This window comes from Dreissena polymorpha, chromosome 10 (assembly GCF_020536995.1).
Source record: "Dreissena polymorpha isolate Duluth1 chromosome 10, UMN_Dpol_1.0, whole genome shotgun sequence".
NCBI lineage: Eukaryota > Metazoa > Mollusca > Bivalvia > Myida > Dreissenidae > Dreissena > Dreissena polymorpha.
In genome coordinates this window covers 7429224-7648792 of record NC_068364.1, presented here as the reverse complement: position 1 = coordinate 7648792, position 219569 = coordinate 7429224, and the positions used below count along the sequence as shown (strand labels likewise).

At 36.3% G+C, this 219569-nt stretch overlaps 7 protein-coding genes and 2 long non-coding RNA genes across 15 annotated transcripts; 4 read left to right on the top strand and 5 right to left on the bottom strand.

Annotated features, from left to right (window-relative positions):
- The first annotated feature begins 10263 nt into the window (after window positions 1–10263).
- On the top strand, window positions 10264–11165 carry LOC127848262 (uncharacterized). Its single transcript, XR_008034437.1, has 2 exons — window positions 10264–10386; window positions 10454–11165. It is a non-coding gene; the product is annotated as an uncharacterized LOC127848262 (long non-coding RNA).
- LOC127848258 (luc7-like protein 3) lies at window positions 11043–39399 on the bottom strand. 7 transcript variants are annotated; one of them, XM_052380611.1, is made up of 13 exons: window positions 39242–39399; window positions 35759–35825; window positions 30853–30892; window positions 29971–29991; window positions 26861–26999; window positions 26082–26159; window positions 25139–25234; window positions 23450–23638; window positions 21984–22237; window positions 20772–20923; window positions 18744–18855; window positions 16849–17029; window positions 11043–12271 (listed from the first exon to the last, which is right to left on the bottom strand). In XM_052380611.1, exons 1-12 carry the CDS (start codon window positions 39344–39346, stop codon window positions 16873–16875), a joined length of 1410 nt encoding a protein of 469 aa, XP_052236571.1. In that variant the 5' UTR covers window positions 39347–39399; the 3' UTR covers window positions 11043–12271; window positions 16849–16872. The 7 variants fall into 7 exon arrangements, with proteins under 7 accessions (XP_052236571.1, XP_052236570.1, XP_052236573.1 ...); XM_052380610.1 differs by lacking the exon at window positions 11043–12271 and having other exon boundaries at window positions 13062–17029; XM_052380613.1 differs by lacking the exon at window positions 11043–12271 and having other exon boundaries at window positions 13062–17029; window positions 23465–23638.
- A 4851-nt stretch (window positions 39400–44250) lies between these two features.
- On the top strand, window positions 44251–74919 carry LOC127848257 (eukaryotic peptide chain release factor GTP-binding subunit ERF3A-like). The gene is made up of 15 exons (XM_052380609.1): window positions 44251–44545; window positions 44817–44888; window positions 50189–50209; window positions 50877–51029; window positions 52490–52523; window positions 54963–55040; window positions 57912–58092; window positions 58578–58732; window positions 60641–60787; window positions 62409–62583; window positions 63896–63997; window positions 65579–65650; window positions 67482–67737; window positions 70328–70411; window positions 70769–74919. The coding sequence occupies exons 1-14, from the start codon at window positions 44362–44364 to the stop codon at window positions 70369–70371; spliced, it is 1674 nt and encodes a 557-aa protein (XP_052236569.1). The 5' UTR covers window positions 44251–44361; the 3' UTR covers window positions 70372–70411; window positions 70769–74919.
- Window positions 74920–76977: 2058 nt separating this feature from the next.
- Window positions 76978–176125, top strand: LOC127848261 (tyrosine-protein phosphatase non-receptor type 13-like). Its single transcript, XM_052380618.1, is given in 41 exon segments — window positions 76978–77101; window positions 85240–85370; window positions 85798–85973; window positions 90036–90101; window positions 95024–95050; window positions 101187–101279; window positions 102200–102301; window positions 103719–103872; window positions 105489–105544; window positions 106776–107016; window positions 107553–107682; window positions 108747–108942; window positions 110518–110592; window positions 111030–111198; window positions 111747–111897; window positions 115411–115702; window positions 116831–116884; window positions 118972–119077; window positions 119080–119200; window positions 119972–120060; window positions 121940–122058; window positions 130543–130616; window positions 134849–135159; window positions 140359–141144; window positions 142190–142422; window positions 145595–145688; window positions 146834–147055; window positions 148355–148566; window positions 148780–148872; window positions 149544–151301; window positions 152944–153099; window positions 153756–153932; window positions 156299–156625; window positions 157001–157171; window positions 159235–159326; window positions 160515–161395; window positions 164768–165038; window positions 166225–166390; window positions 166934–167062; window positions 170198–170260; window positions 170945–176125. Coding segments are annotated over 40 exon segments (8823 nt in total). The 5' UTR covers window positions 76978–77101; window position 85240; the 3' UTR covers window positions 171005–176125.
- LOC127847962 (uncharacterized) lies at window positions 175580–179801 on the bottom strand. Its single transcript, XM_052380214.1, has 3 exons — window positions 179383–179801; window positions 177552–178599; window positions 175580–175657 (listed from the first exon to the last, which is right to left on the bottom strand). Exons 1-3 carry the CDS (start codon window positions 179799–179801, stop codon window positions 175580–175582), a joined length of 1545 nt encoding a protein of 514 aa, XP_052236174.1.
- Window positions 179802–184244: 4443 nt separating this feature from the next.
- On the bottom strand, window positions 184245–187020 carry LOC127847961 (uncharacterized). Its single transcript, XM_052380213.1, has 4 exons — window positions 186833–187020; window positions 186183–186282; window positions 185495–185812; window positions 184245–185220 (listed from the first exon to the last, which is right to left on the bottom strand). The coding sequence occupies exons 1-4, from the start codon at window positions 187018–187020 to the stop codon at window positions 184291–184293; spliced, it is 1536 nt and encodes a 511-aa protein (XP_052236173.1). The 3' UTR covers window positions 184245–184290.
- A 3220-nt stretch (window positions 187021–190240) lies between these two features.
- Window positions 190241–191296, bottom strand: LOC127847105 (protein lin-41-like). The gene is made up of 2 exons (XM_052378717.1): window positions 190844–191296; window positions 190241–190490 (listed from the first exon to the last, which is right to left on the bottom strand). The coding sequence occupies exons 1-2, from the start codon at window positions 191237–191239 to the stop codon at window positions 190302–190304; spliced, it is 585 nt and encodes a 194-aa protein (XP_052234677.1). The 5' UTR covers window positions 191240–191296; the 3' UTR covers window positions 190241–190301.
- A 291-nt stretch (window positions 191297–191587) lies between these two features.
- On the bottom strand, window positions 191588–193223 carry LOC127847960 (E3 ubiquitin-protein ligase TRIM33-like). Its single transcript, XM_052380212.1, has 2 exons — window positions 192727–193223; window positions 191588–192296 (listed from the first exon to the last, which is right to left on the bottom strand). Exons 1-2 carry the CDS (start codon window positions 193221–193223, stop codon window positions 191588–191590), a joined length of 1206 nt encoding a protein of 401 aa, XP_052236172.1.
- A 6346-nt stretch (window positions 193224–199569) lies between these two features.
- Window positions 199570–205038, top strand: LOC127848790 (uncharacterized). The gene is made up of 3 exons (XR_008034773.1): window positions 199570–202072; window positions 202405–203453; window positions 203651–205038. It is a non-coding gene; the product is annotated as an uncharacterized LOC127848790 (long non-coding RNA).
- The last annotated feature ends 14531 nt before the right edge of the window (window positions 205039–219569 follow it).

Genomic DNA, 219569 nt, shown 5'->3' with positions numbered 1-219569 from the left:
TCAAGCAAAACCATTTTTCTATTTTCAGTAACAAATACTTCATCAAACTAACCTAAAATGAAATACCACTTAGAGTCTGCATGAAAACTACATTTGAACTAAATTTAAACACAATACCTCCATCCAAACTTTAGTTATTCAGCGTAAACTCTGTCTATTTTTAGCAACAGTTACTGTAAAACCATTAAACTTCGTGTGGTACGAATTTTCGTGGATTTCGTTGGTCCACTGAACCATGAATTCAAGTACCAACGATTACTTACACATTTTTAATTAGAAATCGGTCATTTCCAAATGTCATTTCGACATTTTCTATCGCTGTCTGTTATCCGAGATATTTGTTTTTTGTAATAGCTACTTCAATTCAGTAGGTCACATTTCACTATATCTATAAGTTTTTCTTTTTTAATTAAATCGTCAAATTAACAGTTTCCAGATTTATCACATATGTCATATATTGTCAAAACAACATTGATGGAAATTAGCGAACAGGGACCCACAACTGCTTTATCGCTCTAATTGACAATTATCGTCAACACTTTCATGCTTCAGTGCACATCACCCTCAAGTCTTGCTGTCAAAACAGATTAGCAGATTATGCTTCGTTATTACTCTGGTTGTTTTAATGAAAGTTTAATTATTATGACGGTCAGTCTTCCCCGAAAATTAAGAAATGCACAAAATTAGGTATCAACGAATTAGTTTTTTTTTTTTTATTTGAAATCCACGAAATTACGTGTCAACGAATTAGTTGTTTTTTATTAAACCACGAAATTTCATACCGACGAATTTCTATATGTTTACAGTACCTTGACCCCACTTTCCAATCAATTCCCTGCTACATCAGACTAAAACCACCTACACTTACAATTTTAGCACAAAATCTCCATACTTATTGAAATTATCAAGCACACAATTTTTATCTATTTTTAGCAACAGTGACCTTGGCCCAGCTGGCCGCAAACAAAACCTAAAGCTAAATCTGCATGTCAGCAAAAGATGGAAATTGTTGGGAACAAACTTTTACATGAAATTTCTAAGTATCAAAAATACATTAAACGGCACAATTCTAATAAATTGAATGTCCGAGTTATGGGCCTTGTTGTGTTTCCTTGCATAATGATACTTAAAATATTTTTTAATTCTACATTGAATATCTATTGTATTTACAGATATACTTGTTGCATGCAACCTTAAACCTGAATTTCAACTTGCATGAAAATCTTAATCTGAATTTTTAAAGTATAATTAAATACCTGTAGCAGCAACAGTGATATGGACATGTTGTGTACAAAGGGAGCATACTTGTGCTAAATTGCTAATCAGAGTTACGGAACTTGGTCAGTGACCTCAGACAATGACGTCAAACATTTCAATTGAATACCTATATTAGTAACAGTGATATGGAGAGGTTGTACCACTACCTTACCATAGCAGATGCTGACCCCAACACTTCAATTAAAAGGATAGCTTGAACTTATCGGTAAAAAAAAGCACTTTATTTTGTAGTCTTTATAACATCTCACGGCTACATTTTTTTACAACAAAACCTCACTTCCATCTATCATTTCAAAATCTACTTACTATAATTCATTGTGATTACCCAAGTGCACATTTATCTACCATCAGACGAGCTAATGTTTGTAAACAGATAGTCACATTTGACGAGTGCAAAGTTAAACAGATATAAACGTGCAGTGTGACATGACAATGACTCAGCAATAAATATATGTGTAAACCTTGTATGCACTGTTTAATGCACAGAAAGTAATAGCAAAATATATGATGACATATTCAAGAAATCAAAATGAGCCAACAGTTATTAAGATATCTATTACTTGTACAAATCAAACTGAGTTCTCGTTTCAACAAATGATTCTGTAATTTAAACATATGGGTCCTCAATGTTTGATTTTTTATATATTGAATTTTACCAAGTGAACTAGTTTTAAACCAAAAAGGTCATGCTCTTATTCAAACAATCCATAATAATGATCGCAGAGTACAAAGTACAGATCAAAACAATGTGAATAGATATAGAATAGAATGTGTACTGAACAATGAAAACATATTGTGTACAGAACAATGTGAACAGATTGTGTACAGAACAATGAAAACTGATTGTGTACAGAACAATGTGAGCATATTGTGTACTGAACAATTAAAACTGATTGTGTACTGAACAATGAAAACATATTGTGTACAGAACAATGTGAACAGATTGTTTACAGAACAATGAAAACTGATGTGTTCAGAACAATGTGAACAGATTGTGTACAGAACAATGAAAACTGATTGTGTACAGAACAATGTGAACAGATTGTGTACAGAATTATGAAAACAGTTTGTTTACAGAACAATAAGAACAGATTGTGTACAGAACACTGAAAACAGATTGTCTACAGAACAATAAACAGATTGTGCACAGCACAATTTGAACATATTATGTACAGAACAATATGAACAGATTGTGTACAGAACAATAAGAACAGATTGTGTACAGAACAATGAAAACAGATTGAGTACAGAACAATTTGAACATATTGTGCAACGAACAATATGAACAGACAACAGTTTGTGTACACAACAGTGAGAACAGATTGTGTACTTGAAAACAGATTGTTTACACAACAATAAGAACATATTGTGTACAGAACAATGAAAACAGATTGTTTACAGAACAATGTGAACAGATTGTGTACATAACAATTAGAACAGATTATGTGCAGAACAATTTGAACAGATTGTGTGCAGAACAATTTAAACAGATTGCATACAGAACAATGTGAATAAATTGTGTAAATTGCAATGTGAACAGAACATGCGCAGAAAAATTTGAACTGATTATGTACAGAACAATTAGAACAGAATAAGTACAGAACCATGTGAACAGATCGTGTACAGAACAATGAAAACAGTCTGTATACAGAAAAATGTTAACATATTGTGTACTGAACAATGAAAACAGTCTATATACAGACAAATGTGAACATATTGTGTTCAGAACGATGAAAACAGTCTGTATACAGAAAAATGTTAACAGATTGTGTACAAAACGATGAAAACAGTGTGTATACAGAAAAATGTGAACAGATTGTGTACTGAACAATAAAAACAGTCTGTATACTGAACAATGTGAGTAGATTGTGTACGAAATGATGAAAACAGTCTGTATACAGAAAAATGTTAACAGATTGTGTACAAAACGATGAAAACAGTGTGCATACAGAAAAATGTGAACAGATTGTGTACTGAACAATAAAAACAGTCTGTATACTGAACAATGTGAGCAGATTGTGTACGAAATGATGAAAACAGTCTGTATACAGAAAAATGTGAACCTATTGTGTACTAAACAATGAAAACAGTCTGTATACAGAACAATGTGAACATATTGTGTACTAAACAATGAAAACAGTCTGTATACAGAAAAATGTAAACAGATTGTGTACTGAACGATGAAACAGATTATGTACAAAAGAATTTGAATTGATTGGGAACACTCTCAACTAATAGATTTGTTTCAATGAGAACTCAACATTTATATACTTATTCACACAACCAACATGAACTGTTTATAATCTCTTACCAGCTTATCAGGTATGCGCTTATGCTGCAGAAGGGACAACTGAATTTTTTCATCTTCACCGCAGGCAGACATACTGTACATGGTTGTTTCATTTCATCACCAAAAGCCAGAAAGAATACCATATCCAGACAAAAGGTCTTCTTGTATGCATTTCAGTTGCTTGGGATTGACTGCAAAAGCACCGCTGGAAATATAAAGAGAAAATAATGTGATACAGAACAGTAATATTTGAATGATGAACATTAGTAAATTATTTGAACATTTGCATAATGAAAGCATCCCTTTTTGTCTCTTCCAATTTAATAGATCTTGTGATGATAAGAAATATTTGTTGAGCAATGTTGGCACTGAAAGAGGAATTCAGATTGGTCATTATTAAATGGTTCCTTATTGTAAACATTCATATATTTTAAATCATTTTTAATTTTATTTACCGGCACAATCGCTTCAACGCCGAGGGGTGACCATACAGCGTTGTGGACGGCTTCATAGTCCCATATGACCTATGGGAAACTGTCACACTGTAGAAATGCGGTGAAGAGGTCAACATAGTCCCATATGACCTATGGGACACTGTTGTGCTGGAGACATACCGCGTAGAGGTAAACGTAATCCCATATGACCTATGGGACACTGTCGCGCTAGAGACATGCCGCGAATAGGTCAACATAGTCTCATAAGACCTATGGGACACTGTCACGCTGCAGACATGCGGCGAAGAGGTAAACATAGTCCAAAATGACTTATGGGACACTTCCACTATGTAAACATGCAGCGAAGAGGTAAACATAGTCCCATATTACCTGTGGGACATTGACTGGCTGTAGACATGTGGCTTGGAGGTCAACATGGTGCAATATGACCTACGGGACACTGTAACGCTGTAGGCATGTGGCAATGAGGTCAACGTAGTCCCATATGACCTATGGGACACTGTCTGGCTGTAGACATGCGGCTAAGAGGTCAACATAGTCCCATACGACCTGTGGGAAACTGTGACGCTGTAGACATGATATGACTTAAGGGACACTGTCTGGCTGTAGACATGAGGCAAAGAGGTAAACACAGTCCGATATGACCTAAGGGACACTGTCTGGCTGTTGACTAGAGGCAAAAAGGTCAACATAGTCCACTATGACCTATGGGACACTGTCATGCTGTAGACATGAGGCAAAGAGGTCAACGCAGTCCGATATGATGTATGGTACACTGTCATGCTGTAGACATGAGGCAAATAGGTCAACGTAGTCCAATATGACCTATGGGAGACTGTCATGGTGTAGACATGAGGCAAAGAGGTCAACACAGTCCCATATGACCTATGGGACACTGTAATGCTGTAGACATGAGGCAAAGAGGTCAACGCAGTCCGATTTGACCTATGGGACACTGCCATGCTGTAGACATGTGGCAAAGAGGTCAACCTAGTCCCATACAACCTATGGGACATGGCCCGGCTGTATACATGCGGCGAAGAGGGTCTGAGGTCAACATAGTCCCATAAGACCTGTGGGACATTGTCATGCTGTAGACATGCGCGAAGAGGTCAATCTAGTCTCATATGACCTATTGGACACTGTCGTGCTGTAGACATGTAGCGAAGAGGTCACTTTAGTCCCAAACGACATATGGGACAGTCACGCTGTAGACATGCAGTGAAGAGGTCAACTTAGTCCCATACCACATATGTGACACTGTCACGCTGTAGACATGCAGCGAAGAGGTCAACTTAGTCCCATTCAACATATGGGACACTGTAGACATGCGGCAAAGAGGTCAACGCAGTCCAACAGACGTATGAGACACTTTCACGCTGTAGATATGCGGCAAAGAGGTCAACCTAGTCCCATATGACGTATGGGAAACTGTCACGCTGTAGAAATGCGGCAAAGAGGTCAACGTAGTCCCATATGACCTATGGGACACTGTCACGCTGCAGACATGCGGCATGCTGTGATGAGGCTGTCCACACCTGATAATAAAATCACACAGAAGAGCAAAGTGAACTATGATGGAGAAACCATTCCATCACAGAACCGAACCTTAGCTATTAATTCAAATCAGGTGGACAAATTCTGTCCGAACATTTGCCACCCTGACATTAGCCATCTCAAATTGTCTTCAATGATAGCTTTACTACATGTTTTTTCAGGCTGGTCACAAAATAAGCAATCTTTGAAGAAAAAACAACATTAAAGTAAGTTTGCTTGAAAGAATAATTTCATGTCAACTAGAGCTTTGTCACAGACGTGATGAATACCCCCACATGCCGCATTGACAGATAATATTTTGCATGTCGTCTTCACAAAAAACAGCGGACACCATGCTCAATTTTTAAAACGCACTAAGTGACCCCTTGACCTAGTTTTTGACCCGGCAAGGCCCTTGTTCGAACTTGGCCTAGACATAATGTAGATACAACTTCTGACCAAGTTTGGTGAAGATCGGATGAAAACTACTTGAATTAGAGAGCGGACACTTAATACGGACCGACAGACAGACCGACAGACTGACCGAGCGACCGACAGACAGATAAGTTCACTCCTATATACCCCCCTAAACTTCGTTTGTGGGGGTATTATTATAATAAAATAATGGCACATTGCCTGCATGCTCATGTATTGCTTTATTCAGTGTAATACATAAATTGCAACATTTGCAAACACCAAAAAACAGAATGTGAGAAATGGCTTAATGTCTGGGAGGGGAGGGGGTGGGGCAAGTGTACACAGTAGTTAAAGTTCAGCCTGGGTCCCTTCATCTTCTTGAGCTAATGTCCTCCAGTACAAGAACAGTAACAGCACTAGTGTCCACCAAGGACCCTACTAAGTATTAGTATCACTCTAGGGAAACGGGGCTTAATTCATGTGCATAGTTATCCCAGATTAGGCTCAGGGAAAACACTTTCCGCTTGTATGGTATTTTTCAATAAAAGGATTTCTCTTCTCGTCAAAAATTCAGTTCAGTTCAGGTCATCCCTGATTATCGATTGCAGACTGCACAGGCTATAAATCTGGGTTGACATTTTACACACATGCATTTAGCCCAGTCTGCTAGAAGTGGGCTCATATTTACTACCAGGATGTGAATGAACAGACATTCAGGAACAAATTATTTAGAATGTATATAATTTACTGTGGCCAAACTTAAATATTAACTTTCATTTTAGAAAAAAATGCTGATGGTATATTTAATGATATATTTAAAAATGATGTGATTGTAGAAGTGTTCCAAATTTGTGAATGTGTGGATGTTTAAAGGAAAAATGTCATAACATGCTTGTCGTAACCATATATTGGTACTGACTATCCTTATCAGATTGAAGCAATATAATTTATTTTTCCTGACATACAAAATTCACCAATATAAAGTTTGAGTTAGGCAGCAGATAAACCAGTCTTGAACATCATCTATCACAGCGGTTAAAAGAAAAATGCGTATTTGTATTGCTCTAAGATGAAAGGTGTCCAATTACTTGAGGTAACAACTGTGAAACATGACCTGATTGGAGATTTATTGATTGGAAAATCACCATTTTATCTAGACATCTCAAGATGCACTCATTCATACATGAACGCCTTCTGGATAAGCAACATAATATACTGTGAATAATTGCTTTCCAAATCATCTCTTCTTCAAAACTGCTGCATCATTGTTCATTCATAAGTAATTCACACATTTCAAATATCACCCATTGGCTAGAGTTAATTTCGAAAACGTACTCATTGATGTTTTTTTGCATAATAAATAGGTTTTGTAAACATTTAAACTTGGTGAAGAGATATGCCTGTCAGCTGGTATGTTTTAAAATAAATGTAGAACATGTTGATATATGAAATAGACCAGACTATAAAGTGTTTATTACTTTGTAAAGTTGTGTTTTTTTCGCTGTTTTCAACAGTGTTTCAGTCACATCACTTTGTTACATGTTAAGCAACACTTATTTTTTCTCGGGTTAGCGGTTTCCACCAGTTCTAAGTTGACACACTTATGCCAGAAACTGAGAACTGTCCTACTTGAATCAGAGGTGGGTGGAGAATGGCAGTAGAAAACATTTCCCCAATTCCCACAGAATTTAAGTTGCCAAGCAGGTATGGAAAGCGCAATCACGAGTTTTGCAGTCCAGTGCTCTACGGATTGCAACAAGGCAGTCCAAGAGACAGATAAGATTATTTTGGATTATAACCTTGCCAAAAATCAAAGGACCAGCGAAAATCACAATTCACCTGTAGGTCATGTAGGTACCCTCACTTACTAAAAAAAAGCTCAATATCTTAAAAAGTTCCGCAAAAAATCTCCAGAAAATGGCAATAACCTTTATAAAATACATCAACAATATGTTTTTGAAGCACAAGAGTTTGATAGATCACATCAATTTTATAAAAGTTATGCTTACAGTCCAAATTTACCAAATGCATGGGTACCAAAATTCCCTTCTCATTTCTGTTGCTCATAAATAAAGTTAATTTCAAAGAAATAAGACACACTAAATTTACTTTGACAATCATTCAATAATGATCTAAAATCACTTTTTTTATTTACAAAATCATGTATATATATCACCATTCATTGTTACATAGCCAAAAGTAACCAAAACCATAACTATCATAGATTGGAATGGTACACAGTAATCATCTGGTGTCAAATGTCCACATAGTATGTAGTATGGCTTCTTTTTGTGCAAAACAGTGATCCATCATTACAGTCAAACCTGAATTCAGCGGTCAGTCAAGGGAAATGGCAAAAGTGACCGTTGTCCACAGGTGACCGTTGAATTCGGATCACAATTTAAAGATGGTTTGTCAGTTGGTAGTAGTGCTTCCTCGTTACCCCACCCAGTCGTTTGCAAAGAGTGTTAAACAGATGCTCATTGCCGTTAACTAAGCATAATAAAAAAAATTACTTATATTGAATAATACATAATACTATCTTAAAGATTGATTTAATTTCATATAGTTATTAAACTAAAGCAATGAATTTATCAACGCTAGTATAATTGTTTACTCATGCATCTCGATTATTCAGTAAATAAAACTTGTGATGTGCCGTTCAAGTCACGTCCGTACAAGTCTAAAAAGCGGATTCGCTTTCATAAACCGATAGTACAGTAATATTGTATCGTTCTAATTCAAAGAAAAGACGCAAAAAGTTTGTTAAAATTTATTCGTACGCAAACATCACAGAAAAAGCATTTTCATTCAACAACCTGATACAAAATACAACGCTTCAAACTCACATTTGCATTCGGTTCATACTTCTCCATAATTTCTCGCTTACGCTTAAGCACACTCTATACTTGCGTACGTCCAACACAGAGCTCACTTGCTATTACACGCGAATTTTTTCCAGATTCAAATAGTTTCAAACACTTGACTCGCTCCTCTAATGTAAGGAACTTAAGTTTACCACTTATTGTTATTCCATGATTTATTATTCCGATTGCTTTTGAAAATGTTGTGAACGCTAGAAAGCTCTTTTAAAGAATGATCCGAAAATGTTATTTTAAAATCGATACTCAATGTACTAATTAGCGGTCATTTAACTAGCGATTATTACTTTAAACGTGTCAAAAACTCTGACATATTTTCTGTTGAAGAAACCCCCACAATTATCCCTGGAAAACAAACCTCAACACCTTATTATTTGTTTACTCGCAGCGGGCCGCTTTTATAATATCAAAGGCAATTACCGCTATCAAACGCTTTAACCACAAAATAGACGGACAAATGATGTGCAGTGTTAATAATTTTCGCGACTCCAGACGACAGACGCGTGACCGTTGATTTCAGTTCAAACATGAATTTCGGAGTTGAATATAGTGGCCGTTGGCCGTTATGGACAGGTGGCCGTTAAATTCAGGTGTAATATAGAGTGTTTTTCGTCGGGGGGATTCCAGACTGACCGTTGTCTGCAGGTGACCGGTAAATTCAGGTGGCCGTCAGGTCAGTTTCGACTGTATTTGTATTTTCATTGATTCATAAAAAAATCATCAGGACAAATATTATTTATTTGTCGCCTCAAATAAAGTTTTATTCACTTTAAACTATACACAAATGTTTCTGAGTAAGTAACCAAATATCACCTGGCTTACTGCACTAATTGGTACGATAGCATGATGATAACATATACTTGGAATTGGATCTCTAAATTAGGACCTACCTTTCACAATCTACTACCTTATTAGATCTAATAGCTTATTATACAAGATTTGGCAGCAATACGTTGACTGCCAGTTTCACTGAAAAAACACTAGTCTAAATTGAACTGCTTCTCATAAGTGACACTTCAGTACTGTAATGACACTTCTAAAGTGTTATGTTTTTGTTTATCTTGTTGATCAAGCAGTTCATTTAATGAGTATTTATAACCAAATAAATGCAAACTTACTGCTAAATTTATTAGCAATTATAGAACAGTTAAACTTGCACTTTGCAAGCCTTGTTTATGAATCATCGAAAACATTATTGCGATGTGATAATTGCTTTAATCAGGAACATAAAACTTTTCTATGTCATATCAGATAAATAGTTTCAGACAAAACCCTAAAAGTTATTATTTTTTTACCTAAAAGGTCTTTTTGAAATTTTCAAGTTATCAAAGAACTATTACTATTTGGTATGATGATGGCATTGTCATTAAATTTCCATCTTAATCATTTTCAAAACAACAAACAGTGTCATTGATTATTCTATTTATTGAGTTTAACAGTACACAAGTTAGAAATGTATCAAACACGTTTACTAAAACAAGAATTTTGCAATCCACTTAGTACATAGCGGACACACACTTTTCATCAGGTAAAACAATGACAGGATACAATTTTGCAATCCACTTAGTACATAGCGGACACACACTTTTCATCAGGCAAAACAATGACAGGATACAATCTTAATACACAGCAATTTAACATTTGAAAATGCAGTCAAAATATTAATTATGTTCATCACAAAAGAACTAAAAAAAACTTCATCCAATATGATAAGCAATTAATTTTAAAATAACTTTTATAATACTGGCATATACCATAGAAGTTCTCTACTACATAATGAAACTTAAAAGATGTTAAGCAAGAGTTCAAATACAAACTTCTTAGAAAATCCCAATTATGCTACACATACACATAAATCTGCAACAACAAGAGGAAAAAGGCCTTCTATAAGCTGTGAACAAAATGGCACGTCCAGTCAAATGTGAAACTTCAAGTTAGCACTAGAATTTCAACACCAAGATACTTAAATATGTGAATCATACAAGAGATACTACCTGGTACAAAGATGTGGGCTCAGAAATGTACTTTTTGGAGTTCTCACAATTCGTTAATACCGACCATGTTAGGTAAAGTCACATAAATGCGAAGGAAAAGGTACATGTAAATGATGCATTACTGCAACGTTTGGCAACCCTTTCAACATGTTTAAAAACTTAATGCTTTTACTGACTTCATTAAAATGGGTCACAGTGTTGACTACAGCATTTTCTTGTTAGCCAATCTGATATTATCTTTGCCAATTTGAAGCATCACATTTTATTGGTTCAAACAAAATGCATGCATTAGAAATTTAAAATTCATTAACAATGACTTGTCACAAAAACGCACACACTTGCAGAAAATTATTATGTAATTAATGAACATGCGAAATTAAGATGCCAGTGTTAGTCTTCTATTGGGGTTTTTAAATGTTCACATTTAAAATAAACAAGCATCTCTTACATTAAGTTTTAACAATTGTACACAAAAACATAGAATTATTTAAATTGAAAATGACAAAAAATACAACTAGACAATCATTCTAAGCAACAATTTAACATATAAGATTTGTTAAGCAAATAACAATAACAATTATGAATTATCAGCTTACTTTAAAAAATAAACCTTACATTATGGATTTCACCAAACCCTGCCTTATCAGTGGAAATTCTTACAAATAAAATAGAATTATAGTGACATCAACAATTTGATCTTTCAAGGATTTGTTTTAATACTTTATTTTGTCCCATATATACTCAATTGTTTGAATATTTAAATAATTGTAGTTGCCTTTGCTTGCTATCTTGGCCATTATCCTTGCAACTGAGGAATCTATTTTTGTAAAATCCACTAAAATTACATTTAACAATTGGGAAGACATTGGTTAATAACATACATGCATTGATAAATAAGATGAATTATTACTAATCAATATGTGCATGTTATTGGCAAATATCCCCCTAATTGACTATTTCAAAGCTCCAGATAAGATCAATACCAACATGTTTGTACATTCAAATTTAATCATTTAAAGAAATAACATTGATAACTGGCTCTGTGGGTAAAAGTATTCATTCCAATTTTATGGTACATGTTTTATAAGCAATTAAGCAGCTGTTTCCTACAATATATTCCAAGCGCAAACATAAATGTGTTCATATACTTTTAATTATAACATGAAGATATTTGTGTTAATGTCAGAAACGTTACAAAAAATGTCTTCAAGGCCTGGTAACAGCTCACTTCATAGAATGATATTTTATCATTATATACATATAGCACAAAAAGTAAAAAAAAATAAATGGTCCAATTCTAAAACTATCGAGACAACAACAATACAAAACTGGTACTGGCAGCAAACAAGGTCCTCATGTTGTCCTGGTCCGGGTGTCACAAGTAGATACCATGGCAACGCAAAGGTCCTTGGTACCAGTCTGAAACACAGACAGCAAATATTAAACAAGGCTAGAGTTACAGACATTCTATATCCCTTAAAGAGACCTGTCTACAAATAGGCATCAATTTACATAACCTTAAAGGGACATGTTCACAGAGCAGCAAAAATATGCAGAAGAAAAAAATTGTTTCGTTTATGTATAGTTATCAACAAAATACATAACTTTAATAGAGTAAAGCAACAATTAATTTGAAGAATACTAACAGGGTATTCAAAATACACTGGCGGATTATAAAGCCTGATTGGTTCATTGGTAGCAGGTAGGATTTATTGTCAGATTCTAAGACCTGATTGTTCAATTGGTAGCAGGTGAGATTATATTGTCAGATTCTTAGACCTGATTAGTCCATTGGTAGCAGGTAAGATTTTATGTCAGATTCTAAGACCTGATTGGTCCATTAGTAGCAGGTAGGATTTATTGTCATATTCTCAGACCTGATTAGTCCATTGGTAGCAGGTAAGATTTTATGTCAGATTCTTAGAACTGATTGGTCCATTGGTAGCAGGTAAGATTTTATGTCAGATTGTAAGACCTGATTGGTCCATTAATAGCAGGTAAGATTTTATGTCAGATTGTAAGACCCGATTGGTCCATTGGTAGAAGGTAAGATTTTATATCAGATTGTAAGACCTGATTGGTCCTATGGTAGCAGGTAAGATTTTATGTCAGATTCTCAGACCTGATTGGTCCTATGGCAGCAGGTAAGATTTTATTGTTAGTTCTAAGACCTGATTGGTCCATTGGTAAAAGGTAAGATTTTATGTCAGATTTTAAAACCTGATTGGTCCATTGGTAGCAGGTAAGATTTTATGTCAGATTCTAAGAGCTGATTGGTCCATTGGTAACGGGCAAGATTTTATGTCAGATATTATGGCCTGATTGTTCGATTGGTGGCTATTTTCTATAATTCAGTATACAACAGTTGTCTTAGTAAGTTTAATTTAAGTACATTTAACTTTTAAGGACATTTTTCAAAAATTTAAAAATCTGTGAACATGTCCTTTACATCATCTACACATGTTAGTTATTAAATCAAACAGAACTTGTTGATACCACCAGAAAAATTTGCGCCACTAACCTCTCAGTTGTCACATGAAGGCTTTCTCTCTTTTACATGTCTGGGGCTTAACTTTGTTCTACTTTTTGTAATGTCTACCTTTGTCTTTCAAATAAGATATCACTATCAATGAACATTTTTTAGTTGATGTTAATGGTACGTAAGACAAAGTATCATTTTAGCAATGTATCCGCGACAAGTCTTATAAAATATCTTATGAGAAAAAACATGAAATATTTTCATTTTTCATGAAGCATAATTGCATAATTTGTTTAGGCTAGAAACATTATAAATCATTAATGTTTATTAGTTGTAAGCTCCAGACAAGTTCCTGAAACAAATTTTGAATTATGACTTGAACAACATATCAGCTTTCCCACTAACCTGATCATGTCTGCAATAAACAAACTGTTAGTACAAGGGACGGACTCCATTTCAGAAAATATTATACCTGCAAATGATGATACATGTGAACTCGCAAGGTCGTTTCCATGGATACACCTAGTTCAAAATGCTTTTTATGGAGTTTTGTAAAGTTAAATTATGCTAATGGTACAGATTCTACATCAAAATTATTGTCCTTTTGGTTATTTTATAGCTTTTATGAAGACAAAGTTGTAGCCATATGTAAATTACTACATTAAAATTCTTATTATTTTGGGCCATTCTAGAGGTTTTATGAAATACTGGAGCTGTGTCACAAATCGCCTAAAAGTGACTCCAATATCCCCTCTTTCCAAACTACTTTGCTGGTATAATTAGTTCTTGCTTAATGCCTGTTCTGTAACCATTTAAACCTTTAGCATGTCAAAATTATGTTCCTTATTTTGTTTAATCTAATGGCAAAACAGTCATAGCAAAATGTAATTTCTTTACCGAACTTACAACAAAATATTCATTTCCCAGCTGGCTATTTTTAGGAGTTGCATAAAGGACATGTCAAGATTATCGAGAACAATGTGTAAATATGCAGTAATTGGTTCATTTGAAGGATTGAAGAGTATAGCCTGCATTTCATCATGAGAGATTTTGAATAGTTATAACAGCATTGTTTTACTGATGCTGCTTATTTCAAACACAAAACATTGTTCATGAAGAAAAGAGTCAATACCTCATTGTAATCTGCCCTTGTCCTGCAGCACCTAGAGAAACAATACTTAAAACAAATAAGTTATACCTGTTGATATTCCTCTGGAACCATTGTGGGAAGTGACATGATGTAAGGAAAGATCAGGATGCTTCAAATGCATTTCAAGGATTTAAACTTACAACTGAACAAATGTTGAATCTGAATCATTTGTTTGCATTTAATTCAGATTTCTGTTAAACTTTGAGCAAAATTCTGAACATTGAGTACAAATATTATGTAGCAATGAAAACTTTACTGAATATTCTAGTGTAGTGTATAAAGTTAAAGCTCATGCACAATTAAATCTAGATCTTTCCACAATCATGTACCAGCAAAACATTGCCAGTTGTAATATGTACATGGCATTGCAAGCATAGTAACACAAAATATACCTCAAATTTCACCCAGCAAGAAACACCAGTTGCCTGCCAAATGGACCATGCTACAAACAATCAATATCCGATACAACAGGACTACAGTACATAAGTGTGATACCTCCGCATTATACCTTTCCTTATCTGCCCCTTTTTTGTGTTTTACATGGGTCACCATCCCCTAGACATTTTCCAGCTCTTTGCACAGTCGATGACAACTCTGCTTTATAGCGACGGCTAATAGAACAGGCAGGTAATGATGAAATTTCGGACAAATTTACATATTTAATGACGACATCCTCAACTTTTGGTGTATTTCTGGTTGTTTCCTTAACCTTAGCTGATTATTTGTTTAGTTTGTACAACTATATTAACACTGCTTAATTTTATGTTTAAAATAAAACAGGGCTTTTTGGTCCATTAATACTGCAGTTTAATCTGATATTATGACACATTTCAAAACAACTCCAGACTAAAATGTTCTGCCTATATTACTCTACCCTGAGTCATGATTGTAGGTTGAATTTAAAAAAAAAAAACAATAATAAAAAAGCCCCGTTTATAAACAAAAAAGAAAGAATGTTCTTCCATTTTAGACAAAAAAAAGTAACATTTACAAGTTGATTTACAAAATATCTGCCTCTAATTTTACCTCAAAGAGTTGACCAATCAATATTTCTTTTTTCTTTATAAGAGATACAAGTATTAGATTTCATTGTTATAAATCACAAGATGGTGCCTTAAACCATACAAGCCGAAAATACCTGGAGGAAATGTGTATTTTAATGTTCACATGTCGGATGGGTGTCGGATTGGCTGGTTTTCTAGTCAGCAGCTTTGATCCTCTGTTGACGATGCAGAGCCGACTTCAGAGCACATGTAGACAACGTGCTTGTACAATAAACGGAGCAAAAACACCCCAAAGATAATAAAGAAGCAGAACAATTCCCCAAAGATATATGTGTGGTCAGGGGTTACTTATCGTCGCTGTCGTTCTCAAACCTCGTAGCTACAAAATGCCAACTTTTCAGGAGAGAGAAAAAACCGTCTCATCTTTTTATAACGATGTTTTAGAAATTGAAATTCTGTAAAAATACCAAACAAATGAAGCTGCAAAATACGGTATAAGCCGTAGACGCATAAGTCATACTGATAAGTCATACTGACAGTCAGACATGGTAGCTACGATATTTTGTTTTGTCATTTTTATGAGGTACAACAATTCGTCCTGATAGGAAACCTCGTATTTGCAAATAAAAAAATTTATAAAAACGTTTTTGTCAAATCTGTCCAAACGAAACGACGTATCTATAGGTGAAATGGCGTCGCTACGACTTTTCGCCGGGAAAAAAAGCCAACAATCATTCTACGACATTTCGTCACGTGGCATTTTTAAGGGCTCTGATTGGCGTAGAGCTACGAGATATAGCACAAAACACGCGCCAGACTTAATATATTCGGAAAAGACGAAAAAAATATTTAGAAAATTTTGGAGCTACGAGGTTTGAGAACGACAGCGACGTTATGAAGATCAGTTTGGTTTTTGAAGTGGTTCTGTTATAACGTTACCTATTTAATCTTTGGAATTGTAATTTTATACAAATTTTGTTCACAAAACATTTGCATTAAGACTTAACAGACTTCCACAATAAATTGCATACAGCTTTTGACACTTGTGTTTGACATTTAATGCAAATGCATAGTATTTCTTTTTCTTTTAAAAAGCATGCAAAACCAGTTCAAAAGCAAACTGGCAGCCGAAATAAATAGCAACATTTGGTCTGCAATAATAACCCATTAAAAAACAGGAATACTTAATCAATCTTAGAATTTTCTATTTTCACCACCAAAAATAACTGAGAAAACACCCACCCACCCACACACCATGACCTTTTCACAATGTTCCATCATCAATTTTTTTGTTTCCACTTACCTGGTTACCTACAAGACAAAACAAAGAATTACAGCCTGTTGGTCAGTCCCTATCACTTACCTGTAGTTCCTTAGCATATCACCTTCAGTTCGAATCTCCTGTTGCCATGGCATCATCATTGTCACCAGCGTCTTTTGCTTCGGAATCTTTAGACTTCCGCTCATCTCCTGACTTATCTGCTTTCCTGCCCGCCACCTTGTCCACGGTGTCACCTACAGGCTGGCTCTTCTCACCAGTTTGACTAAAGAATATCATACATTGGGCTATGCTCTGTGAAAAGGGGGTTTAATGCATGAGCGTAAAGCAACGTCCCAGATTAGCCTGTGCAGTCCGTACAGGCTTATCAGGTACGACACTTTACGCTTTTATGATATTTTTCGTTTCAAGAAAGTATCTTCTAAGCAAAAATCTATTTTATGCGGAAAGTGTTGTCCCTGATTAGCCTGTGCAGATTGCACAGGCTTATCTGTGACGACACTTTATGCACATGCATTAAACCCCTTTTCACAGAGCACGACCCATTTGTTTTTACACAGTTTATGACTAATTGGTTTAGTATACCAACCAGCACTCTATAGATAGTCATACATTATTTTCTAATGACATGCTATCTGTAATATTGATATTAGAACAAGTGCCACTATCAAGGGCATACAGGTCAAGACCATATTCTTAGTTCAAGGGCACATAGGTCACGGGATGGTGCCAAGATCAAGGGAACATAACACAAGAACGTGTACTATGTTAATGGGCACACAAGTCAAGAATGAGTGCTAAGTTCAAGGGTACATAAGTCAAAATATTTTGGATCACTGGGAATGAAACAAGAGCACCGCATAACAGGTGCCATGCTGGGCTGCGAAAACTTGTCAGATTTTTTTTTTTTTTTAGAGGTCACGATGACCTTTACCTTTGACCTAGTGACCCAAAATGGGTGTGGCATGTAGAAGTCATCAAGGTGCATCGACATATGAAGTTTCAAATTTGTAAGTGGAAGTACTTTGATTTTAGAGGCAATGTTAAGGTTTTTGTTAAAGTTTTATATTAGAGGTCACAGTGACCTTGACCTTTGACCTAGTGACCCAAAAATGGGTGTGGCATGTAGAACTCATCAAGTTGCAACTACATATGAAGTTTCAAAGTTGTAGGTGGAAGCACTTCGATTTTAGAGCCTATGTTAAAGTTTGATATTAGAGGTCACAGTGACCTTGACCTTTGACCTAGTGACCCAAAAATGGGTGTGGCGTGTAGAACTCATCAAGGTGTGTCTACATATGAAGTTTCAAAGTTGTAGGTGGAAGCACTTTGATTTAAGAGGCAATGTTAAGGTTTTTGTTAAAGTTTTATATTAGAGGTCACAGTGACTTTGACCTTTGACCCAAAAAAGGGTGTGGCATGTAGAACTCATCAAGGTGCAACTACATATGAAGTTTCAAAGTTGTAGGTGGAAGCACTTCGATTTTAGAGCCTATGTTAAAGTTCTATATTAGAGGTCACAGTGACCTTGACCTTTGACCTATGGACCCAAAAATGGGTGTGGCGTGTAGAACTCATCAAGGTGCATCTACATATGAAGTTTCAAAGTTGTAGATGGAAGCACTTTGATATTAGAGCCAATGTTAAGGTTTTAGCACGACGCCTACGGCGGACGAGCTGGCTATGACAATAGCTCGGGTTTTCTCCGAAAACAGCCTCGCTAAAAATGTCTAACAAATATACACTTCCTGGTGACAACATATTTCAAGTCTCAATTTATTTATTTATTTGTGAAATTTTAAAGTAGTTTGTTACACACACTTATAATATTAAGCTGACAGACAAACTGACAAACTAACGGACCAAAAGCATGAATTCAATATACAACCTGTCAAAGTTTGTCTGCAGGTGTGTAATAACCCCCCCCCCCCCCCCACCAGTAAATTAAAGGACATATAATATTTGGAATAATGCCCTACTCAGTCTGCTCAGCTGTTTCACTCTGTCTGGACGACTCCTCGGACTGATGTCTGTCCTCTATACCAGCCTTCTTGTCCTCAGACCGGCCCCTAGACTCACTGGGCTCCTTACCTTTAACAGGGCATTCCCATTAAAATGAAAATATAGAATTGCATATAAAATAAATAAAAATACATATAAAATAGATTGAACTTTACCGGTACGCAGTTGTTTACCACTATCGACAAAGCGTGGGTTTGGGGGCGGTAGCCCCCGAAACTAAGGAAATATATAGGATAACAAGAGTGCCAAACTGTCACAAGATACGCTCGTTTGAAGGTTTTGGACAACTTGATAACTTTATCATGACCCATATTTGAACTTGACCTACGTATCATGTAGACACAACTTCTGACCAAATTTGGTGAAGATCAGATGAAAACTACTTCAATTAGAGAGCGGACACCATGCTAAATGCTTAAAATGCACTAATTGACCTCATGACCTTGTTTTTGACCCGGCATTACCCATATTTAAACCTGACCTGGATATCATTTAGACACAACTTCTGACCAAATTTGGTGAAGATCAGATGAAAACTACTTCAATTAGAGAGCGGACACCATGCTAAATCCTTGAAATGCACTAAGTGTGACCTAGTTTTTGACCCGGCATGACCCATATTCGAACTTGACCTAGATATTGTCTAGATACAACTTCAGACCAAGTTTTGTGAAGATTGGATGAAAACTTCTTCAATTAGAGAGCGGACACCATGCTCAATTCTTGAAATGCACTAAGTGACCCTGTGACCTAGTTTTTGACCCGGAATGATCCATATTCGAACTTGACCTAGATATTGTCTAGATACAACTTCTGACCAAGTTTGGTGAAGATCAGATGAAAACAACTTCAATTAGAGAGCGGACACCATGCTAAATCATTGAAATGCACTAAGTGACCCCGTGACCTTGATTTTTACCCCGCATGACCCATAATCGAACTTAACCTAGATATTGTCTAGATACAACTTCTGACCAAGTTTGGTGAAGATCGGATGAAAACTATTTGAAATAGAGAGCGTACACTTCTGTGGATGCCGCCAGCCGCCTGCCCGCCCGCCGCCAAGGGTGAAACTATAATACGTCCTGTTTTTAGAAACGGGCGTATAAAAAGGATTAATAGGTGTTGTGTAAGGTGTTAGGTGTTGAGCGCTTAGCAACGATAAAATTATACGCTTTTCCATTCTTTTTTAAGGTACCAGTAAAGTTCAATCGTCCCAAAATAATTGACTGGCACAACATAAAAACGAAGAAAATTGCCATCAAATAGGGACACTGCATGGAAACTTTTATCAAATTTGGATCGTAAGTGTCTGAGATCTTGTGTAGAAACGAATAGTGTGACAGCAGAAAGACTGAAGGAAAGACAGACACACGTCCAGTGGGAAAGAAAGGCTTTTCAAGTAATTAATTTCAGACCCACCAAAACTCAATTCCAGGAAAATTTGAAATCAAAGAGACAGACAAAAGTGACAACTATATGCTACCCCCTTTTGAGGAGCACACACACATGTAAAACAAGACTATTGCCAAGCAATCAAAGTACCCTACCTACGCAGGATCCACCATTTTCAGCAATACTTGTAGTTTATTTGTTGCCATAGCAACCAGAATTCTTGACGCAGGAACAAAATGAAATGACGTGCATAATCTCCATATTGCCATCTATCCATGTTTCAAGTTTCATGAAAAAATATGAAATTCTTTTAAAGTTATCGCATGATCCACCATTTTCAGCAATATTTCTAGTCTATTTGTTGCCATAGAAACCTAAATTCTAGATGCAGGAACAAAATGAAATGACGTGCATAATCTTCCATCTGTTAATGTTTCAAGTTTCATGAAAAAATATGAAGAACTTTTAAAGTTATGGCAGGATCCAGAAAAGTGTGACAGACTGACAGACACACAGAGCGCACACCATAAGTCCCTCTCCGGTTTCACCGGTAGGGGACTAAAAAGGTCTCATAAGAGGAGATATCATACTAGATTTCTTGCTGGACGGGTCCTTGCTCCTGGACTTGTGCTTGTCACCACTCCTGCTGCGGTTACGTCGTGAGGACTTGTGGTGGCGGTCATGTGACCTGCTACGAGAACCATGACGCCGGTGACGATCGCCACTGCGGGAACGCTTCTTCCTGTGCAAGGAAATTTCTAAAGTGGTAATAACACAATAACATATGCCTCGAGGGACACAAGTGGCCAAATAGTGTTTGTCGCAAACTTTCTTGCCTTGAATGTCCTGTGGTATAAGTGGAATTTTAAACCACACACAAATAACGTTAGCACTGTAAGAAACGAAAATAACTTTTCACTGCCAACATTTCTGTTTGGCTATGATTTCCAAAATAGTTAATGAATAGAAATTAGAGAAGGCCAAGGAGAGAAAAAAGCCCATCATAAAAAATGGATTCCATGCGATGCTATATTTTCTTGCTGGTTATCAAACTTTCCTTTAATTTTATGGAAACAAACATATCTGGAGCCTTTTGATTCATAGACAAATGAATCAGTTAACGAGAGCAGAAATTGCGAATTTTGAATTTGTATTGATCGTTTTCCTGGCCTTTATGGGAAAAAAAGTTATTTCAGGATTTGGAATATTGTTGAGCAAAAATTCCGCTGATTTGGGAAAAACATATATAACACTTGTTAATAATTCAAATTAGAAGAACTTTGTTTGATGTAATTGAAAAATAATTGAGAAAAAAATTAGGTAAATTTTTTATGTTTTTTTTTAATTGGGATTTTTTTTAAACATTTTGCTTTGGGAATGGGTCAGTTTCACGACCTTGTAGACAAGTCAGGAAAAGGCCTGTCAACAAACATTATCATACAGTTTGGTGAAGATTATATCAAAAATATAAATGAAAGAGAGCCTAAACACAAAAGCGTGCTCTTTTTTTTTTTATAAATGAAGGGCAATGGTGCTGAAGTGCCAGGTGTGAAGAGGCTAGTTATCTAACTTGCCCTTCATTTTAAGTAAACAAAATTTTTAACAAGAAATAAGGCAACACACACCTATTCATTAAAGGTGAAAAAGTCCTGGAATCTATTTAAACAATAGTACACCTTAAAATGATTTCTTGATACAAAATCTGTATCTCATTTGAAAAACATACAGCTTAACATTAATTTCAAGTCATTTCCAACTTAATTACTTCCAAAAATCTGTTCAAACACCAGCCCCCCACCCACCTGTCCTTGTCATCGCGAGAGCTGCGTCCCCTGCTCCTAGATCTTGACTTCTTCCTCTTCTCCCTCTCTTTCTCCCTTTCTTTCTCTCTCTCCTTCTCCTTCTCCCGCCGTGCTGCCCTCTCTGCCTCCAGCTCCTTCTTCTTTTCTTCCTCCTTCTTTTTCCTTTCCTCTCTCTCCCTCTCCCTCTCTTTCTCCCGCTCCTCTCGTTCCGCTTTCAGCCGAGAGTCACGCTGCTCCTCCTCCTCTTTACTTTTCTGAAAACAACAAATGATCTCCGTAAGGAATTAAACTTTAGAGGTTCATAACCCTTTACTGCTTGAATATGAATAATGATGCATTTGTAGTTCATTGAAAATCATATGAAATTTAAGACCTTTCTTAATAGATTCTAAAAGTTTTAAAGGCTTCATTTCCTGCTGTAAGATACAGTTGAACAGGAAACAGCATTTAACTGAACAGCCTGACAGTTACTATGACTAGTGAGATTGTTGGTAAATTGTCATTGAATGAGAATGCCCCACTCTCCTTACTCTCCTTACAGGGTGCAAGAAAACTCTTCAATTTGGCATAGATTCAGCAACAGCAAGAACACTTAAGTTATATTATTCCGGGATCAAAAGAAAATAACCTGAAAATAGGAGAATAGGAGAACACAAAAACCCTTGTGTCATGAAGTTTATTAGGCTCAGCTTGAACATCAGAAATTTTCAATAATGCTAATGTTTCTAGTATAAACTTTAAGCCTGTATATGTATGTGTCAACATTTTATTTCCTCATACTTCAAACATCCTACAAAATAAAAAGTAATACGTATTATTATGCACAGTCACATTTTTTCTCCGTTACTTAGGTCCAAATACAATTTGTGACTATCTGGCTGACAGGCTGGTAACTATAATGACGAAGGGTACTCGGGTTTTCAATTTCTTTAAATAGTAATACATATATGGAAACATCTAGAACAAATTGCAGGTTGTTGAGCCCTGCTCCTTTTTGTATTCCCCTCATATTCTATTTGACCAGTGAACAAAGAAAATGTAAATATTAAATATACTTAATAAAAACATTTATGGAAATAAACAGAAAGAAAAAGAAATTCCTTCCAAACCTGCCTCCTCTAAAGCATCATCATGTACCTTTTCAAGTCCAATATCTTTCCCTACATACACAACAATATGAGCCATGCTGTGGGAAAATGGGGCTTAATGCATGACCGTAAAGTGTCCTCCCAGAAAGGCCTGTGCAGTTTGTACAGGTTCCTTAGAAAGACACTTGACACTATTATGGACTTTTGTTTAAATGAAGTGACTTCTAAACCAAAATCCAGTCAAGGCTGAAAGTGTTTTTAATATTAAGTCTGTACAGATTGCACAGATTAATGTTGAGACGACACTTTACACACATGTATTAAGCCATGCATTTCCCCAGAGTGTGACTCGTATAACAGCCACCAGTCTCACACTACCTGTGTCCTACTCACCATACGCTTGCCCTCCACGTAAGCCCGTATACGAGCGTAGCCGGAGTGCTGCTTGCCCATGATGTGCTCGTCCACCCTCTGTTGGGCATCCCCCACCACCAGCAGGGCTCCACACACGTTACACACCTCCATCGCCTTGAGGGGCTCATTGTAGGGGTCCTGGGTCGCCGTCTGCTGTATATATAGTATATATGTACATATAGTGTTCATCTTTCATGGTATTCCTATGTAAGTGGCCCTTTAAAGGCTTTAGCCTTGAAGCAAAAAACTCAATTTCCCTCTACATTTTTTTCCATATTATAAACTTTTAAAAATAATTTTTCCAAAACCCACTAACCTTATAATAATACAAGAGATGTTAAAAGACAGTGCTTAACTTGTCTTGTCCTTGACAGAATTTCTGGCTTTTTTTCAAAACCAAAACGTCTGTTTAGTAGGTAAGTTATTTAGCTTTCAAGTGATTTAATATTTTTAAATCACTTTAAAGACAAATTAGCCTTAATTTTGAGGAAAAACTAGATTTATTTATTTACAAGGGACAAAATTGTCACAAAACCAGGTTTTCAATATGAAAAAAAGTCTGATAAAGGGAGAAAACTCAAACTGAACTGATTGTTTATAATTAACCCCCTTTGTTTCAAAATAAATATATTTTTAGTCGTGGCGACCTTGACCTTGGAGATATTGACGTAATACTTTTGTGCAACACACTGTCCAATGATTGTGAACAAATGTGCCAAATGATTTTAAAATCTCACAATGAATGAAATAGTTATGGCCCGGACAAGCTCATTTATGGCCATTTTTGACCTTTGAACTCAAAGTGTGACCTTGACCTTGGAGATATTGACGTAATTCTTTCAGGCGACACATCGTCCAATGATGGTGAACAAATGTGCCAAATGATTTAAAAATCTCACAATGAATGACATAGTTATGGTCCGGACAAGCTCATTTATGGCCATTTTTGACCTTTGAACTCAAAGTGTGACCTTGACCAAGGAGATATTGACGCAATTCTTTCGCGCAACACACCGTCTAATGATGGTGAACAAATGTGACAAATGATTTTAAAATCTCACAATGAACGACAAAGTTATGGCCCGGACAAGCTTGTTCTGACCGCCCGCCAGCCCACCAGCCCGCCCGCAGACATTCGCCAATCTAATAACCAGTCTTTTCCTTCAGAAAACCTGGTTAAAAATGTTATTGTAGCTTTGACATCGGAGCCAGGGCAACTAGAATAGCTTGCCTGTTTTCTTTTGCAAAGTAGTGCTGAATTTTTCACTATGTACAAGGTCTGATTCTCTATAATAGATACCTTGAAAATCTTGATGTGAGCAACAATATATATGCCAATAGTAATACTTACAGTGGGAATTTGTTATGTGCATTCCCATAAATGAAATTCAAACAGTAGATTTTAAAAGTTAAAAATGATAGCCCGATGCAATTTATATTCTATAGCTAAGAGTTAACCTCTCGAATTTAATAAAAAACTTTCATTATACCAGGTTTACGCACCAAACTTTCACATAATTTTCGCAAACCTTCCAAAATCAGCATTCATTAACTCCAAACTTTCAGCATTCAAAAAAACACCCAGCATTGTTGCTGCTTGATGTTTTACTCTACATTTTCAAATTCATAAGTCTTCTACCCTATGCTACTAACGTTCTGTAACTCCGAGCGTTCCTCGTTGAGTTGATCACACAGTTTCATGATGCCCTGGGCCTCCTCTACCTTCCCCTCACATCCGAGCTCCTCTGCCTAAAACCGACACATATGTGAGATACACAAAGGCTTAATACATACATGTAGTATCCTCACATATGTGAGATACACAAAGGCTTAATACATACACGTAGTATCCTCACATGAGCCTGGGCAGTTCGCACAAGCTCATCAGGAATGACACTTTTCGCTTAATAGTATTTTTTGTTTAACGGAAGTCTCTTCTTAGCAAAAATCCAGTATAGGCATCAAGTGTCGGCCTTGATTATCTTGTGTGAACTTAATAGGCTCATTTGGGACAACTTTTTACTCACTTGCATTAAACCCTGTTTTCCCAGAGCAAGGCATTCATGTTTGAATGTATAGTAAAGGCTTAATGTATAGTTTAGGCTCAATTTATAGTTTAGGCTGCATGTATAGTTTGGCCTGAATAGTAAAGGCTGAATCTATAGTTTAGGCTAAATGTATAGTTTAGGCTGAATCTATAGTTAAGGCTGAATGTATAGTTTAGGCCTTATCTATATGAATGGCCTAATCTATATGAACGGCTGAACCTATATGAATGGCCAATCTATATGAATGGCCTAATCTATATGAACGGCTGAAACTATATGAATGGCCTAATCTATATGAATGGCCAAATCTATAAAGGTGACTTAATCTATATGAATGGCCGAATCTATATCAATGGCTTAATCTATATGAATGACTTCATCTATATGAATGGCATTATCTATATGAATTGATTAATCTATATGAATGGATTAATCTATATGAACGACCTAATCTATCTATATAAATGGCCTAATCTATATGAATGGCTGAATCTATAAACATAGCTGAGTGTATAAGGATGGCTGAATCTATTGGAAAGGACATATACCTGTTGCACCAGTTCATTGATTCGCTGAGTCAACATCTGTACCTTCTCATCTTTCTGGGACTGAGGATTGCCATTGGCCTGTAATAACAAAACACTGTTCATGTAATGGCTAACATTTTTACACAAAATCATTCTGTGTTTCAACATTTACAATTCTAAGAAATTTGTATAATGAAATTTTAAAGGGTCTTAATTCATGGGGCCTAGTTTTTTCATCATGGATGTTTATTTTTCTGAACTGAACATTCCATCATTACTTTAATTTGCTTTGATGTTGTTGACAAAAGTTTAAAAGGTATGAAAAGCTAAGCACCACACAGTATTATAAGCAGACAAAGAATACTTGTCTCATCCACGTTGACCTAGACCTTGTTTTACAGCTATTAACACCTTTCTAACATAAATCATAGTCATTCTTTGTATTAAATTTAACAAAAATAGTTAAAACAATTACACAAATTTCAATAAATTAATTTAATAAATTTCACATAACTATTTTAATATTGTCATCAATTTTCATCAATATAAATATACTTCATCTAGTTTTGCCGGCTCAAAAGGTAGAATGATGGACAACAAATCCAAGGACCACAAGAAATATGTGAGTTGGTTAACTAACTGCAGTGATACGACTGAAATACTGTTTACAACAGGGGAAAAAAACACTAAACAAACAACACAAAATTGATTTATTTTTTGTTAAAATGCTCACCATAATAATTATTGGCTAAGACGCTTTAAAAAAAATGTCCCAGCATTCAATCTCTCTATATACGTACGGATGTCTGCATGCTGTTAAGAGCCAAACGTTGGTGACCACGCCGTATCCTCTTCTCCACGTCGTTGATCAGCGTCTGCAGGTAACGCTGGAAGTCCTCCTCGTAACCCAGCCGGCCGCTACGAGAACTCTTCTTGTACCTGAATACAAACATGCATGTGCACATTTATAATGTCCTTCTGCACCTCAGCATGCATTATGTGGAATACCTAAATGTGCACAAGCACTCCTTTTTTAACTGACCTGACTCACAAATGATGGAACAAATTTTCAATTTTGAAATTGTTGCAATTATAATGTGAACAATATGAAATTGTCATGTGCTGTGTGTGACCAACAACCCAAATCTTATTTTAAGGAATTAAACCTTAATCACCTATGTGAAGAGTGTGTACAAAAATATTGCTCTAACCAGACCGTCCACCGTATAAAGGAACCACCATGATTACAAAATATTACATTAATAAGTACAAACCTTCAGGTCAAAACTTCATAGATTTCAATTGATGTGGGCACCTTATTCTGGATTCAAAGTCAATTTGACCAGTGTTTTAAGCCACATACCAGAAAAAAAGCCCTTTTACATCCACAAATAATTTATATAAACCTGTTTAAGCTATAAGGTACATAAAACACTGTTTGGCTTTTACTACATAGCTGAATCATTATCATTAATAAAAGAATAAGAGGTGGCATTTTTAACATTTATTATGATATAAAACAAGAAGCTGCATTAAATACACGCATATGCCCAAAGTAGTAGCCTTTTTCAGTTTGGTTTCATCCACAATTTTAATAAGTTTAAACCCAAAAGTCCATCAATGTCAAATGAAGGGCAGGTGATGAGGGTGTATGGACTGTTAGATGACATGCATAATTTATTGTTAACCCTTATAGCGCTGGAACCGAATTGTGAAGGCCTTTGCAAACAGTTTGGATCCAGATGAGACACCACAGAACGTGGCGTCTCATCAGGATCCAAACCGTTTGCTATTCTTATAGTATTCTTTGAAAAAAAAACAAAGAAAATGCTAATTTTAGAAATTCAGCAGAGGACATTTTAGCAGACGACACATTTCCCAGCATGCAAAGGGTTAACCAAGAATTTGGACCATTTGAAAGTCTCAGTTCAAGCGTTTGTCAATGTCACAGACAATTTATGGTCAGCTGTTGTTGGTGTGTTGATGATGATAATCCTATATAATTATTATTGATAATGTCTAAAACTAGGCAAATAGTAAGGTCAATTCATGTATCAAAATATTCCTACCAAGCAGTATTGATGTTAGATGAACACATGATTTTGGGAAAACAAACATTTGGAACTCCATGCAAGTATAAAAGCTTTGTAGGAGGCATTATTGAAGCTTTCAACTTTGGTTCATTTTTGGTTAACCAAGACTTTCGACCTTCCAAATTCGTCAAAATTATATCTAGGTCAATTTAAAGGACAAAATGATGTCAGGTGATGTGCATGTGTTGATAGTGCTCAAAAACATCAACGTTTTGAAAGAAGCATTATTGATTTTATACAAAGTGTCATAGTAGTTTGACCTTTTACAAAGAGGAGAGGAGACCAAACACATGAATGAACAAACATTCAAAGCCTTAAACATAACAAGAGCACCGCCTAACGGGTGCCATGCTCGGCTGCGAAAGCTTGTCAGAATTTATTTTTTTTAGAGGTCACAGTGACCTTGACCTTTGAACTAGTGACCCAGCAAGAGATGTGTTCGTCAGAAACACAAGCAGGTATAGACATCATCTCCCTTTAAAGCTTATTACATGTACTTCCCTTGGATTTTGTCCTGAGGTTTATCAAAGAGATCATAGCCAGAGTTCATCATGTATCTATGGACATAAGTCCACAGGTATGTAATGAACACTACTATTAACAACTAAGTACATGAAAGAAATGATAATTATATCATTTAAAAATACCTTTGACAAATCAATCATTTGAGTTATAAATAATCAAAATAATAAATCTGTACAGTAACTGTGAAAAGAACTTCAATTCTTGGTAAGGAAATATATAATATGAGATTTATAATTATATAAATTACTTCCCTTGAAAATAATTGTCTCTTAACAAATCTCTATATTTAGTAGCAAATAATTAAAAGCCACTACCGTGACTGTAGATTCACCACTCAAAATGTGCAGCTCCATGAGATACACATGCATGCCAAATATATAAAGTGCCTATGTTCAATATTGAATAATTATCTCCATTTAAATCTTATAACTTCCCTTAAATGTGTATTTTTTACCGTAGACCTTGAAGGATGACCTTGATGTTGACCTTTTACCACAACGTGTTTGTCAGAAACACAATGCTGCCTACTGCGCCACTTTGATTTATTTAACAAAAATATATACGTGGGCAGGTCAGATAACTATGATCATTTAAAGCTTATTACTTCCCTTGACTTTGTTTTTTCGACCCTAGACCTTGAAGGATGATGTTCACCTTGAAATTTTACCACTCAAAATGTGCAGCTCCATGAGATACACATGCATGCCAAATATGAAGTTGCTATCTTCAATATTTAAAAAGTTATGGCCAATGTTAAGGATTTAGCACGACGCCTACGGTGGACGGCAGACGACAAGCTGGCTATGACAATAGCTCGGGTTTTCTCTGAAAACAGCGGAGCTAAAAATGCAAGAGTCCATTATGTGAAAACAGTTTGTATTGACAAAATGTAATCTGTGTACACTTTCTATGGTTGAAACAAACAAGTACAGACAGAAGATTATTAATTAGGTACATACTAATTTACACAACATTTGCATAGAAATAACAAACAAACCAGGATGTTATTAAAGCACCAACTTTATGCAGATGTTAGGTTTGGCTAACAAATGTCGCCATAAAAAATAATTTATGCCAATTGCAAAAAAATAGTCAAGGAAGCATTGTATAAATTTGCAAACAATGAAATCTATGCTTATACTAGTGCAATTTGTGTGGCTGTAAGAGATATTTCTGAGCAATAAAACTGGAAATTACACAGCTTTGTGAACACATCTTTCTCACTAAGATCAGTATATGGCTAATACAATGTTGTATATACATTTGTGAAATATGAGAAACTCCATACTTACTCTTTGAATGATTCTTGATATCTTCAATAAAAAAAGAAAATATTTATCATCCTGTTCAATCATACATGTATAACTACAGCAGCATCGCTTCCTGTTCTATGTCAGGGAACATTACAAGAAAAAATGCCACCTCTTATTTGCTAATGTACAAGGGCCTTTTAAATTATTTATTCATAAGCATTACAACAAGGGTTCTAAGTGTCAGACCCAAAGTCCCATCTGAAGCATTTATAACGAGAACTTGTGAATAAAACAGATAAATAAATAGTTGTAGTCCTGACATCCACATCTTTGGAAACCCCATCAAATCTGTATTTACACATAACGCTCACCCATTTTATGCAAAAATAGTGGTTTTAACATGAAAATTACAATAGATACTGTATGTGATTTTGAAAGGATTTCAAATCGGTCAGCATTTATTTAACCCCCATATAAGTTGTGTTTTTTTCTAAAATATCATACCTGAATTAGTCTATTGCTTGTATTTCATTTGCATGTTACATGGATCAATTGTCCTGTGTATGCCTGTGTACTAAAATGCATTTGATCAATACATGGATTGCTTAAAATGATAATAAATATCTAATATTAAATTATAAATATGCTTAACCCTTTCAGTGCTGGAACCGAATTTTGAAGGCCTTTGCAAACAGTTTGGATCCAGATAAGACGCCACAGAATGTGGCGTCTCATCAGGATCCAAACTGTTTGCTATTCTGATAGTATTCTTTGAAAAAAATCGAAGAAAATGTTAATTTTAGAAATTAAGCAGACGACATTTTAGCAGACGACAAATTTCCCAGCATGCAAAGGGTAAGATAAGAGATTAAATCTTCCTAAACTGTCTATAAACATACTATACAATCAAATCATTCTTACTCCTTGCGCAGATGATCATCATGCAACTTTTCACACAGACCTGAAAAATAAATCACAACAGCATATTTAGCTTTATCAAAACATATGAAATGCATAATGCAATCATTGGACTGGCTTTCTACAAAACATTCCATCATTTTTACTTCAATTAATTAATAGCTGAATTGGTGTTCTGTCTTATCTCTATTTGCGAAGATTTTTTTACAAGATTATTATTTTAAGTGGCAAATGGCAAACATTCTTTAATTAATATCTTAGTGTATCTGTCTTTAGTCAGATTCACTTGTGTATATGACTAAAGTCAAACCAGGTCAAAGGTATTCAAAATTTGGTAAGCTGGTAAGATAGTTGACGTTATTTGAAGCATACAAAATCAAACTCAAAAAACTTTTGGCGAATAGATGGACATTACTAGCTGAAATATTAACCTGACACACATTCATACACACAAGATTGGTTTCGCTACACTATAAATCCAATATAACATGCTCCATAATAACGCTGAATCCAATATTACGCGGGTGGGTCTTTGCTCCCTTTTTTTCTCCAACTTTCTATTTCAGTGTAGAATGTAGTGCATTGGGTCATTGTCGACCTAAAATGGCTTGAAGTCATCCAGGGGTGACTAAAACCGATTCATGTCACCCTGGGGTGACTAGCGACAGCGTGAAGTCACCCCAGGGTGACATGAACCGGCTTCTAAAATTCTAGCACAGCAGTTTGAAATTCTATCCATAAAGCTTATCTAATTGTTAAATTGAAAAATACCCCTATATAGTATCAAGACTACAGGCATGAAATGCAGCAGACCCCGGACCCGCCCATTTTCCAGTAAACAAGGGAAATTACTGGAAAAACAGGGTACCCTACATCGACCCATGGTATAATAATCAAAAGGCCGGTGAAAGAAACTACGAACACTGCTTACCGTGAACTACCTTCCTCTTAATTCACAATTATTCAACACTTTCCGCTCATCGTCGGATCCATTGCGTGTTGTTGTTGTTTTTGAGGCTAGATTGCACTCTACCGATACGCAGTTGTTTACCACTATCGACAAAGCGGGGGTTTGGGGGCGGTAGCTCCCGATACTAAGGAAATATATACCCGGTAGGATAAAAAGGATTATTAGGTGTAGCGTTAGGTATTACTGTTAGGTATTGGGCGCATAGCAACGATACAATTATACGCTTTTCCATTTTTTTTTACGTACCGGTAACATGCAATCGTCCCGTTTTTTATTCCCATCGTAATATTTATACATATATCACAGTGTGTCGTCATACATGTGTCAATCAACTCCATGTCGTCTGCTAAAATGTCTTAAGATTTATGTTCTTTTTCCAAGTTATCTAAATTCAGAAGAATAATTGTTAAATCGTCAAACTGCTTGGAACCTGACCAGACCTAAAGGCTATAATTATTGACCTCAGCAGTTAGTTATCAGTTTGTCTATGGCAGTTTAGATGAGTTACTTTATGCATTTAAACATACATGTTGCTTAATTAATTAGTACAATGTCCGATGATGTAGACCTTACGATTGTGTCTATCTGGTTTAAGTGCTACCAAGCTGAACGATCAGCGGTTCTAGGGAAATGTCCGATCATGCTTGGAATTATATCCTCCAAAGAAAATATATGACAATAATAATATCACAGGAGTTAGCCTATATAGTCTATAGAGACTATATAGGGGGGGGGGTCTATTCTTATTATTTATCCATTACATTAACTTTATGAATAGAATTTCAAACTCCTGCATCAATATACATGTACATGTACTGTTTAGTGGCTATAAACGCTTTGTTAGACAGGATATACTCTATATATTGATGATGCATTATGTACACGAATACGAGTACTAGTATGTTGCAAAGTATTTGCGTGTATAGCAATCATTAAAGCTGTGGTGATATTTACTAAGGGTGTTCGTTATTATTTACTTAAAAATAACTTTACCATTTCCCAGTCACTAATCATCAAATTCGTGACATATCATAAGGTAAGTTAATACAGTCAAGTAATATGTGCCAAGCCGGAGTGGTCTATGAAGACACCCATGTGACTAGCGGCGGAAGGTCGGTGGTTCTAGTAGACTACCAAGGTCGCAGCCAGTCCGAGTCCGAAAGTTGGGCGATTCATATCGTATGCCAAATGTGAAAATCAGGCACCCATATAAGAAAATGAGGCCTCTCTTGTCTAAAAAGAAAGCTATTCATATACCCGGGAGCGCTAAAAAGGGTGGCTATTCTCGCCCCAACCCACCGAAATTAAGTCATAGAGTGAGATCCAATTATGGCATATCGTTGTGTTCCACACAGAAGTGGTCAGTTTTACACCTAACTTGACATAAAACAAATAGAAAACATACCATATCGCTATGCTTAGATGACTGGCCATGATAAAATACCACTCGCTAGGAAATTTTCCAATTTTCAAATTCCCGCTTCATGATCATTGGGTTACAAGCCTTTTGTTTACGTCAATACAACATCAACAACAACATCTTTGAATAAAATAAACATTTAATTAATTGACAAATAAAAACAAACACATTCTATTAATTTATAGGAATATTTATTATAACATATAAAATAAAGAATATATTTCTTGTTGTTTTTGTTATCGAAGTTAAAGGACATGGCAGATTTGCAGTGAATAAAAAACGGGACGATTGCATGTTACCCGTACGTAAAAAAGAATGGAAAAGCGTATAATTGTATCGTTGCTAAGCGCCCAATACCTAACACCTAACGCAACACCTAATAATCCTTTTTATCCTATATATTTCCTTAGTATCGGGAGCTACAGCCCCCAAACCCTGCTTTGTCGATAGTGGTAAACAACTGCGTACTGGTAGAGTGCAATCTAGCCTAAAAAACAACAACAACACGCAATGGATCCGACGATGAGCGGAAAGTGTTGAATAATTGTGAATTAAGAGGAAGGTAGTTCACGGTAAGCAGTGCTGGTAGTTTCTGTCACCGGCCTTTTGATTATTATACCATGGGTCGATGTAGGGTACCCTGTTTTCCAGTAATTTCCCTTGTTTACTGGAAAATGGGCGGGTCCGGGGTCTGCTGCGTTTCATTCCTGTAGTCTTTATACTATATAGGTGTATTTTTTTATTTAGCCATTAGATAAGCTTTATAGATAGAATTTCAAACTCCTGTGGTTCTAGTAAGCCCAGGGTGACTTGTGGGCCATTTCAGGTCAACAATGACTCAATTAGCGTTATCGATACGGTAGACATGTACAAGTATATTCATGTATTGGCGAATGACAACATATCCTTGCAATAATTTTGGAAAACACACAAAAAATTGCTTTGTAGGAGGCATTATTGAAGCTTTTAAATTTGCTTCATTTTTGGTTAACAAAGATTTTGTACCTTCCAAATTCGTCAAAATTAAATCGTTGATCAATTTAAAGGCCAAATGATGTCAGGAGATATGCATGTGTTGATAGTGTTCAAAAACATAAATGTTTTGAAAGACGCATTATTGATTTTATACAAAGTGTCATAGTGGTTAGACCTCTTACAGAGAGGAGACCAAACACACGAATGAACAAACATTCAAAGCTTAAAACCAGCGCTATAGATAACAAGCGTTTTTGCGTTATTACGCAATTAAAATAACCAAAAACGTAATTAAATTCAAAATAAAGCGTACAAAAACGCAAATACAAATATAATAACGTAATTCCCGTAAAAAACCTTGCGTCACGAAACGCAATTCTTACGAACACCAGGTGTATTTTTAGACTGGTTATTTTCCGTACAAAAATGTACCGGATAGTTAGATGCCGTCCTGTGAAGAAAAGACGGCAGTCTTTCCAGCGGTTATCAATCTTTGGGGTATTATTGTACTTATTCGTAGACCCGTTCGATTTTTACTTTCATTTTATGAAATAATCAAAATGGCCACTCGTGGACGCAAAAAGAGAGTCGTTACACAAACGGAGGAGCAAAACAGTCGGAGTTATTCAAACGCTATGCGGACTAAATTTCATAGCAAATTAAGCGTCTGACCAAAATATTAACGACGTGCATGTATTTGTAAAGCGTCTGTACTTTCAGGTTCTATAACGGTGCGTAATAAAAATGTCTAAGCGAGGTCGAAAGACGTCCGTGATTGTTGCGCTAAATATATGTCGATCGAAAAATTGTTCCAACCAAGTAGGCACGCGGGAATATGTGCCGAATCATTCGTGTTATCAATTTGTTAGAAACAGTTTATGTAGCAGTTGAAAGTAGTAATTGTTTGCTGTTATGTACAGGTACCTTTTTGAATTCCATTTGAATAAATAATATACTATCCTTAGTAGATTTTTATTATATTATATATGTCATTCCCTAAATTACCTAATTGAGTAAAAAAACGGGGGTGAAAAACCCAATTAAGCTCAAAAGTAGGGGGTGAATTGTTTTGCTAAAACTCTATTGAATGTACAAAAACCCTATTGTTGTCAAAAACAGGGGATGATTACCCAATATACCCCAAAAGTTATCTATAGCGCTGCTTAAAACATAAAAATGCAAGACTCAATTTGGTGAAAACAGTTTGTTTTGACAAAATGTAATCTATATACACTTTCTATGGTTGAAACAAAAAAGTACAGACAGAAGATTATTTATTATGTACACACCAATTTACACCCCTAAAGCGTCGACTTGAAGTCACCCCAGGGTGACATGAATTGGCTTCTAGTAAGCCCAGGGTGACTTTTGGGACATTTCAGGTCAACAATGACCTAATGAGCGTTATCGACACGGTAGGGATTATACATGTATTCATGTATTGATGAATGACAACACATCCTTGCAATAATTTAGGAAAGCATACACAAAAAACAGCCATTGCCTAAGCAAAGAATTATCAAATTATTACTTTTTGGCCTTACCCAAATCAGCTCTAGTATTTGTGAACAGTTCATGTGGACAGAAGTCAACCAGATAGTACTTGCACACCTGAAACAAACAAACATGTTTCCATTAATCACACCAAGCACATTTTTCCATTTTATGTCTTGTAATTTCCTAAAAATCTGATTTAATACAGCCAAAATTATGACTTAATAATCATGGACGAGTACAGCTAAGTTTGAACAACCACCAGTATTTTCTGCAAATAAAGCTGCAGGGCTTTTTTCAGCTTTTTGGGAAGAAAGCCCATGGCTTTGAAATTGGGAATTTTGTCGGCATTTTCAAGAAATTGGGAAAATAAATTGGGATTTTAAACAACATGAATGAGTTCAGCATCTTTAATCACAAACACAATCATGATCAACAGTTTTCCACATAAAAAACTCACATCAGGCACCATTTTATAAGGAGGCGCTTCATCTTCCTCTGGTAAACTACTGCTTCAAACATGTTGAATATCAGTCAGCACTTTGCTTTCGGAAATCAACGATGACGTTGCAAAAGAGTCACTTGTTATTAAATTACTATCATAAAAAATAGAAGGAGTTTCGATGGGCAGGGGACAAAAATATTTATAAATTGCACTCGTCCTGCAGGACAAGTGCATTAAAATTTTCACTCGTCCTGCAAACACATGCACTTGTCCTTCAAATATGTGTGAAAGAAAGATTGCAAAGGACTGATATGACTAACAATGTTTCCTATATCACTGCTAAAATGCTGCTTACTTAGTTATTCATGCCAGCTGATCACAGAAGAAATGTTAACTTACTTTATTTATGAGGAACACAAAATAAATAAATGAAGACAAATTTGTTTTTTCCTTTTTCTAATGCTTGAGTGCTTTCCATTTCGGATGGTTAAACATCGCTCCTGCCCCCTTTAAAGAACGCTCGTATGTCAGACATTTTTCAGATGAAATTGGTTGAAAACGGTACTTCGCAGTAAAATAATTCTTTAAAAAAATCGATACTTACAGTGAATGAAGTCAGATGGTTCCCTGTCAACATGGACGCGCAAAGTTTACACCAAAAAGCCAATATTTACTCCGGGACACAGTCTCGCATAACAACGCACACCTGCTGTATGAAATTTACAATTACGATTTCCGGTTCATTCGCGTTCTACTTTCAGAATAGATATGCTTTAAGAAATGATTTTATTTAATGAAAAAGAGTCTTACTGGTTAGAAAATACATATTTTAACATCAGTTTTTTTTCACTCGTCCTGTAGGACGAGAGCTTTAGGGAAATTCACATGTCCTTTCAATATTTCACTCGTCAATACGAGCGGACGAGTGGAATTTTTGTCCCCTGATGGGGAAACTTGTACTTTGTGATGATGTTGTGTATTTAATGACGCTTGCATAAAAAAAAATCAACAGTTTTTCGTTTTGCCGCCTGGTTTTTGCTAAGGAATCTTTTTCACGTTTTATTTCGAATTGCGCCACATCTTTGTTTTCCATTCACCCAGATTACATAACGCTTGAATTTCTTCGCAAATATTATAAGCGCCTGAAAAACATGGAGAATATTGTGCACACGAATAATGTCGACGTTATACAAAACGAGGTATAGTCTAAAACATGTACGAGACAAGATTGGGCTACGCTTTGTTAAAAAGCGAAACAGTCTATGTCATTAGCTTTTTTTTTCCAATTGGGAATTTTTAAGCAAATTTTGGGAAAAAAGTATACTTTTTGTGATTGGGAATATAAGTGATTTTCAACTATAGAATCGGGCCAAAAAAAGCCCTGAGGTGACAATAATAGTTTATAAATATATGCATACATTTTTCATATTAAAATTCCCAACCTGACCCAGAATTGCTTTAAATAAAGGAGGGGGGATGGAATGCAAATTGTTGAGGTTACAGGCTTTTTCCGCCCTATGCCACGGGTCCGAAATTCGGCCCCATTCCCAATGCAAATCTGGTTGTTTTTTTCCCAATTTAAAAAAATTCCCAATTAAAAAAAAAAAAAAAATTTTTTTTTTTTTTTTTTTACCCTTTAAATATATAAGTTGACCTGATCTGGTGTAGAAAATAGAAAGTATTGCATAATTAAATGATCTGTTGCCTTGAATTTGTTTTAAGAACTGTAAAATATGTTAATGATTATTTAAGACTTTCCTTTTTTTCCTCAAAATTCCGGCGCTTCCCGCGATTTTTTTCACCTTAAAAAGGCCAAGCCTTTTCCCCAAATTCAGATTAAAAAACCTGCACTAATCACACATGTTCATAATATTTTGTAAAATTTTAATAATAAGTTATCAAAATAGTCGTTATTTACCAGTTAACGGCTTCTTTGAAATATAAGAAACACTGTTTTAAATAATTTACATGCGATAATTTTTCCCAATTGAGCCAATTTTGCGATTAATTTTTTTCCCAAAATGGGGGTTTTCACGACGCGAAATTCCCAAAATTCCAGTGTGGCGTTTTCCCAAAATGGAGCGGAAAAAGCCTGGGTTAAAAAAAAAACACTTATATTTAAATTTTCTTTGCTTTAATTTTGTTAAATGTTAACAGTTTCTTCAGTCAAATGATGAAGGTTGGTAAAATAAACATTATTTAAATGTTTGCTTCTTTACCAATGCTAAGAGTAGATATTTATGCAAGTAACTTGGGGATATAATTAAGTTGCTAACAAGCCCTTTGTCATTTCTGGAGTTCTATTACAAGAAGTACTGAGAAAAGTATAGGCCACTGAAGTTATTATGTTGATCCCTCCAAATTGAAATAGTTTTAAAATGTGCTCTCATTGATTATGGTCACGGTGGTGTAGTGTGAGGTGTCTGCCTAGCAATCGGGAGTTTGTGGGTTCGCTGCCTACTCGGGGAGCGTTCTAATTATCTCCTCTAGTACTGGTTCCTCCGAGGAAATGGACTCGACAGTGTCCATATCTGCCTATAATAGGCCTTCTGGTAATAGTCAGCAATTGACTGTAGGAAGTACAAAGTAGACGTTACTTATGAAGTTGTGGCTTGCCTGTCAACTATTTTTGGGTCAACTCGCAGATGAAAATAATTAAAATTATCTATAGCTCATGGGGGAATGGTACCATAATCGTAAAAAAATCTGATTTTTTGTTTTTGTTTTTAACTTGTATAATAAATGCACAATTCGTCTGGTCTTGTGAGGGTGATTGCAGTGGGGGGATGGCAGCTTATTCTGATAGCTTGTGATTAAGTGAAGCATCAACACACTTTGATTGTACAAGTCTCTAAAGCTAGAACTGAACCCTCGACAAATCATTAACTTTCATACAAAACGTCTAATTGCTTTATTTCAGAATGACTAATGTCCAGTCTCCTGAGAGAATAATGCTATTAAATCAGGGACATGATGGCTATCATCGGAATATCATTTGTTTCCGCGATTAACTTAAGTTAAGAACAGCGGGGTGAACGCCGGACTTCTTGTTTATATGATAGAAACACGTAACTAATGTCATACATACATCGGGGTCATCCCATTTTGGTTCACTACGTTTTTCGGTTGGTGCCAAGTTTCTGTCTCGGCCCATTAACTCGTCCAACATCGCGGCAATTGCACTCGACGCCATGTTTTGATGTTTTGTAAAAATATGTTTCTCCAAAGAGTTGTCGTTACTAAAGTGGTGAGGTTACACATTAGTAAATTGTGTAAATAATTATTGGCTATCTACAGACTGAAACGAGTGACAATCAAAAGAGAACAATTATCAAACACACAAAAAAGATACACCTCATAAAAACCACAAAATAAAACTAAAAAATTGCTTTTCAGATGTTATAATAACAGATTATTTGATATGTTCAATCTGATCAAATAACTAATAGTTAAATAGACCATAGAAATTTAATTTGACATGAGCCAGGATTCGATGAATTATCTGTACCAAAGAAATATAAATCGGATAATTAAAAGTTATCAAATAACAACATTTAAAATATGTAATATTTACTTTCAATGACAAACATTTAAAACTCAATTATGAAATAGCAATTAACGCATGTTCTAAATGAGCATCCGTTCCTGGTTGATCAGACATGTGAGTTTTGAAAAGCAATGCTAAATGACAACACAGGTGGTTAGCGTGTGGCAATGATATTAATTAGTGAAAACATCATTTTGAATGATAAATTATCATATCATAACGAACAATCAACTTTTCTGAAAAAAAAACAAACATTTTCACTATCAAATATATATATAACAACAGAGACAAGGTATCCAACTCAAAATCACCCAAAAACGGGTGCATCGCTTTGAACAGCCTTACTACATCAATTTGCAACGATTTTCACGATTATGGTCTTATTAAACGCAGAAATGAATTTACTTTCGGAAATGTATATATCTTGTTATATTTCTACAAATGTTGGGTCAAATGTTAAGAAATAACACGATACACAACTCGCGTAACCTACTTGACACCGATCAGACAGAATTTACCTTTCGATAGTCGATTGATTGACAGGCTTATTAACCAATCAGATTACAGCATATATTAGGCCCGTTTGTATCCGCCATTTTGTCCGTCAAACTCGCCGTTGTCCGACACATAAGCTTATCCGTAATTCTGTGTTTTAAACAAAGAAAATGGTTAAAATGTGCTGTTATGGCACTTGTAATTCAGACACAAGCGGTTAAAAGATGGAACTACGTTTTTTTCCGTTCCCTAAACCGGGTACTAATATTGAAAAATGCAATCGCTGGATTCTTCTTTGCGGTCGTCCACACGAACAGCTTAATCTCAACATATTAAGCAATCGCCCGAAAGCAAAACACCTCTACGTTTGTTCTAAGGTCGTTATAATAAGATACTACGCGAAAATAGAAAATGTAAGTTTTGCAACGGACACGCTATAGAAAACGAGTATCACTTTTTACTTGTTTGTCCTCTATAGAAAGGAACGTTTCAAACCATATTTTCAAAGGTGGCCAACGTTAAATAAATTTGACATTCTAATGCAGTCGGCTTATAAAAAAGACAATATAAACTTTGCTAAATATATTTGTTATGCTAATGCAATGCGTAATTATAAAGACAATCAGTTATAATTGTTAATAATATCACATACAGAATAAAGCATTTTTATTTCTTTCGCGTTAAGTCTTCCGACTTTAATGTAGCTAGTTTTATATCGTAAAAAGTTAAGAAACTATTTTAAAATGCGCAAGTAATTATCAATAGGTGCCAATAAGTGTCATTTTACACCATAAGCGGGCTTTCTACTAATCCGTTATCAAAACAGATACTAATCCGTTATCAAAACAGATGCCGCAAACTGTAAATGACCCTTGACACTTGGATACCCAGTCTGATTAGCGAGGGTTTTTTGTACATGAAAATTCGTTCAACTTCTTATATTTTAAACATTGCAAATTAAAATTTAAGAGGAAATTAATAATATATAATAATATATTGGGTATGTTACTTTTTTGACGACATTGACTATGTTATACGATTATAACAATGCTCATGGCTCATTTTGACCAAACGCAGATATGTGTTATTTCGGATTTCAATAAAAACGTTCTTCGTCTTTTTATATAAAAAATTTACTTACCTGTGCCACATTTGCGATGTTGCCATCGGTTGCAAAATAAACGGCTTTGAATAAAGAAAAACTGAAGCATCTATTTCTCAAGGAAAAGTATTGTGACAAACGAACAATTCATACTGTATGCGATAATTTTGCCAACTAGATTATAAAATTAACGGCTTTTACGTAGACTAATAAAAAAGTTATGACTATTTAATAGATATGATTATTATATTCAGCAAAACTATTAAATGACAATAAAAAAAATTGTATGGCCTTCCTGGTATACCATGAGGCCTTTTTGGTTCACTTATGCGGCCTTTTTGGGAAGGCCTTTTTTGTAAACAGCCTTTCTGGTACATTATCTTTGAGCGGAGCTAAACACCCGTTTGATACATTACATTTAACACATTTTAAATAAAACATGATAGCAAAAGAAAAATTTCATGAAATTTTGACCGAAATCATCGGGAATATCTTCCAACGTACCGATTACCGATTCGCGTAGCCATTTTTATGACGGACTTCGGCGGAGTGACCTCCCTTGAAATCGGGGGGGGGGGCGTGGCTTCACTCTCGCTGTCGAAAGGTCAATTAATGAACAACATCTTCAGTTGTAAAGACACACCTTCGCATTGGACCAATGAAATCACTCGTGTGTTTAAAATGTCGGTTAGTTGAAATGTATGTAAACAAAGGTTCCAAACGGCACTGGACAGTTAGTTTTGATGCATAATGCAACGACAAGCACGGTAAGAATGGTTTTTTTTCATTCGTTTTATTGAATTATGGTATCGAATTCCGTGAACTTTACAGGGAAAATGCCCTTTACTCCTTGAAGATTTCATTCATTTAACCTGTCTGATCGATGTTAATTAGGTCATGCGAGTTGTGTATCGTGTTATTTCATAAACGTTGACCCAGCATTTGTAAAAATATTGCAAGACATGTAAATTTCCAGAAATGAAATTCATTTCTGCGTTGAATAAGACCGAGATTGTGAAAATCGCTGCACAATTAATGACGTTCTGGCTGTTCAAAGCGATGCACCCTGTTTTCGGGTGATTTTGAGTTGGATACCTAGTTATATATATATATATATATATATATATATATATATATATATATATATATATATATATATATATATATATATATATATATATATATATATATATATATATATATATATATTTGATAGTGATTTTTTTCCAGAAAAGTTGATTGTTCGTTATAATATGATTATTTATCAATCAAAATGATAATTTCACTAATTAATTTCATAGCCACACGCTAACCACCAGTGAATGACAATACATTAAAACGCTGTCAAAGTATACATTGTCATCTTCATAAATGTATGGCGTTGGTATTTCCCTCCTCAGTATCTTGCCAAAAATGGTATCACCACCCGGCTTTGCCTGATGAGCTTTCTTGACCTCATCAGCCATTTTTATTTTGAGTATGCACAATATGAACTTTATGTCTTATTTTCGTATTTATTTCCATTTGCCTGTTTCCCTTCTTTAATCATTTTATCAGATTGTTGATCAGTCAATATAACATATGAAGCTTAATAATTTGATTACTGGTTCAAACAATTATTTTATAAAGAACCCATAATTCTTAATACCAATACTTCAAAAATAATGAAAGATTGTCCGTCTGAAATTCTTTTACGAGGTGGTTGATGGGCTGTTGCAAGTAATACTTAATGGCTCATATCTGACCCATATCCGTGGTACAGAACACTTTATCAGTGATTACACTATCCAAAACCAAGATACTAATAATTAAACAGTGTTTTTTTAACCATAAACGCCAATAGTGGCGAATATAGACATTAATTTTGATGGCAGAAAAAAAGTTCGTTATGTGTGATGTGGTACTGTCGTATTACATGTTTTGCATATGCGGTGCGAGATGCTGTTCATAGACACGACTGCATTCGTCTTATTTCACACATAATGTGTCTTCAATAATGTTTCGTCCTACAAAAAGAATGTTATGCAAAAGGAATTCAATATTTTGCGCAACTACCGTTTTCATCTCAGAAATCACAACCGCATGTGTTCAAATAGGGTCGGAGTGTCCGTCTGGGATAAATGACTTTCATTTACGCAACTATTTAAACAAATTCTCAACAAAGAATTGCGTCCAAAGTGCGATATTAAGGAAGCAAAGGAAACGTTTAACAATATGTGATTGCTTAACAAGATATACAGTTAGTCAAACAGTTTAGAATCACCTAGCAAAAAACGTTAATTCTTTTGACCACAATAATTTATTTCGGGATTTAGTGTCAATGTAAGAAGATGTAAAAATAAAGGGTACCATTTATTTTGTATGATAACAGGTTAGACCAGATGGCAATAGGCAGTGTTTTGTTAAAAATAGCAAATTAAAGTTCCCCATTCGGAAAATCATTAAACATTGTCATGGCATTTGTTTTCAATCAGCAAAAAGTTTATTTGAAAATAATAAAGCCTTCTATATACATATGCACATTTCCAAACATAACTCATCCAATCAGTTTCAGTTAACTTTTTGCCGCAATAATCCCCCCCCCCCCCCCCTGTAAGCATAGTACAACAGCTTTCTTGCTAAAACTTTGTTAATTTATTCCTTTACTTAATGTATACCTTAGACACAAGTCATTTTGTTTTTATTGGAGAATTATGGAAAATTAAATACAAATTAATCGGAACTGCTGATTATCCGGAACTGGTTGACAAACTATAGTATTTATTTGTTCACCATAATTTAAGAATAAAGAAATATCGACATGTGCCCGCATTCACTAGTGTAGTGTAATCGGGCTCTACATACTTAATACAAACTAAATATTTATTATGGTCAATAACTCTTATTGGCGAAAATCAAAAACAAAAACTTAATTTTTGGTAGTATTTGAAGAAATTCCAAGGGATAAGAAATCTCGTCCCGTATATCCGACACTAAATCACACGCGAGTGGTGACGTCACGGCAAACTCCACATGCTGTTGCTCAATCTTGGGACAAAAAGTTTTGTGACAGATTCAAGTCATAATGGCGTCTCAAAACGAATTGACTAACGCTCCTGAAACATGGGATAACGATACGAATGACGATGACGTAGGGAATCAATTAAATAAACCACTGGCATCACTCAATATTAACGCACCAGCTTTCGTACCCGGCCAGAATCCATTTGCATCATCATTCGTGCCTACCAGCTTCTCAAAAGCAGCTGGTAATGTGTCTTTATTATAAAAAAACAAGTTATTCCATTGGATAACTTTTGATATGTTGACACAACCCGTGTTTTAATTCATTTTTATCTTTTTGACAAGTATTGCGACATAATTGTGTGTAGTATTTCGGATGTAGCATTTTCGGACAACCTTTTTGAAACTAGTATTTGTAAAGGCGATGTTGATAGAAAATGTTAAAAGACTATAGTCTAATCATGGCACATATACTTCTTGCACACAATGCGCACTTGTTTGAAATAACTGTTTCAGAACCTGAGCCCGAGGCACCACCACCTCCGTCAGAACCTGTTCCAGAAAAGAACATAGCATACAAGGAGGAGGGTAAGGCTGTTACCTTTGTAAATGACAACCCATGATCAAAGAAATATATTAATGAGGTATACATGTGTAACAAACAAAGATATAATGACAACAGAACACTTGAGTTACAATGTCGTAAAGGATTCTATTTATTGTCAAAACATGTATGAAGCAATATTTTATACAAATGCATTTGACTTGCAACAAAGATGCTTTGAAGTTAAAAAATCGCTGCTCCACCTGAAGCTTTACAAAAAAGAACATTTTTGTTATTTCTCAGACATTGCCACCAAACATTTAAAAGGCCATGGTAGAAATGCAAGATCGTTAGACTTACTGTAGTTCAGTAATTTTTGCTTTCAAAGATTGCAACCCTCCTGCCGTTTTCACAACATAATTTCGTGGTTACCAGTTTACAATAAATCCGAATACAAAAAGTTCATTTTCGTTAGAAGAACACTGCAGCATCAATAAATTCCGTGAATTATTAAAATTGGCAACATGCGCCTTGAGATGTCTTGGAATGATATAAGGCTCAACAATTGCTTTGCAAAAGTAGTCAGACATATACTATTTTACGTTTCGTTGCACGCATGTCCAAAACATTTCAAGACGGCGCACAATAAAAAGAAATTACGATGCTCAGCGAAAATGAAGGCTTTAACAATCAAATTAACAACTGACATCATATAATTAATATGGAAAAATGAAAGCGTGAACCAGTAACGATGGAGAATATGTTTTAGATTCAATTAATAAATTGTAATGAGGAATTTATTTATTGAATGTCACAGAATGTCGCAAATATAAATACAAAAAGCAGTATGTATTTCTAAAATGGAAATAGACTAAAATGGAAATAGACAAACATGGTTCCATTTATATGTAATTGAATCTTGTGTATAATCAGATTCATTTGCATATTCTGGATTAACAATTAAAATTGAGGCCTGTGAACTTTACAACTGGCCTGTTAATGTTTATGCTCCCCCTAAAATTTTGGGGGGAGCATATAGTTGCCGCTTCGTCTGTCCGTGCGTGTGTCCGTCCGTGCACAATTTTTGTCTGGGCTATTTCTCAGCAATTAATGACCGGAATTCAATTAAACTTTATGGGAAGCTTCACTACCAAGAGGAGATGTGCATATTATCAGCCAGTTCTAGTCGGATGATTTTTCACAGAGTTATGGTCCTTTGAAATTTTCTATAAACTGTACATATAGTGCAATTCTTTTCCCCCCAACTACTGACTGGAATTCAATGAATATTTATGGGAAGCTTAACTACCTTGAGAAGATGCCCATGTTATTTGTGGGTTCTGGTTAGATGATTTATTTAGAGAGTAATTGGCCCTTTGAAATTTTTAAGTTGCTACACCATCCATCGTATTATTTTGTCCAAAGTTATGCCCCTCAAGACATTTCCTTTTATTATCCCCACGTTTTTCGGAGAAAAGGTGGGGATATTGTGGTGATGTGCGTCTGTCCGTCCGTCCTGGCCACCTGCTCCTCCTACACTATAAGCACTAGAACCTTGAAACTTACATACATGGTAGCTATGAGCATATGTGCGACGGTGACAGTGACAGAATTTTGATCTGACCCCTGGGTCAAAAGTTATGGGGGTTGGGGCGGGGGCCGGGTCAGAGATTTTCACTCATTTTAAGCCGGATTTTTTTCGAAAAAATCTCGGCTTATAGATTGATGTTGTCGGGCGGGCGGGGGGGGCGGGCGGGCGGGCGGGGTGGCGGCGTGCTCGAAAATGTTAAAGTTCTTATTTCATGGTATAACTTTGGTATGCTTGGACCTAGAGTCTTCAAACTTGACATGAAGGTTGGCCAGGATTAACAGATGACCACTGGTCATTTCAAGGTCATTCATTTGAAGGTCAAGGTCACTGTGACCTTCAATATAAAAAATGTTAAAGTTGTTATAACTTTGGTATGCTTGGACCTAGAGTCTTGAAACTTGACATGAAGGTTGGCCATAACTAGTTAGTAACCACTGGTCATTTCAAGGTCATTCATTTGAAGGTCAAGGTCACTGTGACCTTGAATGTAAAAATGTTAAAGTTCTTATTTCATGGTATAACTTTGGTATGCTTGGACCTAGAGTCTTCAAACTTGACATGAAGGTTGGCCAGGATTAACAGATGACCACTGGTCATTTCAAGGTCATTCATTTGAAGGTGAAGGTCACTGTGACCTTCAATATAAAAATGTTAAAGTTGTTATAACTTTGGTATGCTTGGACCTAGAGTCTTGAAACTTGACATGAAGGTTGGCCAGAACTAGTAAGTAACCACTGGACATTTCAAGGTCATTCATTTGAAGGTCAAGGTCACTGTGACCTTGAATGTAAAAATGTTAAAGTTGTTATAACTTTGGTATGCTTGGACCTAGAGTCTTGAAACTTGACATGAAGGTTGGCCAGAACTAGTAAGTAACCACTGGACATTTCAAGGTCATTCATTTGAAGGTCAAGGTCACTGTGACCTTGAATGTAAAAATGTTAAAGTTCTTATTTCATGTTATAACTTTGGTATGCTTGTACCTAGAGTCTTCAAACTTGAAATAAAGATTGGCCAGTACTAGAAGATGACCACTGGTCATTTCAATGTCATTCATTTGAAGGTCAAGGTCACTGTGACCTTAAATGTTAAAATGTTAAAATTGTTATAACTTTGGTATGCTTGGACATAGAGTCTTCAAACTTGACATGAAGGTTTGCAAGCACACTTAGATGACCACTGGTCATTTCAAGGTCATTCATTCTAAGGTCAAGGTCACTGTGACCTTGAATGTAAAAATGTTAAAGTTCTTATAACTTTGGTAGGTAAAAATGTTAAAGTTCTTATTCCATGTTATAACTTTGGTATGCTTGTACCTAGAGTCTTCAAACTTGACATAAAGGTTGGCCAAACTTTCCTAATTGTCAATTCAAGTTCATATTTGTGACCTTAAATGTTATTGTTGTTCATGTATATGCATGCATTCAAAACATAACACAAGGTTTGCTCATGCCTTGAAAAGTACTTACATTTCATTTTGACCTTTGAACAATATTTCAGTAATTTAAGTATTGCATTGACAAAAACACGAAAGGTACTTTCCTGTCATTTAAATCAAAAATCCGGCTTCAATGCGGTCATCTCCGACCGCGGAACTCTTGTTTTATGTTATTTTACATTAACTTCTTCATTTCTGCACCAATTTACTTTAAATTGATACTGAGCCTCTCTTATGACAATACGGTCAATCTCAACTATGCATGGCCCCATCACCAAACCTGGGGCACCCCCGGCCACATAGGCCACGCCCACCCAAAATTGCCTTTTACTATAATTTCTTCATTTCTACACCGATTCACTTCAAATTGATACTGAACCTCTTTTATGACAATACAGTCAATCTAAACTATGCATGGCGCCATAACCAACCCTGGCGCGCCCCGCCCACATAGGCTACGCCCACCCAAAATTGCCTTTTACTATAATTTCTTCATTTTTTACACCGATTTACTTCAATTTGATACTGAGCATCTCTTATGACAATACGGTCAATCTCGGCTATGCATGGTCCCATAACCAACCCTGGGGCGCACGCCCACATAGGCCACGCCCACCCAAAATTGCCTTTTACTATAATTTCTTCATTTCTACATTGATTCACTTCAAATTGATACTGAACCTCTCTTATGACAATACAGTTAATCTCAACTATGAATGGCCCCATTACCAACCCTGGGGCGCCCCGCCCACATAGGCCACGCCCACCAAAAATTGCCTTTTACTATAATTTCTTCATTTCTACACCGATTCACTTCAAATTGATACTGAACCTCTTTTATGACAATACACAGGTGGAAGTAACGTGCCCTGGATAGTATATTCAAATAAATATATAAAATCATGTTTAATGAGAGAAAAAATGAAGAAAAAAAAGCGAAAAAAAATCCCCACCCTCTGATATTAAAATGATAACAAGGTCATTAACTAGAATTTTCATAGGCCATTCTTTGCGGGACGCAAAAATGTCCAAAAAAAAAATAATAATCTAAAGCATCCCTTGGTCCTCTTATGGGCAATTGGACAACCTTTCAAAAAAAGTTTACTTCAAAGAAATCCGTCCAGCCGTTTACTCACAGTCGGTCGATAACTACGCAATATTTCGAGCCAAACGGTCTACAAGAATAAATGTGGGACAGACGTTCACACAATATTTTTGAGTTTTAATCGATAGCTCGGGTCCTATTCCTTTCAAACAACGAGGCATGTCACATAATGCATGCATATGCAACCACGGACACCAAAAACTTGATTCAAATCGACTTACTTGCGAGCAAATTACGCGTTTTTTATGTTTCTCTCTGTGAGAAATGTCAACTGGCTAATGTGTTTTACATTCGGAAGTACTACGGATTTGACCCCAATGTTTGTAACAACAACAACATTAGCCAGTTGACATTTCTCGGAGCATTGTGTTACTCTTTTGAACATTCGCTCTAAAATCTAAAGTGCTTCCACCTACAACTTTGAAACTTCATATGTAGATGCACCTTGATGTGTTCTACAAGCCACACCCATTCTTGGGTCACAAGGTCAAAGGTCAAGGCAGGGCTTTTTTTCCTTCTTTGGGACCCGCCGAAAATCGGCCCTTTCCCCTCAGATTTTTTTTCCCCTCAGCAGGTAAATTTTCCCCCAGACTTCATTTTTTTCCCCTAAAAAAAAAAAAAAAAAATTTTTTTTTTTTTTAAACTTTAAATACATAAGTTAACCTGATCCAGTGTAGAAAATATAACATATTGCATAATTAAATTATCTGTTGCCTTGATTTTGTATTAAAAACAGCAAAATATGTTGAATTGATTATTTAAGACTTTCCTTATTTTCCCCAAAATCCGGCGTTTCGCGTGATTTTTTCCCCCAAAATCCGGCATTTTGCGCGATTTTTTTCCCCTCAAAAAAAGCCAGGCCCTTTCCCCAAAATCAGATAAAAAACCCTGGGTCAAGGGCACAGTGATCTCTAAAAAAATAATCTGACAAGCTTTCATTTATTCAAAACTGCACCCGCAGCTACGCGTTGACACCCGTTCTGTGGTGCTCTTGTTTATGTTTTAGTCTGCATGCATGACTAACAGATTAAGTTTGAATGTCGTTCTAAACCATTGATTTTTTGTGAAGTTAGGGGCCTTGCACTTTTCTTTTAAATAGCTCTTATACATATTTTTTGAGAAAGCAAAATTCCAAATGTGTAGGACTCTGGTATTGTCAAATGCAGTTGCATTAATTCAGATATATATTTTTCTTTATTCATGGTTTCAGGTGGAGGAAAGGAAGAAGTTGGTAAGAACTGCTTATAGTTCTCTGTATTTTGATGTAAAAATAAAGTATACCAGTACTTCATAAGAAGATTTAAGTGGTAATGTCTCATCAAGTCATTCTGTACTTGTATTTCATGTTAAAACAAAACATTCTAAATTATTTATTAATGTTTATCATTAATGTAGACTTTGTCAGCTTATGTTGAAAAAAAAATAATGAAAACTTGGGTGAATTATTTAACAACTAATAATATATTCTTTACATTATGCAAGGATGGAAAATGTGTGGTTTCCAGTTCACCATGTGCAAGAATATTTGAGCTGATGGCTGGGGAAGCCAGTAGTCTTGCATGGCAACTTTAAAAGAAGTTTTAAATATGGCCTGCAATGTGTCAGTAAGAAAGCCAGCAGCATTAAACTTTTCGGCTTCAGCCTGATGTAATGGAAGAATGCATTGAAATTGCATCCCATCATAGTTGTTTTGCTATAACCTCTAAAAAAATCTACTTCTATTTTGTTTATCATATGCATGAAAGATACAGACATGTACTTGGTTCTTTGCAACACATTGTAAACAATTTGTTTCCATCCCTACATAATGCACTGAAAGACGATAAACAAAAATATCTTCTAAACTCATTGCTACATGTGACCGCACATATTGAGGGATGGCCCTTTTTCTCTTGCAGCTGATGACTGGGGGGCTTCCACTGAAGGACTGGAGGCAGAGGCAGAAGTGGAGGAAGAGGAGGAGGAGGAAGCTCCTGTGAAGCCTAAGAAGGCTGCTAAGGAAAGACTACAGAAGAAGGCTCACATGAACATCATCTTCATTGGACATGTCGGTTAGTTGGTGTTGGTCGTGTGGTTATTATCCCCACGCTTTTTGAAAAAAAGGTGGGGATATTGTGGTGATCTCCGCCGTCCGTCCGTCCGTCTGTCCGTCCGTCTGTCCGTCCGTCCTGGCCACTATCTCCTCCTACACTAAAAGCACTAGAACCTTGAAATTTACACACATGGTAGCTATGAGCATATGTGCGACCCTGCACTATTTGGAATTTTGATCTGACCCCTGGGTCAAAAGTTATAGGGGTTGGGGTGGGGCCGCGTCAGACATTATCACTCATTTTTTTAGGTTATTTTACATTTACTTCTTTATTTCTACACCGATTCACTTCAAATTGATACTGGACCTCACCTATGACAATACGGTCAATCTCAACCATGCATGGCCCCATTCCCAACCCTGGGGCGCCCCGCCCACATAGGCCACACCCACCAAAAATTTCCATTTACTATAATTTTTTCATTTCTACACGGATTCACTTCAAATTGATACTGAACTTTTGTTATGACATTAGGGTCAATCTCAACTATGCATGGCCCCAATCCCAACCCTGGGGCGCCCGCCCACATAGGCCACACCCACCAAAAAATTCCATTTAATATAATTTTTTCATTTCTACACGGATTCACTTCAAATTGATACTGAACTTCTCTTATGACATTAGGGTCAATCTCAACTATGCATGGCCCCATAAACAACCCTGGGGCCCCGCCCACATAGACCACACCCACCCAAAATTGCCTTTACTATAATTTCTTCATTTCTACACCGATTCACTTCAAATTGATATTGAACTTCTCTTATGACAATACAGTCAATCTCAACTATGCATGGCCCCATTACCAACCCTGGGGCGCCCCGCCCACATAGACCACACCCACCCAAAATTGCCTTTTACTATAATTTCTTCATTTCTACACCGATTCACTTCAAATTGATACTGAACCTCTCTTATGACAATACGGTCAATCTCAACTATGCATGGCCCCATTACCAACCCTGGGGCGCCCTGCCCACATATGTCACACCCACCCAAAATTGCCTTTTACTATAACTTCTTCATTTCTACACCAATTCACTTCTAATTGATGATGAACTTCTCTTATGACAATACGGTCAATCTCAGCTATGCATGGCCCCATTACCAACCCTGGGGCACACCTAGGTCAAACATTCGGCGTGGGGATACGCGTCGGCCTCTGCCGCGCCATTTCTAGTTGATAATAACATACTTGAACTCTCAATGTAATTGATTTTGGAGCCAAAATCTGAAATTGTGCTCGAGTGAAAACTTGGCATTATCCATATACAAGATAAAACTTATCTAGTGAAATAAAATAAATAAATTTACTATGAAATTAAATTGTCTTACTTCACCCATTAAATTTCTGTAGTAGTCTTTAAACAACACTTTAAATATAAACCTCTATGTTATCTTAACTTTGTATACTTTTACAGATGCTGGCAAATCAACAATTGGGGGTCAAATATTGTAAGTTGTTAGTACCTTTCCCATTTTACCAGACATTTATCCTCTCTATGACATGTATGCTTGTCCATTGGCAGGTTTTTTTTTCCACTTTTTGGGAAGATAGCCCATGGCTTTGGAATTGGGAATTTTATCGGCATTTTCATGAAATTGGGAAAATAAATTCATTAGCCTTTTTATTCCAAACGAAAAGTCCACTGATTAAGGGATCTACTAAATTTGATATAACTCTTTATAATCAATCAAATTAAAAGAACAAAATCATATAATACTTTGTTAGATGTAATTGAACTATAATTGAGAAAAAATACGCATTAGACACTTCTTTCTAAAAAAAAAAAAAAAAAATTATTTTTTTTGAAAATTGGGAATTTTTTGCCACATTTTGTAAAAAAAAGTATACTTTTTGGGAATGGGAACATAGCCGAATTTTGGCTATAAAATCGGGCCAAAAAAAAACCTGATTGGTCATTTGCAAAACTACACTATATCCAATACAGATTGCACATATTATTTTGATCACCGTATGTCTGGTGTATTTTGGTGTGCTGTGTAGGTCGTTTAGGTTCAGATCCTTACAACTCTCTGAGGCTTCATTTTTTTATCAGATCTTAATGAAACTTGGTCAGAATGCTAAACAATATTTAGGCCAAGTTTGAATGTGGATCATGTGGGTCAAAAAACAAAGTAACCATCTTAGAAAAAACTTGTTACTGCTCTGCCGGCTACATTTATGACTTGTTACTGCTCTGCCGGCTACATTTATGACTTGTTACTGCTCTGCCGGCTACATTTATGACTTATTACTGCTCTGCCGGCTACATTTGTTACTGCTCTGCCGGCTACACTTGTTACTGCTCTGCCGGCTACATTTATCTTGTTACTGCTCTGCCGGCTCCATTTTTAACCAGGTTTTCCGAAGGAAAAAACTGGTTATTAGATTGGCGAATGCGGGCGGGCTGGCGGGCTGGCTGGCGGGCGGGCGGAACAAGCTTGTCCGGGCCATAACTATGTCGTTCATTGTCAGATTTTAAAATCATTTGGCACATTTGTTCACCATCATTGGACGGTGTGTCGCGCGAAATAATTACGTCGATATCTCCAAGGTCAAGGTCACACTTTGAGTTCAAAGGTCAAAAATGGCCATAAATGAGCTTGTCCTGGCCATAACTATGTCATTCATTGTGAGATTTTAAAATCATTTGGCACATTTGTTCACCATCATGGGACGGTGTGTCGCACGAAAGAATCACGTTAATATCTCCAATGTCAAAGTCGCCACGACTAAAAATAGATTTTTTTAAAAACAAACTTACAAAGGGGGTTAATTTTGTTTGTTCATTTCAAAAGTTCAGTTTGAGTTTTCTCCCTTTATCAGATCTTTTTTCACAATGAAAACCTGGTTTTGTGACAATTTTGTCCCTTGTCTTGTTACTGCTCTGCCGGCTACATTTATCTTGTTACTGCTCTGCCGGCTACATTCATCTTGTTACTGCTCTGCCAGCTACATTTATCTTGTAACTGCTCTGCCGGCTGCATTTAACTTGTTACTGCTCTGCCAGCTACATTTAACTTGTTACTGCTATGCCGGCTACATTTATCTTGTTACTGCTCTGCCGGCTACATTTAACTTGTTACTGCTCTGCAGGCTACATTTAACTTGTTACTGCTCTGCCGGCTACATTTAACTTGTTGCTGCTCTGCCGGCTACATTTATGACTCAATCTGACTCTTACTCTGTCAGAATGTTTATCTTGATTATGTCTAGGCTGGGGTAAAATCAGGGCCATGTGCCTCCAAAAACAAGGTCACCTGGTCAAATCCTTGAATAATCTTATAACCACTCCTGAGGCCACATTGTTGAATCAATCTTGATGAAACTTTGTGTGAATGTCTATCTTGACAATACAGGTATCTATTGAGAGTTTGAATCTCGGTCATGTATGCATCCGAAAACAAGGTCACGAATTCTAATCTTTAAAAAACAAACCGTTAACCACATATTTACTGATCAATCTTAATGAAACTATTAACAGAATGCTTAAGGTAACAATCTGAATTCGAATCAGAGTAATGCGATTCAAAAGTGAGGTCACCTGCTAAAATCTTTGAAAACCCTTTCTACCACAATAGGAGCCACACTTATGACTCAATCTTGAGGAAACTTGGTCAAAATGTGTATCATGACAATATCAAGGCCATTATTGAATCTATGAATGGTAGGGCAACAACTGTTTGAGTGTTCAACAATTAGTGAGCCATGTATGAGCGCTTTAGGGCCATTGTGACTCTTGCCATATCAATATGGGCTTGTTAAAAATCTGTTATGATATTACAAATGGTTAAGTAACATGCCAGTAATTTCTAAGTGGAAATTTTGACAACTGTATACATATCGAATTGAGCGCCAGTGCTGAACTGAATAGTACACAATGTTTGCAGATATCTGACTGGAATGGTGGATAAGCGAACATTAGAGAAGTACGAGAGAGAGGCGAAAGAGAAAAACAGAGAAACCTGGTAAAGTTTTTCAACATCATTCACTGGCTCTTATTGTTATACCCCCATTACCATTGGTAATGGGGGCTATATATGAGTCACTTTGTCGGTCGGTCTGTTGGTCTGTCTGTCCCGAAATTTTCATCTGATCTTCACCAAACTTGGTCAGAAAATGTATCTATTTGGCACATTTGTCTGGGCCATAACTATGTCATGCAGTTTGTCATGCATTGTTAGCTCATCTATTTTTTGGAAAAAAAAGAGCTATTGTCATCACCTTGGCGTCGGCGTCAGGTTAAGTTTTGCGTTTAGGTCCACTTTTCTCAGAAAGTATCAATGCTATTGCATTCAAACTTGGTACACTTACTTACTGTCATGAGGGGACTGGGCAGGCAAAGTTAGATAACTCTGGCGTGCATTTTGACAGAATTATGTGCCGTTTTTATACTTAGAAAATAGAAAACTTTGGTTTTGTGTTTAGGTCCATTTTATTCCTTAAGTATCAAAGCTATTGCTTTCATACTTGCAATACTTACTAACTATCATAAGGGGACTGTGCAGGCAAAGTTATGTAACTCTGACTGGCATTTTGACAGAATTATGTGCCCTTTTTATACTTTGAAAATTGAAAATTTGGTTAAGTTTTGTGTTTCGGTCCACTTTACCCCTAAAGTATCATAGATATTGCTTTCATACTTGGAACACTCGCAAACTATCATAAGGGTACAGTAAAAGGACAAGTTGTTTAACTCTGGTTGTCATTTTTACGGAATTATGGCCCTTTTTTGACTTAGTAACTTTGAATATATGGTTAAATTTTGTGTTTCGATCCACTTTACTTCTAAAGTATCAAGGCTATTGCTTTCAAACTTCAAATACTTTCATGCTATCATGAGGTTACTGTACCTGGCAAGTTGAATTTTGCCTTGACCTTTGAATGACCTTGACTCAAGGTCAAATTATTAAATTTTGATAAAATTGCCATAACTTCTTTATTTATGATTAGATTTGATTGATACTTTGACAAAACTACTCTTACCTGACATACCACAATAGACTTCACCCAAATCATCCCCCGAGCCCGAATCTCCCCCCACCAAATCCCTCCCCCGAATCTCCCCCCCCCCCCCTAAAATTTTTTTTTTTTTTTTTTTTTTTTTAGATCATCTCACAAATGACCACCACACCCTCACACTATACCCCCCCACCCCCAAATTTGTATGTTCCCCACCACTATATTGGGGGACATATTGTTTTTGCCCTGTCGGTTGGTTGGTTGGTCTGTTGGTTTGCGCCAACTTAAACATTTTGCAATAACTTTTGCTATATTGAAGATAGCTACTTCATATTTGGCATGCATGTGTATCTCATGGAGCTGCACATTTTGAGTGGTGAAAGGTCAAGGTCATCCTTCAAACACAAATAAACACAAATATTTATTTTTATTATTTTATTTTTGAAATACCGTCCAACCATCGCACCCAAGAATCCCCCCCCCACCCCCTCCCGAATTGTTTTTGTTTTTTTCGCATTTTTTTTTTCCGCATTTTTGGAAGATGATGTAATAAATGTCCACACCCCCACACTATACACCCCTCTTCACTCCACCCCTCCCTCCTTTGTGATTGAAATTGAGAGTCCCTTCACCTTTAAAAAGAAAATAGATGAGCGGTCTGCACACGGTGCTCTTGTTTTGTGAAGACAGCATGCAAAATATTCTGTGTTAATGCAGCATGTGAGGGTATACCTCACGTCTGTAGCAAAGCTCTAGTTTATTACTGATTTCATAAGATACTGGAAATATCCTAGCTATTTTGACCAAAATATCGCATAGCACCCAAATGCAAATACATTTTCAATATTAAAAATATTTGAAAGAAATATTGAATGTACATTTATATTCCCTTCCTACTTGTTAACATCTTCCTCTTACCGGTTGATCTGTATACTGGATAGGATCAATAACTGAAAAACCAGTCTATAATTTAATAAAAACTGTTCGATCTCCGCCCCCCCCCCCCCCCCCCCCCACCAAAATGAGAATAAAATTCTTTGCAGAAACAAAGTTTGTGAGTTCAGTATATATCATTTCAAACAAGTTTTTTGTTTAAATACAGCGCTTACTAGCGTTTATGTACACCTGCCATGCGGTGCTTGGCCAGGGATTTCCATTTACGAGGTTGCAATGTGCAGAAATTAACATGTGGGAGGCCTGTTATAGCCTTTTTCTCAATAATGAATATAAACAATAAAACATAGTTGCTTCTCGCAATTATCAGCATTTGAAAACTTCAATACTGTTTCAAATCCATGATAAATATGAAATGAATGTTTTTTTGTAATTTTAATAATAATTGGTTACCAATGTTTACAAAAATCAACTAATAAAAGAAAGAAGGATAACATCAGGGATGTAAATGAAATTGAAAGAAGAAATGCTAACCTTGATTCAGTTTGCAGTTATATTTCATTAAACTGCAATTAATAGTCTGTAATTTCCTTTTTGACATTGGTCTTCAACTAGTATAGGTACAGTTAATTGCTTTATCCAGGGATCAGCGTATGTCAATCAATATCTCATAATGGACTGGTGCCTTACTGTTCACTAGACGAGAGCAATTTGTTACTTGTCTGTTTGTAGCACTGATAATACAAATGATTTTTAAGGAAATTTGTCAAAATGAGGTCTAATTTGACTGGTTAAAAGATAATGAAGTAAATAATAAGCTCAGGCCAGCAAGCTCTCAATTGTTACATTTTTAGATTCTTGGTCAAATATTGCTGTGCGTGTTTTATTTTTGGTCTCTCACATGACACATCAGCCTTAATTATTTGATATGCTTATTTCAATGAGTGAAAATGTCTTGTTCTAACCCACATACATTGCTGTAGGTACCTGTCATGGGCCCTGGACACTAACATAGAGGAGCGAGAGAAAGGAAAGACAGTGGAGGTGGGGCGGGCATACTTTGAGACAGAGAATAAACACTTCACTATCCTTGATGCACCCGGACACAAGAGCTTTGTGCCAAACATGATAGGCGGTGCCTCGCAGGCAGATATAGCTGTCCTGGTGAGTACAATGTAGTTAGAAATAAAATGAAATTGTTACAGGCACTTGTTGAGTACATGCAGTTAGGTGGCACCTTACAGTCAGCAAAACAAAGTACTCTGGTTTCATGGAAGACATCTGACCGTCTTCTTGCCCAAGTGTCCATAGACACAAACTTGCCCAACAAAGGACCACCACTATTTGAAACCAACATCTTTACTGCATTGTGCAATTTGTATTACCCTACTTTAAGAATTTCTGAAGTGGTGCTTCATTTAACTTAAAGAGTTTCTTGAAATGAGTATATTATAGTGTAAATATTACCATTCTTTATACTTCATTACAATATACAGAAATTTCCTCAATATTCATCACTAAGCAACAATATCAATCACTATTTGGGCATGCTCAAGTCGGCTTAGGTGTTGGTCATGTATTTAAATTCTTTAAACTAGATTTTATGTCATTACTCTCTTACATTCAACATTATTCTGATACCTATTTAGGTGATATCAGCACGTAAAGGCGAGTTCGAGACCGGGTTTGAGCGTGGAGGCCAGACGAGAGAGCATGCCATGTTGGTGAAAACTGCAGGTGTGAAGAAACTGGTGGTTGTGATTAACAAGATGGATGACCCAACAGTACTATGGGACCAAGTTAGGTATGCAGCTCCCCTTTTCTTCATTTTGAAATAGCACACCATTTTTATGTCCCCGGTAGGGTGGCATATGGCAGTAGAACTGTCCGTCAGTATGTCAGTCTGTCCGTCCGTCCAGAAAAAAACTTTAACGTTGGCCATAACTTTTGCAATATTGAAGATAGCAACTTGATATTTGGCATGCATGTTTATCTCATTGAGCTGAACATTTTGAGTGGTGGAAGGTCAAGGTCATCCTTCAAGGTCAAAGGTAAAAACAACAACATTTTTTCAAAGCGGCGCAATAGGGGGCATTGTGTTACTGACGAACACATCTATTTTTATGCCCCTGGTAGGGTGGCATGTAGCAGTTGAACTGTCCGTCAGTCAGTATGTCAGTCTGTCCGTCCGAAAACTTTAATGGTCATAACTTTCTCAATATTTAACATACCAACTTGATATTTGGCATGCATGTGCATCTCATGGAGCTGCACATTTTGAGTGTTGAAAGGTGAAGGTCAAGGTCATCCTTCAAGGTCAAATTTCAAATAATATGGCATCTGTCCATCCGTCTGAAAACTTTTACATTGGCCATAACTTTTGCAATATTGAAGATAGTAACTTGATATTTGGCATGCATGTGTATCTCATGGAGCTGAACATTTTGAATGGTAAAAGGTGAGGGTCAAGGTCATTCTTCAATGTCATCCTTCAAGGTCAAATGTCAAATATATGGCGTCTGTCCATCCGAAAACTTTAACATTGGCCATTACTTTTTCAATATTGAAGATAGCAACTTCATATTTGGCATGCATTTGCATCTCATGGAGCTGCACATTTTGAGTGGTGAAAGGTGAATGTCAAGGTCATTCTTCAAGATCATGGTCAAAGGTCAAATTAAGCAATATTGAAGATAGCAACTCGATATTTGGCATTCATGCATATATCATGGAGCTGCACATTTTGAGTGGTGAAAGGTCAAGATCATCCTTCAAGGTCAAAGGTTAAGGTCAAATGTCAAATTTTCCAATGTTGAAGATAGCAACTTGATATTTGGCATGCATGCATACCTCATGAAGCTGCACATTTTGAAAGGTGAAATGTCAAGGTCATCCTTCAAGGTCAAAGGTCAAATATATGGCTTCAAAGCGGCGCAGTAGGGGGCATTGTGTTTCACGAACACAGCTCTTGTTTGGTGCTGATTTCCATTCCTGTCCACAAAAATCCTCAAATAATACAAAAAATGAATTTCACAATTTCAGTAAAAGCAATTGTTCAAATAGTTCAAAGAAAGTCTGATGTTCTTTTAATAAGAATTACAAAAGTCACTCAAAATCCATTAGTTTTGGTAACATATAAAAATTCCCGTGGTATAGTAATCTGCATATAAAGTCCCCCATGGAAGGGACCTAGCCGTATTCCCCTGGTAGTGAGAAAATGCCATGTGAAGTGACAAGATTCAAGCTTCTAAACAAGTTCTAAACTCAAGAGTTTTGATGAACCTAGTGAATGGGTAAGGTTACGGTAATTACCTGGCCTTGTGTGGTCATGAGCACAGGGCATTATTTGGGGTAGTTAAAACAATATTTGTACTGCCAAATGTTGTCACAGGACTTCTCCAATGGCAGCAATATATTCAAAACTTTAATTTTTCAACACTTCAAAGTTATTGCTCAAACAATTTTCCACTTGAGCACTGATAATAATTTGTATTTAACCAAGGGTCATACATTTGGGTTCGCTTCCGTTAACTTCATTTTTTCCAGGTGGATGTTTATGTTTACTTATTATTTGATAGCTTTTGATTTGTTTTGCTAACATGATGTATTTATTTTTTTTAATCGCACTTACTTTCCCATGACTAAACTTGTACAATTCCAAAAGTAATGAGGAAAATCACTGTCTTGCAAGTGTTTGTTTGTTTGTTTGCAGATATGACGAGTGTAAAGACAAGCTTATTCCATATTTGAAGAAGTGTGGATTTAACCCAAAGACAGATCTTGTATTTTTTCCTGTGTCTGGATTTACTGGAGCCAACCTTCGGGACGTGGCACCAGAGTCGACCTGTCCATGGTATAGGTAATACTGAACTGTTTTAAGTCCATTGTCCATTGTGGTGCTAATCAGAGCTCAATTGATGCATCCACTACTTTCGGTACTGCACTTCTATCAGATCACAGCACATGTACATGATAGTATACAAAAGAGGACCTTTATTTTGTGTTTGATTTTCCAAAGTGCAAATGGTATTGATTGTGTTTTTATATGAATGGAATTATGTCCTCTTACAATATCTGTGGAAGAGTTTAAACCAGATGCAGCAAAGCCATGATTTATTTATTCACATATTACCTTAGTTACAATATTTTCTTTAGTATGTGTTGATATAATGTAGCAAAGCTTTTGTATTACAGTCATTATACCCCCATCATAATTGGTAATGGGAGTCACTTTGTCGGTGGTCTGTCTGACCCGAAAAATTTCATCCAATCTTCACCAAACTTGGTCAGAAGTTGTATCTAGATGATGTCTAGATGAAGATTGAATATGGGTCATGCCGGGTTGGAGTTGCCATTAAATGAGCTTGTCCGGGCCATAACTTTGTCATTTATTGTGAGACTTTAAAATCATTTGGCACATTTGTTCACCATCATAGGACTGTGTGTTATGCGAAAGAATTATGTCTATATCTCCAAAGTCAAGGTCATACTTTGAGTTCAAAGGTCAAAAATGGCCATAAATGAGCTTGTCCGGGCCATAATTATGTCGTTCATTATGAGATTTTAAAATAATTTGGCATATTTTTTCACCATCATTGGACGGTGTGTCATGCAAAAGAATTACATCGATATCTGATACGTCAAGGTCACACTTTAAGTTCAAGGGTTTAAAATGGCCTTAAATGATCTTGTCCGGGCTGGGTACATTTGTTCACAATCATTGAACGGTGTGTCATGTGAAAGAATTACGTTGATATCTCCAAGGTCAAGGTCACACTTGGAGTTCAAAAGTCAAAAATGGCCATAAATGAGCTTGTCCGGGCCATAACTATGTCATTCATTGTGAGATTTTAAAATGACTCTGTACATTTATTTTGTTCACAGTCATTGGACGGTGTGTCATGCGAAAGAATTCAAGAGTTCAAGGGTCAAAATGGCCATAAATGATAATGGCATAATAATTTTAAAAAATCGCCATACATTAGCTTCTCTTGTTTTGTGAAGACAGCATGCAAAATATTCTGTGTCAATGCAGCATGTGGGGGTATATGTCAAGTCTGTGACAAAGCTCTAGTTTTTAGCTCAGTTGTTTTCTAAGAAAACTAGAGGTATTGTCATAGCCAGCTCGTCGTTGTCATGTCGTCTGCGTCGTGCTAAAAACTTAACATTTTGTCAAGGTTTTGATTATTGGCTCTAAAAGTAAAGTGCTTCAATCTACAACTTTGAAACTTGGTATGTAGCTGCACCTTGATTAGATCTACATGCCAAACCCATTTTTGGGTCACTAGGTCAAAGGTCAAGGTCACTGTGACCTCTTAAAGAAAAAAATCTCACAACCTTTCATTTATTCACAACTGCACCCGCAGCCGAGCGTGGCACCCGTTATGCGGTTGATGTTTATTTCGACTTGCAGCATTTTGACTTGTTAGAAGGGAACAATAAAATTTCTGCATACAAGAATTAATATTTGTTATTTTCAGAGGGCCTTCATTTATTAATTACCTGGATGGTTTGCCTCCAATTAATCGAGCCCTCGACAAGCCGTTCCGAATGCCTGTGATGGACCGATACAAGGACATGGGCACAATCCTTATCGGCAAAGTGGAATCTGGCATCTGTTGTAAAAACCAGACTGTCTATATGATGCCTAATAAGGTAATACAAACCTGACTGTCAATATAATGCCTAGGTAATACAAACCAGACTGTCTATATGATGCGAAATAAGGTAATAAAAATCACACTGTCTATATGATGCCAAATAAGGTAATAAAAACCAGACTGTCTCTATGATGCCAAATAAGGTAAAAGGCAGACTGTATAAATGATTCCACATAAGGTAATACAACTAGACTATCTTTTTGATTCCAAATAATACAACATGACTATTGGTGAGATTCCAAGTAAAGCAATACAACCATACTATTTGTTCGATCCTAAATTAAGAAATATAAACAGACTTATCTGTTTGATTCCAAATATAATAATACAACCAAACTATCTGTTTTATTATACCCCCACTAACGAAGTTTAGGGGGGTATATAGGAGTGAGCTTGTCTGTCGGTCTGGTCTGTCTGTCGGTTCGTATCAAGTGTCCGCTCTCTAGTTCAAGTTGTTTTCATCCGATCTTCACCAAACTTGGTCAGATGTTGAATCTAGATGATGTCTAGGTCAAGTTCGAATATGGGTCATGCCAGGTCAAAAACTAGGTCACGGGGTCTCTTAGTGCGTTTTAAACATTGAGCATGGTGTCCGCTCTCTAATTCAAGTAGTTTTCATCCGAGCTTCACCAAACTTGGTCAGAAGTTGTATCTTGATGATGTCTAGGCCAAGTTTGAACATGGGTCATGGCAGGTCAAAAACTAGGTCACGGGGTCACTTAGATCGTTTTAAACATTGAGCATGGTGTCTGCTCTCTTATTCAAGTAGTTTTCATCCTATTTTCACCAAACTTGGTCAAAAGTTTTATCTAGATTATCTTTAGGCCAAGTTCGAACATGGGCCATGCCAGATCATAAACTAGGTCACGTAGTACGTTTTACACATTCAGCATGGTGTCCGCTCTCCAATTCAAGTAGTTTTTATCTGATCTTCACCAAACTTGGTCAGAAGTTGTATCTAGATGATGTGTAGGTAAAGTTCGAACATGGGCCATGCCGGGTTAAAAACTGGTTCACGGGGTCACTTAGTGCGTTTTAAACATTGAGCATGGTGTCCGCTGTTTTTTGTGAAGACAACATGCAAAATATTCCGTGTCAATGTGGCATGTGGGGGTATTCATCATGTCTTTGACAAAGCTCTAGTTTAATATAAAGCAATTGAACCAGACTGTATGTTTGATTCCAAATGAAAAAAAATACATCCAGGATTTAAATGAAGAAAGTACAATGAGACTGTCTATTTAAAATAAATCAATCCACTCTATTGTCCATATGATGCCAACTATTAACCTCTGTATACATTGCAGTGTCCAGTGAAGATCATGCAGCTCTGGTCATATGATGAGGAGACTGACGAGGTACATCCAGGAGAGAACGTCAAGTTGAAAGTCTCTGGAGTAGATGAGGAGGTATGTACCGCACCTGGTTGACTGTCTTATACACATTTCACTGTAGTCATCTGATAAAAATATCTTAAGCAGTCTGCAATTTTAGACAACTTGTGGTAATATTTGTGATTTTGAAAATGCATCATTTTTACAATGGCTACTCTTAACAAGCTTGTTGAAAGCATGCCTTAAGGGTCACATTGTTTATATAGAATTTAATGGTCACATTGCAAAAAAATATCTGAAACAACAAGATCCAGAGTTAAAAAACAAATTGGAAAAAATAAGATTACTAGTATCACAACGTGAATTCAGATGAGCCATTCAATGCCATCTTTGACCTCTTGTTTTACTTAAGATTGCAAAACATGATTCTGTCTGTGAAACATTGTTCTGATAAATTTAAGATATAATATAGAGGATGTTTGTTGGATTCAGTGGATTATCGATTTTAATTCACGAGTGATCATAGAAAATATATATTTTATATGATCACGAGTGAATTAAAATCGATAATCCACCGAACCCAACAAATTTTCTTTTTACTTTATGCTTAATTTCACAGTTTATATACATTGTTTAAGAGTTAAAGTAAAGAATTTCGTTGGGAAAATAACGTCATTTCGTCAAAAAAATGACGTCATTTAACATAAACAGTGAAAATTATCGATAATTTTCACTGATAATTTTCATTGTTTGAAACAGTGAAATTATCAGTTTTAATTCACTGATATTTCTCTATAAACCACCGGAAAGCATAAAATAAAAGCCCTTGTCTTGACATGCTTTATTATGCAACACCTTGCCCAGATGTATTGATGATGGTTCAGGCGGCAGCTTTCTGCGCTTTAACTTTTACAGTTTTCATTGTATATTCACCAATCTTTCTCGAATGTTTGTTGACACAAAATGAAGGCCAAGTTTTATAACCAGCCAATACGCACGAGGCACTTCAGAGTTATTACCCTTTACAAAATATGTCAATTCACTATAAGTGCTCTTTAACTCATACAGTTTTCATCTTATCTTCAATAATCTTTCTTGAAATGTCTGTTGACATAAAATTGAGGCCAAATTTGATAACAAGCCAATTTGCACCAGCCACTTGAAAGTTATGGCCCTTTGTCTATCAAAAAATTAATTTTTCGTTTCCTCTTTCTTTCTCATAGTTTTTATTGAGTCATTACAAAACGTTCTGCAAATGTTAGTTAAAATAAATTTGAGGAGGAGACTGATAACCAGGAAATTCTGAAGAGGTCCTTAAGAGTTATTGCTCTTTGTTTTTTACAAAAAAATGTGAAATTTGCTGTTTCAGCATTTGTTGAATGCTGCATTTTGTATTGTTGTTTTTTGTGGCGCAGTCTTCAACTGGTGGAAATTGCTCATATAAATAACAGTTTGACACTGCATTGAATAATTTTATTGAGTGTGTTTTCAAATACTTGCTTTAAATGTGTTCTTGTTAAATGGTATAACAGTCATTATTCCATTGATATTGATAGTCAACAGTTTAAAACTACTGTATGTCTTAATCTCCATTGTTTACCTACAAATAAATCCTGTTTGGTCTATCCTATTAAAGCGAATGTTTTCTAATTGTAGGATGTTTCCCCAGGGTTTGTGATATGTGCTTTAGACGCTCCCTGTAATACGGGCCGAATATTCGATGCAAAGGTTGGTACAGATTTCCAGTAAATAATTATTACATTGAAGAAAATTTAAATAATTGTCATAAATGTCAACCAAACATGTTATTATGCCCCCCTTCGAAGATGAGGGGGTATATTGTTATGCACATGTCGGTCGGTCCGTCCACCAGATGGTTTCCGGATGATAACTCAAAAACGCTTAGGCCTAGGATTATGAAACTTCATAGGTACATTGATCATGACTGGCAGATGACCCCTATTGATTTTCAGGTCACTAGGTCAAAGGTCAAGGTCACAGTGACTCGAAATAGTAAAATGGTTTCTGGATGATAACTCAAGAATGCTTACGCCTAGGATCATGAAACTTCATAGGTACATTGATAATGACTGGCAGATGACCCCTATTGATTTTCAGGTCACTAGGTCAAAGGTCAAGGTCACAGTGACTCGAAATAGTAAAATGGTTTCCGGATGATAACTCAATAATGCTTACGGCTAGGATCATGAAACTTCACAGGTACATTGATCATGACTGGCAGATGACCCCTATTAATTTTCAGGTCACTAGGTCAAAGGTCAAGTTCACAATGATTTGAAACAGTAAAATAGTTTCCTGATGATAACTCAAGAATAATTAGGCCTAGGATCATGACACTTTATAGGTACATTGATCATGACTGGCAGATGACCCCTATTGATTTTCAGGTCACTAGGTCAAAGGTCAAGGTCACAATGACACAAATCATATTCACACAATGGCTGCCACTACAACTGACAGCCCATATGGGGGGCATGCATGTTTTACAAACAGCCCTTGTTAGATGCTTTTGGTTTGCTATAATAATTTTGGAAGAGCACATAGTATTTTCCCTGTCCATGCGTGTGTTTGTGTATGGATGTATGTACGTGTGGGAATGTTCAGTTCTGGCTCATAACTTTCTGTAGTGCATGATGGGATTTCAAAATAAATTGGCCCAGTCCTATCAGTATTGCATGTTGGATGAAAACCAGGTGTCTTTGCTAGAAATGCAAACTTATGGGGGAAAATCATCCTACACTTTGAATAATAGGGGAGATTGTTTTTAAACAGGGGGGTGAGGAGGAGGTCAATATCAAAGACCATTTTTGACATTTTAGATATAATTTTAAATTGTTTTTCCTTAAAAATTATTAAAAACTGCAAGGTCACTTTCCATAGTATTGTGCTGACTTTACTAAAGAAAAGAAAATATATTTTCTGTATCCTTTAATTTTGTAAACAAATTTCTGATTTTTTATTAACCAACGTGTCCTCTTTAACAAAAATTCTTAATATTGTGTTAACCCCCCAAGCCAGAGAGTTAATTCCTTTGAGTTCTGGTGTTCCTGTTCAAAATACACTAAAGAAAAGAAAATATATTTTCTGTATCCTTTAATTTTGTAAACAAATTTCTGATTTTTTATTAACCAACGTGTCCTCTTTAACAAAAATTCTTAATATTGTGTTAACCCCCCCAAGCCAGAGAGTTAATTCCTTTGAGTTCTGGTGTTCCTGTTCAAAATACGCGAAGTGGAATTTAGCAGCTTAAAAGAGTAAGAAAAAGTTACTGAGTAAGCTCATTATGAAGCACACGTGCTTAAAATGTGCACAAACATTGATTATATGGATATTATAAAAATAGTTGTTTTTTGTGTGTCTGACCCACACCTTAATTGGGCATGATGATAATTACAATAGATTGGCATGAGTGATCATCATATCAAGAAAACCTGTTAGGTTCAACAACCCTTTCAGAAGCTCAAATGTGTAGGTCAAAATTTTCCAAAATGCCTTCTGCCATGTTTTTGCTTATTGACGCTATGTATTCCTATTTCAGATTGTGATATTGGAGCACAAGTCTATCATCTGTGCAGGCTTCAGTGCGGTTCTACATATGCACACTGTGGCTGAGGAGGCAACTATCAAAAACCTAATTTGTATCATAGATAAAAAGACTGGTAAAAAAACGCCAGCCCGCTTTATCATGCAAGACCAGATTGGTATAGTACGGTTCCAAATTAACGCTGGATTAATCTGCCTAGAAACATTTGACGACTTTCCACAGATGGGTAGATTCACACTCAGAGATGAAGGTATGTTGTTGTTTTTGTTGGTCCTATGTTTTTAGTGTCCCTTTTTTACACGTAAGGGCTATGTTTGCAGTTGGTTTTTTCACCATTTTGGGAATCGGGCTGGGTCCCTTTGGATTGGGAAAAATTGTGGTGTTTTGACTAAAATTGGGAAATTAGTGTTGTTGTGCTAAAAAATGCATCAAAATTGAGAAAACAAGTGGGAGAAAAAAAATGGGTGGGGGGGACCTTCAATTGGGAATTTTAAGCTCCCATTTGGTAATAATATATACTTTTTATGCTCCCCCAAAATAAATTTTGGGGTAGCGTAGTCGCCGCTTCGTCTGTCCGTCCGTCCGTCCATCCGTGTGTCTGATGTCCGTGCACAATTTTTGTCCAGGCTATTTCTCAGCAACTAATGACCGGAATTCAATTAAACTTTATGGGAAGCTTCACTACCAAGAGGAGATGTGCATTTTATCAGCCGGTTCTGGTCGGATGATTTTTCACAAAGTTATGGCCCTTTGAAATTTTCCATTAAATGTACATATAGTGCAATTCTTGTCCAGGCTATTTCTCAGCAACTAATGACCGGAATTCAATGAAACTTTATGTGAAGCTTCACTACCAAGAGGAGATGTGCATATTATCAGCGGGTTCTGGTCGAATGATTTTTCACAGAGTTATGGCCCTTTGAAATTTTCCATTGTACATATAGTGCAATTCTTGTCCAGGCTTTTTCCGCTCCATTTTGGGAAAACGCCACACTGGAATTTTGGGAATTTCGCGTCGTGAAAACCCCCATTTTGGGAAAAAAATTAATCGCAAAATTGGCTCAATTGGGAAAAATTATCGCATGTAAATTATTTAAAACAGTGTTTCTTATATGTCAAAGAAGCCGTTAACTGGTAAATAACGACTATTTTGATAACTTATTATTAAAATTTTACAAAATATTATGAACATGTGTGATTAGTGCAGGTTTTTTAATCTGAATTTGGGGAAAAGGCTTGGCCTTTTTAAGGTGAAAAAAATCGCGGGAAGCGCCGGAATTTTGAGGAAAAAAAGGAAAGTCTTAAATAATCATTAACATATTTTACAGTTCTTAAAACAAATTCAAGGCAACAGATCATTTAATTATGCAATACTTTCTATTTTCTACACCAGATCAGGTCAACTTATATATTTAAAGGGTAAAAAAAAAAAAAAAAAAAAATTTTTTTTTTTTTTTTTTTTAATTGGGAATTTTTTTTAAATTGGGAAAAAAACAACCAGATTTGCATTGGGAATGGGGCCGAATTTCGGACCCGTGGCATAGGGCGGAAAAAGCCTGTTGTCCGAGCTATTTCTCAGCAACATATCACGGGAATTCAATGAAACTTTATGGGAAGCTTCACTACCAACAGGAGATGTGCATATTTTCAGCCAGTTATGGTCGGATGATTTTTCACAGAGTTATGGCCTTTTGAAATTTTCTATAAACTGTACATATAGTGCAATTCTTGTCCGGGCTATTTCTCCCCAACTACTGACTGGACTTCAATGAAGCTTTATGGGAAGCTTAACTACCTTGAGGAGATGCACATGTTATTTGTGGGTTCTGGTTAGATGATTAATTTAGAGAGTTATGGCCCTTTGAAATTTTTGTTGCTAAACCATCCATCGTATTATTTTGTCCAAAGTTCTGCCCCTCAAGACGTTTCCTTTTATCTGAATATATAGTGCAATATTGTGACCAAAAAAAACTTTGGGGAGCATTACACGTCTCCGACGGTTTCTTGTTTAAATTGGGAACGGGGCTGATTACCGGACCAGATTTTGAATTGGTTTGTGAGCTGTATTGAGCACATAGTGCTATTTTGATCCATCCTATGTCTGGCTTCTGTGGTTTTGTGGTGTGTTGTAAACTTTAGGCTTGTTAATCTCTCAAGACATTTGTAGTTCACCTGAGCACAACGTTCTCAGGTGAGCTTTTTTATCACATTTTTAGCAGTGCATCGTCTATTTTCAACATGTGCCTAGTGAGCACTAGAGGTCTCATTTATTGTAAAAATTTTATTAGCTAAATTTATTGAAACTTTGAGCCGTCTAGCCCGCTTGGTAAATCTGCTGTAAATTGGCTGTAAATTAGCAGATGGCAGATTCAGTCAATTATTTTATGCTTTCCGGTGGTTTACAGAGAAATATCAGTGAAATAAAACTGGTATTTCACTGTTGTAAACAGTGAAAAATAACAGTGAAAAATATCGATATTTTTCACTGTTTTACTGTGAAATGACGTCATTTTTTCGACGAAATGACGTCATAGATCCAGCGAAACTATCCAGTTAAACTCTTTGACAATGTAAATTAACGGTGAAAAAATCATAAAATAAAAAGAAAATTTGTTAGATTCGATGGAATATCAATTTTAATTCACTCGTGATCATAAAAAAAAAACATTTTTTAAATCGTGGCTCCGCAACTCGTGAAAATATTATTTTATTTGATCACTCGTGAAATAAAATCGATATTCCATTGAATCCAACAAATATCCTCTATATATTAATACTTCGCATCAATGAGATAAAACTTTTTAATTCTCCAATCTCCAAAGCCTTTTTGTATTTTTCAGGTCGCACAGTTGCTATAGGACAAGTGTTGAAGATCATTGAATAATTGCTCTGTGTTCCCCAAATTAAGCATGGCAGTGCATAAGGTAACGCTGCAACACTACTGCAAACATATTGAAATGTATTAGAAATTTAAAGAATAAAAAACTAATTTTCAGTCTGTTATAGCGAAGCATTAAAGAACAAAGCAGGCTGTTAATATCATCAGTAACATCATGGTTCCTGTTGAGTCTGTATTTTACTATCCTCTGTGCCGGCTCCCTTCATTCAAGTCTAGAATTGAGATCATCTGAATAAGTCTTTTGATACAATCCAGCTTGCTAGCTCTGAATTAAAGCAATGAGTGGTTATCTCCTTTGTAATATGTAACAATATTAAACATGACAGAATAAGGTAATGGATTACAAATATAGAAACAATACAATATTTATCTTTTGTTGCAGTCCTGTACTGAGTTCATACGCAGAACTAGCAGGGTACCAGGCAACACCATGCCATCAAAAGCGATCATCGGGTTGGGTGTAGATAATTTTTGCAAATGCGTTGTTTTGTTTTCCATGAATGAGCAGTGTTTTAAGCACTTTTAACCCTGTTAAACTTACAGAACTTCTTAATATTTGTATGTGTATTCATGTATTTAGTTCTATTTACTATTTGTTTCTCCTGCTGAGTCTCAGAGACACCCAGGGCCTTGTATTCACCTATCTGTTTTAAGACTAACTCAGGAACATGGACTCTAGAAACCAAATTCCTGCACTAATGCGTCTGTTTATAGGCACAGTGGAATGTAGCAAATGTTATGATAATTGATGATAATATGTAAGGCCTAATGTACCCACTGTTATGATGATCGCTCATCAAAATTAACACTAGCTTACAAGGCCGGGACTTGTGCTCACCAGAACTTGCTTGTTTGAAGTGCTATTTCAATGATTTAAACTAAGCTTAATATTGCTTTGGTTTAAAAAAAGCCAAAACATTATAAAGAAACTTGATGCCTTAAAACAGGTTGGTGAAGATGGTTCTGGTTTAAAGGCGCATGTTCACATAATGGTTAATTTAACATTTTGATTATTGTTGTGACTTTTATCACAAATTACCAGTACCCACACACATGCAGGGGTTTTTCTGCCTATTTTGGGAAAAGGAGTCTTACCAAATTGGGAATATTTTATCGACAAAATTGTCCATTTGGGGAATTTTTGCTTCGATGAAACGTCTCATTTTGGGAAAACATTATGAATTTATCATGCTTAAATAAGTCAGTGGTTTTACAAATAAATTTGTTTTTATTTGTTATTTTGTCTTCTTTATATAAACACCTGCAATATTGGACATGTTCAACGTTTATTCAAGTACTGAAATTTTGTTGTTCAGTTACATTTACACTCTGAGATAAGAACTTTACAGTCAAAAACTTATAGCAGATATTTTTGACCAAAACAAACAGTGTTACACTGGTTAGTCACACAAGTTACAGCATTTTTTTTTCTGCTTTCTGTTTTTGAAAGCATCACACAGTTTCTCCAATGTTTTGTAATTCAGGTCTAGACCTTCAATGCAGGTAAGCATCAGTAAGTAAGTTTGGTTTGTGTGAATGTGCTGCCTAATGGGGAGCACAGCAGGTTCATGGTGCAGTGCTTGTTGGTATAATATACACATCAGCTGGACGAGTTGGATCATTAATAATCTAATAATCATAAGTCATAATAATCTAATAAACATGTCATAAGACACTTATTTAAAAAAAAAAAATATATATTTTTAAATTGGGATTTTTTTTTAGAATTTCGGTTTGGGATTGGGTCCGTTTGCTTTGGGAATGCCTCCGTTTTCCGGAGGCGCAGACAGTGCTGAAAAACCCCTGGCCTGTATATACAGATGACTATTGACACTCTATGCAGAAACATACTTGCTCTTGCACTATGTATATGATAGTAAATCTGTGTGAACAAAATTATGAAACAAGTATTTAAGTCAGTATGACTATGAATTAATTTATTATGGGCATTGTTTTGTAATTATTGTTTTTTTTTTTCAAATACACAGGATTTTCATACCACTGGCATTCAGTTGCTGTATTATGTTAAGTGAAATATTGTTCATAACAAAATGTTAAAGATACTGAATGTATTTTGTAGCATCGAAACAATTTCCGTGTTTGTTACTCAATATTTATGTTGGTTATTGTAATTTGCTGTATATTTATATAAACATTAAAACAAATCACTAACTTTTTTCCAACTTAAATTGCACATCAATGTTTTTCTAGATATTTACGCATATTAAAATCACAACATATGTTTCAACCATCAATAATCTGTTTTAAATCTGTTTTGAGTATTACTGTATGTTATTGTGTTATCAGTAAGTCATGGGTAATATTGTATCTTCTTGGTGCTCATAATACTTTGTTAACATTTCCTAAAAACCCTGTTATAGTGCTCAAAGTAGTCTAGTTGTATCCTCTCATTTTAACAGCAACATGACAGGATTTGTTTATTTGCAAGGATTTCACACTTTTATTGTCTGACACGTGATGACTGTTGATGCATTTTAACATTTCAACACAGTTGGAAAGGTTCACAACATTTGATTTACCCGGTAGTCAATTTTCCCATCTAGCTAACACTCTACATAAGAATTCAAGTACCTGTTCCAACATAAATCATGGGCATGGGTCTTCTGTGAATAAAAGTATCAACTAATACATGTGATAGTTAGAATTTAAATGTGCAAAAATTCTTGCCCTTTTGCTATTATTTTCCGCAACTATTCTGAACACATGAATCCATTTTGTTTACTGCTTATTCTTGTAGTGATTGGGTGTTATGGGTACTGACATTTTAGCATGATTCATTTAGAATCATTCTGCATTATAAGTTTGAATAATGTTTCTTTATTTGTTTTGTATTTATTTACCCCCTTAAGGTAAATCAATGAAGTTTCTTTTTTTCTCTGTAGTAAGGAGTTAAATTGACTTCTATGTACAGATTTTCACAGGAATTTTAATGATATAAACACATCTTCACAGTCTTGTGTCTGAGAAATAATGATCTGTTCACAAAGATATATTTTAAGGTCTATTATGTAAAACATACATCGTGTAATTTCTGGTTTGGGCGAGGTTTTGTTTGAAATAATTATGTCCATAATTATGAAAGCAAAGTGTTGTTCCTGCAATATTGCAATTTTCTGAAATATTGTGTATAGTATAATAGTAATTTATTTGATCATTGTTTATTTTCATATGTTAGTACTCATTTCACTGTTAAAAATACCAGCTTGTGAAGAGTACATGAAGGTTTGTTACAGGTTCAGTAAGATAGATCCATTTAAAGAGTGAGTTTATTTTGTATGTTTACTTAAGAAAAAGTTTCTGGTCCGTAAATATCTTATTTAGTTTAATTCCATATGCCTTTGTTTTCAGTGCTAGACAGTGGAACTTAATATAAGTTGAGGGAAAGTTGCACAAAACGTTTCTGGCACATATCAGTGTTTAATGATATAGTCCTAGCCAAATGTGACTGGCTAAATATGTTTTCCGTTTAAATAGTCGAAGTATGTAATTGAAGTTGTAGTATATGAAAACTTTTTCAAATCAAATCCTCCACTACCACCTTACTATGTGCTAAATACTGATACATGGCACTAATTATGCCCATGAGTTTGATCAGCTGTAAAGTTGACGATTTTGAGCAACAGTGCCCTGATGAACAGGGTTACTGAGATTTGTATATTGTCTAGATTGTTTAAATTACACACTATGGTAACTGTGCATTGTGTTCTCAGTAGAGAGCTTTATTTGTTACCTTTACCTTACAAAAAGGGATGTTGGAATTTTTATTGCTGGTTTGTGTTGATGATGTGTTGCAAAATACATATTAATAATATGTGCAAATTAGATATAATTCTATGAAATAATTTAAAACATGTCACTTATTATTAAATAATTGCCTACATTGTACTTGTGTTCATCTCCGATTGCTGAGTTTCAAGCTTTGAGTGACATTAATTTCACACCTCACCCTTAATTTATAATACATGTAGTAAAATATTTGTTTTACCGTGTGTTTTAATTCATTTTTTTTTAAATATTGATATCTTTTTCCAAAAGAATAAAAGATCATGGCAATTGCTGCCAAAAGTTAGAAAAACAAAAGTCCATTATCAGTGAACAATTCTTGTTACTTTTGATTATTTTTAAAGCGGGTGACCAATTAACCTGTGCAATACAGGACAATAAATAAAACATGACAATTATTTAAGTTGGGGTCACTACCTTGGAATAGTCTGTGCAAAGCATTGGGGATTTAAACCAATTTGATTATATAGAGAGGCATATACCATTTTCTTGATTTCAAACAAAACCCAGCTGTTTGATAAGTATTCAGGCTTTCTCTACCAAACTGCCAACTTCGATGACTAGAGTCATTTCATTTTGTGTGAGTTGTCAGAAAGTGCCAGTAAGATGGGCTATTTACGCATTGGAATGAATGAATTGTTACATTACATTTCAGCTGTTGTCATCACCAGATCGTTATTCACACAGCTGTCTTGTATCTTACTGATGAATACATTTTTATTTATTATATCTTGTGTTTTGTTGATTTTATTAGCTAAGATGATCTCTCAAGCCAGAACTTGAGGGCAATCACGTCCCTCTTGTATTATTTTCCACATTGGTTGTCATTGTGATTCTGCATACATAGAGTGAAGCATTTGTATCTGCTTACAAATGCTGTATCAGGGTATTTGTTGAGATCAATAGATTTAACGATTTAAATTTACACATGATCAGTGAAATAGATTTTGTATAAGTGGTTAAAAAATGTATGGTCTTACGAAATCAACATATTTCTTAGTTTAATGCTTTTTCACCTCTTTTTTACTTTCAGTTCTTAATGCAGAATTTTGCAAGAACAATAATATTGGCATCAAAGTAATGAAATCATTTCACAAATGTTGGGTGTAGGCATCTGACAAATGTTGGCTGTACTTATTTGAAAAATGGAACGAACAGTTACAATTCATCATTTGAAATAGATCGTTTTTCCTGATATTGTTCAAAGATTGAAACTGTGTAATTTACAATGTTAAATCACTGATATTTCCTAATAGCAGGTAAGCATTAAATAAAAAAGTTTTACACTCTTCAATCAATTAAACAGTTAAAATATATCATCTATATTCAGCATTAAAAAAATTGTCTGATGGTAATTGTAGAAAAAAATCCATTTTGGTAAAAGAAACCAATAAAGATAGGCCTTACTGGTACAAACATTCTTTGGACTCGTCCAAATAAATATTTATAATCTGTTGTATTCATGGTTCAACTGTGACAGAATTGTTATTGGTCAGTATTTTACATTTGCCACAGGGTAAGGTTCTTCATCGGAACAGAGTTGTTATCATCTTGCAGATGGCAAAGGTGAGAGTCTTTTAGTGACATAATGTACAAGTCATCTTCAGCAGACCTCCACATTAACTGGCAATAATTGGGTGACACCGAAGGCAGCCAAGAACACTTGGTGAAGAATCCCACATTATTTTCAACCAACCATGATTTTATGAGACTCCTAGATGAAACTACATCATTTTGTTGTCCAAGGCATTGCTATTATTCCGGTTTTCAGCTTGTTAGTTGCAATTAGCGCACTCCAAGCTATTGACCCTCCTGAGCTGTTCGTATGTACTCATAAAAGCTCAGAGCATTCAAGAAGAACTAGTTTTTTTAAGTCTCTTGTCACGTAGATCTCGTGTAAGACATCAACAAACCTCATTCTCTTGCATATACATGTACATGTAAGTCAAGTAATATTTATTTATAAAGTCGGGTATATAAACATATAAACACAAGCTCTGAAGAGCTTTTAAAACCGACTTATAAACTCAACATTTACATGATAACACAATAGCACTTATAGTATACAACTACCTAACGTAAGACATATAATAAAAAAAAGTTTAAACTGTTTAACATGACAAAATGAGCAATACATGGCAACACAACATTGGATAACGAAATCGATGATTTATCAAACCAGTCAGTCAATTAATTATTTAGATAATTAGACAAACAAAACAATCAACCGAGCAAACTGCTAAAATTGAACCTACTCAAGCATAGATGTCTGTAGATACAGATTTTGAAACAGCATAGTTATTTTATAGCATTAAAATATAATAATATTTTACCGTTTAAACCAGGGACCTATACAAACAATTTGTATAGGTCCCTGTTTAAACCAATGTATACTATTTAAACCAATAATTTCAACAAACACTGTTGAAGTACTTTATTAATATTAATTGTTCAAATATATGTGGTATTTTTACGGATATTGCGCGATAAGAGCATCAATGACATGGTTAGGTGGTTACTAACCGAAGCATGTCATAAGGCATTTATTCGGAGACATAGATCTATATCTCGGATTAATTTAAGCGGTATTGTAATAACACGATGGGACAGTGTTCACGGCCAATGTCAACGTTGTCTGCTAAAAGAAGTCTTCATTTAAATTTACTTTTACATCGAAGCGACGTTATTAATCAGTTTTAAATAGAAAAAAATCGTCTGTACACGGGAGGCTACTCTGAGTGAATCATTGAAAAAAGTTCGAAGAGTATATAGTCGAAACCCGATATTAACCAATCAGCAAACCCGTAACAGAAAGGATAAACATGGTGGCAAGAGAAACATCTGTCAAAATAGTAGAGTAAAGGAATTTCGTGCTTTCGCTAAAATGGAATACTAAAACATTAATTTAAAGGTAAGAACGTAATGTTTGTTCTGTATTTGAATACATTTGCAAAGTCATAACATCAGTCACTTTATCTTCGGTCTGTAGAACGCTATCAAATTGATGCAAATTGATCAATTGATAGGACATGTTTTGGCTGGGTATTGATTTTTACCTGAAAAAGAGCTAATTGATCTGAGTGACAGAGAGATGGTATTTGGTGGATCAAGACAATGGCAATGACACGGGGCTGTTTATATCTTAAATCGGCATCTTAGCTAGATAGGCCTGCTATGAACATTAACAGGTGTCCAGTCATTACACCCCCTGGACGTTACACCCCTGGTCATTACACCCTCTAAGCCTGGACATTACACCCACCAAGATATTGATTAGATTAGAAAGGTGTAATCAACTTATGAACCACTAATTGGATTTGTCATGTAAGATGACACTGATGAGATTAATGGTTGCTCAAATTATTTAATTGAGCAGCCATCATTTAAAACATTAATTTTTATTTTACCAGAATGACTGTAACAATATGCATCTAAATAATAAATACTTTTTTTTCAAGAATATACAGGAAAAAACTTGAAGAAATAAAAATAAAGATAAATAAAATAAATATTTAGAATAAACAAAACACAATCTTAATTCATATACATTTATTTTTATTTCACCATAATGTAATAATATGCAACTAAATCATAAATAATACAGACAGAAAAAACTTTGAAAACAAAATAAAATAATGATAAATACAATAATTATTTAGAATAAACAAAACACAATCTTAATTCATATACATTTATTTTTATTTCACCATAATGTTATAATATGCATCTAAATCATAAATACTTTTTTCAAGAATATACAATTATAAATATAATTTAAACATCACAAAAGAAGATTTTAATTAAATAAGGTATTAAATCAATCATTATTCTGTAATTGATATGTTTTGTTTTTTTAAGTAATTTATTGTAAAAAAAAATCTTTAAAGCTTTAAGAAATAATTCTTTATTATTTATGGAAACGGCCTCAAATACATAAGGACTAAGGCAATCTCTTTATCTCAGTGTATCACATCTGTTACTTAAGTTTTATTAACAAACAGACAAACAAACAATAAAAAAACACTTGGCAAGGCCCCCATTGAACACACATTAAAGCAGAAACATCATTAATCAAGTGAAGTGTGCCCCATGGTAGGTGTGATAACACCTTAGTAACCTAATCAATTATGTTTACATCTTGGTGGGTGTAATGTCCAGGCTTAGAGGGTGTAATGACTAGGGGTGTAACGTCCAGGGGGTGTAACGACTGGAAATCCATTAACAAATATTGTGTTAAACCAAACCAAAAAGGCAAAATGTTGTTGACTTTTCACATTTTGGCATGTATTGAAGTTTGTCATTAAATGCTTTATATAGATATATGTTTACATTGGATCTCAAAAGCTCCATTAAATATAAAAAATGTGAATTGCAAGATAACTTTCTTAGATTTAGCAAATTATTAGAAAATGACTCCAGTCTGGTCTGTATTTCCAAACTGCCCATTGGATTAAAACCAAACATCTGTCTGAGTCAAGATTTATCCTGCATAATTTAACATGGAATTCAGAAAAAAACCGGTAATTGAAGTCTGTGTGTACTAAATTTGTATTACCAATTTATTAATGGAAGTACAGCCTATAGATGCTGCAAGTTAAAGGGTCACATGTTTGTACATTAATTTAGGCATTCCTTTCTCTCTATAATATATACATGTATACACCACGGACTCTAGATTACACGGATATGAAACGGGACCGTTACACCAAATATCTTGTTGTGTCTAAGTCACGTGACCGTGTCGTATCTGTCGATCTTTTATCGAAGCGCCGATGTTATACATTTGATGTACCCACTCACGTATTTTGTTAAATTATAGTTTCATTTCTAGGCCGATTTTGACAAATTATATATCATTAGAAAGCTTACGTAATGTAGTTTTCAGATATATAAATATATATTAAGTTTTTCTTCTGATTTTGGCAGCTCGGCGAGTTATAACTTTAACTTTTGCAAATATCATACCGTTTTGGAGTTTTAGAATCTAGATTTACGGTTGACATGTTCGTACTTTATACCGATTTGTAGCGTTTACATTTGGAGTTCAGTTTTAAAAATAACATCTTGCTTAGGAGAATAGAATTCTGTATATGATAGAAAAAAAATTGGTTTAAAAATGAAAGCAAGTAAGGAATGAAGGCGGAAATAAGTAGCGCGCGGTCCTAACGAACCGAACTGATGGCGATTATGCTTTTGTTTAGATACCGGCCATTGAATTTCCTTTGCCACGATTATTATATTTTTTATGGAATATATTGAAATATTTTGTTCTAGAGACATATACATAAAGCTAAGTATTAATGAAGCTTAATAAATTTACGATTTCAGCTCTTGATTATAACACAGAAAGGGTGTTAATTTTATGATGAAACAGCGTATACAAATGTATAGCGGACCCTCTTGATATTTTTCGGCTTTGCATACTTCAAATATAATGGGTGTCAAAACATTCATCGTTTGTTGTTTATTATCAAAAAGGTAATTATGTAAAATTATATGAAAGGTTATTAACCATAAATTATCAATTAATTAAAATTATTTAAAGATTCTTGAAAATCACGGTCAACTGTCTATGCATGTGTATTGAAATATCTTTATAAGTTAACAGAGTTATAAATATATAGAATTCTAAATTAAAACTCTGTATTATTTGTATTTTTCGGAAAGATTATTTAACCCCGTTGTGGTCAAATGAGAATGCTGTTTTTAATTATGTTGTTCCGTACACTACCATACACTCTTTATAGGACTACGAAATGACGGAGTTTTTTTTACCGGTACCCGCTAAATACGTTAAATGTTAAGTATTAGATTTTTTAAATGTTTAAAATGTACATGTATAGGTATTAAGCACTTATAATTATTGTGATTTAGCTGGCTGACATCTATACAGTATTTAGTTTATGGCAATCTGTATGGGCAGATGACTATAAATGTTTTCAATACGCTACATATCTTATAAACGCAAAATTGAGTATTTGGCGTTACATTACTCCAAGAAATGACCACTAATACCACGAGAAGACATGGAGGTATCATAAAAAGTGTAATCTGACCAGACATTGCCACCTGTGGTAAGGGACCAATATACAAGTATAGGTCCCTGCTGTGGCGGATGACACCATAGTGTTATTTAGTATTGGTCGGCACAGTTTCTGATCATAACGAGATAATTGGTTTGTGCTGAACACAGGGGCAATAAAACCACAGATCTATCAATAAACAAGATTATTGAGATATCTTTTTTTGAACACCGCGATAAAAATGCTCAAACCATGGACTCTAGATTACACGGATAAGAAACATGGCAACATTCTCAGAATCATCACTGCTATATGTGTAATCACCTAACAATTCGTCTAAAAATAATTTATATATTTGAGTTGAAGACGATGTACTGTTGTTTAAGTCTGAATAAACTATCTGTCTGCCTGTCTAAATCCGAGCCGTCATCGTCCCGGTGAAAAAAAATCTGATTTTCAATAGTTGGACATGATGCCCTGATGTCAAAATACGAAATGAACCGCGTAACACGGACCGTGATTTTCAAGAATCTTTAATAAATTGATTATTTAAGGTAAATAACATTTCAAATAATTATACATAATTACCTTGTTGATAATAAACAGCAAACGATGAATGTTTTTGACACCCATTTTATTTCAAGTATGCATGCAAAGCCGAATAATATCGAGAGGGTCCGCTATATACGCTGTTTCATCATAAATTTTACACCCTTTCTGTGTTATAAACAAGAGCTGAAATCGTTAATTTATTAAGATTTATTTATAATAAGCTTTATTGATATGTTTCGTGAACAAAATACTACAATATATTCCATAAAAAATATAATAAGATGGCAAAAGAAATTCAATGGCCGTTTTCTGAACAAAAGCATAATCGCCAAGACCGTAGCATCAGTTCAGTGCGTTAGGAACGCGCGCTACATTTTCCAGCCTTCATTCCTTAATTACTTTCGTTTTTAAACAATTTTTTTTTCTATCGTATACAGAATTCTATTCTCCTAAGCAAGATGTAATTTTTAAAACTGAACTCCAAATATAAACGCTACAAATTGGTATTAAGTACGAACATGTCAACCGTAAATCTAGATTCTAAAACTCCAAAACGGTATGATATTTGCAAAAGTTAAAGTTATAACTCGCCAGGCTGTCGAAATCAGAAGAAAAACTTAATATATATTGATATATCTGTTTACTACGTAACGTAAGCTTTCTAATGATATATAATTTGTCAAAATCGGCCGAGAAATGAAACTATAATTTAACAAAAGACGTGAGTGGGTACATCAAAATGTATAACCTCGGCGCTTCGCTGTACGCTAATCGTAAAAGATCGATAGCCAAAACACGTTAAAACGCGCGGTGGTAAAACATCAAATGTGTATTTCTTGTGTTTAACTCGCTATAAATCCATTAATAACAACGGGAATATACTAAAAGTTATATTTTTTTGAAAGAGGAATTAATAAGCAACAAGATAACGTTTAAACCAATAAAATCGGATGAATAGTTGTTGCATAAGATTGAATTTACTACAGTAAGGGTCAAATACTCGATTCATCTCCTGTCAATATACACTCCGTGTATACACATACTTCATTCTCATTTCAAACATTTTATGGCAATACATTTATATTGCGCATGAATTAATAAATTTAATGTAAATATAAAATAAGTAAAAGCAAGTGATAATAGTACAATCACAAGTTAATATATACTATTATTTTATATTATTTCAATAAATGATACATATTCCCTAAATACATAAATAACTGAATATTATGGTGATACTTATAAATAAGAATGCAATAATGCATAATTGAATAAAAACATATTGGTCCTGAAATAAGTTTTTCATTTAGTTTAGAAAACACACACAAAATATGTAATATATATTTAAATACCTTTACAGAAAATGGATTTATGCATATGTGTTTGTTTGTTTTTTGTTCAAATGCGCGGCCAGTATAACTTATACTATAAGGCCCTATTTTCAATGGGAAACGGTATATATTTTAGTTTAAACCTATTTATTTTAGCTCGATTGCATAGAAAGCTTATGGCTTATATTCACGCTCCCGAGTCTGTTTCCTAGGCCTAGAACCAGTACTTGGTGTCTTTGAGGGAGATTTAAAGAACGCTCCCACGTTTGGGATCGAACCCGTGACTCCCGGTCGCTAGGCGGATAACATATATATTACACCACGGCAACCTTTCTTAAATATATTTTACCAGATGGGATCTACAAATTTCCAAATGAAGGTTTTCAAAAAAAAAAGTTTTGTAAGATCTCAACATTAAGTTCATCTCCCATCCAGCTCTACCTTATATTGAAAACACTTTTATTCTCAATTTTGTAGGATTTGATAGCAAAACAACAACATTTACACAGAACAGTATGTTTGATGTGTTGCTATAATAAACCTCTGATGTTGTTGATACTTGATGATAGACAATCTCTCACTATAACAGCAATAGGCAGAAAGATAAATGGACCTCTGCGGATCCCAGCTAATCTCAATGAATAATCCTCTATCATTCACAGGCTATCACTGTGACAATGTGTAATCATCCTCTATCATTCACAGGCTATCACTGTGACAATGTGTAATCATCCTCTATCATTAACAGGCTATCATTGTGACAATGTGTAATCATCCTCTATCATTAACAGGCTATCATTGTGACAATGTGTAATCATCCTCTATCATTAACAGGCTATCATTGTGACAATGTGATTGGGAATATAACACCTATTTTATTTATATAAATATTAAGCCAAAGATACTAATTTTGCCAGGTATATGTACCACTACCAGTTAATATAATAATCAGTTTTTGGAACTTTCTATTGACATTATTGTAACCTCAGTTTGCTCAAATATGGTTGGTATCATTTGTATTCGGACATTGTGTATATGCTAACACAATTTCTAACTTCAATAATTGATGAGTCATCTTAATGCTTTCACATTGAGTTCTGCACAGAAAAGAAACCAACGGAACTATCAGTTATCAAAACAGTTACATGCACGCTTTGTTGGCTTTGTCATATTTCCTGTTATAAATTTGCTGCTGTCATTAACCATGGTGTAGAAGCATATCGGTCACTTTTCTGTCAAAATGCTGCGTTTTTGTTCATTCTTCGCTGCCTCTCTGTCATAAATGAGAAAAATGGATGCTCAGAATTCACTGTTAACCATTATCCAATCAAATGATTGTTGATTTTCAGACTTCGTTAGAGTATTTGTAAATGTAATTTCATTGGTCATTAATTGTCTCATGTACGAAAAGGGAAATCTTGTCAGCAAGTGTATAATGTAGTGACACTGGGTTACCATGATGTCCACTTTCATACCATGAAATATAAGGAAAAACAACTTAAGAAGGCTTGTTGACTTGCTAATAATGTTTGTTTGCATTGGGCCAACTTGCAAGAACATGTTAAAAATACATTTTAAGTTGGAGCATGAGTCAATTATATTTGCTTTAAAATCAATTAACAATCCAAAAGTTACAAAGTTAAACCCTCCTCAATTTGTACCTTTTGAAAGCATTTATGACATTTGATATTATAAATTTCTGTTACTATAAGAAGCATCTACTGTGGCGTTCCAAATGAGAGAAAAGCTGGGATGCCTGGCTTATCAGTAATGGTCTGATCTGTCATGTTCTGGCACAGTTCCAGACAACTGTTCTCTGTTAAATGATAATTAAAGATAAATGGCTTTACATCATGGAGAAGGTGTGTTTCTCACTCATGGAATATGGGGAGTGTAAAGAGGTCACCATTGTTTTCATGGCTACATGGAGTGTCAAATAAAAAAGAGAAGTTGTGGTTGTTAATGATTAATACTATGTATACGATAATTTATTACTGCCCTTGTCTAGGCTATTACTTATACCGGTATACTGTTCATAATTGAGTGACCACTTAATTATACCCATACACACCCAACAAACGAAGTTTAGGGGGGTATATAGGAGTAAACTTGTCCGTCGGTCGGTCCGTATAAAGTGTCCACTTTCTAATTCAAGTTGTTTACACCAAACTTGGTCAGATGTTGTATCTAGTCAAAAACTAGGTCACAGGGTCACTTTGTACGTTTTAAACATTGAGCATGGTGTTTGCTCTTTAATTCAAGTAGTTTTCATCCGATCTTCTCCAAACTTGGTCAGAAGTGGTATCTAGATGATGTTTAGGTCAAGTTTGAATATGGGTCATGCCAGGTCAAAATTTAGGTCAAGGGGTCACTTAGTGTGTTTTAAACATTCAGCATGTTGTTCACTCTAATTTAAGTATAGTTTTCATCCAATATGTTCACCAAACTTGGTCAGAAGTTTTATCTAGATGATCTTAAGGCCAAGTTCGAACATGGGCCATGCCAGATCATAAACTAGGTCACGGGATCACTTAGTACGTTTTACTTATTCAGCATGGTGTCCGTTCTCGAATTCAAGTACATGTAGTTTTCATTGGATCTTCACCACACTTAGTCAGAAGTTGTATCTAGATGATGTGTAGGTCAAACATGGGCCATGCCGGGTCAAAAACTAGGTCATGGGGTCACTTAGACAAAATAAATAGTGTGTTTTAAACATTTAGCATGGTGTCCGCTGTTTTTTCTGAAGACAAAATATTCTGTGTCAATGCGGCATGTGGGGGTATTCGTCACCTCTGTGACAAAGCTCTAGTTGAGATTCTTGTAATGTCAAAATGATCAAACTGACTTTAAAAAAAACTATGTTCCTAATTTTACATCTGCTTGTGTACTGGCAGTGAAATTCAGCCCTGTTTTTCCACGTTTACCACCCGTAGAACCTGTGCAAAAATCAACAAATGTCATCTTTTTTTTGCAATAGCTATAAGGCCAAAGTAATGTATAACTTAACATGGGACACTTTATTTGATATAAAAAGGGAACCACTTATCAACTGTGGGTCTTTGTCTCTGTGTCATGACACAATAGTAGGGAGAAGCCTTAACCCTGCTAATGCAGTGTATATCTGCCTCTCTTTGTTTCAGTATGCCGTCAGCAAGTGTGACAGTGTCAGTAAGTGAGGTGTTGGAGGTGAGGGCAGGGCCCCTGACGGATCATGAGATCTGGGCCCTTCTCTACAGAGCACTTCACACGCTCACTGAGGCTTTCTCATCAGGTATGGCAACATTATAATACATATAATATACAAAGTTGTTTAAAGCCTTGTAAGAAAAGCTTTGCAGATTTTAAAATAATTAAATGCATTCCTTACAAACAAGTTAGTTTTCAGTTAAATGCCATTTACTTTCATTAGAACGAAGCCTTTAAATGACTTGAATAGTATTTTTTTTTATCAAAATACTAATGAAAGAATTTTAGTAAAAGGGACTGATTGAGGAAAAATGGAGTTAAAAATTAGAGCAGTTTTTAGTTACTGGCATACAAACATGTTTTCGTACTCCATACTTGTTATTTCCTAAGATCAGCCATGTTAGTAATAAAATCTGAAAATGTGAAAAGCTTTTAATACACTTTTGTTTCATTAAATTGAAGAAAACTTTAATGTTAGTGCCCAGTAACTAACAAGGCTTTCTATTTTCAAGGATCCTGCTATACAGAGCAAGGTCCAGCTTTCGTAATCAACCCTGATGCCATCCACCTGACCTCAGTGGGGGCGGTCCAGTTTGGCTCCGCCCAAAAGGTGCAGCAGTACGCCAACTATGTGGCGCCGGAATGTGTGGAACCAGAGTTTGTCACCTCACAGACCTCAGTGGAGCTGGTATGCTCGTTATTGATGATCACTCACATGCCTTATTGCACCATTCATGTCAAGCTCACACACAGCTTGATAAGATGTGATAATGGTTGAGTTATCATGTGTGTACCTTTGTAGCCCTTTTAAGCTTGTCAGACTATCAGCATGAAGAAAGTGTTTTGGTAAGAGCCATGTGTCTGACTCCAATGTCAAGGTCATATTAAGAGGTCAATCATCAAGTTTTGCAGGTTCAGACTGAAGCTACCTCACTACCGTATACATGCACTTATAAGACGCCCTCGCTTATAAGACGCACCCCGACTTTGGACTTTATAATGGGTGGATTTGAGACTGACCCGCGTGTAAGACGCGGTCAAATTTAGCCGTTTTCATCGGCCGAAAAAATGGCCGAAAAATGGCAGAATGTTAAAGAAAATCATCAATTACTAACACATTGAGAATTTTTCAAACTCGCGCTGCATACAATTAGTAATTCACGCAAGTCTGAAAAATAAAACAATCAAACAACAAAGTAAATAATATTTGTTTATTTTATGATATATTAGTGGGTTTTAATTTGTTTTCAAGTATTATTCATGCAATAAAATTAATTATCAAATTAACAAAATTTCTTACAATTGCGTATTTAATCATTTGCCCTAACAATTGCAAACATATTACGTTCGTAATATCAATGCACAAGCAAAATTGATCGTATCAGTCATCTTAATTGTATTGTTTGACAGGTATTGAAAACTAATAGGCAGTTATTTTAAAAGCGTATAGTTTTATTACCTAGATTATGCAAATTTTACGCCCATTGTCTATCAACAATAGGTAACGCCTACTTTCATAAAATTAGCCAATCGCGTGATAGAGTGATAGACTCAGAAGCGCAGATCGAAATCACGTGTCAAGAAGAAAGCCATATGCGGATAATTGCATGCGGTCGCTCTTTGCTCCCATCGTTGTTGGCCCCTAATAAATAAGGTGTCATCGGCATTAGGGGGTCGTCTGAAAAAACGTGTTTATTTAACAATTGACAGTTGCAAACTGGTAACTTATTTCAGAGGATACTCTAATTGTCAATTATGTCTAAATTGACAATTAACGACGTGGAACAAAGATGATCAGGACATACAAACCTGTCAAGTAGCATTTGTAATCGGCAGCGTGTTTATTTAACACTTGACAGTTTGAAACTGAGAATTGATTTTGCTGTTGTTTTAAGCATGTTGGCATCGTGTCGCTGCTTACACACGTATACTATAATGGCCAATTTATATGATATTTAACGACGTCGCGCGCAGACAATCAGGTGATACAAACTTTTCAAGAATAATCACGGACAATATAACGTCTTACGCCCCAAAAATAACAAAATTCAAATTAAAAATAATAGACAACAAAATCAGTAACAATACCGGTACATTTTTATGCCCCCCTTCGAAGAAGAGGGGGTATATTGCTTTGCTCATGTCGGTCTGTCTGTCTGTTGGTAGGTCGGTCGGTCAGTCCGTCCACCAGGTGGTTGTCAGACGATAACTCAAGAACGCTTGGGCCTAGGATCATGAAACTTCATAGGTACATTCATCATGACTTACAGATGACCCCTATTGATTTTGAGGTCACTAGGTCAAAGGTCAAGTTCACGGTGACCCGAAATAGTAAAATGGTTTCCGGATGATAACTAAAGAACCCATACGCCTAGGATCATGAAACTTCATGGGTAGATTGATCATGACTCGCAGATGACCCCTATTGATTTTGAGGTCACTAGGTCAAAGGTCAAGGTCACAGTGACCAGAAATAGTAAAATGGTTTCTGGATGATTACTCAAGAACGCATACGCCTAGGATCATGAAACTTCATGGGTAGATTGATCATTACTCGCAGATGACCCCTATTGATTTTGAGGTCACTAGGTCAAAGGTCAAGGTCACGGTGACCTGAAATAGTAAAATGATATTCGGATGATAATTCAAGAACGCATATGCCTAGGATCATGAAACTTTATAGGTAGATTGATCATGACTCGCAGATGACCCCTATTGATGTTCAGGTCACTAGGTCAAAGGTCAAGGTCACAGTGACCTGAAATAGTAAAATGATTTTGGGATGATAACTCAAGAATGCATATGCCTAGGATCATGAAACTTCATAGGTAGATTGATCATGACTCGCAGATGACCCCTATTGATTTTGAGGTCACAAGGTCAAAGGTCAAGGTCACGGTGACCCGAAATAGTAAAATGTTTTTTGGATGATAACTCAAGAACGCTTTTGCCTAGGATCATGACACTTCATAGGTACATTGATTGTGACTTGCAGATGACCCCTATTGATTTTCAGGTCACTAGGTCAAAGGTCAAGGTCACAGTGACAAAAGTCGTATTCACACAATGGCTGCCAGTACAATGGACAGCCCATATGAGGGGCATGCATGTTTTACAAACAGCCCTTGTATTACAAATAAATCGGTAACTGAACATAGCGTTCCGATACACGGTACGGGCCAATACAGACTTTAGAGAAAATGCAAATGGCTGCCGCGATGATTCAAAACAACGTACAAGTGTCCAACTTGGCTAGCATAAGCCCAGTAAACTCGATATTTTGAATTTTTTTGTTTATTTTCTCCAGTATCTTGCTTATAAGACGCGACCGCAACTGTAACTTATTAATTTGAGTCTTAAAAATGCGTCTTATAAGCGCACGTATACGGTAATCAGTCGCTTCAAACTAATTTCACAAATATACATATGTGATGATCGGAAGAAGTTATCCCGCATGTAAGACCTGATAGTTTGAAGGTTAGGGTAACACCAAGGTGACATTTCTCAAAATTACAAAATGAATGTCATCTTGACATTGCCCTCAACACGTTGCTGACAATCATATGGTTTATATAAAGTTTTGAGTTGTCTGTTGCAATATTCAGACTTTAGGTAAGTGATTTTTATGCCCCCTTTCGAAGAAAAGGGGGTATATAGTTTTCTTACTGTCCGTCTGTCTGTCTGTCAGTCTGTCACACTTTTCGTGTCCGCTCCCTAATTAAAATAGTTTTCATCCAATCTTTACAAACTTGGTTAGAAGTTGTATCTAGACAATATCTAGGTCAAGTTCGAATATGGGTCATGTCGGGTCAAAAACTAGGTCACGGGGTCGAAAAAACAAATCCAAGGGAAGTAATAAGCTTAAAATGGACATAATTATCTGACCTGCCAAATTATATTTTTGTTAAATAAATCAAAGCGGCGCAGTAGGCGGCATTGTGTTTCTGACAAACACATTGTGGTAAATGGTCAAGGTCATCCTTCAAAGTCTATAAGGTCAAAAATACAAATCCAAGGGAAGTAATAAGCTTTAAAGGGAGATAATTATTCAAAATTGAACATAGCAACTTGATATTTGGCATGCATGTGTATCTCATGGAGCTGCACATTTTGAGCGGCTTTTAATTATTAGCTACTAAAAATAGAGATTTGTTAGAGACAATTATTTTCATACAATTATTTATATAATTAAAAATCTCAGATTATATATTTCCTTACCAAGAATTTAAGTTTTTTTCACAGTTACTGTACAGATTTTTTATTTTAATTATTTATAACTCAAATGATTGATTTGTCAAAGTTTTTTTTTTAATGATATAATTATCATTTCTTTCCTGTACTAATTTGTGAATGGTAGGGCTCATTACATACCTGTGGACTTATGTCCATAGATACATGATGAACTCTGGCTATGATCTCTTTGATATACCACAGGCCTTGGTTGTCAGTGATGTCTGACTTGGTCATTTTTGACTGTCTACAGACCCCCCCCCCCCCCCACTCATCCCGGTTGGATTGGACAAAATCCAAGGAAAGTAATAAGCTTTAAAGGGAGATGATTTCTATACCTGCCAAATGATAAATTTTATTTCAAAGCGGCGCAGTAGGGGGCATTGTGTTCCTGACGAACACATGTCTTGTTTGTATATTGAAATCTGAATCTACAATTTTAGTGTAGAACAGTAATTATTTTCAATTTCACTGCTATATTTACAGTATTAAAGATGAACATAAATTTGATATATTTCAGGTGTACATGTTTGCCCTTGGAAAGTCATTGATATATTCCTCAGAATATGGGCTCAAAACAGATGAGGTAAGTGAAGCTGGAAATACTGGTTATATTGTCTAATGGAAGCCCCTGTTACATGGACCTTTGTGTATTTAAAAAAAAGCCTTGCTTTGGAAAACATAGTTTAATGCATGTTCGTAAAGTGTCATCCCGTATTAGCCTTTGCAGTCTGCACAGGCTAATCTGGGACTACACTTTATGCATATGCATGATGCCAAGTTGATCCTGAGAGAGGCTGTACAGTATCTTGGGAATGTAGTCCTTATTGAATGCATGAACAAACTAAAGTTTGACAGGTGCATTTGTTTCTGTCTGATATAGAATAAATACAATATTATGGCATGATTCATGTATATAACAATACATGTGTATAGCATGCTTGGGATTATGATAATAATTGATCTTGTCCAAATCATTAAGTATAACATGAAAATATGTAAAGGAAATATATGTAACAGAAGTACAATCTATTGTAAAAAAGCTATAGAACAAAATAATGATGTACTAAAAATTATGATATTTAGAAACTTCATTACAAATGTTTGACAAGAATGCAATCTTTAACAAAACATTTGCAACCTCCTAAAACATATATCAAAAAATCAATTTAATGGAAAATAGCAATGTGACAAAATGTTTAATTTACTGTTGAAAAGCACAGCAATTTAATGCATAAAACTGTGTAACATCTGTCAGAAGCATAATAATCTTACAGAATTGAATACTAGAGAAAAATATCTTCACTTTAAACATGGTGAATTAGACTACTTTTTCTGGAATCAGTTTACATAAGAAGGAAAATTAAGGGAATGGCTAATCTCCTTAAAAAAATGTTGACATTTTACTTAGGTATGCCATCATGTATTTCTTTTATCCAGGGATTGATATTTTATTGTTGTAAGCAAACAATGTGTTTGTAGAGTAAATCCGAGTTGTTTACAGCCGTTTTGATTTATTTGCTTGGCTTAATACTGGACTGTGTTTAGATTTGACATGAATTTTCCTGCATGATATCCAGTCTTAATAACACTGGGACAATGTTTGTTGAAAAAATGTATCACATGCTGTACTGCATATTCTAAAAGTTAAAAATGGAAAAAGATTGCCATGATATTTGGTATACCGATGGGATGTTTAAGACAATGTTTTGACACCTGAATCGCAAGAGCGATACTAAGATATTCATTACATTAAGCAATTGATTAGAAAATGTCCAGAGAAGGAATCAGTTCCTAGTAGGCTACTATGCCCCTTTTAAGAAGAACCTTGTACCTTTTTTATCCAAAATATGTCCATGTATATAATTATACATGTATGGTATATATTTATGTTACTTATATATTTTATGTATAGTGGTATATTGTGTAAGATAACAGTTCATGCTATAGGTAATGAACCGCTAAGCTGCTGTGTGCAAATGCAGATAAAGTGATGTAAAGTGTTTTATGTCCCTGGTTATTATATTATATTTAAATACCTGTAAACCTCTTCAAATGCTGGTTTTATTTGAAGTTTTGTTTGTTTTGGACATATTTGTTTAAACATATTGCCCCAGAAGGCAGATAAAAAACCTCTGTCATGGGTCATTTTTGTAATATTAGCAGAATGAAACCCTGGTCCTGAGAGTTTTCTTCATGTATCATGTGCAATTATTGCATATGTCCATGAAGCCATATTTCTATATAAAATGCACATGACCTGTTCATATTGTAATTTTAGGGTAAATGTAATGCATTTTGAATTACAGTATTAAGGGTGTCTGTGATCTATTTGGGTTTAGTTTTCTACAATATAACTAAATTAATGATTATGAGGGTTCCCACTAAGCTTATCGGGATATGCTTCCCAGCAGCTAAGTTGTGGACTTCTAATTGTTCAACGTCAAGTGCTGGCACAGGTGAGGGATTGGGAGTAAGGGACGTTAATTCAAAATTGTGAATTGTGGCCAGTAACACTGTATTTAACAAACAGTTTAATGTACTTGTTTAATTAAATAATTTATGATAACTTAAACTTAGCTGTCTCTGGCTTTATTTTTTTTCCCAGCAAAATGGACCTTTCATAGCTAAATTTGTATTTTTATACCCCCAGGAGTCACTTTGTAGGTCCGTATGTCCGTCCGTCTGTCCGTCACACTTTGCGTTTAGGTTTCGAAAAATGCTCATACTTCTATGTCACTTCAGATGCAACATTCATATTTGGTATGCATGTGTATATGAACAAGGCCTTTCCATACGCACACAAATTTTGACCCCTTTGACCTTGACCTTGAACTTAGGGTCCGTGTTTAGGTTTCGAAAAATGCATTTAGGTTTCGGAAAATGCTCATAAAAATCAAAGCGTTTATCGGGGACATATGTCATCCTATGGAGACAGCTCTTGTTCTTCATATTTTATCCCAAGTTTAAGCTTCTGACATTGATGTATACATACAAAACTAAAGTCATATTTCAATATTTTCACTTTTACTTGTGAAAAGGTGTCACTTCTGATTTAAATGACATACTCTGCACATGATGGCTGAAATCTGCCATATCATTCTAGAGTGTTGGCGGGTATGAAAGCTGTCATATCATTCTAGAGTGTTGGCGGGTATGAAAGCTGTCAGAACATATATGTACCTATAGGGCAATTTTGATATTTGCGTTCTTTCATGTTTTAAGGGCGCCCAATCAGGCCAGACCAGTAAGGATTTAACAGAGTATTGCCAACATATGGTTTTTAGCTCGGCTGTTTTCGGAGAAAATCTGAGGTATTGTCATAGCCAGCTCGTCCGCCATAGGCGTCGTGCTAAAACCTTAACATTGGCTCTAAAATCAAAGTGCTTTCACCTACAACTTTGAAACTTCATATAAAGATGCACCTTGATGAGTTCTACACGCCACACCCATTTTTGGGTCACTACGTCGAAGGTCAAGGTCACTGTGACTTCTAATATAAAACTTTAACATAGGCTCTAAAGTCAAAGTGCTTCCACCTACAACTTTGAAACTTCATATGTAGATGCACCTTGATGAGTTCTACACGCCACGCCCATTTTTGGGTCACTAGGTCAAAGGTCAAGGTCACTGTGACCTCTAAAAAAAAATTATTCTGACAAGCTTTCGCAGCCGAGCATGGCACCCGCGTGGGCATACCATCATCATGGCAATATACAAATATGGGACAATTTGGAAACCCTGCCCAGATTTTGTTGATTTCCATTAATTTAAAATCTTACATAATACCAGCAACATTATGTCAGATATCCATTGAAGAATTGTAATAAAACTTGCCTCAAATTTAGATGATCATAGTCAAGATCACCACTTGAAGGTGAAAAGAATCACAGTGGGGTATATAGCTTTCTGTTGGCCTGCATTGTCTTGAATAAATAGGTTTTGCCACAGGAGATTTGTGTTATGCCAGACCTTTACTACTAAAGTTGGTAAATATGAGGTACCACAATTATTACTCTGGCTATACTGAAGCAGTGATTGGTGAGACACATAATTATTGTTAGCTGGTAATTTTAATGATATCTGTCTAACATGAGGAGAGAGGCTGGCAGACATGCAGGCTGGGATAGGTACAGGTCTAGCTTTCTGATTACCTGTGCTGACTCACCTGTTCAGGTGCCTGGTTGTCTGCTAAAAGCATCAGTTTCATGAAGTCTGGTTCAACAGAGCTGTAAAATATAGAGATGTGGTTCTGCCAAGATTTTGGTCTATAAAATATTAATTTCTACAAATTTCATTTTACCTTAGGAATACGTATTTTTAATCAATATGTTGGGAATGGGGTTGTTTTCTACCATATGATATGTTTTTAAAGAAATTGGAACATGCCAGATTTAATGAAACCATGCATTTAAACACACAAACTTACAAATGAAACAACAGTATTTCTTACAACCAAATAGATTTTAGTAAAATAAACAGATTTTTGTTGCATTCATCAGCGTCTTCTAATATACAAGCATGAGGCCCATACAAATCAGAATTATCAATAAACATGCTTGATTTTGAAATTTTGAGTATGATGACTGTGAAGCTTAACTGTCGTTTTACTCAAGTTTTATGTAGTGTGATTCTTGATCTTGCCCGTGTTACGCTCTTTGTTCGTCATGTTTGTTGAACATCATGTTTTATGCTTAAGGCATGTTCACATGTTCCTATTTGAGCAATCTGCTACCCATACGAGCATCAGACTTGTTGTTTTTTTCACACATAATGATTCAAACTTATTGGTTAGATATGAAATACCCTAATTATGCTCCATATGGTACCAGTATTCTTCTTATTGATTTTAATATTGATAATATTGACATTTTCAAGATTTAAATTTCACTAAACCAAATATATTGCCCATATTTGTATAACATATATATATATATAGGATCTGGCATGAGTTGTCATATCATACCATATTTTATAAAACAAGTTCAGGAATTTTGATAGTAAGCGAGCCTTTGGCGAGCTTACTAACAAATTTCTTGAACGAAGAGTGCCGGATCTTTTTATCACATGCTTATAAATGAGAAAATTAAATAAATATTTACGCAAACATAATAATAAATCATGAATGTTGTTAACATTTCATGACGTCATTTGACGTTGCTACATCATTTAAGCAAAATAACAAAATGCGATGGGTCAAATGAACGAAAATAAGCCAATGAAAACGCTTAAAAAGAATATTACACATGTGTAAGATAAAAATATTCGTATGGTTATATTACATGGGAAACAGTGTATGGCATGTGATCAAATATTTTATGTTTAATGAGTTATGTAATAGTTTAGCATGTGTAATGTATGTGATATTTATGTTATACTTATGTATGTGATTTTTCGGCATGACTTGTGTAATGTATGTGATATTTATGTTATTATTATGTATGTGATTTTTCAGCCTGTGTAATGTACGTGATATAACTTTGTATTGTCTGCTAATGTTACTTTCAGCGTAATGCTTTGGGAACTGTATCAAAGGTAAATGTAAGAGGAAGTCAATTATTTATTGTGTGGTGATTAGTTACATTCTTTCTTCACAGAACACTGTTTTGCTATGTAGATTGAAGTCAAAGTCAATTCCCGTTACTGGCACTTGTTAAACATGTACCTTTACAGACAAATATTTTCAAAAAGCGATCTTAAGTTTCCTTGTATTTCTTGTAAACAAGTCATAAAATCCACAGTAAAATAGTGCCAAGTCACTGATGGGTCAAGGTCAGTTTCCAAAGATTCAAAAGTGACATTTTTATATCAGTATTTAATTTCATAACACTTTTGCTGCGGGCCTTAACACAGGGATGTTTGCAACAACAAATTTCTCAAAAAAGACCATTGGCATTTTGAGATGCCATTTTATTCATCATCACAATTACATGAGGGCCAAGATCAACAGTCACTTTAGGTCCCGTTTTTAGAATCAATAAAGGCAACTCATATGGGGGTCTTGCTGGTTTATATTTGAATCAATGTCATACCCCAAAGTCATTACTTGCTGGTTTATATTTGAATCAATGTCATACCCCAAAGTCATTATTCTTGTTGGTTTATATTGGAATCAATGTCATACCCCAAAGTCATTATTCTTCAGCATTTTGTTTCCTGCACCTCTGTGGATCTAAAGATAGTAATCCAGAATGTAGCTTTTGCATGCTCAGGCTGCGGAACAATTTGCTTCTTAGAGAGTTTTGTAGATGCCACCAAGGACATTTGCTTTTTATTGGGAAGCCCAAAATTTCTCATTTATCTCCACTTGTAGTTTAATGAAATCATTGACATAAGATAACACAATGTTGACAAATTTATCTATATTTGCCAGGTATTATTTGTACCACATGCAAATTCAGCCATAACACTTGCCATTTGGTTGACATGAATGATTAACTTTAAGCATCACACTGTTAGCTTCTGGTACTTAGCTTCTGGTACATGTGATGGTGTCATCATCTACCGTGTCATCATTGGTCATCATGTGCACAGCTAAAAGTAGATATAAGTGTTGGTTTCCTGGTTGAAGCGATGCTTGTGCACCTTGCTCTCAGTAAATACTCTATATATTATTTATTATTTCATCAATGCACACCATATTTAACTGTTGTTACTTGTATGGAGTGACATGTATATGATATTTGATATGAGAACTCATGAAATATTAAATTTTTTAAATTTAAATAGTGCTTCATAAGATATCATTATCTATAGACAAGTCACACATTTATTCTTTTCTATGATAAGAGTTTATTTCTATTGATTGTTGTAAGTGATCCACATTGTGTAATTCACTGTGTACAGATAATATGTTTGGTACTTGTCATGTAAATATTCTTGCTATGCTTAAAGTAAAATCATTTATACACAACCAATACTTGTAAAAAACATTTTGTTTATGGAAAACTTAAACTAAGGTCCTAAAATATGAAATAAGTAAGATTCATGTACATTATTTAGTTGTGGTATTAGGCAATAAAATGAGATGCGCTTCGGGAAAACAGGGTTTAATACAAGTGCTTATAGTGCAGTCTTAAAGTTATATTATGGGCATTTTTCACTGTTGAATTGCGCTGAAAAGAATTAACAGTTCAAAAGAGTTAGTAAAAATGTGGTTACTGACCAATTATCTGCAACTCATCTTGCTACCAGTTGTTTATAAAATATATTTTATATTCAATATCTCACGTGACTCACCCAGTCCCCTAAGCCGAAATGATCCGTAAAACAAAACTGTGTCTTTGTGTCAGATGAACGAATCTGCACTAAAACTAAATTTAGGTTCACATGGTACATGCATGATCAGTTGTCAAACGAAAGTACGGTTGATATTCAAATGCATTATTTTTCTCTTTCCGGGATATTGTTTTAGTATGCAGTGATTTTTTTTGCTCAAATTTACAGTATCACTTCTGTTACTTATAATCCTATTTATAATGCTTAATTTTTCTCAATTTCATGGTTTATCGTGCTATTTTTCCCAATTTCACGGTTTATCGCGCTAATTTTCCCAATTCAAATGGCACAGGCTGTAACAAATTAAAGCAAAAAAAATCACTGGTATGTTGATTCTGCATTAACAAATATAAGTGTATATGAAGTGAAAACACCAAAAATTAACAATGGTTGCGATAGCCACCTATAAACTGTTTAATGCCCATAATATCACTTTAATCAGGGAAGACACTTTCCAGCTAAACTTGAATTTTGCTAAGAAGAGACTTCTTATAAACAAAAAAAAACAACTTACAACCGAAAAGTGATGTCCCTAATTATCGCCACGTTTTTCAGAGAAAAAGTGGGGATATTGTGGTGATGTGCGTCTATCCGTCCTGGCCACCTGCTCCTCCTACACTATTAGCACTAGAACCTTGAAACTTACACACATGGTAGCTATGAGTATATGTGCCACGGTGACAGTGACAGAATTTTGATCTGACCCCTGGGTCAAAAGTAATGGGGGTTGGGGCGGGCCGGGTCAGAGATTTTCACTCATTTTTTTATGTTATTTTACATTAACTTCTTCATTTCTGCACCGATTTACTTCAAATTGATACTGAACCTCTCTTATGACAATACGGTCAATCTCAGCTATGCATGGCCCCATTACCAACCCTGGGGCACCCCGCCCACATAGGCCACACCCACCCAAAATTGCCTTTTACTATAATTTCTTCATTTCTACACCGATTCACTTCAAATTGATACTGAACCTCTCTTATGACAATACGGTCAATCTCAGCTATGCATGGCCCCATTACCAACCCTGGGGCACCCCACCCACATTGGCCAAGCCCACATAGGCCATGCCAACCCAAAATTGCCTTTTTCTATAATTTCTTCATTTCTGCACCGATTTACTTCAAATTGATACTGAGCCTCTCTTATGAAATACAGTCAATCTCAACTATGCATGGCCCCATTACCAACCCTGGGGCGCCCCGGCCACATAGGCCACCCCCACCCAAAATTGCCTTTTATTATAATTTCTTCATTTCTACACCGATTCACTTGTAATTGATACTGAGCCTCTCTTATGACAATACAGTCAATCTCAGGTATGCATGGCCCCATTACCAACCCTAGGGCACCCCGCCCACATAGGCCACGCCCACCCAAAATTGCCTTTTACTATAATTTCTTCATTTCTACACCGATTCACTTCAAATTGATACTGAACCTCTCTTATGACAATACGGTCAATCTCAGCTATGCATGGTCCCATTACCAACCCTGGGGCGCCCCGCCCACATAGGCAACGCCCACACAAAATTGCCTTTTACTATAATTTCTTCATTTCTACACCGATTCACTTCAAATTGATACTGAACCTCTCTTATGACAATACAGTTAATCTCAACTATGCATGGCCCCATTACCAACCCTGGGGCTCCCCGCCCACGTAGGCCACGCCTGTCCAAAATTGCCGTTTACTATAATTTCTTCATATCTACACCGATTCACTTCAAATTGATACTGAACCTCTTTTATGACAATGCAGTCAATCTCAACTATGCATGGCGCCATTACCAACCCTGGGGCGCCCGCCCACATAGGCCACACCCCCCCAAAATTGCCTTTTACTATAATTTCTTCATTTCTACACCGATTTACTTCAAATTGATACTGAACTTCTCTTATGACAATACGGTCTGTCTCAACTATGTATGGCCCCATTACCAACCCTGGGGCACCCCGCCCATAATAGGCCACACCCACCCAAAATTGTCTTTTACTATAATTTCTTCATTTCTACACCGATTCACTTCTAATTGATACTGAACTTCTCTTATGATAATACGGTGAATCTCAACTATTCATGGCGTGGGGATACGCGTCAGCCTCTGCCGTGCCATTTCTAGTTAGAATGTGCGGACTGCACAGGCTAATGTGGGAGGACACTGCAAGCACATGCATTAAGCCCCAAATGAATATGTTTTAGTCTTTGGTGAGTGCATGTGTAAATTTGAGCTTGCTTGCCTACATTGGTACTAATTGTCGTGTTGTTCACAACATTGCTAACATTTTGACATGTGTTGTTTATATGCACCAAACTGTTGCTGTGGGTGTTATGATGCACTGTTTTAGATACTGCTGTTTTTATAAGAAGACATCAAGTACTGGTTCTATCCAGGAAACAAAGTTGCTCGAGTGTCTCAATATGCTTAAAGACTTCCATGCAATCAAGCTTAATACATATGTTCACTGTTAACTAGTGGTGAGGGGATGGCAAACAATGATTGGTAAAGTAGACCGATAAAATATCTACTCATGGGCCTGTAAAGGTCAACTACATTCCATTGTTCCATTAAACGGGGACAAGTATGAAGGGAATTATGTTGTAGTTAAAACTTCTCACATTATTGTAATTTCTGTGAGTAGGTCTCGTATTATTTAGTGTTTTTATGTCCCCCACTATAGTAGTGGGGGACATATTGTTTTTGCCCTGTCTGTTGGTTGGTTGGTTGGTCTGTTGGTCTGTTTGCGCCAACTTTAACATTTTGCAATTACTTTTGCTATATTGAATATAGCAACTTGATATTTGGCATGCATGTGTATCTCATGTAGCTGCACATTTTGAGTGGTGAAAGGTCAAGGTCATCCTTCAAGGTCAAGAGGTCAAATATATGTGGCCAAAATCGCTCATTTTATGAATACCTTTGCAATATTGAAGATAGCAACTTGATAATTGACACATGTGTATCTCATGGAGCTGCACATTTTGAGTGGTGAAAGGTCAAGGTCATCCTTCAAGGTCAGAGGTCAAATATATGTGGCCCAAATCGCTTATTTTATGAATACTTTTGCAATATTGAAGATAGCAACTTGATATTTGGCATGCATGTGTATCTCATGGAGCTGCACATTTTGAGTGGTGAAAGGTCAAGGTCATCCTTCAATGTCAGAGGTCTAATATATGTGGCCCAAATCGCTTATTTTATGAATACTTTTGCAATATTGAAGATAGCAACTTGATATTTGGCATGCATGTGTATCTCATGGAGCTGCACATTTTGAGTGGTGAAAGGTCAAGGTCATCCTTCAAGGTCAAATATATGGGTCAAAATTGCTCATGTAATGTCACTTCTGCAATATTGGAGCTAGCAATTTTATATTTGAAATGCATGTGTATCTCATGGAGCTGCACATTTTGAGTGGTGAAGGGTCAAAGTCAAGGCCATCCTTCAAGGTCAAACGTCATATAGGGGGACATTGTGTTTCACAAACACATCTTGTTTTTTCATGCCAATTTGCCTCATTTACCCCTTAAATGCTATTCATTTGAAGTTTATGCAAAAATGATGGTTCATATCTTAAAAATGACTTGGGGTTTTGAATTGGTAAAGCTGCCCCATTTTTAGCTCGGCTGTTTTTGGAGAAAACCCGAGGTATTGTCATAGCCAGCTTGTCGTCCGCCATGATAAAACCTTTACATTGGCTCTAAAATCAAAGTGCTTCCACCTACAACTTTGAAACTTCATATGTAGATGCACCTTGTTGAGGTCTACACGCCACACCCATTTTTGGGTCACTAGGTCAAAGGTCAAGGTCACTGTGACCTCTTTAAAAAAAAATTCTGACAAGCTTTCATTTATTCAAAACTGCACCCGCAGCCGAGTGTTGGCACCCGTTATGCGGTGCTCTTGTTCCTATGGTAATGTAACCATTGTACCTTTGATCATAACTATTTTCATAATAATATTCTTAGTTAACTCCAGGATAATAACGATGAATCTCATTAATTATTCAAAGCAAAAATGTACTGCTAATATTTTCAATATGGAACAGATTTGTTGGAACTTTCTTCACAGTATGGGGGAGAATATAAAATGGTTCACTTCAAAAGAGTTAATTGAGCCTGTTTGGCAAATGAATTCTTTCTATAAAATATTAATGTAATTCAGAAAGGAGCTTCAGTTTAGAGTGTTTGTTTGAACTGTCAGGATGGAATATTTTATTTAGAAAGAAAAATTACAGAAATATTTTTTACTTAATAAAAATTGCCCTCATTTGTTTTGAAAATGTGTTATGGTTCCTTGCAATAAAAACGCAAAAATAATGTGTTTGGATATTAAACAAGAGAAATCATCATTTATCAAATTCACAATTTGTGCATGGTGTTTTGTAGCCTGTGAGGATAGCGGAAAGCCTCGAGGCAGTATTGCGAGGAATGGTGAACAGAGATCCTTCGCAGCGATCAACACTTAGACAGGTTGCCGATGTATGTAGCTGCATTTTTCACATGATGTTTATAACCATGAAATTGCACGATTTATAAGGGGTATATCGGAGTCACATGTTCGTCGGTCAGTTGGTCATTTAGTTGGTCAATTGGTTGGATTGTACGTTGGTTGGTTTGGTGGTCTGTCCACATAAAATGTTATGAGTATGTGGATCAAACTTCTTCAACATTTCTCAAGTTTATTTTTTAATTTGAAATATTTCATTACCATGAATTGTAGATGTGTTACACACTTCAAACTACTTCTACATTTCTCGAGTGATTGAATAGAAATTTGGGGTATGTTATAACCATTATCTGTAGATGCGCTGGACACATTTTTAAGGCACAATGAGAGACCTTTCCTGGGCCATGTGCCCTTGAACTTAAAGCCAATGGCACAACTGCTTTCAAGTGGTTTGAAGGTATTTGTGTCACCTTTTTAACAAATCTCTTGTTTAAAACAGCAAGGTTTGCAGACAAAAATCAGACTCTTTTCGGAAGCTCTGGAGTTGATACTTCAATGTATTTGTTTTCTACCTTGATGTCTATCTTGGGCATTATTTGTTCAATGATTAATGGACATTGTTGGGGTTTCTTTTACTGGCATGCGTTTTATAATTCGGCAGAAGCCACTTTGTTGTAGACCACTTTTCAGAAACAATAAATGTACTCAAAGAATGAAGATGTCAGTGGTAATAATGATTATTTATAACATTCATACTGCTCTGCTGCTGCTTATGCAGCTGCTATTGTTGCTGCTGCTGCTGATGATGATGAAACTTATGATGCTGTTGAAAATATTTATGATAATTTTAATGTTGTTGATGCTGCTGCTTATTTTTTTGTTGATTTTGATTACATTTTTTTTTTGTGGTGATAACAATGATGATCATTATTCCCATGTTTTTATCCCCCAGGCATGTGCCATTCAGAATGAGCGAATGCAGAGGGGCCTGCGTAGGAGTTTCTCCCGTACTGTGACTGACCTGTACAATACCATCCTTGGACCACACGTGGAGGTAGGGACTTACACTTTCAATAGGTGGTTTGAAGATTCTTTATTGGAAAAATATGTTAAAAAATCATTAGTAAAATGTTATTTTCTCAAGCATTGATTCAAAATGGATGCTATATGAAAACATAACATTAAAGGTGGCCGTTGCAGCAAAATGATTTGTTGGCATGTATTTTTATGGTTAAAATAAAACCTGACAATAACATGGACGCATTCATATATAAATTTTTTATTTTTGCAAAACAAAAATAAGCAATTTGTTTGATCATGTGCCAATATGTTTGTAAAACAGGTCCGCGATAAAACATGGAGGGGTGAGGGAGTCACTTACAGGAGGTGGTCAACTGTTATGAAGTGATAGTGATGGCCCTGTTTCAAACATGCCATTAAATTTGTTGATTGTTTTAAAGTGTTATTAAGCCAGTCTGGATTATCATGGCGGAGTGTTTGAAGCAACAAAACCAATTTCAAATTAGTCTTATTGAATAACAATCATTGCCAAACTGACGACAAAAAATCTTACTTTAATCAGCGCCAATTAGAGAAGATGCGATAAATTTTTGGTAATCAATGTTAAAAATACCTCATTTCTCTCTAAAATGTTGGTAACTCATCGTCATCTTGTCATCTGCATATATTGTCCATACGGCAAATGCTGGCTGATTCAAACACAACATTTCTGAAAATTATAATACACATTATGGGGATGACAGGTGTTAACAAATAGGGCTTATCCTTTCTACTTAAAAGAAGTTATCCTTACTACCTAATCGAAGTTGATGGTATTGCTTCACTATTTTTAATGAGTAATTTATGCACAGTTTTTTGTACCCCCTATGTGAAATATCTGGATTGTGAAACAAACACAGCATGTATTTGTGGTTGAAGTTTTGCTTTAATGTCATTTTTGCATATGGTAATTTGGTCTCACAAACTTAAAACATTTGGAATAATTTTTCATCTGATTCTTAAATTTTTTGATCGGTACATGACTGTATATCCGCCAAATCAGCAAAAATTAATGTCACATATATAATAATTGATTTTGCAGTATGTATTGAATATGGTGTCCCCCGAGGTCCCAGGTTTAATACCTGTTCTGGAGGTAGTCTTCAGATTTTCTTCCATGTTGCTAAGTACTGGTTCTACAAAGGGATCAGTCTCAAAAGTTTATCAATAAACCTCGGCCTTTTGATGCGATTGAGCTTAAATGAATGTGTTCAACATAAATAAATATTTAACTTCCCTTGAAAGATTTGTATTGAAAAACACATACACACCAACAATTGAAATATCTGACAAATTGTATTAGTTATTTTATGCATATTTTGTGTGAACCTAACCTGAACTGTTGTTTGTTTTTTATAAATAAAATGGCCAAAGAATGACTAGCTAAAAAGTTTATTATTTCCATATTCCAGCAGGAAGGAGTGGTCATTGGCCTGCCACGACCCCGAGAGCGACCTCACAAGAGGTCACGTGACCGGTTAAGGAGGAAGTCGTCTCCTGACCAGCACAGGTCAAGGTCACGGTCACTGTCAAGGTCAAGGCAGACTGTGCAGGGGAGAGACTCTGGTAAGTTCTGATAAAAAGTTTTGTTTCTGGAAAAATATATATTTATTTTTATACAGTGGAAACCCTCTGAACTGGTATCTACGAACTGGAATCCCTTCTGAACTGGACAATGTGATAATCCTGTCTGAACTGGACAATTTGATAATCCTGTCTGAACTGGACAATTTTATAATCCTGTATGAACTGGACAATTTGATAATCCTGTCTGAACTGGACAATTTTATAATACTATATGAACTTGACAATTTGATAATCCTGTCTGAACTGGACAATTTGATAATCCTGTCTGAACTGGAAAATTTGATAATCCCACCTGAACTAGACAATTTGATAATCCTTCCTGAACTGGACAATTTGATTATCCTGTCTGAACCAGACAATTTAATTATCCTGTCTGAACCAGACAATTTGTTGGGTCCAATTAATATGCCATTACACATACATAAAATATTTCTTCTAAATTGGAATATCCCCTCCGTTCTGGATACCGGTCATTCTTAAGATTATAATTGGGTAATGTCAAGCATAATCGTTCCCCCATTTGACCGTTGAGGGCTTTATTAATTGCAAATCAGACTCAATTTCTAAAACTTATGAATTAAGGATTAATAAAGAGACGACCAATTGATAAAAGTGCTTACTCAATTAACAAACTGTAAAAATCATATGTCAATTTTAGAGACAATTAATGCTTGTCTTGTATACCAACCATTAGTAGTGCTAAAACTGTTCATATTTACTGAAAAACAAATGTATACTTCTTAACTAATGTTGGTATTGTGCAGAGAGGACTAAGACAAATTAGGCAAATGATGTTCCATTGCACATTTTTATGCCCCCGGTAGGGTGGCATATAACATTTGCACTGTCTGTCCATCTGTCTGAAAACTTTAACATTTGCCATAACTTTTGCAATATTGAAGATAGCAACTTGATATTTGGCATGCATGTGTATCTCATGGAGCTGCACATTTTGAGTGGTGAAAGGTCAAGGTAAAGGTCATCCTTCAAGGTCAAAGGTCAAAATAACAAATCCAAGGGAAGTAATAAGCTTTAAAGGGAGATAATTATTTGTACCTGCCAAATGATAAAAAAATTCAAAATGTGGCAGAAGGGGGCATTGTGTTTCTGATGAACAAATCTCTAATTTATCTTTTTATGGCCGGTTTAATACGGATTTTGAAAGTATTTGCATTCACATTTTTATTTCAGCAATTATATCAGTAAGGTTAAAAACATCCGAACTGCATGTAGAATTGTCTCTTGGAAACAAAATTGAAGTGATCACAAAGTCATTTGATTGTTCATCATGATATTTTTTTAATATTGATAAAACAATAATTATTGTATTAATAAACAACTCCACATTTCAATATTGTTGAATATTGTGTTTTTACACAAAAGACTGAAAACCTGCTGTATACCAATATTTGATTTCTTTTATGAATCAGATAGTCCTCTGAACCAGAATGTTTACATTGTCCCTTGAGCATCAGGTCCAGAGGGTTTTCCACTGTGTATATTTTATATTACTATTTATATAAAAATGGAATAACAAAATAATACAATTTTTGGTTTGTGTTAATTACCAATGTGTGTATTCTCCAACATTTCAGACTCATCTAGTTCAAACGGTAACCCTGTCCCATCACAGAATGGCCAATCTTTAAAGGTAAGCGACCACATCATGATAGCTGAAGTTTGCAGATAATATATCACAATTTAATTGTTTCTTCTACTGTGCCTGAAAACATCAAGTTTCAAAATTGATCTTTTTTTGCCAATTGCAATAGTGTCACAGTGACAAAACAGAATGTCTCAACTATTTGGATAGTGAAAACATTATATGAGCTTCGTTCTGGGAGATTTGAACATAATACATGTGCTTAAAGTATCCTCTTATATTAGCCTGTGCAGTCTGCTTGTTAAGATGTAGTCTCTTATTAGAGAAAATTCATTTAAGGCAGAAAGTGTCATCCCTGATTTGCATGTGCAGTCTGCACAGGCTAATTTGGGACGACACTGTACACTCATGCATTAAGACCAGTTTTCCCACCCGGGGCTCATATGATTATTTGTATGCCCCCCGGATCGAAAGATAGAAGATCGAAAGATCGAATGGCCTGTCTGTCTGTCATAGTATGTATGTCCCTAAACTTTACCAAAACTTTAACCCTCGTTAAAGTTTGGTCATAACTTGTTATGCACCCGGATCGAAAGATCGGGGTATATTGTTTTGGGCCTGTCTGACATTGTATGTGTCCGTGTGTCCCAAAACTTTAACCAAAACTTTAACCTACTTCATAACTTTTGCAATATTGAACGTAGCAACTTGATATTTGGCATGCATGTGTATCTCATGGAGCTGCACATTTTGAGTGGTGAAAGGTCATGGTCATCCTTCAAGGTCAAAGGTCAAAAAAATAATATTTGAAAACTTTAACCAAAACTTTAACCTTCTTCATAACTTTTGCAATATGAACAAAGCAACTTGATATTTGGCATGCATGTGTATCTAATAGAGCTGCACATTTTGAGTGGTGAAAGGTCAAGGTCATCCTTCAAGGTCAAAGGTCAAAAAAATTAATTCAAGCGGCGCATTAGGGGGCATTGTGTTTCTGACAAACACATCTCTTGTTGAATATTGAAGTGAGCAACTTGATATTTGGCATGCATGTGTATCTCATGAAGCAGCACATTTTGAGTGGTGAAAGGTCAAGGTCATTCTTAAGGTCAAAAGTAAAAAAATACAATCCAAGGGAAGTAATAAACTTTGAAAGGGAGATAACTTCTAAACCTGCCAAATGATATATTGAAATTTAATTTCAAAGCGGCGCAATAGAGGGCATTGTGTTTCTGACAAACACATCTCTTCTCTTGTTAATTCATATTTTTCTCAGCAGAAGGCAGGATCCTCATCATCCAAAGTCAGTTCATGTCCATCCAGCAGAACTGTCACATCTCAACGCTCATTTGAAACAGCCGCATTTAGGAAGTATCTTAAGTTGAAGGAACGCCAAAAGAAGTTACGTGTTCTTCGACATGATATGATGAGCGATGAAGCATCAGACGAACTCTCAGATTTTGTAGTTGACCACATCTCGGAAACTCAGTCTGTGCGATCGATGGGCTCATCAAATGCAGGTATGAAAGAATGGAACTTTTATTAGGTATACAACATATGGTGTTTGTTTTCATGGGCAGATAGATATCCTCAATATATTTACTCTGTAAAATTTTCACATTTCATAAATTATAAATTATCTTCAATAATCAGAAAACATTTGGTGTAAAACTTCTCTGTTTTAGCTGTTTCAAAGTTTGGATCATTAAAGTGCTTTGTCTTTTATAGTTTTCTTAGAGTTCTTAATATTTGTTGAGTTTGAAAATACATAATTGTTATTTTAGACTTCATTGATATAACCAATCCTTTCCATGGCATTTTAAAACTTTATATATACGTTCAGGTCATAATAATTATATGCTTATTGTGCAATGTGACTAAATTCTTCGTTAAAATTAAAGTACAAAAGAGATCATAGTTATTTCTAACTAGTTTATTTGAAAGAATTGTTTAATATATCCAAAAGACTTAAAATAGGGAGGATGTATTGTATATGTATCTCTGGATCTTTCATACACTATAAAACAATGTAGATATCAGTTATCTTCATTTTCAGGTGTGTATCACCCCCAAGTCCACTCACACCATGGTTCTAGCTCCGCTCTTAGAATGAGTCGGGACTCGGACCGAGAAAGTGTCGTCAGCAGTGACACGTCCGTGTACATGCAGGACCATGTTCCGTTCAGGTGAGGGTGTGGTTGTGGCAGACATGTTAATATAGTCATTATTGCTTTGTATTTTGTGTCATTAAGAAGCCGTATAACAAATGTTTGCGAAACAAGTGCACAATAAAATTGCAGTAAGTGCTCCAATAGTATTAAGTGTTTTTATACCTCTGACCAATAACACTTATTTGCTCTGCCCATTTCCAAAATTACCATGTCCTTGACCAAAAACACGTTGAATTCCGCTTGTTGTCGTTATTTAGAATCCATATGATTGCATATTATCTGTTTTTGTTTAGTGTTTACATTTCACCGTTTTGAACCAAACCGTTCATGTAGACTGTAGTTTGCAGTCTGCATGTGTTAATAGATAAGATGACAGAATTTGATTTCTGTTATCTTTAATCTCATGAGAAGTAACACTTCTTGTTTTGATTTTTATGCCCCTGAAGGATGGCATATAGTGATCGGACTGTCCGTCTGTCTGTCTGTCTGTCTGTCTTTCCGTCACACTTTGCGTTTAGGTTTCGAAAAATGCTCATAACTTCTATGTCCCTTCACATAGCAACTCGATATTTGGCATGTGTATCTCATGGACCTGCACATTTTGAGAGGTGAAAGGTCAAGGTCATCCTTCAAGGTCAAAGGTAAAAAAAACAAAATCAAAGCGGCGCAGTAGGGGGCATTGTGTTTCTTACAAACACATCTCTTGTTTTCAATAAATATTTTTTGTGTGTAATGTTAATAAACATCGATCAAGGTTGACATCATCTTGCTGTCTCATTTGCATATTAATTAGTACTTTGAATTGTCAAATATTTGCAGTTTCTTTTATTTACATTCTTTTATATAGTGGCATAATTACTGGAATATATGGTTGATTACTTTTGATATCATGTGATATCAATATCATCCAATATGGCGTGTGAAAAGGCTCTGCTACCCTAGCTTTTCCTATGCCATATCAGACTAATTTCACTTAAAAGACCCCAACCATATATTCTCAATTTATCTTACTGTGCACCATTCTCTGCCCAAGCCTTAACAGAGACAAAATTTTGCAAAATGTGATTTTCTGTCTCCAGAGCAACCGCTGTAGACATCAGTGATCCATTTATAGACCAGTTACAAAAGCTGAGTTCGGCTCCACCCACAGCTGTCAATCATCCCACTCACCACACCCAGACCCCGCCTACACCTACCAATCACTTGCAAGCCCCGCCTCCTAAACAGCAAAAAGCAAAGAAGAAATCACCCCCAGCCAAACAACAACCACCAAGGGTGAGGATTTCTACAATCATTGGTTACTTTGTTGTGAAGAGTAGAAAAGTAGTCCCATATAATTTATGACAGTACAGAAAATGAAAATGTTGTGTTACAGTTCTAAAACCTTAATTATCCCCACGTTTTTCGGAAAAAAAGTGGGGATATTGTATTGATGTGCGTCTGTCCGTCCATCTGTCCGTCCTGGCCACCTGCTCCTCCTACACTATTAGCACTAGAATCTTGAAACTTACATACATGGTAGCTATGAGCATATGTGCAACGGTGACAGTGACAGAATTTTGATCTGACCCCTGGGTCAAAAGTTATGGGGGTTGGGGCGGGGCCGGGTCAGAGATTTTCACTTATTTTTATGCCCCCCGGTATGGTGCATTGGCCATAACTTTTGCAATATTGATGATAGCAACTTGATATTTGGCATGCATGTGTATCTCATGGAGCTGCACATTTTGAGTGGTTAAAGGTTAAGGTCAAGGTCATCCTTCAAGGTCAAAGGTCAAAAAACAAATCCAAAGGAAGTAATGCGCTTTAAAGGGAGGTAAGTAAATAACCTGCCAAGTGATATAAAAAAAATAAATCAAAGTGGCGCATAGAGTTACACAGTAGTGGCGCAAAATGTATTTAGTATTCAATTGTTTGTGTTAACTCATCTGTGAAATGGTTTAGCTCAATCTAATGTTTATACAAGGGACTTTAAATATTGGCGCAAAGGGCACCTGTATATGAGAGAAGAGATAGAATGCAGTCAAGCATAAAATGCATGAGAAACTCATGGAATATAGCCTCAAGAATCTATAAAAGGGCTGAAACTTTCAATTTGTGCAATTACAATTTTAGACTCATTACTGAAAATCTGTCAAAGTGTGTGGGAAAAATGGAAGAAACGATTTAAAGCAAGATGGACTTTGAACAGGCACATCAAAGACAGCCATGAAATTCAACATATTCATTGTTGTGTACATGATTGCGATAGAAAATTTCTGAGACAGTAATATTTAGTCAACCATTTAACCTCAAAACATAACTTTTCCAAAACAGAAGCAAGACGATTGGCTATAAGAGAGCATGTTCAGTCATCTCATAAGTCATTCCAATTAGGATGACATGTACATAATTGACTACAGTGAAGTTGATTCGTTATTAGATTTGTTAGGAGAGCAGGATGAGGAGGAGAAATTAGGGTATAGATTTTCACTCATTTTTTAGGTTATTTTACATTAACTTCTTCATTTGTACATTGAATTACTTCAAATTCATACTGAACATCTCTTATGACAATACGGTCAATCTCAACTATGCATGGCCCCATTACCAACCCTGGGGCGCACCTGTGTCAAACATGTGGCGTGGGGATACGCGTGAGCCTCTGCCGCGCCATTTCTAGTTTGTATGTGAAATTCTGTTGGATGTTCAGATACAGAGAAAAACATTTTTGAATTTGTATAGGCTAAAATAAACTGAAGTAAAATTTGCCATATATGTTTGGACAACATGGTAAATATTTGTATAAAATACCCCACAATGTTAAAAAAACTGAAAAATGAATGTTCATAGTGATTTTCTGAATTTCAGGAATTCTTTGGTCCAGAGTTTATCCATGGATCAACAAAACCATTGCAGAAGATTCCATTATCTATTCAAGGGGAGGTAAGAGTGATATTTCACAAGTTGAACCACACCTGTAAAGTATTTTCTATGCATAACTTCTGTATGGACAGGACCAAACAACATAGTAGAGGGGGTGGGGGATTCTACCTTGTCTATCCTACAATGCATAGACACAGTCTTGTTACATAAAGTGCTCCCACAATTTTTAACATACAACATTCAAACTTGCATTCATCGCTCCTTATGATATGAAAATGTTAATTGTTAATTTAGAATTAGAATTCATAATTTATAAAAATGCTTTATCTTTATTACAATATGCGGCACCAGGGGGTATCCCTCACCTCTGTGACAAACTCTCGTATTTACCTCAAATGATGAACTTTTTGGAGTAATTTTCATACTCTAATTGAGGGCAAAATGTGACCCAATCTTTGTATTTCATCCATGCCTATGAAAACCATGCCTGTCCACAGACACACAAAGGCCCGAGTCGTGTGTGCCGAGTGGTTATCGTGCTACTCAACGGTCGGAAGCTTGAAGCCATGGTGGACCCCAGCTTGACGGGACAGCAGCTGTATGAGGCAGTTGTCACGGAGATAGACCTGCCAGAGTTCTACTTCTTTGGACTTACCTATATAAATGGTAATACTGGTATTAGATGTGAGAAGTCTTATCAGAAGAGAGTCTCATATTCTCTTTCTTACTATATAAATCTAAAACAAAAAAGTTAAGTAATGTCTGTTTAGACTGCATGTAAACATTTTTTTTACAAAGGCAATTAATAAAATTCATAAAAACAATACTTATTGCAAGTTAGAAATGTTTATTGTCCAATCATACCAGCGAATTCTGTCTGGCTTGTCCGGTTTATATACTTATAAGTTGTAAATGTTAATTGTCCAATCTTACTAGCAAATTCTGTCTGGCTTGTCCGGTTTATATACTTATAAGTTGTAAATGTTAATTGTCCAATCATACTAGCGAATTCTGTCTGGCTTGTCCGGTTTATATACTTATAAGTTGTAAGTGTTAATTGTCCAATCATACTAGCAAATTCTGTCTGGCTTGTCCGGTTTATATACTCATAAGTTGTAAATGTTAATTGTCCAATCTTACCAGCAAATTCTTCCTGGCTCATCCGGTTTATAAACTTGGTAGTTTCCTACATTTGGACTGCCTCTGTGTTACAGACAGCGAGCACTTCTTCATTTCCCCTGACACCAAGCTACACAAGGTGGCCCCTGAAGGCTGGAGGGACAGCTGGAAACGGGAGGCAGCCCCCATAACATTCACTGTCCATCTACGGGTCAAGTTCTACGTGGAAAATATCAGTGCTCTCAAGTTAGTCATGGTGTCTCTCATGTTGTTACACACGTGTGCAATACGCTGAGGGGCAATTTTAGAGTGCACAAACACTCTGCTGTTTTCTTTTAAGAAATGTTGAATGGCAATTAAAAGATTATGATAACTAAACTTAATTTCAAGTGTTAGACAATTTTAGACTAGAATGTTTCTTGGATTAAGTAAATTATTTGAAAATGGCTCCAATCTAGACCATATTTTAGCAGTACCCGCTCAATTTTGTGATCCTAATTCTTTCCATACAGTTATACTTCAGGAATCGTTGATGTTTCCATAAAGTTACATTCAATGATGGAACTCTGTTGGTATAATAAAGTGGGGGCTGTGGGTAAAACACAGAAAAGCAAAACCTTCTTTTAAAATAAGATAATTATTCACTTAGTTTGAATAACACACTAAGAAGGTCTTCAATTATTGTATCCATTATACTAATTAACATCATTTGGAGAAATACAAGGAGTTCATGTATTTTTTTTATGTATTTTGTTTCCGATGGTCAAATTTAAAAGTAAGAATCAGTGAAAAGTATTCTACATTGTTATATCAAATAATGGAAGCCATGTGGCCAATTCATTGGATAAATCAAAGTACTGACAGTACTGGTGTGACGATGCTTTTGAAGATGATGGATATAAAAGTTTCTATTTAAGTTTATCTACATCACCACAATTGTGTATGTGTGTACGAAAATTTTGGGTAGGAAAAAAATGGGTACGAAAATTTTTGGTTAAAAAATTATGCCAAAAAAAATTAAGTACGTAAAAAGATTTAGTTACGAAAAAAAATTGGGTAGGAAAAAAATTGGGTACGAAATAAAATTTGGTTACAAGCAAAAATTTGGGTACGAAAAAAAAATTGGGTACGAAAAAAATTGGGTGGGAAAAATGTAGGGTACGAAAAAAATTGGGGGTACGGAGAAGTAGTACCCGTGGGGAACTTGATCCTTTCAGGAAAACTGGGAGGCGGGTTACATTCTCAATAAAATATAACAAGAAATATCTTTAAAAAGGTATTCGACGTGTATTTTCTGTACCACTTATCTGAAAAAACTGTCTGTTACAGTAAAACGTTTTTGGGTTATAACATTACGTTTCAGCATATAAATTCAAAACTTGACATGCTCTTTAATTACACCATGTTCTATAATTTAACATGTATATCATACCAAACTTTATATTTCGTTGTTTCCTTTCCTGAGTTATGATGCTATGTGTACGGACGTGATTTCACTATCCCATGTGCATGAACATATACTTTTTCTCTTTTGATTATTGTTCTTTTTCTCTAATTCAATAAGCTTAGGCATGTTTTTTCGTTAAGTACAGCAATAATTTCATGATGATTCCCGATCGAAAGCGGGTATGAGCACATAGTCGTAAGAGCACTTGAATACGTGAGTTTGCCCATGAACATATGGTAAGGTTAACTAAATCTCCGCGATATGACCTAATATGTGTTTAAAACAGCAAACAATATCCACATACATGCCATAATTTTTTAGGTCCAAAGCGGGACATTTCATAAAAAAATGTCGGGACATTTGACCAAAAAGCAGGACACCTAAAACGATCTATCATTCCACCTTTACTATAGTCAGTATAGTACTAACAAAAACTCTTGATACTTTTATTCAAGACATAAAACATCTGATATGAAGCATGAAATCTAAAACATAACAATAACAGTTTTATTAAATAAGACAATAGCAAACAACGAAGATAATATTCATCTGTTTAAGAGTACAAAATCTAGAACATTACGACAACAATACTCATTATATTAATTTCAATGGCAAACATTAACGCAGGGGAGGCTATCCAGTTGACTGAAAGTACGGGTTACAGTACACTATCTACCGAACAGTTACACACGGAATGCGCGGCCGTACACATTTCGGTATTTTGTTTTCTTCCTATATACACAGATTAAACTGAATTGTGAATTGTCAGGCGCTGTATTGGGGTAGTGTCAAACTGTCATGAATAACAACACGTTGTTTTTATTACAATAACACAAGACAAGATGGGTAACTCTTTTACTGTTTGTTGCGATGTTTGTTTAAGCATGTGTCCATGCGCAGTTTGTTACTTGTCAATTGTCGCGGCTTAATTGGAGTAGGGTCAAACTGTCATGCATAGCACCTCGTTGTATTTAGCTTAATTGGAGTAGGGTCAAACTGTCATGCATAGCACCTCGTTGTTTTTATTACAATTACACTAGACAGGATGGGTATCACTTATTGGACTGTTTGTTGCGATTTTGGTATATTGCACATTCGGAATATCCCGCTATATTGGAACTAAACATTGAATGTAAAAGACTCATTTATGACGTAGCGTTAATATTACAAAACAATTGTTTTGTAAACCGTTTCAAACAAATACAAAATAAACACATTTTCAACATTTATTTCATTATTATAAAACTATCGATAGCAATAAGCGACCACTATCTGGAAGACCACCATGGTGTGAATGTCTGATGAAATCAATAATTAGCCGATAAATCGCTGATAAGGTGTCATAAACAACACTGGTACACACGATAAGTAGAATCGGATTGTTAATTGGGGGGCAATAAAGGGATTAGCGGTGTTAAGTGTTAGCGAAACAGAGCTTGAATAGCGAATTTTATTGGGAACCTATACACCTTACATCGTTTTTTACGAATGTCGGGACAAATCGTCTCATGGCGGGACGGCGGGACAAAGGGCCCAAAAGCGGGACTGTCCCGCCGAGATCGGGACGTATGGCATGTATGAATATCCAACAAACGAATGAATTGTCAAACATAGTATGTGCACTGATGTGGCTCTGTAATTTATGTTTGAAAAGTTTATTAAATATGCAAAATGAGAAAGCACGCAGAAGAGCGAGTATCACAGATATGATTCAGCTATTATGCTGTTTATATACCATTGTCGCTACAACGTTTACAAATGGCAGGTTCGAAATAATTCGTTTTCTTTACTCTCATGATCGCGTTGAAAGTTAATTATACACGTTTTAATTCGCAATTTATTTACTGAATCATGACAAATGTCAAATACAATACAGAAAATGCATAGTTTTTTCATTGATCTATAAACATATAATGGATTGAATATTTAAAATTAACGTTTTCAAACTATTATTAAATCTTTTCCCAGTATATGCTGTCCTATTTATAGCTGAGCTTCCTATACCTTTATCAATGATAATCAGCGAGGTATGCCGATTAGAAAAATCGAGCTATCTCAATCGGACTGGCTCGGTCTTTTACATAGGTAGCCATTGTGAAGAATTTTTTGATGGTTATCATACCTTAGACGATGCTGTTCCAGCATCGTCAAAAAATGTCTGATATTGTTTTTGTTTTTCTTTTAAATCTTCATATGGGCCGTGCTCTTGGATATGGAGTTTAATGCAAGTGCAGGAAGTGTCATCCCAGATATGCTAATTAGTGACAACACTTTCCGTCTGAACTGGATTAAATCATATGATATATGTCTAGGTTAGAGACGTCGTGCCATCAGCTGTACCTGCAACTGCGGAGGGATCTTCTGGAGGAGCGATGTATGTGCCCGGATGAGAGAGCCATGACACTGACCGGTCTGGCCCTGCAGGCGGAATATGGGGATTACTTGGGGGAGACCATGGGTCGGAACTACTTTATACCGGAGCACTACTTCCCGGAGAGGGTTGTGAAGAGGCTTGGTGCAGGGTATATCCGGGACCATGCGCCGAATGTTCATCGACTGAATTCTGGAATGACACAGACAGAGGCTGAAATTGAGTTTATACAGGTATATTGTTGTTATCACCTTTTAAACATGAAAATGCCCGTGACTTTAAGAGTGGAATATTGGGACTGATATCACAAAGAAGGATGTGTATGCTTGCAGAATTTTGTGTTTGATGGTTTTATGAATAACTTTCGACCCTGTGTATGGAGGCAGTTAAGAGAAGTGGTCAAAGTGGCTGCTGAAGGCAGGTGGTTGCTATAGTCAGGTTACCACTATTTATATGGTTGGTCAGCTGATAGTATCATTACCATTGAAAGCTACAAACACCAAAAGCTTAGAAAATCTTTGTTGTACACAAACATCAAACAAGCATCATTTTCATTCAAACAAACCCAAGCTTAGCACACGTATCTTAAATAAATAAAAAAATAGCGTGGATGTTTCAAACCACATACATTCAGTCTCAACCAAAATATTCTAAACACTAACTACAAAAACCTCATTCTGAATCTGTTATTTATTAATATAATTGCATGTACACTTGACATCTACTCTTGAAAGCTCAGGAAATGATCTGAAAATATTTAATTTCAAATCCATATTTAATTATATTATTTTGTCCGCAACTTTGTAAGGAACTAATTAGTTATCATTTATGTGGCAATAATTCTTGAAAATATGTCATTTACTCTGTTATAAATTATTTTTAAGATTTCCTGGTAATTATCCAAGTTAAACAAAATGTCTCAACAACCTATTATTTGTTTTCTCACAGTGGGCCACATTTAATTTAAAGGCAGTTACTGCAATCAGATTCTTTTGCCCTAAATAGATGCAGAATAAAAGCCATGTATTCAAAGGTGAGAGATAACAAACTAGATCGATTTCAGTGTTTACTTTTCGCACCTTGAAATGACTGCCATGTGACCACCTAATTCAAGTGAAAATGGTTCTAGGCATGAAATATACTGACAGCCACTGACGGCTGATGACCATTATACTCATGTGTAATAACGATTGATTTTTGTTGAGGGGGTGGGTCTAGACTGACCACTTATGCCAGGTGACCACTATACTCAGGTGGCTGCTAAGTCAGTATGGACTTTAAATGTGCAATATGTGAGCAAGTATGTTGTCACTATGTTGGTTTTTGAAGTTACTATGACATGTTCTCTGTGTATTTTTCAGTTTGTACAGCAGGAATTGCCAGAGTATGGTGTCCACTTCCACAAGCTACTGAAGGTACCTATATGCAGGGATCATATTTTTTTCGGTTTTGTCGGTCCTAGACTGATTGGGGTCATGAAAGACCGATTGAAAATCCAAACAGTCGGTCCGATTCTGTTTGCTATTAAAATTCCCATGTCATGAAATCGATTACACAGTGTACATGCTAACACACCCTTATGACATTCTTATCTCGATTAGGTGTGATAAACCATTCGCTGCAGTCTCTAAACCGGTCAGGACCGGTTTATTGCACGTCAGACCAAGAATCAAAAACTTGTGAACAGCGGATTAAAGACGCATCCGAAAAGACGCGTCTGAATGCACGCGCTGTACCTAAACAAAACATGCCGATACATTTTCCACCAGCGTAATAATCCGGTAATAATGAAGTTGCAGATCTGATCGACAGAACAGCCGAAAGTTATTTTTATGGGTGGAACTTCACATAAAATAGTTCATAAGAAAAATAATATACATTGAATAAATCTTTTGTGAAACTGTGTTAGAATCGAAATAATTCGTGTACTTTATACTTTGTTGTTGGATAACTCACGACCGGAAAATTAGATGCGTGGTTTCAAATGCTTCGCCCTGATTAAATCCCTACGCATCTAAACTATCGGACGTGGGTTATTTGACAAAAAATTATTTCTTAATTATTTGGTTTGTCGTTGTCAGTAGCCAACCTACGCACAGACATTTGTTTGGTTCAGTGCATGTTTGTAAGATATTAAGGAGTCGACATCAATTTAAAACATCGGTATAGACTTACACCGATTAATAATATTGACAACGATGACAAAAGTCTGATAAAACAGCACACGAAACAACAATGAAATTCCAAATGATAAAACCAGTTGAGAAAACTCGTTACGTTTAAAAAAAATGCCTAAGGGAATTTTACTTGTACATGTATTATACCACCTTCATGAATGGCAAAATCAATGGTATATATTTTAACGTAATTTGTCATGATTTCGAATACACATTTTCGGATACTTTTTCCCGTTTATATCCGGACCGATTGATGTTGCGGGAAAATATGATCCCTGCCTATTTGAGTCGTGTTCTGAGAAAACTGGGCTTAATGCTTGTGCATAAAGTGTCGTCCAAGATTAGCCTGTGCAGTCCGCACAGGCTTATCAGGGACGACACTTTCTGCCTAAACTAGATTTTTGCTAAGAAGAGACTTCATTTAAACGAAAAATGTCATAAAAGCGTAAAGTGTCGTCCCTGATTAGACTGTGCTGACTGCACAGGCTAATCTGGGACGACACTTTACGCACATGCATTAAGCCCAATTTTCTCAGAACAAGACACATATATTTCCATCTTATGAATTAGTGAACAACCTTAAACCAAGGCATAATATTATAGAAACTGTAGTAATCATTTTGTCCAAGGACATCTGCCCATGCGCACTATCCTCATGCTTGTTAAATGTGAGCTTTCATTTGGTTTGTTGAATGGCAAAATAAGATTGTGCTTAGCAATGTTTGTAGACATAGGACTGGAGCTAAGGGAGATTCTGCCCCTTCCCCGTCTTAAAACAGACTTAGTAATCACAGGTGTTCACCCAAACTTTTGTATGAATTTGCCTTGAGCTCATCGTGACATATATGGCCTTTTGTCGGCATGTATTGACAACATTTTGAACACACCCCTCTCTCTTCAACCAGATTTCTGTCCCCCATGCTTTCCTTTGTTGTTCAAAGGCATTGAAGCCACTAAAACTCGTTTGTGTTGTTCTTTGCATTTATGCTGTGAGAAATTGTTTGACAGTTGGTTGGTTTCCATAAATAAAGGATCTAAAGCTTATAAAAAGATCGCTCTGCTGCTGGCACCAGCAACAGTTTCCTCTTGTTATAGTATTTGTATTCTTACTGTCAGTTTGTCAGTCGCTCGGTTGGTTAGATCCTGTTTTCGTAGCATACCCCTGTCACATTTCTTATTGGAACGTCAAATATGTCACCACCTTCAGTGTAGATGCCTAAGGTCGAATGATCTACACATTCCTGAGTTATTTGCCCTTGAATCTTTGGGGTTTTATAGTCACTTTTGTGTAAAAATAATCTCTAGTTTATGTTTTTGATTTCCAGAAAAAAGGTGACTCGCACAATGTCATCTGGGTGGGTGTCAACATGAATAATCTGTTGCTAGCGGAGAACTCTGCTCATCAAGTTAACCATAGAGTGCTGGTACATCAATACCCTGGGGCGCCATCCAGAAGATCTCCTTCAACAGACGCCGCTTCAGCGTCCAGCCCAGACCAGATATTGGCCAGATCAAACCCTTCAAGATGAATTTTTACACCACCTCATACAAAAAGTAGGTATTCATGCTCTTAATAAAAGAACATGTTTACTTTACCTTAATAGTAGGTATGTAATCGGTGAACACATATTATTACTGTTGCCAGAATGAAAATTTGTGTCACTTCTTTTCAAGGCAATAAATTATCCATTATCAAAAGATGTTAAGCTCAACTGAGCATAATGTGCTCATGTTTAACTTTTTTGCCTGAATTTTGTTAGGAGTTTGTCAACCTTATTCCTCGTATGGTGTCAACATCTTCCTTGTAAAACATTCTTGAGGCCACATTTATTGACCAATCTGCATGAAGCTTGGTCTTAACATTTGTCCCAATAATATCTCAAGCAGGTTCAAAACAAGGTAATGTGGGGTAAAAAACAAGGTCAATAGGTCAAATATAAAAAGCTTGTTAACATTCTAAGAGGCCATTTGTCCAAATGATATCTTGGGCAAGTTTGAAACTGGGTTTTTTGGGTAAACCACTAGGTCAGTAGATTAAATAAACTTTTTGTGAAATCTCTAGAGGCCACATTTGTTCACCATTCTTCATGAAACTTAGTCAAAAATTAAGTCAGAATAATATATTGGCTAAGTTTTAAACTGGGTAGAGTGGGGCCCAAAACTTGGTAACTAGCTTAATGCATGTTTTTTAAGTGTCATCCCATATTAACCCGTGCAGTCTGCACATGCTTGCACAGGCTAATCTGGATTGACACAAAATGCACATGCCTTAATCCCCATTTTGCCGGAGGGCGACTCATATGCCATGTTGTACTGTGTTTGCAGGGGTCAGTACCTGTTGAAGTTCTGCACGTCTCAGCACAGCTTCCTGCTGAAACTGCGCACCAGACTGGCTGCCCAGGATTGGGGAACAGGTACAGTGGAAACATTGACACTTGCAGTGTTCTATAGGAGGTTAAATGTTTCATAGGAGGTGTTATGTTTTATATGAGGTGTTATGTTCTATTGGAGGTATTATGTTTTATAGGAGGTGTTATGTTCTATAGGAGGTGTAATGTTCTGTAGGAGGTGTTAGGTTCTATAGGAGGTGTTAGGTTCTATAGTAGTGTTCTGTCCTTTAGGATGTGTTATGTTATCTAGGAGGTGTTATGTTCTATAGGAATGGTTATGTTCTCTAGGAGGTGTTATGTTCTATAGAGGGTATTATGTTCTCTAGGAGATGTTATGTTCTATAGGATGTGTTATATTTTATAGGAGGTGTTATGTTATCTAGGAGGTGTTATGTTCTATAGGGGTTGTTATGTTCTATAGTAGTGTTCTGTTCTTTAGGAGTTGTAACAAGTATTTTCTATAGGAGATGTTATGTTCTATAGGAGGTGTTATGTTCTATAGTAGTGTTATATTTTATAGGAGGTGTTATGTTCTATAGGAGGTGTTATGTATTCTAGTAGGTGTTATGTTCTATAGGGGGTGTTATGTTCTATATTAGTGTTCTGTTCTTAAGAGGGAGGTGTTATGTTCTAAAGTAGTGTTATGTTCTATTGTAGTTGTTATGTTCTATAGGAGGGAAATATTCAATCACAGTCACTCCCCATACTTGATATGTCTGTTTGAATTTGATCAGATTTATGCCAGATTTTAAATTGGGATTCTAAATTCTATCTTTTCACATGACTCAACATGAAACTGAAATCTTGAATATTTGTTTTATTCATCACTTACTATGGAACAAAAATAGTTTTTTATCTCACCTTTTGGTGAGTTTTTGTGAACGCCTTTTGTCAGTTGTTCATCGTCAGTTGTGGGCTATGCGGTGTGCGTCATCAACATTTGCCTTGTGAACACTTAAAGAGGACACATTTATTGTCCTAACTTTATAAAACTTTGTCACAACATAATTCCCAATGATATCTCGGCTAAGCTGAAAACTGGATCAAGGTTCAAAGACTAGGTTAAAATTGCAATATATACAAAATTGTAAACACTCATAGAAGCCACATTTATTGTCAAATTTTGATGAAACTTGATCAGAACATTTGTCCCAAAAACATATTTGCAGATTAAAAACTGTGTTATATGGGGTCAAAAACTAGGCCACTAGGCTATATTTGACAAAAAGAAACTCTTGAGGCCACATTTATTGCAGAATATTAATTAAATTTGATCATAACAAATTCCTTTATGATCTTAGGCCAAGTTTGTAACTGGATAGGTCACTATGTTGCATAAAGAAAAAGCTCGCTAGACTCTAAAAGCCACATTTACTGCCAAATCGTCATGATACTTGGTTAGAACATATGGCCTCATGACTGAAACTTTGCTCCTGGGTTCAAAATCAAGGTCACAATGTTAACTGAAAGGAAACACTTGAGAATACCCAAGAGACCACATTTATTGCCAAATCTGAATAAATCGTGGTCACAATATTTTTCCCAAAATTATATTGGCCAAGTTAGAAACAAGGTCATGTGGGGTCAAATTCTAGGTCAGATAACAGAAAAAGCTTGTGAACACACTAGAAGTGACTTTTTCTGTGCAATCTTAATGAAACTTTGTCTTGACATTTATGCTAATGATTTCTCTGACAACTGAGATGTGGTTCCTGTCAATTAAAAAACATTGCAGCCATCATGCGAGGCGGCTTTCCTCATTAAGCTATAGTAAAACCATTTGAACAGTGGTTATCACTTTTTAGCTCAGCCCTTTGGGTCTCATTTGAGTACCTTAGGGCTTTTGCTCTCTTGCCTGATGTTTTGGCATTTTTGATAACTATATGAACTCTGTTTTTCCCAGACCCGTCATTCACAGAGCACATGAGTACCGGTGATGCAGATGACCTGCATATTGACCAATCAGACGAGGATGAACAAACGGTCACAGATGGTACCAGTAGGGCCTCACAGAACTCACAGGCAAGTTGTAGTTATTTTTTTTGGCAAGAGTAGTTTACATAAACATATATGTTGCCTGTTCTTTTATCATTGAACAAGGAAAACTTGATGAGGATTGGGAAGTGTTCACCTTTTTGTTTTAGAGGATATTGTGGAGTAATGACCATGTCAGAAATTACATGGCTCTGCCTGATGGCTTGTTCTAAGTTTCTTGAATATATCACAGACAATAATAAGAAAAAATTCCATCAATGTGTTTGCATGAAAATAGCTTAATAAACACCAAATTATACACTGTTGATTCACCATGCCCAAATTTTTTATTTTAACCTCCTGTAAATTGCTAGTCAGCCATGGTCCCAGTTTCTTTTCACACACTTAAATTTTCTCTGTAATCATACTTCATAACTAAAACCAGTTTGATTCAGATTATTGGCCTTCTTTATACATCACATTTATGATTGTGTTGTGCGACAAACAATGACCCCTGTTTCCATATATCAATGATAAACCCTGCTCAGGCAACTGAATACACGCCCTCTACGCAAAGATGTATGCAATAACTGTTAATGTCATTAATCAAAACTGACCTATCTCAACAACTGTAGTCCTATAGATACAGCATAAACAAAGCGTTTATAATTAAGAGCAAAATGTTGTTGTTGTTTTTAAAATGCATTTCAAATCTTTTAACCACGCTTTCCACAAAATGTACACAAAGAAGTATAAATAGTGAATGCTTTTATTTAAAAAAATGTTTACTTAAAAAACCTGAGAACTGCTTATTTGTTGGTAGAATTATTTAAAAGTAATTGTTATTAACATGTAAAAATGTATCAAAGTCAAATAATCGTTTGCATTGATCTAATTTCCTCCAGCCATACAAATACTTAGGAAATTTAATGGACATGGTTTGCACAGACCTTGAAAAGTGCTTCAACATGCAATTTTTTCTTGAAAATGAAAATTATTAGAGAAAATTGTTATGCTTTAACATTGATTATACGGATTGTGATCATCTTATGCCATTTCCAAGACCATTATACGGATTGTGATCATCTTATTCCATTTCCAAGATCTAGTTTGTTTAACGGCAGTATGGGGCGAATCGAGGATAAAATAAAGGTAGAGTGGGAACAAAATTATGTGAATGAAAATTGACAAATCCGGTATTTACTGCTATCCCCAGTTTTCGGAACTGCCTTTATCCATTTTCGTTCTTCATTAGCACAGCAGCAAATGAGATTTCTTGCTGAATGTAAAACTGTTGCTGGACATATGGCAATGTGTCTTGTTCTGTGAAAATTGGGAAAAATGCATGTGAGTAAATGTCGTCCCAGATTAGCCTGTGCAGTCTGCACAGGCTAATCATGGAAGTCACTTTCCGCTTTAATGGTATTTTTTGTTTAAAGGAAGTCCATTTTTACCGAAAATATAGTTTAAGCGGAAAGTGTTGTCCCTGATTAGCCTGTGTGGATTGCACAGGCTAATCTTGGACGACACTTTACGCACATGCATTATGCCCATTTTTCTCAATTAACGACTCATATACTAATCAATTGTATTGGTCTTAGGGAAATTTGCTTGAAAAACAATAATTGAACAAAAGAATTAGACAGTCCATTTATGAGTGTATCGCATGTTGTTGTTTTTTTTTATTTGCCACTGCAACATATTTCCAGGATTGTTAATTCATGTAAAATGTTTATCAGTACAACCCCTTTAAATTAAATGCTCTCAATATATAGTTTGTCAGCTACTCTCATCATATTAGATACCATAACTAATTCCCCTCCCATAGGAGTTACCAAATGCTCTATTATGTAATCAGTCATGTTGGAAACTGTTTTAATGTCGTATATGGCCTTTCATATACGAAGTGGTTAAGTTGAAAACTGTTTCAATTTTAACATTAGTCAAGTCTTGTAAGTTGATACTAAAATATTTCTAGTCATATTGTAAATAAATGTTATGTAAGCATTTGTCTTACCAAATATATATCTTATGAACTAAAGCATTGTTGATATGTCTTATTTAGGCTAAAAATAAGTAGCTGTTATGCAAATAGCGCTTGAATTTTGCTTTTTGACCTCGAAAATTGCTTTAAAAGTGCTTAAACATTTTCTGGTAATTTCTGTATGAATCCTGAAATTTTATGTTTCTCAGAAATTAGTGTTATGCGACCGAAAAGATTGATTATCACGCCAAACTATTTATTGTTATGCTGAACAATTGACCAAAATGAACCATATTGTTCCTTTCGATTTTTTACTTCAATTTTATTCATCAGAAAATTTGGGGATGCACAATTAATAGGGCTTTAAATGGAATGAATACAGTGTATCATGAAGTTGATATTTAATCCAAATAAACTAATCGGAAGAGCTTAGTTGTTAAGATTGCTGGAAAACAATTTTCAGGATAGGAAATTCTCCTCCTACCTCTGGTTTAAGTACTAGACAGCCATTCTCCTACCTATGTTTTAAGTACTAGACAGCCATTTTCCTCCTTCTTCTGATTCAAGTACTATACAGCCATTCTCCTGCTACCTCTGATTCAAGTACTAGACAACCATTCTCCTCCTACCTCTGATTCAAGTACTAGACAGCCATTCTCCTCCTACCTCTGATTCAAGTACTAGACAGCCATTTTCCTCCTACCTCTGATTCAAGTACTAGACAGCCATTTTCCTCCTACCTCTGATTCAAGTACTAGACAGCCATTTACCTCCTATTTCTGTTTCAAGTACTAGACAGCCATTCTCCTACCTCTGATTAAAGTACTAGACAGCCATTCTCCTACCTCTGATTTAAGTACTAAACAGCCATTCTTCAACCTCTGATTCAAGTACTAGACAGCCATTCTCCTCCTACCTCTGATTGAAGTACTAGATAGCCATTCTCCTCCTACCTCTTATTCAAGTACTAGACAGCCATTCTCATCCTACCTCCGACTCAAGTGCTCGACAGCCATTTTCCTCCTACCTCTGATTCAAGTACTAGACAGCCATTCTCCTACCTCTGATTCAAGTACTAGACAGCCATTCTCCTACCTCTGATTCAAGTACTAGACAGCCATTCTCCTCCTACCTCTTATTCAAGTATTAGACAGCCATTATCCTCCTACCTCTAATAATTCAAGTACTAGACAGCTATTCTCCTCCTACCTCTGATTTAAGTACTAGACAGCCATTCTCCTACCTCTAATTCAAGTACTAGACAGCCATTATCCTCTTTCCTCTGTTTTTAGTACTAGACAGATATTCTCCTACCTCTTATTCAAGTACTAGACATCCAATTTACCTCTTAACTCTTTTTCAAGTACTAAACAGTCATTCTCCTCCTACCTCTGATTAAAGTACTAGACAGCCATTCTCTTCCTACCTCTGATTCAAAGTACTAGACAGCCATGCTCCTACCTCTAATTAAAGTACTAGACAGCCATTCTCCTACCTCTGATTCTCAAGTACTAGACAGGCATTTTCCTCCTTCCTCTGTTTCTAGTGCCAGACAGATATTCTCCTACCTCTTATTCAAGTACTAGACAGCCACTTTCCTCTTACCTCTTTTTCAAGTACTAGACAGCCATTATATTACATATGATTCAAGTAGAAGACAGCCATTTCCCTTTTACCTCTGATTTGAGTACTAGACAGCCATTCTTCTACATCTTATTCAAATACTAGACAGCCAATCTCCTACCTCTGATTTAAGTACTAGACAGACATTCTTTTACCTATGATTTAACTACTAGACAGCTATTTTACCAATTCCTATGATTCAAGTACAAGACATCTATTTTACTGCTACCTCTTATTCAAGTACTAGACAGCCATTATCCTACCTCTGATTCAAGTACTAAACAGCCATTATCTTACCTCTGATTCAAGTATTGGACAGCTATTTTACTGCTACCTATTATTCACATACTAGACAGCTATTTTACTTCTGCCTTTGATTAAAGTACTATAAAGCTATTTTACCGCTACCTCTGATTCAAGTACTAGACAGCCATGATCCTACCTCTGATTCAAGTACTAGACAGCCATTATCTTACCTATGATTCAAGTAGTAGACAGCTATTTTACCGCTACCTATTATTCAAGTACTTGACAGCTATTTTACTGCTATCTCTGATTCAAGTACTAGACAGTTATTTTACTGCTACTTCTGATTTAAGTACTAGACAGCTATTTTACCGCTACCAATTATTAAAATACTAGACAGCTGTTTTACCGCTACCTCGACAGCTATATTAGCGCTACCTCTTATTCAAGTACTAGACAGTCATTATCTTACCTCTGATTCAAACACTAGACAGCCATTCTCCTACATCTGATCAAGTACTAGACAGCCATTCTCCTACCTCAGATTCAAGTACTAGACAGCTATTGTACCGCTACCTCTGATTCAAGTACTCAACAGCTATTCTATTGCTACCTTTTATTCAAGTTCTAGACAGTTATTTTACCACTACCTCAGATTCAAGTACTAGACAGCTATTTTACCGCTACCCATTATTCAAGTACTAGAAAACTATTTTACCGCTACCTCTGATTCAATTACTAGACAACTATTTTACCGCTACCCATTATTCAAGTACTAGACAGCTGTTTTACCGCTACCTCTGATTCAAATACTAGACAGCTATATTATCGCTACCTCTGATTCAAGTACTTGACAGTCATTCTCTTGCCTCTGATTCAAACACTAGACAGCCATTTAACGGCTACCTTTGATTCAAACACTAGACAGCTATTTTATCGCTACCTCTGATTCAAATACTAGACAGCTATTTTAACGTACTCAATATTCAAGTTGTACCTCTGGTTCAAGTAGGGCTCTTCTCAGCATGTGACTTATGTTTACAGTTATTTATATTAGTGATATGTACGGTATTTGTTTTATGATTTATGTATCTATGTTTTGCAGTTTAAAATCAGTTATACATTTCTTTATAAAGTCTATATGAGGGTCATTCATAAGGTAATTTGGTGATTTGTTAGCATTTCTATTTTAGTTTAGTTATAAATTAATTGATAGTGATATGTAGATGGCACAATTTATTTTTGTTCTATATTGATTAAGATTCATATATGTCAACTGATTTGCTTTTGTTACCTCATTATATAACGTTATTGCCATATTTGCAATGATATAATGTAACATTCAAATGCTATACTTTCATAAATGTGTCGTTGACATTTAGGATGAATTTCTCTATGGTGTGTTTTGTTTCTGTTCTAGTTATTACTTAAAAAGAAAAATATATACTGTACAAAAATACTGTAAAGATGCGTGAAGAACAAAATACTGATATTGTAACAGAAATGAGTCAAACAGGAATAAGTACGGGTTAGACAGAATGTATAGTGTTCAACACTAATTTTTTTTGGAAATATTTACTTTTATTTTAATTGTGCAGGTGCAGGTGTGATATTTGATAACATGGATAAGAGTAGACACAGTTGTAAGATTACTGACAGATCATTTTTGTTTTATTTGGTGAAGACAGCAATTTATATTGTTTGTTTTTAGCTCACCTGAGCACAACGTGCTCATGGTGAGCTTTTGTGATTGCCTTTTGTCCGTCGTCGTCGTGCGTCGTCCGCCTTCAACATTTTGCCTTTTTGAACACTCTAGAGGCCACATTTATTGTCTGATCTTCATGAAGTTTGGTCAGAACATTTGTCCCATTGATACCTCGACTGAGTTTGAAACTGGGTAATGCTGGGTCAAAAAGTAGGTCACTAGGTCAAAAAAAAGAAAAACCTTGTGAACACTGTAGAAGTCACATTTGATGCCCAATCTTCATGTAACTTTGTCAAAATGGTTGTCTAAATGATGTGTTGGTTGAGTTCAAAAATGGTTCCGGTCCGTTGAAAAACATGGCCGCCAGGGGGCGGGGCAGTATTCCTTATATGGCTCTAGAGAAACCTTGTGAACACTCTAGAAGTCACAATTTTTGCCCAATCATCATGAAACTTGGTCAAAACATTGGTTTCATTGATATCACGGAAGAGTTCGAAAATGGTCCAGATCGGTGAAAAATATGGCCGCCAGGGGGCTGGGCAGTTTTCCTTATTTGTCTATTGTAAAACCTTGTTAACACTCTAGCGGCCACATTTATTGTCCAATCTATATGAAATTTGGTCAGAAGATTGATCTCTATGATATCTTGGATGAGTTTAAAAATGGTTATGTTTGCTTGAAAAACATGGCTGCCAAGGGGCGGGGCATTTTTCCTAATATGGCTATATATGGCTATAGTAAAACCTTGTGAACACTCTAGAGGCCACATTTATTGTCCAATCTTCATGAAATTTGGTCAGAAGATTTGTCTCAATGATATCTTGGATGAGTTTGAAAATGGTTACGTTTGCTTGAAAAACATGGCTGCCAAGGGGCGGTGCATTTTTCCTTATATGACTATATATAGCTATAGTAAAATCTTGTTAACACTCTAGAGGCCACATTTATTGTCCGATATTCATGAAACTTGGTCAGAAGATTCGTCCCAATAATATTATGGACGAGTTAAAAAATGATGCTGGTTGGTTGAAAAACATGGCCGCCAGGGGGCGGGGCATTTTTTCCTTATATGGCTATAGTAAAACCTTGTTTACACTCTAGAGGCCAAATTTATTTTCCTATGTTCATGAAACTTGGTCATAAGATTTGTCCTAATGATATCTTGGATGAGTTTGAAAATGGTTTCTGTTGCTTAAAAAACATGGCCACCAGGGGGCGGGGCATTTTTCCTAATATGGCTATATATCATGCTTTAGTAAAACCTTGTTAACACTCTAGAGGCCACATTTATTGTCCGATCATCATGAAACTTGGTCAGATGATTTGTCCCAATGATATCTTGGATGAGTTTGAAAATGGTTCCGGTTGGTGGAAAAACATGGCCGCCAAGGGGGCGTGGCATTTTGCCTTATATGGCTATTGTAAAACCCTGTTAACACTCTAGAAGCCATATTTATTGTATGATCATCATGAAACTTTGTCAGAAGATTTGTCCCAATGATATTTTGGACAAGTTTGAAATTGGTTCCAGTTGCTTGAAAAACATGGCCACCAGTGGGCGGGGCATTTTTCCTTATATGGACTTATGAATCTTCATGAAACTTTGTCAGTAATTATTTGTTTAAATGATATCTTGGATGTGTATGAAAATCTTTCTGGTCTGTTGAAAAACGTGGCTGCCAGGGTGTTCACTAGTCATGAAAGTTGGTAAGAACATTTTGTTCTAATGACATCTTGGGCTGCACAGAACAGGTCAGTTCCTTTGAATCTCAGGTGAGCAACTTTGGGCCTTTCAGGCCCTCTTGTTTATATCTCTTTTCTTTTTGGCAATTGTGTTTTATAATTGATCAATTGTTACAAAAATATTATGTAAAATAAGCCTATCTCATGAAACAAATATTGTTTTTAGCCCTTTACAGTTCATTGAAGATTACAACATTTAAATTAAATGGTATGGTTTATCACAATTATCACAAGTACAGCCAATTACACAAAATACAGTAAAAAAATATGTACGGAATGGTTTACGCAAAGAATATTTTATATGTAGAATTTAAGATGTTTTCAATATTCTTGCATAGAGCGAACAGAAAATTTTAGTTTGGTATATTTTGAAATCTAACAGTTGCTTGATCCTTAGTCCTTCATGACTTTGTTTTTAAAATGGGCTTTGATTGCCATGTTTCCAGAGTTATAGGAACAGTAAAAAAAAAATAATCTGCTATACAGCTAGAGAAAAGAAACTTATTTTTATAGCAGTAAAACAAATTGTATTTTATCTTGACTGATTTTTATGCCCCCGAAGGAGGGCAAATAGTGATCGGACTGTTTGTCTGTCCGTCTGTCTTTCTGTCACACTTTGCGTTTAGGTTTCGAAAAATGCTCATAACTTCTATGTAGCTTCAGATAGCAACTTGATATTTGGCATGCATGAGTATCTCATAGAGCTGCACATTTTGAGTGGTGAAAGGTCAAGGTCATCCATCAAAGTCAAAGGTCAAAAAAACAAATCCAAGGGAAGTAAGAACCTTCAAAGGGAGATAATTATCTGAACCTTCCAAATTATTGAAAGAAAAAAAAAGAGGCGCAGTAGGGGGTATTGTGTTTCTGACAAACATATATCTTGTTTTTTTCAAAGATTATGCGATTTATTTATTAAAATATGTTGCAGTTAACACATATTTAGTGCTTGAAATGTGAAAAAAATAAATGTAAAAAAGTATTCTACATAAGCATCAAATAAAAAATATCTTCTCTCAAATGAGGGACCATTTACATATTTTAATTGTGAAAAGGTTTATGAATATTTTCATAAATATTTTAAGAAATTAAGACATGTTTTAATAACTTTCTACTTTTCAGTGCTGGCATTGTTAGACAAAATACCAACAAAGTTACTGATTTTATTGTCGATATTCTGTGTTGAATGGATTCCAATTACTCCCCTTTAATTCTGAGTTGTGTCCCTTGACAGGAAGTGGAGATGCTGAGTGCTGGTTTCCAGGCAACAGATCATGTGCCACAGAAACACCCAGCCGCCTACAGAAAGTGAGTACTGAGCTGAAAGTTTCTTATAATTTTATTAGTTTTTATTTTTAGCTCACCTGATTGCTCAGATGAGCTTTTGTGACAGGTCTTTGCCCTTCGTCCGTCCGTCTGTCGTCCGTCCACATTTGTTCGTAAACACTCTAGAGGCCACATTTATTGTCCGATCTTCATGAAACTTGGTCAGAAGCTTTGTCCCAATGAAATCTCGGTCGAGTTCGAAACTTGGTAGTGCCGGGTCAAAAACTAGGTCACTAGGTCAACAACAAAAAATAACTTGTAAACACTGTAGAAGTCACATTTCATGCCCAATCTTCATGTAACTTTGTCAAAATGTTTATCTTAATGATATGTTGGTCGAGTTCAAAAGTGGTTCCGGTCCGTTGAAAGACATGGCTGCCAGTGGGCAGGGCAGGGCAGGTTTCCTTATTTGGCTATAGAGAAACCTTGTAAACACTCTAAAAGTCACAATTTTTGCCCAATCATCATGAAAGTTGGTCAAAAAATTGGTTTTATTGATATCTCGGACAAGTTCGAAAATGGTCCTGATCGGTGAAAAAACATGGCCAGTGGGCTGGGCATTTTTCTCTATATGTATATAGTGAAAACATGTGAACACTCTAGAAGTCACATTTTTGGCCCAATTTTCATGAAATTGGGTCAGAACATTTGTTTCCTTGATATGAGAGTTGAGTTCGAAAATGGTTCCAGTCAGTTGAATAATATGGCTGCCAGGGGTGGGGGCAGATTTCCTTATTTGGCTATAGAGAAACCTTGTAAACACTCTAGAAGTCACAATTTTTGCCCAATCATCATGAAAGTTGGTCAAAACATTGGTTTTATTGATATCTCGGACGAGTTTTAAAATAGTCCAGATCGGTGAAAAAACATGGCCGCCAGTGGGCGGGGCATTTTTCTCTATATGTATATAGTGAAAACATGTGAACACTCTAGAAGTCACATTTTTGGCCCAATATTCATGAAATTTGGTCAGAACATATCCTAGATATGAGAGTTGAGTTTGAAAATGGTTCCGGTCCGTTGAATAACATGGCTGGGGGGGGGGGGGGGCAGTTTTCTCATATTTATATAGTAAAAATAGCTTGTGAACACTCTAGAAGTCACAATTTTTGCCCAATCATCATGAAACTAGGTGAAAAGATTGGTTTTATATATATCACATAATTAATGCCATAATGATTGCCTTTAGTTTGTCCAAATTTTCATTATATTATACAAAATCCTTGTAAACACTCTAGAGGTCACAATTTTGTTTCAGATTTTATGAATCTTTGTCATAATATTTATTTTTGTTAGCAAAGTTTGATGTTTGGTAAGGGGGGTCAACTCAAAATATAGGTCACCAGGTCAAATCTTACAAAAACAAAATCACTCCATATGCCAGAGTTTTGGTTCAATAATGATGAAACTTGACCAGGATGTTTGTCTGGACAATATCTAGGTCAAGTTTGACGTTTGGTAAAGATTGAATGAACCGACTCCTCTCAGGTGAGTGAACTAGGGCCATCTTGGCCCTCTTTTTAAGTAAGTTTTAAGGCAATGAAGTGATAAATGGAAAAAATAGGCTAGCTGGCAAGAACAGTGGTTGGTACACTGGCTTGGTTTACTAGATACTTTGAACTCCAGGACTTAAGAGCCTCCTCATGCACAACTAGGTCTTATGCCATATTCTGACCAGACTGCTCGACCGCATAGGCTTCTCTGGGGCTTATCTGTTCCCTATAAAGTCATGCAAGGTTTCAGGGTCTTATTAGCAGACAGGCTAAGCTCCGTTCCATGTTTAATTAAAGTGGTCCAGCAACTTTGCTAAGGGCTTGCTAAAGAACAAAGTTTGTGAACTTGTTTAATAAAAAGACTCCTTTCCAACCAGCTAGCCCAGCTGGTAGAGCGCTGGACTAGAATAAAATATGTGCAGGTTCTAGAACTAGCCATGACACCTAATTTGTATGGGTTGCGGTCATAAAATCCTTACTACAGTTATTCTCCCCCATACCTCTGATTCAATAGGGCAGTTGTCAGTTACTGGTGTAGGTATGTGCACTAAGTATTGGTACACCAGCTAACCCAGGAAAGTAAGGATGACTGGATATTACTGAAACACTGTTTAAAACATCCAACCAACAAACAGTACGCTGTAATGGCTGCATTTATATCAGCTCATTAAAGTTCATTATGTCCTAACACTCCTTCTTTGATATGGAGCCGTTTTAGTACCAAAAAAAATTAATGACTGCTCCATTAGCAAATGTTTTCTCATACAGTATAACCTTAGCATAATAGCTGTTTAGTCTGTGTTAATATAAACCAGTCCATTGTACTGGATGAATGTGCATGTTAGGGTGGTAGAATGATGCATCGAGTAAGGCCAATAGGTACTTTGGTTTGGTTTATGGGCCTTGCATGTGCATGATTGTTATACTGCTTTATATAGGTTATTAGAACATTTTAGGGAAAGTTCAACAATATACGTCAGTTTTATTTAAATACAAGTCAATGGCATAGTTTTGCAAAATGTTAATTTTCTTTAATTGTTATAATAATGATGGTCTCTCAATAGAAAATGTTATATGTGTGTTTCAACTGTTTCTTCAAGGAGCTTAGTAACTCTGAAATATTGTTCTTGAAATTCGTCCCATTGTCATTCTGTTTTGCTTCAGTTTAATGTAATTCCAGTAACTCTTTCAGAAACATTTGATAATTATGATCAATTATTTGTTGTTGTTGGGAAATATGTATGTGCATAATATTTGAATATGTGTAAATCAAAGTGAGCCTGTTCAAATCTGTAATTATTTTCACAAGGTAATAATTCACTGTTTATTGCTTACACCCCCCCCCCCCCCAAAAAAAAAAGATAGATGCTAGTTAATGTGTTTATGTGTTTATCATTTCTTTAAAAATACATATACACCAATAAGAAAGCAAACATTTTTGCTACTTGTGTAAACAAGTGTTGTGTATTGCTGCTTACTGTGTATTAATTTCCTGTATTTCCTACTCAAATATTATTGATCAGATAAAGCAATATCAAGAATATCCTAGACAATTAGTTCAGACACTTATCAATTAGTGATGTTATTTGTTAATGCATCAGTACTGAATGCATCTGGTCTGAAAATTTATTTCACTTGACGACAGGAGGTGGGCCTAAGGGCAATTTATGATGTAAATCGACTAGTAGATATTTGGTTGCAGTATTGTTACATGATACTGGTCATGTTTAATATCTAAACTTCTGGTGTTAAAGTTGTAGTGGTTATTTCCAATTGTTGTTGATGTGTTATGGATGGTGAACTTTATGAAGTGATCATGTGATCATGGTTGGTGATGAGTTTAGGAAGTATGAGACCTTGTGAGTCACAATATGTTTGGATTTATCAGGAACGCATCCCATTGCTGTAGACGTAATCAGAGGAGGTAAATACTTTGAAAAAATAATTGAAAAAAAAGATCTGCACATGTACAGCTAAAATTAAAATGTTCTTTTGTGTATTTGAGTTGGCATGTTTTCTTGTCTTGCTCATACAGTTAAGATTGTTTGTTGATAAAATTTATGTTTTGTTGGGCAAAATTGTTTGACTTGTAGAAAATTGACATTTTGCTAGTTATAACAGGAAACATAAGTTCTGCTTGATAGCTCGACTATTCAGGAAACTGTTTGCCATATAAGGATAATACTTGCTTAAATAGTGTATATTTATTTCCTGTATTGTCACAAAGAATAAATATTTTGATTGGCAAATCAACACATGCCCCCTCAGAGTGGGCAGCATAAAGCAGTTCACATATCTGTGTGTGAGTCAGTACATGCAATAATGTGTTTTAACTCCACTTTTACTGCTGTGCGAATTTCGCTCCTCCAATAAGCTGTAAATAAATTAAATTTCATGTATGAAATTACTTATGCATTTATTATGCAGAATGTTAGAAACGTGTGTGGGCACTTTCATTTTGTAATTGATTTTGAAGGAAATTTAAAAGAAAATTTAATTTGTCAAAGATTTTTAATTTTCAAATCCATGTTCCTTTACAAAATAAGTATTAAATAATTACAATTTGTATTAGTGCGGTGAAGAATACAATCTCATTGAACATAGTCAGTATGTGGATTGTGTAAGCAATCATTATTATATGAACATTTCACTTCTGTTGAAGCTCTAACTATGATGCATATCTTGTGAGCATGTTTACTCTTGCATGTTTATCCTGAGCAGTCCTCCCCCCTACCGGCCAGACTCTAGTGCGAGCATGATTGACCTCCCTCGGTCCACGCTCCACCCACCCGGACACCTGCATGCCTTGCCGCACAGCCAAAATGACGAGAATGTGGCAAGAATTCTGGGTGTTAAGTCTGGGTCTGGCATACATAGCCAGGTTTCCGGTTCGAACCCTGTTACCTCCCACGCTGCGGAGAGAACTCATCGTGCGTCTGCTCAAACGTCTAATGTTGATACAGAATCTGCTTCTTCTGAGCATGGCATGTCGGACATCAAAGTCGTGAAGTCTGCACAGGCTTATGTGATAGGTTGGCATGATTGTAGCTATTATTGTTATCTATCTCTGCATCTGCTTGCATTAATCCTTTAATAATGTTAGTGTGATAAATATTTATAAAACATTTTAGTAGCATAAGTTATATTTGTATGCCTGCAAAGCAAGGCATGTAGTAGTCACGTCAGTGGGTGGGTTAATTGCGTGTTTTTTAGTTTGTTTAGGATTTGCAAATTGATTTGCTCGTAGATAACGCTTATTGAAATATGAGCCGAAAATTTATTCATTATTTAAACTTTATCCATGAAGCTGTAAACATATGATTGCATGAGGTTTACTGTTACCCACCTTAAGAGAATAAAGCAACAGTTATACAGTTTACAACATACTCGTAATTACAAAAACATCAAGTGTGACATACCAGTAGTAATTATACCTTTACATGTACTCAACTGCCTGGATTTTCCATAAACATATATCTGTCACATATATAACTGCCTTTGTTTTATTTGCTTTTCTGTCCTCTTTTTAGCTCACCTGAGCACAACGTGCTCATGGTGAGCTTTGTGATCGCCTTTTGTCCGTCGTCTGTCGTGCGTTGTCCATTGTGCAACGTCAACATTTGCCTTGTTCACTCTCTAGAGGCCACATTTATTGTCCAATCTTCATGAAATTCGGTCAGAAGATTGGTTTCAATGATATCTTGGATGAGTTCGAAAATGGTTATGTTTGCCTGAAAAACATGGCTGCCAAGGGGCGGGGCATTTTTCCTTATATGTCTATATATGGCTATAGTAAAATCTTGTTAACACTCTAGAGGCCACATTTATTGTCTGATCTTCATGAAACTTCGTCAGAAGATTCATCCCAATAATATCTTGGACGAGTTCGAAAATGATGCCGGTTGGTTGAAAAACATGGCCGCCAGGGGGCGGGGCATTTTTCCTTATATGGCTATAGTAAAACCTTGTTAACACTCTAGAGGCCACATTTATTTTTCAATCTTCATGAAACTTGCTCAGAAGATTTGTCCCACTGATATCTTTGATGAGTTCAAAAATGGTAACCTTTGCTTGAAAAACATGGCTGCCAAGGGGCGGGGCATTTTTCTTTATATGGCTATATATGGCAATAGTAAAATCTTGTTAACACTCAAGAGGCCACATTTATTGTCCAATCTTAATGAAACTTGGTCAGAAGATTCATCCCAATAATATCTTGGAAGAGTTCGAAAATGATGCGGGTTGGTTGAAAAACATGGCCGCCAGGGGGCGGGGCATTTTTCCTTATATGGCTATAGTAAAACCTTGTTAACACTCTAGAGGCCACATTTATTGTCCAATCTTGATGAAATATTGTCAAAAGTTTTGTCTTAATGATATCTTGGCTGAGTTCGAAAATGGTTACGTTTGCTTGAATAACATGGCCGCCAAGGTGCGGGGCATTTTTCCTTATATGGCTATATAAGGCTATAGTAAAATCTTGTTAACACTCTAGATGCCACATTTATAGTCCGATCTTCTTGAAACTCGGTCAGAAGATTCATCCCAATAATATCTTGGACGAGTTTAAAAATGATGCCGGTTGGTTGAAAAACATGGCCACTACAGGGGCGGAGCTATTTTCCTTATATAGCTATTATAGTAAAACCTTGTTAACCCTCTAGAGGTCACATTTATTTTCCGATCATCATGAAACTTGGTCAGAAGATTTTTCCCAATAATATCTTGGATGAGTTCGAAAATGGTTTTGGTTGCTTTAAAAACATGGCCACCAGGGGCGGGGCATTTTTCCTTATATGGCTATATATGGCTATAGTAAAACCTTGTTAACACTCTAGAGGCCACATTTATTGTCTAATCTTCATGAAATTTGGTCAGAAGATTGGTCTCAATGATATCTTGGATGAGTTCGAAAATAATTGTGTTTGCTTGAAAAAATGGCTTCCAAGGGGCGGGGCATTTTTCCTTATATGGCTATAGTAAAATTTTGTTAACACTCTAGAGGTCACATTTACTGTCCGATCTTCATGAAACTTTGTCAGAAGATTCATCCCAATAATATCTTGGATGAGTTCAAAAATGATGCCGGTTGGTTGAAAAACATGGCTGCCAGGGGGCGGGGCATTTTTCCTTATATGGCTATAGTAAAACCTTGTTAACACTCTAGAGGCCACATTTATTTTCCTATCTTTGTGAAACTTGGTCAGAAGATTTGTCCCAATAATATCTTGTTATATCAGGTGAGCGACTTTGGGCCTTTCAGGCCCTCTTGTTACAATTTCTTTGTATTAATGAACACAACCATGTTATGCTGAGAGACAGGTACTGTTTTACAATATAAACTTACAAAATGACTCCACATTGATGCTGTGCATCAATAGCATTCTTGTTCTTCCCTATAAATACTCCCATGGTCTTCCAGTCAAGGTAATTATTCAAGGTCAGTTATAATGAATTTTCATTATTGCTCTGATGCCATGGGGGTACATGTCACATCCAGTGTCAAGCTTTGTTGTTAGATTGTATTAAAAATGCATGTTTTAAAGTTATTTTTTCCGATAACTTGATAATTGGAGAAACTCCTCGTATTTGCTTTAATGACTTAGCAAATTAAATTGTTAATGCATGTCAAGAATTTATTGTGGAGTAGTTTGACCATGTCTATAACACACACAATAGCTTACACTTGAACAGCCTATCCTTTTTCAGCGTAGCTGTATAAGCCAGCTTTTCACCTTACCTGACCTTTGTAAGTGTCCAATAAAATTCAAATAAAATTTCCCGCTGCTAGATACGAATGAATACACTTCATTTATTCAATTGGCTGATTTGAACATACCACCAGAACATTGGAAACATGTCCGTGTCTTTGTAACACTGTTTTACTGCATGAAACAATTTTATCTCTAATGAAAAGGCTTGATAGATAGAACAGTTTTACACTCAACTCTCGACATCAATGCAGTTTGTGCGTGCACCTTTTATTTTCTGAGGCTTGCCAGCGCCAGTATCAGGATCAAATTGCGGCCAGTTAAATAATCGTTATATAATATAGACACTATGGTGTGAACTAGGTGAAGTGTTTAGGTTATCGTGAAGACTTGTGGTCAGCAGAAATAAATCACTTTCTCGAGTTAACCTTCTCAAATTGTCAATCACAGCATGTTATCTCATTAACAGCGACAGACCATTATTGTATTGCTGATAAGGGCTGAAGTCTATCTGACTCAAGAATCTGGCATATACCATGGACTGTGAAATTTTCTTTAGACCAGAAATATGTTAAATGAAAATATTCAGCGATATAATTATGGTATGTCAATACCAGATTCTTAATGTGTTTTCAACAATACCATGCTAAATAATATTTTTGATTAATTTAACAAGAATTATTCTACCATATTGACTAATGTATTAAGCATGAGGGCGATGATTCTCGATACTGTTAATAATCGACAAACCACTAAAACAGGTTTGTTCGAAGAACGCGCATATAAATATTAAAAATATGTACGGATACTTCGCGTGTGGCCGGTTGACTTAATGTTTTAATTTCACTTCCATTCTTCTTTTGGTTTTCTGTTTTGTATCTATAGGTTAATGACCAGCAATATGTAATAATGTAAAATAAGCCGCGAAAATTCCGCGTAACATCCCGTACTGCGTGTGATGCAGCTAAGAACTGCACAGAAAAAGACATTTGCTATCTTTGATCTCATTCATTGAACTCTTTACCTTTCACCAAATCAAACCACAATCAACGCCATATATTTTTTTTACAGATATTTCTTGTTAATGATGAGTGATAAAAGCATGATTTAATTTGAATGGTCTTGAAACCTTGTATGCATGTGGATTGATGAAAATGCCCCCAAAATGTCTTTTTATATATTTTTTAACCAGTGTGCTGGATCAATGGGGTTCACAGGGGTTCATGGGCTAAACAGAATGTAAACTCAATGTTAAGAACTTTATTTTTGCAAATATCACAAGTTCTTGAAATTCATTTGCAAAAGTCTTTAGTGCTTTAAGACAGTTTTTCTTGCAGTTTGTGCCGATATCTTAAGATTTAAAAAGAAATTCTTGAAAACGTACGAAATTGGTGCAGCATAACCACGTACATAAATGCTGTACACATTGAATATTTTGCCAAGAACACATGCTTATTAAATAAAGTAATTCTGATGTATCTCACATTACCATAAGCAGCATAACAAAACTGTCTTTGATGCACTAGTTAAAATTCTGAAGAAAAATTGTTTTGAAAAGTTATTTGAAGAAAAAGCTCCACTTACCAGTGTATTTACATCCATTTACGTTTAATTGTGAACACCACTAAGTCTGTGATCATGCACCCTGTAACCAAGCATGAATTTATTTATTTTTAAAAACAACTTATTCCTATTCTCCCTACTACCCCACCCCCACCCCACAATAATAAACAAAATAATGATACTAATAAAGTAATAATATAACAATCAACACAAACAAAAATCAACAATAAACATCAAGCTTGACACCAGGACAGGGGTAGACACTTGACATTGATTGATACACTTTTTGTTAACTCTTTCAGTGCTGGAACCGAATTTTTAAGGCCTTTGCAAACAGTTTGGATCCAAATGAGACGCCACAGAACGTGGCATCTCATCAGGATCCAAACTGTTTGCTATTCTTATAGTATTCTTTGGAAAAAAATTGAAGAAAATGCTAATTTAAGAAATTCAGCAGACAACATTTTAGCATAGGACAAATTTCCCAACATGAAAATGGTTAAAACTCCACATTGGCCATACCAGACATTCAAGTCTATATTCTCTTATATGGATTTTGGGGCTTTTCAGGAAAAGCTACTTTACATATTTTACATAATGCATTACAAAGGCTTTGTGTGAAATATTGAAGGGGCATATGGACCAATTATACTGTATTATATTTTTTAAATGATGATTAGTCATGTTATTTTGTTAGTGTTTATCAGATGGTTTCTTAAAACCCTCAGTAAAATATTAATTGTTTATACATTAGAAAATTTGTCACAGAGAAACATTTTGTGGGCGTGGGAAAAGAGATTATTGAAGTAAAAGACTTAACATCCACTCAATGCTTGAAAACGATTGATAGCTGTACTACAGTTATCTCAAATTATTGATTATTAAATGTTAATTTAAAAACTTTTGAATGCTTATAAAAACTATGCTCAATACCCTTTGTTTGTTGTTGTTTTTTAGACGCAAGCATTCATTCCACAGACCAGACCTTGTTCTCGGGGCCTGGCAACGAAACAATTAGCCCCTCCCTGCACCAACGCTTCCACGATGAATTGCTCTCTCCTGAATCCACTCAACCAGAACGCTCCATGTTCCAAGTAGAACTTTCAAAACATCCTCAGCTTGGCGTTGGGATCACAATCGTTGGCGGATCAAACAAAAATGGTTATGGAATATTTGTGAAATCTGTGACATTGGATGGTCCTGCGTTTAAAGATGGTCGCATAAAGCCTGGCGATCAAATTCTCGAGATAAATGGGTCAAATTTAAGTGAAGTTCAGCACCATGATGCAGTGAAACTTATAAAAGAATCAGAAAACACAGTTAAGTTCTTAATATCACAAGTGAAACCGCCGCGGTCTTTAAAACATCGGGACAATGATGATGCTGTGTTTCAATGGAAGTTACAAAATTCAATGGTATCTAAATCAATTGATATGGAAGACAGAGAGAGTGATTCATCAAGAAATAGCCCTTCAAACTTACCTGTATGTGATGAACTCACTGATAGTGATGTAAATATTGCTACTGTAAATAACAGTGATATTGACGACAAAAAAAGTACAAAAGTGAAAAATCCAGAAAAAAAATCTCCTGACATGGATATAGGAGACGCAAATAGTCCTAAAAGTGTAATTAATGGCGCAGATAGTTGTAATGGTAACTCAGTAGTTGCAAAAATACATTCCATGTTGTCCGATGATGGTTTGCAGAAAAGTGAACCTGTAGCAAGTGATCACGTGACAGGTGGGTAGAATTTCCTCCAATATGATTGGTTAAATAATGTTTCTATGCCATAATGCCATATTTTTTTATTTATGCTCTATGTGAAGTAAAACTGAAAAGTATACATACAAAAAGTCACCAAGCATGTCTTCAATGCTCATGTTAGTATCTATCAGAGTAAAAGTGAACTATTTTACTGGCTGCAAAATGGCTAGCTCCCATAAAAAATGAAAACTGTTTTTAAAATTTGAGAAAAAAGTGGCGAAAGAGGAATATTTTCCATTTAAAGCCTTGGTTATGTTTCCATAAAATTACATTTGTACTTTAATAATCATGCAATATAAATGTTATAATGTTGCAATGTGAATAATCTTGCTTTGATTTGTTCTATAATATTGCAATATATAAATAATCTTGTAATATTATTGCATTAATGATGTTGCACAATGAACACTCTTGAAATATTATTGCTTAAATAATTTTGCAACATGAATGAGCTTGCAGTAGCATTGCTTTAATAATGTTGAAATGTGAATTCTCCTGCAATATGATTGCTTTAATAATGATGCAATATGAATTTTCCTGCAATATGAATGCTTTAATAATGTTGCAATATGAATTTTCCTGCAATATGAATGCTTTAATAATGTCACAATATGAATTCTCCTGCAATATGAATGCTTTAATAATGTTGCAATATGAATTTTCCTGCAATATGATTGCTTTAATAATGTTGCAATATGAATTCTCCTGCAAAATGATCGCTTTAATAATGTCACAATATGAATTCTCCTGCAATATGATTGCTTTAATAATGTTGCAATATGTATTCTCCTGCAATATAATTGGTTTAATTATGGTGCAATATAAATTCTTTAATATTGTATGAAAATTGTGTGTGTCTCTTTATATTTTAACATGTAATTTAAACAATTTCTTAGAAGGAAAATGAGATTACAAAACTGGAATATTATATATTTCAAAAAGATACATTGTATTATATATATATTACTATTATTATTATTGTCTTTCTATCAGTAATTGAGATTTGAAATTTTTCCAACAGCACCTGAAGGGGATCAGTATTGCTCAGAAAATGAATCAGACACTGAAACAGACTCTGATTTTGAGGAGGTCTGCACAGCAGTTATACAGAACAGGTATGCAGCCCCACCCCTGGGGAACACTAGCCCCACCCTGGGGAAGAATGGAGAGGACATCAGCCCCACACAGGGGCAAGAAGAGGAGCTTGAAGTGTTTCTGGAAAAACAAAATGGAAGCTTTGGTCTCAATGTAACGGTCAGTCCAGTTTTGAATCTAGCATTGTTTTATAAGATATTGGATGATATTTCATAGAATGTAATGATTGTAACCAAATATTCATTTACCCAAGCTGACAACATTTGTATGTGTCTGCAAACAAAAATTGTATATGCTGACTATCAATCTTTCTATATGCCCTCAAACGAGGCTTGAAAGGGAGTATATTGGAGTCACTCACTTGTTAAGTTTGAGGGCCCATTCTGTCTAGCATAAAAAACATACCTATACATAGACAGACAGTTTATTCAGACTTGTACAAAATTACATCGTCTTTATGCTTAAACGCACATTATTCTCTGTCACTTAACTAGATATAAGAACATAACATTACATAACAAATAATAGTCATTTAAGAATACAAATACAAATAAGTACAATCAAGGTTGAGAACGCGACATTAGGTTCTATCAAGTCGGTACTGAAGTTAATGAATAGTAATATGAATAATCGCATTTCTTTGATAAATTAACACACATGATAAATTATTGATTTGTCACATGAAACTATTTACTTGTGGCATTATATAAAAATGGGCTGATATAATATGTACAGCTGAGATAAAAAAAATTCTTTACTCAGTATAACAGTGACATTTTCATATAAAATGGTATTCATCTTCAAAATCAAAGTCATTACAACATAAACAATAACGCGCATTTTGTAGAATGTTTTAACATTTTTAACATATCAACGTATATAACATTTAAGCATTTATTTTAATTTAAATAACTTTGCAAAATATACATCAAAACATAAAAATCATTGACAGTTGAATAACCTTTCTTAAATCCAAACTGCACATTCAAAATATTAGTCTTCTCATTGCCAAAGGTTTCAATGCGCATGTTTTAAATCATAGCTTTGATAGTTGCATGAATATTTTCTATAAAAAAAATGGACCCACATCACCCTTAACTCATTTCGATCTTGATATGTACCTACTTTAGAAGGTGGACATATTCAGAGTTCCCAATTCTGGGTTCACCCAGAGAGAGGCCTTTCCTCATCAGTGATGTTTCCTACAAAGCTTTAATACTTGCATAGATAACGTCTTTGAAAGCTGTCATAACACCCATATAAACTGACCTCATTTTTATGTCCCCCACAACTATAGTGGGGGACATACTGTTTTTGCCCTGTCTGTTCGTTGGTTGGTTTGTGTGTTAGTTTGCTCCAACTTTAACATTTGCCATAACTTTTGCAATATTGAAGATAGCAACTTGATATTTGGCATGCATGTGTATCTCATGGAGCTGCACATTTTGAGTGGTGAAAGGTCAAGGTCATCCTTCAAGGTCAAAGGTCAAATATATGGGGACATAGTGTTTCACAAACACATCGCTTGTTTACCTTGACAATAACTGTTTGGTTAACATAAATGCCTCTTATTAATAAGCTTAAATGTAACTTCTATTAAGCACAACGCACACTCACATCACCTAACCCTGTTTTTACCTTAACTTTGAACTAATTTTGGACATTCGAAAAGGCAAATGAATCAAAAACTTTCAATGCAGGTATCAGTGTTTATTGAACGCAGATTATTGTTTCAAAATTGAAATTTAGTGAATTTTAGATTGTACAAATATGTCCCTTATTGAAATTATGCCAAATTCCTCCCGCATGATTTCAAGTTATTTTGCAATGCGTTTGATTTTATAAGTGATGTGGTTACAACATGACGATGACTTTGATTGAGACATGATGACTTTATTTTGACTATGTTCATAACCTGATGATGACTTTATGTTGATTATGTTCATGACCTGATGATGACTTTGATTGAGACATGATGACTATGTTGACTATGTTCATGACCTGATGATGACTTTGATTGAGACATGATGACTGTATGTTGACTATGTTCATAAGCTGATGATGACTTTGATTGAGACATGATGACTGTATGTTGACTATGTTCATGACCTGATGATTACTTTGATTGAGACATGATGACTTTATGTTGACTATGTTCATGACCTGATGATGACTTTGATTGAGACATGATGACTGTATGTTGACTATGTTTATGACCTGATGATGACTTTGATTGAGACATGATGACTCTATGTTGACTATGTTCATGACCTGATGATGACTTTGATTGAGACATGATGACTCTATGTTGACTATGTTCATGACCTGATGATGACTTTGATTGAGACATGATGACTCTATGTTGACTATGTTCATAAGCTGATGACTTTGATTGAGACATGATGACTCTATGTTGACTATGTTCATTACCTGATGATGACTTTGATTGAGACATGATGACTCTATGTTGACTATGTTCATAAGCTGATGACGACTTTGATTGAGACATGATGACTTTATGTTGACTTTGTTCATAACCTGATGATGACTTTGATTGAGACATGATGACTCTATGTTGACTATGTTCATAAGCTGATGATGACTTTGATTGAGACATGATGACCTTTTGTTGACTATGTTCATAAGCTGATGATGACTGATTGAGACATGATGACTTTATGTTAACTATGTTCATAAGCTGATGATGACTTTGATTGAGACATGATGACTTTATGTTAACTATGTTCATGACCTGATGATGAATTTGATTGAGACATGATGACTTTATGTTAACTATGTTAATAACCTGATGATGACTTTGATTAAGACATGATGACTTTATGTTGACTATGTTCATGACTTGGTATCAGCTGTGTTCTTCAGTTGATAATCAGTTTGCTCCTCACTTTGATGAGTGTCAACATCTGGCACATGGGGCTTCTTTTGATATCAGCTGTGTTCATAAGTTGATAACAGCCATGTTCATGACTTGATTTTGCCATATCCAGTATACCACAATGTTCTTGACCTGAAATCAAGCGCGTTCTTGACTTGATATTGACTGTGTTCATAACCTTTGATAAAAATGTTCATGACATAATGAATTGATGTTTCCTTTGCTCATGGCTTGATATCATGACTTGATATTAAGTCTGTTCCTCATGTTAGAGGAGTTGTCAACTTCAGTTATGATGTTGACTAGGTTCATGACTGGCATTTGCCAATAATTATATTAATGACTTGATATTGACCATGTCGTGATTTGATATCGTCATTCTTCGTGATATTCTCTACATTTGTGACTTAATATAAACTCTGTTGCCCATTTCAGGGTGGTGTGAACACCAGTGTGAGGCATGGAGGAATCTATGTCAAGTCTGTTGTTGCCAACAGTGCTGCCCACAAGGATGGCACTATTCTTAAAGGTATGCTGTCAACATTGTCCGATTTATAACAGTGTTCCTTTTTTATCATAACTGCATTTCTTATAACCTTGATGACATAAAAATTGGTGGCTTATTGAGACACTCTCAGGTACATTTACTGATAGGAAGCAGTACTTTTTGTCTTTAGTGGAAACTCTCTCAGAGAGGGGATCAAAGCCTGAACCTCCCAATCACTAAGTGGACATCATATCCATTATTTGACTGAATCTTTGCTTAAAAATGCTCTGAGGGTGAGGATCATAACCAGAACCTCCAGATTACAAGGTAGATGCCCTGATAATTACACCTCTGCAATCCAGAATCTCCTGATTGCAATGCATACACCATATCCTTTACACCATGCTCCAAATTGCAGGGAATGAACCCTATCCTTTATACCCAGCCCTAGATTGCAAGGCATGAACTCTATCCTTAACACCAAGCCCCAGATTGAAAGGCATGAACCCTATCCTTTACACCAAGCCCTATCCTTTACACCAAGCCCCAGATTGCAGGAAATGAACCCTATCCTTTACAACCAGCCCTAGATTGCAAGGCATGAACTCTATCCTATACACCAAGCCCCAGATTGCAAGGCATGAACCATATCCTTTACACCAAGCCCCAGATTGCAAGGCATGAACCCTATCCTTTACATCAAGTCCCAGATTGCAAGGCAGACACCCTATCCTTTTCACCAAGCCCCAGATTGCAATGCAGACTACATATCCTTTACACCAAGCCCCAGATTGCAAGGCAGACCTCCTATCCTTTACACCAAGCAAGCCCCAGATTGCAAGGCAGACAACCTTATCCTTTACACCAAGCAGTCCAAGCCCCAGATTTCAAGGCAGACACCCTATTCTTTACACCAATCTCCCAAGTTTAAAGCACACACCCTGTCCTTTACACCAATCCCTATATACTAGGCAGACAGCCTGCCTTTTACACCACTTCAATTTCTATGTGAACTGGATAACCTTAAAAGTTTAAGATTTTATAAGCTTTCCTTGAAAAAATGGGTAAGGTTTAAATGACCGTTGTTTACTAACTGTAAAACTGCTCACCATTGTGATAAAAGAAGAAATCCAGACAGAAAATTAAGAGGCTGCGACCAAGACATGTTTGGCTTGTTCTGTTTACAGGAGACCGCATTCTGGAGGTGGACAGTGTCGCCATGTCAGGCCTTACCCACAGGGAGGCAGTCCAGGCTCTTCAAGATGCCCCACCAATCTGTCGTCTGCTCGTGTCTAGACTCTGCCTTCTCAAGGGAACTTCCAAGGAGCAAGCTATGGAGGGACAGATAGGGGATACAACATCACTGGAGGGATGTGAGGATGATTTGTATGGGACCTTTGTTAATGAAGGTATGCTTTATCAGTTTCACTGCCTGGGATGGAAATTAGCTGGGGCCAATAACATTTTTGGTGGGCCCCTAGATTTTCTGTGAAAAAAAACTCATATGTCCTCCGTACAAGAAATATTAACACTATTTAGCATTGAGAATAATAAATATATCTATGGTTTGTCAAAAAAAAAGAACTCCTCCCTAGTTATTGTAAAAGGATAAATAATTGATTTTATTTTTATCTTAATTCCCCAAAATCACCATGGACGCTTTAGAAATCTGAAGCAAAATGTTTTTGGTCTGTTGTGAAAATTAATTTTACTGCTTAAAACATGATGTCAATGTGTGATTTGATAATTTGCAGACTGATTCAATAGGACATTTTCGTAAGTTGTCAGTGCAGTGAAAGCTGTTTGATTCACCTTCTATGTTGTTATGCTCCCCCAAAATTTTTGGGGGGAGCATATAGTCGCCGCTTCGTCTGTCCGTGCATGTGTCCGTCCATGCAAAATTTTTGTCCGGGCTATTCCTCAGCAATTAATGACTGGAATTTAATTAAACTTTATGGGAAGCTTCACTACCAAGAGGAGTTGTACATATTATCAGCCGGTTCTGGTCGCATGATTTTTCACAGAGTTATGGACCTTTGAAATTTTCTGTAAACTGTACATATAGTGCAATTCTTGTCCCCCCAACTACTGACTGGAATTCAATGAAGCTTTATGGGAAGCTTAACTACCTTGAGGAGATGCGCATGTTATTTGTGGCTTCTGGTTAGATGATTTATGTAGAGAGTTATGGCCCTTTGAAATTTTTAAGTTGCTAAACCATCCATCATATTATTTTGTCCAAAGTTATGCCCCTCAATACGTTTCCTTTTATCTGAATATATAGTGCAATATTGTGACAAAAAAAACCTTTGGGGAGCATCACCCGTCTCCGACGGGTTCTTTTTTAAAATAGTTAAACTGCAACATAAGTGATATTCCTATGCAATTATTAGCTGGTAATAATAATATAAAACATTAACCCTTTGACACTTAGATACCTATTTGACACATTTGTAGTCCCTCAAAAAGTTAAATGTAATTAAAGACTTTTTTTAACTAGATTCAAATTTTAAAGACTTCCAACCCTTAGATACTGATGAGCAGCAAACAGCATAAAGCCTGAACAGACTGCGAGTTACTCGCAGGCTGTTCTTGATTTATGCTGTTTGCACATAGTCATTTTCACTTTGCTTCTGAGTGGGAAAGGGTTAATGACAAATATGGAAGCATCAATTCTTATACAGCCTTTTCCTGCCTGTATTTCGCAGAGAACAGCTACTCAGTGGACCTCATCAAGGGTATCTATGGTCTCGGGTTCAGTACAGTCGGGGGGCAGCCAGACAGTCCTGCACTCTCAGATAGGGTCGTTCGGATCAAACGGGTTTTCCCGATAGGTCCGGCTAGAGAATCCGGCAAGATCCGGTCAGGTGACGTGATACTGGCCGTTAATGGACAATCAGTCACTGGGAAATCATTAACGGTAAAGTGCACTGTAGTTTCATCTGAGTTTTAATGTTAGCTGGATATAGAACTTTCTTGTGGTTTAAAAAAATCACATTCATTGGAAAAAATGCTTTATGACACAATTAAGTCAAATGTGTCATTAAATTATAATTTAATAGTGAATATTTAACATATTTATTTGCAGGATACCTTATAGTTTACTCTATTATAGCCCAAGTGCTTTTTTTAGGAGATCATGTCAATGCTACGAGGGGCAGGTAAATCTGTCCAGCTGTTGATGTGTCATCCTGACCCAGACCAGTTACCTCCCCTGAATGTACTGGTTGGTCTTACTTTGACTTGCTTCTTCAGATTTCTTCTGGCCATGATTTATCAAATATTGTAAAGTCTGTTTTTTTTTTATCAGGATTTGCTTAAGCTCATTTTGCAATTAAATCTACAAAAACATAGCATTGTAAATGGATTGTTAAAGAAAAATTATATGTAAATACTACTTAATACAACACCATCAACTGTAAACAGTATTATGAATCCATATAAGAAGTGACTTAAGCCAATAATTCTTGAATCTAACTAAAGAATTTTCAAGACATCGGAGTCAGAGCTCACAGTTGGCAGTGGGTGTTCAGTTGAACACAATAGTTACAAATGACTTCCAACATAATAAAGTTGATGTTATTGTTGTGCACAATGCCCTTAACCATGCTGAGACACTTCCTTGAAGGTTCTACTTACAGATTAAATGTTAAATCGATCATAAAATGATTCCCTAAGCTCTACCTCTGTCAAAGAATTGTGTGTGGCTCTTAAACACTCAGATTAATCTTAATCGTTGAGAGCTCTAGTTTTGTCATGATGCTTATGTAATGGTTTTTAATCCATTTGACAGTTCTCCAGTTTGGTTGTTGTTTTAATTGCATTGTATAGTAAATAACAAATGTATTCACATGCCTATAGTGCCACATTCTTAACTGTCTGCACTGAATGCTTCAGGAAAGTGAAGAGTCGCTGGTGGTCACTCCAAGCAGCAACCGGTCAGTTGTGTCCGACACTGACAGTGAGGCATCTGATGACCAGTTTCAACCAAGCTACACTGAGGAAATGTTGTCACTTGCTTTGTATGGGAATCATGGAACAATGGCGGAAACTGGAGAGCAGAATGAGCTGTCTGCTGCAACTGGAATAAATCTTGATGGAGATAATGGTGAGGAGGACCAAGATAACGATGAAGAACATAGTGATAACACAGAGACGCCCAGAAGTGATGGAGTTACTCCACCCTTGCCAACCAGCCCGCCTCCTACACTGGGTAGGACCACAGAGGGCTTGGATATGGATGGGTACAAACAGGGGGCGGAGTTTAGTGATGAGCAGGGGGTGGAGTTTACTGATGAACAGGGGGCAGAGTTAAGTGATGAACAGGAGGAATCTGATTATGAAGAAGGCAACGACAGTCCCAATCTACATTTGATTGATGTTCAGGTAGGAGTGGCTGAGTTGATGGACAGCTGTCACGCAGAAATGGTGCAGATCCATAGTGCAAAAAATCTGTCCAAGTTGGCAGGCATGACTCAAATGCCTGTATCTGAAAACTTGATTGTGAGAGAAGACTCTGCTCTGACTGTAAACTCAAGAGAGACAACACCAGTGGCGAATGCAAGCTTAAATTCAGCAGAATTCATGCCAGACTCTTCTAGTGAACTTAGTTTTGCCAAAGAAAGTGAGTTGGAGGATTCAGAAATTGATGCCAGTTTGGTGCATCATGATGAGACTGATGCTGAAGATTTAACTAGAAGGTCGCATGAAGATGGAATCATAGTTCAGAGTTTAGAAGACACTGTGCTACAGGAAATGGTACAGCAGGCTACGGGTTCTCTTGGCTCAAATCCAACTTCGGTGTCCGTCTCTAGTGCAAATATGGTAGCTAGTTGTAGTTACGTAGATGGAGTGAAGTTTACAGGTATTGTGGATAATAATGTTATAGATATCTCAGGTAAATATTCTGTAAATGATGTATGTACAGATGCTGAGGAACAAGCTGTAAATGAAGCTGCTGATGTAAATATAAAGAAAATTTTAATAGACAAAAAAACATCAGATTTTGACAATAATGAAGATTCTGAAAGTGATTTTGATGATGATGATATAAAGCAACTGGAAAAGAAGTATATGGATTTAGAACAAGCTGAAGATAGTGAAAATGAATCAGTGAGTGAAGGTAGTAAAAATGAGCACCAAGAAAATGAAGATAATGATGAAGGTACGGATGAAACTGAAAATGTTGAAAAGGGTACTGATAAAGATCTAGGTACAGGCATCAGTTATGCTACTTTGATGGACTCAAATGCAGAAGAAGACATTGTTGAAAGCTTAAGAAATAAAAATGACCCAGAAAGTTTTGACTTTACTGGACTTAATAGTGATATGATTCAATATAGCATTGAGCGCAAACCAGGAAAATCAAATAATGAGGTTTATTCAGATATTGATGATACCGATAAAGTTAATGATGGCGAAAGTGACTTTGATGAAACTGAAGAGCAAAAGGATGATTCAGAACATGCAGATAATCTTAATGACCTGACAGATCTAATCAGTGAAGTCAGGAGACAGACTGTTCATGAAAATGATGTTGATGAAGAGGTAGAAGATGTGGATGAAGACAGAAATGATGTGATGAAGAATGAGGATGGTTCTAGGGTGAGGAAGGAATCTTCCTCACAATCTGAGGTCAAGCCCCTCTTGCCTGGGGTAGGTGGTTCTTTATGTCATCTCAGCTAGAGGGAAAAACCCTTACTTATTGTATTGTTAAAGCATTCCAGTAATGGGAATAATGTATATGAATATATTGGAAATTCAAAACTGTCTGTGAATGTTTAGAGAAGATTCTAGTTTAAATGATTTCCATGGTATGTATTGGTTATGGTGGTCTTTATATTTATTAAATTTTTAAATGTTTGATGTATTCATCTAGACTGGGATATGCAACGTCTCACATAAAATGGGGTACATTATAGTATGTATTACAGTTATTTAATAAACCACTACATGTATATCCTTTAAAAGAAAACATTTGTCAGGATCCCAAGACTCATCTGCAAGTGAGTGAACAAGAACAGAGAACTGCAAGGCTTTATGGCTGGTGGCATGTTTTCAAAGTGCTTGTTAAAGACCATGGTATCAACAAAATAAATGGTGGTTCTGGCTGAGCCATGTTTTGATATCCATGGAGAAAGTGTTCCCTTGTTTCTTTTAATCTATAATTGGAGGCTTGGTCTGGGAAAACTTGGCTAAATAGATGTCCGTAAAGTGTTTTCCCAAAGTAGACTGTGCAGTCTGCACAGGCTTATCAGCGACAACAGTTTCAGATTTTATTTTTTCGTCAAAGAAGTTCTCTTGTAAACAAAAATTTTAGGAGGAAAGTGTCGTTCCTGATTTGAGTGTGCAGACTGCAGATAATAATCTCTGATGAAGCTTAATGCACATGCATTAAGCCCTGTTTTTTCCAGAACACAGTTCAAATCAATAAGAAAGGATCCCGTTTAGAGGGTTTCCACTCTTTGTAGTGGTTATGGTCACTCTATGCATTTTTGTCCCCTACCGGTGAAACCGGAGGGGACTTATGGTTTGCACTTTGTCTGTTTGTCACACTTTTCTGAATCCTGTGATAACTTTAAAAGTTCTTAATATTTTTTCATGAAACTTTAAATAGGATAGATGGCAATATGGAGATTTTGCACGTTACTTCATTTTGTTCCTACGTCAAGAATTCTGGTTGCTATGGCAACAAATAGACTAGAAATATTAACAAATAGACTAGAAATATTGCTGAAAATAGTGGATCCTGCGACAACTTTTTTTAAGTTCTTCATATTTGTTCATGAAACTTGAAACATGGATGGATGGCAATATAGAGATTATGCACGTCATTTCATTTTGTTATACGTCAAGAATTCTGGTAGCTATGGCAACAAATAGACTAGAAATATTGCTAAAAATGGTGGAGTTTCACCAGTAGGGGACTTATATTGCTTGGCAATAGTCTTGTTTAAAATGTTTTAAGTTTTTATATTGACTGTGAAAAACAATGGCTCACATAAATTTTGGTACATTACAGTATGTATTACATATTTTCATATACCATCATGGTATTAATTAAAATCAGATGCAATCAACAGGATCCTGGGATTTATCTGCATCTTCAAGTGAGTTTACAAGTACTGAGTACTGCTAGGGTTTATGAATGGTGGTATATTTTCAGAATTCTTCTTAAAGATCATGGTTTCAACGTGAAAAAGGTATTGTGGCAGGGCCTACATCATTGTACCATGCTCAAATATATTAATAAGTGTTTAATTGTTTATTTTTAATCAATACTTGTGACATCCTTTAGGAGTTTGAGGTGATCTTGGCAAAGCCTGAAGGTTGCGGTCTGGGTTTTACCGTTGCTGGAGGGGCAAACACGTCGGGTGGCTGCTATGTTAAAGCTGTGCTGGCCAATCCGGCACTTTCTGACGGCCGAATAAAGACAGGGGACAAGATTATCATGGTAAGTAATTTCGGCTTATATATTTAAGTGTCATTGTTATTTTAGTCTGTTTCACAATGAACACATGATTTTTGGTGTCTTGGTTGTTAATTTAATTTTTAATTTTAACTTGAGAAATTGAAAGCGTTGGGCTTAAATATAAACACTGTTGTCCATTTCCTGTACATTGATGTTTATTTAGAAGATCTTAAAAATGTTACTAGAACAGGGTCAGACCATGGACCTCATGACCTCTTGGACAGACAATGATATCCTCTTTACCAGTGCGGCACCTCTTGCTGATGTTTTTGAAAAAGATTATTTTCAAATGTTAAATGCAGGGTCTTTGTTGGGAGCGTTTCCTTTACAATTATAGATCTATTGATAATAGGATAGAATTTTACTTAATGAATTGTGTTTGGTCAACAGGCCAGTTATTGTAAAATAAAACACATATAAACTATTTCTAGATTTCCTGCATGAACTTAACATTATTTGTGGGATTGTTTCACTTAGTGCATATTATATGCCAAGCATGTATATTCCCCAGAAATGTATATAAATATGTCATAACCATTTTGAGCATTAACTCTTTTTTAATATTTAGCCGAAATCAATTATCAGTCAGTATTGTATCATACAAATAGAGACAACTTTTGCTGTTTTTGCCAACACAGGTGGCTGGAATTGATATGCGCCCCCTGAACCATTTCGAGGCCGTGTCGGTACTTCGTGAGACGGAAGCAGACGTCACTATACGACTCTTCCGACCTGATGTTGCCATGGGAGACCCTGGACAAGCTGGGGTCAGAATTACTTCCCATGAGCTGACGCACAAACACAACAACAGACAGGTTAGTATCTTTCATCTGGTTTAACCCTTTTCCACTTAGATACGTATTTTGCTGCATTTGTAGTCCAATAGAACCAGTTAAATTTAATTAAATACCTTTCTTTGACGCATTGGTAGTCCCATAGAAAGTTAAGTTTAGTTATATACCTTTCTTACTAAATTCAAGCTTTAAAGGCTTCATTTCCAACCCTTAGTTATTGATGAGCAGCAAACAGCATAAAACCTGAACAGACTGCGAGTTACTCGCAGGCTGTTCTGGTTTTAAGCTGGTTGCAAAAGCCATTTTCACATTGATTGGGGGAAAGGGTTAAAGACCCAGTCCTGAAGAACTTATTATATTTTGCTGAAATTATTTCTTTAAGACATCTTACTGACCAAAATACTAAACAAAAAATGAAATATACATTTTTATGCCCCCGAAGGAGGGCATATAGTGATCGAAATGTCTGTCCGTCTGTGCCTCCGTCCGTCTGTCCGTCTTTCCGTCACTCTTTGCGTTTAGGTTTCGAAAAATGCTCATAACTTCTATGTCCCTTGAGATGTAACCTTCATATTTGGTATGCATGTGTATATGGACAAGGCCTTTCCATACACTCAAAAATGTTGACCCCTGTGACCTTGACCTCTAACTAAGGGTCCGCGTTTAGGTTTCGAAATCTGCCTTTGGGTTTCGAAAAATGCTCATAACATCTATGTCCCTTGAGATATAACCTTCATATTTGGTATGCATGTGTATTTGAACAAGGCCTTTCCATACGCGCACAAATTTTGACCCATGTGACCTTGACATTGAACTTGGGGTCCGGTTTAGGTTTCGAAATCTGTGTTTAGGTTTCGAAAAATGCTCATAACTTCTATGTCCCTTGAGATATAACCTTCATATATGGTATGCATGTGTATATGGACAAGGCATTTCCATATGCGCAAAATTGTTGACCCCTGTGACCTTGACGTTGAACTTAGGGTCCGCGTTTGGGTTTCGAAATCTGCGTTTAGGTTTCCAAAAATGCTCATAACTTCTATGTCCCTTAAGATATAACCTTCATATTTGGTATGCATGTGTATATGGACAAGGCCTTTCCATACACTCAAAAATGTTGACCCCTGTGACCTTGACCTCTAACTAAGGGTCCGCGTTTAGGTTTCGAAATCTGCGTTTGGGTTTTGAAAAATGCTCATAACATCTATGTCCCTTGAGATATAACCTTCATATTTGGTATGCATGTGTATATGGACAAGGCCTTTCAATACGCTCAAAAATGTTGACCCCTGTGACCTTGACCTCGAACTAAGCGTCTGTGCTTAGGTTTCAAAATCTACGTTTAGGTTTCGAAAAATGCTCATAACTTCTATGTCCCTTGAGATATAACCTTCATATTTGGTATGCATGTGTATATGGACAAGACTTTTCCATACGCACAAAAATTTTGACCCCTGTGACCTTGACCTTTAACTTAGGGTCCGTGTTTAGTTTCGAAATCTGCGTTTAGGTTTCAAAAAATGCTCATAACTTCTATGTCCCTTGAGATATAACCTTCATATTTGGTATGCATGTGTATATGGACAAGACCTTTCCATACGCTCAAAAATTTTGACCCCTGTGACCTTGACCTTGAACAAAGGGTCTGTGTTTAGGTTTCGAAATCTGCGTTTAGGTTTCAAAAATGCTCATTACTTCTATGTCCCCTGAGATATAACCTTCATATTTGGTATGCATGTGTATATGGACAAGACCTTTCCATACGCACACAAATTTTGACTCCTGTGACCTTGACCTTGAACTTAGGGTCCGCGTTTAGGTTTCGAAATCTGCGTTTAGGTTTCGAAAAATTCTCATAACTTCTATCAATGCGTTTATAGGGGGCATATGTCATCCTATGGTGATAGCTCTTGTTTTTATTAGAACTGATGCCATCTCAACATGCTTTTAATAAATTTTGGATGACAGGAAGTGCATTTAAATTGCATTTTTGTTACAATTTTACCCTTGTGACTTTTGTGTTAGGATGATTGCACATAATGTTCCCGTATTTTCATCTTTTTTTTCCACATATTAAATAGACTCTATTTTTAGCTTGACAGAAAACATGTTTCAAACTGCAATTTAATGTATGCCTACACTTATTGAAAAATGTTGATAGTATTTCTTAAGAACTATTTGCGCATGTGTTTGCAAACAAAACAGCAGAACCAATTGAGGCAAAGAGAGAAAAAATAAAGGGCCATCTGCATCAGGTATTAAATCTGGATTAAATCTGAAACAATCATATTGTATTTAATATAGCTTTGATAAGTAGAAACAATTGTTCTACACCTTACCCAGGCAAAATGAAGTCATTTCAAGGATGGGCTTCATTGTCATTTCAGAAGACAACTTCTGAGCATCCAGAGTGTGAGGGAGACACAAGCCATGTGAGCTCAAGTCCGGAAAACACAAAGAAACAACACAAGTGGACATTTTTTACTGACCCTCACACATCTGAAGATGAGTCTGAAGCGCAACCAGAGAGTGCCGGACTCCTTAGAGATCTGATACATTCTCTGGAAGCAACGAAATCTGAGCTCGCATCGCCTGGCGCGGGACGGCGAAGTCCTAGCTTGGGAAATCCGCGCCGGGCAGAGAATGTGTTGCAGGACAGGTCTTGTGTTCGAGGTGGGACCAGTCCTGGGAACCGGTCACCAGGGCTCGGAGAGGTGGGTGGGGTTCTGAGAGGTTGGCAACAGAATTGGTGGGGCAAAAGGGGTTTGGTCTAAAACTAAGGGTTGTTGCTTTGTAATCTAGAGCTCAAGATAATTGAATATGCCAAGACAACGCATGTTTTAAAACAAATACCTTTTAGAAAGTGTAGTACTATTTAAAATATTATAGACAGGGCACTGGCAAAAATTAGGTAAGATCTTGCAAAATGTATAATTTACTAATGTTTTTTTTTTAATAAACACTTGCTTTTTGTGATATTCACATGCACATTTAGATTCTTGATACTTGAGATACTTTTATTTAGCAGAGTTCTATATACCAAGCAGATTGATTGTGTGTTCTTTTATGTGTTTTATTTGCTTTTCCAGGGTTCTGTGTACCAGATAGAGCTGAGGAAGGCCGAGGGTGGGGGAGGTCTTGGTATCAGCCTGGTGACCGCAGAGTCCACTCACATGACCGGGGTGTTCATACACACCATCATCCCAGGGGGACTGGCACATAGGGATGGCAGATTGAAGGAGGGCGACAAACTACTTCAGGTATGTGATGTCTTACTAACCAAAATTAACCATGCTCTGGAAAAACTGGGAATAATGCACATATGTAAAGTGTCATCCCAGATTAGCCTGTGCAACCCACAGAGGCCAATGAGGGACCACACTTTCCACTTTTATTGAATTTTTTGTTGAAATCAAGTCTCTTTGGAACAAAAGTCCATATTAGGCAGAAAGTGTGGCCTAATCTGGGAAGACACTTTATACACATGGGTTTTCACAGAGCATGGCTCAAAGGACAGACAACCACATTCAAGTGTTCAAAATTATAAGGATTGGGTCATATTAATTTTAAAGTTTCTTTGCACTTGATAGCTGACTAAGTGCACTTTGTTTATGCCATGAATGTAAAAATTCTATTTAAGAAATAGTAAACCCCACTGAGGTCCCTATGGCATTATAGTGACCAGCCAGGCCGTAGGCTGAGGTTCATATACAGTTTTTGGCTGCCTGGCTGGTCACTATAATGCCATTGGGGCCGAAGTGGAGTTTACTATTTCTTATATTACACCGAAGAGTTTCCCCTTTACCATTGTACAGTGTTGTACGATTGTTTATGGTTTAGATCTAAAATAGATAAACTGAAGAATTTCGCAGGAATAATGACGTCATTTCGTTAAAAAAATGATGTCATTTTACAGTAAAACAGTGCAAATTTAGTGGTGTGTAACCCCGAATGGTCCATATACAAAAAATAGTGACCGGTCCATATACTATTAGATTACTCTATGGCATTTTACTGACTGAAACCGGTCATATAGATATAGAAGGACCAATATCTCTGAGGTGTAATATTATAGATTAATAAAACCTTATAACCCTATATATCATTCATAAGCTTGTTCAAATACTATTCTGTTGTGTGGAGATGTAAGAAATATTTTACACTCCCTTATAAGGCGTTAAGCTTTCCATCTTATGATGCAGTATTTACCAGTTAGTTTTTTCATTGAAAACATGAAGGGTTATCATACTAAATGTATTCTGTTGTTATGCCTCCAGGGAGTGGAGAGGCATTAAGCATTGCACTACTCTGTCTGTACGCCCAAAAGCTTGTATTTTTAAGTTCTGATTTATTAATTTTTTGGTGGATCTCACTCAAAATGCTTGATTAAAACAAATAACTTTTGTCTTTAACCATTTTTGGCAGAATCATGGCCTTTTGTCTGTGTTTTTTTTTCAAAATAAAATATATAGTCGCCTTAAGCATGTGTTTTCAAAACCTCTTTAGTTACTGGGCAGATCTATCTCAAATTTTCTCAGTTAAAGGACTTAACGTATAGATGATGTAAAGGTAAGTAATTTTTGCTAAGATACATTTTTGCAGTATTTTGGTCTGGTCACATGTCATTTTTTCCACTATAGAATATGCAGTCCTAAAACATTGTGTTTCTTAACCTCTCTTTCACTACTATTGAATATTACTTAGATGTTTTGTTTTAAATAACCTTATTGATCATAATGTTAGCTGGAGCTAGTTTTGGCAGGAGTATGGCTCTTTGTGTGTTTTTATGCCCCTGGATCGAACGATCGGGGGTATATTGTTTTGGGCCTGTCTGTCATTGTATGTGTCAGTGTGTGTGTCCCAAAACTTTACCCAAAACTTTAACCTTCTTCATAACTTTTGCAATATTGAACGTAGCAACTTGATATTTGGCATGCATGTGTATGAATGAGTGGTGAAAGGTCAAGGTCTAGGTCATCCTTCAAGGTCAAAGGTAAAAAATAATAATTCAAAGCGGCACATTAGGGGGCATTGTGTTTCTGACAAACACATCTCTTGTTTCACTATGGATCATATATATACACATTGTGTGTGTTCAAATGTTCTAACTGCTTGGCAGATTTTACTCTAACTTTCATTGCTGAATGTAGAGATGATCGTTTTAGAAGGACTTTTATATGCAAACATTTTTAGCAATTTGTGTGTTTTCCCTTTGTATAGTGGAGTTGTCTGTGTCGTGTCTGCACATGCGTTGTGGGGCCATCAGTTTCTATTGCACATTTATGGTTAGATCATTGGGGAATCCCTACTTTTCTATTTTAAGATCAATGGGGAATCCCTGGTGGGCATGAACCATACCAAGGCAGCATCCATACTGAGAAACTGCGAGGGAAAGCTGTCACTTACAGTGTCAAGGTTTTAGTATTCACCATATTGAAACCACTTCTTAATCATGATTTGGACTAAGTTCACAATGTGTCATTACATTCAATAAGATTACTACAAGATGTGTCCCTTCCTACTTTTGTATCTGTAATTACATTGTCTAACAGATAAACTTATCTTTTAAGACCTTTTGAAAATAAATTGTTCCCTACTGGTTTCACCGGAGGGGACTTATGGTTTTCGCTCTGTGTCCGTCTGTCCGTCAGTCGGTCACACTTTTCTGGATCCTGCGATAACTTTAAAACTTCTTCATATTTTTTTCATGAAACTTAAAACATGGGCAGATGGCAATATGGAGAATATGCACGTCATTTCATTTTGTTCCTACGTCAAGAGTTATGGTTGCTTTGGCAACAAATAGACTAGAAATACTGCTGAAAATGTTGGATCCTGCACACTTTTCTGGATCATGCGATAACCTTTAATGTTCTTCATGTTTTTTCATGAAACTTGAAACATGGATAGATGGCAATATGGACATTATGCGTGTCATTTCATTTTCTTCCCACGTCAAAAATTCTATGGCAATAAATGAAAAATTATATATACATGTATAACAAATTCAAAATGTTGGGACAATATAGGGGACATATATTGCTTGGCAATAGTCTTGTTCAATTTCCTTTTAACAACAGAATGTTAATGTTACAATTTGTTTTTTTAGCTCACCTGATCATGAAGTGATCCAGATGAGCATTTTTTTCCAGCTTATATCCTGTGTTGTCAAAGTTTATTCTACCATGCTAGAGGCCACATTTTTGGCTCAATCCTGATGAAACTTGTTTATGTTGACAATATTTAGGCCAGGTTGGAAATTAGGACATGTTGGGTCAGAAACTAGGTGCCCTGGTCAAATCTTAGTAAAATCTTATAAAAACTTAAATCGCGTCATATGTGACTTGATGAAAATTTAACTTATTCTGAATCTTTGTCTTCACCATATCTAAGTCACGTTTTAAATTGGGGGAAATTAAGTCAATAACTAGGCAAAATCATGGACATTATTTGTACCTTTGATCGCTTTAGGACCATCATGGCCTACTAGTTTTAAGTTCATTTGTTAGAAAAGATATACCATTGAATAGTCTTGAAAATGAAGGGAATACAGTTTGTACATAACATGTATTCAGCTTCTTACTTGTGGATGTGTTCATACAGGAAGGACCGCAAGCCATCATGGCTGGAGGCAGATTTGGAGAGCAGTCAAGTACCAACTGAGAACTGGGCCGACACAACTGACCCGGACTCATGTACAGAGTTTGAGGTCTCAGAAGTGAACGATTCAAGTGTGTCCATTAGTAGGCATGTGCGGAGTGATATTCACGATAACGGCATAGATGATTTGGTGGCTGGAGCTGAACGGGTGTTGACAATGTCCAAAAAGTCAAAACACTTAAGTCGTTCAGATGAAAATGTGTCTGATGATGATGATTATGATGATAATGATGGCAACAATTATGATGATGATGCACCACCACCATTGCCAGAGAAGCGGGTATCAAACAGTTCTCATAAGTTCTTAGCAGGAACAAATGTAATTAGCCCCAAGCCTGATGAAATCTCAGTGGAATCAGGGAGTGATTCTCTTGATGAAGACGTGGAAAATGATGATGACGAAGAATTTGAAAAACTCAATGAAGATATGATGAATGATGATGATGACGATTTTGAAAAACTTATCCTAGGTGACAGGAGCAGTGAAAGTGGTGATGATGATGAGGAGGATGAATACAATGCAACTTATGCAATGAAAAGATTCGACTCTTCCAAATGCTGGTGCAATAATTTACGAACACTCGTCATGGAAGTTCCCGAGGAGATAACTGAGGAGTGGCTTTACACATTATCACTGGTGACAGTGCCTGTCGGATACCGGGCCCAGATTCCTGGGCTGGTGTCGGCCCTGCAGGAAAGGATCACGCTGGAGGATCCTCAGGAGGAGTACAGACAGCTGCGGGATGTGCCTCTCACGGACATGTGTGAGGCTGCTACCTTGATACACAACCGACCCAAGAACAGGTTCAGAAACGTGCTGCCTTGTAAGTGACGCTTGTTGAATATAGTTACCTAGATAATCTCCCTGTGTAATGCCCTCCATCAAAGATGCCAGGGTATGGCTCGCACACATGTGTCAGATACTTTTTAGCTCGACTATTATATATAAAATATATATATAGTGGAGCTACCCTACTCATCCCGGAGTCGGCGTTAGCGTGCAAATGTTAAAGTTTGCGCACCACCCCAAATATTTCCTATGTCCCTTGACATATTGCTTTCATATTTTGCATGCTTCTTTACCAACATGACCCCAACCTATAAACAAGAGTAGACAACTGTATCAAGCATTTGTAAGAATTATGGCCCTTTTTTCACTTAGAATATGCATATTATTGATAAAGTTTGCGTACCACCTCAAATATTTTCTATGTCCTTTGACATATTGCTTTCATATTTTGCATACTTCTTCACCATCATGACCCCAATGTATAAACAAGAGCAGACAACTGTATCATGCATTTTGACAGAATTATATAATAAGAATTTTATACTTTGATAATTGAACATTTGGTTAAGTTTTGTGTTTTGGTCCATTTTACTCCTAAAGTATCATAGCTATTGCTGTTTAGACTTTGAAAACTCGCTAACTATCTTAAGGGGACTGTACAGGGCAAGTTGCATAACTCTGGTTGGCTTTTTAATGGAATTATGGGCCTTTTTTGTCTTTGCAACTTTGAATATTTTGTTTAATTTTGTGTTTAGATCCTCTTTACTTTTAAAGAATCAATGCTATTGCTTTCAAACTTCAAATACTTTCTTACTATCACGATGTTACTGTTACCTGGCAAGTTGAATTTGACCTTGACCTTTGAATGACCTTGACTCTCAAGGTCAAATTAATAAATTTTGCTTAAATTGCCATAACTTCTTTATTTATGATCACATTTGATTCATACTTTGACAAAACAACACTTACCTGACATACCACAATGGACTCCACCCAAACCATCCCCCACGCTCCCCCCTCCCAAAAAATAAAAAAAATAAAAAATTCTCTTTTTTCTTTTTTTTGAAATATCATCTATTAAATGACCACACACCCACATTATACCCCCCTCTCCATGATGGCTTACGTTATACTGTCAAGCACTTGAATAGTAGAGCACGCTGTCCTCTGACAGCTCTTGTTAATTATACACCTACACTCATACTTGTGTACTGGTATTTGTTTCATTAAAAACAGGGCAAGAGTTTAAGAGTTATTTATGGCATATTCAAACATTAAGTGATCCCAGCAGAGAAAATAATTTATTGATTAGAATGCTTTATTGAAATATTCATGCATAATAGTCAACTTAAAGTAAATTTTTATGTCCCCCACTATAGTAGTGGGGGACATATTGTTTTTGCCCTGTCTGTCTGTTGGTCTGTTGGTCTGTCTGTTGGTCTGTTGGTCTGTTTGCGCCAACTTTAACATTTTGCAATAACTTTTGCTATATTGAAGATAGCAACTTCATATTTGGCATGCATGTGTATCTCATGAAGCTGCACATTTTGAGTGGTGAAAGGTCAAGGTCAAGGTCATTCTTCAAGGTCAAAGGTCAAATATATGTGGCCAAAATCGCTCATTTTATTAATACTTTTGCAATATTGAAGATAGCAACTTGATATTTGGCATGCATGTGTATCTCATGGAGCTGCACATTTTGAGTGGTGAAAGGTCAAGGTCATCCTTCAAGGTCAGAGGTCAAATATATGTGGCCCAAATCGCTTATTTTATACTTTTGCAATATTGAAGATAGCAACTTGATATTTGGCATGCATGTGCATCTCATGGAGCTGCACATTTTAAGTGGTGAAAGGTCAAGGTCAAGGTCATCCTTCAAGGTCAGAGGTCAAATATATGTGGCCCAAATCGCTTATTTTATGAATACTTTTGCAATATTGAAGATAGCAACTTGATATTTGGCATGCATGTGTATCTCATGGAGCTGCACATTTTGAGTGGTGAAAGCTCAAGGTCAAGGTCATCCTTCACAAGGTCAAGGTCATCCTACAAGGTCAAACATCATATAGGGGGACATAGTGTTTCACAAACACATCTTGTTGAAAGTAGGGTATTGGTATATATTTACATGGTCTTTTTTGTCAAAAAAACTTATTGTGCTTGAATGTTATCTTTGTGAAAATCTTTAATTTATCACTAGATGGTTTATAATATTTTACAAACAGTTCTTGATGCATGTATTTACACGATTTTCAAACAGGAAAGCTGTTTATTGTATATAATTTTTGAAAATTATTTATTAAGTTCATGGTTTTTCACTGTTTTAAACAGGGGGACTCCAGTCTTGAACTTGATTTTTCTCTGTAAAAGACTGGAAAGCATATAATGAATGAGCCATGTCATGTGAAAAGAGGTCTTATACCAAATGAGGACAGCAGTGCGTCAGTCCACAGGTACTTGAAAAAAATTTTGGTCGTCATATATATATAATATATATATATATTATATAAGGACCAAACTTTTTTTCAAGTACCTGTGCTCCAGACCACTCGGGGAATCCTGAGAAGTGTGCTCAGGAGCTATGCTGGCCACATTTTGCGTAAGTCACACTTTTGCATTACGCAGCTAAAATCATTGTAATCCTGATTTCCACAACTTCTTAGTTAATAGTATGTACTAATAATTCTGATCCCTTCTATCTACCAATGTTAGTTTCACTTAAATTATTATCCCCCGCCATAGGCGAAGGGATATTGTTTTGGCATTGTCCGTGTTTTCGTCCGTCTTACCGTCTGTCCCTCCGAAGCCATATCTTTGAAGTGCTTTGGCGGATTTCATTGAAACTTGATATGAGTATGTATATGGATAAGAGGATGATGCACGCCAAATAGCATTGTACACCATCAGTTTATAACAGAGTTATGGTCCTTTGTAGCTTGAAAAAATGCTTTATTTGCTTGTCCGGAGCCATATCTTGGAATTGCTTGGTGGATTTCCTTGAAACTTGGTATGAGTATATATATGGATAAGAGGATAATGCACGCCAAATGGCATTGTACATCATCTGTTAATAATGGAGTAATTGCTTTGCGTATCTTGAAAAAATGCTTTTTTGAGTGTCAAATATAATACTTTTGTGTCCAGAAGCATATTGGCAGGGGATATCAATTCAACGAATTTGCTTGTTATTGTTGATATGATATGTCAATTTGAAAGGATTTTAATTGGGTCAGATGGATTTGTAACCCGTATTAGTGTACTGGTTTGTGTTTTTCTTTTCTTTAAACTTCAGCAAATTCCTGAGTTGCTCTATAAGAAACAATGCCTGCAATGTTTTATTAAGTAATGGTTGACTGAGGCCTCTGTAATAGACGCTTGTGTTTCTGCAATTCGTTTCTTTCTCCAGACGATATCAATCGGGTTCTGCTGGAAAGCCAAGACTCCAGCTGGGACTACATCAACGCGAGTCACATCCAACTGGAGGTGGGAGAGAGTGTGGCAGACTACATAGTCACCCAGGGGCCACTCCCTGAGACCACCGACGACTTCTGGGTCATGACCTGGCAGCAGGGTGTCACCGTGGTGGTCATGTTGACCCTAGAGATGGAGGGGTCGAAGGTCAAGTGTCATAGATACTGGCCTGACTCAGCTGACACATCTATGGAAGTCTGTGACGGGTAAGTGTTCCTGTTTTATTGTGGTTGTTCCTGTTGTTGTTTACAGAATCAAGCTCAGGCCTTCCAGTTTTGCAAGGCTGACATCAAATTTGTAACATCTTTCATACTGCTATGTAATATTTTTTATGTCCCCCACTATAGTAGTGGGGGACATATTGTTTTTGCCCTGTCTGTTGGTCTGTTGGTTGGTTGGTCTGTTGGTTGGTTTGTGCCAACATTAACATTTGCAATAGCTTTTGCAATATTGAAGATAGGAACTTGATATTTGGCATGCATATGTATCTCATGGAGCTGCACATTTTGAGTGGTGAAAGGTCAAGGTCATCCTTCAAGGTCATAGGTCAAATATATGGGTCAAAATCGCTCATTTAATGTACACTTTTGCAGTATTTCAATATTCAAGATAGCAACTTCATATTTGGCATGCATGTGTATCTCATGGAGCTGCACAATTTGAGTGGTGAAAGCTCAAGGTCAAGGTCATCCTTCACAAGGTCAGATGTCAAATATATGTGGCCAAAATCGCTCATTTTATGAGTACTTTTGCAATATTGAAGATAGCAACTTGATATTTGGCATGCATGTGTATCTCATGGAGCTGCACATTTTGAGTGGTAAAAGGTCAAGGTCAAGGTCATCCTTCAAGGTCAGAGGTCAAATATATGTGGCCCAAATCGCTAATTTTATGCATACTTTTGCAATATTGAAGATAGCAACTTGATATTTGGCATGCATGTGTATCTAATGGAGCTGCATATTTTTAGTGGTGAAAGGTCAAGGTCAAGGTCATCCTTCAAGGTCAAATATATGGGTCAAAATTGCTCATGTAATGTCACTTCTGCATAATTGAAGCTAGCAATTTTATATTTGAAATGCATGTGTATCTCATGGAGCTGCACATTTTGAGTGGTAAACGGTCATGGTAAAGGTCATCCTACAAGGTCAAACGTCGTATAGGGGGACATTGTGTTTCACAAACACATCTTGTTTAGTTATATAATTATCATCATCATAATTATCATGTTAATACTAATGCATATTTTTGTACACTCTGGCTCAGTCATAATGCTTTCCATTATCTACAAAGTCATTCGATTTTAACAGGGATAAATAGAAAACGGAAGTGCATGTTGATAACTAAATACACTGCAAGTCATATTTTACTTTCCTTCCCTACAATTAACAGTGCCCTACGTCTTAGCCTACTGTACCACAACAGTCTGGCAGACTTTGACGTGCGTTCACTGTTGATGGAGGACACGTCTAATGGAGACACCCGCATTGTTCACCACCTGCATTACACCACATGGCCCGACCACGGCACACCAACTGTGGCTAGACCACTACTACAGGTTACAACATTATTTCCTTGGTTTTGATTTAGCCTTTTAAGACCATTTTCAGGGATGAACAAGTACATGTACTTGTGTGTCTTGTAAAAATTTAAAGGTGATTTCTTTTTTTAATCATTATCATCAGGCTGGATCTTGGCATGTTACGTGTGGCTAGGCATCTGCTGCTGGTATTGACTGATTTTTCTTTATCTGTTATGAGGCTTTAAATTCAATGGCCTGAGTAGAACCATGACCTGTAGCTTTTAAGACATCACAAGGTGAAAATTAGCTGCATTACATCTTTAGGTCAGTCCTTGATGCTTCTGCTGTCTTTGTAATTTACACTCTTGTGACGTGTCCATTATATGGGTAATACCAGTCCTTTGTTTCTTTACTTTTAAATAAAACACAAGGTAAAAAATACATTTATAACACCACAACCAGACCACTGCTGTTTCTTCATGGCTTTGCAACTCCAAGAGGAAATTAAAATGAGCTTGGGATTTCAATACTATTTGATGTTAATTTATTATTTTAACAAGGATGATTGTGTGTGTACAGTGTATGCGACTTAGCCACCTCCTGCGTAGCGAGGGACCACTTGTGGTACACTGTAGTGCGGGGATCGGACGCTCTGGAACCTTCATAGCCATAGACCTTGCACTGGCCCATGTGGAGAACTCAATGCAGGTCAGTAGGAATGACGCTTGTCTATATGCTCAACCTTTTTATGTTATGTCTCACCGAAGCAATGAGGATTAAAGTAGAAAGGTACTCAGTGATTTTTAACTCTTTGATACTTGCTGCTACATTGTTGTTTATTGCATTAGCCTGTTCACCTTTATCATTTAATCTTACCATAACCTTTTTATGCCCCGGATCAAATGATTGGGGGTATATTGTTTTTGGCCTGTCATTCTGTCTGTCATTCTGTCTGTCTGTCATACTGTCCCAAAACTTTAACCTTGGTTAAAGTCAAGGTTAAAGTTTTGCAATATTGAAGATAGCAAGTTGATATTTGGCATGCATGTGTATCTCATGGAGCTGCACATTTTGAGTGGTGAAAGGTCAAGGTCATCCTTCAAGGTCAAAGGTCAAATATATGGCTTCAAAGCGGCGCAATAGGGGGCATTGTGTTTCTGACAAACACATCTCTTGTTTGTTGCTTGTTATAACTCAAATTTGTTATTCTGTGATTGTGAAGATTTTATCATTTCATATAGCATTTGCTTGCTTCATTACATGGAATCTTAATCATTTGTTCCTCAGTATAAGTCGGCAATTATTACCCAATCTCTTATAATTAGGACTAACAAGAATTCTAAACAACTATTTCAAAGTAAATTGATTTAACTGTTTCATATAGCAGCATCACATCTACCTAAAACACTTGGGTATTTTACACTCATTTCTTATAAATGTGCCCAATGCTCCCTTTGTACCTAATCTCTTTGACCTTGACGTCAACCTCTTTGACCTTGACATCATTAGGCTTATAACTCAAGTGGGCATATCAGTTCCAGATTGAACGCACCAACTCAGCGCATGTTTGATCGTACTCAGTTGAGGTTTCCATGTTTGAAGAGTACACAAATATAGGGAAACAAACAAAACTGTATCAAACTAATTATTCCATAATTATTCCAATTTACAATAAATATCTTGTAACAGAAATCCTTGAATAAATATTGTTAAACACCCAAAAAAATGAAAAACATGGGGAAACAAAAATGATTTGTAACGATATTTCCACCAATAATGTTGGTTTTCAAAAGTATGTACAATTCTTGTTGTATATATGTATGCTGAGAATAGTTTTTGTTATACGCCCGTCTATGACGGGACGTATTATGGTATACCCCGCGTCCGTCTGTCCGTCCGTCCGTCTGTCCGTCCGTATGTCTGTTAATGTCGTACGCTACGTCAAATATCCTTTGACAGATTTTCTTCAAATTTTAACACAATCTTAATATTGATAAACCCTGATCCCCTTTCGTTTTTGACGGAATTCTGAATTGTCGTTCCAGAGTTATGGGACTTTGTTCGTCAAAATTTCGTGATTTCATTGAATGTCCTACTGTAGCTATATAAAAATGTTAAAGTTGTTATAACTTTGGTATGCTTGGACCTAGAGTCTTGAAACTTGACATGAAGGTTGGCCAGAACTAGTAAGTAACCACTGGACATTTCAAGGTCATTCATTTGAAGGTCAAGGTCACTGTGACCTTGAATGTAAAAATTTTAAAGTTGTTATAACTTTGGTATGCTTGGACCTAGAGTCTTGAAACTTGACATGAAGGTTGGCCAGAACTAGTAAGTAACCCCTGGACATTTCAAGGTCATTCATTTGAAGGTCAAGGTCACTGTGACCTTGAATGTAAAAATGTTAAAGTTCTTATTTCATGTTATAACTTTGGTATGCTTGTACCTAGAGTCTTCAAACTTGAAATAAAGATTGGCCAGTACTAGAAGATGACCACTGGTCATTTCAATGTCATTCATTTGAAGGTCAAGGTCACTGTGACCTTAAATGTTAAAATGTTAAAATTGTTATAACTTTGGTATGCTTGGACATAGAGTCTTCAAACTTGACATGAAGGTTTGCAAGCACACTTAGATGACCACTGGTCATTTCAAGGTCATTCATTCTAAGGTCAAGGTCACACAAGGTCACTGTGACCTTAAATGTTAAAATGTTAAAATTGTTATAACTTTGGTATGCTTGGACATAGAGTCTTCAAACTTGACATGAAGGTTTGCAAGCACACTTAGATGACCACTGGTCATTTCAAGGTCATTCATTCTAAGGTCAAGGTCACTGTGACCTTAAATGTTATTGTTGTTCATGTATCCTACCGTAGCTCAAATATCCCCCGATGGATTTTTTATACGCCCGTCTATGACGGGACGTATTATGGTATACCCCGCGTCCGTCTGTCCGTCCGTCCGTCCGTCCGTCCGTCTGTTAATGTCGTACGCTACGTCAAATATCCTTTGACAGATTTTCTTCAAATTTTAACACAATCTTAATATTGATAAACCCTGATCCCCTTTCGTTTTTGACGGAATTCTGAATTGTCGTTCCAGAGTTATGGGACTTTGTTCGTCAAAATTTCGTGATTTCATTGAATGTCCTACTGTAGCTCAAATATCCTTCGATGGATTTTTTTCAAATTTCAACACAATCTTAATATTGATAAACCCTGATCCCCTTTCGTTTTTGACGGAATTCTGAATTGTCGTTCCAGAGTTATGGGACTTTGTTCGTCAAAATTTCGTGATTTCCATGCTCATGTACTTATAAAATAAACCATGTATTCAAATACAAATAAACTGAAGTAAAAAAATGATTCAAAGGGTTATTTATTACCTTACTACTTCATTGGCGAACGACGGGCGTATCATGCGCTCATGGCGCAGCTTTTATTAGTTAATGAATCCAAAGCAAGTACAAAGACAATGATACATCAACTTGAGAATTTCTAAACATAAATATACTATAGTATGGCATCTTTAATAATTTTCTGAAACCTAAAATACATTTGAAATATCTATAAATCCAGAATAAATTTGGTAGACAAGTAAACCCAGAATGAGTATCACATATCAATTTACCTAAAATAAATTTGGCGAATCAGTAAACCAAGACAAAATATGATACACGAGTTAATAATATTGTATATAAGTTAAGCCAGAATGAAAACTTGTTTATCAGAAAACACAGAAATAAAAAAACCAGAGTTAACATTGTGTATCGGAAAACATATTATAGATATGGTATATGCATAGATCACAACCAATATGTGTGTTATGTTTTTGTTGTAGTTTGACATAATGGAGCTGGTCACAGAGCTGAGGAGACAGAGGCAGGGCATGATACAAACCAGAGTAAGTGGACCCAAAGAGAGATACTATACTTTAAGGTTTTGAAGTTTCATGATTTCTTTATAACAATTCCTACAATTTATCTGAGTAACATTTTCCATATTAAAGTATTAAAGAGATTGAAATGATACTTCATAAACATTAACGTCATTACGCAATTGTTAAAGTAATATGGGCATTTTTCACTGTTGAATTGAGCTGAAAAGAATTAACAGGTCAGAGATGGTTAAAATGTGGTTACTGACCAATTATCTGCAACTCATCTTGTTGCCAGTTGTTTATAAAAATATATTTTATATTCGATTTCTTACGTGACCCACCCAGTCCCGTTAGGCAAAATGATCCGTAAAACAAAATTGTGTCTTTGTGTCGTATGAACGAATCTGCACTAAAACTAAATTTAGGTTCACATCGTATATGCATGACCAGTTGTAAAACGAAAGTACGGTTGATATTCAAATGCATTATTTTTCTCTTTGCGAAAGACACCTATAAACTGTTAGATGCCCATAATATCACTTTAATGAAAAAACCTTTATGGGCATCAATATTTGTGACTTACTTTCCATACAAAGTGGATTCATACGGTTATAGAAAAAAAGACAAGTGGGCAGACTGATTATCTGACTTGCGGAAATGAAAAAGGTTGTTCTTATTGATATGTTCTAATATATTGATGTTTTACAGGACCAGTATGTGTTTTGTTACACTGCCTGTGTGGAAGCCTTGCTGGAGACGCCCATGTAAATGACCTTAACCTTGAGATGGCCCCCAGGGACCCTGTGAACTCACCATGACCTTCAGTGACTTTACCATGACACGAAGTGCCCTGTGACCTTGTCATGTCACTCCTAGAGACTATAGACCCTTACATGATCCAAAGAGATTTACAGTGAGGGATCTTAGTTAGTCAGTCTGGACTTCTAGAGAGTCTGTAACAAGGCCATGACACCAAGAGATGCTGTGACCCCTACCTGTGACCCCTGCATGATGTCTGGCACAGGCCCTATACGAGAACTGGACTGACCTTAGAATATATCTTGTAGATACTATCCTAGAGTAATGCAAGCTCAAATTGAACCTCCGACCATATACTAGATCTTATCAGGATGGGCTGAAAATTATGCAAGTTTAAATTTTAACAAATATATTGCAGTGTTAGACCATAATTCCCTTCTTATTAGCATATTACCATATTGTTTCTACATCTGTACAAACAATGTTATGTTTTAAAGCATGTTTAAGTCAGGCATATAATAGTCTAGCCTTTAGACCTGATAAATTAACCTTGGTTACTTGTTTCATGTTTAACAGCTAAAAGGTATAATCGTTTGAAGGCAGCTTATAACAAAAAAAAATAGACTGCTTTGTAGCAATTGGATTATAATAGGAATCATTTAAGTTTAAAGTTGAGGAATGTTTTCATGTAGAAAGTAGCATAAGAAATTTGATATGTTAGTTGTGTTCTAGCCGGAATTTTAGAGAGTTTTGACATATTTACCTAGAAATGCAATATAGGCCTTGATTGGAAGCTTTGAACAATTCTGGCATATTTAAATAGAAGAAATAATTAAGCTTAGATTGTTTGAATTCATTAATTTCAGTAGTACAGGGATATGCAATCTTGGTATTTTATTTTGCTTCCTTTGGACAAATTCATGATTTAGGCATCATGCATTTTAGACCTTAGGATTCATGGTGAGATACTTGAGTCAATGTGGTTTGCATGTTTGAAATGTAAACCGATTATAAAAATTATAAATTTAGCAGACATTGAGCGACATACAGTTTATGTACAAGATGAAAGCTGCAGTATTTAAAATGTATCAATGCCTAAAATTATTCATAAAATGTATGCATGTTTTCTTACTTATATAGTTCAATTATAAAAGTTCAAACATAAACAAACCTGTATGTTAATTGTACTTAGCTCACCAACCTGTAAGAAACATGCTTTATTTTTACTTTGCTTTTTCCACATGAATATTAAATTTAAAGAATTTTAATGTATGCTAAAGCATAGCTGTGCATTATGATGAAAAGTGTCTCTGAAAACCATGAATGTTTCCTGGGTTTTCCAGTATTTTTTTATATTTTTTATTTTTTATCCAGTAACTTCTAATGTTATAACAAACAGTGTATTTTGTATTGTGGATACATGTGACTGTTCAGGACCATTGACAGTAGTGCGTATCTCATTCTATTGTTATCGTCAAAATAATTGATGAATCATTACCATTTATACTTACACTGGTTTGTTTCATGGTGATATTATTTACTATGCCCCCCTTCGAAGAAGAGGGGGTATATTGCTTTGCACATGTCGGTCGGTCTGTCGGTATGTCGGTCGGTCAGTCGGTCGGTCCACCAGGTGGTTTCCGGATGATAACTCAAGAACGCTTGGGGCTAGGATCATGAAACTTCATAGGTACATTGATCATGACTCGCAGATGACCCCTATTGATTTTGAGGTCACTAGGTCAAAGGTCAAGGTCACGGTGACCTGAAATAGTAAAATGGTTTCCGGATGATAACTCAAGAACGCTTAGGCCTAGGATCATGAAACTTGTTTAATTTTATATTCTCTCATATTCTCTCCAAATCATGGTTTAAAGAGGTAAATTGTTGCATTACCATTTTTACCTACATTTTAGGGGGATATTATTTGTTAAAACATTTTGTGTCAGTTTAATTGTGTGTGCATGTTTTTATTAAGAAAAGCATAGTATAATAAATTCTTAATGCAATAAGTATAAATTGGTTTGCATCTTTTAATATAGACCATTTAAGTTTCAGATTGCAGGCATATTTTCATTTTCATTTACATTTCCATCATTTGAAAAAAGTGCAATCTAATAGGCTTTTCCTATAAAGTTTTCAAGTTTATTTCCCCCATGAGTCTGCTTTTGTTTTGTTTAGTTTGGCTTAGTTCAATAAAGGTTTTAGTTTCATGTTGTAATGCAATTAAAGATTTAGGTGTTATCTTGCAATAGATCATCATATCAAAGCATGGAATTGGTTACACAACTATTTGTGCTTGGATCACACCTGTTGGACCCTTGCACTTTGTTGCTGTTGATTTTGCCAATATGTTAGATTAGAATAAGACATAAGACTAGAAATAAACACACATTTTTAAGACAAATTTTTACCATTTGTAATGATGAATTTTGCAGAAAAATAATCTACACTCCACAACTAAAAACTGCATCATTTTAAATTTTGGTTTACCTTAAAAGTGTTAACTTCCGAGAATGTTCAAAATTGCCTCAAAAATAAAACTGTGTTCATGAAGGCATAACAATGGTTTATAAATACAGCAAATTAAATGACACATTCAGTTTTAATATAAAAGGTAGTTATAATTGCTTATCATACCAAAATTGTTTACAAAATAAAACAAAACAAATAAGCAATGTATATTCACTGTTAAATTTCTTTAAAAAAATGTAACAAAATCATGTTCCTTTTATGTTTAATGTTTTAATATAACTTCACCGACCCTTTAATTTTCCTTCACACCATATAATCTTTGCACTTGTGGTTTGCACACATACTTAAACCTTGGTGCTGTTTGAAACAATGTTTATGCATTTGACTTGATGTAAACCAGTTAGTGTTGGTGCTCTATTAAGGACACAGTTTAGTTTGCTTACAAATTACTTCAAGATATGATGCTTATTTTGTTGTATTTTTGACTCGCAAGTGTCTATAATTTTTGTTGAGAATCGCATCGACATGTATTATATACCTTTTGTTTTTCTGCCACCAAGACATAGTGTATTCCTTATTGAAAAATTAGACACTGTATTCGCTAGTAGCCTTTTCATTTTCCTTATCATACTAGTTACGAAATTAATTTGTTTATTACTTGACAAATGTTCCGCTGGCCTTGGAAGATAATTCGGAAACATGGTTATTTGTTTTGGTATTTAAAGATATGCTGAAAAAAGTATATTGTTAATGGAATATAACACTAGTAAGATGTTGTGAGAACTTGTGTCAGTCTCATTGGTTGTGTCAAGTGGCATCTCACGTGAGGCTTCACACAACCAACCACAGTGCTACACAATCTCAGAACACCAAACCAGCATATTTTATGTGAATTACTATACATTGTTCTAAAAGCAAATGAGTTATCAGGTATGTGTGGAAGATGTTGTCTCTATAAAATGCTCTCTGCTTGAAGATACGGATATTGTCTCAAGTGATCTGACAACATTCTTAGGTGTTTAAAAAAATCATAAAGTGTATATAAATTAAACTTTGCCAGGCACAGAATCACTAAAAGTAGAACTTTGTCATCTTCTGAAGTTTGTTGTAGATCTATGTTTTGTTATCTTTGTTTTCTGTTTGTGCTTGTTTTATTTATTGTAGTTAAGCCATTATTTGTTACTAATTTTTATGAATCCGTCCTTTGTACGTTCAGCTCACCTGAGCACAACATGCTCATAGTGAGCTTTTGTGATTGTGTTTAGTCCTTTGTGTGTCGTCAACATTTCAACATTTACCTTGTGAACACTGTAGAGGCCACATTAATTGTCCAATCTAAAGGAAACTTGGTCAGAGCATACAAGTTTTCCTTATATGGTTATAGTGAAACCTTGAGAACTCACTAGAAGTCACATTTTTTTGTCCAATCATCATGCAACTTGCTCAGAACATTGGCTGTACTGTAATGACATATTGGCCGTTTTAAAATGGCTCCGGTCTATTAAAAAATTGCTGCAGTTTTCATTCTGTGGCTTTAGTGAAACCTTGTGAACACTTTAGAAGTCACATCGTGTTTGCTCAATCAAAATGAAACTTTATCAAACATTTGTATAACGGTATGTCGGCCGCATTTATAAATGGCTCCATTTAAAGAGAACGGTCAAAATACACATTAATAATCATAAAAAAATATCACAAAAGCTGCGTTGTTTGTTAGTTTCTTAAGTTCTTAGGTGAGCAACCTATGTCCTTTTGGACTCTTGTTTTTGTTTAATTTATTGTATTTCTGTTATTAACTATAGTATTTTTAACAATGTCTGTTGAAAATGAGGGTGTACATGCCGAATACATTTTGACTTGATTATATTATGTATTTTTTCCAAAAAGATGTAATTAAAACAAATTATTTTTATTAGTAAAAGAAATAATATTTGCAGAGAAAACAAAATTTGTAAACCTTATTTTTTACTTTTTAAAAAGTGTGCAGTTTTCTCAAATTATTGTATTTGTATGTGCATGTTTGATTAGACAATAAAAATAACATGCACATATATCAGATTTTTCAAAATAGTGCATCCAGATTGTATGTGACTTGTTATACTGGGCCAGTTAAATTGTTGTAGTTTTAGTTCTATACAACTTATAGTTATTGATATAGGTAACATGTCCTGCAAAGTCATCATCTGTCTAGAATCAATAATAAGGACATAGAAATGTGGTTAGTAATTACACAGTCCAGCTTCTGTTTTAAAATAATTGTTGGATTTAGTCATTCAAGATCAAATGAACAGATAACAAACACGGGTGAGAGCATAGTGAATTGCCCTCTTGCTATATTTTAAGTGTTGTTATTTTCTCCGGAATCTTTACTAATTCTCTGCAATTAATATAGTTACCTTTAGTGTGTGTTTTTTTAATTTTTTTTTATTAAAACAGATTATCAGGTATGTTCAATGTATTCAATTTTAACTTTTACTAACGTACACATGTGCATAATACTTTAACTTTCATAACACATTATTCCTTAATCATTCATATTTTTTTACATTTACGTAGACAACATTCCTGTTTGTATTAATCATGTTTTTGTCCATTGAAAACAGTGTAACTCTGTATCTGAATATATTAATTTATTGTAATAAATAATAAAAATCTTGATACGTTATTTTTATACATTCAACTGTCTGAATTTATCTCTATTCATTGGCATCATTTAAAACTTTGCAAAAAAATAATACATGCATAAAATAAACATAAATTTAAAAGAATACATGTACTTTAAATATTAAATATTATTTATTAAATAAGGAGTATTGTACTTTTACATCATTCCATAGATCTACATAATAAACTCAGAGACGTATATAACACACGTCTCTGATAAACTGTACTCTGATAGAAAACGTTAAGCAATACAAAGACTAAGTCCTAGTATCTTGGACTGAAGTGTTTTTATGGGTCACGTATATCTCGAGATTGATAGTGGCCTGTACGTATCTCGATGAGATTAATAATGATATGTACCTCTGATGTGATTATGTGTCGTATTTATGATGAGATTTGTGATGTACGTATCTCTTATCGCATTTATAATGGTTGAAAGGAGATCAAATCTCTGAAATGATTGTACATAATAATAAAATTATGCTGAATAGGACCAGAAACATTTTAGTAACGTCGTCTTTTCATTGCATTATATATTTAAAACATATATCTAATTGATTATTTTTATTGATTGAACATTCGAGAAAAAAAACATCTTTCCTAATGCCAAGGATGAGCATTCCATGTCAGGATTTTTAATATGTCCCTAATTATGTTACTTTTGCCTGCTATTACCCGCCTTTTTTCCAACTATCGTGGATTCGCGCACACTGTTCCGCCTGTTCAGCGAACTCTCGGAGCGATCACGTGATATTGACCGCTCGCGAGTGTTCCCGAGATTTCCCGTCCGTCTGTCAGTGGACATTGCTGTTACTCGACTACTTAATCCGGTCATTTCAGAATCCGTCTGCGAAAAATTGCTAGCGGTAACATCGGACGGTGTCGTCTGTTGTATTGTTTTACGTGACGTCACACTATTTGTCAAAATTGCGTTTTTCCTGATGGAAGTTTTCAAATCTTCCGCGGTTTTTTGGCGGACCAGGTCGATGCTCTCAGGTAAAATAGTAGTTTTATTTCGTTTCCGGTTAATATCTGGGAGTTTCGTTTGTCCATCTTCAGCTACGTTTACTGTAACAGTCCCCTCTGCTACTTCTTTCGCTGCTGGCGTTTTCAATTGATAGACGTAAATAAACCTAGATTTACTGACCGTTACCACAATTCTCATTGAAGCTAGGTCAAACGAAACATCGTGCGGCTTTTTAAGACCATTTTTCTTCGACAATATTGTCCCGATTTTACGCACACCAGATACCTGAATGACCGTGTTGGACTGCCCGTTGCAAACAAGGGCGTTGTCGTTCTTATCCATACAAATACCGCATGGCCAGTAAGAATCTCGGTCGGCAACGACGGAAATGACGTCATTTTCTGGCGTCATTGTGATTAGCCCTCTATGACCGTCGGTCACATGAATTACCTTGCCGTCGCCGCTCAAAGCGATCGCAATCGGACAGGAGAAGATCCTCTGTCCAGCATTGTTTCGCTCAACCGTCCGAATTAGATCACCCGAAATCGAGTACACTATCACCTTCCCTTCCCCTTCGCCCTTGAAACCCCCGCAGACGACAAAAAGCTGCGCGTTGTGGCAGGCGATACCCCGACAGCTTTCTGCTGTTTTGATCGTGTGCTTTAGGGCCATTTTGGGTTGCAGCTGAATTAATTGCACGGTCTTCAGCATCGGCAGTGTCACCGCGGCATCGGTGGGATTTATTACACAGATGTTGCTCGGTGAGCCGTCAACGTTAAGGGCTTCCACGACATTTAATTGCGAGTCGAGCATTTTCACGCACTTGTTGTCCCAATCACACAGCAACAATGTCCCGTTCTTCATAAACTCGCTTCCGAAGATATCACAATCGCGCATATCGTCTGCCGTGTGGACGTTATACTTCCCGACAAGCTCCCCGACGTAAACCCGCTTCTGAAACGAAAACGTCCCGAACATTCTTAGACTTTTCAACCAACCCGAAATTCTGGAATCGGGAATGAACTTAATAGGATCAACAGCCGAGCCACTTTTACTAAATGCAAACACGCGCGCACTCTCCTCGATTTTCTTCTTTGCTCTTTTCATGCTTACAAAGACACCAATTTCGCCTTCAGACCCTGATTTAGCCACTGAAAAAAGTCCCGTTACTGCATCTAGACTAGCCATAATGTCATCGTACACTTTAATGTCGTCTTTAAGTTGCCCCGACCCACGCGCGCACGCCTTCTCTAGCTCATCTAGAGTGTTCTGCTCCAGAGAATCTAGGACTTGCTCCAGCCGTGTCCTCGTTGCTTTTATCTTGTTCACGATCGCAACCTTTTGTTTCTCTATGCCAGTCAGTCCACGTTCGTTGCGTTTCTTCAGTGAGACAAGGTTCTTCTTAGCCTGTTGTATTTCTGCTTTGACCGTTTTAAATTCCTCTGTCTTTGTTACGCCTCTTGCGACCTGTTGCACTAACATCACGTTAATGCAGGTTCTGGAAATGAAATGTACAAGTCTATATAAATGTTTATAAATAACCGGCAACATTCAAGTGAGTGTCCTCTTTCTAATTAAATCCCTGTATAGTCTAGCCATTACTTTATTATATTATCATATACTGTAAGCAATTATACATCGCCAAAATTAATATGACATTGAAAACAATGTGTACCACCGTGAAATACTAAACACGGGAATTGAATAATTTTACTCGTGAGACACTTGCATGAAAAAAACGGGTACCTGATCTATACTAAAAACATTACAAACTCGCAAAGTATGCATAGATAGTGGAACAGTTCCACTCTCTAATTCTAAATCGGATTCTAAGCATTTCGCATTTGCTATGTTTTCAGAGCGTGCATTTTTTAATGACGCTTTTCAATATCGCGGTTCTGCCTTGAGCTTTTTTTAACATATAAACACTGGTGCATTTATGTTTCTTTAAATTGAAAATTAATACCACAATCGTTGAATTATGATATGTCACGGTTTATGGTTCAATAGGAGCTGTTCCACAATCAACCCGATACTAGTAACATCACTAGTGACGATATTATAATCCAACTTCCATGCAGGCATAGCCGTGGGAATCTTTCGTGTACAAACAATTGTCATAACAACAAAATTCGAAGACGAAATACCAAATTTTACATAAAAGCTGTTTAAGAGATACTACCACATAAAATGTTTGAATGTGTGAAGAAATGAAAATAAAGATAAATTTATATAGATTCTGACGAGTGACGGCTTATGGTATTGCTCAGCAAAGCCAGACCTGTGATTGACGGCTATACACGCTCCGCAGCGCACTTCGTCGTGGTCGGCGCAGTACATGTCGGCGGACTTGCCCGGATGGCTTGGGCACTCCAGAGGGGAGTCCCTCGGGGGCGACGCATCATCGGGGTTCCGCCGGGCATCCTTTCCCAGGACCTTGTGGTCCTTCATTGCGGGAAATTTCAGATGCTGCTTGACGCAGCTTGCGCAAAGATTCTCCGCGCAGTCAGTACAGTAGTTCGTTGCCTCTACGTTGTTCTTCTCGCGTGCGCACGCCATGCACGCAAACTCGAACACCGTCGGCACCTTGCCTTTCCCGCCGGTTTTGCTGGACGCGGCGGTCCCCTTTGAGCGAATGGACCGGACACTTGCCCCAGTGCCGTTTGATCGGACGCTCATTGCAGATCGCACGCGACTCATTTTGTTGCAGTTTTCTTGGAACAAAATTTACCGCGCATGCGAAACCTCTGTTTCGACTTGTGCTTTTACCGTTCTGTGAATTATTCCGTCCACTTCCGTAAATTAAGCGATCGAAATTTAGCGGGCATTAGACACAATTAGTAAATAGTACAAGTTTTCCGTTTTACTTTAAGTTATTGCATTCTATGTACATTAACACTAAACACGTCCTACTTAACGCACATGTTTGACAGTTCATGCATTTGACAGTGCAGTCGCTTTTTTTGTCCCTGATTTGTAATGCGTGTATATTAATTCCGTTTAAAAGTAACAATGGGAATACCTTAGTTATAAAAAAGAAATATGATTAACTTTCCTTTATACATTTTGTTTCAATATGTAACTGATTAAGTTATAGTGCGTGTAAAGTTTCAGCCTAGGTTTATTTCACACTCACCGTGCCATGCTCTGTTTTGACGGCAACCAACCTTCAAAGCGACCAACCAACCATGGTTTCACTGTCTTCATGTTTTTCTCACCTACAAAGCTAAAGACCGCGTCTAGCCGTGTAGTATACAATTGTTTCGCTAATTTGAATGAAAGCCAATGCCTTAACAATGACCCAGTGATTGAAATACGGTACGCCTCTTTGTTGTTTCAAGGTAAGACAGCTCTAGTAGAACACCGTGGTCTACATTTCGCTGAGTTAAAGGGAGTGTCCTATGAGATAAAAATTAAATGTATCTCGTACTAGTTAAACTGGGGTTCATGCATGTGCGTAAAGTGTCTTCTCAGATTCAACACTTTCTTTTATAGAATTTTTCGTTTAGAGGAAATGTCTTCTCAACAATAATCCGGTATAAGGCGGACAGCGTCGTCCCTGATTAGCCTGTGCGGACTGCACATGCTACTCTGGGAAGACATTTAATGAACATGCATTATGCCCAGTTTTCCCATGGCAAGGCTCATATCATAAGTGACCCTTCTGCAAAAGCTTGTCGGTGTTAACTTAAGGAAATATCTTAAATGCATAATACTCATTATGTCTAAAGCTGTTTTGTGTTTGTGGCTGTTGTGCCATTTAAATGTTTAATTTATTAATGTTTATTCTCGTGCTATTAATGAAGGAAACTGGTTTGAAGTGTGCTGTGTACTCACAGGCACCTGTGTGATAAATGGTGGAAACTGGCGTGAGGTGTGGTTTGTACTCACGTGTTCTCGCGTGATCAGTGATGGGAACTGGTGTGAGGTGGGGTTTGTACTCAATGGTTACCTTGTTATGAATTCTCGAGGCTTGTTTTAGGCATATTTTTTTTCTAAATGGTTCCCGAGTAAAAATTGGTGGAATCTTGTGTGAGATGTGGTTTGTACTCATAGGTTACCGCGTGGTTAATGGTGGAGGTTCGTGTGAGGCATGGGTTGTGCAAACTGGTTCCAGTAGGGTTAATGGTGGAATCTATTTAGGTTAGTGTTATACTCACTGGTTTATAATACCGTGTAATTAATGATAGAGGCCTATGTGGGATATAATTTTTGTACAGTGTGATTAATAGTGGAAACTGTTACGAGCCATGATTGGCATTCACGGATAGACAATGTGATTATGGCGTAGTGGAGTCAGGGCTGTTGTGAGGTATATATATTAAATTATTTATTAATTTGCGTGAGATGCAAAAAAAGTATTTTTCCACATGTTGAATTTAAACATTTTATTTATTTTGCTTCGAAACATCAGGTCTTAAGACCTATGAACTGTCCATCGTGCAATCCAATTAAACTTTAACGTTATTTTATTCGTGGATTAACATGTTTATGAGTGGAATATATAGTTTTAGACAATGACTTGAAATTGGTTACTAATTTTAATTGAGTGACTGATTTATTATGGTTTGTGTATATCCATTCACTGTTTTTCTGCTCCTCGAAATTGCGGAGCTTTCCAGACATATCAGTAAGAAAAAAGATTAGCGTTTATTTCGTATCAATATTCGCTTTATATATCGACTTTACTCGCTACAAATTTTCTTAGCGGGAGCTGTAATTTTGTGATTCCCTTAAGAAATTTCGTAGCGAGTCAAGTCGAGAAAACTGCAGAGAAAACTTATGTATGACCTAAAAATGCGCATACAGTAAACTGTGTCAATCGTAAACAATCAGGCACTTGTGTTTAAAAATTCTTCACTACTTTTGTATATTTCATCTGCAGGATATATACTGAGGTTAAATAGACATCATCAGATCATCACAATTGTTGTGTCGTATATGTATAGTAAATTTACAAACCTTTCAAAAGTTTGGATGAAAACATCGAACAGCCGCCATTTAGAACACCAGCAAATATTATTCTTACTTACGCCACACTATAGGTACTTACGTACGATCGACCACGTCATTATTGTATTCCAAAAATGTTGTGATAACAGAAAATTGATTACGAATACAATACAATAAAATAACCAAACGCATCTTAATTTTGTTGATAGGGCATGAACTGAAATCGCTTTTAAATAAAAAGTCCGTTTTTTCAATCTGAAATGTATTTGCTTGGGGTAACAATATTTCGAAATATGAAATTTTGATTAATTAATTAGTCATTGTTATTGTGATGACAACAGTAAGTACCAAATGTCAAAAATATTAAGCAATTTATGCCTAGTGGACTCTCCCATCCTTCTAAATTGGATCAATTTATTTCCAAAATTAGGGATGCCTAGTATAATTGTTTCTTTATTTAGAATATTTCTCACAGAAATTCCTCCAAGCAAACAGCGCAGACCCTGATGAGACGCCGCATCATGCAGCGTCTCATCTGGGTCAACGCTGTTTGCCAAGGCCTTGTTTCTTGACGCTAGGCATACATGTAAATGGGTTAAAGGAGACAAAATTGAGGCTATACATTATTTTAGGAGATAAAAACATACATTTTTTTTTCAAATAAAATTCGCAAAACAGTGTGGTTTTTTTCCTATTCAAGTATCCATATACTCTCAAAACAGCATCTGACAAAACAGCATCTGGCAGAGTTATATTATATCAAAATTTATATGGTCGAGAAAGTAGGAGATGCATGGCAAAAAATCGAGTTGCGTAGATAAAGTTATGTCAAAAACTAATACTGATAAATAGTCGTTGCTCGACGATTCGCGTCAGGCGTATTCACTTACAAACATTCACAAAAATAACCGGATCGGTCAATATATATTGCACGCAACTCAGAGTGAAATCCGTTCAGTATTCAACGGTTTGTAAAGCGGATGTAGTTAGGTGTTACGTAGAGTAAATATCCGTTACGTTCTAAGTGACATTGGGAAAAGCCGAATGCGAAGTATTCATGCGAGTCTTTTTTACAACTTGTGATTTGATTTATCTTTTATGTACTTGTGGCGAATTCAAAAAAAATTGTTGCTTTCAGCAGTAGTTCAATTTGTTTGTATCGTGAGGAGGTATATTATAGAAAAAAACGGAAACCCGATATGCTGTAAGAAGTTGGATGTGCTAGGAGAAGTTACCGATAGGTTTCGATGAATTTCGGTAGGGTAAGTAAATCCAGTTCTATAATTGTTTAAAGGCATTTTTGAGTAAAAATATATTTTGATGTATGCAAAGGAGGTAGTACCATGTATGTTAGAAAAATCCTGGTTATTAATATTCAGGATTTATTGAAATATGGCTATTTAAAGTCGACGATGCCGGGATTTGTCCCATATTTAGCACTTTTTTTACAAATTTCTTTAAAGGTATGCCAGTGAAAAAGTTTTTGCACCGACAATTATATTAAACAATATCCCCGAGTAACACATCCGCCAGGGTTTCTTAAAAAAAATTCGTATTGATGGAAAAATTCGACTTTACATTCAACATGTTGATGAAAAAATGATATGACATGGTGCTGTACAAAGATGTCGAGATATGACATGAGTGCAGTTCAATTATAAACTTAAAAGCTCACTATTACAGCTGATTTATGCCCACTCTGATGCATTGTAGATAATTTTCATTGAACTTTGAGGTTTTATTATTATATCCGTTCTGAAGCTAAGTTAATTTCCAGCTTATTTGTATCTTTTTTTATTGTTTGAAAATCATTGTAAATGTAAAGCAATTGATTCATACAGGTAGAATATACGTCTATAATTCATACGTATATATATAATATACGTATATAATTAAAAATGCCTTTAAACAATTATAGAACTGGATTTTCTTACCCTACCGAAATTCATAGAAATCTATCGGCAACTTCTCCTAGCAGATCCAACTGCTCACAGCATATCGGGTTTCCGGGAGTGATAAAGGAAGTATCTCATAAATGAAGTGATATGGGCTCGTCGAATACAACGTCACACGTGTGCGATACAACCTATCGGAGCAATGCAGTCATATAATGCCCTATATGCAAGTATAAAAAGGGGACTGCGAGAATAAGATTTTATTCGATAGTGCGAAAAATAAATACACCGCAAAAATAATAATTAAACAGCCCGGCAAGAGTCCCTACCCTCGGACAGTGTTACAGAGGGGTAAAAACCTTGATGTAATCGTTCTTGTCCGTAGTGACGATTAGCTTCGAGCCGACGGGAAAGAAGCATATGGCCATGGGATCCTTTATGCCGTCGACGCCCTGGAGCGCCACGCCGATCTTGGAATTGTCCCGGATCTGCACTACGTTATTGGAGCTACTTCCGCAAACGAACAACTGGTCGCTGTTGTCTGCGGAGATTCCCCAGGGCCACTTCAGGGCGGCGTCTTGGAACGGTGGCAGCACCTCACCTGACTTCTTGAGCGTTATGATTCCCTTTTCACCGTCCGTCACGTAGATCTTGCTGCCGTCGTTAGAAATGGCCATCCGCATGGGGATCGAGAAAATCGGCTCATTCAGGTGGTCATGCTCGATTGCCCGGATGAGCTTTCCCGTGGTGTTGTATACGCGCAGGTGTCCTTTGACCTCGTGTTCGAGACCGCCGCAGATCACGTAGAGCTCCCCAGCCCAGTACTCCATACCCCGGCACTCCACTCCGATGTCGTATTTCTTACCCAGAGACAACTTAGGATCAATCTTAACCAGCTGAAGGGATTTCTCGTCTGGTAGACTGACCATGGCCTCGTTTGTCGAGACGTGGCAGACATCATTTGGGCCCGACTCCAAATTTAGACAGTCCGTTACCGCGAAAAACTTGTCGAGGAGTTTGAGCCGCTTGTTGCTCCAGTCAGTCATTAGGATTCGCTCGTCAGTGATGACAGACGCTCCGTTGATTACGCAGGTCGTGACTTCATCGTCCATTCTGACGGGAATCTCGTTCAGACGATACTTGTAGATGAAATGACCAAGATGACGGTTCTTCATTTTGTACAGCCAGTCCTCGATTTCTGGTTCTATAACAAACCGGATGCGTTCCCCCACAGTTCCGCGTTCTAGCAATCCGAAGTAGTTCGACGCCATCTTGAAACATAAACGAAAATAAATGGAAAATATAAATTGTCATTATTGGACAATAAAGTAAAATAAAAGGTTTAATTCGATTCGAGAAGATTTGCCCATGTGTAATCTTTAATCTTGTCCCGTCAGGTATATTATATACAAGTTGATGTAACATTATGATTAGCCTTCGAATGTATTGCATTACACCTAAAAAACGTTTGTTACATGTTACTCCAGCTGTAACATGAAACCAGTATTTTGTTATGCCCAAGTATACCCTTAGCTATGACCTTACTTTCATTTTCTCCTGGGCGCGGTGCATGTACACAAAGATGTCCGGTTCCAAGTTCGAGGGGCTTAGCGGCTTGTTAAGTTCCCGATCCACCTGGCTGAGCGCCTTCAGAACCGCCTCGCAGCGCAGCACGTCCTCGCTGATCTGAACGGAGTTCCGGGTGTAAATCTCCTTCAGCTGCACCATGGCGCCGCGTTCTAGTTGCTCCAGGACGTCATTGATGCGCATGCGCAGGGACTTGATGGTTTCTAGTGTTGCGTCGCTCTGTTTGGCTATGTTGTCCATGTTGCGCTCGACTCGCTGTTTAAGCTGCGCGTATTCCTTTAAAAAATGATCATCATCATCATCTCATCATCATTATAATCATCATCATATTTTTATTTTCCTAAGTTTTTTTATTTAGTTAACATATTAATAAGTTATCCTGAAATTAAATCACGGTCATCTTACGGTTTATTTAATGATGCTCTAAAACTGCTATCACTTGGAATACCTTGACATGTACCCGAATTTTTACTGTTTGAACCAGAGTCCCAGTTTCGACTTCTGTTTTTGCTGGAAATTTATCACATTTAAATCAATAATTATGTCAAAAAGACAACAATTAAAAATGTCCGTTTTCCATTCCAATTGCTTGGACGAATGTGATTTTTTACATCAATAAATGTGACAAACATGACATCAGTATCACCTTGATGGTTTTGATGACTCCTGAGCGCGTGTCTTTGAGTTCTTTCGACTTCATGATGGGCTTGGCGGCCTCCGAAATGAACACGACATTGGAACAGGTCCTGTGGGCATACAAGAGACCACAACATTTAAAAAGTACTGTAAGAGTTAGAGTCATATTAAAGCGCTCTGATTCCATTGTCTGAAATATTCTTTTATATTGGGCTTTCGTAAATTCCATCAAACCTATTCGTCTGTCATTCGATGCTGGCTGAACAAATATTTTTATGTTGATCAATGTGCCCTTGATCTTAGCCATGTTATGGCCGAAGCATGAAATGTTATGTTCATGTGGCATTTCTTCATTTCTCAAGCTCTTCTGTTGAAAATCGAAACAATTTCGTTAGCACGCGCATCGATCCACATGTTCATGGATTATGTTCCTTTGATTTTAGCTTAAGCTGTGTCTGTTATTCCTGTGACAAAGTGGTGCGGAAGTATTTAAGTCACTTTTGAGATAAAGCCTAAATCATGCTTGCTTACTGTAGAACACTTACTAGTCTCAAATTCTGACTATTTGTGTTAGATTGTGAGTCTCTCAACCTTCTTACTTGCGTTAGAATATTACTCCCTAACCCTACTGAGAAAATAATATTTCCTAAGGCTGCCTACTTGTGGTAGATGGCCATACAGCCCCCGCACCAGATCTCATCATGCTCGCTACAGTACATGTCCACCATCTTGCCCGGGTGGTTCTGGCACTCGAGAAGATTCTCCTCCTCCTCCACGTCACGATCCAGGTGTCGCCGCGCTGACTTGCTCAGAACCTGCAACACGTGGCACGTGATAAATCTGCACATCGTAACACAGCACGTGACACATCAAAGTAATTGCTACTTGCAACACGTTACACATGAATGACACATAATAACTGTAAACGATGTTACATAATTGCAACATAATGCACATCTACAACACGTGGCATGTTTACAACACTTGACAAATGTCTAACACATGGCATACAAAAAATCGTAAGAAGTCTCCAGCACAGTATGTACATGTGTATTTAACTATGACAAATCTGCAATATGAATCATTATGCAAAATAACATAACCACGTTTCTAAAGCATACGACGCCTCTTCACCACCTGGCATATCTTCAAAGCGTGACACATCTGAAACGCATGGCAAGGATACAAAACACCTGTGTCATATTTATAAAGCACATCTTAAACAAGAGTTATATCTACAACACATAGGTTATGTATAATCACATGACACTTCTAAAACACGTGACACACATACAATGTGTGACATATCTTCCGCACATAACACAATTACAACACATAGCACATCTACAACACCTGAAACATCGCCACAACGTGACACATCTGAAACGCCTATTTCACTTATTCAGCATATGATAAAAAGTTCCTCTTTATAAATGTCAGCCTTAAGTCCAATTTCCGGACACTCATTAATTTCCCACCTTGTGTCCGCGCAAAGTTGGGAACTTCCGGTGCTGGCCGACACACTGTGGACAAAGGTTGGCGTTGCAGTCGGCGCAGAAGTTGGAGGCTTCCACCCGCGTCCCCTCCCGCTCGCAGGTCGTGCACAGGAACTCTCCCTCGAATGCTTCCTTGATGTTTGCCGGCTTAAGATCGGGTTTAGGAGAGGGAGATATGAAATTAAGTAGGGTGGGTTGGTACAACGAAATAGAGCATTTTAATGCATGAACAATATGGGTTTTTTTCTGAATCGAGTGCCGATAAGAGTGCAGCTAGTACGAGCAGACTAAGAAGAAGACGTTTCAATGAACCGAACATGGTCATTAGGTGTACAAATTTGTTTGTGGTCACTAAGACCGACCCTAATCATCGAATCAGGAGCTATACAATGTCTCGTGGTTTTAATAAAAGACATGGTATCTCGTGACCATGTATGCGCGTATGCGCAGGCTTGTCAGGTGCTACACAGGCCGCAAATGACATATGACCCATTTTCGCATGACTCGGGTCAGATGATAGCCCATTCCATTCTTCACATGACGATTTGAGGATTTCAGTGAAAGATTTATTTTTAAATTGTTGATTATGCATGCATTTATGCACCGATCGTTCAATTAATTCACGTTGTAATAACCCATGTTTTTGTAATTTACTTTTTAATTCCATGGCGTCGTTTGTATTAAGTTTCAATGCATGTTTCAAAAACAACAAAACAGAAAATAAAAAAAGCACAAAATATTACTTAAGCGTGTTTTATAGGTAACGTGCAATTACCTACCTTAATGTTGGCATCTTTAACGCTGACTGTGTCCTTTTCTTTCGTTTCTTTCTTACCCTTCCCCGTGTTGAAATGCACGTGGGCGCTCATGTAGAAAGTTCCAGTGTTTTGTAGCGTAAAAAAATTATTAAATTTGATCACGTAAGCATTAATAAGCTTCTAATAATAACATTTTTATGTTAGCATGTTTGAGTTATTTATGTATGTATTTATTTATTATCAAGTTTCCGATTGCAATATCCTATATTTATAAGCATATAACCTTGTATAAAGTCATATTTTCATTTAAATATTAAAGGGTTTACAATTTCCAATTTTGTTATGTGATACGTTTAAGGGTGTGTTCATAGACTTGTGAAAGTCCTCTTCGCAATTTGAAAGGGTAATCTCGTTGTTGTCTTGTTACCTAGCTTGACGATTAAAATATTTGTAAGAGACTGCACCAATCACTTCTTTCACGTCTTTTGCGTTTTTTTATCGCAAACTTATATCTGCAATGTAATCACTATTTTAAATGTACATGTTTATGATTTAGATTTGCCTCATCTAGTGACTACCTTTAACTACTTATGTCCTGTCATGTTAACACTTGTATCAACTTACGCTTCTTTGTTTATTAAGGATCGATTTCTAATTAACCCTGTTTTCCAAAACAATGCGCTTTCAATATCTATTACGTTTACTGGTATATTAAAACGAACAGTTAAAGAAACTTGTTCATATAGTTTCCAAGTTCGTATTAAAGAGACATTTTCATGTAATTTTCCTTTTTATTAAATCTTACAGGGTCCTATTTAAGTGAACTGTAGTTTCCGCCGTTTTGATGATATAATGGCTTGTGTATAGTAGTTTCCCATTTGATGTAAAAGTGAGTTGTTCAATATAGTTTCCCATTTTATGTTAAATTTGCATTTTCATGTAGTTTCTGATTTAGACGTTAGAATGACTTGTTCTAAATAGTTTCCTATTTATGTTGAAGGGACGTTTAATAGTGTCCCATTTTGTGTTTAAGTGACATGTCCATTATAGTTTTCCATTTGATGTTTAAATAACATTTGCATGATACTTTTCTATTTGAATTGTAAATGACGTGTTCATTATAGTTTCGTATTTGATGTTAAAGTGACTATTTCATTATAGTTTCCCTTGGATGTTAAAGTGGCTTGGCCATTATAGTTTTCCATTTGTTGTTAAACTAACTTGGTCATTTTAGTTTCTGATTTGATTTTAAAATAACTTGTTCATGATGCTTTCCTATTATATGTTTAAGTAACTAGTTCACTATACTTTATTTTTTATATTAGAGCGACTTGGCCATTTTAGTTTTCCATTTAATGTTAAAGCGACTTGGTCATAATACTTTCCCATTTGATGTTAAAACGACTTTTCATTATAGTATCCTATTTGATGTTAAAGTATCTTGGTCATTATAGTTTCCCATTACATGTTAAAGTGATTTGTTTATTATAGTTTATTTATCATATGACAAATATACAGTCAAATAAATAATTGATATAAGCCAAATAGTTTATTTAACAATTATCAATCATACTAAAATATATAGGCATTACTGACATAGTCCTATGCAAACAGATAAAAATACCGCATCAATCCAAGGCAAACAAGTAACATGAACCTGTATATGTGACTTCAAGCTTCTCAAAATAATTTTTGACGATGCGAAAATAAAAACTTGTACAGTTAAGTGAAAAAAGCGTTTGAACGAGAAAACAAATATTTTATTTCAAAGCATCAACAAGATCTCTTTATTGTCAAAGTGTAGAGCCCAATACTTTTCCTTTTTTACATCGTTTTACGATGTTACGAAGATTAATATCTTAGATCTAAACATGGCTATTTTAGGCTATAAATTCTTATAAAGTTCGTGTTCTTGCACGTGACGAGTATCCTCTGACTGTTGACGTCATAGCAGACGCTCTTGGGATTCCGTAGACCATCCGCTTCCGACACTATCTCCCCTAGCAACACAAAGTTCCGACCGAGCTGCACGATGTTGTGCGATCCGAACCCGCACACCAGAACCTAAATATAATGATGTTTATAATGAAAATAGAATCTTTGTGAAGATGGTGGTTGTCCTGGTGGTGTTGATGATGTTTATGATGATAATTATGATAATTAGGAGGATGAGGACACACTCAATGACAAAAAATATCGACGACTCTATTAAACTGTGAGTGTAACAAAATCATCTATAATAGTTGTGATGAATATAAAATATTTTGAAGTTTTTGTCATCTATCGATAAACAATCATGACGACAACACATCAAAACCCACAAAATAATCACAGTTCCAACTGTTTGATTTACCACACAAATGTCAGACTAAATTTCAATCGGAATATATATATTGTATAATTCAAATTTATTATACCTGGTCATTGTTCACTACCACCACGCCATTGGGATACTTCAAAGTCGCGTCGCTGTAATGCGAGATAACCTTGCCCGTATCGTCCATTGACATGACACCCTTATCCTCGTCGGTCACTATCACGTTACCGATACTGTTCAGAGAAACGTATAGTGGTCTCTGAAATAGGACGTCGCCGTTCGCGTCCGTTACTATCGATCGAATGAACGTCCCATCAAGCGTGTAGATCGTCAACTGATTGTCCGAACCTTCTCGAGACGCGCCGCACACTACGTAAACGTTCCCGTTGAAGTAGGCGACGTCCTTACAGAAGTCCTTCGTCTTTATCGACCGCACGACCCGCATCTTGTGCCTGTCGTCGATCTCGAAGACTTGGATCGATTTCTTGTTAGTCATGGAAACCAGTCCTTCGTTTTGATTCACGCAGCAGACGCTGTATGGACATCCGGAAAGCTTTAGATGATCCAAAACCTAAAAGGGAAAGATATATTGATCTACATAGATTTTGGTTCGAAAAATAATTGCACAACAGTATTAACAGCAACCATTTGGATTGAACACCAAGAAAGGAAAACAACAAAACGGTTTATTAAATAAATATAAATACCGGATGTTTATCACAATTACATGCCATGGATGACAAACCAATGAGTCAGAGAAGACTTTTATGACAAATACATGGCAGTTAACTATTACATTCAACAATATAATTTATGAATAAACAGTTCTCAAAAGCTTCGAGCCTTAACGTGCCTTGAACGACTGGTTGAGAAGTTTGACCTTTTTGTTCTCCCAGTCGGCTAGAATTGCTTTCCCATCTGGCAGGAAAGCCGAGCCGAGAATCTGACATTCGCTGACGTCATTCGCAAGGTGAACGTCAAACTGCGCGACCAGGGTTGCCGTCAGGAGGCGCTGCTCCGATGCGAAGCTCCCCAGCGACGGCAGGCTCTTTACGAGGTCGGTAATTCGGGGATCCGGAAGGAACTGGATCTGTTCTGTGCCCTTCATTTCATGCAGTGTCGCGATTGTATTTTTTGCTTTTAACGCCGTGCTTTTCCCTTGGCGCATGGTGATGAACCTTTGGCTATCATCCATGACCGTTGCCGGTGACAGTTCTGACGTTATTCGTGCAAGCGTCGCAATAATCTCGTTGCATGTGTCTATATCGTGTTGGATTCTGGCGTTGTATTCTCTGAACTGGTTTTGTAATACCTCCAACGTTTTCTCTTCGAGTTTGTCGAGGCATTTGTTGATTTGCTTACGTATGTACTTAACTCTATGCACAGCATCGTCTTTTTCTTTCGACAACCGGATGTTGTCTTCGTTTCTGCGCACGCGCGATGTGGCCAGTTCAACGCGTAGGGTTTCCATGGTAACTATGACGTCTTTGTACTCTTCGGTTTGTGCAATGTCCTTCGCTGCCACAGGGAGGTACGTAACCTTCTTGCACTTTCTGATATAAAACGCGGCATGTATAAGATGTATGGTATATGTCATCAAAGTATATTAAAGCTAGCAAACTTAAATTGTCTTATTGTCGTTAACTGGCAAAATTAATGTACAATAGTGTCATAATCTAGGATTAACATAATAACATACACGTATACTTGAAAAAATAAAACGACACTCGTAGCATTCGAACGTACATTTTAAATATGTGTTTAAATTATTTAAATAATAGCGAACATTTTATGTAATACATCAAGCTTCACAATATGTTCTTAATTGCGGAGGCGTAGTGAATGTGGCGTCCTGTATTCTATAGATCTTCTCTTATGACGACAAGTATCGGATTTTATAAGTAAACACACTCGCTACACTAAATATATTTAAACTTATGTGTTCTGATAAAATACGCTATAAACGTCACTAGACGTACGCACCTGTGGTTAATCGCGATGCACGCCGCGCAGTTTACGACGTCGTGATCAAAGCAGTACATGTCCAGTGCCTTCCCGTCATGTTTCTCACACGTCGTCATCGCAACCGTCTTCACGGCAGTCGCCCCGCCCCTCGGCTTGATCACGTGATCTTTCATCAGCGGGAACTTTCGATGCTGCTGCACGCACGTGGCGCACAGGTTCTCCGAGCACTCTTCGCAGAAATGCGTCGCCTCAACGTGTCTTGCCTCCCGTTGACACGCGCCGCAGAGCTCTAGCGGAAGCTTTTCTTCTTCTGGTATGGCTGTCTGCTCGAAGATACCGCCGCCATCTTTTTTCGGTTTGGCGCCGTTTCCGACGGAAGAAACTGAAGACTTCCGGCGACGTCTCTTTACTTTTGACGTCTGAGACTTTTGAGTCGACGGACGGCTATTTGACGAAATCGACGTCTTGCCACTTGCGTCGCTCTTGACGCTCTTAATCGAAACGTTATCCGCCATATTGGATATAATAATTAAAGTATTTACCGACTGTTTTCTCAATCCACCTTTAATTTGGTTTATCTCGCTCTGATTTCGTTCAAGTACTAGTATTACGTTTAAATTATGTTCTTTGTGCATATATCAAATTTCTCACAGAAAAGAAAGCAATCGAACCTGAAATGGCCTTTTAATGCCATAAAACACATTATGTATTTTACTGCTAATTAATTACGAACTTGCTGGGTTTTGATTTTGTTCTTCGATGATTATTCCTATTAAACATCCAAAGTTTGTTTTGTTTTATGAACACGATACACTTTTCGAAGATCAATCATATTTAGAATACAAGATAAGTTTTGAATATTTAAGGATAATTTATTTTGCGGCTTAAAGCACATAAACCACGAGCCTTAAGCTTTACGAATTTTAAACTAGGGTTATAGTATGGGGTCATTTTAATATAGGGAATAAATGTATCAACATTGAATGAAATCCGCAAAGCCAAACTTAAAAACAAGGTTACGAAACAAGTTAAACCATCCTGTGTCTACGCTCAAAATGGCCCTTAATTTGCATTAAAACTTAAAACAGTTGTTTTAAGGTAAAATCCCTCAAACAATTTATCAGAAACTAGCTGATAAACTTTAACCTCCCATTCAGTGAGTAGATCTACATTTCTATTTAAAATGTAATTTGCTCCTGATATTGACAAATTTCAAACTACAGTTACCAAACTTTCAATAATGGATCATTTAAATATGCGGAATACATGCAAAGTTATTGCTAAATTATTGCAGGTATAATTGACAATGGACTCGACGTCTTGACGACAAACCTCAAGATGGTTCATATAAATATTAATATTATACTTGAAACATTGGCTGTGGTACAATTTAAAACCGATTTGCCGCGTTTTCATACAAAAGATACACATTTAATAACGTGGTTTATAACACTGCGTTCTACAGAAGGTAGTAAAACGTTCTTTTGCGCGTAATTAATACCAGCCTTGATAAAAAAGCAATGTAAAATTTTATTTTTACAAGTAGCTCGTCATAATATAAATATCTTCCATAACGTTCGGAAAATCGTCCATAACGTTCGGAAAAACAAATGTAATATTAAAGGGATCTTTTCACGCTTTGGTAAATTGACAAAATTGAAAAAAGTTGTTTCAGATTCGCAAATTTTCGTTTTAGTTATGATATTTGTGAGGAAACCGTAATACTGAACATTTACCATGGTCTTATATAGCCATTATATGCATCTTTTGACGATTTTAAAACCTAAAAATTATAAAGCGTTGCAACGCGAAACGATTGAATAATTTGGAGAGTTCTGTTTTTGTCGTTAAATTTTGTGAAACTACGAAGATTGCTTATATAGCGTATAAAATACGTCAAGTATGTATACTCGGCGGAATAGCTCAGTAGGCTAGAGCGTTTTTACTTCAGGATTCTGGCAGGACTCCAGGGGTCACAAGTTCGAAACCTCGTCCGGGCAATGTTTTTTTCCTTTATTTAATTTTATTCTTGATTTTTTACTGGAGCTTTTACGATCCAATGTTTACATTTATCGATATAAAGCATTTAATTAATAAGTTGAAAAATGCCAAAATCTGTGAAAAGGCCCCTTTAACGGGAAAAACAACATATCGTATAATCATGCGATATAGGCCTGTTTTCAATTGCACGTGTCTATTAGCAAGTTTGACGTCACAACAGACGACGTCATTGACGTTACTGTCGTTAGAAACGCGCAGAGCGATAGAAGCGGACAGACGCATTTAAAGATTGAGCAATATTTAAAAACAAATATGTACGATAAAGCTCACAATCAAGGTACACCAAACTAATTTCAGCTAACTCCTGCGGGAAGGTATTTTGTGAGACAAGGGGGCTATTTGGCTTACGCGAACGACGTGATTATTTCGATGTTTGCGAAATTGCAGTCGAACTTCAGACGTTCGAATCAGGCGTTTCATGCTGTGAGATGCACGATATGGTACAACGGCGTGTGCAGAACTCCGTACTCGATGAGGCGACCAAAGAAAGATTCGTGAGCTCTAAGCCGCGTCGAAAAATAAGACGTAAGTGCAATCGTAGTTCTAACATTTCTTAAATACAGTTTAAACGCTTCCAATATTCTTCGTACTTTATTTTTGTCATATAATTGTGTTTAAATTTATATTTAGTTTAAAATATATTTATTTATATTATAAGTATACATTCAACTTTGTATATGCTGGCACATACTGTGTCTTAACATTATTTGTTAAGTAGCTTGAGTTATAGGCAAACATATTTTACACATGATAAGTGGACGCCAATAGAATGCAAAAGGTATCTATATCTTGGAATTACCTTATTTAATAATCCAACGTTATTAAAATGTAAATGTTTGCAGATCAATTAACGATAGCGGGAAATCAGAGAGAAGAAAGCTTTGAATTCTTGTGAAGATTAACATCACGAGTTGACCCCCTGTACATCGATAATCCAAAATGAGTAGGATAATTCAAACTGAAGAAAAAAATGGCGACAGAAAAAAAAGACTCCAGTCATTTATTTCTAAGAACACGTTTATTTAAGGTAAGTTGTGACATAATAAACGTTTCTTTTTGATAAAATGTTATTTGCCGGATACAATACGCTAATAAACCCATAACAATTAAAAACAATTACGTCTAAATAGAATGAATATGTTTCAACATCTGGAAAAAGTAAATGAAATTGTCGAAAGATTTAGGCCAAAACAATAATCGAATGTTTTTGATGCTTTAGTGCTTGGACTTATGTGTTAACCTTTCATATATGTATGCAAACAATTTGATTGGCGTAAATGCTCGAAAACGCAATATATTCGTATTTGTTTGGGACAAGAATATACAAATTGGATAATGATTATTGTAAAAGTGAATCAATAATCCACATCAAACATCATTATCATGCCATAATTGCATATAACATAAAAACCCTTAAGCGCTATTCGATATTTATGTAACCATTAAGTGTTTGTCCATTTATGTCGTCATATGTCATAAAGATGAAAGTATATAATTTTCATCATTTTTCAACACTCTTGTAAACGAATTAAAGAAGAAAGCCATCACATTATTCTTAGATGATTTCAGTTATAACTAGTTATGCGAAACCAAAAATAAGCGAGAAAGAGTTTCATAATAGACATGCATTTTTATCCCCGCCGAAATTTCGGAGAGGATATAGAAATTGGTCCCGTCCGTCTGTCCGTCCGTCCTTCCGTCAGAAACTTTATCCAGAGCATTACTTTAAACTTAAATATCAGATGGCAACTAGGAGAAGTGCAGTGACCAAGAATCACAACTCTATCTACCTTAGTTTTTTTAAAATTATCTTCCTTATATAAGTTCGAAAGTAAATCTTTGTCAAGAGCATAACTATAAATCTACTGAAGGGATTTACTAAAAACTTGAAATATAAATATATGGCAAGTAGGTTAAGTGCAGTGACTAAGAACCATAACTCTATGTACCTTAGTTCTTGAGTTATCTCCCTTTATTTAATATCAAAGTAAATTTTTGTCCGGAGCATAACTCTAAATCTACGGAAGGGATTAACTTGAAACTTAAAATATAAACAGATGGCAACTAAGAGAAGTTTAGTGACAAAGAACCACAACTCTATCTACTTTAGTTTTTTTTAAATTATCTCCCTTTATATAATTTCAATGTGTTCTTTTTCGGAGCATAACTCTAAATCTACTGAAGAGATTTACTTGAAACTTGAAATATAAACAGATGGCAACTAGGAGATGTGCAGTGACCAAGAACCATATCTCCATCTACCTTACTTTTTGAATTATCTCCCTTTATATATTTCGAGGTAAATTTTTGTCCGGAGCATAACTCTAAATCTACTAAAGGGATTTACTTGAAATATAAACAGATGGTAAGAAGGAGAAGTGCAGTTACTAAGAACCATAACTCTATCTACCTTAGTTTTTGAATTATCTCCCTTTATTTAATTTCAAAGTGATTTTTTGTCCGGAGCATAACTCTTAATCTACTGAAGGGATTTACTTTAAACTTGAAATATAAACAGATGTCAAGTATGAGAAGTGCAGTGACCAAGAACCATAACTTTATCTACCTTAGTTTATAATTATCTCCCTTTATATATATTTCCAAAGTAATTTTTTGTCCGGAGCATTACTCTTAATCTACTAAATGAAACTTGAAATATAAACATATAGCAAGTAGGAGAAGTGCAGAGACTAAGAACCATAACTCTACCTACCTTAGTTTTTTAATTATCTCCCTTTATTTAATTTCGAAGTAAATTTTTGTCCGGAGCATAACTCTAAATCTTCTGAAGGGATTTACTTGAAACTAGAAATATAAACAGATTGCAACTAGGAAAAATGCAGTGAACATGAACCATAACTCTATCGGCCGTAGTTTTTTAATTATCTCCCTTTATTTATTATTATTCTCTCTAAAACAAATGTTTTCATAGGACGCAAACACATTTCGGCGGGTATTATCATGTTAACATGGCTTTTGTTGAATTGGCCAAACACCACAATGTCCTTGATATTCTCTAAAAGATGCTGATCTGATCCATTATTTAGGGGAAGTAATTGCTTTCCGTGAGTAAATTTGTTATTTTGGTTGGTTGGTAGAACTAAGTCTCGGTAGACTGTACTGGTGCGCTATTGAATTGTCACTTCTAGGGGCAACGCCCGCAGTGGCTAAGCAAGCCTATTTGGGAGTGACAGTGCTGGTTGCACGTCATGCACATGAAGGGGCTTGCAGTCGGGAGAATGGCAGCGCGCGCTTTTCTCAGGCTGATCTTTCAAGTAATAGTTACATGCTCTGATTTGTTTGCCTCAGCTGCCTCAATGCCAGTGAAAATAGACTGTCGCGACGTGTTGCTATATTCGGCCAGAGTCTCCCACCTTTCTTTAGCGATGCCACAGGGCTTTCAAGTCTCTCCTACAGGCATCCTTGTACCTGAGGCCTGAGCGTCCCACGGGTCACAAGCCAGTTGCAAGCTGGCCGTACATGACGTCCTTTGCTGGGCGTCCATCCTCAAGTCGGCATAGTTGACGAAGCCCGCAGAGGCAACGTTGGGTGTGAAGAATCAACATTATAGGGATCCAAGTGAGTTTTACAATGCCACTATGCGGAATGTGAATCATGCAACTAAATCTTTAGAATGCGCTTCAGGCAAAGCACGTGGGAGGGGTTGAGGCGGTTTCCATGTCGCATAAAAGGCGTCCAGGTTTCGCTACCGTACATCAGGGTGCTGAAGACACAGGCCTGATATACTCTGATCTTGATCTTCTCCGTCAGTAGCTTGTTCTCCAATATTCTCTTTTCCAGTATTGTCATGGCAGCTGAAGCCTTTCCAGTATGCTTGCAAAGGTCAGTATCGATGCACAGGCTTCTGTTGATGATGGACCCAATTTAAGTGAAGTCATCGACCACCTCCAGTTCACTGTCCCCTGTCTTGATGCAGGTACGTTTGGCTTTTTTTAAGCTGACAGAAAGGCCAAAGTATGTGCATGCTTTAGCAAAGAGGTCAATGAGTCTCTGAAGGGCCTCCTCTGTATGCGTAGAAAGCGCATCATTTTCCGCAAAACATCTCTCTGACGAGGACTTCGTGCACTTTTGTTCTTCCTCGTAAGCGAGCGAGGTTAAACAGCTTCTTGGCATACCTGGTGTGGAGGTAGATCCCATCAGTGGAAGAGTCATAGACATAATTCAGCAGCAGTGAGAATATGCCGCACAAAGAAAGTGAGAGCAAGCAACCCTGCTTGTCGCCGCTACTGATGGGAAATGGCTCGGAGCAAGGACCCGTAAACAAGTTACCTTTCATGTATTTGTGGAAGGATACAACCATGCTGAGAGCTTTTGGGGGCGCCGATCTTACCCCGAAGGCGCTAAAGTCCGGGTTTGCCAGGTCACGCAGGTGGCGCCAACTTAATCTTGCTATCACCAGACGACCCCTACTCAGTAGCGAAAAATAAACATAAAGAAGCTACCACAGTGAAGACGGTGCACTAGCCGCCTTTTGAAAGAAAGAGGGACATATTCCTGAAATACAAATCCTAGGATCTCGGTTTCAATGCCTGACCCGGTTACATAACTTGTGTTAATTGGTCATGGTTTCTTATTACAGCCATTCTCACAAGACCTCTGAATCAACAAGGGCAGTTATCAGTTACTGGCGGTAGTGTTTGCACAGACTTTTGGTACAACAACTATCCCAAAACAAGTGAGAGTTGTTTAATTGATATATAGTTGCAAAGAACGTTCCAACTAAACAAACAAGCGTTAACATATTTATTTGCATGTATAGAAAAAAAATACAGTTTTTTCAAACATTATAAATACCCTCTACCAATCATTTAAGATGCGAACAAAATAGTTACATTGACAGAAGCTTCCTGATGAAATATTTACCGGTAAAAGACATAAGCATTTGATTTTTGAATATAAAAGAAATAGAACCTAATATATAGCATTGTTCACTTGCAAACTATTTTAAATTGGGTTTAGATTTTGGACTCTGATCACAGAAACCTTATGCTGTTCAGTCAATAGACATAAGAATATTTTTTTGTCTATGAAAAATCAATTAAAAGTTGTGCTCGCCTTGGGGAAAAAAATAAGGCGGGTATATTTATACAAGTTTTTATTTAAATGTGCATGATTCTATGTTTGTATTGCTTGCTTATGCATAATGCTTGTTTTGATCGTGATGAAATTATTTATGATGCAGGCTATGCAAATTATTTTGATGTATTTGTAATACTTTTGTACAATCCAGGTTATTTTTTTCTATGAATATGTACTTTTCGTTTGTACCAACATACATAGTTGTCATGTCACATAATGCGAATGTAAATGCAGAAATACGTATTATTTGTGGAAGTTTGATTAATGTAAAACTTGTAAAACTTCAACCATCTTGTCGATAACCAAACTTTCTCTCTAATGAGTTGCATGGATTTTAAACTGCCTTGGTGTGTACCGTGAGCCATATCCACTACACGCTCTTGCAAAGAGGTTTGAAAATTAATTAATGTGATGGTCACACAAAACGACACCATCAATTACGGAAAATTCGTCCCAAAAACGAACAAAAGAGACAAGATCTGGGTGAGACCAGTTGCCTGACTGAATAGCTGTAATAACTTTCTGTAGTGTGCTATCCATTCAAGTTGCAGTTTGAAACTGCTCCAACGACATAGCCTTTGGTACTTCCTTCTGGACAATCACAACAATATGAGCTTCAGCTGCATTGTCATGATTTGGCTTAGAGAAGTGAATGCCTGCTAAGTCAGCAGGATTGATGTCATCTGTGCCTGGACGATACTCAAGTGTGAACTGATACGGACATGAGTATAAGACGCCATCTCTCAATTCGAGCAGAAGCATGGTTAACGACTGTTTACAATACCATTAGGGGTTTGTGATCGGTAACTACCCTGAACTCGGAGGCAAACAGATGAAGGATGGATGTGTTAAACTCCATAGACAACTGCTAACATCTCACAGTCTGTTTGTGAGTATCGCTGTTATACACTGTTAAGTGAACGACTAGCGAACTTTAACTCTACTTTCCTGAGTCAGAATTGCACTAATTCCAACAGGTGATGCGTCAACAAGAACCTCTTCTGGTCAAAGTAAGCCATCACCTCAGTGCTAGACAGAGTAGAACGCAAACTATCAAAAGCATTTTGGGCATCAATCGACCAATTCCCAGTGAACATTTTGCCAAGTAAGTCAGTCGTTGCTCTGCCATAGTTGCATAGTGAGATATGTACTGTGTCATACCAAGGGAAGGACCTTACGTCAGCCGGGTTTATAGGTGCTGAATGACCCACAATAGCCTTGATTTTCTCTGTATCAGCAGAGACACCTCTATCGATGAAAACGTGACAAAAGAAAGAGATCTGATTCACAGAAAATACACATTTATCTCTGTTGAGTTTGGCACCACTTTTATTCAAATGCTCCAATGAAAGCGTCAGGGCTCTATCATGGTAATGACCGTGCCTTACCATGAACAATTATATCGTCCCTTAGATTCTTCACACCAGGAAATTTCAGCTAAAAGGTTTGAAATGGTCTTCTGAAAAAAAAATCAGATGATTCATTTACACAAAACAAAATACGTTTGTACCGTCTTAAATCAACATTAGTGACAAAAGTAGTGATGTATCAACTAGACTCATCAAGTTCAGTGTTGATGATATGCATTGGACAGATCAAGTTTGCTAAATACAGTAGAACTGTTCAAATCTGACATAAGATCTTCAACAGTTGGCAAAGGGTGTTTCTCCCAAGAGATAGCCTTGTTGGCCTCGCGCATATCAACGCAAACACGGACACCCTTTGACTGTTTGGGGACAACGATAACAGGGCTTACCCAGGGTGTAGGACCCGAAAAAGATTCAATCACATCAAGGTCCTCAAGACGCTTGAGTTCGGCCTTAACATCTTTGCGAACACGAAACGGCATACAACCGTGCCGCCGAGTCACGCAGGAACATCATGATCAATGTGTTACTTCAATGAGACGCCCTTTATTTTGCCCATCTTGCCATTAAACAGGGAGGGGTACTGATCTGCAATGCAGGACGAGGCAGTAAAAAAAGAGAATGCAAACGGAATAATATCCAGTCATTGGGCAGTTTTTGCCCCAAGAAGACAGCAAGAACGCATTGAGTCAGTGTTACGGTCACTGCTACCTACAACATATATGTCAGCCTTAACTGATTTACCCTTGTAAATGATAGTTGTTCCAAAGTAGCCCTTAACGTCTAAGGGTTGAGATGCACCATATGCAAGAATCAATGGTACCGGTTGTTTAAGAGTAGGTTTGTTATTCAGACGTTTATAAACATTTCAATCATTAAGGTTTACACTTGAGCTATTATCAATGGAAAGTTTAACCTCAGAATAACACATCTTGACAAAAACAGATGATATGCTGGAATAAGCATTTTATATGTTAAATACATGTTCATCATAACTATAATCATTAGAATGTGATGTAGGCTGTTGTGAGGCTTCCGTAAAGTTTACATATTTCAATTTTGTACGACAAACTTTCTAAAAATTATTAAATTATCTGCTATTACACTTTTTGCCCACTGTGGACATTTTCGGTCCTTTCTTGTATGTTTGTCACCACAGTTTCCACAGGTTCCATCCTAAGCTGTACGATGATACCTATGTTTCACTCCACGGAACAATCTAAATGCCCACGCCCATGTGCAGAGTTGAAGTGACCATGAACACGGGATGATTCATACTGACCACACAATGATCAATCCGGATTGGTGTGTATAGCGTTTGCTTCATGGGCAGGTCTACCTTCAATTTCACAAGCTCTGACTTCGTTCAGCCCCAATGCTCTAGCTTCCTCGATCAGCTTGTCTATTGAGTAATTGTCACGCAATGCTCTACGTCGGATATGAGTAGACGTACACCCTAAATGATTTGGTTTAGTATCTATGATTTTTTGTTGTGAAAGTCACATATGTATGCAAGTGTTCGTAACCTTGTATAAATGGTATCAATGGATTCGCCTGACTCTCGTTTAGCTTGACGAAATTTGTAGATTTCAATGGGCAAGTTCTGTTTAGGTGTAGAATATTCTTAGAACGACAAGCACAATTTATAATATCCTCCAATTACAGTGAGTCGAGCGGTTAACGTAACAAGGTAAAGACTGTCTGAATTAATGTAACAAAAGGCAGCAATAAACGATTTATTTAATTCCCGTTAAATCCATATCATAAATGTTTATTTACAGCCTGTTTAATCACGCAAAGCCGATAGTTCCATACACAACCGAAATAAAATTCACTCTAACTAAACTTAAAACTTCGATTCTCTGAACATATTTATTCAAACTAATACGGTCATATAGTCTTTCAATAGTTTATACATACAATTTATTAAGTTTCTGTCACTCTTACTTTATTAGCACAGCATGGAAAAATAAATGTTGCACCTCTTCGGATGACTTTTATTTCTGTACAAAATGACAGGTGTACCCAGTGGTTGCAGGATATATTGTCACACTCTGCCCATTTAACAAAAAGTATTGTGCCTAACAGCTTCAGGGGAAAATCGTTTGCACTGGCAAACACAAGTCCTCCTCTTCATTTTCAGTATCACTATTGTCAGAAATGGTATTCACATTAGAGGTGCCAGGCTTGGGAGATGAACTGTGGGCCTAATTTATGGTATCTTTCTTAGTTTTGTTTTGTTTATTCTTGTTGTACCGTCATTTGTTTTGAGACCTCTCCTGATATTTCTACACCTGCTACTAATTTACTCATTGTATTTCTAGTTTTTGACGAATTTCCCCTTTTTGTTTTCTTAAATGTTCTTTCTATCTGCGAAAACATGTCAATACCATCTATTTGTATACCACATACAGTTTTCTGGCTGTCTGTAGTTTCAAACTCGGAGTGATGAAAAACTTAAGCTGGGATAAGAAAATGGCTTGGGACAGCGACTGCATTCAACGGGTATATACCTGCACGGAAAAATGATGAAGTCCGGTTTTCTGCAGACATTAACTTCATTTAAGACTTTGATGCAACATCATGTAATGACAACTGATGTTTGGCGCATCAGTCGGTGGCAGAGGCTGTCATACATCTTCTGGAAAGGCCCAAAGCAGCCTATATCTAAAGGTTGAAGGATATTGCTGCAGTGAGGGGGTAAGACAAATATAATGAGCGCATTCTGTTAAAATAACTGAAACATGGGATTTGTGGCCATCAAGTAGCATTAATTTCTTCTGGTCACTAGATCCTAGGGTTAACTTGAGAAAATGCTGCTCTACATGTAAGTAGAAGCGGAAAACGCAACCAGTCTCGCTTACTGTTCCATTAGAGCCTGGAGCTGCACCACTCAACAAGTCGATTTCATTCGTTGGCCTGGAAATATGTAAAATGGGGGTATAGCTTGACCTGCTGCATTCCCGTAGCCAATTATTGTGCTTGTCTGCCATTTTCAAGATGTGACAGACGATGGAGAGTATTCAGCAACAGCAACGATGAATGGTGGTTTCTGATTTACTGATCTTTTTCATCTATGTTAAAAATCATAATTATGTGGGTTTATCAGTCAATTCATGTTTTGTTAATGTTTCTTTTAGGTTCTGGAAAAAAATAGAGATCGTCTTCTTTTAGGCCATTTTAGCTCGAGCATGATCAACGCCTCTTGGTTTGAGAACTCTGAGTTCTGACCAGCGCTTCAAGAAACCATAAATACATTATAAATATAGGGGATTATACTTTGTTCGTTTACCCAACTGAACACCATAGTCAAATGCAATGTCAATACACTTTTTTCTAATGTACCCATAGCCATATTCAGCCATTTATTTTAAATGTTCCTCCAATTTGTTTTCTTCCTCATATGTAAACAAAGGCAAAGCTCCTGCAGATCTAATGTTTACATTGACCCTTCCAGCAGTTCTATCTTTAGAGTTGTTTGTGGCACGTTGAATAAGACAGCCGCTTTTCTTACAGAAACACCATCTTTTTTACTAGCTTGTAACATTGGATAAAGCTGTTGTTGAGTACAATATGTGTTTTTTTTTTGGATATGCCTTAAAAGAAAATAGTGAACAAATCACCATTTTGAAAAGAAAATCGGAAAACCAACCTACTTAAATAAGTTTGGCCTTAAATTTACTACGATTTACTACGATTTCCGATATGAAGCGCTGTCAATGAAAGTGTTGTGTTCACACTACTGAGATCGTCTGATTCACTTTGCAATTTATGTGAACATTTAATAAAGAGGACCAATAAAATGTACGGAATATGGATAAATTTGTATAGTTTTAGTTAGTTATATTTTAAAATACAGTTTTATCTGCCTTTTCCGCTTTTTTCTTTTAATTTGTTTTTGTTTTTAAGCGAAGTTATGTCAGTTCATCAAAATACTCGGAGCGCTTAAGAGTGACGTCATCACAATGGCCGCGTTCTTCATGTTAACAAAGTGATCGAAATTTAGCTATGCTCGAAATAAGGGAATCGTACGAGTTTTAACATTGACCCCATCTGCATCTTTTACAGTTTAAGTTGCACCTTACCCCTTTTGGTCATCACTGAACGAGTCATAGATATCAAACGCCTCTTTAACACAGTAATGTAACAGAAGTGCTTTCTTACGTTTGTCATTCTTAATATCAAATAAGATTGTCCAACTCCTCCACCCACGTACGCCACCGTACGCCTGCTAAATTAGATGCGGGCATCAATTTTGTCGTGTCGCCACAGTGCCTGTCGCGGATGTGAAATGGCGGAAATGATGGCAGATTTGCCATCCTCGTCGCCAGATATTGTGTTGTAGTTCATACAAAAGCAAACACGTGCTTTTTGCTTCAATCAAACGGCCATACTGCAAATAATATATAACTGTGTGAATCGCACTTCACTACAACACTACAGGCATATGGGTAAGTTTGGATTATTTTAGTTGAAGTAAGAATTTAAAATGCAATTATACCCGTTTTTCATTATTATGGCTGTTTTTTTAAATTATTTATTTTATTTTCAAGGGAAGTTATGTTAGTAAAATAAAATACTCGGGGCGCATGCGTGTGACGTCATCACGAGAGTCTCGGTTTTAATGTAAACAAAATGATCGACACCAGGACACGCTCGATATGAGGGAACCGTACGACACATCATTCATTTCATTGTTATGTAGTGTAAAAAATGCATGCATTTTGATACTAGCTATATATTTGGATCTATGTATATATATGTATAGTTTTCATTGAATGGTCAATTGAATGATTGATTGGTTTAGTGATTAATTTCTTAGATTCTCCATGTTTAAACATTTCAAATGAACATCCTCAAGCTTAAACCCACCCATTCTATGGACCATTTAATTGATTTATTTTAATAAAATTAACAAATAATTATAAATGTACATTGTGTAAAGCTACGGTTAAACTATTCTACACATCGAATTGAGAATATATTTTTTTATTTTGTACACAAGAATGACCTGTTTTAACCATTCGAAAATCCAAAATTTATATCTACCTTTTATAACAAGTTTTGTTGCTAGCTCGAGTTAACTAAAACTGAGGCTGATCTATTTGGTTGTCCTTAACAACGGATCTGGAAGTTACGTTCCGGTTTGGTTCCTAGCAATACAAGCGGTGTAATCACAACCACGTGCTCCAGTTAGGACACAGATTACAATTTTCAAACGCGGTCTTGTTAAAATTATCCGTTTTTCGAGAAAAAAACCTTTATTTAGTTATACTGGTTAGTTGGGCTGGTCCTGGATATCTATAGTGGTACTGATCCAGAGGGTCTAGTTGTATTGGTCCTGGGGATCTAGTGGTACTTGTTCAGGGGATCTAGTGGTACTGGTCTAGGGGATCTAGTGGTACCGATCCAGGGAACCTAGTGGTATTAGCCCCGGTGATCTATTGGATATGTTACAGAGGATTTAGTGGTTCTGGGCTATGGGATCTAGTAGTACTGGTCTAGGGGATCTAGTGGTACTGGTTCAGGGGATCTAGTGGTACTGAAATAGGGGTTAAGTGGTACTGGTTCAGGGGGTCTAGTGGTTTATGTTCTAGGGGTTCTAGTGGCACTGGTCCCTGGGGTCTAGTGGTTATGTTCTATAGGGTGGTCTAGTGGCACCGGTCCAGGGGATCTAGTGGTGTGGTACTGGTCTAGTGGTACTGGTTCAAGGGATATAGTGGTACTGGTCCAGGGTATCTAGTGGTACTGGTTCAAGGGATATAGTGATACAGGTCCAGGGCATCTAGTGGTACTGGTTCAGGGGATATAGTGGTACAGGTCCAGGGGATTTAGAGGTACTGGTTTAAGGAATCTTGTGGTATTAGTTCAGGGAATCTATTGAAAATGTTCCAGGGGGTTTAGTGGCTCTGGGCTATGTGATATAGTGGTACTGGTCCAGGGTATCTAGTGGTTCTGGTCAAGAGAATCTAGTGGTACTGGTCGAGGGTATCTAGTGGTACTGGTCGGGGGGTTAAGTGGTACTGGTGCTGTGGGTCAAGTGGTTCTGTTCTAGGCAGGGTCTAGTGGTACTGGTCAAGGAGATCTGGTGGCACTGGTCTTGAAGATCTAGTGGTACTGAACTTGGCGATCGTGTGGAACTGGTTCAGATGGTCTAGTTGAACTCATCCGGGAGATCTTATGGTAATGGTCCACGGGCTCAAGTAGAACTTGTGATAATAGTTCAGAGGTCAAGTGGTACTGGTTTATGGGATTTAGTATTACTAGTCCATGGGATCTAGTGGAACTGGTACAGGAGATCTAGTTGAACTGGTCCATAGGGTAGAGTTGAACTGGTCCAGGGTGTCTCGTCATACGGGTTTTCATGGGATCTAGTGCTGCTGATCTATGGGGCCTAGTGTTACTGGTTCAGGGGATCTAGTTGTGCAGGTAAAGGGTCAAGGGTTAAGTGGTCCTGGATTATTTGAACACGTGTTCCGCGGTCGGAGACATATGCCCGCACAAACAGGGCTTTGACCTAGTGACCCCAATTTCGAAGGGGTCATCTACTGTCCAAGTCTAATGCACATGTGAAGTATCAAGCCAATCGGTAAATCATTTGACTAGTTATTGATGGGAAACAATTTCACACTTAGTATGTAACAGTGACATTGATCTTTGACCTAATGACCCCAATTTCAATAGGGGTCATCTACTGCCCAAGGCCAATGTACATGGGACGTATTAAGCCAATAGGTGAATCAGTTGACGAGTTATTAATCAGAAACGATTGTACTCTTAATGTGTAACAGTCACCTTGAACTGTGACCTAGTGGCCCAATTTCAATAGGGGTAATCTACTGTCCAAGGCCAATACACATGTGAAGTATCAAACAAATCAGTCAATTCGTTGACGAGTTATTGATCGGAAACGATTTTCACACTTAGTTTGATAGTGACCTTGGCCTTTAACCTAGTGACCCCAATTTCAATAGGGGTCACCTACTGTCTAAGGCCAATGTACATGTGGAGTATCAAGCCAATCAGTCAATTGGTTGACGAACGATTGATCAGAAACCAACTGGTCTACCGACATTTAGACTGGTCTAACGACAGACATCCAGCAAAACCATATACCTATTTTTCTTCGAAGAGGGGTATGATAAGTAGTACTTATCTATATGATCTAGTGTAGAAGTACTGCTCCAGGGGATATAGTGGTTATGGTTCAGAAGGTAAAATGTACTGGTCCAGGATGTCGAATGGACTGGTACAGTGGGTCTAGTGGTACTGGTCCAGGGTGTCTAGTGGTACTGGTCCATTGGGTCTAGAGGTACTGGTCCAGGGTGCATAGTGGACTGGTCCAGGGTGTCTAGTGGTACTGGTCCAGGGCGTCTAGTGGACTAATCCAGCTGGTCTAGTGGTACGGGTCCAGGGGTTTCTATTGGTAATGGTTCAGGGGATCTAGTATTACTGGCCAATTTGATCTAGTAGTACTGGTTCAGAGGGTCCAGTGGTAATGGTGGTCCATCAGTACTGGTTCAATGGATCAAATAGTACTGGTTCAGAAGGTCTAGAGATACTGGTTCAGTGGATTGAGTGACTCTAGTCCAGGGGGTCTAGTGCTTGTGGTCAAGGGATCTAGTGGTTCTGGTCTAGGGGTCTAGTGGTACTGGTTCAGAGGACCTAGCAGTACTGGCCAAAGGGATCTAGTGGTACTGGTCAATGGGGTCTAGTGGTACTGGTCAAGGGATAAAGTGATACTGGTCCGTGGGATCTAGTGGAACTGGTCAAAAGTGACTAGTGATTCAGGTCCAAAGAATCTAGTTGTACTATCCTAGGGGATCTAGTGGTAGTGATCTAGGGGGTTTAATGGTACTTGTCCAGAGAATCTAGTGATTCTGGTCCAGGACTTCTAGTGATACGCATCCAAGGGGTCTAGTGATTATTGTCAAGTAGTACTGGTACAGGGATTCTAGTAGAACTGGTACCGGGGACTAGTGGTACTGGTTAAGAGGATCAAGTAGTTATGGTCCAAGGGATCAGATGGTACTGGTTCATGGGTCCAGTTCTACTGGTCAATGCGATCTAGTGGTACTTGTCCAGGGGATCTAGTGTTACTGGTCCAGGAGATTTAGTGGTAGTGGTAGAGGGATCTAGTGATTTTATCCAACGGAATCTTGTTGTACTAGTCCAGGGCATCTAGTTGTACTGGTACAGAGAATCTAGTGGAACTGGTCCAGGGGTCTAGTGGTTCTGGTTCAGGGGATTTAGTAGTACTGGTGCAAGCGATCTGGTGGAACTGGTTCAATGGTCTAGTTGTATTGGTCCATGTCATTTAGTGGTACTGGTCCAGGGGTCCAGTGTTCCTGGTCCCGAGGATCTAGTGGTACTGATTTATGGAAACAAGTGGTACTTGCCCAGGGGATCTAGTGGTACAGTCCAATGGATCTAGTAGTACTAGTTGATGGGTCTAGTGGTACTGGTCCAGGAGTCTAGTGTTGCTGGTCTAGGGGATCTAGTGTTACTAGTTCAGGGAAACTGGTGGTACTTGTCAAGCGAGTCTTGTGGTACTGCTGCAGTAGGTTTAGTGGTACACAGATCTACATCATCTAGTGGTACTGGTTAAGAGGGTCTAGTTGTACTATTCCAGAGGGTCTAGTGGTACAGGTTCAGAGGTCTAGTGGTACTGGACCAGGGGGTGGTACAGGTTTAGTGGATCTAGAGGTACTGGTTAAGATGGTCTAATGGTACTGATTCACAGGGGTCTAGGGGTACTGGTCAAGGGGAGTCTCTTGGTGTTGGTCTAGGGGCTCTACTAGTACTGGTCCAGATCTATTGGTACTATACCAGTTGATCTAGTGGTACTTGTTCAGGGGATCAGGTGGTACTGGTCCATGTTATATAGTGGTAATGGTCTAGGTGATCTAGTGGTTCTTGTAAAGGGAATCTTGCAGAACTGGTCGAGGGGATCTAGTGGCACCGTTCTACCTAATTTGTTGGTACCCCTTAGACCAATAACACTAGATGCCCTGGACTAGTCCCACGAGACCCCACTGACCAGTGCCATAAGAACAACTGGACCAGTACCACTAGATCTTCTGGACCAATACCACTAGACCTCCTGGACCAGTACCACTAGATCCCCTTGACCAGTATATCTGAACCCCCTGGACCAGTACCACTAGATCCCCTGTACTAGTACCACTAGACCCTCTGTATCAGTACCACCAGACCCACTGGACTAGTACCACAAGATCCCATGTACCAATACCACTAGACACCATGTACCAGTACCAATACATCCCCTGAACCAGTTCCGTGAGATTCCCAAGACCAGTACCACAAGATACCCTGGCCCAGAACCAGTAGATCCCCTATACCAGTACCACTAGATTCTCTGGACCAGTACTACAAGATCAATTAGACCAGTACCACTGGATCACCTTGACCAGTTCCACTGGATTCCCTGGTCCACTACCACAAGATCCCATGTACCAGTACCTCTAGATCCCACGAACCAGTACCACTAGATCCCCTACACTAGTTCCACTGAATTCCTGGTCCAGAACCACTAGATCACTTAGACCAATACCACTAGATGCCCTGGACCAGTTCTACTGGATTCTCTGGCCTAGTACCAATAGATCCCCTGGACAGTACCACAAGATCTTCTGGATCATTACCACTAGATCCCCTGGACCAGTACCACTAGTTCCCATGGACCAGTACCACTGGATTCCCAGGACCAGTCCCACAAGATTCCCTCGACCAGTACCACTAGACTCTCTCAACCAATACCACTAGATCACATCGACAAGTACCACTAGATCCACTTTACCATGACCAGTAAATCCTCTTGACCAGTACCACTAGATCCGTTGGACCAGTACCACTAGATCCCCTTGACCACTTCTGCAAGATCCCCTAAACAAGTACCACTAGATCTCCTATATCATTACCACTATTTTACCTGGACCAGTACCACATGATCCCCTGAACAAGTACCACTAGATGAAATGGAAGAGTACCAACAGACCTAGATCAGTACTAGTAGACCCTTTCGACCCACACCAAAAGACCCCCCTTAACCAGTACCACATGATCCCCCTGAATCAGTACCATTAGACCATCTAAACCAGTACCTCTAGATCGACTTAACCAGTACAGCTAGACCCCATTGTCCAGTATCACTAGACCCCTGAACCAGTACCACAAGACCCTCTAGACCAGTACCACTTGACCTACTTGAGCAGTACCACAAGACTTGCTGGACAAGTACCACCAGTTTCCCTCAACCAGTAACACTAGACTCCTGCACCAGTACCACTAGACCCCTGGACCAGTACTACTAGATCCCTTGGACCAGTACCACTAGATCCCCTGGACAAGTACCAGTTGTTTCCCTAATCCAGTACCACTAGATCCTTGGGACCAGAAATACTAGACCTCTGGACCAGTACCACTAAATGGCATGGACCAGTACAACTAGACTATTGAATCAGTTCCACCAGATCGCTTGCACCAGTACTACTAGATCCACTGAACCAGTACCACTAGACCCCAGCACCATTTCCACTAGATTCTCTTGACCAGTACCATTAGATCCACTTGACCAGTACCAAAAGAAACCCATAGACCAGTCCCACAAGATCCCCTGGAATAAATAATCCGGGAACCAGCAAGTAATGGCGGCTTTTTGTGCTCTCGTTCAAATAATTGATTAAATATTAAATTAAAGCAATAAAAACATTTTGCAACAGTGTGATTTCTATGTATGTGCAATCCTGGATAAATAATGTAACCACCAGAGAAAAGGCAGCTTGACATGGATTCAAATTAAGGCATATATGACACGGTAACTTTTTGCAAAATAATGTATTGGGTGCGTCCATATTGATTTTTACCTGATGTTACCTGAGTTGTACACAGATTTTAACCTCCTGTGTAACGGTTCAATGTGAAGGCCACTCACGCTGGATAAATCAAAGTATACTGTACAAAACTAATAAGGCGATTCAAATGATGTCAACTGAAGACAAGAAACGCAAAAAGGAAATTAACTCCACTGGAAGCATTAGTGAAGTTGAACACTCAGAATCACCATCACAAAACGAAAAAACACTTAAAAAGCAATCAGCGCGCAAAGCCAAAATGTCGAAAGTTGCAGATGCAAAATGGAAACCAGATTGTAACGTTTCCTCCGAAATAAATGACATTAAAACTCAACTTAAAGATATTAATCACAAGTTGGCAAACGTTGCATCAACGGTTGACAGATCCATTGAAGAAATAAATACAAAAATCAAACAATTACTAGAAAAAGACGATACACGAATGAGAGAAACCATGAAAGATCTTCTATCGGGCATCAAAGATGAAATTGTTAAAGCACTTTAAAAGCAAATAGAAGTGCTGGAATCAAGAATCTTTGAACGCGAGGTTGAGAATGATAAGCTGAAAGTTGAAATCAAAGCCCTCAACAAGAAACTCTCGGATCAAGAAGAAATTAACTCCAAACTAACAGATTCGATGGTAAAAAAAGAATCCAAAAGGCGAAAAATTGAAAATGAGGCGAATCAATATAGTCGCAGTAACAATATAATCATTAGTGGAATATCACATATTGAAGAAGTAGTTGAAGGTAAAAAGCAATTCAAGCAATTCGAAACAGCCGAAGAAAGTACAAAGTACATGGTAAAAACATTAAACACCAAACTGGGCTTCCAGATAGCCACCAACGAAATCGATATCGCCCATCGTTTAAAGAAAGGACCGGAAGGAAAGAAGGACATAATTGTGCGCTTTCAGTTTAGGCTTCTACGTAACACTGTGCTCAGGGAAGGTCGTATTCTCCGCCAATCAGGTATATTTATTAGAGAAGACCTCACGCCTCTCAACTTGGAGGTCTTCATGAGCAAAAAAAGAAAAATGACTGACGAAGTATCCAGTGTATGGACTCGTAATGAGGTAATTTTCTACAAGAATGTACAGGAACAAGTGACACGTGTCGACTTTGAGGACTACCAGACTTGGTTAGACCTACCATGGCCAAAACGACCTACTAAATAACAGCTATAAGTGTCGTCCTCATTCGGGTAGAATTTGAATCGTGCTTCAATGCGTGACAAACCTTGTACAATAGATGTAGTTTAAGCAGTTCATACGTATTCTTGTGTGTTGTTTCAACTGTACAAAGTTAACGCTTGTCTTTTAATATAAGGTTAACACGAAAAAAGTTTCTAAGTAAATATTTACTTGAATATACAACATAATTAACGTGTATATTGGGAATTAAGATGTAAACATAAGTAGAAATAAATAAGAAGTGATATATATGGAAAAAATAAATATTCTTTCTCTTGAACAATCTATTATAGTGTAAACTTATTGTAACAAATAAATTAATATGTATCGAAAATATCATATGTGTGTTACATAAAATAATACTTTTTTGTAATAATATACATATTATACAAATCAGCTTGTATGAATATGTAATACATAATGAATATACTAACAAACATTTTTATATCACAATATATACATTAAGTATTTATCATTATATATAATATATATTTTACTTTATAGTAAAACAATAATATATAACATGTATGGGTTTGACTGGAAGGGATACATTTCTTCAAAATGTGTAAATTATTTTTACAGCGCAATTTAATTGTTAAACAATAAAGAAATAATATAACAATAAATATAAATATAGATTACTATATAAAAATGTGTTTCTTTCTCTATATTATAGAGTGTATATTAAGTGTATACAATACATGTGTATGTATAGCAATATCATATATGTGTTTCAAAAAATGTAAATTATTTTATAGCGTAACTTAATTGTTAAACAATTAAGAAATAATCTAACAATAAATATAAATTAATATAGAAATAAATGTGTTTTCTCTATATTATAGAGTGTATATTAAGTGTAAACGGTAGATGTGTATGTATAGAAACTTCATATATGTGTTTACCCAGATGTATCGACTATTCAAAATGTATAAGGCGTGTATTACTGATGAAATTTGTATGTATATATATATATATATATATATATATATATATATATATATATATATATATATATATATATATATATATGTATATCATATAACACCATGTGAGAAAGAAGTGTGTCTAATATACTCAATATAATATAATCGACTATATTCAAAAAGTATAAGGCGTGTATTCCTGATGAAATTTGTATGTATATATATATATATATATATATATATATATATATATATATATATATATATATATATATATATATATATATATATATCAGGCATTTCCCCAGGATTTTGGTCAGGCACAGCGGCGACACAGCAATTAAAACACAACATATTGTTTTATTATTTATGATGTCTTAATTTATTTCATTTATGTCAAATATTATAATATTAAACAACAAGCAAAACAGCAATAGGCATTTCAACGTAAATGATTGAAAGAAACATCAACAATACATATTTTTCCATAAGTACTCAGAAATACATTGTTAAATTTAAAAAACAAATGTTGTCCGTAGCTTCTCCTGGTGCCAGACATCAACCGTTCTTCCAAAGTCCACTGCTTCAATATCTAGTTCTTTTATGCTGACCACCATCAGAGCGCTGAGGACTGCAGACTTTAGGCGAGAACAAGTGTATACCCTTTTCATTGAGCTGAAGCCCCTCTCGCAGTCTTAAATACGCACAACGTGTTAATTACTCTGACATTAGATCTTTTAAATCGTTTCGAATTAAATAGAAAGAGATATTTAAGCTAAAAAGCATATTTTGTTTGTACGTGTGTTCTTTACAGCCGAGTCAAGCATTTTCCAGCTGAAGATGTATATGTAGGGAGGAGCAGGCGAACAACTTACCTAGATTATTATGAGGGATATATATTTTGTTGTATGAGGAATTTCCTGCTTCATCAACCAGCTCAAATACTTATAGGCTGCCAGCATGGTACTCTTCTGTAGAGGGCATAGATCTTTAAGCTGCTCAACCAGATTTCTCAGTCGGTTTACCCTCAGCTGTTTGGCCTGGGTTGGGTCATTGTCTTCTAATGGCGGCTTAGTGAGTCCCTTGTGCAAGGCACCTCTACCCACGGAGCAGTACCGACTGATAAACGCACTGGTCATCACATGTGACGAATGCACACAGAGAACGTCATACCTACGAAAGGGCGGGCTAGTTATCGAACAACTGTTTTTTATTAAAAGTCTTTTTCATGTTTTTAAAGTTACATTTATGTTGTAAGTGTCTAATCTTTATTGCAAAAACATCTATTTGATATACTGTTTCAGTGAATGATACACATTTATTATTCATTTGCGGTTTCGTTTTAAGTTCTTGTCCATACAAATTAAAAAAAACAACATAAAGGTCAGTAGAAATATTTTTAACTCCGTCAAGCTTCTGTGACCTATGGAAAATCTTGATTCCAACTACTGTCGAACACATTGGCGTGTTGCTTGAATCGCCTGCTTTATGATCTCAGGACTACTGGCAACGTCCTGGACACTTCCACTTGAACTTATTGCACTATCTTACAAAGACGATTCATTAAAAGTCTTGACCAAGAAACAAGTAATTGCAGATTCCCCAGACACAATCACTGGTCGTTTCCTAAGTTTAATCATGTTATCATGCACAATAACTTAAGAAAAAATGGTTGCATGTATATAACGTATTCCTTAAATATAAAAGAACCTATTGAACGTGAATAATGAAAAATTTGATGCTGTTAATTTATATTCGCCATCGAGAAAATAGTGTGGACTCCATTTAATTGTAATTATAAATTCAATTAACCACTACCGCAACAAACGCCTGTCACTGTTTATTGTTAAAACACCCAATGAAATAGTTGTTAACAGTTAAACTAAAACAAACAAACAAATAAGGATACCTTTAAATGATATTACGCAACGTGTACCGGTATACTCGATCGATATCGACCATTTCTAGTGGACAAAAATTATTGACCCCCATAGACGAACCGTAAAACGTGTACACCTCTTATATAAGTCTTTATGCCCACCACGATATTTAGCGCGTGCTTGTTTTGGTTGGTCGTTGGCATGAATGCAGACAACAAGCGCTTGTGAAATATTCAAGCGTTGCGGCGACATGATCGGAAAATCAAGCGCCGCGGCGGAATATATTTTAAAGTCCAAGCACCGCGGGGCCGCTGTGTTAAAACCGCCTGGGGAAATGCCTGATATATATATATATATATATATATATATATATATATATATATGTGTGTGTGTGTATATGTATATATATATATATGTGTGTATATATACAAAAAAAAACTTTTCTAAACCTTCCAATGTTCTTCTTTATTCATTAAATCCCTGTTTATATAATATGATGTGAACTAAACTTATACATGCACTGCATATTGTAATATTATAAATGATCTAGTTCATTTTTTTGTATTAACACTTTGTATGTTTCCAGCTGCATATATATATGCTGATATAGTAACGAATTATATGTTATGTGTATATAGAACAAATCTATGCTTATGCTGTCTGTCTAAGTTGTCAGTAGTCGTTTTTTTGTTGTTGTTTTTTTTCTCACTTTTGTGATTAATTCTTTTTAGTTCTTATTTTCTATGGAATATTTATCTTTTTGTATCCATATTTTTTTTGTATGTATGGATATCTTATTTCTTGTAATAGAAAGCAACTGGACTTTAAAAAAAAGAAACCAACCTGGACAAACACACACAAATTATCATTTACATCACCTCCACCTCTTTAAATGATTAAAATATGCATTTTAAATGTAAAAGTGCTAAACAATAAAGACAAACGCACCAAAATCTTCAAATGGTTGGACGAAAAAAAAGAAAAGTATATGCCTACTACAAGAAAGTCACTTGACAGACTCTTTAGCACAAACCTTAAAAGATGAATGGGACGGAGACATCTATCTCAGTGGACAACATACTAATACTCAAGACATTGCCTTTCTGATAAAACATAATGTAGGGGTCACAGTCGATAACTTTAACGAAATAATAATTGGCAGACAAGCAAGTATAGATATCAAAATACACGAAACACAATTAACATTAATCAACGTTTACGGCCCTAATATAGATAATTCCACATTCTACGAAACATTACGATCCTTTATTATTAATAACCAAGATAAAAACATTATAGTCGGTGGTGATTTCAATACAGTTCTTAACCCAATATTAGATAAAAAGAAGGGAAACCTTTATACCCATCCTAAAAATAGAAACATTTTAAATAACATAATTGAGAACTACAATATGATAGACATCTGGCGTTAAAACCAAACGAAAGCAATTTCACCTGGCACTCCAACACAAAACCAACAATATTTTTTAGATAAGACTATTTTTTAATATCTGAGTCTCTTTGCAACATTATTGACAAATGTAGCATTAAACCAGGATTCATGACTGACCAGTGCTCTATAGTTGAACTTAAGCTGCACAACATACAACCTGAAAGAGGCTCAGGATACTTTAAAATTAACAACAGCATCTTATTAGATACACAATATCAAACACAAATAAAGCAAGAAATATTTAATACAGTTCAAAATAATAAAGATGCAAACCCAAACACCTTATGGGAAGTATTAATTAAAGGATATATACGTAACACAATAATTAGATACACATCATTAAAACAAAAAGAAACACATAAACTTGAAACTGAAACCATTAAAATCATTGAAACACTTGAAAAACAATTACATGAAACAAACACAAGCGACACCAAAGACATTGAAAGCGAAATAACATAAAAAAACAAGTATAAGAAGGAATTTATCATACACATCCCAATGGAATAATACTACGAGCACGTGCACAGCATGTTGAACACAATGGAAAAATGACTAAGATATAACAAACAGAACTAAAATACTAGAAGAACAACGTTTATTTTTCGAAACCCTCTATAAACGAAAACATGTTGAAAATAACGCTCTTTTTAAAAATACACATCACGCTTTAAATCAAGAGGAAAAAATACTGTGCGACGGATTACTAGTACTTTATGAATATGAATGTGGATTAGCCCAAAAAGAAATGCAAAATAACAAAAGTCCAGGATCTGATGGCATCACAATCGAGTTTTATAAAATATTTTGGAACGATATTAAAACACATTTAACTAATTCACTAAATTATTCATGTAACAACGGAAGTTTAACTGCGCTTCAAAAACAAAGTATAATATCACTAATTCCAAAACCCGGAAAAAACTTAGAATCCTTGTCAAACTGGCGCCCGATAAGCTTACTGAACAATGATTATAAAATTGCCACTAAAAGTATATCAAACAGAATAAAAAAAATATTACCATCAGTCATTTCAAGATCACAATCTGGTTTTATTAAAGGACGTAACATTGGTGAAAACGTACGTCTGATACAAAAATTATTTCAACCAACCAAACAATTCTGGCCTCATTTTTTTTGCAGACTTCGAAAAGGCGTTCGATTCACTAGACCTTTCGTTTATGTTCTCTTGCTTAAAACATATGAATTTCGGTGAAAGTCTAATTAAATGGGTCAAACTATTTTACACCGATATTAACAGTATAATTATTAACCATGGCTTTTTCTCAAACAGTTTTAACATCGAACGAGGGGTTCAACAAGGATGTCCACTTTCATCTTTGCTATTTATTATATGCATCGAGTATCTAGCTCACTATATCCAATCAAATAAACATATAAAGGGAATATCGCTAGAACCCGACGAAAAAATTAAACAGTCCCTATTTGCTGACGATGCAACTTATTTTTTAAATGACAGTAGTGACTCATTCGATAATCTTATAGAATCGCTAACCCTTTTTGGAATGGCATCTGGTCTTAAACTAAACAAAAGTAAATGCACTGTGCTACGAGTAGGTTAATTTAAAAAAAGTAATATTCATCTTAAAAAAAGTAAAACACAAATGTACATCAGATGACACAACATCGTTAGGAATAACCTTTACAAACAATGAAAATGAATCAGTTCTAAAAAACATACTGCCTAATTTACAGAAATTTAAAAACTGCTTAAAATCATGGCAACACCGTAAACTTACATTAATCGGAAAAAACACGGTGTTGAAAACGTTTGCACTCCCTAAATTAGTTTATGTACTAACAGTTCTCCCAAATCCACCAAATGATATTATTAACGATATAAAATCAGCAATATTTAATTTCATATGAGACGGTAAGCCTGATAAAATAAAACAAACTCAGTTAATTGAATCTGTAGAAAATTGAGGTATCCAATTAACAGACATCGACTAATTCTTGAATGCAATCAAATGCAGCTGGGTTAAAA

Bases quoted from the DNA above. Each gene is read 5' to 3' on its own strand.
- LOC127847962 (XM_052380214.1), bottom strand. From the start codon at position 179,801: ATGAGTCGCGTGCGATCTGCAATGAGCGTCCGATCAAACGGCACTGGG. The intron at 178,600-179,382 runs GTCTGGCTTTGC...TTTCATTTCCAG, and splicing joins TGTATAGCCGTCAATCACAG to AACCTGCATTAACGTGATGT. The intron at 175,658-177,551 runs GTAATTCATGTG...TATTGATTCTAG, and splicing joins CTTTGAGCGGCGACGGCAAG to ACAGATGATGACTTTGCAGG.
- LOC127847961 (XM_052380213.1), bottom strand. From the start codon at position 187,020: ATGTGCAGATTTATCACGTGCCACGTGTTGCAGGTTCTGAGCAAGTCA. The intron at 186,283-186,832 runs GTAGGCAGCCTT...GTATGCCCACAG, and splicing joins TGTATGGCCATCTACCACAA to GACCTGTTCCAATGTCGTGT. The intron at 185,813-186,182 runs GTGATACTGATG...CATTTTTTAAAG, and splicing joins GAGTCATCAAAACCATCAAG to GAATACGCGCAGCTTAAACA.
- LOC127847105 (XM_052378717.1), bottom strand. From the start codon at position 191,239: ATGACTAACAAGAAATCGATCCAAGTCTTCGAGATCGACGACAGGCAC. The intron at 190,491-190,843 runs GTATAATAAATT...CATTATATTTAG, and splicing joins TGGTAGTGAACAATGACCAG to GTTCTGGTGTGCGGGTTCGG.
- LOC127847960 (XM_052380212.1), bottom strand. From the start codon at position 193,223: ATGGCGGATAACGTTTCGATTAAGAGCGTCAAGAGCGACGCAAGTGGC. The intron at 192,297-192,726 runs GTGCGTACGTCT...GTTTTATATCAG, and splicing joins TGCATCGCGATTAACCACAG to AAAGTGCAAGAAGGTTACGT.
- LOC127848258 (XM_052380611.1), bottom strand. From the start codon at position 39,346: ATGGCGTCGAGTGCAATTGCCGCGATGTTGGACGAGTTAATGGGCCGA. The intron at 22,238-23,449 runs GTAGTGTGAGAC...TGTTGTTTTCAG, and splicing joins GTATGGTGAGTAGGACACAG to AAAAGTAAAGAGGAGGAGGA. The intron at 17,030-18,743 runs GTAGGGCATTAT...GATATTCTTTAG, and splicing joins GAAACAGCTGAGCAGACTGA to TCAAACTGGTGAGAAGAGCC.
- LOC127848257 (XM_052380609.1), top strand. From the start codon at position 44,362: ATGGCGTCTCAAAACGAATTGACTAACGCTCCTGAAACATGGGATAAC. The intron at 44,546-44,816 runs GTAATGTGTCTT...TAACTGTTTCAG, and splicing joins CAGCTTCTCAAAAGCAGCTG to AACCTGAGCCCGAGGCACCA. The intron at 58,733-60,640 runs GTATGCAGCTCC...GTTTGTTTGCAG, and splicing joins GTACTATGGGACCAAGTTAG to ATATGACGAGTGTAAAGACA.